This window comes from Bos indicus x Bos taurus, chromosome 17 (genome assembly GCF_003369695.1).
Source record: "Bos indicus x Bos taurus breed Angus x Brahman F1 hybrid chromosome 17, Bos_hybrid_MaternalHap_v2.0, whole genome shotgun sequence".
NCBI lineage: Eukaryota > Metazoa > Chordata > Mammalia > Artiodactyla > Bovidae > Bos > Bos indicus x Bos taurus.
In genome coordinates, this window is record NC_040092.1 from 64872048 (window position 1) to 65160405 (window position 288358).

Below are 288358 nucleotides of genomic sequence, written 5' to 3' on the forward strand. Positions count from 1 at the left end.
CCTATTTCCTTGTCTGTAATCTGTTTCTTTAACTAGGTCATAACTGCTTATCAATCATTATGAAAGCTTTATTATCCTTTAAGTACTCATGACCATCATTATTTTAATCTCATATACAGAATGACAGGAACACAGTTTGTCATATTCAGTATTAATATAAACATGGAAAGTGCTATCGAGAGGAGGAAACCACTATCATGATTGATTTTAAGACAAACACAATAATTCTTTTGAATTTTAAATGAAGCAAAAAGCCTACATTCAAAGAGTAAATTTTAAATCAGGTTTGAGAAATTTGATTCTTCAGAAACAAAATGAGAACACTATAGTTCTTTCCCATGGTCTTCCACTTTTGATATTACTAAATATCAAATAATTAAATAATTGTTGAAAATCACTGACTGGATCTCCATCCCCTTATCTCAAAGTAGGGATACTAGTAACTGCTCCTAGACTTTCTTCCTAGGGAGAGTTAAGACAAAAAGTTCAAATTTCTAGAAAGAGTTACTTTATAATTTTAATGTTCCCATTATTTTTCAATTTAACAATCATTGCAGATGGTGGTGGTTTAATTCCTAAGTCGTGTCCGACTCTTTGGTGACCCCATGAGCTGTAGCCCTCCAGGCTCCTCTGTCCATGGGATTCTTCAAGCAAGAATACTGGAGTGGGTTACCATTTCCTTCTCCAGGGGAGCTTCCCCATCCAGGGATAGAACCTGGGTCTCCTGCACTGCAAGCAGATTCCTTACTGACTGAAAAATGAAAAAAATAACTGAGTATAATTTGAATACAGAGAATTTATTTGAAAAGTGGGAGTCTTTGACTAGACACTTTGTGGAAGTGAAATGGACCAGTAGAAGTATTAGAAGAACTATAAAACCACAGTTTTCTTATAAGGAAAGAACAACCCCCACACACTTGTGTTCTATAAACATGTCAAGCATGCATATCTGAATTTTTCTTCCACTCATCTGATATTTTCATTAAAAAATTAAACTTGAAATTTTTGAAAGACTTAACCACTTTTCTAAACCTGAAAGAGTAGTTTTAATCATTCTCTCATCTGTATTTGCAAAGTCATTGTATTTGTGAAGTGCTACAAGCATCGTGGCTGCAAAGGACAGTAAAGCTCTCAAGGGGAAATAAAAAATGAGAGAAGAGTTTGAGTCTTTTTTCCAGTCGTCGTGCCGGTTATATGGTGGGGTACAGAGTCTCTGAACCTCTGGGCTTTATACAATTTCTTGTTAAAGTGTGACAAAAAAACACTAAGTTTATCATCATTAAAGATTATTAAATAAAAAACAATGCTCTTTCAAAAATTCAAGTTCATAGTCACCCGGCCTTTTCACTGAAAACCGTCGTTTCATCACTTTTGCTTCTGGAAGAAATGCTTGGCACACAGTGAAGAGAGATGAAAACATGAGACAGCAGAAAGTCTTAGCACAGTGCAGTCTAAAAGGCTCACAAGCACCCTTTATGTAATAAATAATGGAGTGGCTGGAAGACTGCCTCTGAAAGCAGAAGGTTCTGGCCCAAAGTGAAGAGCAGCCAATGCATCTGAGAAGTGAAGTAGTGGGAAGCAAGCCCAGGAGATGTTCAAGGCAAGTTTCTTAGGTAAAGCTTCACGTGGAAGTATGGAATAAATAAATCTCATTTAAACAAAGTATGCCAAATAAAAATTGGTACTGTATTTCTTAATTAATGTGGAAATAGGAGGAGGGATCAGGAGTTACCACTTGGCTACAGGCAGCTCTAAAATTCTATTGCTCATATGTGAAGTCTGAAGAGAAGTGTCGAGAACAAAGAACAGTCACCTTCCCTTCCAGCCTGGTTGAATTTTTCTGTCCCAAGTGGTTTTCAGACGATCCATCTTGGATAGCGTCAAGAAAAGTTTCACATGCCCTAAGTATTTTGTGATTTAAAAATATTATTTATCAAGAGCAGAAAGGAGTTCTTTCTAACCCTGCAAAAAATAAATGCAGAAGAGATTTTGGATTGAAACTCTTGGATCCTCTGTAGCTTAGAGATAATTTTTTTTTTTTTTTTTAGGCGTAAAACAGCAAGAATTTATTCTCTCTTTGCTCGTGGTCCTAGTGGCCAGAAGTCCAGGAAAAAAGTGTCATGGGGCTATGTCCCCCTGAGGTTCTATGAGGGGCCCTTCCTGCCTCTTCGGGCTCTGATGGTGGCTGACGCTGCTTGGCTGGGGCCGAATGCCCCTGCCGTCTCCTGGTGGGGTTCCATCTTCACATGACCTCCTTTCATGTCTGTATCTCTTCTTATAAGGCACCTCATGTGAGATTCAAGGCCCACCCTACTCCAGTATGACTTCATCTTAACTACTAACACCTGCAAAGGCCTTATTTCCAAATAAGGTGGCCTTCTTTTTCGTTTGTTTTTGTTTTGTTTTCAACTGGAGTATAGTTGCTTTACAACGTTGTGTTCATTTCTGCTGTACAACAAAGTGAGTCAGCCATACGTGTACATATATCCCCTCCCTGAGGAACCATTTTTAAGTACTTCGCACAACAATTTTTATTCAGATAAATGTTTGACTAAGAGGGGTTCCCTGATAGCTCAGTTGGTAAAGAATCTGGCTGCAATGCAGGAGACCCCAGTTCAATTCCTGGGTCAGGAAGATCCGCTGGAGAAGGGATAGGCTACCCGCTCCAGTATTCTTGGGCTTCCCTGTGGCTCAGCTAGTAAGGAATCTGCCTGCAATGCGGGAGACCTGGGTTTGATCCCTGGGTTGGGAAGATCCCTTGGAGAAAGGAAAGGCTACTCACTCCAGTATTCTGTCCTGCAGAATTCCATGGACTGTAAAGTCCATGGGGTTGCAAAGAGTAGGACACGACTGAGCGACTTTCACTTTCACTTGGAAGGATGAATGATTAGCAAATCAGATAGTGTTTCTTGGTTAGAAAAAGGGGGGGGCATCTCAGTAAAGAAAGGGTATATCTTACTCTGCAAATTCTGCAGCCCCTTGAAAGGGGAGTATTTGCTTTATAAATTTTAAATCACAAAATAATCAAATTAATTAATAGTCGCCTACCTAGTACCCCCAAATTTTGTTTGCATTAGAATTATAATGCTGAAACTAATTTTCCCCACCCCAGTAAAAGATCAGGGATAAAATTCTTCAAACAGATTAATGTAAAAAGCAGGCACAAAATGACTTTTTACATTAGGAAACAGCTTTGGAAATATTAATACTTCTCTTCTCCCCCCAACCCTCTTGAAAAGCCATCATCTTTGTCAACTTAGGGATAGAGCCTTAGGGAATAATGTTAAAATACTGGCATATTACATCACTGTACTCACTGTTTAAGAAGGGTGAAATCTTTCACTAGGAATCCTTGAGTGAGAATGCATGATTACGTCCTAAAGCTTGACTGACTGAACCTGTGCTGCCAGCCTGCATGACGGCCCCTGGGAGTTCCTGGTAGTCATAGCCCTACATAGTCCTCTCCCACATTAAGCAGGTCTGACCTCTGTAACATTTCATTTGCAGAAATGACCATGTATTACTTCCAAGCCTACATCATGAAAGACATCTGGCTTCCACCAAAATGCAGTTCTTGGGTGCAATCTCAAAAATGACAGAATGATCTCTGTTCATTTCCAAGACAAACCATTCAATATCACAGTAATCCAAGTCTATGCCCTGACCACTAATGCTGAAGAAGCTGAATGGTTCTATGAAGACCTACAAGACCTTCTAGAACTAACACACCCAAAAGATATCCTTTTCATTATAGGGAACTGGAATTCAAAAGTAGGAAGTCAAGAGATACCTGGAGTAACAGGCCACTTTGGCCTTGGGGTACAGAACGAAGCAGGGCAAAGGATAAGAGAGCTTTCCCAAGAGAACACACTGGTCATAACAAACACCCTCTTCCAACAACACAAGAGAAGATTCTACACATGGACATCACCAGATGTCAATACTGAAATCATATTGATTATATTATTTGCAGCCAAAGATGGAGAAGCAAGACTGGGGGCTGACTGTGGCTCAGATCATGAACTCCTTGTTGGAAAAGGAGAAAGAAGTAGGGAAAACCATTAGACCATCCAAGTATGACCTAAATCAAATCCCTTACAATTTTACAGTGGAAGTGACAAATAGATTCAAGGGACTAGATCTGATAGAATGCCTGAAGAACTTTGGACGGAGGTTCACGACATTGTACAGAGGCAGTGATCAAGACCATCCCCAAGAAAAAGAAATGCAAAAAGGCAAAATGGTTGTCTGAGGAGGCCTTAGAAACAGCTGAGAAAAGAAGAGAAGCTAAAGGTAAAGGAGAAAAGGTAAGATATACCCATCTGAATTCAGTTCCAAAGAATAGCAAGGAGACATAAGGAAGCCTTCCTCATTGATCAGTGCAAAGAAATAGAGGAAAACAATAGAATGGGAAAGACTAGAGATCTCTTCAAGAAAAATGAGAGATACCAAGGGAACATTTTATGCAAAGATGAGCACAATAAAGGACAGAAATGGTATGGACCTAACAGAAGCAGAAGATATTAAGAAGAAGTGGTAAGAATACACAGAAGAATTATACAAAAAAGGTCTTCCTGACCCAGATAACCACAATGGTGTGATCACTCACTTGGAGCCAGATATCCTGGAATGTGAAGTCAAGTGGGCCTTAGGAAGCATCACTATGAACAAAGCTAGTGGAGGTGATGGAATTCCAGTTGACCTGTTTCAAAGCTTAAAAGATGCTGCTGCTAAAGTGTTGCACTCGACATGCCAGCAAATTTTGAAAACTCAGCAGTGGCCACAGAACTGAAAAAGGTCAGTTTTCATTCCAGTCCCAAAGAAGGGCAATGCCAAAGAATGTTCAAGCTACCGCACAATTGCACTCATCTCACACGCTAGCAAAGTAATGCTAAAAATTCTCCAAGCCAGGTTTCAACAGTATGTGAGCTGTGAACTTCCAGATGTTCAAGCTGGATTTAGAAAAGGCAGAGGAACCAGAGATCAAATTGCCAACATCCATTGGATTATCGAAAAAGCAACAGAGTTCCAGAAAAATATCTATTTCTGCTTTACTGACTATGCCAAAACCTTTGATATGTGGATCCCAACAAACTGTGGAAAATTCTGAAAGAGATGGACATGCCAGACTACCTTACCTGCCTCCTGAGAAATCTGTATGCAGGTCAAGAAGCAACAGATAAAACTGAACATGGAATAACAGACTGGTTCCAAATAGGGAAAGGAGTACGTCAAGGCTGTGTATTGTCACCCTGCTATTTAACTTACATGCAGAATATATCCTGCGAAATGCCAGGCTGGATGATGCACAAGCTGGAATCAAGATGCTGGGAGAAATATCAATTACCTCAGATATGTAGATGACACCACCCTTATGGCAGAAAGTGAAGAAGAACTAAAGAACCTCTTGATGAAAGTGAAAGAGCAAAGTGGAAAATGTTGGCTTAAAACTCAACATTGAGAAAACTAAGATCATGGCATCTGGTCCCATCACTTCATGGCAAATACATGGGGAAACAGTAGAAACAGTGACACTTTATTTTTTGGGCTCCAAAATCACTGCAGATGGTGACTGCAGTCATGGAATTAAAAGATGCTTGCTCCTTGGAAGAAAAGCTATAATGAACCTAGACAGCATATTAAAAAAACAGACATTACTTTGCCAACAAAAATCCATCTAGTCAAAGCTATGGTTTTTCCAGTAGTCATGTATGGATATGAGAGTTGGACTATAAAGAAAGCTGAGCGCCGAAGAATTGATGCTTTTGAACTGTGGTGTTGGAGAAGACTCTTGAGAGTCCCTTGGATTGCAAGGAGATCCAACCAGTCCATCCTAAAGGAAATCAGTCCTGAATATTCATTGGAAGGACTGATGCTGAAGCTGAAGCTCCAATACTTTGGCCACCTGATGTGAAGAATTGACTCCTTAGAAAAGACCCTGACGCTGGGAAAGATTGAAGGCAGGAGGAGAAGGGGATGACAGAGGATGAGATGGTTGGATGGCATCACTGATTTGATGGACATGAGTTTGAGCAAGCTCTGAGCGTTGGTGATGGACAGGGAAGCCTGGCGTGCTGCAGTCCATGGGGTCGCAAAGAGTCGGACACACATGACGGACTGAACTAAACTGAATAACAAAACAAATGAACCGCCCATTTTAAACCATTTACATAGTCGAAAGGCTCTGCAGTTACTACTACTTAAGGAGGACTTACCTTAAGAAATTTGGCATTTAGGTACTTGTTTCTCAAAGTGTACCAAGACTAGCAGTACTGGCATTATCTGGGGCTTCCCAGGTAGCTCAGTGGTAAAGAATCTGCCTGTCAATGAAGGAGATGCAGGTTCGATCCCTGGGTCAGGAAGATACCCTGGAGTAGAAAATGGCAACCTACTCCAGTATTCTTGCCTGAAGAATTCCATGGACAGAAGAGCCTTGCGAGCTGCAGTCCATGGGGTTGCAAAGAGTCTGACAGAAGTGGGTAACTGAGCACGGAGGAGCACACATTCATGGAAACTTATCAGAAATACAGAATCTCAACTTTCACCAAAGACCTACTGACTCAGAATCGACATTTTACGAGATTTCCCCCACTACGTGTAAGTACATCAAAGTTTGAGAATCAGCACTGATCTGTTGAATCTTAATGTTACATCCTATCGTTGGAAACTCTGGCTGTACCTTATATGTAGTTCTAAAAACTACTGTTTGGGAAGCCCAACTCCAGAAATTCTGATTTAATTGGCTTGGGTTGAGGTCTATTATGGCCATGGACCTAATTTCACATGCCCACATGTGTCCTGAGCCTGTCCTGGGGGAACTATGGGGCCCTGAGCAAGAAGGAAGCTTCTGGGGCACTGCATGCCAGTTCAACTTCACAGCTACTGAGAAACTCCATCATATTTTCTGCCTTTTCTTATTCATGCTCCTTCAGGACTTAATTCATTTCAAGAAAAGCATCCATGTTCTAATCTTACAGGGGGTTTGGATTTGCTATCTAGGGCCACTCAGAGAACTAGGTGCTGAATAATGTAAGGCCTCAGGGTAATTTACCCACCTGTCAGATTAGCACCAAATTTGTTAGTTTCATCTTTTCCTAATGGTGAAATGGAAGTAACTAATATTTCTCTCAAGCCTTTGGAAAATATGCTTTTACTGTTGACCAGGCACTACTAAGATTTCCAGTATGACTGCTGCCGCTAAGTCGCTTCAGTCGTGTCTGACTCTGTGCGACCCCATAGACAGCAGCCCACCAGGCTCCCCTCCCTGAGATTCTCCAGGCAAGAACACTGGAGTGGGTTGCCATTTCCTTCTCCAATGCATGAAAGTGAAAAGTAAAAGTGAAGTCGTTCAGTCGTGTCCGACTCTTAGCGACCCCACGGACTGCAGTCTACCAGGCTCCTCCGTCCATGGGATTTTCCAGGCAAGAGTACTGGAGTGGGCTGCCATTGCCTTCTCCTCCAGTATGACAGGTGCTTACAAATAGACATATTACTTAACAAGAAGCTCAAATTGATAATAAGTATCACTTAGATGCAGGTGGGTGGGTGGGGATTGTCTGTTTACTAATGCATCCCCAGTGACAGAGACAATGCCTGGAACGTTGCATGCTTTAATAACTGTTTGTTAATTAAATTCCTCAAGAAACAATAACGTCTGACCTTTCATTCATTCAGTTACCGAACGTACCGTGTTAGCGAACCTGCAACAGAAAGTGTTTTATCAAAGAATTTTTAAATGAAGCTCCAGATTTCCTTTGAAAAATAAATTGTGTGCCCCAATCCAATGCCATGTTTCAGGTGCCCTAGTTTGACCTCGGCTCCTCAGCTGGAGGATGGCTAAGGGATGTGATCCCTGCCCTTGAATCTCCTTCCTTTGTAGTTTTTTTGACCTGCGCGGTTCGGTTTCCCAGGCGGAGGAGCGCGCGCCGCGGCTGCGCCCATCAGCGCGCGGCGCGGGGTTGTGGCTGTCAGGCGGGCGGGGCCGCCTAGGACCCGGGAGGATCCGCTTCTCTGGCGCCGCAGAGCCTCGGCGCCCCCACGTGCGGCCCCCTCCTCCTCCTCCTGGCCCACCTCCCTCTCTCCGGGGTTTGGCATTCCTTGGGGAGCAGGAAGGCCCCTCCGGCCCTGCAGCGGGCTGGGCAGGCGGAGTGGTCGGGCCCGGGAGCGGATGCTCGTGGGTGGGCCGGGCCAGCCGGCTGCGGGGGAGGCGGGCTGCGCTGTTTCCCGCTAGGGCCGGACTCTGCGCGGGACGAGCCTCCGCGCGGTGCTCTCGGGCGGGGCCTGGAGGCGAGCGAGGCGGCGGCGGCGGCGCTGCATCCCGGGCCTCGGGCCGGGCCGACGCCCCCGCGGCGCCTCTCCCACGCTCGCCGCCCCTCCCTCCCTTCCCCCGGGCTCCCGGGAGCTGCGGGCGGAGGAGCTTTGTGTGCGCCCGCGGGCCGGGGGCGAGCCTCGGGCGGCCCAACTTGACGGCGGCCGGCGGACTCCGGGGCGGGAGTGGTGAGGCGTGACCGGGTGGAGGGGGGGCGTGGGGCTCCCGGGCGCGGGGAGGGACCGAGCGAAGCGCGCCGGACAATGAGCCGGGCAGCTCGGCGCTGCGGCCACTTTTAGGGGGCGCGGGCCTCCGCGGCTCCACCTGCGCGGAGAGGGCGGGATGTCCGGGCCAGGTGTCTCGGCGCGCTAAGGCTCTCTCGCAGCCCGACGTTCCCGAGCCGGTTCTCGCCTTGACCCCGGGCTACCTGCAGCCTCCGGCTGGGACGCGCTTGGCCGGGCGCCCCCCGGAGCAGCCGCGATGGCCAGCACCAGGAGTATCGAGCTGGAACACTTTGAGGAACGGGACAAAAGGCCGCGGCCGGGGTCGCGGAGAGGGGCGCCCAGCTCCTCCGGGGGCAGCAGCAGCTCGGGCCCCAAAGGGAACGGGCTCATCCCCAGCCCGGCGCACAGCGCCCACTGCAGCTTCTACCGCACGCGGACGCTGCAGGCCCTGAGCTCGGAGAAGAAGGCCAAGAAGGCGCGCTTCTACCGGAATGGGGACCGCTACTTCAAGGGCCTGGTGTTTGCCATCTCCAGCGACCGCTTCCGGTCCTTCGACGCGCTGCTCATGGAGCTCACCCGCTCCCTGTCGGACAACGTGAACCTGCCCCAGGGCGTCCGCACCATCTACACCATCGACGGCAGCCGGAAGGTCACCAGCCTGGACGAGCTGCTGGAAGGTAGGCGGGGAGGGCCCGGAGCGGCAGGTGCGGCCCCGCGGGCGACAGGTGCACCCGCCGGGCAGCCTGCGGCGGGGCGGAGGCGGCGGTGATTCTAGGCGGCCGCGGGGATTGTGTGGTTCTCTCTGCTGTTCCACAGGCTCTGTGTGTGGGACGTGCTTTCACAGACACTCGGGCCTTCCTAAGAGATAAGTGTTAAAAAAAAAAGTGAGAAATTCTGACGGGGCTTTGTGACATCTGTCAAGATGGGTGAACTTAGGTTTGATATTTGCTCTTTTGAAGTGTTCCATCATTGTGCAAGTGGCTCTCCCGTGAGGATCTGGGTAACCCTCTAGCTCGTAAGCTGTCTGTCCATCCCTCTGTGTGGAGCTCAGTACTGGCATCTGTGGTGTTTCAGCTTTCAGGACCCTGTTGTAGTGGGTCTGCTCAGAAGCTGTGTTTGTGAGACACTCTAGGTTGCCTTTCCTGATGTGCTTTGCAGCAGAAGTTCCCTGAGGTCAGGAGAGGTGAGAACTATGGTTCTCAACCTTGGTTGCATCTTGGATCACTGGGAACTTGAAGAAGTAAGGGTGCCTGGGCCCCCTTCCCAGGTATTTGGATGTAAATTGGTTTGGGGTGTGGTCTGACCATCTGGAGTTTTAAAAGCTTCTTAGTTGATCTGAATGTGCTACTGAGGTTAAGAAGGGCTGTGATAAGGGTTTTCCACGATTGATTGGTAATGAGGTGCTTCAGGGTTAATCTCTCCTAGTTAGGGAGATAGAGGCCACAGAGTCAGCAATTGAGGCCTGTTATAGATTAGGCCTAGAATGTCAACCATGCTGGACTTAAGACTGCTTGGCCTTATGTTGGGGCATCCTTGAATTCCTGCAGTATTTAGGCTTCTTTCCCTTCACGGAGAGAAATCATTACTAGTAGTTAAGAACCTATATCCAGAATGAAACAGGACCCATAAAGTTCAGAACCCAAGTATGTGCTGACTGTGTTTATATACAGCCTGCTCTCATGCATCGTTTTATAATTTTTTTTTTTTAGATTTTTGGCTGTGCTCTGCGGCATGTGGGATCTTAGTTCCCAGACCAGGAATCGAACCCACACCCCCTGCAAGAAGTGAAAAATCTTAAACAGACCTCCAGGGAAAGCCCCTCACGCATCTTAATGCAAATGGCACATACTGCTCTGGTAGTCATCCCTATATTGGCTTGGAAGGAGAAGGAAACTGAACTTGAAGCCAGCTATTTTTCTTATAGTAACTTATCATGTTGTTATGCTCTGAAGGCATTATGTCCTTTTTATGCATGGGGAAACTTAAGCAACACGCCTTGTTATACAGGACATGCGGTATATGTCCGTTCACCTGCAATTCACTTTTTAAAATTTTTATTGGAGGATAATTGCTTTACAATATTGTGGTGGTTTCTGCCATACATCAACATCAGTCAACCACAAGTATACATGTGTCCCCTCCCTTTTGAACCTCCCTCCTATCTTCCACCCCATCCCACCCCTCTAGGTTGTCAGAGAGCACTGGGTTGAGTTTAATAAACAGATGTAGCCACACTGTGGAGTCCTTAAAGTGGTCGGGTTTCTGTTTACTCACTATTACGGAAAGTTTTCCCTGCCCTAGGCTAGATGAGGACTCAGCCAAAACTACGTTGTCTTTTCTCTGTGTGTGTGTATGTGTGTGTGTGACTTCACAAATTCTCCTGCACATTTGAGTGTTTTGGTTTTAAAGGCTACCTGAGGTGATGACAACCAGCAGAGTATTAGAATGAAGATACATGGTTAAAAGGGTTTTATTGCTTTATCCTGTTGCAAACTTAAAAGTAACATTTGCCTAGATACTTCAAAACTGAGTAACAAATTTTCTGATTGACCCAAGGCGGCTAGTGGCCCCATGGAAGGATGGAGGCAATGCCTTTTGCTTAAATGTTCATTCTCACACGCCCTTGGGAAACTGCCCAGTGTGGTCTGAGAAGCGACAGTAGTCTTAGTGTCCTTCTCTGAAATAGTCTTAACAGTGTTAGCTGTATGAAATGAATGTAACCCTAAGGTGAGTGTCACCCAGGCGGGATGGTCAGCGTTTCCATTGTGCATGTTAATTGAGAACACAGATCGTGTACAGTTTATCTTTGCTCTGGTGGGACACGGTCCCCTGAGTCTCGTTCTCAAACTATAAACTGAAGGTTGATAAATATCCCTCTAATCGTTCATTCACTGATTTCTGTAGGAGAAGGAACCCTAAGTATACGGAGTCCAAATTACACCACAATATGAAAAGTGATAGAACACAGATATTTGCAACAGAACTGTTTCCCTAGTTTAGCCAATTGCCCACTGTTTCAAATGTAATAAAATTATATATATTTAAGTGTAGTAAAATCACTGCAAATGAAAATTTAAGCACTTCTTTCGTCATAGTGGCATTCTCTTTGACAATAGATCTTTGAGTCTTGGATTTCCCACAAAGTGAGTGGACTACACTGTTTCAAGGCAGTTTTTAAGAAAGACCCATCGATGCTTAATACCAGCCATTCAGTAAATAGTTTCAACATTTAGTTAAAATTGTGTACTCAAATGTTCAGCTTTATCATGCAGCAGGACTAATGAGCTGTCTGTGAAGTTACTTGCATCAGTATCACCCATGTCGTCAAAATTGACTATTTCATCTTAGTTCATCATTTTTAATAAAGATTTTCTGATAGTATGTTTTTACACCATTATGTTTAGCTATTCTCTCCTCTGCCTCTTCTATGAAATTTGTAGTTTAGGAGATACTGTTTTTCCTAAAATGTTTTTTTCTAAAATATTTGCTGTGAAGAATAGAAAATGATGACTCAAGATAGCTGGGCATGAATGCTTATTCAGAGCCTCAAGCTCACTGAACTCATGACAAAAGAAATTTGCATGGCCCAGATTTTTTCTTCTGCCCTTGAGAGCCTCTGGAGACTAAAACCTGTTCAGGTGTAGGCTGGTCCTCCTGCACTGCACTGACCAGCAGGCACCTTGAAAGTGAAAGTCACTCAGTCGTGTCCGACTCTTTGCGACCCCATGGACTATACAGTCCAGGGAATTGTCTAGGCCAGAATACTGGAATGGGTAGCCTTTTCCTTCTCCAAGGGATCTTCCCAACCCAGGGATCAAACCCAGGTCTCCTGCATTGTGGGCAGATTCTTTACCAGCTGAGCCACAAGGGAAGCCCAAGAATACTGGAGTGGGTAGCCTATCCCTTCTCCAGCAGATCTTCCCAACCCAGGAATTGAACTAGGGTCTCCTGCATTGCAGGCAGATTCTTTACCAACTAACCTATCAGGGAAGCCCAGCCTAATGGTTTAACTCCCCTTGCTGGATTAATTTCAACGAGTTGGTGCTGTGCATCCCTATAATCCTATTTAGTCCATGTAACTGGATAGAGACCTTCTCTCAAAGGACTGAGTCATAGCAGTCAGTATTGGGAAACACAGGTTGAACCGTCTGAAGCCATGAGCCAGCCAACCGTGTCACAGCTCTGATAAATAACTGAGGATGTCTGGCTTACACTTTCCTAGGTTCTCAGAACTCTTGGTCTCAGTGTTGTTTCTTGAGCGTTCTCTTTTTCAGAGCTTGAGATGTAATTGTTTTGATGTTCCAAAGACAGATGCCCAAGGACAGTGGAAAGAATGCATGACCAAGTTGATGTCCCTAGGTTCTGATGACTGTGGATTTGAAAAAAATTCACCTCCATTCACGGCCTCAGTGTCCTGTAGAATGAAAGGTTGGCAGATCCCCTAAGTTAGATCTCATCTGGTCTAAAATATATACCCTTCCCCTGCCTAAGTGGTTATTTATTGTGTGATGGTCTGGGGTGCCTTCCCTTACCGAGAAACTATCTTCCAAAGAATTGACAAGGGAGCAAATGCCTACACTACAAGGAGTGGGTATGTGGCTCCGATAAATGGTTTGCAAGGAGCCTAAATAGTTGCTGCCTATGTCTGTCTCTTTCATTACAAAGTAATGTGTCACTTTATATCATTTATACCTTTTCCCCCTCAGTCAACAATGAATAAGCCTCTTCCATTAAGCTGTCTTAAATTACCTTGAATTAGCTTCAATTTGAGAAAAATTAAGTTCTAAAAGAAATCAAGCATTTGAAACTTCTGAGGTTTTCCTACTGTGCCTACTTTATTGAATCTCTGGTTATTTAGTCTCTTTGGTTATTCAATCTCCTTGAAGGTGTTGGATCAAAATATAGTGACAGTTACTTTTGAGTAAAAATGAGTCTCCTATAAGAACTTACATTATAGGTTTTATCTCCCTTGAGAGGTGGACTTTTATACTAATAATAGAACCTGAGCTCTTGGAACTTGGTACAGTGAAAGCAACATAAAACCACGAGTTCAAGATATTTGTGTGTGTGCCTGCCTGCTCAGTCATGTCCCACTCTGTGACTCCATGAACTGTAGCCCTCCAGGGTCCTCTGACCGTGGGATTTCCCAGGCAAGAATACTGGAATGTTGCCAGAGGCTATCCCAACCCAGAGATCAAACCTGCATCTCTTGCATCTCCTGCATTGGCAGGCACATTCTTTACCACTGAGCTACCTGAGAATCCCCTGTAAGATATTTGCACATGGTGAAAAGCAGGGCACATTTATATACAGCTAGTCTGATGACTGGACATAATAGTTAACATTGGATCTTCACTCTGCAAAACCTTCGCTACCTGGGAGACTCCTATCTCCTTCCATACCCTCTTCAAATATCATCTTTCTGTGAACTCTTCCCACATCTCAGGGTCATTGGTCTCAAAGTGGTGTTGATTGAGAGAATAGTTGTTTTTCAAGGTGTTGGGGGTACAGTTTTTTCCCTCACCGTGCTCATGTTCTAGAGAGGGCTTCAACTGTGGCTCAGTGATAAAGAATCCACCTGCCAGTTCGGGAGACACGGGTTCCCTCCCTGGTCCAGGAAGATCCCACATGCTGCGCCGGACCAACTGAGCCCATGTGCCAAGAGAAGCCACTGCAATAAATAGCCCAGAAAATGACTTGGCCTCTAAGTCTCTGGATTGTCAAGAGAGAATTCAAACTATGAATTAAGTTTGAATAAGGTTGTTCCTGTATATTTGTGACAATGTGTGTTTTGGAAAATTGGATTGTATTTCCGATGAATCAGAGATGCCCTGCTGACTCATAATGGTGAAGACAATTGTACTCTTCTGCAGTACTTGCTTCTATAAATCTGATTTTTTTTCTTCATCTCATTTCCTCAAAACAGGGGAACTCAGGTCTGCTATAATGCAGCTGCATAGGAAGCTCTTTCCAGGGGCAAAGGGAAGAGAAATTTTCATTTGAAGCATAAAGAATTCTAGAATGGATTCTAAGATGAAAAGAAATACTTTGGAGAACATTTGTGAGATGAGGTTCTGACATAGTGATACGCTGGTAGTTAAGAGAAGATCACTATTTCATGAGGTTTTAAACTATGGAAATGGATGTTTCTATGGTCCTGTGATATAAAGTAAAGGGAACTAGAATCCTTGAGCAGTGATTGTCACACTGCTTTCTTCATCATAGAGAGGCCAGGGAGTTTCTGAGCATCCGTACTGCCTGGCTAGGTCTCTGCTTCTCATCCCTACCAGCCTCTGCTCCTAGCACTTCTGTTTTTTCTCTCTTCTGTTGATGAAGTAAACCATTACCCTAAGGACGAGGGATCCTTTTCTTAAGATAGCTACGATTTTTTAGATGTTTTACCTGCAGTCCTTGTGTGAGATGCAGGTATTGTGTGAGATAATCTGTGTTTTTATTTCACCCTTGTTATGCACATGGCATATGGCTGCATTGTCTTCCCCATTTTGCAGCTAGGGAGGTTGAAATCAGAGGACAGAGAAATTCTCCCCTCGCACCAGTCAGAAGAGGTGGGCTGGAACCTGGGTTCTTCCTCCTTGGCCTTTGAACATCTGAATTCTTTAACTGCTGTGCTCTACCACCTGTGAGATGGGGTCCCTTCTGACCCCTGAAGTTTACATAGGTTGCTGCTGCTACTGCTAAGTCGCTTCAGTCGTGTCCGACTCTGTGCGACCCCATAGACGGCAGCCTTCCAGGCTCCTCCATCCATGGGATTTTCCAGGCAAGAGTACTGGAGTGGGGTGCCGTTGCCTTCTCCGTTACATAGGTTAGGCGTCAGCAATCTAGAGCTGTATCACTGCTGCAGCCAGATCCGCTAGTTATTTGTATTTGGAGAAAAAAAAAAAGAGAGAGGGTGCAGTAATTTATCAGTCACTATAGATGTAAAGACAGTTTTAGGATGTTTTGTGTATAGTTCTGAAAATGAACCCTATATTGACCTGTACACCTGCACAGTAAGGTCTGTGCATTCAAATTCTGCAGGGTGCCTTGCTTGGCTTCAGCATCCTCATCTGCAAAATGAGGAAGGTTAAGATTGCTAAGAAGTCTTCCTGCTTAAAGTTCAGTGATCTTGAGAAATGTTTCCGGAAGTGGGAAAAAGAAATGATCTGTCTGCCTTCATGTCTCTCTTTAAAAATTGGCCAGGTTTTGTGTTTGAATGTGGTTACCCAGGTTCAGATGGAGTTCTTAGAATCTCCAGTAACCTCTATGAGGTTCTTCTCCACAGAATGTTCCTAGGAAAGAGGAAATTACAAACCTTTGGGGGATGGGACCATAGTCATCTTGTTCATTCCTTTGTTCTATCAATAAATACTTCTGGCACATGATTTTTTTTTATTTTACCTTTGTGCCATATAGAAGATAATTTTGATAGGTGGGAATAAGTGGGTATTGGTGTTTAGAAAATCTTTCTTAGTTAAGACAACCGGCTGAACAGTTGGCTAGATTTGCAGAGGTGGACTTAGTTCATGTCACTGGCAAATATTCCTTGTCTCTTGTCTCAGTTTTGAAAAAAGATTTTATTCAAGGAAAAAGGATGCGGTATATTTATATGTTAACAACTTATCAATTTCACTAGTGTCTGAGATGCCTGACTTGATTTTTCTCTCTGGAAATCTTTCATACTCAAATTCTTATACCTTTATTTTGAATGTGTGTGTTAAATCCCAGGACTATTCTAAGCCCCCTACTATTTTCAGCATCTGCTTTGAGTTAGTTCTCTGACATAACAAAGACTTAGTTTTGTTCATCTTTTCATATTCTTATTTTAAGCATTGTATTTAGAGGATTTATTTCATATATAGTTTAGATATGATGTGCATTGTACTATAGTTTTAAAATTCTATGTGTTGGGACTTCCCTGGTAGCTCAGATGGTAAAGAATCTGCCTGCAACGCAGGAGACCCGGGTTCAATCCCTGGGTCAGGAAGATCCCCTAGAGAAGGAAATGACAACCTACTCCAGTATTCTTGCTTGGAGAAGTCCATGGGCAGAGGAGCCTAGTGGGTTACAGTTCATGGGGTTGCAAAGAGTCGGACATGACCGAGCAACTAACTAATGCTTTTCATTCTTTTATTCATTAGAACACGCAGTAATTTCCATTCTAATTCAGGCTATTTCATCCTGTTTGCTATATCTCCTGCAGCCTAAACCATTAGACTGGGCATATTGTAATCTGTCAGAAGCTACTACCTTTGAGACTGAAGGAATGGGGAAATAATGATTTGTGAGATCAACTTTGGTACTTTTGATGATAACATTTACTAACATCTCAACAGAAATAATCTACAGTTGTGACCTACTATGTTTTTTGTTTATGCATTGGTTAAATCACAATCACTAGCAACCAAAATATATCACAATAGAAGCTTTAAAATTCTCATTGATTGTTTCTTCCTTCACTGTATATGTTTTACAAATTTCAGATTACTTTGTTAATTTTTTGTTGTTTAGTCACTGAGTTGCTCTTTACAGCATCGGACTTTGCTTCTATGACCAATCACATCCACTATTGCATAGAAACCTGGAATGTTAGGTCCATGAATCAAGGCAAATTGGAAGTGGTCAACAAGGAGATGGCAAGAGTGAACATCGACGTTCTAGAAATCAGTGAACTAAAATGGACTGGAATAGGAGAATTTCACTCAGATGACCATTATATCAACTACTGTGGGCAAGAATCCCTTAGAAGAAATGGAGAAGCCCTCATAGTCAACAAAAGGTCCGAAATGCAGTACTTGGATGCAATCTCAAAAACAACAGAATGATCTCTGTTCGTTTCCGAGGCAAACCATTCAATATCACTCTCAGTATCAGTGTATCAGTATCAATATCACTATCAATATCAACATCAGTAATCCAGGTCTGTGCCCCAACCAGTAACGCTGAAGAAGCTGAAGTTGAACAGTTCTGTGAAGACGTACAAGACCTTCTAGAACTAACACCCAAAAAAGATGTCCTTTTCGTTATAGGGGACTGGAATGCAAAAGTAGGAAGTCAAGAAACATCTGGAGTAACACGCAGATTTCACCTTAGCGTACAGAATGAAGCAAGGCAAAGGCTAATAGAGTTTTGCCAAGAGAACGCACTGGTCATAGCAAACACCCTCTTCCAACAACACGAGAGAAGATCTACACATGGACATCACTGGGTGGTCAACACCAAAACCAGATTGATAATATTCTTTGCAGCCAAAGATGGAGAAACTCGATACAGTCAGCAAAAACAAGACTGAGGGCTGACTGTGGCTCAGATCATGAACTCCTATTGCCTAATTCAGACGTAAATTGAAGAAAGTAAGGAAAACCACTAGACCATTCAGGTATGATCTAAATCGAATCCCTTACGATTATACAGTGGAAGTGAGAAATAGATTCAAGGGATTAGATCTGATAGAGTGCCTGAAGAACTATGGATGGAGGTTCATGACATTGTACAGGATACAGGGATCAAGACCATCCCCAGGAAAAAGAAATGCAAAAAAAGCAAAATGGCTGTCTGGGGAGGCCTTACAAATAGCTGTGATAAGAAGAGAAGTGAAAAGCAAAGGAGAAAAGGAAAGATATACCCGTTTGAATGCAGAATTCCAAAGAATAGCAAGGAGAGATAAGAAAGCCTTCCTCAGTGATCAGTGCAAATAAATAGAGGAAAACAATAGAATGGGGAAGACCAGAGATCCCTTCAAGAAAATTAGAGATACCAAGGGAACTTTTCATGCAATGATGGGTACAATAAAGGACAGAAATTATATGGACCTAACAGAAGCAGAAGATATTAAGAAGAGGTGGCAAGAATACACAGAAGAACTGTACAAAAAAGATCTTCACAATTCAGATAGTCACGATGGTGTGATCACTTACCTAGAGTCAAATATCCTGGAATGCAAAGTCAAGTGGGCCTTAGGAAGCATCACTACGAACAAAGTGAGGAGGAGGTGGAATTCCAGTTGAGCTATTTCGAATCCTAAAAAATGATGCTGTGAAAGTGCCGCACTCAATATGCCAGCAAATTTGGAAAACTCAGCAGCGGCCACAGGACTGGAAAAGGTCAGTGTTCATTCCAGTCCCAAAGAAAGGCAATGCCAAAGAATGCTCAAACTACCATACAATTGCACTCCTCTCACACACTAGTAAAGTAATGCTCAAAATTCTCCAAGCCAGGCTTCAACAGTACGTGAACTGTGAACTTCCAGATGATCAAGCTGGTTTTAGAAAAGGCAGAGGAACCAGAAATCATATTGCCAACATCCACTGGATTATCAAAAAAGCAAGAGAGTTCCAGAAAAATATCTACTTCTGCTTGCCTTTGACAGTGTGGATCACCACAAACTATGGAAAATTCTGAAAGAGATGGGAATACCACACCACCTGGCCTGCTTCTTGAGAAATCTATATGCGGGTCAGGAAGCAACAATTAGAACTGGACATGGAACAACAGACTGGTTCCAAATTGGGAAAGGAGTACGTCAAAGCTGTATATTGTCACCCTGCTTATTTAACTTCTATGCAGAGTACATCGTGAGAAACACTGGGCTGGATGAAGCACAAGCTGGAATCAAGGTTGCCGGGAGAAATATCAATAACCTCAGATATGCAGATGATTATCACCCGAATGACAGAAAGTGAAGACGAACTAAAGAGCCTCTTGATGAAAGTGAAAGAGGAGAGTGAAAAGGTTGGCTTAAAGCTTAACATTCAGAAAACTAAGGTCGTGACATCTCATCCCATCAGTTCATGGGAAATAGATGGGGAAACAGTGGAAACAGTGACAGACTTTCTTTTTCTGGGCTCCAAAATCACTGCAGATGGTGATTGCATCCATGAAATTAAAAGACCCTTACTCCTTGGAAGGAAAGTTATGACCAACCTAGACAGCATATTAAAAAGCAGAGACATCACTTTGTCAACAAAGGTCCATCTAGTCAAGACTGGTTTTTCCAGTAGTCATTTATGGATGTGAGAGTTGGACTATAAAGAAAGCTGAGCACTGAAGAATTTATGCTTTTGAACACTACAGAGTTGGAGAAGACTCTTGAGAGTCCCCTTGGACTGCAAGGAGATCCAGCCAGTCCATCCTAAAGGAGATTAGTCCTGAATATTCATTGGAAGGACTGATGTTGAAGCTGAAACTCCCAATACTTTGGTAACCTGATGCAAAGAGTTGACTCACTGGAAAAGACCCTGATGCTGGGAAAGATTGAAGGTGGGAGGAGAAGGGGATGACAGAGGGTGAGATGGTTGGATGGCATCACCGACTCAATGGACATGAGTTTGAGTCAACTCCAGGAATTGGTGATGGACAGAGAAGCCTGGTGTGCTGCAGTCCATGGGGCTGCAAAGAGTCAGACACTACTGAGCAACTGAACTGAACTGAGTCATGGAGTTGTGTTTGATTCTTTTTTAACCCCATGAACTGTAGCCTGCCAGACTCCTCTGTCCATGGGATTTCCCAGGCAAGAATACTAGAGTGGGTTGCCATTTCCTTCTCCAGGGGATTTTCCTGATGCTGGGATTGAACTGGTGTCTCTGGCATTGCAGGTAGATTCTTTACCACTGAGCCACGGGGGATGCCCTTGTTAATTTTTGTGTAAAAACAGTGTAATTGTTTCTGAAGAACAGTGTTGGATCGTCTCTTCCCCAGTATCCTTGCTCATTATCTCTGTGTCTTTACTTAACAGTATTTTTATCTCATCTGTTAAGGAATCAGGAAAAGAAAAAGGGAGTTACAGAAACTTACTACTGGTTATATTCTTCATCAAGCTTTGGCGAATGAAACAACTTGAGAAATAGCCTGGTGTAAATGCATTTCTTCTTAGTTTAGTGATTAAGGCCAACAGCTAGAAAGTTTCACATAAACCTTGTATATGAAACACTTAGCAGAGTTCTAGCATGCTGTGGCTCTTTTTTAATGGGAGTGCTCCTCAGCATCTCAAGCAAAAATGTGTCTTTGTAACTTACCCCTGAGATTCTGGAGCCACCCTTTGGAGCCATAAGACTTCAGATGGGACTGCATGGCAGCGCTTCACACGTCTTATGACAGAGGTCATGCTTTCCTCTACCGTTTCCCCTTTCTGCCCATCCCCTAAATGTAACCCACTATTTTTTTTTTTTTTTTTGACAAACATCTGGTTTCTTTATCTTTTAACCACTTGACTGAATTTTTTTTGAGCTGTTCTCACTATCAATCTGTTGCTTAAAATTGGAGCCAAGTCTTCCTCTAAGATGAGTAGTGAAATTTAAGGGTGGGCTGGGGAAACTGTCGAGGATGGTTTACCTCTATTCAGATGAGGAGCCAATTGAAGGACTGACCCTGTGTCCATTAGGTCCCGGTTACTTACAGATACTGTTAGACGGGCAGGATTGTTTCTGTTTCTGTTCTGACTGCATGGCTCCTAGTTGTGGCATGCAGACTTCTATTTAGCTGTGACACAGGGACTCAGTAGTTGTGGTACACGAGCTCAGCTATCCCACGGCATGTTGGATCTTAATTCCCTAACCAGGGATCGAACCCATGTCCTCTGCGTTGGAACGTGGATTTTTAACCACTACGACTCCAGGGAGGTCCCCTAGATGGGCACATTTTGGTTTGAAGATCTCTTTCTCAGTATCCTTAAAACTGCAGCATTTCTCAAGCTTCTGGCAGTGTTGGGATAATTAAAATCGAAAACCAGTGTAACACCTAGCAGCCAAGTTGCAGAAACCCAGCACTGCCTTAGTTATTTTAAACACACTGTCACTTAAATATTTATTAAGGTAGATATACCTGTGCATATAGGTCTTAGACACCAGTACAACTAGACAAACACATTGATAACCTAAAAACCAACAAAACTGTATAACCAATAAAAATGCAAAATAGCGACATAAAGCTCCAGATACTATTTGCTTAAACTAAATTGTTCATGGTGCTGAACACTGATCAGGCTTGGTGTGCTGAGTTTCAGAATGCCTTGTGATGAGTCCGTTTTTCGCCACTAATGAACCTTCATTCTCACAGGGTAAAACTATGTCCTCTGGCCTTAACTCTCTGTGCACATGCTTTGTACGTAGAGTAAGTCCTCTTCCTCCTCTTTACCTCCCAGCAGAATTGCACAACTTGAGGCCAGAAGTGTGGAGGCTGTTTGCACAGAGTAGCCTGACTGTGCTTGCTTTAGAAATAGACATTCAGTTGTCCCAGATAGGACGGTGTAGGAATTTTAAGTCTTACCGTCAAATTAAGTGCAGAACTGGGAGTTCCCTGCTTGCCTAGTGGTTAGGGTTCTGGGCTTTTACTGCCAGTCCCTGGTCAGTGAATTGAGATCAAGTAAGCTGTGTAGCTCGGCCAAGATAAATAGGTACAGAATTAAAATTGCCCTGATGGATGCTTGTGGATTGTGGGGTATGGTTGGCTCAGGTTTGAGGAGCAAGAAGACAGATAATGGATTTGATCTGTGGGTTCCATCCTACCGGGACATTGTTGTTGTTGAGTTGCCAAGTTATGTCTGACTGTTTGTAGAGATTAGGCTTATTTTTTGTTTCCCCAGCTTTAAGGCTTTTTGGTTTGTGAGAAGCATTTTTGTTTTTACTTTTACATGATTTCTTTGGTCTTATGTTAACTTCTCCCAGATTTCCATGGTGAAACGTGGAGTTGGACCTGCTTCCTCCTAGATATTCTGATGTTCGGCGTGGCTTTTCCGCCCCTTCTGCGGTGGAGGGTACACAGGCCGTGCCCCCGGATGTCACTCTGGGAGGTTGTCTGCGGCCGTCTGCCTTCAGATGTGCTGAGGTGCACTGGTCTTGGCGGTGAAGGACCTCATTCTGTGCCCTCAGCCCTGCCCTGCGGGAAAGCCTCTTATTCATTTTGTGAAGGTAGCCGCAATGGTCCGGCATCCGGGTGAGAGCCGTGAGTTTTGTGTCACTTTTCCGGTTCACATAAGTTTAAATTCTGAACGTTATATGGTTTCGGTAGAAAACCCAATTAAGCTGTTTGCCGTGACAGGGTAGCAAGTCAGTCTTACTTTTCCTTACTCTGTATTTTTCTTAACCAGCTGGGTGTGGGAACTTATCTTTGGTGTGGTTTAGATGGAGATACTCACGTTATTTCTGATGAGGGCATGGCAACCCACTCCAGTATTCTTGCCTGGAGAATCCATATGGACGGAGGAGCCTCGAGGGTCGCAAAGAGTAAGCCACGACTGAGCAGCTAAGCACAGCACTCACTTTATTACCCACCCCCAGGACAGTCTCACAAATGTTGTACTTGATTAAGGACATCAAATCATCTTATAGATGCTACATACCCAAGTTTATTTTTCTTGGTTACATTCCTTTATGTAATTTTTTTTCCCTCAAGTTTGGAAGTTGGGAAAGAATTTAGGTTTCTAAGATTTTTTTGGTGATATTGGACCTAAAGTGTCAGCCATAGTTTTTCTTTTCTTTCCTCTTCTTTGTTACCATTTTTAAATCTGTGTGGGGGGGGCGGGGAGGGGGGAGGTTTTCTTTAAGCTTGATGAATCCTTGCACTTTAGACTTGTAAACAAGTTTTCTTTTTCATCATGAAGTTCATTGCTTGCTTCTCCCAGAGTTAGGTATAGTCTCAGTGTCCAAGTTTTGTGTACCTGAGTTTCTGCCACGAATGTCAAATAGTTTGTAAATATAGCTAATTAATGTTGTTAGACAGTTAATGTAAATATTTTAACAGAGGTGGGTAGGAGACTTTCATAGTAACTGGTAGGGCTAAAACGTAGTGTTGTGGAACTTCCAACTGTGAATTTGCATTTAGCTGTTTACAATTTGTAACAGTAAGTGGCTCAATGGTAAAGAATCTTCTTGCCAATGCAGGAGACATGGGTTTGATCCCTGGATCGGGAAGATCCCCTGGAGAAGGAACTGGCAACCCACTCCAGTATTCTTGCCTGGGAAATCCCTTGGACAGAGGAGCCTGGTCGGCCACAGTCCACGGGGTTGCAAAGGAGTCAGACCCGATTTAGCAACTAAGCAACAGAAAACAGTAAGTGACATTTTAAATGTTGAGGAGTTACTGTAATTTAGCTTTTAAAATATATTTCATGTATAATTCACACAAAAACACGTATGCACACATTTCATTGATTGAAAGACACATTTATTGGGGGCCTCCTTGATGGTTCCAACGATGAAGAATCTGACTGCAATGCAGGAGACCCAGGTTCCATCCCTGTGTTGGGAAGATCACCTGGAGAAGGAAATGGCAACCCCTGCAATATTCTTGCCTGGAGAATCCCATGGACAGAGGAGCCTAGTGGGCTGTGGTCCATAGGGTTGTGGAGAGTCAGACATTTCTGAGCAACTAACACTTTGACTTAAATTTATTGGAGTGAAAACGTGTCACGGTCTGAAATGAAAACATTTCGGTAGGTACTAGGCAGCCCTCCCAGCCTGCTTGTCTTCCTCTGCGCCGTAGGTTGCCCTCTGAGGGGCTTTTGTGACCTGAGAGTGTCTCGGACCACACGTGATGTCCATTAGGAGCCTGGCCCGGGCCTTTCATGGTCATTCCATATCAGCACCTACACTATGCAAATGTTTAACCCAGGAGCAATGCAGATCCAAACCGTGAGGTGTGCAGGTTTGCTCTGGAAATACGCGTCTTCATCATGACTTTGACAAACGTGTTTTGGGCGCCTCCTATGTACCAGGTGCTGGGCTAGGTGTGGGGAATGTGAAGAGGCGGGTGCCGCTGTTTCAGGGAGCTTCTGGTCTGGGCAGTGGCTTGTAACCAGATTGTGTTTGAAGTCAACTGTGAAATTAAGAAGCCTTTCTCACATACTCTGGTCACACGTTCCAGTGTTTCTGGTTCAGAAGAACTGTGGTGAGGCCTGGGTGTCTGGGTTCTACAATAAAACCATCACACACAAAAGAAATTCTCCCCTGAGGACCAGCAGAAGAGACAGATAAAGAACAAATGATTATGAGAGGTGGGCACACTGTAGACTCCAGATACAGTAAATACACCGAAGAGTGACATAATTTAAAAAATTTTGAAACTTATCTATAGAAAATTCATAAAACGTACATGTATAGCCCAGTGAGTTATTACGAAGTGAACACCTTTGTGACTCCTATCAAGAAATAGAGTAGTGGGAGTCCTCTGGCTGGCTAGTGCTTGCACCGCCGGGGCCCTGGTTCAGTCCCTCGTTAGGAAACTAAGACCCTGCAAGACGCATGGCACGGAGAGAAAAGCAGCAGGATGGTGCCAGCATCCGAGAGGCGCTCGCTGTGTCCCTTCCTAGTCCCTTCCTAGTCACAGTAGTCCGACGCCTGCTTCTCTTTGTGCTTCTACCGCAGATGAGGGCATCGCTAATCAGTATAGTTCAATTTTATTTGTTTTGAGTTTAAAGAAATAAAATCCTATTGCATTCTATTCTTTTTTCATCTTTTGCTCACTATTTGTAAAATTCATCCAAATTGTTGTATGTAGCTCGTTTGTTCATTTCATCACTGCATCAGTCAGTTCAGTTCAGTCGCTCAGTCGTGTCCGACTCTTTGGGACCCCATGAATCGCAGCACGCCAGGCCTCCCTGTCCATCACCAACTCCCGGAGTTCACTCAAACTCACGTCCATCGAGTCGGTGATGCCATCCAGCCATCTCATCCTCTGTTGTCCCCTTCTCCTCCTGCCCCCAATCCCTCCCAGCATCAGAGTCTTTTCCAATGAGGCAACTCTTTGCATGAGGTGGCCAAAGTACTGGAGTTTCAGCTTTAGCATCATTCCTTCCAAAGAAATTCCAGGGCTGATCTCCTTCAGAATGGACTGGTTGGATCTCCTTGCAGTCCAAGGGACTCTCAAGAGTCTTCTCCAACACCACAGTTCAAAAGCATCAGTTCTTCTGTGCTCAGCCTTCTTCACAGTCCAACTCTCACATCCATACATGACCACAGGAAAAACCATAGCCTGGACTAGACGAACCTTTGTTGGCAAACTAATGTCTCTGCTTTTCAATATGCTATCTAGGTTGGTCATAACTTGTCTTCCAAGGAGTAAGCGTCTTTCAATTTCATGGCTGCAGTCACCATCTGCAGTGATTTTGGAGCCCAGAAAAGTAAAGTCTGACACTGTTTCCACTGTTTCCCCATCTATTTCCCATGAATTGATGGGACTGGATGCCATGATCTTAGTTTTCTGAATATTGAGTTTTAAGCCAGCTTTTTCACTCTCCACTTTCACTTTCATCAAGAGGCTTTTTAGTTCCTCTTCACTTTCTGCCATAAGGGTGGTGTCGTCTGCATGTCTGAGGTTATGGATATTTCTCCTGGCAATCTTGATTCCAGCTTGTGCTTCTTTCTTCCAGCCCAGCGTTTCTCATGATGTACTCTGCATATAAGGTAAATAAGCAGGATGACAATATACAGCCTTGACGTACTCCTTTTCCTATTTGGAACCAGTCTGTTGTTCCATGTCCAGTTCTAACTGTTGCTTCCTGACCTGCATACAAATTTCTCAAGAGGCAGGTGAGGTGGTCTGGTATTCCCATCTCTTTCAGAATTTTCCACAGTTTATTGTGATCTACACAGTCAAAGGCTTTGGCATAGTCAATAAAGCAGAAATAGATGTTTTTCTGGAACTCTCTTGCTTTTTCCATGATCCAGCGGATGTTGGCAATCTGATCTCTGGTTCCTCTGCCTTTTCTAAAACCAGCTTGAACATCTGGAAGTTCACGGTTCACATATTGCTGAAGCCTGGCTTGGAGAATTTTGAGCATTATATTACCAGCATGTGAGATGGGTGCAATTGTGCGGTAGTTTGAGCATTCTTTGGCATTGCCTTTCTTTGGGATTGGAATGAAAACTGACCTTTTCCAGTCCTGTGGCCACTGCTGAGTTTTCAAGATTTGCTGGCATATTGAGTGCAGCACTTTCACAGCATCATCTTTCAGAATTTGGGATAGCTCAACTGGAATTCCATCACCTCCACTAGCTTTGTTTGTAGTGATGCTTTCTAAGGCCCACTTGATTTCACATTCCAGGATGTCTGGCTCTAGGTGAGTGATCACACCATTGTGATTATCTTGGTCGTGAAGATCTTTTTTGTACAGTTCTTCTGTGTATTCTTGCCACCTCTTCTTAATATCTTCTGCTTCTGTTAGGTCCATACTATTTCTGTCCTTTATGGAGCCCATCTTTGCAAATGTTCCCTTGGTATCTCTAATTTTCTTGAAGAGATTTCTAGTTTTTCCCATTCTGTTATTTTCCTCTATTTCTTTGCACTGATCGATGAGGAAGGCTTTCTTATCTCTGCTTGCTATTCTTTGGAACTCTGCATTCAGATGCTTATATCTTTTCTTTTCTCCTTTGCTTTTCACTTCTCTTCCTTTCACAGCTATATGTAAGACCTCCTCAAACAGCCATTTTGCTTTTTTGCCTTCAGAAGACATCAAGTGACCTTACAATATGTGCTGTGCTTGTGGCAGGAGAGAAATGCTTGGGGTTAGGGCATGTCAGCCAGGGGGGTGCAGGAAGCAGAGGTGCTGCTGCAGGGGCTTACGAGCAAAGTGTGGGTGAGGAAGTGGGGGAGGCAGATGAGGACTGTCTAGCTGGGCACTGTGTGTGTTGGTTGCTCAGTCGTGCCCAACTGTGTGTGACCCCATGTGTGCAGCCCACCAGGCTCCTCTGTCCATGGGATTCTCCAGGCCAGAATACTGGAGTGGGTTTCCATGCCCTTCTCCAGGGGATCTTTCCAACCCAGGGATCGAACCCAGGTCTCCTGCATTGCAGGCAGATTCTTTACTGTCTGAGCTACCAGGGAGTGAATGGAACCCAAAGCGCATCAGGTAGAGGGGGACAGGGAATGAAGGGGGGAGGATTTGTGTGTGGTAAGGTCGGAGACACTTGTGTATAATCCTGTGTAAACAAAGAAGAATGTGCCTGACCTGAAACCTCAGCATGAGGGGCAGGAAGGATCCAAATGTTGGGCAAGGGGCGTAATATTGAATGGGAGGAGAGTGCCCTTGTCACCAAGACGGGAAAGGAGGCGAGAGAATTAGCACAGACTCATTGGAAAAGACTGATGCTGGGAAGGATTGAGGGCAGGAGGAAAAGGGGACAACAGAGGATGAGATGGCTGGATGGCATCACCAACTCGATGAACGTGAGTTTGGGTGAACTCCGGGAGTTGGTGATGGACAGGGAGGCCTGGCGTGCTGCGATTCATGGGGTTGCAAAGAGTCGGACATGCCTGAGCAACTGAATTGAACTGAACTGAAGTATGTCTGTAAGAGATGGAGGTGTTCGGAGAGGAAGAGTTTGGAAAATTCCTAGCTTCTTGCCTTTTAAAGAGGAGGCGGTTCATTTGATTAAGGATGAAAGTTAGTAGTTAACAGGTACCCAGGTTACATTACACAGCTGGTGACGGTCGGTCTGTCATCCTGCTCAGCGTGAAGTTATAGGGAGCATCTCTGAACAGATGTCAGTGGTAAGAAGCCGCAGCCACGCCTCCAGAGAGAGGTAGAATTTGGAAATCTTTCTGTTCTGCACTGTGCTTGAAAACAGTTAGGGTGTTGTGTAAACCACCTCCTGTTTCTACCCATCCTACTACACAGAAAACGAATCCTTAAAAAGAAAGGTTCATTGAGGTATAGTCAACTAACAGTATTAGTTTCAGGCATATGGCTTAGTGATTGAATACTTTTGCAGATTACACACCATACAATATTATCGTAAAACGTTGGCTTTATTCCTTGTGGTGCATCTCACAGTCCTGTGACTGACTTTCTAACTGGTAGTTTGTAACTGTTAATCCTCTTCATCTATTTTGCCCCTTTCCCAACTCCTCTCCCCTCTGATGACCACTGGTTTGTTCTCTGTATACAAATCCTCTTCTATATAGTATTCTTGTGATCATCATTTGTCACATGATTTCCCACCAGTGTGTTATGGTCCAAGAACTGTTGTTAGAGACAGATTGTAAATATGTCTGAGTGTGCGTATGTATCTCAGTTCTCTCCAGCTAACAACCACCAGGAGCATACCCAGAGCTGAGCTGAGTTTCCCACTCACGGCAGCAGGCAGGAGTGGACCCCACAGAACGCCTTAGGGCAACTCAGGAGGGGGCATGACAGCTGCCATGGAAAGTGGGCTTTGGGTGCATGATTTCAGGGAGGTTCTAGGGAAGCAGGGACTCATTCTGTATTGGGTGTTGTCAGAAGAAGGGCAATTCTGTGACTCAGTGTCTTACTAAATGTTATAGTGAGGGCAGACGACTGAGGGAAAAGCTACAGTTGGTGAAGAAGTGGCAGTCACCGAGTGACCTGTTTGTGTCACTCTGTCACCTCGGAGTGGCTTCATTTGATACAGATATTCTGTGAAGTGATATCCACAGAGGAACACAGGTTGGACCATCTCAGACCAGACCCTGAGATCCAGCTGTGACTGTCAGACCAATTCTGACCATCCTCGGGGATGGCTTTATTTTTGATATATCCATGTATGATATTTAGGTATATACATAACACGTTTATAACCTTCATTTTAAAAGAGATGTTTATTCCTTGTTTTGGTGAGTGTGTAATGTGTCTTGGTAAAAGTTTAAAAGATTCTCTGACAAGTTAGGGGAACAAGGTCGCGAGGAAAGAAGCGCCCGGTTTGCAGCCGCCGTTTCTTCCACCTTCAGTCTCTGCATCTTTCGCAGAGCTTCCAGCAGCGCTGTGCGGGGACAGAGCATCCAGAGTTCACATCCTCTGTGGCCCATAGGAGCCACTATGAAGACGGTCCACGGAAGAATATACCACTTTCAGTGGAAAGCAAGTGGAGGTTTCTAGCTATGATGACTTGGTTCTTTGGGTTTGGATTGCTGTACCTTTCTTAATAGTAAGATATCAACCACTTAAAAAATGATCAATGAGACAGAGGAGGAGCATATTAAGAGGCGGAAGAGAAGCCTTCCAAATCTTTGGGTTTGGATTGCTGTACCTTTCTTAATAGTAAGACATCAACCACTTAAAAAATAATCAATGAGACAGAGGAGGAGCATATTAAGAGGTGGAAGAGGAGCATATTAAGAGGTGGAATCTCTTAAAAGGATCAAACCCTTGAACTCAGCATCCTAAATATGTTTGTGAATAAACTTATGGCATAAATCCTTAACGCCTCTTCTCTGGAATATGAAAGTGAAACTAAAGTCGCTCAGTCGTGTCCAGCTGTTTGCGGCCCTGTGGACTGCCGCCCGCCAGGCTCCTCTGTCCGTGGGGATTCTCCAGGCAAGAGTACTAGAGTGGGGTGCCAGTTCCTTCTCCAGGAGATCCTCCCAACCCAGGGATTGAACCTGTGTCTCACACATTGCGGGTAGACTCTTTACTGTCTGAGCTACCAGGGATGATAATTGAGCATGTGCTTATTACATTTTATTTGGGTAATATTACGTTACTACTTTCTTAATTAATATGTGATTTAAAAGGAAAAACAATTCTCTCACAATGTAGCATTTTATCCATATACCAGGGTTCATTACTTGAGGATATACTTTTTCAGCTGTGTCATTAGCATAAAATGCACTGCCGTTTGGAAAACTTGTTTTCTCTCTGGAGAATGTGTAGGAAACAGAAGATTCTTCCACTGACCCAGGGGGGAAGTAGGTGGTGAGGAGGGATGTTTTTAGTATTTAGAAGGTTAATACGACATTGTACAGCAGTGATGCTCCAATAAACTCCTTTTCTTGGTATTTATTTATTTTGGTTGTGAGGAGTCTTGGTTGCTGTGCACAGGCTTTCTCTAGTTGCGAGGAGCGGGGGCTGCTCTCTAGCTGTGATGCACAGCTTCTCATTGCGGTGGCTCCCCCTGTTGCAGAGCATGGGCTCTAAGGCAGTGGGCTCAGCAGTTGCAGCCCTTGGGCTCCAGAGTGCTGGCTCAGTAGCTGTGGTGCACAGACTTGGTTGCTGTGTGGCGTATGGGATCTTCCTGGACTAGGGATTGAACCAGTGTCCCTTGCATTGCAGGGCAGATTCTTAACCACTGGAACACCAGGGAAGTCCAAAAGCTTTTTTTAAGAGAGAAACACTTAGAAGATAAAGCAGATGGAGCTTGATATCAGAATATAGTTTGTAGGGAAAACCGTAAGGGTGAGGGATGATGCCTAGGTCTCTGGCTGAGGATTGAATAGGAAGTGCTGTTCCTCACCAGGATGGGGAAAAAGGAAGAAGTGACACATTGGCAGGGGGGGTAACAAATTTTAAACAGAAATCCCTACAGAAGCATAAATCTGGTTGTTGGAAGACTGATTGCTTCTATTCAATCTTGTAGTTGCCTGGTGTCTAAAGAAGAATAAGGTTTTATTGTTTAATAGCAGGAACTATCACTGCCTTAGGAACCAAAATTTTTAAGTGCTTTTGTCCACATATTCTCTCCCTGTAGGCAGATCTGTGTAAATGACAGAACTGTAGTCAGGAGATTGTTTGATGGAGGGGAACCAGGGGCGGCTGGTTGAGGCATCTCAGTGGCTACTTTGTCAAGGTGTGACATCTGTATATAGGGATTTCTGTGTCCAGAATACAGAAACTCAGGGCTGACCTCAAAATCACGTCTTGAAACTTTGTGCTGAAATGCTGAGTGCCAAGGATGCCAAGCTGGGTTTGCTGCCATGGGGGCAGCTGTCATGTGAGCGGGTACCCGTGTGAACGATGAGGAGGGCGTCTGGGCTAAACAGAAGGGTGCTCTATGAACGGTCGTGTCTGCCATGGGTGCAGAACAGGATGAGGCTCTGTTCAGCGGGCTTTCATCAGGCCAGGTTCAGCACTTTACATATTCATTATAGAACTGGTCCACAAGTTTTTAACAGAAACATTATGAAGAAAGGAACAGAGAGGAAGGAAGTAAAAATTTATCAGTAACCACACACAAAATTGAGAGACAGGCTTTCTTTACCTGTTTTCATTCTGGCATTCTGAACTCGTGTAAAGAGGCAAAAGGAAAATGTAAAAGGCAGCTTTCCTGGTTGACATATCAGCTTTGCAGGGGCTAGTTTGATCAGGGTAGTCTGACGTACTAAATTAGTGCTTGTTTTGCCATTGCCATTTCTCTTTATGTTTCGAAAGACTCTCCACTAGCTGATTTCTTTGGCCTTAAAAAAGAACAATCCCTTTTTCTTGCTGAGATTCCTTCTTTTATCTTCCAACTTAATATTTTGGATCAAACATACAATTAAACTTTATCATAGATAAAAATAGTAAGTTTTTCAATGTGAGAATGGTTTTCTATATAAAATTAAAGCAGGATTGTAATGATTTATTTTAGCTCATGAATACTTGTATGTGATATATAGTTTCGTTTTACTAAGTTTACACTTACTTTTGAATTACATGCCATTTTCCCACATTGAGAAAAAAGATAAACCTACAGAGATGGAAAATCTCTAAATGGTGATGGTTGGGCTGGATTTCAGAGTATTGGTGAAGAAGTAACATTGAAGCCTGAGGCTGGTTCCCTAACTTTTCGTGGGCAGTGGCCCTTTAAACAGAAGACGCTGCTCCTCTTTTCAGATACATTTGTGTCTCATCTGTTTCTGAATTGTTCACATACCTTTGGGAATCTTTGTGTTCTCCATTAATTAAGACTTCAAAACATTCTGATACTAGTTAAAAATAATATTTGCATTAATATGTTTTCCTCAAGAATTCCCCTCTACTATTTTGGTTATTTTGCTTTTAGCATTTAAGGCTTGTATCATCTATTTAAAATGAGACCATTATATTACATATGTGAAAAAAGTTAATTCTTTTTGAATTAGAAGATACTTTAGAGAAAATCTTAACATGTAATCCTTTTACTTTTATACCAGAAAGTTGGGACTAAAAGAATTGGGTGACTTCTGAGTTTCCTGAGAGAAATATTGTGATTTTTTTTCAATATATAATTTTGGAACTTGAAATTAATGAACATTTGGATCAGTTTAACCAATTGAAAAATTATACAGTTGTTATGTTTACTTGCTAAAAATTAAGCCAAAGGCTACATGAATAATGAACACATCATTTTAACTAATAATCCTTCATTTAAGTAGACATTGAAAAGGGTATCTATTTAAACTAATTATTTTAAATTCGTTCTGCCATTAAGAAAAAAAATTCCTGTGGAATATTTCTTTGAGCTGACAAAACTCTAGCTTCATTTTTGTAGTTTCGTTAATTGAGTAAATGATCATATAACTGAATATAATTTAGTCAGCTCTGCAAATTTTGTAGAAATTTTTCTTGGAGGGCTGAAATACATAATTGGAAAGAGGAGGAAAACAGTTTTACTTCTTTATGTGAATATATTATCTTGTGATACCGTTATTTCTTCCAGAATGAGACATTAAAAATTAGTTAATGGACTTTTGTAAGCAAGGAGTACCTTAGAATTCACCTGGTTCAACAACTTCCCTTTAGAGACAAGCATGCTGAGAAGCAAAGAGCAGGAAATTCCCTGGTGGTCCAGTGGTTAGGACTCTGCACTTTCACTGCTGAGGGCGTGGGTTTGATCCCTGATCAGGGAAGTAAGGTCTCACAAGCCGCTCTATGCAGGGTGACATGTGACCAGAAAGAAACTCAGATCTTTAGTTTCTTTGTCCAGTACGTTTCACTCCGCACACATTATGAATAGCATCACACAAGATGCTATTAAAAAGAAAGGGCTGTGGGGAGAACGCTGAATCTGCTAAGTTGAAGAGTCACTCAATGGACTTACAGCATTTGTGCTTCATAGAAAATGCTTCTACGGTGGGAATAATTCCATTGATAAACCTGATTTTTTTTCTTTTTAGGTGAGAGTTATGTGTGCGCGTCAAATGAACCATTTCGCAAAGTGGACTACACCAAAAACGTTAATCCGAACTGGTCCGTGAATATCAAGGGTGGGGCCACCCGCTCGGCCCCTCCCTCCTCAGTGAAGAGCGAAGTAAAGGAAAGTAAAGATTTCATCAAGCCCAAATTAGTGACTGTGATTCGAAGTGGAGTGAAGCCTAGAAAAGCTGTGCGGATCCTCCTGAATAAGAAGACTGCTCACTCCTTCGAACAGGTCTTAACAGACATCACCGAAGCCATTAAGCTGGACTCGGGAGTGGTGAAGAGGCTCTGCACGCTGGACGGGAAGCAGGTAGGATGTTTCTAGCCCCACACACTCTAGCTTGCTTTTAAACCCTCTCTGTACCACAGGAGTTACCTAGTTAACAATATGAATGTCATAGCTCATTAGAAATGATTCTCCTAGTTGTACTTGTGAGGAGTGTGTGCGTGTGGGTCTTTATCATGAAAAATGATAAAGCAAGTGGCTTCCTTGTCTCTTTACCCAAGTATCTCAAAAGAGATGTAGAGAAATCTATCATAAACTTTTTGAAGTATAGTGTTACTGTTGTTTAGCAAAGTGATTCCGTTATACATATATATGTGTACACATTCTTTTTTAAATATTCTCTTCTGTTATGGTTTAATCATAGGATATTGAACATAGTTCTCTGTGCTATTCAGTAGGGCCTTTTTGTTTATCCATTCTGTATATAAAAGCTTTCATCTGCTAGCCGCAACCTCCCACTCTATGCCTCCCCCAGTCCCCTCCCCTTGGCAACCACGAGTCTCTTCTCTCGGAAAAGGAGATGGCACCCCACTCCAGTACACATGCCTGGAAAATCCCATGGATGGAGGAGCCTGGTGGACTGCGGTCCATGGGGTCGCTAAGAGTTGGACACGACTCAGTGACTTCGCTTTCACTTTTCACTTTCCTGCATTGGAGAAGGAAATGGCAACCCACTCCAGTGTTCTTGCCTGGAGAATCCCAGGGAGTGGGGAGCCGTCTGTGGGGTCGCGCAGCGTCGGACACGACTGAGCGACTTAGCAGCAGCAGCAGCAGCCTGTTCTCTGTGTCCGTGTTTCTGTTTCATAGGTTCATTTGTGCCGTATTTTAGATTCCAAAAAGAAGTGATATCATCCGGTATTTGCCTTTATTTTTCTGACTTCACTTTAGTACGATGATCTCTAGTTGCATCCATATTGCTGCAAATGGCGTTGCTCCCTCCTTTTTGCGGCTCCGTAATCCTCCCCTGTCTATGTGTAGCACATCTCTATCCAGCTCCTCTGTTGGTGGACTTTGAGGGTGTCTCGGCTGCTGTGAGCATGGGGTGCATGTACCTTTTGGAATCAGTTTTCTCTGGATATATGCCCGGGAGTGGGATTGCTGGATCATATAATAATCTGTTTGTAGTTTTCTGAGGAACTTCCATAGTTTTCCATGGTAGTTGTACCAACCTAGAGGGAAATGTGAACTTCTGAGGGAAAAATTTATGTTGAAAAGGCTGCTACATGAAATATTCTCTATTTAAGAATAAAAACATCTATTGACCAGTAGAGTCATTATGAGTGTGGGTAAATCACAGAAGTAAAAATAAAAGATATTTAATGCTTTTAGGAAACTCTTTCCTGTCTGATACTACTGCTACTGCTAAGTCGCTTCAGTCGTGTCCGACTCTGTGTGACCCCATAGACGTCAGCCCACCAGGCTCTTCTGCCCCTGCAATTCTCCAGGCAAGAACACTGGAGTGGGTTGCCATTTCCTTCTCCAATGCATGAAAGTGAAAAAGTGAAATATTTATGTATAATATAGAAAATGTGTTTCAAAAATGTACTTTCATAGGAATGACCATGTGAGTTTCATAGGGAACACTGGAGGTAATTAAGCAGCATTTCTGAAAAATGTACACAAATTATACAGGAATATACAGGCCAAATTATAGTAACAATATACAAGGGAACCTAATATGCTAAAAAAAAAAGTTGAGCAGATAGCAAGAATGCATGAATAGCAGATATACAAATATTGAGTTTCACCACAATCAGATTATCATTTCTAAAAAGAAACATGAGATTTCCAAAGTGTATTTTTTCCTAATTTCAGTAGTTGTTTAGATTTACATTGTATTAAACATTGTAGTTTCCAGCATTCGATTTGTTACTTTATTCCACTTTATTTCTTCCCTCGAACATACTTAATTTATTTTGAAGTGTTTGGCTTGTGTAGTGCTGAGAATGAATAATAAACACTGGAGCAATATCTTCTGTAAAAACACAATTAGTTTCTAATTTTCTAAGACCAGATCTAGTTACTGGGTTGTTATCTTAAAATTTTATACAGTAGATTCTGAAAGTTCTAGTACATGATAGTGAGTTTACAATGACTTTATTGATTAAAATTAATAGTGAGAATGCATAACATTTCATAGAAGCCTGTCCCAAAATAGGTTCACAATATGAATGGAAATAGACACTTTACATTTTAACTTACTAGCACAGCACAACACAAAACACCTTAAGATTCATCTTACAAGTAAGTGAAAAAAAAAATTAGACCACAGGACAAAAAGATGTGGTAAATCAAATAGCTGATTGTTGGTGGACGCATAGCAGACGAGAAGTGGGAAGACAGATGTTTAAGATACCTAACTTTTACCTAAGGGAAAAGGAAGATCAAAGGTGCAGCAAATCAGAAAACATAGAGTATAAACTGGAATTCAGCAAAGATTTTAAAAGCAGAAACCGATTTGGAAATCTCCAAATGAACGTTGTTCAGGGAAAATGTAAATAAACTATAGAAGTTGAGCATCTAATTGAAATAGAAATCACTGAAACTTTAGTATTCAGAAAATTGTCTTTGGAAAAACTCCAGGTAGAAATATTTATATTTAAAAATGTTTAAAGCACAAGCAACACAAATCACCAACATACTAAAGACTATTGTTATGAGTAGACTTATGACAGAAATTAAAGGGTGGCTTACTATTAAGAAACCCTTTCATACATGAGATCTAGAGGAAAAAGCATAGTACACACATTCCCAAATGCTGTCACAAAATACACTGTATTTTGGAACTGACAAAATACAGATCTATATTCTGTTAAAGATCTAGTAGTAAAATGGGGGATGAGTTCTTTAATACACTAAGAAAAGAAAAATTCTTACCTGAAACAAAAGTGCATGTCAGTTCAATTCAGTTCAGTCGCTCAGTCATGTCCAAATCTTTGCGACCCCATGAACTGCAGCACACCAGGCCTCCCTGTCCATCACCAACTCCCGGAGTTTACACAAACTCATGTGCATTGAGTCGGTGATGCCATCTAACCATCTCACCCTCTGTCGTCTCCTTCTCCTCCAGCCTTCAATCTTTCCCAACATCAGGGTCTTTTCAAATGAGTCAGCTCTTCATATCGGGTGGCCAAAGTATTGGAGTTTCAGCTTCAACATCAGTCCCTCCAATGAACACCCACAACTGATTTCCTTTGGGATGGACTGGTTGGATCTCCTTTCAGTCCAAGAGACTATCAAGAGTCTTCTCCAACACCACAGTTCAAAAGCATCAATTCTTCTATGCTCAGCTTTCTTTATAGTCCAACTCTTACATCGATACATGACTACTGGAAAAACCATAGCCTTGACTAGATGAACCTTTGTTAACAAAGTAATGTCTCTGCTTTTGAATATGCTGTCTAGGTTGGTCATAACTTTGCTTCCAAGGAGTAAGCGTCTTTTAATTTCATGGCTGCAGTCACCATCTGCAGTGATTTTGGAGCCCCCAGAAATAAAGTCAGCCACTGTTTCCGCTGTTTCCCCATCTATTTGCCATGAATTGATGGGACCAGATGCCATGATCTTTGTTTTCTGAATGTTGAGCTTTAAGCCAGCTTTTTCACTCTCCTCTTTCACTTTCATCAAGAGGCTTTTTAGTTCCTCTTCACTTTCTGCCATAAGGGTGGTGTCATCTGCATATCTGAGGTAATTGATATTTCTCCCAGCAATCTTGATTCCAGCTTGTGCTTCATCCAGTCCAGTGTTTCTCATGATGTATTCTGCATATAAGTTAAATAAGCAGGGTGACAATATATAGCCTTGGCGTACTCCTTTTCCTATTTGGAACCAGTCTGTTGTTCCATGTCCAGTTCTAACTGTTCCTTCCTGACCTACATACAGATTTCTCAAGAGGCAGGTCAGGTGGTCTGGTATTCCCATCTCTTTCAGAATTTTCCAGAGATTGCTGTGATCCACACAGTCAAAGGCTTTGGCATAGTCAATAAAGCAAAAGTAGATATTTTTTCTGGAACTATCTTGCTTTTTCAGTGATCCAACGGATGTTGGCAGTTTGATCTCTGGTTCCTCTGCCTTTTCTAAAACCACCTTGACCATCTAGAAGTTCACGGTTCATGTATTGCTGAAGCCTGGCTTGGAGAATTTTGAGCATTACTTTACTAGCATGTGAGATGAGTGCAATTGTGCGGTAGTTTGAGCATTCTTTGGCATTTCCTTTCTTAGGGATTGGAATGAAAACTGACCTTTTCCAGTCCTGTGGCCACTGCTGAGTTTTAAAAATTTGCTGGCGTATTGAGTTCAGCACTTTCATAGCATTATCTTTTAGGATTTGAAATAGCTCAACTGCAGATGGTGACTGCAGTTGTGAAATCAAAAGGCGCTTACTCCTTGGAAGAAAAGTTATGACCAGCCCAGACAGCATATTAAAAAGCTGAGACATTTACTTTGCCAACAAAGGTCTGTCTAGTCAAGGCTATGGTCTTTCCAGTAGTCAGGTTTGGATGTGAGAGTTGGACTGTGAAGAAAGCTGAGCACAGAAGAATTGATGCTTTTGAACTGTGGTGCTGGAGAAGACTCTTGAGAGTCCCTTGGACTGCAAGGAGATCCAACCAGTCCATCTTAAAGGAGACTAGTCCTGGGTGTTCATTGGAAGGACTGATTCTGAGGCTGAAACTCCAATACTTTGGCCACCTAAAGTGAAGAGCTGACTCATTTGAAAAGACCCTCATGCTGGTAAAGATTGAGGGTGAGAGGAAAAGGGGACAATGGAGGATGAGATGGTTGGATGGCATGACCAACTCAACGGACATGAGTTTGAGTGAACTCTGGAAGTTGGTGATGGAGAGGGAAGCCTGGTGTGCTGCAGTCCATGGGGTCACAAATAGTTGGATACGACTGAATGACTGAACTGAAACTATGGTAGAGGTGATGAAGATAATTGTGACCTCCCTCAAAAGATCCCATGTATGTACTGCTACAGTCTGTGCTCCCAGCCCTGCAGCAGGCACCCCCAACCCAAGCCTTCACTGGAGATTTCCTGGACACCCACAGGCAAGTCTCCTGTGGGCTCACTGTGCCTTTCTCCTGGGTCCTGGTGCACAAGGTTCTGTGGTGCCCTCGAAGAGTGTATTTCCCAGTCCTATGTGGGTTCTGGCAGCTCTATGGTGGGGTTAATGGTGACCTCCTCCAAGAGGACTTATGCCATACCCACACCCAGAGCCCCTGTCCCTGCGGCAGACCACTGCCGACCTGCACCTCCACAGGAGACGCTCACAGTTCTGTCTCGGTCTCTGTGGGGTCCCTGGGTCCTGATGCACGCAAGGTTTGTTTGAGCCCTCTAAGCGTCTCTGGTGGAAACAGGGTTTGACTCTGAACACGAATTCGCCTCTCCCACAGTCTTGCTGCGGCTTCTCCTTTGCCCTTGGACGTGGGGTATCTCCTCACAGCCACTCCAGTGCCTACCGTCTTACTGGGGTTTCTCTGACCTTGGACGTGGGGTATCTCCACACAGCCGGTCTGGTGAAGCGCAGCAGCCACTCCAGACCTTGAATGTGGGGTATCTCAAAAGCCCATGTGTTGGAAAACAAAGGAGTTACAGGAAGTGCTTCTATGACAATCAGGTGCCTGGTAAGGATGCCAGGTGGCACCTGGTACCATCACATTGATTGTTGTTGTTGTCCCGCCACTCAGTCATGTCCGACTCTTTGTGACTCCACGGGCTGGAGCACGCCAGGCTTCCCTGTCCATCTCCTGGAGCTTGCTCAAACTCATGTCCATTGAGTCGGTGATGCCATCAAACCATCTCATCCTCTGTCATCCCCTTCTTATACTGCCTTCAATCTTTCCCAGTGTCAGGGTCTTTTCTGAGTCAGTTCTTCGCATCAGGTGGCCAAAATATGGAGCTTTAGCATCAGTCCTTCCAAAGAATAATCAGGATTGATTTCCTTTAGGATTGACTGGTTTGATGTTCTTGCAGTCCAAGGGACTCTCAAGAGTCTTATACAGCACTACAGTTTAAAAGCATGAGTTCTTTGGTGCTCAGCCTTCTTTATGGTTCAACTCTCATCAACTCTCCTGATTTTTTGTATTGATTAAATGCCGTTTCCTTAAGAATGTAAATGAGATTGTTTTGGAGTGAGGAGAGCAATACCTGACAAAGTGATTTTAAATGTTAATCTGAAAAAATAAGCAGGAAAATTTTGGAAATAATGATTCATTGGCTGTCATGCTGCCAGTTATCAAATCCACATCCTCATAACCATACCAAAAATAAGCTCCAGGTGTCTTAAACATATAGATGTCAAAATGAGACAAAAGAACAAAAGGATGATATGTCAGTAGTTGGAATGGGAAAGGATTTTCTAAGTATGAAAGTAGTGGAAAAATTAATTATGAAGGGAAGGTTGATTGGTTAGGCATAACAGTTTTAAATTTCTAGATGTCAAGCAAGGATTATTATGTATGTTTATATTGAGTCATAGGAGTTTAATATGAAAAAACTAACATTACAATGGAAAAGTAGATAAAGGGCCAGACAATTTGAGAAGATAGGATTATAAATTGTAAGCATAAAAAGGTTCAGTGTCACTAATGAAAATGTAAATTAAGGCAATGAGATATTATTATTAATATTTAAAGTTGATAGGTTTTTTAAAAAAGAAAATGTTATTGTTTAATGTGCAGTGAATTGGCATTTCCAAAGAGTGGAAGTGTACTCTGTCTCATTAGCTTTATGGAAAGCAATTTTTTTTGTATACCTTCAAAATATTTTTACTAGTTGAACTAGTAAATTAACTTCTAGGAATTTATCCTAAATAACTGAAGATACAAACATAATTGTGCATAAAAATTTTCTAGCAATCAGATCAAAAGATTGGAAATAATTTAAAATCTCTAAAGTAAAAAGCAGTTAAATGGTATTACTGTAAGATTTATGTGTAGTAGGTATTGAAAATTGTGGTGAATTGTGGGGAATATTTAAAGACAAAGAAAATGTTAAGTGGAAAAGGCAAGGAAAGAACACTGTAATGTGTTTTCAATTTTGTGTTAAGTAAGAAAAGTGATGGTATAGTTACCATCAGAAATCCAGCATTTGCTGTTTTGATTTCCACTACTTTCTCATGTCTGCTTAGAAGCAGAAACTCAAGCACTGAGAAAGAAAATAAGACTGATTTCAATCAGATCATAGAAATTAAAACACTGAGTTAATCATTGAAATTTTGGCATGTGGTTATAGAATGTTACATATATCATTTTTGCCACCGTTCATGTCTTAAAAAGATTAAACCATTATTTCATATGTACAAAGAAAAGAGAGATTTTTAAACTTTGAAATAAAATGATGATTTGGAAAAATTATAGAATTCATTTTTGATAGACCCAGCTTTGGATATTATATTTTCAGATTGCCAGGTACCCTTAAAAACTAGTTTTCTGGGCATGGATTCAACATTTTTGTACTGTAGGTGGACTTACTATTTAAAACATTAAGTCTGTCTTTTTGTTGGTTTATAAGTGTGAAGAGATTAAATCTTGCTTTGAAATAGCCTGAGATTTGTCTTGTGCTTAAGATTAAAGCAAACCTTTAAGTGGTCAATGTTCATTTTATTTTTCCCCATAAAATGAATTTTTCCAAACTATCTGCTCTCTAAAAACTCTCAAAAAAGAACAGCTTTGCTTAGATGATGAGAAAGGAACTAAGATGTGTTCATGAATTGTCTCTGCACAAAATTTTAGACTATCTGCCTTGACTTCAATGTTCTTTTTCTTGGTTACTTCCTACTCATATTTTGTTCTCACTTTAATTAGTCTGGTCTTTGACACAAGGATAGAGGTTAAACAATTTGTAGGCAATTAATCAGTTCATCATGAACAGTGTAATGATCCCATTCTGACCCTTGTGCTAGAGTTTTAAAGGGCCCTTGTTATCTTTTATGGTTTGAGAGCTTTTCTTGATTGAAGAGGTACTGGTGTGTCATATGCCTGTAAGCATTTATGTGGTGAAAACCATGTCTGTGAAGTCTTTCCTTTCCTCTAAACCGGTGATCCCATCTTCCTAGTAGTAGTATCTCCATTTACAAGGTCTGACTTGGTTAGTCTGATTGCATTTTATGTCTCTTTACAAAATCACTTAAGATAAAATCACAGTTTAGGATTTTGTCCATGAGAATTCTTGGGTTTTCTCTAGCATTAAGCTATCGTGCTCAGCTGGATACACTTTTGCCTTTTGAGGACTTTGCAACGTCTGTGAGTCATGCTTTGGTGATCCTGACTGGCATTTAATGGGTAGGTGCCAGAGGAAACTGCTGACCTTCCTGCAACGCACAGAACGGCCACAGAATAATTCTTTGGGGGCCAAAATGTCAATAATGCTGAGATTCAGAAATCTTGGTGTAAAGTAAGTGAAATGCTTCAAAGGGAAATGATGCTTATTAAAATATCAGCTTTGTTATCGTTTAGGCCACATGCTCCAAGTTCAGTGTATTTCAGACCTCTTAGGTGTTCTCATAACCTTTCTATCCACTTTTTCCCGGGGCAGGTGGGTTTGAATGTCACGGTCTGTAGTCTTTATTCTCCTGGATTTCAGACTGTTGGTCTGACGTACTGTTGGGTAGTATAGTTTCACACGGAATTAAATAAAAGATGTCCCGAGTCATTTTACCTGTATTTAAAGAGAAGCCTAAGACATCAGGATTTAATTTTGTAAAATCTCAAGTATTTAAGACTTAAAAGTGATGTCATAAAAAAAAGCGATGTCATAATTATCAGTTTTTTAAAAGTATGCAACCTAGGTGTTTGGAGATGGGGTGACTAGAAAAAAGCATTTGTATAAATAGAAATTGTCACTGTTCCCCTAAGTAGTTTTTTTAAACTTGAAATTAATTTAGATTAAATGCTTGACTTTTATTTTTGTTCTTAAAAACAAAATCTTCTTGAACTTTTAAATTGTTTAGGAAGAGAAGGTTTACTTTTTAAATTTTCTGAAAATCAGAGTGCCTTTCTTAGAATAAACTGCAGCAGGGGAGAGTTCTTTTTTAAAAATGTCTTTATTTTGTTAAGAGACTGAAAGGTCCAAATATAGCTTTTGTCCACATGTGTAAAAAATTCTAGCTTTTAGCTTTCATAGAAACAGCAGAGTTTTAACGTAAAAGAAACATATTTAGTGGAACTTTGGAACATGTTGATTCTTGTCATGGACAGAGGCAAAACAGACTCAGAAATTGCTTGCAGTTGACGCTTTGGGGGTAAAATGCTTCCAGACTTTGGGACCAGTGCCAGCCTCAGGATGCCCGTGTGCCATGGGGCCCGTGTGCCATGGGGCCTCCATGGGGAGCAATGGCAACCCCTTGGACGGCATCAGTCTTATCAGCCATCTTAGAGTTTATGAAGGTTTCCATCCTCACTTTTTAAAAAGTTTTTTTCATGGGTACTGTACTATGAATAATACTCTTGTGTCTTTTCTTTTTCCAGCATCACATTTTTCTAGTGAAGATTCATTTCTTTGTAATGACCCAACCATATTTATTTAAAGCAATCTCGTCTCTAAAATTGCTGCAGAAAAATCAAATGGTTGAATATAAATGTTTTCTATAATTCATCTAATCCTGATAGTTTTCTCCCTTGAGGTCAACGAGGACAGCTCAGTTTTAATTCTCACACTGCTCCTAGCGCCCGCATTTCCTTTTGTAGATACTAGAAATCCAGACAACAGTGTTTTGTCCTCCTAGATAAATTCACACCTCTGAAGTATGAATAGCTTATTTATCTCAAGTCGTGGAGAATGTTTCCCAATCAGGAATCAATAGACTGTGTGTAACCAGGGGTTTTATTCAGTACAGCTGGGGTCCAGGTATAGAGAATGTTCATTTGTTTTTCGATTCTTCATCTAACCACAAATATCTCTTATTTTAAGAAGGAGGGGAAAGCTTCATCTTTGTTTTTCATGTAACAAATCCCATTTCTCAAAGAGTGATCTGAAAGGTGGGAAGAAAGAGGGAGTATTTAGATATCACTCTTCAAAGTTTGTGTTTTGCTATTCTGATATCCACAGTATAGGCAGTTTCCCCTGACCTTAAATAATAGTTTCTCCCTTTTATGGGACACTGTAGGAAAACACTGAAATTTCGTTAGTAATGACTGCGGTTGCAAATTAGGAGAAGAGATACTTAACAACAATTTTAGTTCTCAGTGAATTACGCAATGTAAAGTGTAGGTGAAATAAAAATGACATCACTGAAAAATCTTGTTTCCTTATTTATTCCTTTGATGTCCAAGTTAGAGTAATACATAGAACATAAAGACTGTGTCAAATTAGTCTCACTTTTGTTATAATGTATTTTTCAGTGATTATCATAATTATTAAAATATATACTTTGTCACATACATATTGTGCAGTGCTTAGAGTAATAGCTTAACTAGCTAATAGATATAGCTAGCTGCTTACAATGTCAGGCATTAACGTTATTCTTTGCATTAGTCTTCTCCACTAGTCCGCACAGCAGCCTTGAGAGTTAGGTATTACAGTTTTTACTTAGCAGTGGGCGAGCTGAAGTAAAGAGAAATCAAGTAACTTGCTCAGAATCATGCTGCAGGCCGCAGAACTGGGGTTCATACCCAGAGAGTCTGGTCCTGGATTCCATACGTTTCACAGCTATACTGTACGCCCTCTGTGGCCAGGCTTTGGGAAAGGCTTCAGTGATATTATTAATAATAATGAGGGACAGGACAAATAATAAGTTAAGCAGCTTATGTCAAAAAAATTTTTTTAGCATGATGCAATTTTACCTGGGGTTTCTCTAAAATCTGTGTAATATTAGGTGCTGTGGTTAAATTATACTTTGAGTCAGTCAGTTCACTTGCTCAGTCATATCTGACTCTTTGTGACCCTGTGGTCTGCAGCACACCAGGCCTCCCTGTCCATCACCAATTCCCAGAGCTTGCTCAAACTCATATCCATTGAATTGGTGATGCCATCCAACCATCTTGTCCTCTGTTGTCCCCTTCTCTTGCCTTCAGTCTTTCCCAGCATCAGGGTCTTTTCCAATGAGTCAGTTCTTCACATAAGGTGGCTAAAATATTGGAGTTTCAGCTTCAGCATCAGTCCTTCCAATGAATATTCAGGACTGGTTTCCTTTAGGATGGACTGGTTTGATTTCCTTGCAGTCCAAGGGACTCTCAAGAGTTTTCTCCAATACCACAGTTCAAAATCATCTATTCTTTGGCGCTCAGCTTTCTTTATGGTCCAACTCTCACATCCATATGTGACTACTGGAAAAACCATAGCTTTGACTAGATGGACCTTTGCTGGCAAAGTACTATCTCTGCTTTTTTATATGCTGTCTAGGTTGGTCATAGCTTTTCTTTCAAGGAGCAAGCATATTTTTAATTTCATGGCTGCAGTCACCATCTGCAGTGATTTTGGAGCCGAAGAAAATAAAGTCTGTCACTATTTCCATTGTTATATTTTTAGTAGGATCTGAAAATTGAAAAAAATAGGTGAAGGAGTGATTATATGCTTGACAAAAAGATGCCTCAGTGTTATTTTATAGATTAAAAAAAAAAATGTGACATTGCAGAAATTTAGAAAATACAGGGAAGGCTAAATGTATAATCTTTCCACTTTAGCACTTTTTTTTCATAATCAAGTGTTTCTATCAATATTTTCATTTACACATGTTTCATTTAAGAGAAAACTATTCAGGTAAAATCAGTATATTTCTACTGGAAAATACAAAGATTCAGGGAAATGCAAAGAATGAAAGGTTTTTTCCATGTCTGCCCTGCTTCCCCAGTCTCACTCTACTACTTAAAAGGAACCATCTAATAATAGTTTTGTTAATGCAATTTATTTTTATTTTTACTTTTCATGGTACAGAAAGGCTTTAATATAAATTTACATATACTATATTGCATCTAGTGGTTAGGAACACAGTGGTAATTTTCAGACATAAAAGCAATAATGGTGAATATTTATTGAGTACTTACCGTACTACACTTGATACATGTTATCTCACTTAATCCTTACAAAAATCATTGAGGTAGATACTATTTTATTACTTTTCTATCCCTGTAAAGCAGAGACATTACTTTGCCATCAAAGGCCCATATAATCAAAGCTATGGTTTTTTCAGTAGTCATGTATGGATGTGAGAGTTGGACCATAAAGAAAGCTGAGCGCCAAAGAATAGATGATTTTGAACTGTGGTGTTGGAGAAGACTCTTGAGAGTCCCTTGGACTGCAAGGAGATCCAACCAGTCCATCCTAAAGGAAATCAGTCCTGAGTACACATTAAACTGATGCTGAAGTTGAAACTCCAATACTTTGGCCCCCTGATATGAAGAACTGAGTCATTGGAAAAGACCCTGATGCTGGGAAAGAGTGAAGGCAGAAGGAGAAGGGGATGACAGAGGATGAGATGATGGGCTGGCATCACCAACTCTATGGACATGAGTTTGAGCGAGCTCTGGGAGTTGGTGATGGACAGGGAAGTCTGGCGTGCTCCAGTCCATGGTGTTGCAGAGTTGGGCATGATTGAGCAACAGAACTAAACTGAATGGATGAGAACTGTCTAAAAGAGGTGATGTAACTTAACCAGGGTTGCAAAGGTCATTTAAATGCATATGTACACACAGGGTTTACATAACATGGATTTTACATGTAATCATGTAACCTGCTTTTCTCATTTGTTAATCATACTCTTCCATGTAATATAATCAGCATATTGCATACTTAATGACTGAACCTAATGGTCAGTTGTCTCAATAGACTGTCATTTCTCAAACCTATTGCTGGACATTTGGGTTTCCAGCTTCTCTCTCTCTCTCTTTTTAATCCTGTGATCCTGTCAGTACGTAGAGATTTTAACATTACTAGATCAGTTGATCAATTAGATCAATTCCTTTCTTTAGGATGCATTCCTAGAGGCATATTCCAAGAAGAGATTTTTAGGTATTTGGGGATAGTAGGGATACAGTCAAAGCTGTCGACACAAAGTTGTCTAGTTGGCAACAATCCTGGTATGTGCCCCAGTGTTTCTGAAGCTAGGAGAGACTTAAGAGTGGATTAGATAGGACAGCCAGGCGAAGTGGTCATACTTGATTTCTTGCATGGAAAAATGTACTTTATGCAAAATACCTGTTGTGTAAATCGAAGCCCATATGCATTCCTCTTACCACCTTTGCTGCTTGCTGTTCTAGAGAGTAGTTTAAGGAGAAAAACCAGTTGACCTGTGTTTATCAGTTGTATACTCAAGGCAAGGGCCAACCAACCAGTGTTGAAGATGTTAAGCTTATTAGTAGGGAGAAACTCTTTATTTTTTTAAGCAAGTAGCCCACATTATGGTACTATGTCACCTTAATCTTGAACTAAAAACCTATCATTTCATTCAGTTGTCTTTTTTTTTTAAATAACCTTTGCCTAGATGCCAAAAGTCCCATGAATATATTTCTGGTATTTAGTGAAGTCAGGTAACTTTTAGCTTTATGATACTTTGACTCAGAATTGAGTCAAGGATATTACTTGGAATAGTTACTTTGTAAAGTTTATTGCTTTTAGTCATAGCTAACTCTTGGATTTGTTTTGTTTTTGTATGCTATCATGAGTGTCTACTGATCACAATTTCTACCAATATATATAATATATAATAGTACTTCACAGGTTTTACTGGATTTTATGAAAAGGTCATTTATTCATCATGCCTATGGTAATAGCAACAGCTAAGTCACTTCAGTCGTGTCCGACTCTGTGCGACCCCATAGACGGCAGCCCACCAGGCTCCCCCGTCCCTGGGATTTTCCAGGCAAGAGTACTGGAGTGGGTTGCCATTGCCTTCTCCGTGGTAATAGCAAGGACAGGTGCAAAGTCAGCATGGTGTTTTAGAATTTACAGTTGAGACAGGAAATTATTTAGTATAGCTATCTAATTTTATAGATGAGAAATCTTTCAGGGCTCATAATAGCTTTTGAGGACATGATGAAATCTGTGATTTTTCTCTTCCAAGTAAAGCCTGACTCAAAATTTTATGTATGATCAGCTTGTTTGCAGTTTAAGAAACTCTTCTTTGGCCTGTTTTACTCTGATCCCTTTAGTTGGGGGAACTGTTTACTTTCAGCCTTAAAATCATTGATTTTCCTTGAGAGCAAAAGTTAAGCTTAATCATGGTCATCCACATTCTCAGAGTGCTGTCTCAGAGAAGAGGAATTAATTGGATTTCAACTAAAAATTACTTGAAGAAGAAAAATAGTGCCAGAGTCTTTATTCGCTTTTTTAGTAATGCTGTGCAATCTCCTGGATTTAAAAAATTAACCTCTCGCATTTTGCTTGAGTAAGGAGGAGCACCACACTTAAACAGTAAGACTAGCTTTCATGAATATTCGGTGTGTGTGTATTTTTAGAACTTTTAATTGTACCCTGATGCAGTTGCCAGACTCCCAGAAAAGTGTTGGAACGCCCGTAGTCTTTAGAGGTTTGCCTCCACAGAAGTTTAATTTTCTGGGCCTGAGGATTGTTACAAATGAAGTAACACATACCCAGAAGGAGCGTTCTGCTTTGCCATATGCATTTCAGGCTATAAGACTTGAAATAGTAAAGTTTTATTTTAAAGTTTCTTTTTTTGTTTTGTAATGGTTTATGGCAAGCTTCTCTAAATGTGAGCATAAAGACGCTTGATTATATTTTTAAATATTGCTCTTTGTTTGCCGACATGGTAAGTCATTAAATGCCATTTTAAGTGTGAGCTGTGGAAGATATCTAAATATTATATCTATGTATTGGTACTTATTAAAATGACATTAGTTACACTATTGTGTTTCTGAAGAATTAAGTTTATTAAACACCTAGTGTTTAGTATCACTTACATGTTTTTAGTGGTAAAACATGGTTACACATGCTACTGTGAAAATGCAAATTAAAAAGACAGTATTTTTAATGAAATGCAAAAGTTGTGTAAATGGAAACTTGTGAAAGCCTAGTTATGTAATCCACATTTTAATTTTTTATGTGTCTTTTCACTTAATACAGTCCAGATTTTTACATGCAGATAAAATGTATAACTCTTCTAGAAGGTTGTTAAGTGATTTTCCCTTTTAGAGCATTCCTGCCTAGGCAGCATTAGTTCATCAAGGTCTTAATCACTTCTTGAACTTCTAGGAGTTAAGAGAGTTGACATGAGTGTGATTTATGCCCTTAACTAGCTGATTATATGTACTGGAATCAGAAAATACAAATTGAAATTTGATTTAAATATATTCATTTCCTATGATGGGCTTCCTTGGTGGCTCAAATGGTAAAGAATCTGCCTGGAATGCAGGAGACCCCAGTATGATTCCTGGGTCAGGAAGATCTGCTGGAGAAGGGATAGGCTACCCACTCCAGTATTCTTGGGCTTTCCTGCTGGCTCAGCTGGTAAAGAATGTGCCTGCAATGCAGGAGACCTGGGTTCAATCCCTTGGTTGGGAAGATCCCCTGGAGAAGGGAAGGGCCACCCACTCCAGTATTCTGGCCTGGAGAATTCCATGGACTGTATAGTCCATGGGTCACAAAGAGTCAGACACGACTGAAAGAAATAAGATGTAAATTGTATTATGGATGGGGAGGCTGATCTAGAAGGGCTGTTCCCACCTGACCCCCCAACCCCACCAGTATGGATGGGGAGGCTGATCTAGAAGGACTGTTCCCACCTGATCCCCCAGCCACACCAGTATGGATGGGGAGGCTGATCTAGAAGGACTGTTCCCACCTGATCCCCCAGCCACACCAGTATGGATGGGGAGGCTGATCTAGAAGGACTGTTCCCACCTGATCCCCCAGCCACACCAGTATGGACGGGGAGGCTGATCTAGAAGCACTGTTCCCACCTGACCCCCCAGCCCCACCAGTATGGACGGGGAGGCTGATCTAGAAGCACTGTTCCCACCTGACCCCCCAGCCCCACCAGGATGGACGGGGAGGCTGATCTAGAAGGACTGTTCCCACCTGATCCCCCAGCCCCACCAGTATGGACGGGGAGGCTGATCTAGAAGTACTGTTCCCACCTGACCCCCCAGCCCACCAGGATGGACGGGGAGGCTGATCTAGAAGCACTGTTCCCACCTGACCCCCCAGCCCCACCAGGATGGACGGGGAGGCTGATCTAGAAGCACTGTTCCCACCTGACCCCCCAGCCCACCAGGATGGACGGGGAGGCTGATCTAGAAGCACTGTTCCCACCTGACCCCCCAGCCCCACCAGATACACACGTACACAACAGCAGTAAGGGAAAAGCAAGCATAAAAATGAACAGCAGAACTAAGGGACAGTAATGTCAGGTCATAGTAGGAAAGGAGTTTGAGGAACTGGAGGGAGGAGTGGACCTAAGTTCAAAGAAAGAGCAGTGTGGAGAGGGGCTATCAGCTTTTGATGAAACAGCAATGTGTTAAAAATCTGCTTTGGAGGGACTTCCCAGGTGGTCCAGCGGTTAAGACTTCGCCTTCCATTGCAGAGGGTACAGGTTCGATTCCTGGTCGGGGAGCAAAGATGCCACAAACCTCAAGGCCAAAAAAGAAAAAAGAAAACCCCAGAAAACAGAAGCATGTTGTAACAAATTCAATAAAGACTTTAAAAAATTTATTAAAAAAAGAAAAATCTCCTTTGGGGTCAGTCTGCCTCTGGACTGATTTTGGAATGGAAGGAGAAGGACTGCGCAGCCCATCAGAAGAGCTTCCCCGCAAACAGGGTTTGGTCCAAAGTGGCATGGCGGAAGGGGACAGAGGAAACGACGGGAAGCAGAGAATCCAGGCTGAATGGGTGTGAAAAGAGTGCGCTGGTGTCCTTCATACGCTCTCTGAGCCACAGAGCTGGCTACAGGCCTGTCACAGAAACCCTTCAAAGTCCTGGCTTTCTAAGGGGCCACCAAAGTTGGAACAAACAGAAATATCAGGGATCCAAAGTAGAGCTTCTGCAGTAAGTTGATCATTTTATTGAAGGGACGTGGAAGCTCGTTATTATGTTTGAGGTAGAAAAATGCCTAGCACATTTCCATCCAGGAATAAAGTAAACCAATTAATTTTTTTAAATACCCACTTCATTTTATGTTAGCCGCTTCCCTGGTGGCTCAGACAGTAAAGCATTTGTCTGCAATGCGGGAGACCCAGGTTCTATCCCTGGGTGGGGAAGATCCCTTGGAGAAGGCAATAGCAGCCCACTCGAGTCCTCTTGCCTGGAGAATCCCATGGACAGAGGAGCCTGGTGGGCTGCAGTCCATGGGGTCATAAAGAGTCGGACACGGCTGAGCGACTTCACTTTCACTTTCAGTGAGATAGCAATAACATTTTTGTTTAATTCCATATCACAAATTGCTTATGTGGGAGTTTTGTGTTTTTTTTTCCCAGTAGATGTTCTTTGTGTGAAGAAAAACTGTTGTTTTTTACCTAAGTAAAGTGTAAGCCTAGTTTATGTAGCAAATATCCTTATTTTGCTGTTAACCTGAAAACGTGAGAAAGAGCTGCTTTGTGCCTGGAGTGGACTTTTCAGATGTGTAAGAGCCCATGAGACTGTTCTGTGGGAAGATAGCTGAGGTCCGCATGTCTGGGTCTCTTAGCTGACCCTGCAACCATCCTCGGTTACCAGAGGAACTGGGTGCTGTAGTTGCTGTTGTTAGAAACCTTTTTACTAGAGGTAGAAACGCTGTAAGAACCCTGGGGAGCCATCCTCAGACCGTGCCACCATTAACTTGGTAACCATTCGTTTCCTGTGTCTGTGGCTCTGGTTTGTAAATAGACTTGTAAATGAATGTTTTGTATCATGCTTTATATTGCACATGAAGTAGTGTCTTATGATGTTTGCCTTTTGCTGTCTCACTGACCTTACTTAGTATGATGATCTCTAGATCCATCCATGTTACTGCTGCTGCTGCTGCTAAGTCACTTCAGTCATGTCCGACTCTGTGCGACCCCATAGACGGTAGCCCACCAGGCTCCCCGATCCTGGGAGTCTCCAGGCAAGAACACTGGAGTGGGTTGCCATTTCCTCCTCCAATGCATGAAAGTGAAAAGTGAAAGTGAAGTTGCTCAGTCGTGTCTGACTCAGCGACCCCATGGACTGCAGCCCACCAGGCTCCTCGGTCCATGGGATTTTCCAGGCAAGAGTACTGGAGTGGGGTGCCATTGCCTTCTCCCCATTTTACTGCAGGTGGCATTATTTCATTCTTTTTTTATACACTTATTTTTGATTGATTGCTTTACAATATTGGCTTGATATCTGTCATACATCAACATGAATTAGTCATCCATTATGTGTATGTGTGTGTATCACATCTTCTTTATACATTCATCTGTTAATGAACATGTAGGTTGCTTTTATGTCTTGGCTATTGTAAAGAGTGCTGCCAAGGACATTGAGGTGTGTATATCTTTTTGAATTACAGTTTTCACCTTTTCCAGATATATCCCCAGGAGTGGGATTGCTAGATCTTATGGTGAATGTATTTTTACTTTTAGTTTTGTAAGGAGCCTCCATAGTGTCTTCCGCACTGGCTTTACCAGTCTGCATTTCCACAAGCAGTGTATGAGGGTTCCTTTTTCTCCACACCCTCTGCGCCGTGTATTATTTGTAGACTTTTTAATGATGGCCATTCTGACTGGGGTAAGGTGTTACCTCCTTGTAGTTTTGATTCACATTTCTCTAACAATAGTCAGAATGAAGATATTTTCATATGCCTGTTGACTGTCTGCATTTCTTCCTTGAAGAAATGTCTGTTTTGGGTTTCCGTCCATTTTTAATTTTTTATTTTTTCATATTAAGCTGTATGAATTGTTAATATATTTTGCAAATTAAGCCCTTGTTGTTTGCATCATCTGCAAATATTTTCTCCCATTCCATAGTCTGACTATTAATTTTGTTTATGATTTCCTTTGCTGCTCAAAAGCTCTTAAGTTTTATTAGGTCTCATTTGCTTATTTTTGTTTTTATTTCCATTACTCTAGGAGATGGATTCAAAAAAGTACTGCTGTGATTCATGTCAAAAAGTATTCTGTGTTTTCCGCTAAGAGTTTTGTAGTATTTGGTCTTAAATTTAGGCTTTTAATCCATTTTTAAGCTCATATTTATAAGTGGTATTAGAGAATTCTAATTTCATTCTTTCACATGAAGCCATCCAGTTTTCACTGCACCCCTTACTGAAGAGGTTGTCTTTTCTCAGTTGTATGTTCCTGCCTCCTTGGTCGTAGATTAATTGACCATGAGCGCATGGGTTTCTTTCTGGGCTTTCTATGCTGCTCCACTGATGCGTGTATCTGTTTCTGTGCCAGTGCTGTACTGTTTTGATCACTGTTGCTTTGGAATATAGTGTGAAGTCAGAGAGCCTGATTCCTCCAGCCCTGTTCTTCTTTCTAAGCATAGTTTTGGCTATGCATGGTCTTTTGTGTTTCCATACAAATGGAATTTTTTTTGTTCTAATTCTGTGAAAAATGCCATTGGTAGCTTGATAGGGATTGCATTGAAACTGTAGATTGGTTGGGTAGTATGGTCATACTAGCAATATTAATTTTTTCCAATTCAATAGCACAGTTTAATTTCTTTCATCAGCATCCTATCATTCTGAGTACTGGTCTTTTGCCTTCTTAGGTAGGTTTGTCCTAAATATTTTTTCTTTTTGATACAGTGTTAAACGGGACTGTTTGCTTAATTTCTCTTTCTGGTATTTAACTGTTAGTAAATGAGAAATGCAGCAGATTTCTGTGTGCTAATTTTGTATCCAGCAATGCTATAGAATTAATTGATGAGCTCTAGTAATGTTCTGGAAGTGACTTTAGGATTTTCTACGTATAACAACATGTCTTCTGGAAACAGTGACAGTTTTACTTCTTTACTATTTAGATTGCTTTTATTTCTCTTTCTGATTTCTGTGGCTTGGCTTCAAAATTATGTTGAATAGAAGTGGTGAGAGGGTGGGCATCCTTCTCTTGTTCCTGATCTTCAAGAAATGCTTTCAGCTTTTTACTATTGAGTTTGTTAGCTATGGGTTTGTCATATATGGCCTTGACTGTGTTCAAGTAGAGTACAGTTGCTCAGTCGTGTCCGACACTTTGCGACCCCACGAACCGCAGCACGCCAGGCCTACCTGTCCATCACCAACTCCCAGAGTCCACCCAAACCCATGTCCATTGAGTCACTGATGCCATCCAACCATCTCATCCTCTGTCATCCCCTTCTCCTGCCCTCATCTTTCCCAGCATCAGGGTCGTTTCAAATGAGTCAGCTCTTCGCATCAGGTGGCCAAAGTATTGGAGCTTCAGCTTCAACATCAGTCTTTCCAATGAACACCCAGGACTGATCTCCTTTAGGATGGACTGGTTGGATCTCCTTGCAGTCCAAGGGACTCTCAAGAGTCTTCCCCAACACCACAGTTCAAAAGCATCAATTCTTTGGCACTCAGCTTTCTTTATAGTCCAACTCTCACATTGATACATGACTACTGGAAAAACCATAGCCTTGACTAGATGGACCTTTGCTGGAAAAGTAATGTCTCTGCTTTTTAATATGCTGTCTAGGTTGGTCATAACTTTCCTTCCAAGGAGTAAGTGTCTTTTAATTTCATGGCTGCAATCACCATCTCCAGTGATTTTGGAGCCCAGAAAAATTAAGTCAGCCACTGTTTCCTGATCTATTTCCCATGAAGTGATGGGACTGGATCCCATGAAGTGATGGGACTGGATGCCATGATCTTCGTTTTCTGAATGTTGAGCTTTAAGCCAACTTTTTCACTCTCCTCTTTCACTTTCATCAAGAAGCTCTTTAGATCCTCTTCACTTTCTGCCATAAGGGTGGTGTCATCTACAGTCTGAGGTTATTGATATTTCTCCTCACAGTCTTGATTCCAGTTTGTGCTTCCTCCAGCCCAGCGTTTCTCATGATGTACTCTGCATATAAGTTAAATAAGCAGGGTGACAATATATAGCCTTGGCGTACTCCTTTTCCTATTTGGAACCAGTCTGTTGTTCCATGTCCAGTTCTAACTGTTGCTTCCTGACCTGCATACAGATTTCTCAAGAGACAGGTCAGTGTTGTGGTATTCCCATCTCTTTCAGAATTTTCCAGAGATTGCTGTGATCTACATAGGTAAAGGCTTTGGCATAGTCAGTAAAGCAGAAATAGATGTTTTTTCTGGAACTCTCTTGCGTTATCGATGATCCAGCAGATGTTGGCAATTTGATCTCTGCTTCCTCTGCCTTTTCTAAAACCAGCTTGAACAGCAGGAAGTTCACGGTTCACATATTGCTGAAGCCTGGCTTGGAGAATTTTGAGCGTTACTTTACTAGCGTGTGAGATGAGTGGAATTGTGCGGTACTTTGAACATTCTTTGGCATTGCCTTTCTTTGGGATTTGAATGAAAACTGACTTTTCCAGTCCTGTAGCCACTGCTGAGTTTTCCAAATTTTCTGGCATATTGAGTGCAGCACTTTCACAGCATCATCTTTCAGGATTTGAAATAGCTCAACTGCAATTCCATCACCTCCACTAGCTTTGTTCGTAGTGATGCTTTCTAAGGCTCACTTGACTTTACATTCCAGGATGTCTGGCTCTAGGTGAGTGATCACACCATCGTGATTATGTTGGTCATGAAGATCTTTTTGGTACAGTTCTTCTGTGTATTCTTGCCACCTCTTCTTAATATCTTCTGCTTCTGTTAGGTCCATACCATTTCTGTCCTTTATTTTGCCCATCTTTGCATGAAATGTTGCCTTGGTATCTCTAATTTTCTTGGAGAGATCTCTAGTCTTTCCCATTCTATTGTTTTCCTCTATTTCTTTGCATTGATCGCTGAGGAAGGCTTTCTTATCTCTCCTTGATATTTGGAACTCTGCATTCAATTGGGTATGTCTTTCCTTTTCTCCTTTGCTTTTTGCTTCCTGTCTTTTTACAGCTATTTGTAAGACCTCCTCAAACAGCCATTTTGCTTTTTTGCATTTCTTTTTTTAGGGATGGTCTTGATCCCTGTCTCCTGTACAATGTCATGAACTTCCGTCCATAGTTCTTCAGGCACTCTGTCTATCAGATCTAGTCCCTTAAATCTATTTCTCACTTCCACTGTATAATCATAAGGGATTTGATTTAGGTCATACCCGAATGGTCTAGTGGTTTTCTCCACTTTCTTCAATTTCAGTCTGAATTTGGCAATAAGGAATTCATGACCCGAGCATGTATGCCCATTTTCTGTTGAGGTTTTAGTTTTTATCATATATTGATACTGAATTTTATCAAAAGCTTTTCCTGCATCTATTGAGAGGATCTATCGAGATTACTCTTTAATTTGTTAATGTGTGTCAGATTGATTTGTGGATATTAAAAAATCCTTTCATTCCTGAGATAAATCTCACTTGACATTGTTTGTAATCCGTTTAATATATTATTGGAGTTCAGTAGCTAGTATTTTCTTGAGTATTTTTGCAAATGTTTTCATCTGTGATATTGGCCTATAATTTAATTTTCTTTTCTTATGATATCTTTGTCTTGTTTTGATGGTGATGATGGCCTCAGAATGAGGTTGGAAATGTTCCTTTGTCTGCAATTTTGGAATAGTTTCAGAAGGATAGGTGTTAATTCTTCTCTAAATGTTTGGTAGAATTCACCTGTGAAGCCATCTGGTCCTTGACTTTTGCTTGGTGGGAGTTTCTCAATTAATGAATCAGTTTCAGTACTGGTAACTGGTCTGTTAATATTTTCCATTTCTTCCTGGTTCACTCATGGGAGATTATAGCTTTCTAAGAATTTATTCATTTCTTCTAGATTGTCCATTTTGTTGACATATCAATTCAGTTCTGTTCAGTTGCTCAGTCACGTTTGACTCTTTGCGACCCCTTCAACTGCAGCATGCCAGGCTTCACTGTCCATCACCAACTCCCAGAGCTTGCTCAAACTCAGTGTCCATCGAGTCTGTAATACTGTCCAACCAGCTCATCCTCTGTTGTCTCCTTCTCCTGCTTTCAATCTTTCCCATCATCAGGGTCTTTTCCAGTGAGTCAGTTATTTGCATCAGGTGGCCAAAGTATTGGAGTTTCAGTTTCAACATCAGTCCTTCCAATGAATATTCAGGACTAATTTCCTTTAGGATTGACTGGTTTGATCTCCTTGTTGTCCAAGGGACTCTCAAGAGTCTTTTCCAACACCACAATTCAAAAGCATCAATTCTTTGGCACTAAACTTTCCTTATAGTCCAAATCTCACATCTATACATGACTACTGGAAAAACCATAGCTTTGACTAGACAGACCTTTGTCGGCAAAGAAATGCCTCTGGTTTTTAATATGCTGTCTAGGTTGGTCATAGCTTTTCTTCCAAGTAGCAAGCGTCTTTTAATTTCATGGCTGCAGTCACCATCTGCAGTGATTTTGGAGCCCAGAAAATAAAGTCTATCACAGTTCCCATTGTTTCCCCATCTATTTGCCATGCAGTGATGGAACTGAATGCCATGATCTTAGTTTTTTGAATGTTGAAATTTAAGCCAACTTTTTCACTCTCCTGTTTCACTTTCATTAAGAGGCTCTTTAGTTCACATATAGTGGCTTGGAATAGTCTCTTACGATCCTTTGTATTTCTGTGGTGTCTGTTGTAACTTCTCCTTTTTCATTTTTTATTTTGTTGATTTGGACCCTCTCCCTTTTTTCTTAATGAATGTGGCTAATGGCTCATCAGTTTTATCTTTTCAGAGAACCAGATTTTAGTTTCATTGATCTTTTCTATTGTCTGTATTTCATTTGTGTCTGCTCTTTTTTTCTTTCCTTCTAATGACTTTGGGCTTCCCAGGTGGCACTAGTGGTAAATAACTCACCTGCCAATGCAGGAGACATAAGAGGTGTGGGTTCAGTCCCTGGGTTGGGAAGATCCCCTGGAGGAGGGCATGGCAGACCACTCCAGTATTCTCGCCTGGAGAATCCCATGGACAGAGGAGCCTGGTGGGCTACAGTCCTTAGGGTTGCAAAGAGTTGCTTCTGACTGAAGCCACTTAGCACACTAACTTTGGGTTTTGTTTATTCTTTCTCTAATTGCTTTAGGCATAAGATTAGGTTGCTTGTGTGAGAATTTTCTCGTTTCCTGAGGTTAGGTTGTATCGCCAAAAACTTGTCTCTTAGAAATGCTTTTACTGCATCCCATATGTTTCAGATCTGCATATTTTCATTTTGCTCTAGGTATTTTTTTAATTTCCTCTTTGAGTTCTTTAGTGATTCATTGGTTGTTTAGTAGCATATTGTTTACAGCCTCCATGTGTTTCTGTTTTGTGCAGTTTTTTTCTTGTAGTTGATTTCTAGCCTCATAGTGTTGTGGTTGGAAAAGATGCTTGATATGATTTCAGTTTTCTTAAATTTACCAAGCTTTGTTTAGTGGCCTAGCATGTGGTCTATCTTGGAGAATGTTCCATATTCACTTGAAAAGAATATGTATTCTGCTGCTTTCAGATGGAATGCTCTATAAACATCAATCAAGACCATCTGGTCTAATGTGTCACTTAAGAACTGTGTTTCCTTATTGATTTTCTGTCGGGATAATCTGTCCATTGTTGTAAAGTGGGGTGTTGAATTCCTCTGCTATTTTGTTAATGTGATTTCTCCTTTTATGCCCATTAACATTTACCTTAAATATTGAGGTTCTCCTGTGTTGGGTGCATATATATTTACAGTTGTTACATCTTTTTCTTGGATTGATTCTTTTTTCATTATAGTGTGTCCTTTGTCTCTTATAACAGTCTTTATTTTAAAGCTGATTTTGTCTTATGTAAGTTTCACTTCTCTGCCTTCCTTTGACTTATATTTGCATGGAATAGCTTTTTTCATCCCCTCCCTTTCAGTTTGCATGTTTCTCTAGATCTGATGGTAGTCTCTTGTAGGCAACATATATACAGGTTCTGTTTTGGTATCCAATAGCCAATCTATATCTTTTGATTGGAGCAGTTAATCTGTTTACATTTAAGGTAATTATCAATATGTATGTTCCTGTTGCCATTTTATTAATTATTTTGGATTTGCTTTTGTAGGTCTTCTTCCCCCTTCTTTTGTTTTCTTGTGATTTGATGACTATCTTTAGTGTTATGTTTAGATTTCTTTTTCTTGTGTCTATATCTATTATAGATTTTTAGTTTGCAGTTACCACGAAGCTTTTGTATTGCTGTCGGTCTATGTATGTGCTTGTTTTAAATTGTTTACCTCTTAATTTCAAATGTATTTTAGATACCTTGCATTTGTACTCTCCTTCCCTCATGATTACTGGTTTTGATTTAACTGCTTATGGTGGATACAGATGAATTTACTACTTTTGTCTTTTAACCAACCTACAAGCTTTGTGTGGAGATTTCTTACCTCTATTGTGTGTTTGCTTTACCAGTGAGCTTTTCCATTTTATAATTTTATTGTTTCTAATTGTGGCCTTTTCTGCCTGGAGAAATTCCACTAGCATTTGTTGTGAAGTTGGTTTGATGGTGCTGAGTTCCTTTAGCGTTTGCTGGTCTGTAAAGCTTTTGATTTCTTCATCATATAGAATCAGAGCCTTGTTGGATACAATATTCGTGATGGTAGTTTCTTTTTCTCTTTTATCACTTTAAGTATATTATGCCATCCACTTCTGGCCTGCAGAGTTGCTGCTGAAAAATCAGCTGATAGCCTTATGGGAGTTCTGTTGCATGTTAATTTATTGCTTTTAATATTCTCTTTTTATCTTTAATTTTTGTCATTTTGATTAGTGTTTCTTGGTGTGCTCCTCCGTGGGTAATCTGTTATGGGACTCTGTGCTTCCTGGACTTGGGTCACGGTTTCCTTTCCCAGGTTAGGGAAGTTTTCAGCTATTCTCTTCCAGCATTTTCTCAGCACCTCCTCCCACCCCCCCACCCCCCACCCCTTCTCCTTCTGGGATTCCTATAATCCCTTAGCATGCTTGATATTGTTCCACAGGTCTCTTAAACTGTCCTCATTTCTTTTCATTCTTTTCTCTGTTCAGCAGCAGTGATTTCCACAATACTGCATCTTCCAGCTCACTGAAATGATGTTCTGCCTCATTTAGTCTACTGTTGATTCCTTCTAGTGTATTTTTCATTTCAGTTATTGTGTTCTTCAATTCTCTTTGGTCGTTCTTTATATTTTCTAATTCTTTGTTAAAAACTTCTAATTTCTTGCTCTGTGCTTTCATTCTCCTGAATTCTTTGATCATCTTTATGATCATTACTCTGAACTTTTTCTCAGATAGGCTTTCCATCTCCATGTCACTTAAAACCCCGTCTTCTGGGATTTTATTTTGTTTCTTCAGCTGAAACATATTCCCCCGTTCCCTCGTTGTGTGTGAATTGCTGTTTGTACTTTTGTGTATGCGGTAGGTTAGTGAAGTTTCTCAATCTTGGAGAAGTGGACCTCTGTAGAAGATAGCTTATGCATCCCAACAGTGCACTTCCCTATTGTCCCCCAAGGCCTAGAGGCCAGCTGATCCCAGGGTGGTCTCTGGCCTGCATTTGTGAAGTTGGTCTGCAGGCTGTGGAACTGGACTTTCTTGCTTCTGGTGTCTGCCCCCTGGTGGGTGAGGCTGGTGTGGAGGTTTGGGCAGGCTTTGTAATTTGAGGACCAGCGCCTGCCCACTGGTGGGTGAGACTGGGTCTTGGTCCCCTGGTGGGCAGGGGAGTGTCTAGAGGCAACTGTGGGCTCCGGGAATCTTTAGGCGGCCTGTCTGCTGATGGGTGTCCCTGCAGGGGAGCCTACAGGCTATTGGGTGGGACCAGGTCTTGGTGCCAAGATGTCTGCCTCTAGGAGAGCTCACAGATGGCTTTTCCTGATGCTTATCACCAGTGTGCGTATTCCCAGGGGGAGCCAGAGTCTTCTCTTCCTCCCCCACCCTCCACAGGAGAGCTCCAAGACTGGCAGGCTCCTATCAACTTACTGCTTTGCCATTGGTCCCTGAGCCTGTGAGATTTTGCATGGGCCCTTTAAGAGTGAAGTCTCTCTGTTTCCCACTGACCCTCAAAACCAAACGCTCTGGGGGCTCCTCGTCCTAGTGTTGGGCCACTGGGCTGCGGGGCCTGATGTGGTACTCAGAACTCTCATTCCTGCGGGAGAATCTCGGTAATATAATTATTCTCCAGTGTGTGGGTCTCCCACCCAGGGAGTATGGGATTTGATTATATCGTGTACCCATTCCTCCTGGATTTCCCTTGTGGCTCAAACATTGAAGAATCTGCCTGCAATGCAGGAGACCTGGGTTCAGTCCTTGGGTCGGGAATGGAGAAGGGAATGGCAACCCACTCCAATATTCTTGGCTGGAAAACCCCATGGACAGAGGAACCTGGTGGGTGGAGTTGCAAAGAGTCAGACATAACTGATTAACACTTTTATCCCTCCTACCCATCTTGTTGTGGTTCCTTCTTTGTTAGTTGTAGATCTTTGCTGGTAGGCTCCAGTCTTGTTCATCAATGATCGTTGTGTGATTAGCTGTGATTTCAGTGTGCTCTTGAGAGGAGGTGAGCTTATGTTGTTCAGTCACCCAGTCGTGTCCAACTCTTTGTGACCGCATGGACTGCAGCATGCCAGCCTTCCCTGTCCTTCATCATCTCCTGAAATTTGCCCAAGTTCATGTCCATTGCATGGATGATGCCATCCAGCCATCTCATCCTTTGATGCCCTCTTCTCCTTCTGCCCTCCATCTTTCCCAGCATCAGGGACTTTTCCAGTGAGTTGGCTGTTTGCATCAGATGACCAAAATACTGGAGCTTCAGCTTTAGCATCAGTCCTTCCATGAGTATTCAGGGTTGATTTCCCTTAAGATTGACTCATTTGATCTCCTTGCTGGCCTAGGGACTTTCAGGAGTCTTCTCTAGCACCACAGTTTGAAGGCATCAATTCTTTGGCATTCTGCCTTCTTTATGGTCCAGCTCTCAGAACTGTTCCTGACCACTGGGAAGACCACAGCCTTCACTATACAGACCTTTCTTGGGATGGTAATGTCTCTGCTTTTCAACACACTGTGTAGGTTTGTAATAGCTTTCCTGCCGAGAAGCAGTCGTCTGACTTCATGGCAGCAGTCACCATCCACAGTGATTTTAGAGCCCAAGAAGAGGAAATTTGTCACTGCTTCGGTCTTTGCCCCTTCCATTTGCCATGAAGTAATGGGGCTGGATGCCATGATCTTAGTTTTTTAATATTTAGTTTTAAGCCAGCTCTTTCACCCTCATCAAGAAGCACTTTAGTTCCTTTTCATTTTCTGCCATTAGATTGACATCATCTGCACATCTGAGGTTGTTGCTATTTCTCTCACCTGTCTTGTTTCTAGCTTGTAACTCATCCAGCCTTTCTCATGATGTGCTCAGCATATAGGTTAAACAAACATGGTGAAAGCAGACAACCAAGGTGAGCTTAGTGTCCTTCTATGCTGCCATCTAACAGAAGCAGAAGATATTAAGAGGTGGCAAGAATACACAGAAGAACTGTACACAAAAAAGATTTTTATGACCCAGATAACCATGATGGTGTGATCACTCACCCAGAGCCAGAGATCCTGGAGTCCAAAGTCAAGTGGGCTTTTGGAAGCATCACTATGAAAAAGCTAGTGGAGGTGATGGAATTCCAGGTGAGCTATTTCAAATCCTAAAAGATGATGCTGTTAAAAGTGCTGCACTCAATATGCCAGCAAATTTGGAAAACTCAGCAGAGGCCACAGGACTGGAAAAGGTCAGTTTTCATTCCAGTCCCAAAGAAAGGCAATGCCAAAGAATGCTCAAACTACCAAACAATTGCACTAATCTCACACATTAGCAAAGTGATGCTCAAAATTCTCCAAGTGGGCTTCAGCAGTACACAAACCAAGAACTTCAGGATGTTCAAGCTGGATTTAGAAAAGGCAGAAGAACCATACATCAAATTGCCCACAAACGTTGGATCATCAAAAAAGCAAGAGAGTTCCAGAAAAACATCTACTTCTGCTTTACTGACTATGCCATTTGACTGTGTGGATCACAATAACCTGTGGAAAATTCTGAAAGAGATGGGAATACCAGACCACCTGACCTGCCTCCTGAGAAATCTGTATGCAGGTAAAGAAGCAACAGTTAGAACTGGACATGGAACAACAGACTGGTTCCAAATTGGGAATGGAGTATGTCAAGGCTGTATATTGTCACACTGCTTATTTAACTTATATGCAGAGAACATCATGGGAAGTGCTGGGCTGGATTAAGCACAAGCTAGAATCAAGATTGCTGGGAGAAATGTAAATAACCTCAGATATGCAGATGACATCACCCTTATGGCAGAAAGCAAAGAAGATCTAAAGAGCCTGTTGATGAGAGTGAAAGAAGAGAGTGAAAAAGCTGGCTTAAAACTCAACATTGCGAAAACTAAGATCATGGCATCTGGTTCCATCCCTTCATGGCAAATAGATGGAGAAACAATGCAAACAGTGGCTGACTTTATTTTTTTGGGCTCCAAAATCACTGCAGATGGTGACTGCAGCCATGAAATTAAAAGATGCTTGCTCCTTGGAAAAAAAGCTATGACCAACCTAGACAGCATATTAAATAGCAGAGACATTACTTTGCCAACAGAGGTCCATTGTCAAAGTTATGGTTTTTCCAGTAGTCATGTATGGATGTGAAAGTCGGACCATAAAGAAAGCTGAAGCACCAAAGAATTGATGCTTTTGAACTGTAGTGTCGGAGAAGACTCTTGAGAGTCCCTTGGACTGCAAGGAGATCCAACCAGTCCATTCTAAAGAAAATCAATCCTGAATATTCACTGGAAGGACCGATGCTGAAGCTCCATTGCTTTGGCCACCTGATGGGAAGAACTGACTCCTTAGAAAAGACCCTGATGCTGGGAAAGATTGAAGGCAGGAGGAGAAGGGGACGACAGAGGATGAGATGATTGGATGGCATCACCAACTCAAAGGACATGAGTGAGCAAGCTCTGGGAGTTGGTGATGGACAGGGATGCCTGGCATGCTGCAGTCCATGGGGTCGCAAAGAGTCGGACACAACTGAGTGACTGAACTGATTCTGCCATCTCAGCACCTCTCACCATCCTTGCCTCCTGACTGTTCTGTTCCTTCTCTGGGTGACGTGTGCTGTCCCTCCTGTCGAGTCGGAAGCCTGAGAGCAAGACCAGCTACATCATTGGTAGGGCCCAGTGCAAAGTGAAAATGCAGGACCCCTTGTGGAGATGAATGTGGGGATAAGCTGTGGCATCCTCAGTTTCTCTCAGCATCTTGTGAGACTTGGAAGGACTCCTCGCCTTCCACCAAAATGGAGAACTCAGGACTGGCTGCTGCTTGCACAGCCTCACATGTCCTGCCTGTGCTTCAGTGTCAGGGAGGACGGAGCTCCCTCCAGCCCTCCTCGTTCAGCTCAATTTTGTTAACAGTAACGTTCTTCGAGAGGAGTGGTTGACTTCTTCAGACATTCAGTGCTAGGTGGTAGATTCCAGAACACAAGAGAGCCTCATCGTTTATGGTAGTTATGTTCTATAAAGTTGCCACAGACACTGAATTAGCAAATATCGATATATTTCTCCTGGGTAACAGAGTTAGGTTCCTGTGAACCCATGGTCACAACTTTCATCAACCAGTCAATACACAATCTTGTTTTAAGTGTGTTTCGGTTGAATGATGCTTTATTTAATATATATTTAATATATAGTGTTCATCCATTTAGGATGATGCACTCAGGACCAACCGTGCTGTAACTCATGTCCACACGAATTGTGTCTAACACGTGTATTTTTCTCTGTGAGGCACATCACAACCTTCTTGAACCTCGGAACATTAGGTAGCGCTTCAGCTCTACATTTGGGGGACATTTTGAGAGAGAAATGATAGCAAGCCCCCAAATACAGAAACAATGGCACTAAATAGATCTCTCATGTGTGAGCAGGGACCCGACAACAGAGTGTCACTCTGTTCAAGCTCAGCTGGGGATGGTTGGGTGGCTCAGATTTTTTTGTCACTGTGCTCATGTCAGCGAATGACTGCAGAAGTGCCATGAGTGTTGATTTAGGGCCAAAAATACATTGTAGAAAGTAGGCAAATTTGCACCTGTAGGATCTGCAGCGGAGGATCAAGTGCACTTGGAATGTCAGCTGTTTTATCATAGTGAGCTGACTTGTGATGCAAAACTGTGTATCAGCGTGGCAAAAGGTGGTCACTGTTTATTTTGTTGTTTTTTTTGAAGAGTGGTATAGTATGTAATACATTCATATGACGAACCAATGCAGTGTTTTTTAAAATTTGAGAGAGCTGATTCAGAAGATAGAAAAAGTTGTTCTGTGTCAGACATTTTCAAATTAAACCTGAAATACATTTACTTCTCTCTGATAAGAGAATGTGAAGGTGTTGTGGGTTTGATAACCCACGGTGCTAATAACCATCATTGAGTGTCAGCTAATTACAGTGTGTAAAAATAAAGTATCCAGCTAATGGTAGGTTACATTAGTTTCAGTTCTTGAATCATCTTGTGTAAACAAAAGTTGTAAGAAAATGAGATGAAAAAAGTTGAGATAGTACAGAGTATATAAGGGCTGTTATTACTCCCTTAAAGACACTGGCAGTCTCCAAAATATTGTCCAGTCTCTTTAATGATTGCACGATTAAAGGAATTCCTTTGGAAAACAGAGTTCGGTGTTTGTGATACAACATTAAAATTCAGGAAATGAGATTGCATGTTTTGAAAGCATTCTCCTCTGAATGACACTTTTGTGTTCAAAATATTGTGAGACATCCTATGGTAGGGACTGTTTTGTGAAATAAACAGATAAAGCAGTACTTGATGTGTTGACAAGATAACTGGAAACATCCTGGGAGATTTCAGTCACTCACAGATGCAGGGTGTGTCTATTTGTGTTTATGTGTGTGTAGCGAGGGCTCACGGTATGTGTCAGTGTTCTTTGGTTTTGTTTCTTGCATGTTTTTTGGCTTTGTTTTTTGATTTCCAGGGAAGTCTGGAGGGTTACAGTTTAAGGGGTCGCAAAGAATCAGACACGACTGAGCGACTATAAGTTGTCTTATCATCCTTAAACCAATCATGTACAGTGATGGTATAATAGTTAAGTGCTGGATAGCATCAATAATTGCTTTCTTGTTGCAAAGATTTTGAAATATCCAAAAGTCTTGTTTTTCTGTCTTCTCAAAATCCATCTGCTTTCTGAAGCCTGGTGTGTTCTGGGCTTATGGTTTGAGTTTGTGGTTGTTCTTCACAGTAGTTCTCTGAGAAATGCTCCCTCTCTCCTGGCGGCCTTCCGTTTCACTCAGGAGGCCAGACTAGCAATGGCCTCACTCTCTCTTTTGATACTATTTTGGTCTTTAAATGAGTTCATCTTCTAAATAACTGTTTACTGACTTTCCTTAGCCAGATGATAATGTTAGACCATTGACAAAACCCCAATTTCATTCATTATATAATGAAATGGTTACTTAGAATGCTTTTAAACAATTTATAAACCAAATTTTAGAAGACTGGTTTTCTAAATTATTATTTTTCCCTATTCTCTGGGCAGTGCTTTCAAAAAAGTCAAAATCCACTGTGCCTCACCCCCCTTCACAAACATACACGTACCATACGTATGGGTACACACACATTATATATATGTGCGTGTGTGTGTGTGTATCTGTATTCCAGAGTTCTGGGTTGTATTTGGGAAAGGCATCATTCTTAGAGACTCAAAGTGCATATTAGCTTATCAGAAGCTTTGAAAAATCCTGTCGTGACAAAGCCTATTGGTACAGGAATCCCCAGCTCTGGGGCCACGGCCTGTTACAAGGCAGGCCGTACAGCAGGAGATGAGTTGCAGAGAGCGAGTGAAGCTTCATCTGTATTCACAGCTGCTCCCCATCGCTCGCATTACCAGCTGAGCTCCCCCTCCTGTCAGATCAGTGGTGGCATAATAAATATAATGCACTTAAATCATCCTGAAATCTTCCCCCGCTCCCTCAACCCTCCTGGTCCGTGGAAAAATTGCCTTCTGTGAAACTGGGCCCTGGTGTTGTGTTAGAACATTTCCCAAAGTATTTGATCATAGACCCCTTCGTTGCGGAATACCCTGTTAGTATCCCCTGGAGCTCATGTTCTGTAAAATGCTGCCCTGAAGAGAAACAGGCATTTAAATGTTATTACTCACTCAAATATAGCTAGTGTCTACTATGGGCCAACCACCAAGCTAAGCAGAAGGCATGTAATTGATGACTAATGGTTTTTACCACTTTCACGGGGAGAGCAGTGAATGAGACAGAACGCAGTGTGATGGGTGACAGGTACCTGGTGGTCAGTACAGGTGCTGCTGTGAAAGACCGAGAAGGGCGGGGACTAACCCATCCTCAGCAGGAAGGGTTCTTTCATTCACTTTGCAAAAATGTCTGAATGGGTTGAATTGGGGCTACACCTGTGAATAAGAAAGGCCTCTGCGGGCATGAAGGTTAAATTCCATCATGGAAAGGCAGAAGATAAGTCATTTAGCATTTTTGTTAGTAAAAAGTTGCATGAAGAAAATGAAGTTTGAGATGCTGCTCCTGCTAAGTTGCTTCAGTCATGTCTGACTCTGTGCGACCCCATAGACAGCAGCCCACCAGGCTCCCTTGTCCCTGGGATTCTTAAGGCAAGAACACTGGAGTGGGTTGCCATTTCCTTCTCCAGTGCATGAAAGTGAAGTTGCTCAGTTGTGTCCGACTCTTAGCAACCCCATGGACTGCTCCTTTGTCCATGGGATTTTCCAGGCAAAAGTACTGGAGTGGGGTGCCATTGCCTTCTCTGGAAGTTTGAGATAGCTGTGTATAAATGCAAGAGAGCTGGAAGGGGGTAAGCAGCTGTGAGGGTTCTGGTGAGGTGGGAACCACAGACTTCATAATGGCATCATGAATATACAGAGCTTTGTGGGTTTTATTCAGCTGCATCCATTGCCCAGGTGAGGAACAGACTATTTAAAAGCCGGGATGACAGGAATTTGGGATTTCTCGGTCATGGGCAGTGAGAGGACGATCAAGTCATGGTAGTAGATCATGCAGGCTGAGCTGAATGGGGAAGGAAACCTCTATCGGGAGCAAGGAGGGTAGTAAATGGTTCAGATCCCAGAGATCAGTCAGTTCACTTCAGTTGCTCAGTCGTGTATAACTCTTTGCGACCCCATAGACTGCACATGCCAGGCCTCTGTGTCCATCACCACCTCCCAGAGCTTACTCAAACTCATGTCCATTGCGTCAGTGATGCCATCCAACCATCCCATCCTCTGTTGTCCCCTTCTCCTCCAGCCTTCAATATTTCCCAGCATTAGGGTCTTTTCTCATGAATCAGTTCTTTGTATCAGGTGGCCAAAGTATTGGAGCTTCAGCATCAGTCCTTCCAGTAAATATTCAGGACTGATTTCCTTTAGGATTGACTGGTTTGATCTCCTTGCAGTCCAAGGGACTCACAAGAGTCTTCTCTAACACCACAGTTCAAAAACAGAGATCAATATATGGCTGTATTAGGACTGAAAGAGCTAGAAAACAGGAAGTTTGTGGTCAGGGGGCTGTTTTAAAGATTCAGAAGTGGGGGTCCCCAGAATGAGGAGGTCCGGATTGCAGCAGTGAGCCACAGTGGCTGAGGACCTGCGGTGGTACTGGCCGTGCTGGAGCTGAGGAGGCTGTCCTGACCGTCAGCACAGGCTGTGATGTCATTCAGGATAGTAGGAGGCATGCTTGGTATGGAGAGACCATGAAGCCAGGTCTCAAGCTTTTAGGGAAAGAGGGAGACTGTCAGAACTGGAAAATATGAAGTGATGAATTAGATGGTGTGAGACTCTGACGAAGAGGGGATTTCTCTACATTCGGGGTGGAGAAGTGGTTGGAAGCATCACTATGAAGATGTAAGCAGGTTCTTCTTACCGTGCAGTGTGGGAGAGTCTCCAGGTGCCTGGAGTGTGGCTTCACCATAACCTGGGTTCTGAAGAGGCTGTGACTTCTCAGGGCAGTTGGTAACTGGCCGGCAGTAAAGTTCAAACCATGTCTTCTGGCTCTCTCTGCAGGGTCTTTCTTCCTAGTTGCAGAGATGTAGAGGCTACAAAATAAAAGATAATGATAAATTCATAAGCAGCCAAATAAATACTTTTTTTGATGAATGCTATCGGTAGTCTATCTACTGTGTAAAGTTGTATACATAATGGACCAAGCTTCTGGATTTTCATTTTTGAAAACCAACTTTGAAATTTTATGGAAACCATTTTTGAGCTGTAGACATCCAATATTTGAAAAATTATGTGATTCACAAAATGACTGCTCCCAGATCTCCATCTGTGACCTGGTTTTCCTCCCCACCCCGGGTCCCGTATCCCTGCCACATCCCTTCTTTCCTTTCCATCCTGCCTTGTTGTCCCTAACTGGCTAAAGTATTCATGGGAAACCTCGGCTAGCCTGCATCTCATCCTAGAGACCTTTGAGAGGTCATTGCTTCAAGTGCGTTTTCCTTGGAGCCTTAGCGAGAGGTACAGGTGCTGGAATGGTTTTTTTAGAGATAAAGAACAGGAGCTTTGGGGGCTCCCCTGGCAGCCCAGTGGTTGGGACTCTGCTTTCACTGCCAGGGGTGAGTTTCAGTCCCTGGCCAGGATCCGACAAGCTGTGTGGCATGGCCAAATAATAATAATAAGAGCTTTTCATTTGCACAGAAATTGATTCCTGGGTCCACCTTTTTTATTAATGGGATAACCTTCATCAAGTAACCTCATTGCTCTTTAAAAAAATGCGAATAAAGTAAAATTTATGCTAAAGCACTTAGCCCAGGGCTGACACATGGTACTTGGCAAGTGGAATGTCATGGTTCTTACTGGCATCCCCAGGGGTCCCTGCAGGAAGTAGTAGTGTTGGGGGCTGCTGGGGACGAGGCTCTGGAATCCGTTGTCTCTACAGGGACATCCTTCCCTTTTATGTGCTTCTCTGTGAACGTGACCTGAGTCGCTGTCTCCTGTGGGCTGGGAAGCCCTGCCCAAGAGTGAAAGGCCAAATCTGGCCTGTGAGTAAGCTGGCCCTTCGTCTTTTGGAACTGTCAGTTAGGGGTCCTGAATCATGACTGTCCATCAGAATTACCTGTGGAGCTTTAAAAAAAAAAAAATAGACCCCACGCCCCAGGAGATTCTTGTTAATAGACCTGGGGTAAGGCCTGCACAAATGCATTTTAAATGTGCATAAACAGGTATATGAACTGATAGAAGGTAGGACTAATAATCAAAACTTCCCAGAGCTGTCAGGGTGAAGCTTGCCTCGTCCATCACAATTCACAGAATTATGTCAGTGATCTCTTGTTGCATAATAAATCACCCTAAATTCAGTTGCATTCAGAAATCAGCACAATAAGCATTGCTCTGTCGCCCTTTCAGTGCTGGCTGCACAGCTCTGCTGGTGCCCACTGAGCTGTGAGGTAGAGTGGGGGTGGCTTGGCAGTGGCCGCTTTCTGCCACAGCTTTCTTACGCTCCTGCCAGCTGCGGACCTGCCCAGGCCTCCCCAGCGTCTGTCGGAAGCACAGGGGAGCAAGTGGAAATGTGCGTGGCCTCTTGAAGCCTGGACTCAGAACGTTACTTCTGCCTCATTCTGTTTTGTAACAAGCTCTTGTGTCAAGGGGTGGCGAAGTGTATGCAGAGGGCTTGGGTGCAGGGAGGGGTCAGAATTAGGGGACAGTAGTGAGGTCTGTCACAGAAGCCAGAGACACGTCTTTGCTAGTGAAAATGAAATGACCGCAGATGGAAAAAAATTGATGAAGCGTCCACTCTGCCAGGCTCAATGGTAAAATACCAAGAAAAAGTGACCAGAAACTGCCCGTAATGAAGGATTAGCAATACACATTATTAGTTCCTCTAGGAGTGAAACAGACTTAGAGGGGGTGTAGGATTTTGAGAACTTCCCTTGCTTCATAACTTTTTCCTCCCTGTAGGAAAAATCACACAGGATTTAAATGAGTTTGGGAAAATTACTCATAAAATGTAACCCACTTGTATTTTCCTTATTTCCGTTCCATAACAAAATGTGTTGTGAAAATATTATTGAACCCCCAAACCACATCCTTTTTCAGCTACCATCTAATTATAACCTCGCGTATGGAAGGGAGCTTTGTGGGAAGCATTAGGTATTGGATTTTTTTTCTTTTTGGTTGTGTGCTCAGGCTTCTCTAGTTGCGTGCTTGGGCTCAGTTGCCCCACAGCATGTGGAATCTTGGTTCCCCGACCAAGGATCGAACTCACATCTTCTGCATTACAAGGCAGATTCTTAACCGCTGGAGTACCAGGGAGATCCCTACACATTGGATTTTAACATAAAGAAATTTGCTACTTCATCTGACGCTTTCGTTACAGATGTATGCATGAAATTTTTATCTCTGCCTGTTCTTCATTTGTAATGATAGAAGTTACTTCACAAGTTACGTATTGAGATTAGATGTAATAAAATATGAGAGTAGCTTCAAAGTTGAATATCATAAACCAGTAATAAATGGAAGACATTTCTCCCAAGAACAGAGGATAAACTGTGGGGCTTCATAGCCAAATTACCTGGGTATGATTTCTGGCTTTGTCACACTGGCTCTGAAATGTTGGGCAAGGTAGGTTAACTCTCTTGCCTCAGTTCCTCCTTGTTTAAAAGGGAGTGAGCATCCAATCTGGGCTTCCTTGATGGCTCAGCTGGTAAAGAATCCACCTGCCAATGCAGGAGACCTGGGTTCCATCCCTGGGTCGCAAAGATTCCTGGAGATGGGAATGGCAACCTGCTTCAGTATTCTTGCCTAGAAAATTCCATGGACAGAGGAGCCTGACAGGCTACAGTCCATGGGGTTGCAAAGGATTGGAGATGACTAAGTGACTGAGCATGCACACACATAGACACGCAGCAGTCCTGTGTACTCTCTAAGGTGGCAGGAGGATTCAGCGAGGCGTTTTCTTGTAAACCTTGTCGTGGGCACAGTGCCTGGCCTACTGTAACTATTAGTAAAGGTTACTTTTTTGCCACAATAAATGAAATATAAACAAAGTTACTATTTGGCAAATTATGCTCAGTGATAGCTAGAACAAGTCTAAGACTTGTGAACTTAGAAATCTGAGTAGGAAAGTTTGAAAGGTTGTATCTGCTTTGGAATTTTTCCGGTCTCAGTTATTTAAAGGTGAGCATTATTTTGCAAAAGGAGACATTTACTGGGGACCTGCCAGTGCACAGTAATGTGTCATCCCTAGCAAAAAACTGAAGATATGGTCTCCATCTTCGAGAAGCTTGCAAACTGTTAGGGAAAAGCACAATTATAAATCTGAAGTGATGCCAGTGTGAAGTGATGCAGTGCAGACTAGGTGCATGAAGGAGTGTGCATCCAGGCTGCTGGGTGGGTGCCAGGTAAACTCTATCTGTGGTTTCAGATGGCACTCGGTGGTGAGCCACGGCGTAGGGTGGTTATGTACTTATACAGGGGCTCAGGGTTAAATTGTGGTCCCCAGGTGTCTGCAGCTGAAATGAGAATCCACAGAGGGAGAAGGGGAGTTTTGTAGTTGATGCTGGTGTTTCTGAAGTCTCTGAAAGTCTCTTCTTTCCAAGAGATTGCAGAAAAGAGCTAAGTCATTTCATGCAGAGGCTCTCACAGAGCGAATGGGTCATGTGTCATTCACAATGAAGTGTGGTGTTGGCCCTTGCTGTGAGAAGCAGAAACCAGCTTGTTCAGGCTCCGGTGGCTCTGCAGTGCCAAACCTAATGCCGTTTTTGAGCCAAGAATATAGTTCAGGATATTGGAGCATTATTGTCTTTGCAGTCTGTCTTTTTAAAGAGGATGATTTCGATGTTTATATGAAGTTAATCTTGTTTGTCTGTTTCTTATCCAGCTGATGTGGTTTGTTGTACATTTTGGCAAATGTAACAAGCAAAATATACCTCTGGAATGTCACTGCTTAGTCCCCACTTAGCCTTATATAGTCTATAAAGGTGGTGTTGGTCATTATCTCAGTATGGCATAAAAGTGAAGCTTTAATAAAGCATTATATGTAATAGAGTCAAAGACTCTTAGTAAGTCAAGGAGGGGAATATAGAATATAATTTTCCCTTTGCAAAAACAAGAAACAGAACAGATTTCTTTCATAAAGTACATTAAAATGACTCAAATTCTAAAATGAAATTGGTGATGAGTTGTTAGTTTACCTTATCTATTTGTTATTAATATTTTGCAGTGCTTCTGGCTTAGAATTTAAGCTCTGATAGAAGAGATTAGATACCTTTGTTCTCTTTGGGTGAGTGGGGCTGTTGAGGAAATATAGACTAGGCTTCCCCAAGCAGGAATGTAGGCCCTTCTAGACCCCATGGGTCTCCAGAACCTGAGGGGGCGGTGGCAGTGCCAGCAGAGGAGCCTGTAGGTTGAGGTCTTCAGCGGTGATGCTGTGTGGCTGGCAGGAGCAAGTTCTAGAGTCACGCATGAAGACAATTCTGGGGAGAAAGGACTTTTTCACCAAAGACTTTACAGTATGCATGAAATAACTACTGCCCTATGCTCAAATGTTGCAGATAAGTCAATGCACTGATAAGAATTTTACTATATTCTTCTGCTTCTTCCTAATCTTACTCAGTTTGCTTTTCACAGGAGTGAAATTTTGTATTGGTGCTGCTGTTTTATTTTTATTTTCTTAAATGTTTCTTGTGATAGTCCATGTATACTTTTAGATCTTAAGACAATGAGTACTGCTGTTGTCGTTGTTTAGTTGCTAAGTCGGGTACAGCTCTTGTGACCCCGTGGACTGTAGCTACCAGGCCCCTCTGTCCATGGTATTCTCCAGGCAAGAATACTGGAGTGGATTACCGTTCCCTTCTCCAGGATATCTTCCCAACCCAGGGATAGAACTCACACCTCCTGCATTGTCAGCGGGGTTGCTTACCACTGTGCCACCAGGGAAGCCCAGTGAGTTCTGTAAAGAGGTTATGTTGATAATAACAGTGACCTGATTACAACTAGGTAAATAAGATAAGAGTAGCAGATTATAACTAGAATTATCATATCTGTGTATCTGCTGCTGCTGCTGCTAAGTCGCTTCCTTCATGTATGACTCTGTGCCACCCCATAGACAGCAGCCCACCAGGCTCCCCCGTCCCTGGGATTCTCCAGGCAGGAACACTGGAGTGGGTTGCCATTTCCTTCTCCAATGCACGAAAGTGAAAAGTGAAAGTGAAGTCGCTCAGTTGTGTCCGACTCCTAGCGACCCCATGGACTGCTGCCTACCAGGCTCCTCCGTCCATGGGATTTTCCAGGCAAGAGTACTGGAGTGGGTTGCCATTACCTTCTCCGATTTGTGTATCTAATGCTTTTCAAAGCTTTTGTTGAATGTGTAGAAAAGCTGGATGAGAAACTTCTTTATTGTTCAGGTTTTTTTTAATGTTTACTGACAAAACTCTGTATCTAGTTAGGGGAATGAATGGCACTTCATTTTAACTCATTCTCTTCCTTCAAACATACATACTCAGCTAGGCAGGTATTACATTTATGATTTTGAAGCCATACTACCAACTACGTGTGGCTTTGAATGTTCTGTTTTTTTTGGGTGGCAGAAGTCTGCATGGCATTTTCTTAGCCTACGAGTTTTAATTCCATAATATTTCTTAGTTCTTAACACTAGGCCATATTTCATTAAATGCTCAGAAAATTAATCTTATAAAGGCTGTAGGATGATTCATGCTAGCCTTCCTTTCCCAGATCATGACTCATTTTCAGAGTTGTGTTTGAAAAGCTACATAAGGTAAGGTGAAATATTTAGAGTTTGGCACTTGGCTATTTCCCCGACTACTCACGTGGTCTCTGCCAGCAGTGAGTGTGATGACAGGGTTAGGTTTTATTTCTCAGGTGTTCCTGTTGGTGTTTCATTTTGAGGATCTAAACAGGGGGTTAGAAGGGAGTGCTGAAACAGAGGAATAAGCCCTTAAGATTTTGGTTCCTGCAAGATGGAAACCATTCAAGGACATCTGGCACATGGAGCTTTGTTAGCTTCTCAGTATTTGGCTCTTACCAGTTTATCGGCATCTGTACTATAAGACCGGTCTTCCAGGATTCATTTTCTGTCTTCACAGAGTTCTCATTGGAAGTATACAAACAAGTCATGGCAAAAAGTAGAAGTTGAAACGTATTAGGGATTAGAGAGTGATAAACTTGAGGAACACATTCATTTCTTGGCAGAAAGATGTGAAGGAAAATTGTCTTCAGAGTACATGAGAACTACTCTACAAAGTTTTGAAAGATGCCTTTGAAATTTCTTTGTTTGTGTGGTTTGTTAACTCTTTTCCTCAAAAGAGTAGTGTGATTTCATGCTCTGAAGTTAGGGTCATTGTGGTGAACCGTACAGCTGTAATTAGAACACAATGGGCCTGAACCGTAGTTTGAAGTTTGATGCTTGATATGTTAAATGCATTAGTTCTTTTTTAGGAAAGATTTCTGTAACAATGAATTCAGACTGTGTTATGTTAAATTATGTTAGTATCTCTCTTTTAGACAGAGGATTGTGAAATGTCTGATTTTTTCCCCATTACTCAGGAAAAAGGTTTATAATCCTGTCATGAATCAAATAATTATTTAGTATAGTTTCCACTTAATTCCCTGCATTGCCAAATATTCTTCTGTGAATCTTTCTTTCATCACTGCCTTCTGACTTCCTCTTTCGATCTGCAGTCAGTTTTCAGAAGCACATCTGTCATCATCTTGTATATAATTAGCACAGTGTCTTAGGTGATATCATCTGAATTACCCAGCAGGGGTATTGATTGAGTAATTTGAGATGTCATCATTGACCCCAGATCTTCCTTCTTTGAATGGTAATAGTAGATAATGGTTTCTGAGCCATTGCACCCTTTCTATTTAATAGAATGTGGGGTTAAAAAAAGGAGGGAGAGGAGAAGGAGAGAGAGTCTTTCTGGATGTTTTTCGTTTCTTTTGTTTCCTTTATGTATTATTTAACATGCTAACCTACAGCATTTGTTTCCCTCACTTATGTTTCAAATTAGAGTCAGTTACCTCTGGTATTTGTTGACATCAGAATGGACTTCAAGCATTTTATTTATGGAAGCTGTACTGGAGTTAACAATGAGCCAAGCTCCAGGAGAAATCATATGTTAAATCAAGTATTTGAGTTCAAGAATTTATGCTTAACAGACACAAAAGTGCCCAACATGCAGCTCATCCCTTTAGTCAACTTGTGGTTGAATAGTCAAAGTAAGTGTAAAGAAGCAGATTCAATGAGAAAACCAAAAGCCCTCAATTCTGTGTAAGGTTTTTCATAAGAGCCTTGGAAAGAATGTTGCAGACAGTGAGATAAGATGTTTTAAAGGGATGCTGACTCAGATTTTCCTCTTTCCTTGGGGCTGCCTTTGACTGTTTGTGCATCAACAAGTACTGCCCCCATCCCTGGGAAGGCAAGTCGTCGGTGGTCATGGGAGCAAACCGTGGAGTCTCCATGCCAGGTTGGGATCTTGAATCGTTTATGTGGCCTTTCTGAACCTGTGTCCTCACTTGTAAAAGGGGACGATAATACAGACTTCCCTGGAGAAATACCTTAATAGATGTTGAAGCAATGTTAGCTCTTACTACTTTTGCACTTTTTCCTTTAAAGTCCAGAACTGAAGAAGTGAAAGTCTCTCAGTCATGTCTGACTCTCTGCGACCCCATGGACTAAGTCCATGGAATTCTCCAGACCAGAATGCTGGAGTGGGTAGCCTTTTCCTTCTCCAGGGGATCTTCCCAACCCAGGGATTGAACCCAGGTCTCCCGCCTTGCAGGCAGATTCTTTACCAGCTGAGCCACAAGGGAAGCCCTTTAAAGCCCAAGTGTTGGCAAAAATACTTTGTTGTGATTCACTTTTGCCAAATGAGACTGGCTGGCATTGTAGGAAATAATTTTTCTTGATAAAATACTTACTGAATACCTACCATGAGGCAGAAACTACACTGGTTGGTTTAGGTACATTATTTTACCTAATTATCATGACAGATGTAAAGAGGTAGGTAGCCTTAGCTCAGTTTTATTGATAGCAAAGTAACAATCTCTTTGAACATCAGTTTCCCTAAAGTCACTCCACTTTGGTATGTAGATGGAGCTGAAATGCCAACTCCTGATCTTTTTGACTCTGAAAACTCATGTTTCCTCTCCAGTATCTCACAGAAATAGATATGAAATGACTCTAAAAAATGCAGAGTACCAAAACTTCCTATCAAAAGGGGATTTTCTGTTGAAAGCATATAGAGTATCAAAGTTTCCCAGGCCCTGATCCTAAAGAGCTCGTATGACTTCACAGACAAAATCATTCAAATAATGATTGGAAATTAAATTTTGAGCAAAACAGATTCCTACTTCTTAGCCTCCCGTTCATCTTCAAATGGGGGACTTCACTAACGTCAAGGACCCAAGACCCATTTTGAGCTTAAAAATGGTGAAATACCTAACCCAGTGAAGTCAGTTGCTTATGATAAGACTTACAGGAAAAAAGCAGGTCGAGTTTTAGTCTTACCTCCTCCCCACCGGGTGCAGTCCAAGGACGATCATCAGCGTCCCTCAGAAGTTTTTACAGATGCAGACTCTGAGGTTCAGCGTTAGCTCTCTTGCATCTAACTCTGCATTTTCCCAGCCTCCAACTGATTTGTATGCACAGACTCGCTGTTTAAAAAAGCAGTACAGGAGAAAACTCTCTACACCTTACCTGGACAATTGGACTAATTATTAATGTTGGAAGACAATACAAAAGCATAGTTCATTTCCTAAGGTGAATTTATGAACTAGTTGGCCGGTACTGTGGTGTAGCTGTAGAAAGCTGGTTCGTTCCGCTGAGACCCGAGTTTCTGGAGTCAGATTGCCTTCGTCGGGTCCTAGCTCTCTCACTGAGCCAACGTGTGAGCTCGGGTGAATACATCCCAGAGGCTGTGATGTGTTCAGATACCTTCTCAACAAGTCAGTGATCAGTGTAACGCCTGCTGCGTAGTGAGCCTTGCATCGTGAACTGGTTATTTACTATTGAAGAATCCCTAGATAGGTGTGAGAGTTCTTTAAGTTGATTAAAGTTCAGGTAGTTAGAATGTGGCATGATTTGATGTGTTTGGGAAGGAAGATGAGTGTTAATAGGGAAAAGCAGGTTTGGAAGGCTTGCATTCTGGGTCTAGCTGTACCACTACCCAGTTGCATGGCTTTGGGCTCAGCTACCGTGTCTGTAAAATGGCTTGCCTCCCTGATGTAGTTTTCTAAGGGCCCATCGAAACAATAAATGTAAAAGTGCATTGTACACCATAAAACAGCAAGGGAGAACTGATATTTCAAAGGCCCTTTTTGAATAGAGATCTTGAGCTAGGTTACCTACTTAACGCTGTCAAAGACCAGACCCAAAGCAATTATTTTCATACTGCTGCTGTGATAAACTGGAATAAAATGGTAAGAAACATACGCATCAAAAATAAATTGTGCAGCTGCTTCATCCCCTGTGTTTGGGGCCCGTTGGCTCCTGACTCTGACCTAGTCATAATGCAGATTATACCCTTGTTATTCAACCCCATTATGCACGGTTGTGTTGTTAAAACTGGGCTGCAGAGGAAACACCTGTACTTCATAGGAAGTTGCCTGCCTCTGGAGCCGACGCTGGCCAAGCACAGGGCCGATGCATGATCCGCTGACTATGCAGTGGCTGTGCAGTGTGCGGAGAGCATTGCTGGTACCTTATCCTTCTTTCTAGCCACGATATTGTCATTTTGTGAGTTACAGTAAATAGGTTAAGTGAAATACGAGTCTGGGCAATATTTATCGGTAGAGTGTTGAAAAAATATTTTGTTGAATAATGAACAGAGTGGATGTTGAAGTAAGGGTTGCCCTGGAAAGTGAACCGTGATCATGTTAAACAGTTGCTCACAAGAGGAACTGCGGTAGAAATCCTCTTGTTTTAATGTAATTGATCTAGTATTATTTAGTGGATCAAAAGTCTTAGATCATAAAAATTACATATTCTTTTTATAGTAGAGTTTAACTTAAAACAATAAGTACACTCTGATTCACCAGATACTCGATGTCAAGGCCTTTGCTTGGATGGTAATCAGCTAAAGAAATATCTACCTTCTCTCTCTCTGGTGTAAACCACATCTACGGTGTTGAGTCTATAATTGCTAGTCTCAGTTCTTAAAGATGGAGTGGGACATTGGATACCTATGAGTCAATCTGAGGGAAGAATCCATTTAAATTTTTATCATATTTCATCCCCCAAATTTAAGATGTCTTGAGAACATTTAATTCAGTAGTAGTTTATTTGAATAACCTATCTTTATGGAGCATTTCCAAATCATTCAAATTAATTTCTGTTGAGAAACTTGATTTTCATATTCGTATTTCTACAATGTATGTGATGATTAAATTGCAGGTTTAGCCAGTTCAAGTAGCATAAACAGTTTTGGTAAGAAGCAGAACTGACTTTTAGTAAGTTTAGTATCTATTAAACTCAGCTGTTGGAAGCCGTAAGTTTTAGGTACCTGGAGGTAGCCTTGAGTGTGTCATTCAGCCAGAATGTTTCACAGAGGAAATGGAGAGTGTGGTGGAGAGATGGCCAGTGTTTATGGTAATATTCATTTTGACCACTGGCTCTAAGATGCCTGGCATGAAGTGAAGTGTTTTATTTTATGGAAGTTTTTTTTCTTCTTCTTCTTCTTCTTCCTACCGTTTTGTGAGGACTAAAGGTCACTTGGCAAACATGTGCTGTTTCACAACACATTATTAATAGCTTCTTTTCTCATGGGACAAGAAGCAAGAATGTATTTTTCTTTGCTACTGCGAATGTCTCTCACTCCAGTCTTTGGAACTGTGTTTAATACAGAAAATCTGCACTGATTCTGGACTTGAGGGGAAGAAATCTTGGCACGTTGGTTGGGGATAGAAATGAGGTAGTCCTGTGACTTTTAAAATATTACAGAAATGTGCATCCAGTTCTTGTAAAACCAAGAGGACCCGGTCCTAATCTGAGCAAAACTTCACGTGTTTTAACTTGCTTGTGTTTTTAAATGAATGTTTTTGCTCTTTTGTTCAAAGGATATTTTGACAAAGAGCATAGTCGAAGTACATGAAAGTGAAAGAAAGTGAAGTTGCTCAGTCGTGTCCGACTCTTTGCGACCCCATGGACTGCAGCCCACCAGGCTCCTCTGTGCATGGGATTTTCCAGGCAAGAGTGCTGGAGTGGGGTGCCATTGCCTTCTCCAGGAGATCGTCCTGACCCAGGGATTGAACCCACATCTCCCGCATTGTAGGCAGACGCTTTACCATCTGAGCCACCAGGGAAGTTACATGAGGGTTAGTCATATTATGCTGACTTCTCAAAAATGACCGGAGGGTTTTTTTTGTTTGTTTTGTTTTGCTTCTGTGACTTCATTTAATGGGAAGTTTAACTGAATGTGTTTGAGATAAAATTTTTTAAAAAGTGGAAACAGTGTATATCGTGTAAGTCATGCATAGTCTGTGTCTCATTTCAGAAGGATCAGTGCTCTTTCACGATCTTTATGATGAAAAGGGTGCGCTGTCCCTCGTCTGACAGAGCACTGACTGGAGACAAAGCCTAGATTTCACACCGTCACCTGGGTGATGTCTGGTGAAAGTGTTGGTCACTCAGTCCTGCTTGACTCTTTGCGACCCTGTGGACTGTAGCCCGCCAGACTCCTCTGTCCATGGGATTCCCCAGGCAAGAATACTGGAGTGGGTATCCATTCCCTTCTCCAGGGGATCTTCCCAACCCAGGGATCAAACCCCAGTCTCTTAAGTCTCCTACATTAACAGGTGGGTTCTTTACCACTAGAGCCACCTGGGAAGCCCATTTCCGGGAAAGGCACCCAATGTAAAGAATTTGCAGAGGACTGAATGATTTGGGGGTCTGGGAGGCACTCTGGCCAGCATATCTGAGCCCATGGAAGATTTGAGATCTTCAGGCCGGATATTGGGATGGGCATGTATAGCTCTGCAGGACCCGGAAAGGAATAAACTAGAGAGAATTCAGGCTAGCTCCTCGCCCAAGGCTACTGCTTGCCCTCTGCCCTGGCATGTTTCTGTAGATAAGGACCCCTGAATCCATTACTTTGGAAGTTTGGAAATATACCATTTTGAGTGTTTTATTCCTCAAGAAGCTTGAAATGGAAAGTGCGTCTAGGTAAAACCTAAGAAGCTCCAGTGAAGGTTTCTCCATAATTATTGATGAGATATTTTAAAATGTGGCTCTGGGTAAAGTTTTAGATAATCAAATGAGGTGCTTTGCATAATATTATTGTTGTTACTGTAATACCAGCTCACTCAACTGACGTATTTTAGGTCAATTTGAATCATGTACCAAGTTCAGTGAAGTGTAGAAATAATTTTTTATATATATATATGTGTATATGTGTATACATATACATACATATACATACACACACGTTTAACATATGCATAGATTACGTGTATTTATATATTCCTTATATATATATATGTATATATAAATATAAATAAAAGGAGAGGAAAACCTGAGAAAACTGTGACCATAGCAACAAGATTGGGATCCTATGAGTCTTCTTCGGGATATCAGATTTTGGTAAATAACAACTGAGTGGGAAATGCATATGTAATTTGAAAGCACCTGTGTGACATAACTGAATTTTGGTTTTATTTCGTTTTTCACTCTCTATGCATATCAGAAAAAGTGAAAGGCCGGTAACTGGTTCAAAACAGTGAATTCTCTGTACGCTGCCCCTAGAGTAGCTGCTTGGTGACTTAATGTTTAGAAATGATCATAACTAATGGTCATGGTATAACTAATATTATTATCCATAACAAATGGATCGTAGCTAATGATCATAATGTAAGGCCAAAAATATGCTTTACTAATGCCCAAAGATTAATTTAAAAAATAAAACCCAGCTCTTCTATTTAAAAAGGAAGACTCTTGTTTATATATTTTAAACAGTGCTTTCAATGATACATTTCCTGGTGGCTCAGACAATAAAGAATCTGCCTGCAATGCAGGAGACCTAGGTTCGATCCCTGGGTCAGGAAGATCCCCTGGAGAAGGAAATGGCAACCCACTCCAGTATTCTTGCCTGGGAAATCCCATGGACAGAGGAGCCTGGCAGGATACAGTCCATGGGGGCAGGCTGCAGTCCAGGGGGTTATAAAGAGTCGAACACGACTAAGGGACTGACACTTTCACATACTTTCAATGAATCAGACTTACAGAGCAGCTTTGAGGTCAGTATTATCCACCCTGTAAAAGCTTGGTAAATGTTTTAAGGTATTAAGCAACGTGCTGTGAGAACAAAGGAATGACTCATTCTGACTGAGAGGCTCTTCCCTCCTCTCAAAGGTTGGAACATTTAAATAGGGCTTTTGATGAATGAGTGAGGGAGTAAGTGTGAGCAGAGGCATGGAGGTGTGAAAGTCCGTGGGCCTCTTGGCAACCGTGGAAGAGTTGTCATCGCTGTGTTTGCTTCTCTTTTTCAGGTGGGCCCTGACAGCTTTGGGGCTCTTCTGACACAGCCCAGGTTCCCCTCCATCCCTCCAGCAAGCATCTCTGAAGGAACTCTTGACACAATAGCCTGATTGCAGAGTCAGACTCTCTTTGGAGACTCAGTGCTGTCAGTTGCTCTGGTCAGAGGCCATCCTGGGTTGAGTGGAGAGAGATGGTTCTGTGAGGGAAAAGTGTGTTCTGTTATTAGAGGAGTGAGGGTGTGGGTGCTGGGCTTAGTTTGCAGCACAGGCTTGGTTCAGAGGTCTCCTTGTCTTCAGTATACACAGTCATTCACTGCAACTCTTTCTCTCCCATCGCTAGTGGATACTTAGCAGAGTCCTTTCATTACATTTCCCCTACCAGAGTGGGATCTCCTTGAAATCAAGGATTCACTTACTCATGTCAGTAGTATTAACACTCATTTTGTACTAAGAATCTTGCTCTGCATTAGGGATGCAAAGACAAGGAAGTTTGGACCCTGATCTCTTAGGGTGCTTACCATGGAGTAGGGGCTTAGGTCAGAAAGGTCAGAAATGCCTTAGGCCATTTAGATACTCAGGCTTTACATCAGGACCCTTCATTTCTGTTAAAAAGGTTTAAATTTCAGATTCAACTTCAATTTTTAGGTGGAAAGATGGTGTGCACTTTATTTCCTTGCTTTTTTTAGAAACAGGCCTTCATGTTATTACCAAGTACGTTTTAAACACATAAAGGGAGCTAATCAACTAACTATAGAAGCCTCTGCTAAGTAAGTTTGCAGAAACAGAAGTGGGGTGATGGGTTTTTATTTTTTGATTTCTGTCTTTGTCATGTTAGAAAGCTTATTTTTATAAGCAGTAAGCAACACGTGTGAATGCACATTCTCATTTAAGTAATAGCTCTGTTACCAAACCATACTTGGACTTGTGTGCCCTTGAGCAATAAAGCCAAACTACTGCCCCTAGCTGGCGGTGAAGGGAAAGTTCAGCATTTATTGCAGGAACCAAGTAAGGAGTCCAGGGCAGCTAGTGCTTAAAAGACGCAAAGTTCCCCAAAGCTTGCAGAGAAAGGTTTTTAAAGACAGGGTGAAGGAGGAGGGTTGTGAGGTGTGCAGTCAGCTCGCGGACATTCGTCTGATTTGTTGGTGGTGAGATAATTAGGAGTCAGCATCATCAACCTTCTGGTTCCAACCAGCCTGGGGTCTATGTGCTTACGGGCAGCATATAGTTACCTTCTCCCACCTGGTGGGGGCTTTCAGTATCTGTAGAACAGCTCAAAGGACATGGCTCAGAATACTCTCTGTAGCTCCTGAGGAGGAACCGAAGGTCCTTGACTTTGTTTAATGGCTACACGTGTGTTCAGTCATGTCTGGCTCTTTGCATCCTGTGGACTAGCCTCATCTGTCCGTGGAATTTTCCAGCCAAGAATACTGGAGTGGGTTGCCATTTCCTCCTCCAGCAGGTGTTCCTGACCCAGGGATCAAACCTGTGTCTCTTGCATCTCCTGCATTGGCAGGCAGATTCTTTACTGTTAGTGCCACCTGGGAAGCCCCTGTTTAATGGATAAACTATTATTGTCTTACTCAACTGTTTTCTTTCCTTCTGCGTTTTCTCATTTCTCTGATTAAACTTACTCTTTGGAAGGTCTAAAAGGCTAAAAGTTTCTCTATAGACAAGAGGTAGGTGGAGAATATCGTAGAAGGGGAAACACAGTCTGTTCTGGGAAGGTGCCATAAGGCCCTCCTCTGTTACAGCTCATGAAGACGACTCAAGAGAAAGTTAATCCCGAAGGCTGAACTCACCTCCATCGTGAGTATACAGTATACATTATGCATAACTTTTCTATGGTTCGAGACCTTTATTTTCGAGCTCTATGCTAGCTGAAGTGTATAATTCATATTAACTTTGTGTGCGTGCTAAGTGGCTTCAGTTGTGTCCCAGTCTTTGCAATCCTATGGACCGTAGCCCACCAGGCTCCTCTGTCCATGGGATTCTCCAGGCAATAGTACTGGAGTGGGTTGCCATGCTCTCCTCCAGGGGATCTTCCTGACCCAGGGATCTAACCCCTGTGTCTTCTGTCTCCTGCCTTGGCAGGCAGGTTCTGTACCACTAGTGCCACCTGGGAAGTAATTCATATTAACTTGAGGGTTGGGAATATATTTTTCAAGAGACTCAGTCTTTACATACAGCAAAGCATTACTTTATGAGAAAAAGACAATGGCTGTACTGAATTTGAGAAGTGAATAACAGTAGCATGCCTGAAGATATGTTGGATGGTGACCATGATGACATGGGCCATGAGGATGTCCCTCTGGAGGTCAGGAAGGGCAGGGCGGCTGAGTTTTTCCCAACAGTAAGTACTGAGAAAGACTCCAGGCCCCAGGGCAAGAGTCTTGAGAACTTCGTGGCAGTAAGTAGTGCTGGGCGTTGACTGTTAGGTTGGGTTGAGTGTTTAGCCTAGAGAAAGAGGATGGGGTGAAGACAGCACATGGGTGGGTAGAGATGCATTCAGGGCACATGGCAGCCCTGGAAGAAGTTGTCTGCACAGAGGACAGAGCAGGAAGAAGGGGGCCTAGGACTGAGCCTTGCAGAATTTCCGCAATAACAGAGCGAGGAGGGCAGATAGAGGAAGGGCCTGGGAGGCTGAGGAAGACAGATGGGTGTGGAGTAAAGAGCCAAGGGGTAAACAGGCCTTTCAGGAAGGAGGTAAACGGACAGGTGCTGGCAAGAGGTCTTTCTGAGGTGAGAACTGGAGATTTGGCTGCATGGAGGTTGCTGGTGATCTGGAGGCGTCTGTGAGGCATGGGGGCAGAACCCACACTCAAGTGCCTTCAGGGGTGGGGATGTGAAGACGCTGGTGAAGATGGTCTGCCAAGAACGTTGGCTGGGGAGGAGAGGGAAAGATGCGGAAGAGTAAGTAGGGGGTGCAGAAACTTTGCTTTTGAGGTGGGGGAGATTTGAGAAACAAGTAAATGCTCTTGCAGATGATCCTGTAAGGAAGTGAAAAAGGATCAGGCCCTGAGAAGACCGGAGGAGGTGGGTCTTAGATCACCATAGGGAGGAACACGGCCCTGTTGTAACTGGAAGGAAGGTATAAAGAAACAGGTGTGTGTATAGGTTCTGGGGAGTTGTTGTTTTCCGATCAGTCCCAGTCTTGAAAACTGCAATGGTAGATACATTTCTGTATTAGCCACTTCAGTGTTTCTTAACTTTTCTTTTTTGTTATTACCCTCTAGGGAAAAATTCTTAAGTAATTAAGTATATGAATGTATTAATTCCTTCAAGATCTTTTAATTTAATTGTAATGAGATAATTAGTAAGAAATGTAATTTTGTCAGGTAGGGTTGAATTTTGGAGGGCCACAAGCTGAAGCCATGTAACTCGGTTTGAGACTTGAATCCACAGTTTGGGACAAGTACCCATGGTCTTTTAACTGAGATTACACCTGGTTTTAGGACTTAATTAAGCTCAAATTCTTTATATCTCCTTGCAGAAAGAATTCACCGAGAGACAAAGTGATAGTAAGAAGTGGGTTTATTTAGGAGAAATGTTCTCTACAGGCTGCCCAGGTGCCCAGGTAAAGCACCTTCCTACCAGTGCGGGAGATGCGGGTCCAGTCGCTGGGTGGGGAAGATCCCCTGGAGGAGGAAATGGCAGTCTGCTGCAGGATTCTTGCCTGGAAAATTCCGTGCCCAGAAGAGCCTGGTGGGCTATAGTCTATGGGGTTGCAAAGAGTCAGATGCCACTGAATGAACGACTGAGCAGACGGAGTGTGGGCCATCTCAGTAGGTGAGAGCAGTCCCGGGGTGTGGGGTTGTCAGTTTTTATAGGAGTGAGTAATTTCATAGGCTAATGCGTGGGAGGGGTATTCCAGCTACTTTGGGGAAGGGGTCGGGATTTTCAGGAACTGGGCTACAGCCCACTTTTTGACTTTTGTGGTCAGCCTTGGCACCGTCATGGCACCAGTGGTTGTGTGTTTCAGCTTACTGACATGTTACAAAGAGCGCGTATTGAGGCTCAGTGTCTAGTGGAGGTCGGCCTGTCCACCACCTTGGACCTGTTTGGTTCTAATCAGTTCAGTCTTGTCCTCAAGCTGTGTCATTCTTTTAAAGGTTGTGCTCTGTCCTGTTTCCTCCTATTTCAGTACCACATCAGAAGAGGTACCATTCTCATCTAAAACTGAGCAGGGCTCTACGGGGCCCTCCCAGGTACAAAAGCCCTTCTGTATCCCCATGGTTTTATTTGTAGGCCTTCCCTGAGCTCCAAAGGGCAGATTCAGACAATTTTTAATTAGGAAAGTGAGGCAATGCAGGTAGAAAGGAAATGCAGTCAAACAGTGGTGTAGCCATAAGAGTTCTAGCTCCTCCTCAGTGAATACATATAACGGTGTATCTTTGTGTTCTTTGTAACAAACTGAGGCTCCCACCCAGGTGGAGCATGGTAACTTCAGGCTGACGACATAGGATTCCCGGAGCACGGCCGGTTAACCTCACTGCTAACTAATCATAAGAAAGGCACGCACCCTGCAGCCCTCCCCAGCGAATTTGACTCTAAAAACTCTTCCCTGAAAACCATCTGGGATCCGGGGCTTTGAGAGCGAGCTGCCTGTTCTTGCTCGGCCGCTGCCATAAACACTTCTCTGCTCCCTACTCCGACATTTCGACTTGTTTGGCCCCCCATGTACCTCTGGCTCGTGTACTTGGGGGCTCCAGCGCATCCTTGATATGGCCTAGTGTGGGAGTGGCTGGTGTGGCGATCCCGGGCTGCTCAGGGGAGCACTGGGCTGTGAAGGAGAGGCCCGCGTCGGCTCACCTGTCTGTGAACATGTACGGTCTACACACCCACTGGATGGCATTTCGTCTGCCTCCAGCTGTCCTCTAAGGGGGCTTCTCTGCCTGTCTGCCACTCTTAGGGATTTAACACTCACCTTTCGTCACCTTGGAACCTGGCAGTGTCATCTAGAAGGCCTGGGCCAGCGGGCTGGGCGCATGTTGGGCCTGCGAGCCCTGCCTGGCATTTGAGAGAGGGGTGTTGTGACTTAGTGTGCACAGACCATGACACCCGCTAGTCCCCCTGAACAGGGCTTTCACAGTGTGCTATTGTAGGGACCATGATTCATCACACAAAATGTGCTTCTTTGTCCTGTGATTGTTTGAAGCTGGCTATTTTCTAAGAAACAGCAGACTGGAAAAACTCTTGAGGACCAAGCAGGAATTACGCTTTAAAAGAGGCGTCTGAAATAATCAAGATTTTTTTTTTTCCACTGCTGGGCATGCACACTGAGGAAACCAGAATTGAAAGAGACACGTGTACCCCAGTGTTCATTGCAGCACTGTTTATAATAGCCAGGACATGGAAGCAACCTAGATGTCCATCAGCAGATGAATGGATAAGAAAGCTATGGTACATATACACAATGGAGTATTACTCAGCCATTAAAAAGAATACATTTGAATCAGTTCTAATGAGGTGGATGAAACTGGAGCCTATTATACAGAGTGAAGTCAGCCAGAAAGAAAAACACCAATACAGTATACTAACGCATATATATGGAATTTAGAAAGATAGTAACAATAACCCTGTGTACGAGACAGCAAAAGAGACACTGATGTATAGAACAGTCTTTTGGACTCTGTGGGAGAGGGAGAGGGTGAGATGATTTGGGAGAATGGCATTGAAATATGTATAATATCATATATGAAATGAGTCACCAGTCCAGGTTCAATGCACCATACTGGTTGCTTGGGGCTGGTGCACTGGGATGACCCAGAGGGATGGTATGGGGAGGGAGGAGGGAGGAGGGTTCAGGATGGGGAACACATGTATGCCTGTGGCGGATTCATTTCGATATATGGCAGAACCAATACAATATTGTAAAGTTTAAAAAAAAAAAATGAGGCGTCTGTTTGTAAGGGAAAATCTCCATTTGTAAGGGTATCTCCTTCACTGTACCAGGAAGAGGTGGTTGTTTAGTTGCTAAGTCCCCTCTGACCCTTTGTGACCCCATGAATTGTAGCCCACCAGGCTCCTCTGTCCATGGGATTTCCCAGGCAAGAATACTGGAGTGGGTTGCCATTTCCTTCTCCAGGGGATCTTCCCGACCCAGCAATTGAATCCATGTCTCCTGCATTGGCAGGCAGATTCCTTACCACTGAACCACCAGGGAAATCCAACCAGGACGAGGAGGACGACCAGATCTCTAGAAACTTAACAGCAGAGAAGGTGGTGACTTCAGTCTGCACACCAGATTTGTTTACTGTCCTTTTCCTGGTAACCTTCCATAACTGGCTCTCCCCACCCTCAACATCCTTTTTTTTTTTTTGGTCTATAGTTGAGGATGCTGTTTAAGGTGAGGGCTTCAGCCGATTTCTGTGAATTACTTAGTTCTGCTGGGTCTTTCCCATGTATGCTTGTTAGTAAACCTTTGCTGGACTTTCTCCTGTTCATCTGTTTCATATTGATTTAATTCTTATACCAGCCAGAACAACTTAGAAGAGTAGAGGAAAAAATTTCTCCCCCCTGACACGAAATTGAAATCTTTATTGAAGAAAGGGAACCTTTTTCTACTTTTCACAAAGGTAAATTGATAGTGACGATGAAAGTGGTACAATTAGGAAAGTGTTTTAGAAGGATAATCTTGGAGGCAAGGAGACATTTGGATTCAATAAGGATTAGGACATGAGGGTGGGAGGTGGCTGAGAGAGAGGAGCATCTTTCTTTGTTTCCTCATTAGAAGGAGCAGGAGTCCCTGTGCATGAGACTTACAAACAAGAGCAACATATAAAACAACCGTCCAGCATATGAAAGATTTCCTTTTTCTTTCATCCTCTTGTTTGCAAACCTTCCCTGATTGCCCTTCATTGTAGCAGAAGGGGTGCTTTGAGAATAGTATTTTCTTTCTCTGATGATCATATGCTAATTATTTTGCAGCTTCTGAAATTATTCACACTCAGTATTCTGGCACTGTGTTGGCGTGGAGGTCCTGAGGATGACTTGAATGTTATCCGCGTATCTAAGGACTTGTGATGACCCTGGGCAGTTAAAAAACCCGAAACTCAAAGAGGTTAAATCGCTTACCCCACCTCCTACAGGGTATTGTTAAGGCTGAGGAACTGGCAGTGTTAAAGAGCTAATGGGCTTGTTTTGTTTCACAGTGGATTTGGAATAGAGCCTAATACTGGTGTTCCTTAATGTGTTCAAGACTCCAGAGGGTGCTGATTAGGCAGACTGTCCCATCCAACCAGAATGTTTGCTCCCTCTGGACTCCTTCCTGTGAGAAGGAAAGGGAGGAGAAACATTTGTGTTATTTGGTCTTAGGTAGAAGGATACTTATAAATCCTCTACTGCAGGCTCTTCACTTCATTGGTGAGATAATTAAGCCCCAGAAAGGCTGAGACTTGACTGAAATAACAAAGCTATTTGGTGGCAAGACTCCTGTCTCCAAATTCATTGATTTTTTTCAATCATATCCACTCTTTGAAGTTTAAAAAACAAACATGCAAAAACTCACTGAGCTAGTTAAAACCATTTGCATTAAAAGGAGATGAGAGAGAAGAGGGAAGCAGTATTTAGGTAAAACATTTGATTGCTTTATAGAAACTTTAAATTATATAGATTGTGAACAGGGGCTGTAAAAATCAGAGGCTGAGGATGTAGAGAACTTAGTTTAAGGGTAGTTGGGGAGGCTTCCCTTTTGTGATGTAAATCAGTACATAACTGCCTGGATGCGGGCTATCTTAACTCATGTGGGTCTTGTAAAACAGTAATAAATGTGCTTTCTATTTGCAGTTTCGGCTAACCTCTATAAATTAGAAAAATTAATGGATACTGGTGAATCTGAAGCCTGGAGAGCCACTTGATAGGTCTTCCCTCAAGAGCCAGAGATCAGTCTGCTTGTGGGTTCACAGGGTAATAGATCTAGGATGTGCATTACAAAGAAGCAAAATACAAATTTTTCAGTTCCCAAAGGTCTAAGAGCTTTTCCACTTCTTTAGATGCTATCGGATAATTTATAAGATGTGCAGCTGATAAAAGACAGTGTAACACCCCATCATTCAGGACAGTAACTCACTAAAGCTCTCTGGAATCAGTTTGGTTTTCTAATATATTAACAGTTTGTGAGGAAAGGAAGGAAACCACATCACATCCATTTAAAAGTATGCACAGATGTGCCCCAAATCCACAGACAGGGGTTGCCATTTGTAAGTATTTTATGCCGTGGACAGATTACGAAGTGCCGGGAAAATGGGAGATGAGAGATCACAATTTGTGAAATTGTGGCGTTAGAACTGAATTGTACAGGGAACTTAAATTAAGAAGAAAATAATAAGATATGTGTCTGCTGCCTTACCACTGTACGTGGAGAGTCCCTCAGTTCGGGTCCTGTGAGTTACAGGGGCAGATGGGGTGACTCTTCTAGGGAGAGTCGTGAGCTTGTTTCCTACTGTGACTTTCTTCATGTCCTCACTTTCTGTTTATTGGTTGTGATTTATTTTTTTTTAATACACTAAAGGTAGAATTATCAGGAACAGAGGAGCAAATCTAGATGGCATTTTTTTTAAAGTGGATTTTAGGACTAATATAAATCTATTAAATAGTATTAACCTCTATGTACATTTATATGGCCTCCCTCCTAAAAGTTTCAGGCTTATATTAGAAAAAATCAGAATGTTAATTTTAGTTAACATGATAGATACCTAGGTGTTTTAAGGTATTTTAGTGAATACAATTTCAAATCAAATGTACAGGTAACTTTTAATAATGTTCTCTGAACTTTTTTCCCCTAAGGCTATTATTTCACAGGCTTTCCAGTAGGATACTCTCAGTCCTACTGAAAGTACTTACAATGTTGTTTCATCGCTCAGTCATGTCCAACTCTTGTGACCCATGGACTGTAGCCCACCAGGCTCCTCTGTCCATAGGATTTCCCAGGCAAGAATACTGGAGTGGGTTGTCATTTCCTTCCCCAGGGGATCTTTCCAACCCAGGGATCGAACTTGTATATCCTGAGTTGGCAGGTGGATTCTTTACCACTGGGCCACCAGGGAAGCCCAGTTACAACATAGAAGGCAGTAACTCAAACTCAGGCTCAGAAAAATCTTTTGACACCTTTATTCTATATCCTGATCTCATCATTCAGCTGAGTATTTATTATGACCATAGAATTGTCTATTGGGTAGTAATATTGAGAATGAGCTACATCTGTGACATATCTCCCTTTCTTCCAAAATTGGCAAAATAACAATTTTTAAATCATTCTTCAGGATAGTCACCTCATCAGAGGGAGGTGATGAAACCAGACATTTAAATTATTGTTCTTTCCCTCTTTCATTCAATAACAGATCATATGTTCAGAGCCCAGGACTCTAAGCCACCTCCTACCCCCTTGTTGTATAACTTAATTTCTGAGCCCCTTTCCTTACCTACACAGTGAGGGTAATTATAGTGCTTGCCCTGCAAGGATTAAATAAGGTTGTGAGGATTAAATAAGAGAACATTCAGGAAGTGTTCTCTCTGGCTTCAGAGAGTGAAGTGAAATGAAGTGAAAGTCAGTTCAAAAGTAAGAACTCAGCAAATGTTAGTTATTGTTGAGTACTTACTATGTTAAAAAAAAAAGTTGCATAGACAAGCTCAAGAAGATTATGTTTGAGGCACTCTCTGATATAACTTATTTAATTTGTATGAGATTTTTCTGTTTTGAAAATACCCTGGCTTGCATTCCCATTTGAACCTCATAATAATACTTTTTAAAATGTCCATGATTAAGATGAATGGCCATAATTAAGTTCTCGTCAGTCTTAGGAAGCTGGCTATTTTATTTTTAATTCTTTTCAGCTTTCCGTGGTTAAGGACAGTACCATACCTTTAAGCTACCTTTCCAGTTCTCTGTCATATTCATTTTTATTTCTTATATTACTGTACAGTTTTTATGCAAGCAATGAAGAGGTAAACTTCAGTTTCACCTCGGAAATTAGGGTATAATGTCTACTTTCTAAGATAACGGCTCTTAACTCCACATGCATGTTAGGATCACCTCGTGGAGAATTTGAATGCTACTGATGAAATACAGATGCCTGACCCCTCATCCTAGAGGATCTGATTAAATGGTCTGGGGCTGGAACCCACAACATCAACATGTGAAAAATATACAGCTCCAGTGGAAACCACTGCTGTAAGGAATATGTTCCTACTTTAGTGCACACACCTTCCCCACCCTGCTCTCCTCCCCTAAATTAAAAATGTATAATTCATTAGCAAATAGCAACAATTCTAGATATTCTGTAGATTTGCAGCTATTAAAGACGTATTTGAAACAGTGAGAGACTATTTTGGGGGGCTCCAGAATCACTGCAGATGGTGACTGCAGCCATGATATTAAAAGAAGCTCCTTAGAAGAAAAGCTGTGACCAACCTAGACAGCATATTAAAAAGCAGAGACATTACTTTGTCAGCAAAGGTCCATCTAGTCAAAGCTATGGTTTTTCCAGTAGTCATGTATGGATGTGAGAGTTGGACTATATAGAAAGTTGAGTGCCGAAGAATTGATGCTTTTTTTTTTTTCATATTTGTATTAAAGGTTTTTTTTAAATTTAATTTTATTTTTTAACTTTACAATATTGTATTGGTTTTGCCATATATCAAAATGAATCTGCCACAGGTATACATGTGTTCCCCATCCTGAACCCTCCTCCCTCCTCCCTCCCCATACCATCCCTCTGGGTCGTCCCAGTGCACCAGCCCCAAACATCCGGGTAATGGAGAAGACTCTTGAGAGTCCCTTGGACTGCAAGGAGATCCAACCAGTCAATCCTAAAGGAGATCAGTCCCGAACATTCACTGGAAGGACTGATGCTGAAGCTGAAACTCCAATACTTTGGCCACCTGATGTGAAGAACTGAGTCATTGGAAAAGACCCTGATGCTGGGAAAGGTTGAAGGCAGGAGGAGAAGGGGACGATAGAGGATGAGATGGTTGGATGGCATCACTGACTCGATGGACATGAATTTGAGCGAGCTCTGGGAGTTGGTGATGGCCAGGGAGGCCTGGAGTGCTGCAGTCCGTGGGGTCACAAAGAGTCGGACACAGCTGAGCAACGGAAGTAAACTGAAAGACACATTAATAAGTGTGTATACTATTTAAAAGTATGTGAAATCTAATGTGTAGCTTAACCATATGTGTCTCTTCAGGTAGTAAAGATTTATTTTTGTTTATTTTTTTAGTAATGATTTATTTTGAGCTGCAATAACATTATATAGAGGAAACAAAACTCCCCTTGGTTCTTGTCTTCTGACCCTACTGTTCTTTTGATGACACTGATTTATTAAAACACTTGTTCTGGTTTACGGGAGTAATTTCTTATTTTGTAGACATGAAATGGGTTCAGTCATCCAAGACAAGTTTATTCATAACCTTTAGTGAAGGTCCCTTGAGGACATGAATATTCCTTCTGTCGTTAATGGTGGAACATACCATTAGGGAAGGAACTTCCTTTTTTAAAGACCCTTAACAACTGTGGACTCTGGAGTTTTATAATTAAATGACTGGTCATTGAACTGTGAGTGTTCAGTTCTGTGGTTTCTTCTGATCTTTGTCTGCCTTTGGGTGTATTAGTGCTATTTCTGTTCTATAAGTCTAGCAGCTGCTAGAAATACCTCAGATGTTTGCTGAAATTAGGTGGTAATTTTATATACAATGCTGCTGATTGGATTGCTCAGGATGGAGGTTTGCTTTTTTTTTTTTTAATCTGTCTTCCAACATAAAGTTGGTTAGATTGGGGAATTGCTCTGATTTCTGAAAATTGGTTTTTCAATGTGCAGCATGCTACCGCAGTTGCCATAAACAGCTGCGAACTGTGTATTAGCTTGAACACATGGTAATCATTTTCTGGCTGGAATCATGAATGTTGCTTGGAGGAGAGAATTTATTTCAGAGAGAACATAAATTGATCTATAAAAACACCAGTGGGAACCTTGAACCTTGAGATGCTGTAGTCCTGAGTCTCTTGTTTAGCATCCATATAGAGCTAACCTGAATCCTTCTGTTACATTCCAGTCTTATCTACATGCATTTTGGTTGACTCGCTTGATGTCCGAGTCTGGATTCTAGTCACTGTGGAGAGTTTGTTTATCTGTCTGCACCCAGGCTTGGTTGCAGTGCTTGGGATCTCTGATCTTCATTGTGGCCTGTGGGTTCTTTAGGTGGGATGTGTGGGATCTAGCTCCCCGACCAGGGATGGAACCCAGGTCTCCCGCCTTGGGAGCACGGAGTCTGAGTCTTGGCCACTGGACCACCAGGGAAGTCCCTTCAGAGAGTTCAGAGGCTAATGCCAACACAGTATTTCTTTAAAAATCTCACCAAAGTTCCACTTGTTCCTAGGGTTGACTGCTGATGAAAAATTAATCTAAAAAAAGAAGTAATAAAATTTTATTTGAGTCAAATTTGAGGATTATAACCAGGAATAGCATCTCAGAAAGCTCTGAGAACTCTTTTGTCTCAGACAAAGCAGTCAAGGCACAGTTCAGTTTTTTGAGACAAAGGGCTTTACTTTAAATGATTTATTATCATTGACAGTTTACAGAAACCAGAGCTAAGCATCATTGTGGTGGGTCATGTGACCCCTTACAAGATCATGATGGAATGCTATCATTTAAAAAGTTTTTTATTTAGTTAGTTATTTTTGGCTGCATTGGGTCTTTGTGCGGTGGGTGGGGACCACTCTCGAGTTGCCGTGCACAGGCTTCTCGGCGCAGAGCGTGGGTGCAGTGGCTCCTCTTGTTGCAGAGCGTGGGCTCTAGGCCATGGGCTCAGGGGCTGTGGCACGTGGGCTCAGTTGCTCTGTGTCCCGTGGAATCTTCCTGGACCAAGGATGGAAGCTGTGTTGGCAGGAAGACTCTTAACCCCCGGACCACCAGGGAAGCCCGGGATGTTATCTTTAAAAGGGTCCTCTCGTTGCTCTTTATGGTTGAGCAAGTATTTCCACTGATTGGGCAAGTTTGGTCAATGCGTGATACACGGTGAGGGGAGATGGAGAGGCCAAGGGGTAGAGAAGAGTTTTTTATGTTTGATGCTGAAAGCTCAGCTTTCAGGTTGACTATGGGTGTTGCATCGAATCTCAAAGACAGAGTTTTGGGTGAAGTAGAACAGAAAGGCTTTATTGCTTTGCCAGGCAGAGGGGCCACCAGGTGCTAATGCCCTCAAAACTACGTGTCCCAACTTGAAGAAGACAGTGAGAAGTTTATAGTAATTGTTCAGAGGGGACAGGATCAGCTTCTGGACATCCTGTTGATGGGTTGGTGGTGAGGTAAGTCGGAGGCAGCGTCATCAACTTCAGGTCGCGCTGGTCTGGGGTCCCCTGAGCTTGTGGGCAGCAGACTGTCGTTAATCAACTTCTCCCACCTGGAGGGGGTTTCAGTATCTGCAAACTAGTTCAAAGGTGATGTTATGTGTATCCCTTATGGGGAAACAGGACTTTGCCCCAAGGCTGCTCTTGACTGTCTGTTTCTCCCTAGTTTCACATCCCCTCCCTTCACCCTAATTAACAACTGATAGAATCTGCAGGTAAATCAACAAGTTCTTGAATTGGGACTCAGGGAAGATCATGGAGGATGAATGAAGCCTACCAGACCACCTGACCTGCCTCCTGAGAAATCTGTATGCAAGTCAAGAAGCAACAGTTAGAACTGGACATGGAACAACAGACTGGTTCCCAATCAGGAAAGGAGTACATCAAGGCTGTATATTATCACCCTGCTTATTTAACTTCTAAGCAGAGTACATCATGCAAAATGCCAGGCTGGATGAAGCACAAACTGGAATTAAGATTGCTGGGAGAAATAACAATAACCTCAGATATGCAGTGGAGAAGGAAATGGCAGCCCACTCCAGTACCCTTGCCTGGAGAATCCTGGGGACAGAGAAGCCTGATGGGTTGCCGTCTGTGGGGTTACACAGAGTCGGACACGACTGAAGCAACTTAGCAGCAGCAGCAGCAGCAGATGTGCAGATGACACCATCCTTATGGCAGAAAGCGAAGAACAACTAAAGAGCCTCTTGATGAAAGTGAAAGAGGAGAGTGAAAAAGTTGGCTTAAAGCTCAACATTCAGAAAACTAAGAACATGGCATCCAGTCCCATCACTTCATGGCAAATAGATGGGAAAACAGTGGAAACAGTGACAGACTATTATTTGGGGCTCCAAAATCACTGCAGATAGTGACTGCAGCCATGAAATTAAAAGACACTTGCTCCTTGGAAGAAAAGCTATGACCAACTAGACAGCATGTTAAAAAGCAGAGACATTACTTTGCCGACAAAGGTCCATCTAGTCAAAGCTATGGTTTTTTCAGTAGTCATGTATGGATGTGAGAATTAGACTGTACAGAAAGCTGAGCACCAAAGAATTGATGCTTTTGAATTATGGTGTTGGAGAAGACTCTTGAGAGACCCTTGGATTGCAAGGAGATCCAACCAGTCCATCCTAAAGGAAATCAGTCCTGAATATTCAGGACTGATGCTGAAGCTGAAGCTTCCATACTTTGGCCACCTGATGCGAATAACTGAGTCACTGGAAAAGACCCTGATAAGGGGAAAGATTGAAGGCAGGAGGAGAAGGGGACGACAGAGGATGAGATGGTTGGGTGGCATCATCCACTTGATGGACATGAGTTTGAGCAAGCTTCAGGAGTTGGTGATGGACAGGGAATCCTGGTGTGCTGCAGTCCATGGGGTTGCAAAGAGTTGGACATGACTGAGCGATTGAACTGAATGAAGCCTATTTCCTTTACTCCATGAAATAGGGAGCACAGAAGAGCTTTGTGCCCAGGAGCCCACAGTGCCCTGCTCCATTCAAGGTTACTGCTAGTCACGAGGGTCCGATTGCTCAGTTTATGATGTTAGTACTTTCCTTTGCAGGATGCAAGAATTTGGGTTCATTAAATTTTTCTTTTCTTGTGCTATCTCCAACTATCTAAGGGGCCTGGTTTTCCAAAGTACAGAGTTTCTTATCTCAGGTTTCATCCTGGATTCCTTACATGGTACACTGTCAGTCAGTGACTGCAGTGGCTAACGACCTGATCCTTGTTCAGCTGGACGGTGGGCAACATTCTTTGTTTTACCCAAGCCTTTTCAGTTGCTGGTGTAACGGAGACGAGTATTTTCCCTGGGGTCTTATCTCTGAAGGGGTGAAGTTCTGGGTGCCGACTTCTGTGATGAGTAAACATTTTCCTATTTTCTTTGTGTGACAAATGATTAACTAAAATGCAAATGTTAGTGCATATTTTATCTGAGTTTTTAATTAGAGCACAGCTCCAGGCAGTGATTAAAAGTCCTTTCTGCTCCTGCAGTCTTTGTGCACTGTTAGGGAGAGCCGGGCTCTCACTGGGCTGATTGCCGGTCCTTTTCTGATTAGGAGACAACCCTCAAAAAAACAGTGCTTCTGGCTTTTTTCAGATCCCTCTGAATGGCAGGGAGCCTTGCCTCCTTTTCAGGATTCTTCCTTGTTGCAGGGATAAATGGTGGGCGTGACGCTGCCTAATGATGGCTGTGATCATGTAAAATAGCCTCTGATTAAAGAGCAGCTCTGGGGGCCTGCCTGGGTGCATTATTCTCTTGGGAGACTCATTACCAGGGTGGGGTTGAGGGAATTCTCTTCCATATTCAGGAGATAAATTGCTGTCATCAGAGGACCATCAGTTAGTTAAAAGCAATTTAAAATGTGCTTTTCTCATTTCAGGGAAAAATGTCAAAAATTTTTCTATTTCAACTAGAAAGAGGAAAGAGAAAGGAACATCCCAAAAGCCTGGCCTCAGACCTACAGACTAGTAGCTCTTGGGGCCTTTGCACTAGTTGCATCCTCAGCTTAGGAAGGGCAGGTGCTCTTTGTGGCTACAGGAGTGGCTCTGAAAGGCTCTAGTCATGTTTTGAATATTCATGGACAGTTTCCTATAAAGTTGCAGAAGAAAACAGTCTGTATCTGCTTGTGAACTTGCACCCATCTGCTAGTTATCTGTCTGCCAAATTATACTACAGACTTCAAGTTAAGACCCAACAGAGTTTGTTTTGAGACCTAAATCTAACAATTGATCGGAAGAGTAAAACTGTGCGCCTCTGAGTGGACTTGAACCAACACATTAGGTCTCTAACCTGGCAAAAACCCAGACTGGGACTTGAACCCATGGTCTGTTAATTAGAATCACTCACCTGGTGTCTAGACGTATTGAGGCTTAGGTTCTTTGTGTCTCAGCACAGAAAGAATTCCGTGGGAGAGAAAGTGATAGGTAAGAAGTGGATTTAGAGAGAAACACTCTCCACAGACACGGTGTGGGCCATCTTACAAGGTTGGAGGCCAGGAAATATGGTGTGGTTGGTTTTTTAATGGGCTGAGTTAATTTCATAGGCTAGTGACTGAGAGCATTATTCCAGCTGTTCTGGGGATTTCCAGGAACTGGGCCATCACCCACTGTTTGACCTTTATGGTGGCCTTTGGAACTGTCCTGGTGCCTATATTTGTGCTATTTCGCTTGCTCATATGTTAAGATGAACATTCACTGAAGCTCAAGGGTTGATGGAAGTCGGCTCATCTGCCACCTTGGGCCTTTTGGTTCCAATCAGTTTGTAGTGTCCTCAAGCTATGGCCCTGGTGGCTCAGACGGCGAAGCGTCTATCTACAATGTGGGAGACCCGGGTTTGATCCTGGGTCGGGAAGACTTCCTGGAGAAGGAAACGACAACCCACTCCAGTACTCTTGCCTTAGAAAATCCCACAGAAGGAGGAGCTTGGTGCAGGCTACTGCCCAGGCTGCTGTCCATGGGGTCGCAGAGAGTCAGGCACGACTGAGCGACTTCACTTCCCTTCCCTTCCCTTCCCTTCAAGCTGTGTCATTCTTTTCAAGTTTGTGCCCTGCCCCCATCCCTCATATTTCAAATACTAGAAAGGCATTCTATCTTGTGGTTTTCCTATCCCCTCTGAAAAAAACAAAAAGGAAGGATCAGTACTGTGTGTAGAATTATCATTAGATTATTAGTTGACCATGGCAGGAACCGAGGCCTCTACTTCTGTTTGTGTAGCAGCTATTGCAATCTGAATGTTGCACTAGCCATCTACTAATACTCTTAGGTGAATACTTTGCAGTGAGTTGGCAATGACACTTACTGTAGTATATGCTTTTCACATCATCGGGCAATGCTCTTGAAATGACTGACCCATATTTCTCACTGATGAACTCTAGATTTTAGCTTGTTCTGACTATTAAGCTGTTTACTAGTTTCTCAGTGATGTTGCTTTTGAAAGTCAAAGATAGGTGACTCGTGTGAGATGGAGGTGTGATGTTTAATGGTGCAGGAAGGTCCCATGACCATCCCAAGGCTCAGGAAGAGCCTCTTCTGCCATTGCTCCACATAAGAAGCAAGAGGGCCCACCTGAGAGAATCACTGTTTGTGCTGGTCAGATTTCACACATCTTCTTTGTTCTTAGCTGCTTGGCTTAGGCAGACAGACTGGTGTTCCCTGTAGCCCTCTTACCCAGACGCCTCCCCCAGCTGTTCTAAATAAAGAGTGGTCATTCACATCCAGGAGTGCTATCAGATTGGAGAAACTTCTTATCTGACGCAAAGGAGAACCTCGCCTCTGGAAATTTACTAAAATATTTCCAACATAAAAATTAATTTCTAAACATCGTCACACTGGACTGAACTGGTAAAGCTGTCAGATTCAGAAAGGGAAAAAAAAATGTTCAGGAGACATTTATACTAAAAAATGATTTATTGCTTATTTGAAATTTACTTATTTTTTTCAATTAAAAAAATTTTATTGGAATATGAAGTTGATTTACAATGTTCTGTTTTAGGTGTACAGTCAAGTGAATCAGTTATATGTATACATAAGGTGAAAGTGTTAGTTGGCTCAGTCATGTCCGACTCTTTGTGACCCCATGGACTGTTCTGTCCATGGAATTTTCCAGGTGAGAATACTGGAGTGATCCCCTTCCTCTAGGGGATCTTCCCAACCCAGGGACTGAACCTGGGTCTCCTGCAGGTTCCTTACCATCTGAGCCACCAGGGAAGCCCATTTATACATATATCCAGTCTTTTCAAGATTCTTTTCCCGCATAGGTCATTACAGAGTGTTGTATAGAGTTCCCTGTGCTGTACAGTAGGTACTTATTAGTTATCTGCTTTACATATAGTGGTGTGTGTATGTCAATCCCAGCCTCCCAGTTTCTCTCTCCCCCACCCCCTGCTTATCTGAAATTTAAATTTAACTTGATGTCCTGAATTTTATCAGGCAATCATAGATGCAGGTAATGTTAAAAGAAATAGAAAAAAGAAATGAAAGGAATTTCCTTGAGTGGGGAAAGGGAGAAATCAGTAAAAACATTTTTGGACTACTGGGACTGTAAGAAAAGTTGACCTCAGTCCAGTACAAGAAACTAGAATTTTTCAAAGTTAGGCTAGAGACAATGAGAAGAGGGAAATGGATGGAAATACGCAGACAGTAGGAGTGGGAGTCATAGAATACAAAGGTGTCCCTGTGATATGGGGATGTGAAACATAATCTATTACAGGGGAAAGGTTCCCTATAGACTGCCTAGTTTGATTTCTTCATTTCTCCTAGAAGGAAATTGGAAGTGAAATGCTTAGAGGCTAAGTTACCTAACCACATGTTCAGCGTCATTTGGATGCAGAACCAAGAACAGAACCTTGATCTCTGACCCTTCCTTTCTGAAGACCTGTACCTTGAGACTTTGACACACTCTAAGTTTAGAGTCAGTCCACAGAAAATCAAGTACTTTTGATGATGGAGACATCTGAAGAGAGCTTTCTTGTGTAAAAAGATTTATTATTAAAATTGAAGCAGCACTTATCAAAATCCATCATATTTCAGTTACTGCCCTCTCCCTCCTACAGTGGCCAGATTCACAACATCTTCAATACATATTCCTGACTTTTTTGACTCCTAAAGGGAGCATCCCAGTTGACTAACCTACAAATAAGGGAGTTTGGGTCACATGATCTTAGGGGGAGCTTCTAAGTCTGGGACTCAATAATCTGTATTGCCTTTATCTCTCTTTAGAAGTTTAGAGTCCTGGTGATAGAAGACGTACTCATACAGTGTGCTCAGTCGTGTCTGACTCTTTGTGGACTGTAGCCCACCAGGCTCCTCTGCCCATGGAACTTTCCAGGCAAGAATACTGGAATGGGGTTCCATTTCCTACTCCAGGGGATCTTCCCAACCCAGGGATCGAATCCGAGTCTCTTGCATTTCCTTCATTGCCAGGTGGACTCTTTATTACCGGTGCCACCTGGGAAGCCCACACTAGGTCATTATAAAATTGGTCAAAAATTAATGTTAGTTAATTAAGTTAAATCAACTAAAATTCAGTATGTTTGTGCCTAAGGAAGGAGATAGCAGTATTAACTGGAGTGAATTCTCCAGAATAGGAGTTAAACTTAACCTTGAAAGGGCAGAGAGTGTGCAGACTAGGTTCAAGGGTGAGGTATCAGTTCAGTTCAGTCACTCAGTCGTGTCCAACTCTTTGCAACCCCATGAATCACAGCACACTAGGCCTCCCTGTCCATCACCAACTCCCGGAGTTTACCCAAACTCATGTCCATTGAGTCGGTGATGGCATCCAGCCATCTCATCCTCTGTCGTCCCCTTCTCCTGCCCCCAATCCCTCCAGCATCAGAGTCTTTTCCAATGAGTCAACTCTTCGCATGAGGTGGCCAAAGTACTGGAGTTTCAGTTTCAGCATCATTCCTTCCAATGAACACCCAGGACTGATCTCCTTTAGGATGGACTGGTTGGATCTCCTTGCATTCCAAGGAACTCTCAAGAGTCTTCTCCAACACCACAGTTCAAAGGCATCAATTCTTCTATGCTCAGCTTTCTTCACAGTCCAACTCTCACATCCATACATGACCACTGGAAAAACCATAGCCTTGACTAGACGGACCTTTGTTGGCAAAGTAATGTCTCTGCTTTTGACTGTGCTATCTAGGTTGGTCATAACTTTCATTCCAAGGAGTAAGTGTCTTTTAATTTCATGGCTGCAGTCACCATCTGCAGTGATTTTAGAGCCCAAAAAAATAAAGTCAGCCACTTTTTCCCCATCTATTTGCCGTGAGGTGATGGGACCAGATGCCATGATCTTCATTTTCTGAATGTTGAGCTTTAAGCCAACTTTTTCACTCTCCACTTTCACTTTCATCAAGAAGCTTTTGAGTTCCTCTTCACTTTCTGCCATAAGGGTGGTGTCGTCTGCATATCTGAGGTTATTGATATTTCTCCCGGCAATCTTGATTCCAGCTTGTGCTTCTTCCAGCCCAGCGTTTCTCATGATGTACTCTGCATAGAAGTTAAATAAGCAGGGTGACAATATACAGCCTTGACATACTCCTTTTCCTATTTGGAACCAGTCTGTTGTTCCATGTCCAGTTCTAACTGTTGCTTCCTGACCTGCATATAGGTTTCTCAAGAGGCAGGTCAGGTGGTCTGGTATTCCCATCTCTTTCAGAATTTTCCACAGTTTATTGTGATCCACACAGTCAAAGGCTTTGGCATAGTCAGTAAAGCAGAAATAGATGTTTTTCTGGAACACCCTCGCTTTTTCGATGATCCAGTGGATGTTGGCAATTTGATCCCTGGTTCCTCTGCCTTTTCTAAAACCAGCTTGAACATCTGGAAGTTCATGGTTCATGTATTGCTGAAGCCTGGCTTGGAGAATTTTGAGCATTACTTTACTATCATGTGAGATGAGTGCAATTGTGCAGTAGTTTGAGCATTCTTTGGCATTTCCTTTCTTAGGGATTGGAATGAAAACTGACCTTTTCCTGTCCTGTGGTCACTGCTGAGTTTTCCAAATTTGCTGGCATATTGAGTGCAGCACTTTCACAGCATCATCTGTCAGGATTTGAAATAGCTGAACTGGAATTTCATAAATAAGACATAAGGAAAAGCATTAACAAGACAGAGAAATTAAAAATTATTATAGAATGTTCTAGAAATTTAAACATTGGTCATAGTATAAAATGTGTGTTTGGAAGTTGTGTCAAATAGTAATGCTGCAACCTCCGCTGTCCTCTCTCGTCTCACCCCTAGTCTTTTACAAAGTAACTGAGCCACCCTGGCTCGTCAGGTCTGTTTGTTCTGACTAGTCTGGTCTGTTCACCTTCTCTCTAAGGAGGCTTTTCCAGAGTCCTCCAGGCCATTCCCTCATCTGACAGGACAGAAGATAAGTCAGCACTTGAGTCCCTCTTATGCCATGTCCAGAATGTGGCTCAATAATGTTGTTAAAAGAGTTGGACACGACTTGGCAGCTGAACAGCAGTCCTGTTTCCTGCTTACAGAAATCGCACGCATCCCTTGCCCTTCGTTGTTGCTCCTCCAGGATCAGGCACTGCGCCTTACACGCAGTTAGTGTCCAATAACGTCGTTTGTTCCAAGCTGTTTGCTGTTCTGCATGCCTGACTTAACAGATGATAGGAAAGAAGTGCAAATGTTCTTTGATGAAAGAGACCTTCCTTCCCTTTGTGCTTAATGCAGTGCCAGGAACACATAGCTAATCTCAATAGACATATGTGTGGAAACATGAACGTGTGTGATGAAAGGAATCTACAGCTCATATACTGCAAACCCCCAGCTTTATGGGTGAGAAAACTGAGAACTGGAACAGTTAGTAACTTTCTCAAGATTACCAAACAAAATTTTAGGCATTATTATCCAGATCTCCTCACTCTAGGGGGTGCTTTTTTTTTCTTTTAAGAGATGCCTTGCTCTTTCTCATCCTTGCCTGGCAGTATATAAGAACAATTAGCTGGATTCAAGGTTGGATTGTACATCTCTCTGTGGCATGCCCATGTCTCACTGTCTATCTCTCCTTTTCCTGTTATTGGGACTAAAGTGCAAAGAATGCCTAGGAGCCAGGGGACCTGGTTTCTTTCTAACCCTGCCACTGCATATGTGCCTTTGAGGATTCACTTATTTTCTCTGAGTTTCTGTTTGCATGTCTAACATGGCATGGGCATGGAGTTTAGCACCACATAAACACTGAGGCCCCTCTAGTTACACTCTGTAATTCAGGCATAGTTCTGAATTTTGTTGACTTTTGGGGGGTTCAAGAATGTTCCGTTCTTCTTTTGCTTTCCTCTTATAAAGTGTTTCTACAGCATTTGCCAAAAGTAATGGCTCAGACGGTAAAGAATCGGCCTGAAATGCAGCAGACTCAGGTTTGATCCCTGGGTTGGGAAGATCCCCTGGAGAAGGGAATGGCAACCGACTCCAGCATTCTTGCCTGGGAAATCCCATGGACAGAAGAGCCTAGCGGGCTCCAGCCCATGGGGCTGTAGAGTCAGACATGACTGAGCAGCTAAGCAGAGAGAGAGCAGAAAGGTGTAACCAAGTGTGGGAGTGAGGGGAGGGGAGCGGTGGGGCAGGGATAGGGCCAAGCTCCGGGGCGAGACTGGCTGGTGGTTCCTGCCCTGCTGCCCACCCTTCCCCAGGTGGCTCAGGGTGAAAACACCAGCCAGCTCAGTAGGATGACTGTGGGCTTCAGGGTGTTATGAACCTTCTCATTGTGGGTGCCCCAGCTTTTGTTCTCATGTGGACAGTGTATTTGGTATCCACGTCCATGAAGCAGAAAAACAAAATAGCAAAAAGACAGGCTCTTCCAGGGCGTCAGTGGTGGTGGAGCAGTGGGGAGGGAGAGAAGCGTGTGTACCCTCTTCACCTCTTTTTAGGTGCTGAGCCTCCCCTGAAGGGTGTGTGTTTTTTCTAGAAGGGAAAGCCTGTGCTTTTGACAGCAGAACCGAAGCAGAGAAATTGAGCTTGACCTACTTCCTTAACAGTGCAAGCCTTGCATTGTCCTCTCAGGCGCTATGAAAATCCTTGAACTGGGAAACTGACAGCTGCAATCAGACACTTGCATTGAGGGAAACATCATGAATTTTAATGGGAGTGCTGCTCCTGCATGAGGTTGGGAGAGCAGAGAGCGTCTAGCCAATTCAAACAAAGGGAGCAGGAGGGGGGTTATTACACCCACAGCTCACGGCAGTGATGAGAGCAAAATTCAAATTACTTATCCCACACGATGTTGATGATTTACCAGGGAAGGACTGCGAAACTCTTGTGAAGTGGACAGGGTTGTGAATCTTCCATGATTATTAATCCCACTGAACTGAAGGTAGAGAAGGCGGGGACAACAGAACCTGACTTGTTAGCAGGAGCGGTCCTCCGCATCAGCAGTGCCCGGGAAGTGAGCTGGGGAGCCCCGGCACCACCACCCGATGACAGCACTTTGCTCCTGGGCACACCGCAGGCGGGCCGGGCACACGTGCACGTCCACAGAGTGGGCTTCAGGCGCCCTTCCTGCAGCCCGCTTTGCTGTGCAGAGCACTTCCCCTCCTGAGTCACGGCCAGCATCCTGTTTGTCCTGCGATGGAATCCGGTCCCATCGTCAGGTCCTTTTGTCACATGGTTGATTCTTGCTATGAAAACTCCCAAAGTGGTCTCCTAAGGAGTGACCAGCGCAGTTGTTGCTGTTGCTTACTCGCTTAGTCATGTCTGACTCTCTGTGACCCCATGAACTGCAGCACGCCAGGCTTCCCTGTCCATCACCAACCCCTGGAGTTTGCTCAGACTCCTGTCCCTCGAGTCGGTGATGCCATCCAACCATCTCATCCTCTGTCGTCCCCTTCTCCTCTTGCCCTCAATCTTTCCCAGCATCAGGGGTTTTTCCAATGAGTCAGCTCTTCATATCAGGTGGAGCTTCAGCTTCAGCATCAGTCCTTCCAATGAATATTCAGGGTTGATTTCCTTTAGGATTGACCAATAAAGAGAACATGTAAAAAGAATGCTTCTCTTTTTAGAACATGGTCCTGTCTCTCTCTCTCTGACTGTTCCTGCTGAGCCACACCCCGACCAGTTGCATTTGTCAGAAGCTCAACTGCTTCAGAGAGTGAATGCATTGCAAGCCTCTTTGTTCCTGTTACATGACTGTGCTTCATTTTAGAAGGGAGACCTGAGTTTTTATCAGAAAAAGAATGTGATCATTTCAAAACCCCGTTTTTATGTGTAGATCTTGAAATAATTTTTTATAGTGAAGATGGCACTTAAAAAAATACATGACAAGCTTTGTTCATCAGGTTCCTCTGTTGGTGAGATTATTTAGCCTGAGAGGGTGCAGCCCTCTCAGCACCCCTGAGAGGGTGCTGGCTGCCGCTTTATTTATTGGGGAAGGGCTGAAGAAAACCTCTACACACTGCACAGAAGCAGCAACTGCCATTCCAAAATGGAATATTAAAGATGGAGCTAATTTCTTAGTCTGTGAGTAGGTTCTCCTCCTGTAGTAGACAGGGAATGAGATGAGTAAGGTCATCCCTTAGTATCCTCGCTGGGTGAATGGGTTCCAGGACCTGCTCTGGATATCAAAATGCACTGATGTTCAATCCCCATAAGGGGCCTCCACATCCACGGTTCCACATCCTTGGATTCGATCATGTAGCAGTTCTGCAGAATTTAATGGAAAAAAATCCTCCTATGCGTAGATCTATGCAGTTCACACCACTGTTCTTCAGACATCAACTATGTTACTACAATGTAGAATTGGAACTCAAGCCAGAGCAAGGCAGGACACCTGAGAAATGGAGATGAGGAAAGAGCTACCCTTTACTAACCAGACTGTGAAGGGGGACTCATCCTCATCCCTGCCAGGACTTGGCACTCGCCTAGAGGTGCTGGGGCTGACTTTGTGGGCTGTTTGGCCCAGACCTCACATTTGTGAAGGTCTCATATTGAATCTTTAAAAATATCACTGAGTGAATTTATATAGTTGTGCAAAATTGTGCAAAGTCTCTTTAGTCATGTCTGACTCTTTGGAACCCCATGGACTGTAGCCCACCAGGCTTCTCTGTCCATGGGGTTCTCCAGGCAAGAATACTGGAGTTGGTTGCCATTTCCTTCTCCAGGAATATGTGGTTGTAGTTTTGTGTGTATTTAAATCATTTGCTGTTGCGTGTAGAATGTCATGACTACTTTAACCCGTTTCTGCACTTGTGTTTTAGTACGTGGAAGTGTTCCTCCCTCCTCACCCCCTTCCCTGGTCTCTGAGCACACTCTTCCTGCCCACAGCACTCCAAATACTGGGGTGTCCTAGGAGTCCATTTGATACCAGGGTCTTCTCAGGGTCCCATTTGTTTTTGTCCTGACTGTAAGCTGGGAGTGTTCCCATCGAGTCATTTAAGTTGCTAGATACTAACCAGCTATGGTGGAAGAGGATAGATAGGTGGGTGGGGTTTATTGTGATAACAGTACTTACACTGGGGACCCTGCTGGTGGTCAGAGCCTTGCTACTGTGCAGTCATGCCACCGTTCCGCTCACGTCTGTTTCCTAAGCCCTCGGTGGTCCATGGCCATCCCTGCAATGCAGTAGTAAAACCTGCCGCACTGTGGGTCTAAGGCTGCTGAATCTGGAGTGCCTGCCTCTGCACCACGCATCCACCCACTCACATGACGAGTAGACCCTGTGTGTCGTTACTCAGGCGCAGGGCTGGTGCTCTGGGTACAGTGTGGAGAGACAGACACAGGCTGCAGCTGCCACACGTTTCCCCATCCTCCTCGCTGCTCCAAGCTCACGCTGACCTACCTAAGTCCCCATCTGGACCTTCCATCTGTCCTCAGCCACCTGCTTAGGTTTCCAAGGTACCTTGCACACCACGAGAGAGTAGGGGTAACTTCTGTTCATATGGATGAGAAATAAGGTGCCAAGACCAAGGCGTCTTCCTGGAGAGAGGCTGAGAGGCCTTAAAGCTGGGGTGAGGCAGGGCATTCTTTCAGTCATTCAGGTGCCACGATGGGTTGGAAGATGGCCAAGAAGGAAGGAGGCTCTTCTTTTCAGGCTAAATAACAGCCTCCTTGTTGGGAAGGAAATAATCAATCCCAGCTGGAGCAGAGAGCCCACGTTCCCTTTGCTTTTCCATTCAGATCTAATCTCATGACATGAGTTTCTGACATGAGTAGCATTCTTGCCCAGACTTGTGGCCCCAGGGAGCGGATGGTTATTTAAGACAGCTGGCTACTCATGCAAGGCATATAACTTGATGATAAATGCTTACAGACAACTTCCCTTACTCGCTGGTCCCAGTCCCCGTTTAATTGACAGCCCTGGAGACTTGGGGGGAAAAAAACAAACAAACATAGATGTTTCTTTGAAAGAATAATCATGTCTCTGGATGCAAGAAAAAGATAAGAAATTCTGCAGGCATACAGCTCATCGGTATTTCCCAGCTTACGAAATTCTTCAGGGAGGAATTCCTTTTATGCATTCTCTGTGAAACAGAAGTTTCCTGTGCCTTTAAAACCTGTCTGGTGGTATAGTGTACAATAAATCCGACGCATGATATTGCTTTTTTCTTCCTTTGCTCTGTCTTTCAAAAAGAACTGTTCCTATGAATTAGTAATGTTAAGTCATTTTGCAGGTATTTTTCTCTGAAAGCTTAGATATAGCTCTGTCATGAATAATTTTAAGTTTTAGTAATTAAACAATTCTTTTTTTCAGAGTTTATTGTCCTTTGGGTCAAAAACCCCTGTTCTTGGAATAATAGTTTTGCCCAAATCTCTGCACTTAAATGTCAAACATTCGCTGCACATTCCTTTCTCATAATTGGAGATGAAGTCTGTGGGCAAAAAAGGAATTGATGGACACATCTTGTCTTCTATCTGAGAACTTACTTGGTTACCCTAATGGTTATAATGTACAAACTAAAATGATTAGTCTGAGATAATAGTCATTTATCTGAGAGATTCTGAGTTTTGAGACTATGTAGAATTTATCTTTGCAATCAAAAGTAATGTTAAGTGGTACATGATGATCAAGGTTTTAAAAGCAAAAACTTTAGTAATGGAACAATGGGCTTAAAAAAAATAATAATAATACAAAAAAACTGAGATCTGGATAGATTTTAAGATCAATACCAACTGAAAAAAGCAAATTGCAGGATGATGTATTTATTATGCTATAACTTACATAAAATTTTTACAACATATTAAATTCCCGGTTGGTTGTAATATTGCTACAAGGTCTAAAAACATGGCTTGAAAGGACCTAGGCTGAATATATCATGGTGTTTTTTGGGGGTGGTGGAGAAGAAAGGCAGGCAAGAGGGAAGGGAAATGGGGCTTGGGACCAGGACCAAAAGAGATTTTAACTTCGGTTTTATTTCCAAATATTAAAGGAATCTGAGGCCAACAGGGCCAAATAAAATTTGCTGACTCTGGGGGGGAGGGCAGGGGGAGGGGGGGCTGGGCATTATCTGCAGTACTCTTTGGTCCTAAAATAGATTAAATTGCCTTAAAATGAAACAACAGCAAAAATATTTTTCTGCCTTCATTCTAAAGTTTCAAACCAATGGGAATAGACTTGCACAGTCAACAGATACATGTCTTCTGTGGGGTTTTGTATTTTTGACAAACTGATGAATCTGACTGCTGCGTATCTTTACTGCTTTAAGTCCTCCAAAACTGAGGACCCCTTCTAACAACAGTGCAGATCCATTATGCATATGTTAGTGTAACAAGTTCTGGCTGTGTTTCAGGAACAGGTGCCTTTTAAATAGGAAAATCTAATTGTGGTCTTTGCCTCCGCCAGTATCACTTTCATTTTAAAAGTGTTGCCATAAATAATTCAAATGGATGGCATGCTTTCCATTTCTAAATAGCCACAGGCATGTAACTTACTCAGAGGATTTCTTTGGTTGTAAAAGTGAGACCTGCGTCTGGTAAGAAGACTGTGTTGGAAAAAATACTCTCATTGCTTTTCATGTAGGATCGATGTTGCTTTAAAAATGGAAATTTTGATTCCTTGTCGTGGTGAAAATAAATGCAGCCATAGAAACCAAAATCTTAAGGTTTCTGTGGCACAGAACTGCCCACTTATTTTGGATTCAAATCTAGCCTACTCACCAGGCTGGACCACAGCTTAAAACAGGAACTATGTGAAGGGAACTTTGTCGTTAGACAGTGTAGAATTTGGGCACTAAACCTTCTTCCAGTAAAAGTTTACTCATTTTACTCTTGTTTCCAAAACCTGAATTATCTCTCCCAAATGTGAAATGCAGCAAATTAGAAGTGAACAGTGCTGAAAGAGTAGATGGACAAGAGATGGAGATTCAGAGCATGATGGTGTTGCCTAAAAAAAAGATGCATAACTTGAGAGTTGTGAGTTAAAGTTTTATTTGGGGCAAAATGAGGATTTCAGCCTGGAAGGCAGCACCTCAGATAGCTCTGAGAGACTGCTTCAAAGAGGCAGTGGGAGGAAGGTCAATATATAAAGTTTTGGTGAAGGCAGAGTTCAGTACTATTAAGTGCTCATTTTACAAAAGGTTTTCTGCTAGTTAGGAGGATCTCATGTCACCATGAAGGAACTTAGTGCTTTTCTAGATATGAGGAGATGCAACGATTGAGATAATAAAATCTGTTCCTGTTCCTGCTACTGCTGCTAAGTCGCTTCAGTCGTGTCTGACTCTGTGCGACCCCACAGACGGCAGCCCACCAGGCTCCCACATCGCTGGGATTCTCCAGGCAAGAACACTGGAGTGGGTTGCCATTTCCTTCTCCAATGCATGAAAGTGAAAAGTGAAAGTGAAGTCGCTCAGTCATGTCCGACTCTTCTCGACCCCGTGGACTGCAGCCTACCAGGCTTCCCCATCCCTGGGATTCTCCAGGCAAGAATACTGGAGTGGGTTGCCATTTCCTTTTCCAATGCATGAAAGTGAAAGTGAAGTCGCTCAGTCATGTCCGACTCTTCTCGACCCCGTGGACTGCAGCCCACCAGGCTCCTCCGTCCATGGGATTTTCCAGGTACTGGAGTGGGGTGCCATTTCCTTCTCCGAAAATCTGTTCCTAAAAACATCCAAATATCTAAAGACCTGTCCCACCAGATGCCCTGGAGCTCAGAGTGCCTCACTCCACCTGAACTTGCTCAGGGGGGGTTGAAGATCAACAGCTGCAACAGCACAGGGTTCAGTCTCTGCAGAGACAGATGCAAATGCCCCTGTTGTTCAGTCATTGGCAATGCCATTGGTAAGTGCCAACTTGTAGTTGACAATGGCAAGAGAGGAGAAAAATAATTAAGATGAAAGAAGCATAAACAACAGACATGATTCTTTTTTAAAGATAGGGATGGTTTTCCTACAAACCTAAATAGCCCTACTACCTGAGAACGTGCAGTGCTGTTTGTTCTGGTAGTGCTGAGTGATTGGTGTTTTCCAGAATAAGTATAGAATTAACTGACCAAGTTTTTCCATACTCTGTTCTCTGATGGTTCTCTTAGTCTTGATTCCCCGGGTCTTTACTACCTGGATGTGCTTACCATATGCTAAACTATATGCAGAGGATGCATTTCCAGAAAGTGTTGCAGGGTTTACCTTTATGTTAAAATCTTAAAGGTCACAATATTTATTAATACATATTATATTCTAAGAGTCTCCAGTCTGGAAGCAAATGGAGTCCTGAAAACCATATGATTCCAACTTGTGCTTGTAATTTGTGTTTAGTAAGACTTAGCCAATTTGTTTGAAGATATCAGTTTCAGAATATATTTAGTATTCCCGAAAAGTATATAGGTGGTTGGCCTGAACTTGTCCTGACCTTATGGCATTACTTAGAAGTTGATCCTTGGGTAGGGGGAAATCCTAGATATATGCTTGCCTTTCATTTTCTTCATAAAAGTATGACATAGAAAACTGGTCTGATTATTTGGGTTTTAGACAAGTATATAAAAACTTCTTTGAAGTTTTTATACTCAATAAGTATAAAATCTTATACTTTAAGATTTTATGTTGTTTTCGTAGATTGTAAATCACATTGTTGGCTTCCCTGGTAGCTCAGTTGGTGAAGAATCCGCCTGCAATGCAGGAGGCCCCAGTTCAATTCCTGGGTCAAGAAGATCCCCTGGAGAAGGAATAGACTACCCACTCCAGTATTCTTGGGCATCCCTGGTGGCTCAGCTGTTAAAGAATCCACCTGCAATGCGGGAGACCTGGATTCGATCCCTGGGTTGGGAAGATCATTCTGGCCTGGAGAATTCCATGGCCTGCATAGTCCATGGGGTCACAAAGAGTCTGACACAACTGAACGACTTTCACTTTCTGCTTTATGGAAACAAGTGTGTGGTCAGGTACAAAGGATGCATTCTAAGTCAGATTGGCAGAGTTCACAACCTGTAACAGGAAAGAGTCAATTTTGACTCTTCCATTCTAGATCTGTTTCTTTGACTTTAACCCTTGTGTTTTTTTTTTATTTTTTGGCCGCTTTTCTACTGTAATCATACATGATGGCCTGCTTCAGAGAATCCTGCCCCTGTGCCTGACTGTTAAGCTAAAGTGCCTCTGTTCAAAACCCTGTCTACCTGTAGATGGCAGGAAGAAATTGAAATTGACACATCCACCTGCCTGAGGCTTGCCATTCTCAGAGATATTTGCAAGATGAATGGCCTTTTTTACTTTGTTTCCTTGCCCCCACCCCAAACTCTGATCCACAAAAGAACTTGGCATCCAGACCCCAATAAGATGGTTATTTTGAGACATTAGTCTGCCATCTTCTTGGTCAGCTGGTTTTCCAAATAGTCGCATCCTTGCCTCAACACCTGGTCTCCTGGATTCATAGTCTCTCATGCAGCGAGCAGAGTGAACTTGGATCCAGTTACAGTGTCAGTTCCTCCCTCACTGGCTGTGTGACCTTGATCAAGTTACTTAACCTTTTTGAGGCTTGCTTTCTGTGTAAAATAGGAAAAATCGTGCCCCCTTGACAGGGTTGTTCTGGGAGTTCAATGAAATCGATGTGCAAGTAAGAATCGGGATGTCCAGTGTGTAGGTATGTATGCTCTGCGTGTTCTCTTTCTGTTGGAAACAGAAAATTTTGGATTAGAAAATTGCTGCCTTAATTTTGATTCTCAGTTGCCTCTTCTGTAACACTGACAATACCATTTTTTTGTTGTTTTGTTTTGTTTATGGTTGATGCCTGAGTCCTAGGGAACATTCACTCAAAATTCTAGTCACATCTGCTTGAAAATATTTAGGTCCCACTTCAGAATTAGAGGAAAACTCATGATGGTTGGTGTAATAGATTTCCTCTGACTACTTCACCTGAATTCTTCTACAATTTTGCTCCAGCCTCTCTCTCTTGATAGAAAACTCTGGAGTAGGTTTGAAACTTTTTGTCTTGTAGGATTTAAGACTGAGTCCCTCAGTGGAGGCAGTCAGAGGGTCAGCTTAGAAATCACCTCCTTTGTAGAAAGAGTGATCTCTCCTCCCAGAATCAGTAGCTAAATATCTGTGAATGTTTCAAGGTGTTTTCGTCCTATTGATAGAACTATTTCCTGAAGCCAAATCTTAGGCCTCAAGATTCTCTAATTGGTGAATCATCATTATTATGGGGAGGCCACAGTGGGAAAAGGAAGGTTAGTCCAGTATTTTTAGGTGAAAGCAAAGTAAATGTAGGGAGGTCTCTGCAGATGAAGCTGAGAAGCCCTCTGCTGTAAGTACTGTCATCTTTTAGCTTCAGTTCTGTTTCCACGGCAACCACAGGGTTGCTGTGTGCCTGGCTGAATGGTTTTACAGGAAGCTGAAAAACATTGCTATTCTCAGTAGCTTTCTTTTTTGCTGTAGAAAGGAGTCTCTCCCTGACTGGAGGCCAGCCAGCATTTACTGGGAACAAAGCAGGCTATTTATGCTGATTGTATTCTGGGTAGGGAGGAAACAAATGGGGAGAATCCCAGCCCCTGGCTACTGACCTGTGAGTTTATTTTTCTGGTTGTTGTTTCTAGCATTTTGGAAGAACCAGATGACTTAATTCAGATATGATTTTCCTGTTCATTTTAAGCAGAACTTATATTTCAGAGGTAGAATTGGGTTTAAAAAGAAAAGAGTGGTGGTGGTGTGTGTCTGAGATAATGTTAGTTATGGTGAAGTCAATCTGCTGAATTTACACCTTTGAAGTATCTATGAGCACAATTTATTAAAAAAAAAAAAGTGTCCCCTGCTAGCAATAGAAACAGGAAGATGTTGGTTCAGTCCGTTATTAGGCTTATCCTTTATTATATATTAAAATTGTCATTGGGGCTTTTTTACATCTTAAAGTTAACATTTTTATTCGTTTACATAATAGAAAAATTACATGTGGTAGAATACACCTTGAGAGTTCACCATGCAGTTCTCTTTGGCAATTTATTACCATTTCTTAGGAAAAATTAAAAGCAAGGGTATTGATACAATTCCATTAAAAGCTTGTATAATAATTTTAGTTTCAAATGTAAGCTGCTTACTGGGCTTTCTTTCTGGAGCTCCTTCAAACCCTTTTTATAAGTAAGCTAGGGAACAAAAAAGAGTTTCTGCCTAACTACTCTTCAGCAGAGGTCACCTTTCAAAGCCAAACCCTGATAGTGAAAGCATTTGATGTCAACAGGAGCTGTGGACTTCTGTTCTCTTTCTCTCTTTCAGATATACCCACACACAGTTAAAATGAAAGAAAATCCATAAATTCCATCTTGTAGTTTTTTAACTTCTAATATCCATCATGCCCTTATTTCTTTGATAAAGTATGATTCTTGTTCCAAAAAGTAGACATTTCAGAGGTAGACATTTCATAAGTTTTGAGATTTGACCCTGACTCTGTTTAGGTAAGTTGATGTTTGTTAGTTTTAACTAGGCTCTCACTTAGATCCAGGATGATTCTTTTGCATTTTTCTCAGGTCTTGGAGATTTTCAGTAAAATAGGCTTGGAAAATAGCTCAAGAGAACTTGTTCACTAGATCCGCAAGTCTTTGAATGGCACCAAATGGCAGGTTTAATTGCAAACTGCCTGCCTTTGGATCTCCCCTACCAAATGGTTGCAGCAGGAGAGTTCATGAGCAGGTTTTGATGAGATTTAATTCCAAAAAGAGGTATGTGATCTAAGATGAGTATTCCGAGGTGTCTAGAGCCAAAATTTGATCACTAGGTATTTGCTGAATACCTCTTATACGGAGCTAAGGGTTTGATTGGTGTGGTCAGAGAGTTTATAGATTACCTTGATACGACCCATGGACTGTATACCACCAGGCTCCTCTGTCCATGAAATTCTCCAGACAAGAATACTGGAGTGGGTTGCCATTTCCTTCTCCAGGGGATCTTCCCAACCCAGGGCTCGAACCCAGGTCTCCTGCATTGCAGGCAGACGCTTTATCGACTGAGCCACCAGGGAAGTGGTCAGAGAAAACTAGCATTATAAATCTGGGAACAAATACTACCTTGCGTGATAATGAGTTGATAGGAACTCATAGAAAGAGTGTGAGATGGAACCTCTAGGAAGGGCTTCCTGGAACAGAAAAGGAGTGAGGGCATTTCATTAATTCAACAGAAATTCACTGAATACATGCTCCATGCTAGGTGCTCTGTGCTAAGCTAGAAATCTGTTAATAGTTATGATAATGAGCCTACATGTGTGGAACTCACACTCAGGTGAGAGGTTCAGATAACCAGGCTGCTGCCTCACTGTTGACATATATGTTGAGAAAGTTAGAGAGTATTAAGGCAACACCTGGGTTTGGAGGGCATGAAGATTTCACTGACATTCCCTTTGAGGATATGTGAAGCTGAAACTTGAACAGAAGGAAATCCCAAATGGACATAGCTATTTACCCACTTGTAATAGTGCTCCTTTTTTTTCTTCTCTCAGAGAAATGCACTCAACTTTTCTAAAAGCACTGTCCTAAAATATAAATAAGCTTTTCTTAGAAACTAAAATGTTTAGACTATACTACTTTGTAGTAGGAAGTGATCTCAGAGAAATTCAGCCTGTTTTACCGTCAGCTCCTTGGCAACTCTGGAAAGGGTAGGAAATACAAGATTTCCAGAGTGCTAGGGGGTCAGGACAGAGAAGGCAATGGCACCCCACTCCAGTACTCTTGCCTGGAAAATCCCATGGACGGAGGAGCCTGGTGGGCTGCAGTCCATGAGGTCGCTAGAGTCAGACACGACTGAGCGACTTCACTTTCACTTTTCACTTTCATGCATTGGAGAAGGAAACGGCAACCCAGTCCAGTGTTCTTGCCTGGAGAATCCCAGGGATGGGGAGCCTGGTGGGGTGCCGTCTATGGGGTCGCACAGAGTCAGACACGACTGAAGCGACTTAGCAGCAGCAGCAGCAGGGGGTCAGGAATCAGAGACCTTGAGTTCAGAACTCGAGTGTCCGGGGTTCGATGACAGCTCTGTGTCCTCCACCTGTTTTCTTTGGAGGAAATGGGTTATTATGCTCCGAATACATGCAGAGTATTTTTATCAGACCTCATGCCTGTGTGTCTCTTTCTGTATCCTCTAACAGAGTCCAAATAGGGAAGGAAGAGGGGAAAAAAAAGTGGTTGTTGCAATTTATTAAGTACTAGCCCTGAAATTATGGCTGCCACCTCTTCACCCGGGCCTCATTAATCTGTCTACTGAAGTATAGAAAAATTACTGTTTTTAAATGGCCCACATTCATTTGGAAGACTCAGATATGCTCCTGCAGATACATTACTTCTCGGTTGGAGGTTTCCCCATTAGATCTGCTCATGGCTTTACTTCTGCACCTTAGCAGAAACACTACTTTACCTTCATCTGTGTAGCTCGCTTTCTAAGCTACAGAGCGTCCATTATTCGGGAGGAGCTTTTTGCATGGAAAAAAGAATTTAGAAGCAAACTGTAAGGGGTCTTTCAAACGGGTATGCTTTTCCTCATCCTTGTTAAGAACGATTTTGAGACATTATTCAAGGTATTGATGGGTTTTTCTTCTGAGTCAGATTTAGTGACATGGCCCATAAGCGAATGTTAAATGCCGGTTTTAAAAATATATGGTAAGAGGAACAAACAGGCCACCGGAGTTAAAGAACAAGACATATGTTTAAAAAACCATAAGAGAATTATCCAAGTGCCTAAAGAAAAGAAATACTCTGAAGGTATTGAATATTTTACAGGATGCGGTTTTTCATCCGGTTTTTGCTGCTTTGCCCTGCCTTATTCCTGTTGTAGCCAGGGTGTTCTGTTACCGCCTTCGCTTATTGTCATGTTTTGAGTGATACCTGCTCCTCTTGTTCGTCTCTGCCACTAGCCTGTCTGCTTCTTGCCTTTTGTTTATGCCTGGCGTCCAGTAGGCCTATGATTCATGTTAGAATGAATGTGCAGTAGTAATTAATGTGAGAGTTTTTTAACTTACAACATTACCCTGGGCATTTTGTCTGATGTTTTATTTTGAAAAGTATCGGCTGACTTTGGGGTACTACAGAGAACAATTAAATATGTGGTCCGACGTGCTTGTAAAATTTAAGCATGGCCAAGTAATGACTGTATTACATGGGGACCTACTATTCACAAATATAATTTTGGCATTCAATTAGATTGATATGCTTGGAGTTCTATCTTTATGTACATTTAAAAACATTGACATTTATAGGTATACTTATGTACATAAGCCAATGCTTATTACATTCAAGTCAAATCTTTCTTTTCTTGTTTATAATTATTCTAGGTAGAAACATTTAGTATATGCATATAAACATTTATGCATATCTTACATGTCACATGTATACTCTATATGGTTTATTTTATATGACATGAATCACATTTTTGTATGCAATTTTGTATGCAATTTCTAGGAGCATAAGAGATCTTAAATTTGGGGGGAACTGATTTTTCACAAGTGAAGGATATCAGTGGAAAGTTTCCAAAGCGTCAGCGATTTTTTTTTTTTCTGGGAATATATCTATTTTATTGAACTTGTAGGAAAGCGTGTGTTTTTTTGTTTTATTTATACTTAGGGAAAAGATTATCCATTAAGTTAAATTTTAAAAAATATTGGAGGCCATGGATTAGTGAACATGAAGAAATAACATGTAGCTCCTTAAAGACGAAACTGGTTTCTTGCCCATGTTATAGACAGAGAAACTGAGCCTCGGAAGTTAAGTATCTTTTCTGCCTGTATAAGAGGGAGGAGGCAGTCACACTCAGCCAGGTGGTCCTCTGCTCCCAGCGATAGCGCACATTGAGCCTGGGCTGGGCTGACACCTGTATTTTAAATAATGCCGTGTTATCCTATTCCGCCAAAGTACGGACAGGACTGAAGTCTGCTCACTCTCCTGCGCGTGTTAGCTTTGGTCCCCTTTACTCACGCTTGTCAGCTCGCGTCTCTGCCCGCTGGCGTCTGTTTCCGCTGTGCTTTAAGTTTACAGTTTAGTTAGACACAGTAACGACGGTGCCTAACAGTCCATGTCCGTGCTGTGAAAGATATGAACGGAGATTTGCGTTTTATCTGTATTTTACATTGGCAACAGGGGGAGAGAGGTTCCCATTCATTCCTTATGTACTCGTTTTCCGTGGGCTCTAGGGTTTTGTATCATCCGTGTTCCTAGCAGTTCTCCTCTAGTGATTGATCAGGTGCAACTCCATGAAATGGTAACCATTCCAGCTTAAAAAGACTTTGGATTTTCTAAAACACTATATAGGTTGGATAGCTGCTTTCTGGTTTTAGAACCAAGAATGTCTGGTATGCAGGCTGTGGGACGCTGAGTGGATCCCTAATTCTGTCTTCAGGCATGTCATATTTCCTTCCCCATTCATCCTCCCCACAATCACAGACTGTAATTTCATACCTTTTTTTCCTCCTCAAATCTGCCGTACTTCCTCCCTCCTCCTGCCCCCTGCCTCACTTGGAGCTGATGACTTCGCTTCAGTTTTCTCAGTGAAGCAGGAAGCACACTCACCCCTACCCCACCACTGCAAGTCCCCACCCAGCAGGTTCCGTCTGGTCCTTCCCTTTATTGTGGAAGGCTGACAGTGGTCACGTGCAGGCCGAGCCCTTCCACCTGCCCGCTGATTCCCTCCCCTCTCACAAAGGGAGGCAGCTCTGGCAGTTCCTTGCACCCCCATTTTTGTCCCACTAGATTGGTTCAATAGCATAGTGACTTGCGTTATTTCTCTCACCTTGAAAATGAATTCTCTTAACCACGGACTCATTTCTTCCTTCTGCCACCTGCCCACCCCCTCTGCTCCACTTTTTCAGTCAAAACTCCTTGAAAAAGTTGCATTCTCTGTCTCCAGTTCTTTTCCTGTCCTCTGCTAGTGGTCGTTCAGTCGTGTCTGACTCTTTGCGACCCCATGGACTATAGCGCACCAGGCTCCTCCGTCCATGGGTTTTCCCAGGCAAGAATACTCGAGTGGGTTGCCATTTCCTTCTCCAGGGGATCTTCCTGACTCAGGGGTCAAACCCAGGTCTCCTGCATTGGCAGGCGGATTCTTTACTGTCTTATCCGTCCTCTGTTAAAGGTGTTGCAATTAGACTTGCTCTTCAACCACTGCACCAAAGCTAATTCTGATATTAGGATCCCAGTGATCTCCGTGTTGCTGAATTCCACGGTCACTTCTCAGTCTTCATCTAACGTGGCGCACCAGTAACGCTGACCTGCCTGATCGCTCCTCCCCCTTGAAACACTTTGCTTGGCGTCCAGCAGACTACAGACACTCACTTCTCTTCCTCCCTTACTGACTGTTCCCTCTCTGTCTTCTTCACTGGTTCTGCTTCTTCACCCTGACCTTGTAAAGTTGCTGTGTTTCAGAGCTCAGGCTTTAGACCGCTTCTCCGTGTGCACTGCCATAACCGATCTCAGGATTTTAAATATCATTCAAGTGCTGGTGAGTCCCAAACATGTATCTCCAGGCCAGATGTCTCCCATGAAATTCAGATTTATGTCTAACTTTCCACCCAACAACCTCCACTGTTTAATAGGCATTTCCCAGTTCTGTTCCCAGTCTGGATTTGTGAGCATCCTCTGTGCCACTAACCTTGCCCATTACTTTGTACTCTCCCGTTAGAGTTAATGGCAAACCTATCCTTTTAGAGGCTCGAGCCCCAGGCCATGAACCATCATAGTCTTCTCTCTGCTCTCAGGCCCCAGTATTCAAGGGGTGGTGAGACCCTCTCTCATTCCACTCACTCCTGCCACAGGCCCCTCTCATTGCCTGACTAGCGACAGCCTCCGCTGCTGTCTGTCCTAGCCCGTTGACGGTTTAGTCTGAACGCAGTGCGATCCTGTTTCAAGGCATGCAGTGCAGCGCTCTGCTCAGGAGCCTCCAGTGGTTTTGCATCTCATCCAGAGCCAGCCCCGACCAGCCCCACCTGCCGGCTGCCTCCCTCACCCTGCCCACCTTGTCTCCCGCAGCGTCTCCCTCTTCGCGTGCTCTGTGAGTGTTCCCTGTGAGCATGCCAAGGCTTGTGCGTGTTCTTTGCTCTCTCCTGGAACACTGCCCCACCCCACCTCGTTCCTAGACGTTCATGTAGCTTCTCTCCGACCTCTCTTAATATTTTCTTCAAATGTCACCTTTGCAGGGAAGCTGTTTATTGCAGCACACACGCTGTGTTCAGCATTCCCCTTCCTTGCTGTCTTTCTCTTTCTCCGTGCTGTGTAACGTCTTTTGACATTGCATACATTAATTCCTTATAGGAGTATGATTTCTTTCCAGTGTTGTGTTTCTGCTGTACAACAAGGTGAATCAGCTGTGTGTATAGAGTATACCCCTCCCCCTGGGACCTCCCTCCCCTCTCCATCCCACCCCTATAGGCCATCACAGAGCACCGAGCTGAGCTCCCTGTGTGATACAACAGCTTCCCACTAGCTGTCTATTTTACACACAATAGTGTATTTGTGTGGAACCTAGAGAAAGTGTGCAGATGGACTTCTGTATTCTTATCACGCGTCAGCTCACACTTCTTCCTGAGGGCAAGGCTTTCGTTGCCAGCACCCCCTCCCCTGATGTTTCTGTAGCACCTAGTGTGATGCCTGGCACTGAAGTTCTCAATACAGATTCGTTGAATGAATGGAAACGGGAGTTGTTTAACATTTTATGAGGTATGTCAGCATTCTGAGTATATCTTAATAAAATAGAATTATTCAAAATACATGCTGGTTCATCTCAGTTTTATCATTTATATGACACCTATCATTTTTGGGGAGTAGTGGTAACTTATTTTAGGTAAATCTGAACCTAATTGCTAATTTATATGGTTTGCTTAACTGTTTAACCAAATGTGTATTTAATGGCTAGAACCTGAATTAAAAGAGTGCAAACATCTTATGCAAACCATGTTTGGAAAGCCAAACAAATATTGACAGGTGAAATCATTAAACAGTTGATTAGGAAGAATTAAATAGGACTGCTGGCGGGGGGAAATAAACTACCTTTTTGATGTATTTTATTCCCTAGGCCTGTTAAATACCTTTATTCCACATAATAGGCAACTTAATTATTTGGCATTTATTCTACTCAAATGCCAACTAATTTAGTATAAGATGAAATGGTTCCTTGTAAAATTAATTTGCTTTTCAAACAGATATTCAGACAGGTATATTTTAGAAAATTCACTTGTCATATTTTGTAAATTGATTCAAAAACTAGTGAAATGTTGTTTTTAAAAAAAATGGATTAAACTTTGGTAGTAGTTTATTTGACCAAGAAAGTAAAACTCAATTCAGTTCCATTTAAGAACCATTTATTAATTATATGTGTGTAAAAAACAAAATAGAGGGAGATGTGAGAGGCGTTGCTGTTGTTCACTTGCTAAGTCGCATCTGACTCTTGGGAACCCCAAGGACTGCAGCATGCCGGGATCCTCTGTCCACTGTCTCCCAGAGTTTGCTCAAATTCATGTCCATGGAGTCAGCAATGCTACCTAACCATCTCATCTTCTGCTGGCCCTTTCTTTTTTCCCTTCAGTCTTTCCAGCCTCAGGGTCTTTTCCAATGAGTCAGCTCTTCACATCAGGTGCCCAAAGTATTAGCACCTCAGCATCAGTCCTTCCAATGAATATTCAGGGCTGATTTCCTTTCAGTTCAGTCGTTCAGTAGTGTCTGACTCTTTGTGACCCCGTGAATTGCAGCACGCCAAGCCTCCCTGTCCATCACTAACTCTCGGAGTTCACCCAAACTCAGGTGCATCGAGTTGGTGATGCCATCCAGCCATCTCATTTTCTGTCGTCCCCTTCTCCTCCTGCCCTCAATCCCTCCCAGCATCAGGGTCTTTTCCAGTGAGTCAACTCTTCACATGAGGTGGCCAAAGTATTGGAGTTTCAGTTTTAACATCAGTCCTTCCAGTGAACACCCAGGACTGATTTCCTTTAGGATGGACTGGTTGGATCTCCTTGCAGTCCAAGGGACTCTCAAGAGTCTTCTCCAACACCACAGTTCAAAAGCATCAATTCTTCTATGCTCATCTTTCTTCACAGTCCAACTCTCACATCCATACATGACCACTGGAAAAACCATAGCCTTGACTAGACGGACCTTTGCTGGCAAAGTACCGTCTCTGCTTTTCAATATGCTATCTAGGTTGGTCATAACTTTCCTTCCAAGGAGTAAGCATCTTTTAATTTCATAGCTGCAGTCACCATGTGCAGTGATTTTGGAGCCCAAAAAATAAAGTCTGCCACTGTTTCCACTGTTTCCCTGTCTATTTGCCATGAAGTGATGGGACTGGATGCCATGATCTTCGTTTTCTGAATGTTGAGCTTTAAGCCAACTTTTTCACTCTCCACTTTCACTTTCATCAAGAGGCTTTTGAGTTCCTCTTCACTTTCTGCCATAAGGGTGGTGTCATCTGCATATCTGAGGTTATTGATATTTCTCCCGCAATCTTGATTCCAGCTTGTGCTTCTTCCAGCCCAGCATTTCTAATGATGTACTCTGCATACAAGTTAAATAAGCAGGGTGACAATATACAGCCTTAACGTACTCCTTTTCCTATTTGGAACCAGTCTGTTCCAAATCCACTTCTAACTGTTGCTTCCTGACCTGCATACAGGTTTCTCAAGAGGCAGGTCAGGTGGTCTGGTATTCCCATCTCTTGAAGAATTTTCCACAGTTTCTTGTGATCCACACAGTCAAAGGCTTTGGCATAGTCAATGATTTCCTTTAGGAGACATAAATAACTATAAAGCAAGGTAGAATGTGATAAGAACTATAAAAGTATATACACGAACTCTGGGATTCCAGGTGAGGGGCTGCACCATAGAATCAAGTTTAAAACAGAGATGTAGACGTGGAGGACCTGTGTCAAATCCCTGTGCTTTGTTCATTACCTGTGTGTGAGCAAGTTGCTCACTGTAGAATGCTTTTTTTTTTTTTTTTCATTTGTAAATGAGGAGTGATGATGGTATCAACCTGATGGTTATTGTAGGGGTTAATGAGATAACACATATACAATACACAGAGACCATTCTGAGAGGTTAAGCGATGCCGAAGCCCTGTAAGCCCTAAACCTAAGTGATGGTGGTGGAGGTAGCAGTGGAGATGGCATCTGTGGCGCCACTCACTCCAGAGGAGTTACTCAGTGCCTGAGAGCTCAGTGCCAATAGGAACAGGCCACACAGTTCATTCATCAGACATTTGTGACACAGCCACCGGAGCCAGGACTCTCCTAGACCCCAGGGAACAATGGATAGGCAATATCACTGCCTCCCTGGAGGTCACGGCACCAAAGGGTGGTCAGAAAGGTCACTTCAGGCAGAGAAACAACACGGGGGAAAATATACTGATAAGAGCCAGCACTGAAGTAGAGATTACCCACATGTCCACTAACTGGTGAGTGGATAAACAAAGTGTGGTGTATCCATGCAGCCAAATATTACCTGTAGAAAGGAATGAAGTAGTAATACCTGCTACAACATGATGAACCTTGAAAACGTGCTCAGTGGCAGAAGATACTTGCAAAATGCTTCATATTGTATGACTTGGTTTAGATAAAATGTCCAGAATAGGCAAATCCATACAGACTGAAAGCAGATTATAGGTTCTTGGGAGTGAGGAGATGCAGACATGGGGAGTCGACGCTAATGGGCCCTGGGGAGGATTCTTTATAGGTCATGACAGTGTCCTTACGTTATGGTGACGGTTGCAGAACTCTGAATACAGTAAAAATCATTGGATTGTATGCTTTAAATGAGTGAATTGTATGGTTTGTGAATTATGCTTCAATAAAGCTGTTTAACAAAAAAGAATCACTGGACTCTACGGGTAGTGACCCTTCCGTCATCCTGGTTTGGATAAGCAGCGAGTGTGCAGAGTCAAGGGTTGAAGGCCTGGGCAGGGCCCATCTTGTGTGCCCTGTGAAGGATCATCATCTAGTCAGGGAAGGAGGTCAGTGAGCCCTGTGTGTAGTGTGGGTATTCCAGGAAAGAGTGGGTCGCTGGAGAATCGTCACATCCCAGGTCACATCTGAGTTCCTGGGGTGGTTGCCAAGTGTGGGTTCCTGGCTTCACAAAGGAAAGAATTCAATAGCAAGCCTTAGTAAAGTGAAAGAAGGTTTATTCAGGAAAGAAGCATACTCCACAGAGTATGGGTCATCTCATAAGGCAAGATAGTCCCCAGGGTATGAGGTTGTCAGTTTTTATAGGTGTAGGTAATTTCGTAGGCTAATGAGTAGGAGGAGTATTCCAGCTCTTTTAGGGGAAGAGGTGGGGTTTTCTGGGAAGAGGTGGGGTTTTCCAGGAGTTGGGCCACCGCCCACCCTTTGACTTTATGGTCAGCCTTGGAACCCTCACGGCACCTCGTGGGTGTGCCGTTTACCTTGCTGATGTGTTACAATGCGTGTGTAATGAGGCTTAAGGTCTAGTGGAAGCTGGCTCATGCAGGTCTTGAATCTCTTTGATTCTAATCGGTCTATGTTGTGTCCTCAGGCTATGTCATTCTTTTAAAGGTTGTGCCCCGCCCATTTCCTGTCTCATGGGCACCCCTATACCATAGCTCAGTCGGTAAAGAATCTGCCTGCAAGGCAGGAGACCTGGGTTTGATTCCTGGGTTGGGAAGATACCCTGGAGAAGGAAGTGGCAACCCACTCTGGTATTCTTGCCTGGAGAATCCCATGGACAGAGGAGTCTGGCAAGCTACAGTCTATGGGGTTGCAAGAGATGGACACGACTTAGTGACTAAATCATCATACAGTAAGAGACTGCATATACCAACATGGTCTTCATTTATTTCCACATCTGTGAGAACAGTGATGACTGGAGCTAGGGGAGCAGTGAAGACTGGAATTAGAAACCTGTTGCTTGACAATGGCAGGTGCCCAGGCAAGAAACAGTGAGAGCTGAACCAAGGGGTAGGAAGGACAAATGATCTGAGGGGTTGATGATGAAGGGAGGAAAGGATGAGTCCCAGGATTCTAGCATGGACAAAGGATGCATGTGATCACCAGCTGAGGGGAAGAGAAGCAGGTTTTACAGGAAAGGTGAAGAATGTTATTCTTCTGTTATGAATGGCATGTTGGTGTCTCTCCAAGATTCATATATTGGAATCCTAATCCCCACTGTTGATGCTGAAAGCTTGGTGAAGTTGATGCCGAAAACTGAGCCTCTGTGCACCAGTACCAAATTGAACCTTAGAGACAGAGTTTTAGGTAAAGTAGAAAAAAATAGCTTTATTGCCTTGCCAGGCAAAGGGGACCACAGCAGGCTCCTGCCCTGAAAAACTATGAATTCTTACCCAGGATGATTTGATGGGGAGTTTTATAGCAAGGGTGGGGTGGCTGATTCGGGTGTGTGCAGGGCCTCAGTTCAGTTCAGCCGCTCAGTCCTGTCCAAATCTTTCCGAACCCATGGCCTGCAGCATGCTATGCTTCCTGTCCATCACCAACTCCCGGAGCTTGTTCAAACTCATCCAACCATCTCATCGTCTGTTGCCCCCTTCTCCTCCTACCTAAAATCTTTCCCAGCGTCAGAGTCTTTTCTAAGGAGTCAGTTCTTCACATCAGGTGGCCAAAGTATTGGGGCTTCAGCATCAGTCCTTCCAATGAATATTCCAGTTCTGATTTCCTTTAGGATTGACTTGTTTTATCTCCCTGCTGGGCAAGGGGCTCTCAAGAGTCTTCTCCAGCACCACAGTTTGAAAGCATCAATTCCTCAGCACTCAGCCTTGTTTATGGTCCAACTCTCACATCCATACATGATCACTGGAAAAACCATAGCTTTAACTAGATGGACCTTTGTTGGCAAAGTAATGCCTCTGCTTTTCAATACGCTATCTAGGTTGGACCTAACTTTCCTTCCAAGGAGTAAGCGTCTTTTAATTTCATGGCTGCACTCACCATCTGCAGTGATTTTGGAGCACAAGAAAATAAAGTTTGTCACTGTTTCCACTTTTTCCTCCATGTATTTGCCATAAAGTGATAGGACCGGATACCATGATCTTAGTTTTCTCAATGTTGAGTTTTAAATCAACTTTTTCACTCTCCCCTTTCACTTTCATCAAGAGGGTCTTTAGTTCCTCTTTGTTTTCTGCCATTAGAGTGGTATCATTGCATATCTGAGATTGTTGATATTTCTCCTGGCAGTTTTGATTCCAACTTGTGCTTCATCCAGCCTGGCATTTCGCATGATGTACTCTGAATGTAAGTTAAATAAACAGGGTGAAAATAAACAGCCTTGTTGGTCTCCTTTCCCAATTTGGAACCAGTCCGTTGTTCCATGTCCAGTTCTAACTGTTGCTTCTTGACCTGCATACAGATTCCTCAGCAGGCAGGTTAGGTGGTCTGGTATTCCTATCTCTTGAAGAATTTTCCACAGTTTACTGTGATCCACACAGTCAAAGGCTTTGGCATAGTCAATAAAGCAGGTGTTTTTCTGGAATTTCTCTTGTTTTTTCTATGATCCAGTGGATGTTGGCAATTTGATCTCTGCTTCCTCTGCCTTTTCTAAATCCAGCTTGAACATCTGAAACTTCTTGATTCACATACTGTTGAAGCCTAGCTTGGAGAATATTGGGCATTACTTTGCTAGCATGTGAGATGAGTGCAACTGTGTGCTGGTTTGAGTATTCTCAAGCAGCATCACTTTCAGGATTTGAAATAGCTCAGCTCGAATTCTGTCACCTTCACTAGCTTTGTTCGTAGTGATGCTTCATAAGGCCCACTTGACTTTACACTTCAGAATGTCTGGCTGTAGGTGAGTGATCACACCATCGTGGTTATCTGGGTCATTAAGACCTTTTTTGTACAGTATTTTGTATTCTTGCCACCTCTTTTTAGTATCTTCTGCTTCTGACTGAAGTGACTTAGCAGCAGCAGCCGCTTCTGTTAGATCCATACCATTTCTATCCTTTATTGTGCCCATCTTTGCATGAAAGATTCTCTTGGTATAGCTGATTTTCTTGAAGAGATCTCTAGTCTTTCCCATTCTATTGTTTTCCTCTATTTCTTGGCTGTTTCTATTTCTTTCCTTTATTTTAGATAGTTTATTAAGAAGTAGAGATATCACTTTGCTGATAAAGGTCCAGATAGTCAAAGCTGTGGTGTTTCCTGTAGTCATGTATGGGTGTGAGAGTTGGATTGTGAAGAAGGCTGAGTGCTGAAGAATTGATGCTTTCAAACTGTGGTGCTGGAGAAGCATCTTGAGAGTCCCTTGCACAGCAGGGATAGCAAACCAGTCAGTCCTAAAGGAAATCAACCCTGAATTTTTTTGGAAGGACTGATGCTGAAGCCAAAGCTCCAATACTTTGGCCACCTGATATGAAGAACTGACTTATTTGAAAAGACCCTGATGCTGAGAAAGATTGATGGCAGATGGAGAAGAGGGTGACAGAGGATAAGATGGTTGGATGGCATCACTTACCTGATGGATGTGAGTTTGAGCAAGCTCCGGGAGATACTGAAGGACAGGGAAGCCTGGCATGCTGCAGTCCATGGGGTCGCAAAGTGTCGGACTCGACTGAGCGACTGAACATGGCAGTCACCTGATGAGCCTCTCTGGTCACTTTCACTTGGCCTCAGGTGGCTTTTTAGCTGCTCCTTCCTTGATTAGCAACTGTTGGAATCTGCCCTTTGAAACTCAGGGGCATTCTGTTCCCTACAAACAAGAAAACGGGAGACAGAAAGTCTTCCGTGTCCCAGACCCCCACAGGCTTCTTCTTGGCTTCAGTGTGATGGTGTTAGGAGGTGGGGCCCTTTGGGAGATCAGCAGGATTGGGTGAAGTCATTAGGGAGGAGCCCCATGGAAGGTATTCGCACCCTTAGGAGAAGAGACAGGAGAGAGCTGCTCCCTCCTGTGTCTTCCCTGCACCCCGCCGTGTGAGCGAACCGGCAAGAGGGTTCTCACCGGAACCCCACCACGCTGGCACCCTGATCTCAGCCTTCCAGCCTCCAGAGCTGTGAGAGTAAGTTTCTGTCTTTGAAGCTGCCTCGTCTGTGGAAATTTACCAAACTGACTAAAGCGCGGCTGCCTGGGCGGATTTCAGTGAGGTGCAGAAGACACATCTTGCTTGCTGAGAATTGGAGTGACTGGAGCAGTGTCTTTGTTCCATGTACTGTGTCTAGTTCACTGTCTTCTCTCTAGAGCATTTTTATTTTAACTCTGCAATGAAAAAAAAATTTTTTTTTTTTTTTCAAATAAAAAGCTAAGTAGTGATCAGAAGGACAAGGAATTCCTGAGATAGCACAACTTTTCCAAGTACTAGAAACTTTATTAAACTTTATTACTTTTTAAAAACTTTATATTATTATTGGGAGAGGAGTACTTTTTTGAAAAAGAAATCATATACATCCCATTATAAAACAGGTGAGAGTGGATCCTGTCTGCATCCAAAATCCTAGAAGATGGTTCTTCTTGTCACCACTTGGATGAATGGATAAATGTGCTCCCTGGGGTGGGTCAAGTTCTATGGAATCTGAAACTTATACTGTGTCGGGGAGGGTTGAATAAAAGAATGTGAAGTTAAGACTGTTTAAGTACAGGTCCTTGGAAGGGCCCTCATTAGCTTTATGACAAGTCTTCCTCTGATTCCAATGATGGTGGCAGAGATGAGTATTAACACATTGTACTTACATGCCTGGCACTCATTCCGAGAGGTTTTCGAACATCAATCCTCGTGACAACCTAAGGCGCACTGTGCCGGAGATACAGAGGGGCCACACCCGAGATGACGTGGCTGGGATGTGGAGCCGCTAGGAGAGAGGAAGTGTAGACAAGTAGACTGGGAGCTCCATTGGCCCCAGCGTTGCCCCCTGTTAAGGGAAACCTGGAATACATCACTGAGGCTCCTGTGGATGCCTTTCACTTCACCTGTGAAACAGGAATATTGGTGCTAGCTATGAGTCCCTCATTTTGTTGTTCTGAGGTCAGGAGATGGTGTGTGAAAGTGCTTTGTGAAGAGTAAAATGCTTGGAAATAGTTTTTTCATTCCAACTCACTTATTTATAGGTGAGGCTTGAAAATATAAATTTTATTGAATTTATTGCACTTCTAATGTTTCTAATTTACTTCTTGGACATGATATTTTTTTTGTTTTGTAGGTTACTTGTCTGCAAGACTTTTTTGGTGATGATGATGTTTTTATTGCATGTGGACCTGAAAAATTCCGTTATGCCCAAGATGACTTTGTCCTGGATCACAGTGGTAAGGCAATTCAGTGACCATCTTTGTAACCCTGAAGTGGAGGCTTAGGTGTGTCATTTGGTGCATGTTAAGTGGTCTGGTTGTCGAAGAAAGAAGTAATGAAGAGTTCATTTAATTAGATCATCATCTACTCTCACTCTTAGTAGAGTTAATTTCTTTGAATTAATAAAAGTAGAAAATACAGTGAGGTAGTTACCTAGTTGCAAAAACCAAAAAACCCTAATTCCAAGTAGTTAAATATTTTTTGTTTTGTTTTTGCAAGTTGGGTTCTTCACTTTTTTACTGCATTGTTACACTTTCAAAATTGATCCCTATCTTCTTCCAGAATGGTGCCTTGGCTAGGCCACCTTAAAATATGGAAAGTACTGAACCTGAAAATAGTTCAGTATACATTTCTCATGTCCATAAAGAGATATGTAAAAGAATAATAATTTGTTAGTAGTGATTATCTCAGATTTCTTTGCTCTGTTTCCATCTTTTTAAAAAAATAACATGAATTGTTATATATGCAGAAAAAATAAAGCTGTTTTCATTGATAGGATAAGAAAATCCCTTTCTCTTAATTTTAGCCAAAAAATGGAGTTTTCACCTGTTTAGCAGTAACCTCAGTGATTTCAGATGTTATTGATTCTGGGAATAGTGCTCTACTCTGTTATCTGAAATTTAAACTGATCAGAGTATTAGTGATTATTAGCCGATAGTGAAGTCAGCTTCATCTTTAAGTGAGACAGAATCATATAGACAAAACGTTTGACAGAGAAGAGAGATGTTAGAGGTTTCAATCCCACGCTTTAATTTCATCAGTGAGGAGAGCTGGCTTTTCAAAAATTAGGCTAGTGATAAACCCCTTCCAGCTGTAGTGACTCGGCAGTCCAGAATTAGAGAAACATACAAAATCCAAGATGGTACACGCTGTGGTGTCAGACTTCCTTGTGTAACTCTTTCCTGTTACACTATGTCAGTTTCCTAGGGGATAAATATGGTGACCATAAACTTTCAAAAATCCAAGATGGTACACGCTGTGGTGTCAGACTTCCTTGTGTAACTCTTTCCTGTTACACTATGTCAGTTTCCTAGGGGATAAATATGGTGACCATAAACTTTCAAAAATCCAAGATGGTACACGCTGTGGTGTCAGACTTCCTTGTGTAACTCTTTCCTGTTACACTATGTCAGTTTCCTGGGGGTGACTTACCTACTGGGGCTCATTTGTCTACTCTTCTCGGTTTTCCACTTTGCTTTTCCCCACAAGTGCCAAATTTCTTGAGGGTTTCTGTAGCATCTTCTATCTAGCCCTGCTTTAGATTAGTAATGCCACAGAAGGACCTTAAAGAATTAGTGATATTATCTATATTAATACTCTCATCTCTTCTTGTGGGTTTACTGAAAAATGGGAATTTACATAGCATCTCTATTTTACATCTTTTTTTGACTGTAGCTTAATTTCATTTCATAATGTTTCTTTGTCAATGTTTATCATTTTAAAAGTTGAGACATTGAAACTCGGTGTATTTCAGGTTGTAAAGTTAATTTGGGTGGCAGTACAGCAATTAAACATTTATTGAGCACTTACTATGTGTATACTAGGCATTGTATTCAGTGCTTTTATGTTAGTATGTTGTTAATTTACCTACAATATTTGAATCATTCATAGGTTTTGTTGTTTTGGCTACCAATGAACTCCTATAATTAGAGATAGGTGAAAGTTACTGATCTCTAATTACTTAACCTTCTGCAAACTGGGGATAATAATAGGGGCTTTTTCATAAGGTTTTGTGAGGGTTAAATGAATTAATAAGTGTAAAACAGTTGGAAGGGTGCCCATTACATAGTATGTGCTGGTACTGTTGTTGTTAATGTTATTATTGTATCATCACCATTAGGTCATAAAATTTTACTATGAAAACAAGTCTGAGACCTAATTCTGCCACAAGTGTCTTTATTAGGAGTGATGTCAAAAACTCAGCCTCTGTGCACTGGTGCTGAATCAAATCTCAGAGACATAGTTTTGGGTGAAATAGAAAAGAATAGTTGTATTGCTTTGCCAGGCGAAAGGGGACACAGTGGGCTCCTGCCTCTCAAAACTGCGTGTCCCAACCCTGGAGGATTTGGTGAGGGGTTTTACAGCAGTTGTTCAAGGGTGAGGTGTGTGCAGAGCCTGCAATGCCTTTGACCTGTTCTCAGGTGGTCTTCTGATGAGTTTTTCTGGTTCCTAAAGGTGGTCTTCTCTGGAATGAGGATTGCTGATATCTTCCATTTACTGGGGGGTGGTTTGTTCTGTTAAGAGCTCAGAGACCCTGTTTTGTGTGACCCTTGAGGCAGAACCAGGGCCCTGCCCCGAATCTGCGCTGCTGTTTCTTGGCTGCCCCTCCCTTGCCTCTTCATTGCCTCCCTTCCCTGACTAGCAACTGTTGGAACCTACCCTTTGGAGCTCAGGGAAGGTCATGGAGGCTGGAGTCTGTTCCCTACAAGCAAGCGGGGGACAGGGAAAGGCTTCCATGCCCAGGAGCTTCCACAGGGTCCTGTTTGGGTTCAGGAGGCAAAGATTACAAAACAAACAAAGTCTGTTTAACTTGTAATCTTGATGAGTCCCAGCTCTGTCCTTTTATACATCTGACAACATCTTGCATTGAAAAATCATTCAAAATTCATAGAATTTAGCTAACCCAGTCTTAGGGCAAAATCCTGTCTGTGTTAATGAGCTGGGTGCAGGGCTTGCTCAGATTCCTAAACCCTGGGGTGGTTCTGGTTATTAGCTGTCTAGGGTTACACAGCCTGCTCATGAAAGAGTGGCAGTGCCTTTAGGAAGGTTCTGACTAGTCTACACACCATTCCTTTCAGCACTGGAATACTTTCTAACATCTATAATGCTCATTAACTAAACTGCTGTTGCTACAGCCCCCTTGGAGTAAGGTTTTGATTAGAGTCTTTCAGATGCTAACTAGCCTCCCCTGGTGTGTATTTCGCTGATTAGTGTACTTCACTTGTTAATTTATTGTCCCTGGGGGTATAGATTAAACCCAACCCATATTTTAATCTTTCTGCATAAATTGAAGTATTTTAATGTGAAGTCGACAATATGTTATATAATTTAATCCTTATAACAAGCCTGTTAAGCAGATTTAGTCTCATCCCAATTTCATAGGGAGAGAAAACAGACTTAGACCTAAGCTAAGTGCACCAGTTAGCAAAGTCACACCCATGATTCACCCCAAATCTGCTTGACTCCAAAACCCAGATTCTTAATTATTTGAATTGGAAGTGATTATTTTAGCTGTGTAATTAGTTCTGGTACTCTACTTGCTGATTTGTGCTTTCCTGGTAGCTCAGCTGGTAACGAATCTGCCTGCAATGCAGAAGGGAGACCTGAGTTCCAATCCCTGGGTTGGTAAGATCCCCTGGAGAAGGAAAAGGCTACCTACTCCAGTATTCCGCCCTGGAGAATTCTATACAGTCCATGGGGCGCAAAGAGTCAGAGATGACTGAGCCACTTTCACTTTCACATGCTGATTATTTGGCAATTAATGGAAAGAACAAAGCTATTGTTTAAAGCTGCTGCTGCTGCTACTGCTGCTAAGTTGCTTCAGTCGTGTCTGACTCTGTGCGACCCCATAGACGGCAGCCCACCAGGCTCCCCCGTCCCTGGGATTCTCCAGGCAAGAACACTGGAGTGGGCTGCCATTTCCTTCTCCAAAGGAAGAGAGAAGATTGTTTAAAACTAGTTCCCTCATTTTTGATGCTTTGTACTTTGGGCAGATGGAAAATAAGACAGTAAGGGGTTCGTAAATTAGAATCCTATATCCTTTCAAATTAAGATTATCTGAGTTGGAGAGAACTCTTTATTATAGCCTTTGCCTATCAATGGTGTTGATGAAAAATAATAAGTTGCACATGTGGAGATTAAGTTGTGCATGTGAATCAAGTTTTCTTGATTGAGCACTTACTATATATGGATTTCTGTATTAAGAACTCCCTCTGGAACAATGAGGTGAATGACAAAGTCTGAAGCCTAATTTAAGAAAATCTCAGGTGTGCTTTTGGGATTGATGCTTTGTATATAAAAGTCATTTAACAGTAATAAGATGACCAGGTAATGGTTCTAGGCACTAAACTACTGGAATGTGGTCTTTCTTTGGTTAGAATTAAAACTAGATCTCTTTAAAGCACTTTCCTTTCTTTCTAGAGTGCCGTGTCTTGAAGTCTTCTTATTCTCGCTCCTCAGCTGTTAAATATTCCGGATCCAAGAGCCCTGGGCTTTCTCGACGCAGCAAATCACCGGCTTCAGGTAGTTACGGGGAAGGAAGCGGGCAGTCACAAATGGAGCACGTTCTTTGGTTTTCTTTAGTATGAGTAGGTAGTCTTGCCCATCCTTGTATGCAGCCAGGTTCCAACATAACATATAGATGGCATGATTTTTAGATCCAAAATGTTAAGTCTGTTTCTCCAAGTTATAACAAGTGTCCTAAGATACTTGTTTTGTTCTGGCACATTTTCTCAAGAGCAATCTTATCTAGATTCTTTTCCTGGTATTTACATAGAAGTGTTTCACATTTTGACCACGGTGTCTGCATTTTACATTTTTGCTGTATGATTGTGGATATTTTCTTCTCTTATTGGTTTAAAGCATAAGCCAACACACCCACCAGGCAAAACTATTCCCTTGATAAGGTTCCACAGGCTTTTCCTTTGTTAAGCAATTTAATCGTAGCAACAATTACTGTTGGAAGTAATACTGCTTATTTCAGAGTCAGAGTTACCTCTACATTTCTTTCAGATCCTAAACCTATAGATTTGTCATAATTTTGACAGCTTTTGACATTTAAAAAAAATTAAAATGTCCCCCAAATCTTGATATTTCGATGCTATAAGGCTCACTTATAGTATGCTAATATTGTTTCCCATTAAGGAAAAGATTGTGAAAAAACATGATTTTACATGTGAGGAATCTAGAACATGTGAAAGTAATACAAATAAAAACTGTCTGAAGCCTCAACCTGTCTATAAAATACTGGGTTTGGGGGGTCTCTGCTGCTCCGTCTTCCGCCCCGACCCCGCTTTCTTCAGGTGGGATAGTTTCCCTTCTTTCCGTGTGCACGTTTAGACCTGCCGAATAACTGCTGTCCTTACTTCTCCCCCTTTGTTGATACTGAATATGTCCAGTAAAGAGGGGTGGCCACTACTCCAGTGCCTACTCTACAGCCAGATCCCCAGGTGAGCCAGGAGAGGTACAGCTTTGTCGCTCTGCCGGGTTTTTTGTTTTTGTCTTCTGCCACCTTTTCTGTTTCCTTCTGCTCCATTTCCATGGCTGTGTCTGGCTTGTACCGGTGACGTCTGTGCTGCAGCATGGGCGTCCTGCCGCGGCTCCCTTGCTTGCTAGAGAGCTGGGCGCCTGCAGGAGGGCGCCCCGCGTGTGGTGTGCGTGCAGCCACAGTACACGGCGATGGGGGAGGCGCGGTGCCTCAGGGGGCCTGTCTTCTAGTTAATTTTGGAACATAATCTGTTACTGAAAAAGGCTAAGCGTTGTCGGTAATACGAAAATGGCCATAGAAGCAATTCTACTGTCCTTCCCTTCTTCCTCACTCTGGAGTCAATAGGCCCAGTATTCTCTCTCTAAAAATATTGGCAATATGAATATTTTTAACTGAAAGCATCTCTCTGATGTTAAGCTTATTTCAGATCATATTTTGCTTTCTGTAAAGTATTGGGTATGCCCCAAAATTTGTTTTTTAAGATCAAATGGAAAAATCCAAGTGAACTTTGGGGCCAATCCAATATTTCAAATGCTGGGAAAGCTAACATAACATGAAATTTGCATGAATACACTTCGCTGGGTTTACTGTATGGTAGATGTAGACATTTGTCAGGTTCTTAGCGTTTGTGTTAGTGATAGCTTTACTATCATATGCTTATCATATAACTAAAATAACTAAATAAGAGTGGAGAGAGTGGTTCAAAGATCACATATGATTACTGTAATTTTGGCTACCCGAGGTCTAAAGAGGGAAATTAATTAAAAACCTGTTTCATAGCCATACTTGTCTTGCAGACCAACTGCTTCACAGAATAGTCTAATAAATGTATAAATCTTCTTAACTAGAATTTGAGATGCTTAAATACAGTGATTCAAGAAAATCTTAACATTTCACTACCTCAGATTTTCAACTGAGTCCATATTTGGATTTGGGTTAATAAAGTTTGTCTTAAACTTACAAGTTGTGAGATGTAAACCACATCTGAGTGGTTAAATGACTTCTCTAAAAGAGATTAATCCAAAAGCATGTTCAATACATACTATATAGTTATTAAAAAAAAAAAAAAAGAGAGAGTTTTGTGTTATTAAAAGCCACAGAACCCAGATGGATAACTTGCTTTTACAGGCATTTTTGCTGTAGTGTACCCGTTACCATTTAGAACATTCCATGGGACTCCCTGGAATTTCAAACAGAGCAATAACTTTGTAAACATAATCTTGTGCTTTTCCATTCTTGGGACAGAAGTGCTCCCATCATTGAAGTCTTCTGATTGACTAAATCCCTCCATAAAACTCAAATTTATCAAAATAGCTAAATAGTGTCTAATAAGTACATAGACATTAACCCGGGTAACCCAGTGGGTAAAGGGAAAGGGAAAGTCTCAGTCGTGTCCCACTCTTTACGACCCCATGGACTATACAGTCCATGGAATTCTCCAGGCCAGAATACCGGAGTGGGTAGCCTGTCCCTTCTCCAGGGGATCTTCCCAACCCCAGGGTCGAACCCAGGTCTCCTGCATTGCAGTCAGATTCTTTACCAGCCGAGTCACAAGGGAGGCACAAGAATCCTGGAGTCGGTAGCCTGTCCCTTCTCCAAGGGATCTTCCTGACCCAGGAATCAGACTGGGGTCTCCTGCATTGCAGGTGGATTCTTTACCACCTGAGCTATAATAGTCACCATAATTTGAGTATTAAAAATTCTCACTTAAGGTTTCTAGCTTGTGACTCTTTGTCCACCCAGATAAAAAGTGTTCAGAGCAAGTGAACAAGAAAGCCCCAAGTCAACTTCTTACCTTACAGTTGAGGGAAGGGTGGATAAAAGCCTTATTTGGGGGAAAGAAAATCCAGGGTCTACTGAAGGAGAGGGAGCATCCCAGAGATGCTGGGCGTTGTCCACCTTCCTGTTGGGGCAGCAGTGTCGGGGCAGAGAGCCCAAGGTGACCCTGTCCCAGCTTCCAGTTACCTTCCCGGAAATGGAGAAATGTGCCAATAAAAATGACATGAAGAACTCACTAGACAGCATTTTTTTTTTGAGCCTTTCAAATACTATCAGAAACTTAAAGAGCTATCTATGTTCTTGCCATAGACAGGCAGGAACACTGGAGTGGGTTGCCTTTTCTTTCTCCAATGCATGAAAGTGAAAAGTGAAAGTGAAGTGGCTCAGTCGTGTCCGACTCTTAGCGACCCCATGGACTGCAGCCCACCAGGCTCCTCCGTCCATGGGATTTTCTAGGCAAGAGTACTGGAGTGGGTGCCATTGCCTTCTCCGTTAAGGATAAATATGAACATGTATATGCAGATACCAGTTCAGTCCCTGCCAGTGAGTTTTGTTAGGAGGTGTGTTTTTAGGGACACTGCTTGGCCACAGGGATTACCATTTACAGGAACTAATTTTTCTTCTTTAGTCCCTTTCCCATCACTGCTCCAGGGAAATCTTTGATTGCAGAGTGGTTTCTGAAGATCAGTGAAAGGTAACAGCACTTGGGGAAGAGGACCTGAACAGGTAGTTGTGTTGAATGAAGAGGAAAAGGAGCTAGACTCAGTATCAGCTCCTAGCAAGCTCACTAGCTCATAAATATCTCTTTTCTATGTGAATTCCTACCACCAGTTCCCTTTAAAGAGAATTTTTAAAAGAAACAGCGTTAATTGAAGTGTAACTTTTTTGAAAAATAAGCAGGACTGTTGAATACTCTAAAAAGTTTTCTAATTGTACAGTTACTTGTGTTGCACTTGTGCTATAAATACCCACATATGTTTGTTCAGAAAATCTAGATAACTGATAATGATTTATGAATGAGTGGTTTTAAACTAGAAAAGTTAAAGTTTGGTAATTGAAAAATAACTAAAATTTTTGCATCTTTGCTGAATTTTTACAGTGAGTCATACGATAAACAAACATGAATGATTCATCTCATCACAAATATTATGCTTATTGATCCAGAATTCTGCCTCCTTTCAAGGACTGGTGCTCAGTTTTTTGAGGTCACCTTTTCAGGAGTTTTGCATTTTGCTTTTTATACTTAATAGCATCATTTAAAATAACAGTTGTCTGCTCCCTTGTATTAAAAAGATTTTTTTAAAAGGAAATGGACTTTGCTTGTCTTTCTGTAGAGATGAATGGCAGTTTTCATCTACTTGGGGTAAAAGCTTTGAAAATTAATGATAAAAGGGGTTAAGATAACTCCCTAGAAAAGGAAACAAAAAACAAAAAACAAAAAAAAACTAGTACCAGGTGTTAACTAATAGCTTTGTGAAATTACAACCGAAGTGGTATAATTAGGAATAAGCCTGAGTCACAGTGAGATGTGTGACTAGCACTGTATAGTTACTGTAAAATCTGCAAGCTCACCCCCTCTTGGAAGCCGCCACGGCCATGCTTTTCGTTACCTAGTCTCTAAACTGAGCTTTCGACCTAGGAAATGTACGGAAGTTTAGAGGAGGGTGTCAGAAAAACCCACCAAGATTTGCTAAATAATGGGAAAATTAAGCTAAGAAGACAAGAAAATGGAAGGAATCAGAAATAACTAGTCCAGATAAAAAGAAATCGGAAGAGTGCCTTTTATGACCTTTAAACAAATAAGTGGGTATTACAGGGGGAAATGACCAATAATTTTCTTTTTCCATTAAGAATACCCTTAGGATATGTGTTAGAATTATTGTATTGTGGAGTTGATCTGGGAGAGACTGAGAAATGCTTCAGTGATTCAGGTCGTTTGGACAGGTTATAGGACAGCCTTCCGAGTGAACAGTTACAAATACGACAGCCAAGCATTTCTCTACCCTCGCTGGCATGCAGGATTTGTGGACAAGTTCCCGTTCACATCTCGAACTCCATAGCGTTTTATATATTTGTTTATGTTACTGCTGGAAAACTATTATTGAAAATCTAGTTTCACTGCTTATTTGTCTGATACTTTGTCTGTAATGCAGTAAGACACGTTATTTTTGCTTTTTGCTGATTTGCCATCTGCTTTGAGCTTTCAGTGAGTTGCAGCTCTGTTGGAGCTGTGTGGGGCATGTCTTGGTGTTTTTGTCCCGTCTGGTGGCTCTGGGTTCTGACGACCTCTGTCTCCTTTGTTGTCTCATGGTCAGTTAATGGAACTCCCAGCAGCCAGCTTTCCACTCCTAAATCGACGAAATCCTCCAGCTCCTCTCCAACCAGCCCAGGAAGTTTCAGAGGACTAAAGGTATGAAATAGGATATGTGCCGTGTTCGTGTGATTCCGTTCTGTTGCATAATTTAGTGGTTAGTTTGTTCAGGGACTTGGGTGCAGTAACAAATCAAAAAGGAAAGAAGTTAGGATTTGGAGCCAGGAAGACTTGACTTTGGATCCTGTATCCTTTTTTTATCTCGTAATTTGGGTCAATTTACCTTAACTCTTCTGAGCTAAAGTGTTCCCATCTCTTAAATGGGAATATAAAATTATGGTTAGGGTTGAACATGATATAGTTTTATATCAGTAAACAGTAGTTTTCCTATTATAATCAGAATAATTTGCAATGGCAAAGCTTTGGAGATTGATTCTTTTTAGAAATCTCATTTAGAAACCATGATTCTTTTTAGAAATCTCATTTAAAATTCACGATTTTAATATTGTTACCATAATTTGACTATGTAAAAGTCTAAAATAGAGTGAAATTCTAGTAGAATACTTATATACAGAAGTTAGTAACACAAGAAAAATATGTTCATTTTGGTGAAGAAATAAATTTTAGGTTTTGACTGTGATCTCCTGAAAATATGAACAGTAATTTAACATGATTAAGCAATTGGTTTAATAGGCATTTTATCTAGTAGAGAAGAATGATAAGTGAAACCAAATTTGCAGAATTTCAGTAAGTTTAATTTGACTTAGTAGCTCTCAGTAGTTTAAACTTTTGAGTAAATTTGCCAGATAAAATAGCAGTACTTTTTTTTTAATTGAAGGATAATTGCTTTACAGAATTGTGTTGTTTTCTGCCATACATCAACATGCATCAGCCATAGGTATACATATGTCCCCTCCCTTTTGAACCTCCCTCCCACCTCCCTCCCCATCCCACCCTTCTAGATTGCTACAGAGCCCCTGTTTGAGTTCCCTGAGTCATACAGCAAATTCCCATTGGCCATCTATTTTACATATGGTAATATACATTTCATGTTACTCTCTCCATACATCTCACCCTCTCCTTCCCCGACTCCCCGACCCTGTGTTCCTAAATCTGTTCTCTATGTCTTTTTCTCCACTGATGACCTGCAAATAAATTAATCAGTACCATCTTTCTGGATTCTTTATATATGCATTAGTATATGATATTTATCTTTCTCTTTCTTACTCTTGGAGTGTTTAGTTGACATTGGAAGTATCTTCATGGTGACAAATACATTCTCTAAAGTTGGTGACCCAAACGTTTCAGGTATCATCCAAGTGGGAAATTTTCTTTCCCTTAAGGATCTTGAAAAACATTTTCACTGGTAAAGTGAAAGATAAAAGGCCCAGCGTGCCTTGGGAATTCGGGGCGGGAACCTGCTGGGCTGGCAGGGAAGTGGGTCTGCGGGTTCTCCTTGCCTGCAGGGTGGTGTTCTCCATCTGACACTCGGTGTGCTTGTCAGGTCCGGAGACCATCGTGTCTACCTCCAGAGTGAACTTGCTATGTTCTTGTCTAAGTGCCTGACATCAGGAACAGAACTTTCTACTGGAAAAGGACAGATCATCTGGTTTTGTGCCTGCTTGCTTATGTATGTTGGCAGAATTTGGAGGGACCAATAGTCAGTCTGGGATTCGGAGCACAGCTCTAGGTAACCTCTAAGTGCTGGAAGTTCCTGATATTTATCAGAAGAGCTGGCCATTTTCTGAAGTGCTAAATTGGCTTAGGTCAGCACTTAACATGATTTCAATGGAATTCTTAAATGTCAACTCCAAAAGAAAAGCTGTATCAATTAAAAATCTCTAATGTGATTATTTTCAGCTTTTCTTTCCCAACTTCTTTTCCCCAGAATAGATTGGAGGTGTTCTGTGTTTTAATCCAGGTAACTTTCAAGAAAATTGAAATAAAAATCAAGTCAATTTATCTTGTTTCCAGTTTCGATCGTTTTATCCTTTATTAAAGCAAAAGCAAGCGATTCCTAGTGCTGGCGATTGTCAACCCATGCAGACCCAAACGAAGCTTTCCAGTGGTCCACCTGCAGGGCTCACTTGCGTTTCTCCCCCGGCTGTTGCCGGAGGCAGGACTGCTGTGATCCTTGGCCTCTGGTTGTCTGTGGCCATCCCAGAGGGTACCTTAGACCATGCTCTCCTGGGTCTTGGCTGTTTTCCCCTTTTTTTATCCATTGGTGACGTGGGCTCTTGTCTCTCTTCCTCGTCTGTCTTCAGCTCTTAGCCCACAATTGTTCTTTCCTGTGGATGCCCCCAGGTCAGGTGATGATGCTATGCTCCATTACACATGTGCACATACTGGGAGGAGATCACTCACAGATGTGGAAGTCTGAAGTGAAGAATTGGGTTTCTTTTTTAATAGTACAGAAGTTAGTAACGTAATAGTATAATTATGTTTAAAAAATTATTTATTTTTGGCTGTATCAGGTTTCAGTTGCAGCACTTAGGATCTTCACTGTGGCATGGGTGTGTCTGCTAAGTCGCTTCAGTCGTGTCTGACTCTTTGCAACACTATGGACTGTAACCCACTAGGCTCCTCTGTCCCTGGAATTTTCCAGGCAAGAATACTGGAGTGGGTTGCCATGACTTCCTCCAGGGGATCTTCCTGTTCAGGGATCAGACTCGAATCTCTTGTGTCTCCTGCATTGGCAGGCAAGGTCTTCATCGCTAGTGCCACCTGGGAAGCCTCTGTGTGGCGCACAGGCGCTCTAATTGTCATGTACAGGCGGGCTTAGCTGCCCTGCGGCAGGGGATCAAACCCATGTGCCCTGCATTACAAGGCAGACTCTCAACCACTGGGCCACCAGGCAAGTCCTCCAGGGGGATTTTTAAGACTTGCTAACAAGGTTTAATAAGATTGCAGAGACATTAGATAAAATCATTCCCAACTACAATAGATACATCTTAGTATTTAGAGTAACCTCAGAATTTAGCACACACAGTTCCATGGTAAGTGCTCACGGATTATTCATTGATCCAAAAAGAGATGAAGAAAGTTACAGGAAATGCTGATTCCTGGTCAAGACTGACATTGAAATCACCAGTAAGATAAAGGGTAACACCCCTTTCGTGACCTCTCACGCCTTCCTTTCTCCTCCAGCACACCTGAGGCTTGGCTGACAGCTGCGAGACCGCCTCTGGGTTTCTTTTGATCATCTGTAAAAGAAGAACGTTTGACTTTAGGTGACTCCTACAATGCTAAGATTGTAGTTCTTGTAAGTTGTCCAAAAACCTGTCTAGGAGGCTGGGGAATCCATTCTTCTTCCTCTCACTCAAGCTGATATAGACTCACTGAATCTTACATTAAATATTTGAAGCTAAACAAGTCTCTGCTACACCCATCAGCTGTTCGGATATAAAGCTAAATATCTGTAGCCCCTGCCTGTTTCCGGGGGTTGTACTTTGTGGGCATTCATTTCATCGCAGATTCCCCACAGTCGTGGTGTGTATTGACCTTGGGATGAAAACTTGCCTTTGAAATACTGCAGCTTAGGCGTGCTCCGTACTGTACAAAATACCCTCATTTTGATGTCACTGTAAGGCTCTAGTCAGCATCTGTCCACATTTGCATTATTTTCCTCTATTAAGTGACATTACACATGGAGAATTACAGATAATTATCATGTGTTAGTGCTAGGCTTTTTCCTTCCCCTTCATTTAAAATAGCTCATTAAGATCCATTAAGAGGGGATGTCTGACAGTGGAGGGCCGTTCTTCATGGGCAGCAGCTCTTTACTCCTATTTATCCTACTTCGATGCTTTTATGGCTTTGTGGGAAGTCTCTTTGCAGAGCGCTGGCAAAAGCAGGCAGCGCAGGGCAGGACAGCATCGGCAGGAGTTGACGCTCCCGTCACTCTCCCAGGACGCCGCAGCTTTTGGCGCGTGGCCTCCTCCCCGCCCCTCCCCCATCTTGGTTTTACTTAACAGGGGCTTTGGCAAAGGTGAGCAGAATTTGCTATTCTGTCACAATCCCCCACCCCCCACCTTGTGGCAGATTCTGGGAACCATTCAGGCGTTTGGGTGGAGACACTAAAATAATTGAAAATGAAAAATACTGACGTTGTGATGTTTAATCTCTGACTCCAGGGCGGCAGTGGTGTTTTTATTTGCTCCTCAAAAAACGTGGGGATTCAGAAGCAGCTCCCCCTCCCCCGCAAAATGCCCTCATTGCTTTCAGGGTAATACTCTTGTGAGGAAGACAACTCCACTCCATTCAGACGTGTTCACAGAAGGTCGGGCTCTCTAAGGGGCTGGACCAAAGGCAGGAGAGGAAGCAAGTTCAGTTCAGTCGCTCAGTCGTGTCTGACTCTTTGCGACCCCATGAATCGCAGCACGCCAGGCCTCCCTGTCCATCACCAACTCCCGCAGTTCACTGAGACCCACATCCATCGAGTCAGTGATGCCATCCAGCCATCTCATCCTCTGTCTTCCCCTTCTCCTCCTGCCCCCAATCCGTCCCAGCATCAGAGTCTTTTCCAATGAGTCAACTCTTCGCATGAGGTGGCCAAAGTACTGGAGTTTCAGCTTCAGCATCATTCCTTCCAAAGAACACCCAGGGCTGATCTCCTTCAGAATGGACTGGTTGGATCTCCTTGCAGTCCAAGGGACTCTCAAGAGTCTTCTCCAACACCACAGTTCAAAAGCATCAATTCTTTGGCGTTCAGCTTTCTTCACAGTCCAACTCTCACATCCATACGTGACCACTGGGAAAACCATGCCTTGACTAGATGAACCCTTGTTGGCAAAGTAATGTCTCTGCTTTAGAATATGCTGTCTAGGCTGGTCATAACTTTCCTTCCAAGGAGTAAGCGTCTTTTAATTTTATGGCTACAGTCACCATCTGCAGTGATTTTAGAGCCCAAAGAAAGAAAGTCTGACACTGTTTCCACTGTTTCCCTGTCTATTTCCCATGAAGTGATGGGACCGGATGCCATGATCTTCGTTTTCTGAATGTTGAGCTTTAAGCCAACTTTTTCACTCTCTTCCTTCACTTTCTTCAAGAGGCTTTTGAGTTCCTCTTCACTTTCTGCCATAAGGGTGGTGTCATCTGCATATCTGAGGTTATTGATATTTCTCCCGGCAATCTTGATTCCAGCTTTGCTTCTTCCAGCCCAGCATTTCTCATGATGTACTCTGCATGTAAGTTAAAGAAGCAGGGTGACAATATACAGCCTTAACGTACTCCTTTTCCTATTTGGAACCAGTCTGTTGTTCCATGTCCAGTTCTAACTGTTGCTTCCTGACCTGCATATAGGTTTCTCAAGAGGCAGGTCAGGTGGTCTGGTATTCCCAGCTCTTTCAGAATTTTCTACAGTTTGTTGTGATCCACACAGTCAAAGACTTTGGCATAGTCAATAAGGCAGAAATAGATGTTTTTCTGGAACTCCCTTGCTTTTTCTATGATCCAGCGGATGTTGGCAATTTGGTCTCTGGTTCCTCTGCCTTTTCTAAAACCAGCTTGAACATCTGGAAGTTCACGGTTGACGTATTGCTGAAGCCTGGCTTGGAGAATTTTGAGCATTACTTTACTAGCATGTGAGATGAGTGCAATTGTGTGGTAGTTTGAGCATTCTTTGCCATTGCCTTTCTTTGGGATTGGAATGAAAACTGACCTTTTCCAGTCCAGTGGCCGCTGCTGAGTTTTCCAAATTTGCTGGCATCAAATTGTGTTTTTTGCAAGGTGGGGATGTTGAGAAATAGGGTGGCGACCAAGTCATTAAGGTTCTTTAAAACTAAAACTGAACGATGTTAGGACAACTGAGACTTACTTGTTCCTCAGTTAAAACTTACTGGTTTTGCTAGATAGTTACCTAAAATCATAGAGTGTGGAAACCGGAAGTGACCCCAGATATTTTAGTTCATCTTTATCTTATAGATGGAGAATCTGACAGAGATATGAAGTGAGTTGCTCAAGTCCCAGTGGCCAGTTGGGATCTCTGACCCTCTCAAGCACTTCATCTCTAACCTTTGACCTTCCCCCACCCGCTATGGGTCTGCTTCCATGACCCCAACACAGGCACCCCTTGGAAAGCTGTGTTGCATAGGTCTTTTAGGAGGGGGAGTGCCTGGGTTTAGATGCTCTGAATAAGACTGGATTGTGAGATTGGGGAATGAACAGGGAGAGTGGAGGGTTGAGAAAAGGGATCCTGGGCTGGGGGAGAGGCTGGGTGAAGGGAGGGGGAAGGTAGAGGAGAACGCCTGTTGACAGTTCTTCCTGGGAGACTTTGGTGGAAGAGATTGTTCATCGTATCTAATGATGATTCTTTTCAGGTGAAATGGTTACACCATGTGACCAGCAGTTCTGCCTGACCCCTTAAGGCTTAGTGGAATGACAAAGTCTGCAGTAGGTTAGGGTTACTGGTTTCCTTTGGAAGCCAGCAGTGGAGCTGAGCGTGGTCGAGATCGGCACAGGTTGGAAACGGATGTTGTGGTCCTGGCCCAGCAAGTACGGGGTCCTGGACGTGGGATGATGTTCCCCGGTGGTCCTCTGACCACAGGTCATGAGCAGTGTGGCATGACTGGGACTTGAAAGTAGATCATGCACATGACCTCTCCTGGCCCCCGAGGACGCAGTGAGAAAGCAAGGCTGGCCTGCTGGATGCTTGGAACTTTGTCCTCAGGCCAGAAATTCATAAAGGAGGCTGCTAGGGCTACTGGGCGGGTCCCGGCGTTCCGCAGAACCTAGACCCTAGGGCTGAGAGGTTGGCCTTGATTTTTGTGATGATTTGGGGAATCTGGCTTTTCTAAACTCAGGGCCCCTCTCGTTGACAGTCATGCAGGGAGGAGACATTTTTGCAGCCAGAAACGGGCCACCTCCACCTCCACGGCACCAGGCTGCCCACCTCAGTCAGGCATCTGGGGAGTCAGGCTGCCCTAGGCCTGTGTCTGGAGGGCACATGTCTCCTCAGGACTCTTGTTTATTTTCCTGTTACTCTCCTTGTTGTTCAGTTGCTGAGTTGTGTTCTGCTTGCTTAGTAGAATTTTCTGTCAAAGTCCAATCTGCCCCAGTTGAGAAGCCCACTTAAGCCTGAGGGGGAAGGCAGAGACAGCACCCCCTGGCATGGCAGTCACATAGGGTGAGACGCTCTGAGAAGGGTGAGCCCCCAGGCCCCTGGTCTGAGATGGACACAAGATGCTGACGTGGTCCAGCGCGGGAGCTCGGAAACTGGGCTGTCTTGGCTTAACCACTCACCAGCTGTGTGGCCTTGCACGTCACATCACCCTTACCTGTGAAAAATGGGATTTCTGGGACGTGCTGCACAGGGTTGAGCTTAACTGATTAAATATAAAGAAAGCACTTAGGATAACTTTGTTACTCTGTTATGCTGTTGTTATTCTTTTATATTCTGTTGTCCCATTTGTATTACCAGAAACATTGGGGTGTCCAGGTTCAGTTTTCACATGAGAGAAGTTTCACTTAGGAAAAAAGAAATTGATATGCAATGAGGTAAGAAGAAGGAAAGAGAAAATGAGAGAGGTCAGACTTCTCTGCTGATATTATTGCCTTCTCTGCTTTCCTGTTACGACTTGAGCTCCCAGCTCTACCTTTTGTGTCTGTTTTCCTGCCCTCTCTTAAAATTTTTTGAATTTATTTATTTTGGGCTGCATTGTGGTGCGTGGGCTTCTCTCTAGTTGTGGCACGCACACTTAATTGCCCCTAGGCCTGTGGGGTCTCAGTTCCCCGACCAGGGATCAAACCCACGTCCCTTGCATTGGAAGGTGGATTCTTAACCACTGGACCACCAGGGAAGTCCCTTCCTGCTCTCGACATACTTCAACCCTATTAGTAATCTATAGATAATATTGTTAGTAACAAGCTATCCCCAGATTTAGCAGCTTAAAACAACAATAAAAAGTTATTTTCTCCCACAGTTCTTGGGGGTCAGGAATTCAGGGACGACTTAACTGGGATAAGGTCTTAGATGGGGTTGTAGCTGTGCACCAGGGCTGCAGTTGCCCAAAGCTTGGCTGGGAACAGAGGATCCCCTCCCAAGGTGACCTGCTCACTTGGAGGCAAACTGCACCAGCTCTTGGCAGGAGGCCTCAGTTTCTCACTGGGTGGATTCCTTCATAGGTTGGCTTCAGTATTCTTAGAATGTTGCAGCTGTGTTTCCTGAGAGTGAGGGATCTGAAAGAGAGTGCTAGGTCCTGTCTGTGACCTCGCCTCGGATGTCAGGGACAGCGTCATTTCCATCAGAGCTTAGGAACTGGAGATGTCAGTCCAGTTGAGTGTGAGAAGGGACTGCACACGGGCATGATCATCAGAGCATGGGGACTGGCCTGGAGACTGGCTCCCACACCCCCTTGTCTCTGCTTTCAGCTTGCCCAGAATTTCTCTCCTGGGCTGCCTCTGCTCCCTCAGTAGCTTTCTCCTCTCTCCCCATAAATCTCATTGGTCTGTTCTCCCTGCAGTCCTTCTATTCTGTAGACCCATCACCCCCTGCCCATTTTTTTCTCTCCCCACCACCACTGACATTTTCTTCTCTTAATCCCCGACTTCCGGATCCTCCATTTTCTCCTCGACTTCAGCCTGTGATCTCCTGTTTCCTTTGCCCAAGTTCCTCGGAGTCCCTTCGATCTAGCCGATAACCTTCCCTTCAGGAATATTTACTGTGTTTAAATCACAGCGTTTTCTTCAGGACAGATAGGCAGTAAAGAGTACTAAATGTGTCATCAGCTGCCAGATGGATGAAGAAAGCATTTCCCTGAAATTTAATTCATCATCCACGTCCCACTTTAAGACTTTCAAGGCTGTAGTAATTCAAGGCTTCAGAGTGAGGGGCACATCGGTGGACACTGGGGGCTGAAACGTCTCACATTTTGATGCTGACGCGTATGCCCAGGGGCTGTCTACTGTGAGCATTCTTGTTGGTTGAAAGAAGAAAGGGAAAAAAGGACGTTGGAACATTATCCAACATCTTGAGATTATAAACTGTCTGATGTGCTGATATTTTATCTGATGATGTCTCCTGGGTCTCCTGGCGGTGAAAGATTTTCCAGATTTGTGAAGTGTGATGAAAGGGCTGGTAGTATCTCATACTGATTGGCAGAGCTAAAGTGTAACTCTCTGACCTTCTGAACTCAAAACTTCTTTGCGAAGCTGTGAAATGTAAATCCACGGTAGCTTCTGACCTTGGAGAGGTTTTCGGCTTTTCCCTGGAGCTTAGGCTTTCTTTAGTATTTAAAAACTAATTAATGGTCTTAAATACAAAGAGACTGACACCCTTTATTACCTCAGAAATAAAGTGAGTGGTCACTTAATCTCCGCATGTAATGATTTTGTTGACAGAAAAGCAAAAGAGGGACTAAGCAGTTTTGAAGATTTTGGTGCCCTAAAGAAATCAATCATCATGATGACTCGCAGATTCTGTTTGAGGACATTGATTTGTACATTGTAGTTGGTCAGCAGAAAACAGGCATTTGGGGCATAAATGGCACAGCTGGGTGGAAGCCCACTTTTATGGGGGTGGAGAGTTTGCCAGGCAAATCGGTGTGTAAGGTAGGATCAATTGTATAAACTTTATTTGAGTATAAGCAGCATATGTGTTTATCTCAAACACCCTCTTATTCATAAAAGTGGGTCATTAGACATTCTTCTCGGTCATGCATCAGATAATTGGGTGCTGTTACTACTTAGAGGTCGTGGCATTGAGCTGCCCCGTGCCAGGGAAAAACAGGAGTGGCCTATGCCGTGGACACTGAAAGTGATAGTCACCTCTCCCAGCAGCCAGGCACCCTGGGCATGGGTGGAGCATCACACTGGGAGTATGCGGACATGTTTCGCAGGTAGGCGTGGCCATACCACTTGTTGCTCAAAATCCAGTAAGCCCACACTGCTTGAAAGTTTCCCTCAGTAGGGATGTGATGAGATTCTTTGCTGGTTTTGGCAAACCATGTCATCAGCTGAGGTGGCAGCAATACTCAGAGGAGCAGAAGGCCAAAGTCGGCAGTTGCCACACAAGCCCTTTTGTTACCAGGTCCAAGTTCACACTGCTCACCACAGGATGGGCCAGTAAATTGAGAGAGGAGTTGTTGAGGCAAAGAGTAGTGACTTTATTCATAAAGCAGGAAGACTGAGAAGATGGTGGACTAGTGTCCCAAAGAGCCTTCTCACCCAGGTTAGGATTCAGGCTGCTTTTATACTAAAAGGGGAGGGGGCGTGGTTGGTTATTGCAAACCTCTTGGTGCCTGAATCCTTTGTTCTTGCAGCTGCTGGTGTAGGTCAGGTCACAGTGTTCCTTTAAACCTTCAAGACAACTGTTATTCTCTGTTCTGCAACTTTTTATCTCTGTATGAATGGAGAAATGTTACACCTTTAAACATCAGAGCCTTGATGCTGGGCTGTCCTGTATATTTCAAGCTATAGGCAACATTCTTTTAGTGATTAACTTGTAGCAAAAGCAATAGAATACAAAGGTCAAAGTGAAAGAAACAGCCAATATGGAGTCAGGCTTGCTCTTCCCTATTACACCTTCATGGACTTGAGCTGGCCCCTGTCCCAAACCATGTACATGTGCAGACGGTGGGGTTCTGTGTACTGCTGGTCTCCAGCATTAACCGTCACAGGTCTCAGGTTCCACTGATTGTGCCAAGTGAGACCAAGGCTAAGGTATGGCTGTAGCTCAGAATATTTTGTATGTTATGAATCTCTAGGTGCTGATTCAGATTAATTGTTCTCATATCTCATTACTAATACTGAAGTATTTCAGAGTACATTATTACAAATCCAGTATGAAAGTGATAAAGCCTCTCTTTTTATTTTTTTAAATAATTGTGTCTATTTATTTTTGACTGTGCTGGGTCCTCGTTGCCGCATGGACGTTTCTCGAGTTGCATTGCAGCGAGGGGGAGCTGCAGTCTAGTTGCAGTGCTTGGGCTTCTCGTTGCAGAGAAGGGGCTCCCGGGTGCAAGGGCTCAGCAGTTGTGGTTCCTGGGCTCTCGAGCACAGGCTCAGTAGTTGTGGTGCACCGCCTTAGTTGCTCTGAGGTACATGGGACCCCACCAGACCAGGCATCGAACCCATGTCTCCTGCACTGGCACGCAGATTCTTTGCCAGTGAGCCACCAGGGAAGCCCCAAGCTTCTGTTTTTAAATGGATGCCTGCTTTACACTAATTTTCCTTCTGATTAATGGAACTGATGTTTCTGATAGTTTTTAAAAACACCACAAAAATGATAATGGAAGCAAATCTATTTATCAGTACAAGTAATAATGTAGCATCCTGATTTAAAAAAAAAAAAAAAATCTTCCAATGCATTTCAGAGGTCATCATTTTAAAGAAAATTTTTTCTGAAGACCTCTTTATATGAGGAAAGGCTGTGTATTTATTTATCGACTTAGATATTATTTGACTAAATTATAGGAAGGTGATTATAGTTATGTAACCTGAAAGCATGTTCTAAATATACCGCAATGAATATTTTGATCAGTGAATTGTATTGGGTGCAAGACTTCATGAGGAATTCGAGGTTGTAATGTGAGACTAGCCAAAGAGCTCCTGGGCTCAGCAGCCAGACCTGAGTTTAGATCCTGAATTAACATTTGCTGTGCCATTTGGGCAAGTTATATATAACCTCTCTGAGCTTTGGTTTCTTCACAGATCAATGGAGATGAAATAATACCTAATTCATAAGATATAAAAGTATTCATTTTAAGACTTAGCTCAGAGTAGGCACTCAATAAATTGCAATGAGTTTCTTTCCTTTACTTACAAAGAGAAAATTCTCCTTGGGCTATGGATGACTCACAGTGGTTAGGTTACTGGATGAGTGACAGAGAGAAGTTCAGGTAGCTGAACGATCAGTTATAATTACCGCAAGAAACTTCCTCCATGGAGGTTCTCAACTGTAGCTACACATTAGATCTTCTGTGGAGCTTAAAAATATCTTGAGGCCTGGGCCCTACATGCAAGGATTCTTTAATCTGTGGTGCAGCCTGGCAACAGAATTTTTCAGATCTTCCCTGGGAATTCTAATACACAGCCAAGGACAGAGAACTGCTGCTTGCGTTTAAAAGTGTAAGAATTATGTTGGAGGGAAAGCTTTCCTAAGAAAGTTCTTGTTTACTAGGGATTTATTTGCCTGTGGCCAAATTTGGCCCATTGCCTGTTTTTCTCAATAAAGTTTTATTGGAACGCAGCCATCCTCATTCATTTCTATTTGGTCTCTGGCTGCTTTCACACTACAACAGCAGAGGTATGTAGGTGTGACAAAGACCACGTGACCCACAAAGGCTAAAATATTACTCTCTGACCCTTTACAGATGTTTTCTGACCCCTGCAGCAGGCCACTTAAAATCACAGTGCCATTTTCCAAGATGCATTCAAGAAAGTCAACTCTCTACACAAGTGTATCTGCTAGATTCTGTTCACATGCTTCTTTTTATGAAAACCACAATGAAGTAGGGACCAGCATTAATAGAACTATTTTTGCCTCTTTTTTCCCCCTGAGAATTGCGTGTTTATGAACAAAAGTTCACAATTTTAATATAGCATTTAACATTTCTCTTTAAATTTCATAGAAATAGTAATAATCCACTTGTCAAAGAAATTTACTGTAGGACACTGACTTCTTTGCTAAAAATGTGGAAAGCTGGCATGTCATCAGATGTACTCAGTTTGCCAGGAATGCTCTTTTAAATGGTGCTAGCAGTTGAGGGCACTTTATAGATTTTTTTTTTGCTCTGTTTTCAAGTCTTTTTTTAAAGTTCTTAGCAGAAGTGGATTCTGGTGCAGTTTCCTTCCTTCCTTACTCATAAAACTGGGGCTGCTGCCGCCAGAGAGAAGGCCAGTGGTGGTGGAGGGCACAGAGAATGCACTCTCAGGGTCTTCGGTGTTTTCCATCACTTCCCTTCTTCACCCTCTATGACCTCATCAGGAGACAAGTCCCCTCTTCTCCCCACCTCTAACATCAGTGCATCTTTAAAAATATATATATTTATTTATTGGCTGTGCTGGGTCTTTGCTCCTGTGCACAGGCCTTCTATAATTGGAGCGAGCAGGGGCTGCTCTCTAATTGTGGTGGGCAGGCTTCGCATTGTGGTGGCTTCTCTTGCAGATCGCGGGCTCAGTAGCTGTGGTGCACAGGCTTAGTTGCCCCAAGGCATGTGGGGTCTTCCTGGACCAGGGTTTGAACCAGTGTCGCCTGCACTCACAGAGAGATTCTTAACCACTGGACCACCAGAGAAGTGTATTGCATCTTTTTGAACCAGTTAGTAATTATGGAAAATATCTTGAAAGAGTCCAGATGCTCCCTACCATCCCCACCATCCGTTCACACTTTACCGAAGAGCGTCTCGTTCACACGCAGCACCCAGGCAGCGTCTTCATGCTGTCTCAGCATCCTGGCTGCTGATGGAAGCATGAAACACATTAGCATTTTAAGAGATTTTAATAAAAACATTTAGTTGGACAATAGAAACAGGACAGGTTTAATCAGGAATGCTGTATTTTATTCTCTCCTTGCTTCAATAAGAGAATAGTTCTCTTGCCAGGGACTGGAAAGTCCATACATTCTGCCGGTAAACGGAGGGGATTTTGTAGTCCTTGTTTTTGCCCTTCTGTTTTCCTTCCTCTTTGTCTGCATGTCTCTCGGGGCACCAGGAGTGCCTTATATGTAACAATGGGCACTTCATGTTTGCCAGGGATCTGTCCAGAGATCTTGGTGAATACCCAGCTTTTCTTGGCTTCTTGAGCACCAGGCTGGGAGGTCAAACTTAAGAGGGTAGAGGTGGGATTTAGGTGTGCCAAATGCAGACTCGTGATGTAGCGAAACAGCTCCCGTGCACGGGTTACAAACCATCAGAAAGAACCGCATTCTGGAACAGTGAGGTTTCCAGGAAGGGTTTTGCATGTACACATATGCCTCTTCATTAGACTGTAAACTTCCAGGCTCTAAAGACCGTAGCCCTAATCTTTGCATCCATTAAAAATCCGGCACTGGTTGTTGCTGATGGAGGGAACGAAAACTGTCCCTGCATCTAATCATGTTCTGTCTGTTGAGCTGTGTTATAATGTTATGATTCCCTCATTTTTTGTATGCATTTTCATTTTCCTCATGAAAGCTTTTTTTTTTTCCCCAAGTAAAGGAACATGTTTGGACAGGTAATCAGATATGTCACTTCTGTTAGCTCTCTTATTTTTTAAATGCTGGAGGTTTAGCACTTTGAAAAAATGTATCATTCTGTTGGAGAGTTTAGAACACTGCTCTTCCTGCCATCAGCCTTTGCTGAGAGAGTGCATTTCCTGGCGGTTTAGTGAGACCTTTGTCAGGTACACCTGGAAACAGCCCTTTGCATTGCCCTGCGGCCTCACGCTGTCCCCGAGCCGCCTCTCAGGCCCGCGTCAGCCTAGTTCTTGTTTTGGTCGCTACGCTGTCAGCTTCCACCCCTGGCTCTGTATCCGGGTATCTTTTCTGCCCCTTGCCACCTCTGAATCCCAACACCAACCAAGTTTGTAAGCGCTGGGAATCAGGATCGGTGTGAATGAGAATTTAATCAAAAGAAACACTGAGAATGTGACTGAGGTTGACGGGAATTCAGTCAGTACTCCAGCGAGTCACCCGTCCGTGTGAACATGTACAAGGAGGTAAAGATGCCTGCATTTTTTGCCTCTTTCTCGGACTTCTCTCTTAGAGAGCCCTTGAGTCACACAGAGCACATCAGTTTGTGATGAACTAACTTAACTCACATAGCTCAGGGAAGAGACCTGTGAGAAGAGGGTCACCACTTCCAGGAGAGCTAAGCAGGCAGGCCTAGAGGAGAGCAGGGCAAAGGCAGGCAGCGGCGGAGGTGGGGTCTGCACCCTGCACACTCCCCAGGCTCTGAGTGCTAGGAAGGGAGGTGCTTCCTGCCCAGTGCCCAAGGCCAGACCCAGCCTGCTGTGCCCCGAGGGTGTGGGGCGGCCCCGTCCTGGGTTGTGAAGTATAGACAGGCAGGTCAGCCAGGCCACTGTTCACTGCTGCTCCCCCGGGCATCGACGGTCCACCCCCCCATCCCTGTAACCTAGAGGTGAGCTGGGATCAAAAAGCATCTTTCTGTTTACCTTTTGAGATATGAAACTTCCCCCCAAATGACGTTCTTCTTACCTTTATTCTACTAAGAACCTGTTGTTCGGTTGCTCAGTCATGTCCAACTCTTTGCTATCTCTTGGACTGCAGCACGCCAGGTTTCCCCATCCTTCACCATCTCCTGGAGCTTGCTCAAACTCATGTCCATTGAGTCGTTGATGCCATCCAACCATCTCGTCCTCTGTTTTCAGTCTCTCCTCTTGCCTTCAGTCTTTCCCAGCATCAGGGTCTTTTCCAACAAGCCAGTTCTTGGCATCAGGTGGCAAAAGTATTGGATCTTTAGCTTCGGCGTCAGTCCTTCCGTGAATACTCAGGGTGGCCTGGCTCTAGGTGAGTGATCACACCATCATGGTTGTCTGGGTCATTAAGGTCTTTTTTGTATAGTTCTTCTGTGTATTCTTGCCACCTCTTCTTGATATCTTCTGCTTCTGTTAGGTCCATACTGTTTCTGTCCTTTATTGTGCCCATCTTTGCGTGAAATGTTCCCTTAGTATCTCTAATTTTCTTGGAGAGATCTCTAGTTTTTTCCATTTTATTGTTCCTCTATTTCTTTGCATTGATCACATAGGAAGGCTTTCTTATCTCTCCTTGCTATTCTTTGGAACTCTGCATTCAGGTGGGTATGTCTTTCCTTTTCTCCTTTGCCTTTCACTTCTCTTCTTTTCTCAGCTATTTGTAAGGTCTCCTCAGACAATCATTTTGCTTTTTTGCATTTCTTTTTCTTGGGGATGGTCTTGATCACTGCCTCCTGTACAGTGTTACAAACCTCTGTCCATAGTTCTTCAGGCACTCTATCAGATCTAATCCCTTGAATTTATTCATTTCCGCTGTATAATAGTTAAGGATTTGATTTAGGTCATACCTGAATGATCTAGTGGTTTTTCCTACTTTTTTCAATTTATGTCTGAATTTTGCAATAAGGAGTTCTTGATCTGAGCCATAGTCAGCTCCCAGTCTTGTTTTTGCTGACTGTATAGAACTTCTGCATCTTCAGATGCAAAGAATATAATCAATCTGATTTCAGTATTGACGATCTGGTGATGTCCATTGTAGAGTCTTCTCTTGTGTTGTTGGAAGAGGTGTTTGCTATGACCAGTGCGTTCTCGTAGCAAAACTTTGTTGGCCTTTGCCTTGCTTCATTTTGTACTCCAAGGCCAAACTTGCCTGTTACTCTAGGTATCTCTAGACTTCCTACTTTTACATTCCAGTCGCCTGTGATGAAAAGAACATCTTTTTTTTTGATGTTAGTTCTAGAAGGTCTTATAGGTCATCATAGAACCATTCAGCTTCACCTTCTTTGACATTAGTGGTTGGGCTTAGACTTGGATTACTGTGATACTGAATGATTTGCCTTGGAAACAAACAGAGACCATTCTGTCGTTTTTGAGATTGCTCTCAAGTACTGCATTTCAGACTCTTTTTTGTTGACTATGAGGGCCACTCCATTTCTTCTAAGGGATTCTTGCCCACAGTAGAAGATGTAATGGTCCTCTGAATTAAATTTGCCTGTTCTGGTCCACTTTAGTTCACTGATTTCTGAAATGTTGTTGTTCACGCTTGCCATCTCCTGTCTGACCACTTCCCATTTACCATGGACGACATTCCAGGTTCCAATGCAATATTGTTCTTTACAGCATTGGACTTCACTTTCACCACCAGACACACCCACAGGCAGGCGTTGTTTCTGCTTTGGCTCAGCCTCTTCATCCTTCTTGGAGCTTTTCTCTGCTCTTCTCCAGGAGGATACTGGGCACCTACCAACCTGAGGAGTTCATCTTTCAGTGTCATATCTTTTTTGCATTGTCATACTGTTCATTAAGGATCCAGTTGATATGAATTTAATTTGGATTTCTTATTTCCTTGAGTGACAGTTTTCAATCTAGCAAGTGTTGGATTAGAAGAGAGAAGTGACTTGGAGTGAATTATATAGAAACATCTCTTGTAGCCATTGTACACTCAACAATTCAAAAGCCTTTCTCATACACTCATTTCAAGGCCCTATGTTAGGCGTTTGGAGGAAAAATACTGATAACTAATGTTGAGTTAGTGCTACACGTCGTTGACTGTGCTAAATGATTTACAATGCTGCTGTTGTTACTTAGTCACTCCATCATGTCTCACTCTTTGAGACCCCATGGACTGTCGCCCACCAGGCTCCTCTGTCCGTGGGATTCTCCAGGCAAGAATACTGGAGTGGGTTGCCATGCCCTCCTCCAGGGGATCTTCCCAACCCAGGGATCAAACCCAGGTTTCTTATGTCTCCCTCATTGTCAGGTGGGATGAAGACCTGAGGGTTGTTCTGTTGGTTCTGAAGACCCAGTGGGGTTCTGGGATCCTAGGGTCGGAATCAGAAGTCTCTTCTGGAAGAGCTGCTCTGGCAGTAATCGTGGCGGGGGGAGACTGGCAGTGACTGAGGCGGCCTCTGGTGGCGTTGTCAGAAGCTGAGGACCACCGGACTGGAGTGGCTGCCGTATCCACGAATGCTGCAGGGAATGTTGTGGTTTTCATTCCAGCTTCCCTTCATGCCACCTTCTGGGGCTTGGATTTTAAATTCTAACTTTTAAACATTCTAGCATGAATTCCTGCTGAATTTGGAATTGCCTTCAGTTTTAGCAGGGGAAAAAAAAAAAGCAGGAAACAAGCAAAAAGGCTAAATTTTGAAAAACTTTGTCTGTCAATGACATGTGTTATGAGGAAAGAGTGAGTGAGTTCTGAGGAGCCAGTTGTTCAGCCACCTGCAGTTCTCGTCAGGTGAAGGTGGCCAGAAAGGGACACACACACACCCATGTTTCTGCAGGACCACTCACCTGTCGGAGTGCAGGACATGCGCTTAGGAAAGGCGCGCTTATTCCTCAGGGCAGCGCTAATTTGGTGCATCTCAGTGCTGGTTTTCAGTGGCCTTGGATTTCCTAACAAGACACACCACTCCTGGTTTTACCATCCACACAGGTATGCTTATGTGAAATCTGAGGAAACAGCTCAGTTTTTATATGCCTGTCATTGCTGAGGCTTGTATTTTATCTCCAAAGAACTTCTGGATGGTCCTGTTTGAAGGAATGTTATAAGTATTGGGTTTTCCTGGATTGAACGAAACTCAGACTCTGTGAGGTTTCCCGCTTTACCCGAGTGGATTTCAGGTCTCCAGATTGCGGGCCGTGAGTGGATGGGTCCCTGCCCTGGACCTGTGCTGGCTGTGTTTTTGTTTAGCAAGTGTGAATTGAGCGGTGTGTTCCCCCGGCCCTGTGGTGCACACAGGGAATGCAGGGATGAAGAAGGCACAAGCGTGTAAACTATCAGCAGCAAAAAATGCCAGAATTACTTCTTAGTGTTTGGTAAGACCTTTGACCATGTAAACTCCTAAAAGTTTTTTTTTTTTAAGAAAAGAAAGAAACTTAAGAAAGAGAAAAGATTGAGTTGGGAGGTGTAATAGCCCTTGGAAATTATGAAAAAAAATTCCATAAGCCTACAGAATAATAAATAATACATAAAATAAAATAATAGTAAATAATGACGCATATTTTATCATTTGATGCATTTGAACTGTGGTGTTGGAGAAGACTCTTGAGAGTCTCTTGGTCTGCAAGGAGATCAAACCAGTCAATTTTAAAGGAAAAGGAAATCAATCCTGAATATTCATTAGAAGAACTGATGTTGAAGCTGAGGTTCCAAAACTTTGGCCACCTGATGCGAAGAGCCGATGCATTAGAAAAGCATCCCCTGATGCTGGGGAAGATTGAAGGCAGGAAAAAAAGGGGACGGCAGAGGATGAGATGGTTGAATGGCATCACCTACTCGATGGACATGAGTTTGAGCAAGCTCCAGGAGATGGTGAAGGACAGGGAAGCCTGGCGTGCTGCAGTTCATGGGGCCGCAAAGAGTTGGACACGACTAAGCGACTGAACGAGAACAACGATGACGAGCGTGTGTGTCATAAGCAGAGCCAGTTTACCTGCGTGTGCTCAGTTGCTTCAGTTTTGTCTGAGTCTTGTGACCCCATGGACTGTAGACTGTCAGGCTCCTCTTCATGAGATTCTTCAGGCAACAATGCTGGAATGGGTTGTCATTTCCGACTTCAGGGGATTTCCCCTGCCCATGTCTGCCGGCATTTCTTGCATTGCAGATGTAATCTTTACCTACTGAGCATCTGGGAAACCCTTTTCAGTTTCAGTTCAGTTCAGTCACTCAGTCCTGTCCGACTCTTTGCGACCTCATGGACTGCAGCATGCCAGGCTTCCTTGTCCATCACGAGCTCCCAGAGCTTACTCAAACTCATGTCCATTGAGTCAATGATGCCATGCCACCGTCTCATCCTCTGTCGTCTCCTTCTCCTCCTGCCTTCAATCTTTCCCAGCATCAGGGTCTTTTCAAATGAGTCAGCTCTTCACATCAAGTGGCCAAAGGATTGGAGTTTCAGCTTCAGCATCTGTCCTTCCAATGAATATTCGGGATTGATTTCCTTTAGGATGGACTGGTTGGATCTCCCTGCAATCGAAGGGACTCTCAAGAGTCTTCTCCAACACCACAATTCAAAAGCATCAATTCGTCTGCACTCAGCTTTCGTTACAGTCCAACTCTCACATCCATACATGACCACTGGAAAAACCATAGCCTTTGTTGGCAAAGTAATGTCTCTGCTTTTTAATATGCTATCTAGGTTGGTTATAACTTTCCTTCCAGGAAGTAAGCATCTTTTAATTTCATGGCTGCAGTCACCATCTGCAGTGATTTCGGAGCCCCCCAAAATAAAGTCTTTCACTGTTTCCACTGTTTCCCCATCTGTTTGCCATGTAGTGATGGGACCAGATTCCCTGATCTTAATTTTCTGAATGTTGAGCTTTAAGCCAACTTTTTCACTCTCTTCTTTCACTTTCATCAAGAGGCTCTTTAGTTCTTCTTTACTTTCTGCCATAAAGGTGGTGTCATCTGCATATCTGAGGTTATTGATATTTCTCCCGGCAGTCTTGATTCTAGCTTGTGCTTCATCCAGTCCAGCATTTCTCATGATGTACTCTGCATATAAGTTAAAGAAGCAGGGTGACAATATACAGCCCTGACATACTCTTTTCCCAATTTGGAATGAGTCTTTTGTTCTGTTTCCAGTTCTGTTGCTTCTTGACCTGCATACAGATATCTTAGGAGGGAGGCAGGTCAAGGGGTCTGATATTCCCATCTCTTAAAGAATTTTCCTCAGTTTGTTGTAATCCACACAGTCAAAGGCTTTGGCATAGTCAATAAAGCAAAAGTAGATGTTTTTCTGAAACTCTCTTGCTTTTTTGATGATCCAGTGAGTGTTGGCAATTTAATCTCTGGTTCTTCTGCCTTTTCAGTTTACCGAAAAATTTAGAGATATTTGTGTTAGACCGGGACTTCAGCTTTTTGTTAGGTGGGAACCTATCATTTAGTTTTATCTTTTATTTCCCTGTTTCCTAGTTAAAAAAAAAAAAATCCTGATGATGCTGCAGAGGAATTCCTACTGTCTTAGGATGGTAAAGGAGTTGGTTGGGCCAGGGCTGCTGTCTGGGTATTGAACCCTCTGGAGGGTGTTGTGCTGTGGGTGACTACCTTGTTCATCGATGATGCCATGAAAGTCTCCTTTTCTTTAGGTCATTGAGATCAAAAGTAACACAGTATTGAAGAGGAGCATGGTGTCAGTTTTCATGATACCAATTGAAAGTCCTGTGTCTAAGGGATTGTATCAGTGGGACTGTGTATAGGAAGAAGGGTGAGATGAGAAGCAAGGGGATGCTCCCTCTATTTCTATATGATTCTATGCGGAAACTTACCCACAGAGTCAATAGGCTGAATAAATAACGAGCACTGTCCTTTTGCAGCAGGTTTCTGCGCATGGCCGATCTTCTTCCAATGTCAACGGAGGGCCTGAAATTGATCGTTGCATGAGTCCTGAAGGTAGTTCTCCATGTTTGCTTTTTTGTAGAGGAAGCCATCCACGTGAGCTTGGTGGACCCCACACCCACGTGTGCTGTGTGGTGGTCTCTCTAAACAGCCAAGAGATCATGACCCCAGTTAACCTTCTCAGCCTTAGTTGTCAGGGGTCACATCTGTGTTAATTAAGCAATCCCAATTTCAAATTTTAGTTCTGGGTTTCCATTATTTTTCCTTAGTGGAAATCTGCTGGGAAAGATTGAGGGCAGGAGGAGAAGGGGACAACAGAGGATGAGATGGCTGGATGGCATCATCGACTCGATGGACATGAGTTTGGGTGAACTCCGGGAGTTGGTGATGGACAGGGAGGCCTGGCATGCTGCAGTTCATGGGGTTGCAAATAGTTGGACACGACTGAGTGACTGAACTGAACTGAATCTGCCTACAATTCCTAAATGTAGATTTTCGTTTTTCTTAGATAATGTAAGTAGGCTTTTTTCTTTGATGTCTGCTGTGTACAGTCCACTTGGGGATGCATTGTAAAAAGTGGTCAGTCTTAACCACTTCCTCTTCCTGCCCCTCCCCCCACCTTCTTTTTGAGATAACTTGGAGCCAGAAATTGGCATTAACTTAACTTAATTCATGACTGGCCAGAATTTTCTTTACTAGAAAATCTTGAGAAAAAAAATGTCTAAGATTAAATCCTCACCATCACCCACTTCCCCTTTCCCCAGAATTGACAAAAAATTTACAGTTTTAGTTAGACTTCCCTATTACCCAAAGTTGACCACTTATTTTCAGCTGATGTTTCAGGAATTTGTTCAGTTCAGTCACTCAGTCGTGTCCGACTCTTTGCGACCCCATGGACTGCAGTATGCCAGGCTTCCCTGTCCATCATGAACTCCTGAAGTTTGCTCAAACTCATATCCGTTGAGTGGGTGATGCCATCCAACCATCTCATCCTCTGTCGTCCCCTTCTCCTCCTGCCTTCAGTCATTCCTAGCATCAGGGTCTTTTCTGATGAGTCAGATCTTTTCATCAGGTGGCCAAAGTATTGGAGTTTCAGGTTCAGCATCAGTCCTTCCAATGAGAATATTCAGGACTGATTTCCTTTAGGATGGACTGGTTGGATCTCCTTGCAGTCCAAGGGACTCTCAAGAGTCTTCTTGATTTTGTTGGTTTCTGATTCCAGCCAACAAGGTTAAAAGGAAATTGGTGATTTTGGTGTTTTATTAAGAAAATATGCTCAGAGGATTTTTAGTTTTACTATAGATATAGAAGTGCATTTAGATTTGTTATTTTACAAATATGTAAACATCAAGGTGAAATGTGACCTGTTCATTAGTATGTGCGTTTATCCTTTTTTGCAGGTGTGGATGGACACAGGTGCTCTGAGTCAACTCTTCTTGAGAAATACAAAATTGGGAAAGTTATTGGAGACGGCAATTTTGCAGTCGTCAAAGAGTGCATGGACAGGTGAAGGAAGATAATCGCTTGTTCACTGATGCGTACATTTCTGCTTTGGAACTTATTCTTACCCGAATGAACAGAAGGCCTTCTCAGAGACTCCACCCTAGGGATGAGTGGTTTTGCGTGCTCACAGGCAGCTTGACTGTAGCCCTCCAGGCTCCTCTGTCCCTGGGATCTCCAGGCAAGAATACTGGAGTGGGTTGCCATGCCCTTCTCTAGGGGATCTTCCTGACCCAGTAATCAAACCCGCATCTCCCTCATTGCAGGCAGATTTTTTACTGTCTGAGCCCTTCCCCATAACATAAACCAAATATTGCCTAGGATTTCTAATGAGCCTTTAGAAGTCATATTTTAGATGCCTGTTGCTTGGGCAACAGTCTGTGTACCAGAGCTAAGTAAAGGAGCTTGGAAGACAAGGAGCTGCTTTCTATATCATATAATGAACAGTAAACCTCCACCAAAGATGTAGCAAAACAGAAAAACTGCAGTTACCAGAACTTTCTGGAAAACTCACCTCCTGCCCACCCCGTACAACAAAAATTACCACTTAGAACAGCTAGAAAAACAGCCTGTAAGTGCAAAGACTCTAATCTGAATCTTTTCCAGTTTTAATATTGTTTACCATTTGAGAAATCAAGACCTTAAAATAAGGCTGGAAAAGCAGAAATATTATTTTAATATGTGCAAAAGTTGGCTGTTTCTGATCTTGAATAAAGTCAGAACTCATGTATTCTGAACCACTGATAATATGAAATTAAATATTAAATGAGGGGGTGGCTCAGACGGTAAAGCGTCTGTCTACAATGCAGGAGACCCGGGTTTGATCCCTGGGTTGGGAAGATCCCCTGGAGAAGGAAATGGCAGCCCACTCCAGGGCTAATGCCTGGAAAATCCCATGGTCAGAGGAGCCTGATAAGCTACAGTCCATGGGGTCGCAAAGAGTCGGACGTGACTGAGCGACTTCACTTTCACTGCAGGGATTAAATGAATTAATACAACTATAGCATGAGAACAAAGCCTGCCACAGGTGTGCTGTAGTAGATTTTATTTTTTTTTAATGAATCGTATTTTTTCCCATTTCTGTCTGGCTCATGGATGAGACCTGATTCATCTCTTAAAGTAGAAAGCAGGTTTATACTCTGTACGCATATGTGTGAACACGACCGAGTGACTAACACACTATATATACATGCATACATGCGTGCTGAGTTGCTTCAGTCGTGTCCAGTTCTTTGCAGCCCTGTGGACTGTAGCCCGCCAGGCTCCTCTGTCCCTGGATTCTCCAAGCAGGGATACTGGAGCGGGTTGCCACCTAGGCATTGAACCCACATCTCTTAAGTCTCCTGCATTGGAAGATGGGTTCTTTACTGCTATATATACCATATACTAATTTAGATAAAAGTTATTCTTCCAAGGTAGGTCATCAGTGTGTACTATGGCCCCCTACCAAATGTAGCTTGTATTGGGAGAACTAATGCATTCCAAGAATACCAGTGTTTTTTCTTGAACTGTTCTCTTGAATTCTGAAAGATGTATTTTTGGCATGTTCAGCTTAAATGACGTTAAAGGTGATTAAAGGTTAAATAACATCACCCAGATTCTTGTGTCCAAGGAAATGATGTCTCCAGTACCAGCCTGGGGTGTTTAGAGGTGGGGGTGGAATGGCACCAGATCGTCACTGGAGTTTTGACTGAGAAATGGATAGTGAAAGTCTAAGGACTTTTCAGCTTTGAATTGTGGCCTGATGGACTAATAGATTCATGTAAAGATGTTGATAAAAGAAAATTTTCTGTTACTTTGATTCATTTTTCTAAATTTTATTCTGTCTCCTAAGAGAACTATTTTTGAGATTTAAGTGTGGAAAAATATCTTTCGTCCAGCTCTGATGCAACAGAATTTAACTATTTTAAATATGTGAGTTACTTAGTAATATTGTAATGATTGATATTTATAAAAGGAGATTGATAGTGTGGCTTTGTGGGTTTTTAAAAAATCTTTTTGGGGGTATTTTTCTCCCAGACCCCAGTCACTCAGCATCCTCTCTGGGGTATAGAGGAGGAAGCCAGTCTTTCTTCCCAGAGTCTGCTGTAGAGGAAATCAGGAAGGATGGTGTCTTTGATGTATGTCTTTAAATGGCCTTCCTCTGTTTATTCATAGGTCAACCGGAAAGGAGTTTGCCCTGAAGATTATAGACAAAGCCAAATGTTGTGGAAAGGTACAGTATATGTAACTATTTTGTGAAAGAAACTGAAAACACTTACAGCTGTTTACTGTGGTGAAGGAATTTAAGTGGCAATTTGATAAGCTAAAAACAGGAATTAACTGCTGGTAGTACTCGGGGAAACCATATCAAGCTTTTTTTTCCTGCCATTTTTCTGAAACCTTAATCCTAAAACAGTAACTTGATTTAATCTTTGTCCTAACCATCAAAAAATGTAAGTTCTCTTCTCTGGGAGATGGCTATTTCAGAACCTAGTAACACAAAATTGTGTCAAGAACAGTGAGGGGTCTGAGACTTGACCCTACTTTCAGACTAACAAATTAGCCTTCTAGCTTGATAGATGTGGCAGAAGACACAACATTCCTGGATCAGAGACAAGAAAGCACTTACTCACGGCATAGCAGGTAGCGTGAGCTCCGTGCTGGCATTGGTTCCTCTTAACTCCCAAGGCCCATAGCGGGTTTGTGTCACAGTGGAGGATCCCAAAGCTTAGGAACCCCCCAGTCTTAGGATGGCGCCACCAGTATCCTCGCTAAGCTCTGCCTCAGAGGAGGACATGTTACCGTGGTCAGGAAGCAGATGTGGCCTCCCGGCCAGGGCAGACACCATCTTTGTGTTCCAAGCATGTTTGCTGTACAGACATCCTTGGAAAGATAGTAATAACCAGAGCTGATGCAGGATGTGCACACACGTGGATTGTCTCTCCAAGTGGATGAACTTTTTTATCTGTCCCCCTCTCAAGATCCAGTTGGGGGAAAAAAAAAAAGATGGGATGCTGCTAGATTACTGGTATTTTAACTATGTTTGAAAAGATAAATATTCTCTAGTAATGATGACAAAGACCTTCTTAGGTTCCTTTCTGGTAGCTAGCTAGCAGGTGAGAGAGCAGGCTCTGGTACTCACGGCCCGCTCGGAGCTCCTGGCACTGGAAATGTGGCTAGTCTGAACTGAAATGTCTGCTAAGTGTAAGCACAGAACAGATTGTGAAGACTTAATCCTCAAAGAAGAATGTAAGATACTTAATGTCTTTTGTATTTGATCACATGTTGAAATAGTAGTATCTTGAATATTTGGGGTTAAATAAGTCATAAATTTTACTTGCTTTTTATATTTTTTTAGCATGGCTACTAGAAAATTTAGATTTACATGTGTGGATCACGTTGCTGCTGAAGAACACTACTCTAGACAGATAATATATTAAGTTTAATCATGTGTCTTCTTGCTGTGTGACCTTGGAAAATTAGCCCCTCTGTGCCTCTGTTTCTTCCTAATAACTAATAAAATGCAGTTATTAATAATATTTAAGATATAAGTTATTGTGAATTAATTAAGGCATGTAAGATTTGTAGAAAAGTACCGGTATATAGCAAAAGTTTAACACATGTTAGCTGTTAATATTATTAATAGGCCAGAGGGATTCAGAACTTATTACTAGGAGGACTTGATGTGACAGTAGTGGTCTTATATTTATGGAACTCGTAAAACTATTCTTCATCAGACATTTACAAAATTGTGGATTTTTAACAGAAAACCTAAAATAATTTCCGTAAAATTTCTCAGAGCCCCAGAATGTAAATCCAATAGGCACATTTGTCATACACTTTTTTTTCTTTTTACTACACTGTGACAGCTAATGTAGCAGAGTCTGTGCAAAATGCTCTCTTTTCTTTGAATAAGGTTTTTCTAAATTTAATTTTCTTTAAATAATTCTGTGTGTTTTTACCTATCGTGCCGACAATCTGATTACATTTTCAACTGCTGAGACTTTTCTCCATATGGAAGTGGGTGTTACTCTTAGTATCTGATATTGTGTGATTTAAGCAGAATGTGTCATAATTTGGGGAGCCAGGTTCTAAACAATTGAATTAAAGTATTTCTTCATTAAAAGTTTAAAAATAATTATGATGGAAAGAATACTGTTTACCTGATTAAAATTTAAGCAGCTTTCTCAGTTCAGTTCAGTCACTAAGTCATGTCCAACCCTTTGCGACCCCATGAATCGCAGCACGCCAGGCCTCCCTGTCCATCACCAACTCCCGAACTTCACTCAGATTCACGCCCATCGAGTCAGCGATGCCATCCAGCCATCTCATCCTCTGTCGTCCCCTTCTCCTCCTGCCCCCAATCCCTCCCAGCATCAGAGTCTTTGCCAATGAGTCAACTCTTCACATGAGGTGGCCAAAGTACTGGAGTTTCAGCTTTAGCATCATTCCTTCCAAAGAAATCCCGGGACTGATCTCCTTCAGAATGGACTGGTTGGATCTCCTTGCAGTCCAAGGGACTCTCAAGAGTCTTCTCCAACACCACAGTTCAAAAGCATCAATTCTTCTATGCTCATCTTTCTTCACAGTCCAACTCTCACATCCATACATGACCACAGGAAAAACCATAGCCTTGACTAGACGGACTTTTGTTGGCAAAGTAATGTCTCTGCTTTTTAATATACTGTCTAGGTTGGTCATAACTTTCCTTCCAAGGAGTAAGCGTCTTTTAATTTCATGGCTGTAGTCACCATCTGCAGTGATTTTGGAGCCCCCCAAAATAAAGTCTGACACTGTTTCCACTGTTTCCCCGTCTATTTCCCATGAAGTGATGGGACTAGATGCCATGATCTTAGTTTTCTGAATGTTGAGCTTTAAGCCAGCTTTTTCACTCTCCACTTTCACTTTCATCAAGAGGCTTTTCAGTTCCTCCTCACTTTCTGCCAAAAGGGTGGTATCATCTGCATATCTGAGGTTATTGATATTTCTCCCGGCAATCTTGATTCCAGCTTGTGTTTCATCCAGTCCAGCGTTTCTCATGATGTACTCTGCATATAAGTTAAATAAGCAGGGTGACAATATACAGCCGTGAAGTACTCCTTTTCCTATTTGGAACCAGTCTGTTGTTCCATGTCCAGTTCTAACTGTTTCTTCCTGACCTGCATACAGATTTCTCAAGAGGCAGATCAGGTGGTCTGGTATTCCCATCTCTTTCAGAATTTTCCACAGTTTGTTGTGATCCACACAGTCAAGGCTTTGGCATAGTCAATAAAGCAGAAATAGATGTTTTTCTGGAACTCTTTTGCTTTTTCGATGATCCAGGGGATGTTGGCAATTTGGTCTCTGGTTCCTCTGCCTTTTCTAAAACCAGCTTGAACATCTGGAAGTTCACGGTTCACATATTGCTGAAGCCTGGCTTGGAGAATTTTGAGCATTACTTTACTAGCGTGTGAGATGAGTGCAATTGTGCGGTAGTTTGAGCATTCTTTGGCATAGCCTTTCTTTGGGATTGGAATGAAAACTGACCTTTTCCAGTCCTGTGGCCACTGCTGAGTTTTCCAAATTTGCTGGCATATAGAGTGCAGCACTTTCACAGCATCATCTTTCAGGATTTGAAATAGCTCAACTGGAATTCCATCACCTCCACTAGCTTTGTTTGTAGTGATGCTTCCTAAGGCCCACTTGAGTTCACATTCCAGGATGTCTGGCTCTAGGTGAGTGATCACACCATCGTGATTATGTTGGTCATGAAGATCTTTTTTGTACAGTTCTTCTGTGTATTCTTGCCACCTCTTCTTGATAACTTCTGCTTCTCTTAGGTCCATACCATTTCTGTTGTTTATCGAGCCCGTCTTTGCATGAAGTGTTCCCTTGGTATCTCTAATTTTCTTGAAGAGATCTCTAGTGTCAGTAGTAGTAAAAAGGATCTTCATGCAAAAAAAATACAGTCTGATACACCAAGTGTTAAGACAAATGAATAGGTCACTTCAAACATTTGGGTGAAGAAAAAAAAAATTGAGGTATTGTTTTTCCTCGTTATTGAATGTCATTGTATTTTTATAATTCATGCTCATATAGTTAGTTTTCATCCTTCTATTTTGCTTACTTGAGCAATTATTTCCACATTGTATAAAATTATAATTTCAAAACTTTAAAAAAAATGGATAGTTGATTACAATATTGTGCTGCTTTCAGGTGTACAGCAAAGTGATTCAGTTATTTCTTTTCGGATTATATCAGTATCTCATTATGGGTCATTATAGGATGTACAGTAAATCCTTGTTGCATGTCTGTTTTATGGGTAGTAGTTTGTATCTGTTCATCTCATACTTGTTTTCAATAAGTAGATTTTTCCACTGAATTTTATTCTTCGGAAAAAACGGTGTAGAGAATTTTTTTTTAAAACAAAATCTTAGGGCAGGTATTAAGACACTCTCCTGGGGGCATTGTTCATTACCTCTGCTTTGTGAGATGTACACAGAAAAGTAATAATGCTGAAAATGATATCTGCCATTTATCAAAATGTAATGTCTATCCAAAATGTATTATCTATCCATTTATCAAAGTGTATTATCTACCAAGGCTTAGACATTTAGGAATTTTGCACATTACCTTTAATGACTTGCAAAACAGATGTATTGGTTTTCCAGATAAAGAAACAGAAATACAGATTAGAGAGCTTCCCAGAAGTCACACAGAGACAGCAGTGATGGGATCTTTGGGTTAGTCCATCATGTTCCTCCTCCAAGTTCAATTTCTGCCTTTGTTCCTGTAATAAGAACCTGGGGGAAAATTCTTAACCTCCGACTTTCTATTTGCTTTTTCTGTAATGTGTATGAGTGTTATTAGATTAATTCACTGTTTATCTAACATCTGATGTTTGTGTGAGATTCTGTGCTAGGAACAAGGTGATTTAACCTACAAATTAATACCAATTCTGTAAAGAGTGTTTTGGGAGTGCAGGGAAGCAGATGAGAGAGAAGCAGATGCTCAGTGGTGATGCCTTAGAGCAAGAAGCATTGGAGCTGAACTAGAGCAGTGGGGTAGTGGCAGACTGCAGTCCATGGAGTCACAAAGAGTCCGACGTGACTGAATGACTGAGCATGCACACTCGCACACGTGGGGCTTGAATGGGCAGGAATGACAGAAGAGCCTTAGAGGCGGTCAGCACAGCCTGAGCAGGGGCCCAGGAGATGGGAAGCAGATTGGGTTCTTCCAAGTAGGAGATTGTCTTAAGTTGAAGTAGAATTCATTTATAATGTTGTCTTTCTGGTTTACAGCAAAAAGATTCAATTACACATATGTATTTTTAAATTATAGGTTGTTACAATGGTGAAAAGAGTTCCCTGTGCTCTACAGTAGGACCTGGTCGTAGTAGGGGTGTACTAGTTTGTTAATACCAAACTCCTAATTTATCCCTTCCCCACCCGCTTTCCCTTTTCGTAACCAGTTTGTTTCCTATGTCTGTGAGTCTGTTTCTGTTTCGTAGATAATTTCTTTTGTGTCGCATTTTAGATTCACATACAAGTGACTTGGGCCTTCCCTGGTGGCTCAGTGGTAACGAATCTGCCCACATGCAGGAGACCCGGGTTTGATCCCTGGGTCAGGAAGATCCCCTGGAGGAGGAAATGACAACCCACCCCAGTGTTTGATGTCGTATGGTGTCACATTTGTCTTTGTCTGACTCTGGTCACTTAGTGATATCTCTAGGTCCATCCGCATTGCCGCATATGGCATTATTTCCTTCTCTTTACGGCTGAGTAATAGTCCATCGTGTATGTGCACCAGGTTTCCTTCTGGTGATGGACATTTAGGTTGCCTTCATGTCTTGACTGGAGAAGACAATGGCACCCCACTCCAGTACTCTTGCCTGGAAAATCCCATGGACGGAGGAGCCTGGTGGGCTGCAGTCCACGGGGTTGCTAAGAGTTGGACATGACTGAGCGACTTCACTTTCACTTTTCACTTTCATGCATCGGAGAAGGAAATGGCAACCCGCTCCAGTGTTCTTGCCTGGAGAACCCAGGGACAGGGGAGCCTGGTGGGCTGCCATCTATGGGGTCGCACAGAGTCGGACACAACTGAAGTGACTTAGCAGCAGCAACAGCAGCAGCATGTCTTGACTATTGTAAAAAGTGCTGCAGTGAACACTGGGGGCATGTATCTTTTTGAATTAGAGTTTTCTCCGGGCATATGTCCAGGAGTGGAATTGCAGGATAATATGGTAACTCTACTTTTAGTTTTTTTAAGGAACCTCCATACTGTTCTCCTTAGTGGTAGCACCAATTTTTATTCCCACCAACAGTGTCTGAAGGTTCCCTTTTCTCTACACCCTTCTCCAGAATTTATTTATTTATAGACTTTTTAATGATGGCCATTCTGACTGGTGTGAAGTGATATCTGATTGTAGTTTTGATTTACATTTCTATGACAGTTAGCAGTGTTGAGCTCAATTTCGTGTACCTATTGGCCATCTGTAAGCTTTCTTCAGAGAAATGTCTTTTTAGGTCTTCTGCCCATTTTTTGATTTGGTTGTTTGTTATTTTGAATTGTATGAGTTGTTTATATATTTTGGAAATTAAGCCCTTGTTTGCAAATATTTTCTCCCAGTCTGTAAGTTGTCTTTTTATTTTGTTTATGGTTTCCTTTGCTGTATGAAAGCTTATAAGTTTAATTAGTTTATTTTTGCTTTTATTTCTATTGCTTTGGGGGACTGACCTGAAGTCAGAATGTTTTGCCTGTGTCCTCTCCTCAGAGTTTTATGGTGCCCTATTTTGTATTTAAGTCTTTAAACCATTTTGAGTTTTGTGTGTGTGTGTGTGTATGGTGTGAGGGAGTGTTCTGACTTCATTGATTTACATACCAAGTAGGAGATTTTTGCAAGATCTACCTTGGGGCCAGATTTATGGAGGCTTTTGAGAAGGCTATGATGTTGATAAATTTAAGACTTCTTCTATGCCTAATATTCTAAATGATAATCATTCTAAATATTTACTGAATCCCCACAATGTGTGAAGCCTGGCGCTTTCTGTAGTGTGCTTAGAAGTGGCCCTTCCCTCCTTTTCTCCCCAGAGTTCTGCATTCATTATCTACATGTTATGGGTCAGGGCAGGACAAAAATCTAAATGTATGCTATATTATCTTCCTGAGGCTGTTGGAATAACTTTCCAACCAGCTTGATGACTTACAGCATTTTTCTCACTCTTTCAGGGGCTGAACTCTGAAATCCACTTTCGCTCTGCAGGCCGTGGGGGGAAATCTGTTCCTTGACTCTAAGTAGCCTCTGGTAGCTGACAGTATTCCTTGCCTTGGAGGACCACATCACTCGAACTCCGCCTCCAGCTTCACACCTCCCTCTCTTCTTTGTGTTTATTTTTCTTCTTCTGACTGTGAACTTTCCCTCTGCCTCTGTCTACAAGACACTTGTAATGGCACCCAGAAAATCTACAGTTTTTTCTTTGTTGCAGTGGCTTTAATCATATCTCCAGAGACGTTTTTTCCCCTCAAGTACAGTAGTATTTACAAGTTCTAGGCATTAAGACCTGATAACTTTGTGTGGCCATTATTCAACCAACCACACTCATCACATATAACTATTGAACATCTCATCTCTCTCACTGTATCATCCTCAGCGGTACTCACCCCACAATATAGATACCAGCTGTAAAACTTTTAACAGTGAGCAGTGTGTGATGTGTTTACTCAAGAATGAACAGTGCTGGTTGCTGGAGAGCGAGGTAAACAAAGGCCTTCAAGACAGCAGGGTGAGACCTGTGACTGGAGTAAGCGCAGGGCACTATGACAAATTCGAGGGTTTCCTATCCCAGCCGTGGTTAAGCAGGGGAGGCTACCTGGAGGAGGTGAGATTCCCCCATGGTTCTGAGGAATAAGTAGGAGTTCACTAAGAAGTGGGGAAAGAAAGTTCCAGACAAAATTGCCTTTGCAGATGCCTGGAGGCCTAGAAAAAAGATGGGCAAAAGGGATAAAGAGGGAATGGATGTATTCTGAGGCTACTGAGAAGGCAGGCCTGGTGGCGATGGGTGACTGATGAGCTGGGCAGGAGGATGCAGGAGGGAGGGTCAGGGCAGAATGCCCTTCTGCTCCGGACATCCAGGTTCATTCAATGAGACAAAGGACACAGGTGGGAAAGACTGGACACAAGAAGAATCGTTTGGTTTGGGAGCGTTGTTTATTCCCCAAATCCATTTGTCTCTGGCTCTGTCTCTCTTTTAGATGTTAAAAACCACCCTGGCCAAGGATAAGGCTGCATCCTTTGCCAAGTTGGCAGTTTTCTTTGTCATTTATTCTCACACACAAAACCTTGGCATACTGCCAGGAAATGATTCATATGTAAATTATCTGGAGTTAAAATCATGAATCACTTAACATAAATAATGGTGGGTGGTTGAATAATGTAAGTTCAGTACAGTTCGAGAGAAAAGTGATGTTCATCTTGTGTTTAGAAATAATTTTTCTGGAAAATGTAACCTAGAGAGCATCTTTATATATTAGAAACAGTGATTACATACGGGCTGTTTAAGAAGTAGGAAGATAGCATTTGTAAAGATTTTTGTGCACCGTTCCATTTTGCTTCTGAGGATGGTTTACTTTAAAAAGTGGATTGTTCCTTCAAAGACATTTTTACAGACATAGTCAGAGGTTGGGAAACAAATAGCTCCCACATCCCAACAAAAACCTTCAGTATGTGCACAGAATACTAGGCATTGTTGAGTAGCATACAGCAAGCCAAGAAAATAAAGAGCGGTGGAAAAAATGTTGTTGGAATATCCACTTAATATTTGACACATAACACGGCCGGAGGCCCAGGGCTAAGTCGCTTACAGTGCATGCCAGAAGAGGCTCTGCGGTGCCTTGCGTGAAGAAGATGACTTTGGAGAGGTGCAGGCTCCCTGAGTGCTGGACTCTATTTTAGCTCCAGTCTGGGTGCATTCTTGGGGTACTGGTGATGTGAATTATTTTATATATGTCCCTGGAAATTAGCATCACATGCAGAGCCCCTGAATAGAGGCACATTTACAGACTCCCCCCAACCTCAGGCGACGGAGAGGCGAGAGGAGAGCTGACAAGATAGATCCATTTAGCTTCAAAATCAAACGCCTGTTTTACTACAGTGTCGATTTGGCGTCACACAGTGAAGTAAACTCATTCGGTTGCCTTACCTGTTCACAGAGATACAGCCACCTTTGCGGTTATTGTGATTAAGGACCCGGTTGGCACAGATGAGCCAAAGGCTTCTAAAGAAGTGTGTGAACACGGACCGTTTTTTGAGTCTTTGTCCCCGTGGCCACAAGGGCTCGGCTGCCAGCTGCTTGCCTTGGGAGGGCCCAGGGCTCTGTGCCTGCCTGGTGATGCTGCCGCTCTGTAAGTCAGCGCTGTGCGGCCGGAGCCGGGTCGGCAGCCCTGCGGCCTCTCCGCCGTGGTCGGTTCCGGTCTGAGACCTGCCCTCTTCCCCGGGCGCCGAGTCCAGAGCCAGCCGAGTCTTCCCAGCCCTACTCATCAGTAGGCATAGCTGCTCTGCTTGGTACAAAGCCTAGTGTGGTGCTGCCTCGAGCCTACCTCAGGGCGGTGCTAACTCTAGTTCCAGCCTTTCAAGGAATCAGTTTCAGGTTGACAGCTGTCATTTTCATTTTGAAAGATTCCAAAAGATGTCAGCTTGGATGTCAGGAATCTAGGTTTGCATCCCCCTACTCAAAGAACTGTTCTAAGAACAAGTGTGGAGATGTTACTCAAGCACCCTGTACAGTGACAGAAAGGGACTCGTTTCCTGGGGAATGGTGGTTTTCTTTCCCCTCTGTGTGTGCTAAGTCATTCAGTCATGTCCAGCTCTTTTCGACCCTATGGACTGTAACCCGCCAGGCTCCTCTGTCTGATTTCCCAGGCAAGAGTACTGGAGTGGGTTGCCATGCCTTCCTCCAAAGGATCTTCCCGACCCAGGGATTGAACACACATCTCCTGAGGCTCCTGCATTGCAGGCAGATTCTTTATCACTAAGCCCCCAGGGAAGCCCTTTTCTTTCCCCTGCTGGTAAGTCGCTTCAGTCGTGTCCGGCTCTGTGCGACCCCATAGACGGCAGCCCACCAGGCTCCCCCGTCCCTGGGATCCTCCAGGCTTCTGTTTAGTGTTTGCAGCGTCATTTGCCAATGTTTGGACAAACACGGTGCATTCAACACTCAAAACACACCACTCACCATGTGCAGGAGGCTGCAACAGACTTTTGTCTGGATATTATTTATTCGCTTGTTATAGTTTATGCTTCCATCTATTGTCCAGAAATATTTGAGCTTTGGGTAAAAATACACACATATGTGGAGGCATGGAGATAAGAGAGGAACCATGAATGGTATACTGGACTAGAGCTAAGATAATGATCTCACTACTGCAGTGGGGCATTCAGGTTAGTTCTGAGATTGATGAGAGCAGAGGAGGCAAAAAGGGTGATGAGAGGGGCACACACATGATGGATATACATGCACGCGTGTGTATCTGGGTACTAAATGATAGCTCTTATAAGGTAAGCTTATATAAAGAAAACTGTTTGAAAACCTAAAGTGTATAATAGGGCAATTAGCAGTCTTACAGAACGTTCCCTAAATTCTAAACAATTCATTATCACGGTTAACGAGGATCAACAAATGTGACATTATGGAGAGATTTTTAACATCTCATAATAGAGCAGTTGTTGTTCATGATTCATGGGCTGGCATACTAAGAATAATTCCTTAATGCCATGAGTACACATTTTGCTACGGTGCTGATCCCACCACAGTGCCCACCAGGACTGACAATCAGGCGGTGTTTTCAGAGAAGTGATTAGAGTTGAAATGAGGATGGTGGTCCCCGTTGTACTACCTGTTTCCTGACTTCTGAAGTACAAGATAGGGAACATCTATCTGGTGAGTGGTTTCATACCCAAATACAGAGGAAGAAAGTTTCTTTTTTCACAAATTTCAACCCAAAAGTCAAATTCATGTTGGTAAATAGCTTAAAACCTAAAAGTGTTTATAAGGCTGGAAGTTGTATCCCATAAGTATGCCAAATTTCCTCACATGCTGTCTTCATTTCTGAGTGATACTGGGAGGGAAAAGTGATTCCAGCTGCATTACAAAGTGCAGGGTGGGAAGCCCAAGCTCTCACAGCATCACGAGCTCTTAAAGTGTTGGGAATGAAGAGGCAGGAGGGGGCGTGCCTTACAGTCCAGGTAGCACACCGAGCCCTTCGAGGGCTGTCTGAAGTCCTGTTGGTTTCCGTCCTGTCCCCAGGGTGTGGTTTGTCTGCGCTCCTGCAGGCTCAGGACCACAGCCCGTGTTGTCCTCTGGCATGCGGGAACAGAGCCTGTTCCGTCGTGTCTGATCCTCCCTCTGAACCCTCTTCCCCAGGAACATCTGATTGAGAATGAAGTGTCGATCCTGCGCAGGGTGAAACATCCGAACATCATCATGCTGATTGAGGAGATGGAGACCGCCACCGAGCTCTTCCTGGTGATGGAACTGGTCAAGGTAAGAGGCGGAGAGACCCCAGGAGAGTCCGTTAGTGCTGGATCCCGAGACTTAGCGGTATTCTCAGAGACCCTTCCTGGAAATGCACGTTGCTGCCTTGAAACTTTCGTTATTTGTGAGATGGGTGTTGATTCATTTGCACGGCACTTGGGTCATTTTTTTTCTCCTCTCCTTCAGGCTGATGAGCTTTGTTTGTCCCCTCATAGCCCTGCCACTGTTGATTTTTTTAATTAAGCTTGTTTTTATTTTGTACTGGAGTATACCCGATTAACAACATTGTGATAGTTTCAGGTGGAAGGCAAAGGGACTCGGCCGTACGTATACATGTATCCATTCTCCTCCAAACCCCCGTCCCATCCAGGCTGCCACATGGCATTGAGCAGAGTTCCCTGTGCTGGACAGTAGGTCCTTGTTGCTTCTGCAGTTTAAACATGGCAGTGTGTACACGTCCATCGCAAGCTCCCTAAGTATCCCTTCCTCCCACCCTTCCCACTTGGTAACCGTAAATTCGTTCTCTACACCTGTGAGTCTGTTGCTGCCACTGTTGATGTTTTGATGTGTTCTTTTACATGTTCTCTAGGGTGGAGATCTCTTCGACGCAATTACCTCTTCGACCAAGTACACGGAGAGGGATGGGAGCGCCATGGTGTACAACCTGGCCAACGCCCTCAGGTACCTCCACGCCCTCAACATCGTGCACCGAGACATCAAGCCCGAGAACCTCTTGGTACGTTGTCTCTGCCTTTCCGTTCCAACTCAGGCCTCTCTCCCTTTAGAGTGACGGGAATCACAGACTGTGCAGACTGTGACATTTTAAAATCTATACCAACCCTGCAAGTAAGGGGCCAAGAGAATTTAAATCTAGAAAATCAAATCAGTGGCCATAAAGTCTTAATGGATTTCTTGAACTGATCTGCACTTCCGCATTTACTGTTTATCAGACATTAGAAAGCGTATTTTCTTTCTTCTTTTCTTGAAAAGTTCTTTGTTTGTGGCTGTGCTGGGTCTTTGCTGCTGTGTGGGCTTTGCTTCAGTTGTGGTGTGGGGGCTTCTCGCTGCAGTGGCTTCTCTGGCTGTGGAGTGTGGACTCGAGGGCAGGCAGCTCAGTAGTTGAAGAACATGGGCTCAGTGGGAGCGTGGGTTCAGTAGTGGTGGCTCCGCGGCACATGGGCTCTTCCGAGACCAAGGATCAAGCCTGTGTCTCCTGCGTTGGCAGGCAGAGTCTTTACCTGTGAGCCACAAGGGAAGCCCAGAAAACCCATTTTCATTTATGTTTTAATGGATGGTACTAACTGGAGAAAGACAAACAGGAAATTACTTTATGATGCAAAAAATTCTGCTGCATAAATTGGTGACAGAATTAGAGGCTCATAGACAGAAGTGGAAGGGTTCACTTGTGTGCAGGACAGAACTTTGAAAACCTAACATAGTCTGTTCAGCTCAGCTTTGTGGGTATGGAGATTGAGCCCCAGGGATGCTGACTCTTCTTGTTGGGAAGTCTTTATCCTGCTGCTCTACAGAGGAGAGGCTACTCTGTTACGGTGCTCGGCATCACAGTCTGGCCCCAGTTCACCCTTCCAGCCTCTTGTCCTGGTCCTCCCTTCCCTACCCATCTGGCCAGCACAGCACTCACCTTAAAGCTAGATGTAACTCACTGAATGGTGGCCTGAATCACTAAATGTAGCTTGCTGACTGGGGACAGTCCTTATGTCTACACTGTAGAGAAATTTCAGAGAAGGCAGTTTGGGAGTTCTCCCTACACAGATCCGCCAGTACACACAAGATACTAGGCCTCTCTGTTCCCGACTTTCAGGGCCGAGCATCACCATCATCATCCCTACTTTTTGGCAAGTGAGGTTATCTGTGTCTCCTCTATCATGTGAGTTCATCCAAACACAGGTTTCCCCCGGCCCCAGAGTTGGTGAAAACCAGACTTTCATCAACAGTGTCAAACCTCATTGTTGATGTTCAAACTGGTCATCATAAAGTGATACAGTGTGCTCAGTCAGTAAAGAATCCACCTGCCAGTGCAGGAGACCTGGGTTCGATCCCTGGATCAAGAAGATCCCTGGAGAAGGAGACGGCCACCCACTCCAGTATTCTTGCCTGGAACATTCCATGGACAGAAGAGTCTGGTGGGCTACATTCCTTGGAGTGGCAAGAGTTGGACACAATTTAGCAACTAAAGCGCCACCATACTGGTCTTGTTTGCAGCATCCTGTCCCCCAGCAAACAGGTTCATTTCATAAGATACTGAACAAGGCATGTCTTGACATTACCCCAGCCTCCTTGAGCAGAGACAGTCAGTCCTGGTCACCTCTGGTTTCTGCTGCACTACCATGGTTCTGTGATTTTATCATTTATTTATCTGTCATTTTCTCTAGGTCAGTTCAGTTCAATTGCTTGGTCGTGTCCGATTCTTTGCGACCCAATAGACTATAGCACACCAGGCCTCCCTGTCCATCATCAACTCCTAGAGTTTACTCAAACTCATGTCCATTGAGTTGGTGATACCATGCAACCATCTCATCCTCTGTCGTCCCCTTCTCCTTCTGCCTTCAATCTTTCCCACCATCAGGGTCTTTTCCAATGAGTCAATTCTTCGCGTGACGTGGCCAAAGTATTGGGAGTTTCAGTTTCAGCATCAGTCCTTTCAATGAATATTCAGGATTGATTTCCTTTAGGATGGACTGGTTGCATCTCCTTGCAGTCCAGTGAATTCTCAAGAGTCTTCTCCAACACCACAATTCAAAAGCATCAATTCTTCGGCACTCAGCTTTCTTTATGGTCCAACTCTCACATCCATACATGACTACTGGAAAAACCATAGCTTTGACTAGATGGACCTTTGTTGGCAAAGTAATGTCTCTGCTTTTGAATATGCTATCTAGGTTGGTCATAACTTTCCTTCCAAGGAATAAGTGTCTTTTAATTTCATGGCTGCAGTCACCATCTGCAGTGATTTTGGAGTCCCCCAAAATAAAGTCTGTCACTGTTTCCACTGATTCCCCATCTATTTGCCATGAAGTGATAGGACCAAATGCCATGATCTTAGTTTTCTGAATGTTGTTTTAAGCCGACTATTTCACTCTCCTCTTTAACTTTCATCAAGAAGCTCTTTAGTTCTTCTTCACTTTCTGCCATAAGGGTGGTGTCATCTGCATATCTGCAATCTTGATTCCAGCTTGTGTTTCATCCAGCCAAGCATTTCTCATGATGTACTCTGCATTTAAGTTAAATAAACAGGGTGACAATATGCAACCTTGACGTACTCCTTTCCCGATTTGGAACCAGTCTGTTGTTCCATGTCCAGTTCTAACTGTTGCTTCCTGACCTGCATACAGATTTCTCAAGAGGCAGGTCAGGTGGTCTGGTATTCCCATCTCCTAAAGAATTTTCCACAGTTTGTTGTGATCCACACAGTCAAAGGCTTTGGCATAGTTAATAAAGCAGAAATAGATGTTTTTCTGGAACTCTCTTGCTTTTTCGATGATGCAGCGGATGTTGGCAGTTTGATCTCTGGTTCCTCTGCCTTTTCTAAATCCAACTTGAAAATCTGAAAGTTCATGGTTCACATACTGTTGAAGCCTGGCTTGGAGAATTTTGAGCATTACTTTACTAGCGTGTGAGATGATTGCAATTGTGTGGTAGTTTGAGCATTCTTTGGCGTTGCCTTTCTTTGGAATTGGAATGAACACTGACCTTTTCCAGTCCTGTAGCCACTGCTGAGTTTTCCAAATTTGCTGGCATATTGAGTGCAGCACTTTCACAGCATCATCTTTCAGGATTCTCAATAGCTCAACTGCAATTCCATCACCTCCACTAGCTTTGTTCATAGTGATGGCTTCTAAGGCCCACTTGACTTTGCATTCCAGGATGTCTGGCTCTAGGTGAGTGATCACACCATCGTCATTATCTGGGTCGTGAAGATCTTTTTTGTACAGTTCTTCTGTGTATTCTTGCCACCTCTTCTTGATATCTTCTGCTTCTGTTAGGTCCATACCATTTCTGTCCTTTATTGTGCTCATGTTTGCATGAAATGTTCCCTCGACATCTCTAATATTCTTGAAGACGTCTCTAGTCTTTCCCGTTCTCTAGGTCGTAGGCACCCATAGAGCAGGTGTGTGTTCAGTCACCTGATCTCCTGGGCACTGAGCGAACACACAGTGGGAGAGAAGTCCATGCTGGTGACTGGCCGCGATGGTCACTCAGCTCACCTGAAGCGGACACTCACACCCAGGTCTTTGCACCCTGCGTCCTGCGTGCAGCAGACCAGCAATTGCTGAGCGGAGCTGCTTTGATGGGTAGGCTGAGGCGCCGTTCCTGGGCCCTCCTGATCCACAGTTCTGTTCCCCTTTGGACAGTGCCGTTTGATCACTTTTCAGCGTCCACTTACAAGCGTGTGACGTTTGTTTTCTTACCGTCTTCTGCCTTCAGGGAATGTGTTTTCTTTCTGTTAGGAAAATAAATACCCCTGGTGTGTGAAGCATGATGTGTCATGGGGTTGGCGTTCTGACCTCTGAGGAGGAGTGGGGACAGTGGCGAAGCAGGCCTCGGGCACATGAGGCCCCGCCGTCCTGCTGCTGCACCGGGAGGCTCGGGGCGTGGTAGCGTCCCCCCAACCCCGCCACCGCCGGCTGAGCAGAGGTGACAGGGCTCCCCGGTGTTCCCGAGGACACCCTGCCCTCCACGGCCCCCATCCCTCAGCCTTTGCTCTCATTACTCGTCAGGGAAGAGACCGTGGTAGGGACTGACCGCCCCAGCCTGCCGCGTCTCGGGCGGCGGCCAGGAGACCAGAGTCAGGGCCTCATCTGCCTCCCCTGCCCTGGCCCCACCCGCCCCAGCCCCGCTCTGCCGCCCAAAGGGGAGGAGGAGGAGGAGGAGGAGGATGGTCAACCTGGATGAGACCTGCATGAGGCTCCCCTGTGACATGCGAGGCCCCTGGGGTCAGGCTGTGGACACTCTTCATCGCACGTCTCAGTAAGATACGTGTCTGCCACTGCCGACCCAAGGGGACCCCCGGCAGACCTACAGACAGTTAGCACGCTGGCGTCAGCCCGGGATGAGAGTGCCATCGCGGCGCTAGAAGCCAGTCCACAGAGGGGCTGCCAGCCCCTGCTACTCTGAGAGAATCCTATCTGTGAGCACCAGGGCATTCAGACGTCTCATTTGCATCCCCTCGTCTGGCAGCTGTGTCGTAATTTAAACCCTGCCAGCAGAGATGTATGGGTCGCCATGTCAGGGAGCACAGGGGTGGCCATTAATGCCATGAGTTACAGCCGGTGGTGCCCGGTCAGAGTTAACTGTGAGAGACCAGTGATAAATTCCGCCTTTCCAGGGGTTCTGGGGACAGGGGAGAGGAGAGGGCTGGTTTCTCATATTTGAGGTCCTTCTAAATCACGGTGCTGACATTTTATTTAGAGAACTTGCAGCATGCAGTTTGTATGTGGGATGTTTTGCATCTGAGAGCAGCTTGAGACAGGGCCTCTCGGCTGGTGGCGGAGCATCTGCGCACAGCAGAGCCGGCGTTCCCACGCGGGTGCTGGGCTACGTCCTCCCCAGGGTCTGTACGCCCTGTAGCCTTTCAGACTACAGGGGAGTGCAGCGGATGGGAGTGGACTTGTTTGGAATCCCACTTGGCCACCCGCTCGAAACTTGATTTTGCCGGGCCTCGGTTTCCTTGTCTGTAAAGTAGAATAACAGCTCCCTTCCTAGTTGCCCAGCAGGGTGACTACAGAAGTGCGATGAGACGGTGTTTGGGAGACTGTGGGAATCTTCCAGGCCTGTGAGGAGAACTGAACTCTGCCAGAATGAGGCCTTGGAGTCGCTCTGCGTTTATCACCTCTTCCTTAAGATTGGTCTCCTAAAGCAAAGCCCTGCGTGTGCCAGTGTCGGCCTCTTAAAGGAGTCTCATAAGTGTGTGTGTGTGTACCTGCAGATGTATAGGGGTGTATATATATTTTCCTTATGTTCTTTTTCACATATTTGCCTCTGTGTCTAGCACTGATGAGAGATGAATCAGGTAAAACATTATCAGTTCAGGCTTGTCTGCCCTATTTGACACTTCCCTTTTGATGTTTAGCCAGAGTACCCCTTGCTCAAACATTATTCAGTGACTATAGACTCTTCAGTCCCTTTCTGTTTATGCTCCTGCATCTGACTCTGAATTCCTTGTAGAGGATGTGAAAAATGGGACTTCTGGGACCTCTGAGTGTCCAACAACAGCTCTTAAATATCCCTAGGCATCCCTAAATTGAACGTCTAAAATAAACATGATTAAAAAAAAAAAAGAAAAGTACCTAATGAGCATATTGTAAAGTTGTAAAAACAAAGTGACGTTAACAAAACTTTTTTTTACTCTCATGATACATTTAGAATTATAATGTTCTTATCACTGCAATTGCGTAGGGAATTTCTAAAGTCTGGGTTGCAATAAATGCATCATAAATTCTAACTATAATTCAGATTGTTCTCGTTAATGTTTACATTAAACGTAATGGATGGAAAGTCGTCCTAAGACGAAGCATGACTAAGAACCTGGTTTCTGCTGCTTTAGGCTGAATCCTTAGTAGCTTTGAATATGCTTCTGCTGAGCTGTGGGCTGACGCAAAGTGATAAATATCTGTGAGGGCACCCAAATCCTCACCCTCAGTCCTAGGAAACTGAAAAGTCATAAAGATGCTTGCTGAGCGTGGTCTTTGGTACATCAGCGTGGAAGCAATTATTCAAGTACTGAGGTGAAAACTAATCCTCTTCAACTGCTGAGAAGCATCCCAAGCGAGAAGGGTATTTCAGTGGTCCCCCTTGAAAAATGCCTATTAAGATGGGGGTCATTGGCATTAGGAAGGCCTGAGGTTTTTGTTGTTTTTTTTTTATTGAGGAGTATATAATAATCACTCCCCATCATTAAGTATCAGACTGATGGACGGTGTCGTTAATGTGCTTATCTTGAAAAAACATCATTTGCTAAATTTTTCTCTTCCTTTAGTAAGTAGTGATTTAGATAAAAATCTGGTTCCGTTCATAGTGGGAGACAAGGAAACACAAACAAACGTGTAAAATGTAAAAGTAGAGGAAAGATATGACATAAGTACATATTAGGTTTTTGCAGTTATTTTGAAATTCAGTGTTTTCAGAATGGACATCTAAGAGGCAAATTGCTTATTAAAACTCATACGGTCAGGTCTCAGATTATGTTCTTATATACACTTGTTTGCTTCGAAAACCATCCATTTAAAATAACTTCCAGACTTTTATCCCATAAGGAAAGTCTGCTTATATATAAAATTAATTTTTCTGAATTATGGAACGAGCATGTGTTCATTGTAAACATTCTGGAAACTTCTGAAAAGTATAAAGAAGAAAAGTACAGTAACCTTTAATGCTGCCATCTAGCATAAGCTTAACATTTTAGGGTATTACTATATATATATTATATTATATATATATTATAATATATATATTATATATTAAATATATAGAGTAATATATATATTATATAATATATATTATATATTAAAAAGGAACATTCAAAATTATATATATTTAATATATATATTATATATTAAATATATATATAGTAATATATATTATATATTATATAATAATATATATTATATATTAAAGAAAAAGGAACATTCAAAATTATATATAATTTTGAATGTTCCTTTTTCTTTAATACACTGAGTATTTCCCATAGGATTAATATTTGCCTGAATTGTGCTTATTAGTGACTCCATAATATCACTGTAGGAATTTGCTATGATTTATTAAGTCATTAACCTGTTGGCCACTTATGTTGCTTCTATTTTTTAAAAACCAGAAGATGAATTCTGAGGTTGGCATTCTTGGGTATAACCTTTGGATCCATCTCTGTTCCCTTACAGCAGGTTCTTAGAAGTGAATTTACAGATCACAGGTTATTAAGGATATGAAGAAATTTACATAGGACTGCCATACTTTCTAGAAAAGTTGCTTCGATGTCAGCAAACACATCACATCCTCACCAGCACTGTTAAACCTTTTCCAAGATGATGATCCACCTGATCTAATCAGCCATTCCTTCCAGGAAAGAAGGAGCATTCACCCAGTCCTGATCTGAGCTTCATCTCATTTCACTCTCACACCAGCACTGTGAGCCAGGGACCAGCTGTTATCCCATTTCACAGATGACGAAACATGCCCAGGGTGGATGAGGGGCTTTCAGGGGTCAGGTCACCAGACAAATGGGTGGAGTGTTTCGTCCTGCAGGCTTGGGCTGTCTCATCCCAAAGATCATTTTCTTTCTAGATTTCCAAAGTTCTCCCCTAGGTTGGATCACTGTTTATACTCATCGTTGTCTAGAGAGCAAGTCCTAATTGTATCTTGTAAACTAAACGTGAGTTGGAGAGCACCTAGTGCTTTAGTGGACAACCTCTAGTAAACACCATTTCTGAGGCTCTCAAGTGCCAACCCCCACCCCCACCCCGACACGCATGCAGCAGAGGTCAGCGTCCTGCCTTGAGGCTCAGGGGCCTCTCAAGCAAACCAGGTAAGCCGCCCACCTCCCCTCAGCATGCACGCGTGTTCATTCTACTAAATATCTATGAAATATTTTTTCCATATTTCACACAATCAAAATCACACGCAACATCTCTAAAAAAAATATATATATATATATATAGCTTTAAAAAGCAAGAGAGGGACTTCCCTGATGGTCCAGTGGTCGAGACGCCGGGCTTCTGATGCAGGGGCTGCAGGTTCAGTTCCCTGGTCGGGGGACTAAGATGCCACGTGGCCAAAAAATCAAAACACAAAACTAAAAAGCAGCAGAGATAAACCATGGACTTAATATCAGAAGGAGAGGTTTCTTATGATTTGTTGGTAAATGTATCTGTGTCATTTCTGCCCAATTCCAGAGGCTCCCCGCCTTGCGATCAGTGAGGGAAAAACACTTCTGAGCATTCGCTGGTTTCTGTTCCAGGTGTGCGAATATCCTGATGGGACCAAGTCTCTGAAGCTGGGAGACTTCGGGCTGGCCACTGTGGTGGAAGGCCCACTGTACACTGTCTGCGGCACCCCGACTTACGTGGCCCCCGAAATCATTGCTGAAACCGGGTATGCCTCCTATGGGGTTGGGTTAGTGCTTGAACTCTGGGAACAGGTATATTTGCCACGACTGCTGCTGTGGACTCTCATGCCTCCCGGGAACATGGTGGGTGGGAGAGGCTGATTCCCGCACCGTGACTTTGATCCCAGGAACTCCAGTTTGTGCTTGTACTTCCAAGAGCCCTGGGCCTGGACCTCTGTCCCAAGGCCAGTCTTGGAATCCAGATAGTGGAGAGTTTGGGAGAAGAGCAGATACCTTTGTCCAAAGGGTAGTTCATTCATCTGCATGAAACGAGTGGTTTGGTACTGAAAGGCCTTTTCCCCTAACAAACCAAGGCATGTCCTCCAGTCCTGTGGCGGGTTCGTGGGAGTGGCGTCCTGTCTCTCCTCCCACCCGCTCTGTTTCCCCAGCTATGGCCTGAAGGTGGACGTCTGGGCGGCTGGCGTGATCACGTACATACTGCTCTGTGGCTTCCCACCCTTCCGAAGGTCAGTGGCTCTTCAAGTGACCATCTTTGAACTGTAAAGTCTCTCCCTTTGATCGGGAAGCAGACATTCTACTCCTAGCAATCAGGACTGGAAGCGGGTCAATAAAAATGTCAGTAAAAAAATTGTATAAATGTACTGTTCACTTTTAAATCTTAATTTACAACCTATTAATGTATATTCCGCGTCCCCACTTTGGAGGTGACCCAGCCCTCTGCTCTGTGCCTGGCCCCCAGGGTTTCCCATGGTCATTCTTGCGTAAATCTCACCCCACAGTCCAGTGTCTATGACTTCCATTCCCAGTCTTTTTCAAGAGTAGTGAGATTTAAAGATGCTCGCCAAGCAATCTGATCCTCCCAGGTAAGACTTTCTCCAGTTCTTAAGGGTTGTCTCTCCTACCTAATCTGACAGCTGTTTTTTTTTACCAACTCACTTTGCGGAGCATTTGACCTGGTTCTTGCAGACACAGGGAACTTATTCTTTTTCAATTAATTTTGTCCATTTACATACTATTTGGTTAAGGAGCATTACAAATACTTTTGGCATCAACAGGCCTGGGAAGAGCAGATTGACCCTTGATGACCATACACTCACCTGCTGGGAGGACAGGTCACGGGGTCAGGGTGTGTGGTGGGGACACCCCTCCTGAGCGGTGTACGAACAGGGGCCGTGTGGGGCTTCGCTGTACTGTCTCTCTTTACCAGTGCCATCTCCCTCTGAAGCACATGAACACTTTGAAGCAGATGTTAATCTAATGATGCAAGTTCGATGGTTTTCCTCTGACTTTTCTTGAATGCTGTTTTCCTTTTAATCTTTTCGTATGGTCATTTTACAACTGTTTGTAGAGTAGCTCCAGTGGGCCGGGCATCCTTCTAAGTTCTGGGAAGAGTGGGAAACAAGACTTACCCTGTAAGGCCATAGTGTTTGTAGTGTGCAGTCAGTCAGTAAGGGAAAAAATAGATTTATTTCTTCCCTCTCTCCTCCCACATTTTATTATAAAAGCTTTTTATTATACACACTTTATTATAAAAGCTTTCAAACATACAGAAAAGTACAAAGACACGACATTTATCTTTTTTTAAAATGATCTATTTTTAAAATATATTTTTTAACACTGGGTCTTGGTTGTGGCATGTGGGATCTAGTTCCCTGACCAGAGATTAAACCTGGGCGTCCTGTATTAGGGGCATGGAGTCTTAGCCACTGGACCACCAGGGAAGCCCCTAATGATCACTTTTTAGTTGAGTTGAATAGTTGTTGTTGTTTTTGCTTACATTAAATACAGGAATAACACAGATATCAGTCTCTACTTTTGAGAGGCTTATTGGTTTGAAAACACAGCATGAGAATATTGATCAAGCAGAATAACTGAGCGTGAGTTCATGCCAAGTTGAGGGCAGGCTCAGCTGAGCACTGGAAATCACAAAAGGTTTAATGAGAGATACAACACTGGAGTGGGAACTCGTCCTCGTGGCGTGGCTTGGGTTTCTCTAGGTTGGGCTCCTTCCGTCTGGCCATCCATCAACATCTTGGTTTTCCACTGAGATCATTGCCAAGGTGGGTTATTCAGACTGTAGGATATGACATATCTTAGTTTTTACTGAAGAATAGATTTGTTCTAAAAGTAGGGCTATGAATCATTCTGTGGATCGATTGAGCCATTCTCTTGCCTGGGCTGGCCTAGCGGGAGCCTGAGGTCCAGTGTAGCTCACTCACATGCCTGGTAGCGGCTCAGTGTCAGCTGGGACCACAGATTTGACTTAGCCACGTGCCCTCCAGCATCTGAGAGCGAGCATGGGCTTCACACAATGGTGGTGACAGCTTCCTCAAAGCAGCCAGAGAGAGCAAGTTCCTGCCTGAGTACCTTCCAGATCTCTGCTTGCTTCACATTTCTTGATTAATGTCCCATTGATCAAATGAAATCAAATAGCTAAGCCTGGGGTAAATGTGGGAGAAGTTTGTGTCCAAAGAAGGAGGGAAGTAATTCGGGGCTGTTTTTACAGTCACACGGTGCCCTAGCTGGTTTCAGTGATGACTTGCTTTGGGAACCAGTCAAACGCAGAGGGTAGTGGGGTTTGATAGCAGGTAACCCAAGGGCCTGGGGCTTCCCTAGTGACTCGGTAAAGAACTTGCCTGCCAATGCAGGAGATGTGGGTTCTATCCCTGGGTCAGGATTAGCCTTCCAGAAATGGCAACCCACTCCAGTATTCTTGCTTGGAGAATCCCATGGACAGGAGCCTGCCGGGCTGCAGTCCATAGCATCGCAGAATCAGACACACCTGAGCAGCCAACCAACAGCAACAAATCCAAGGTCCATTTACAGCAGAGGTTCCCTCTTTGGTTAAGCCAAGTTGAGAGCAGTTGGAGCAAGGTATGGAGGAGCAGTTGTAGAGGAATGTGTGCTCACAACTCCCTCTAGTGTTTCCATTTGCCAGTGCAGCCTAGAAGTTTTTTTTCTTTGACTTCCTTTTTACTGTTTAACAAAAGAAAGACTCGAATTAACAATACGTATCTATTGTGACTTGTTACCTTGTTCTCTCTGTGGGATCTTCAGATCAGTCTGGCTAATCAAAAGCAGTAGAAGTACATTCTGAAAGCTGCTGCCTTAGAGGTTATATTCAGAAGCTGGTCCTGTAACTCTAGATAGCTTACCTTTGAAAATGTTTTCCCTCTCTCATATCATGTTGTGATGAAAGAGAATTTATTATGTTACATGTTAGTTGTGGAAGCATCTTCATAGCATAGAGAGACATTCTGGATAGATTTTATAACCTACTATAAGAGAGTCGGACACGACTGAAGCGACTTAGCAGCAGTAGCAGCATAGAACTGGTGGAGAAGGAAATGGCAACCCACTCCAGTATTCTTGCTAGAGAATCCCAGGGACAGAGGAGCCTGGTGGGCTGCCGTCTATGGGGTCGCACAGAGTCGGACATGACTGAAACGACTTAGCATAGCATAATATAAAATATTTACATATTTTATATATCATATATATCAAACTATGGAAATGGTCCTTTAAATAATGATAAATGACTATGGTTTAAGATTAAGCAAATCTGCATAAATTTGCTTCTAAAATAAAAGTCTTTCAACAGATATCTCAAAATATTTTCATTGTTCTCTAAAAAAGATTAATTGAACCCAAAGCTTTTTAATTAAAATTGTTCCTTGGAATTGACAGTTTGAGCTTCTTTAACTCTAGCATTTCCCATTCTTTTTTCAGGATTTTCGGGCATTAGTCCTAGGCTGACATGTAATATTTCATTGTTACTGAGAAGAATGTTGCTTTTCCAGGGTTTAGGAATTGCCTAAGGAAGTCTGTTCTTAGGGCCACTGATAACAAATAATACTTGCCTGACTATCCTGAGATGTTTGACGTTTCTCTTAAACACACACCCATACCCCCTCTAAGTGAAATGTTTTGCACATCATTTGTGAAATAGCTTACGACATTTTTCAGGTTACCTCATCTGACCTTTAACACCTTGGCACTGGAAAGAGTGTACACTCAGAGTCTTTTGCTGTTTTCAGAGTTTTTTCTTACTGGGCACTTCCAGACTTACCACACTATACTGTTTGAGAATTAAAAAGTGGCTCAGAGGGTAAAGCATCTGCCTGCAATGTGGGAGACCTGGGTTCAATCCCTGGGTTGGGAAGATTCCCTGGAGAAGGAACTGGCAACCCACTCCACTATTCTTGCCTGGAAAATCCCATGGATGGAGGAGCCTGGCAGGCTACGGCCAATGGGGTTGTAAAAAGTCAGACACAACTGAGCGACTAAAACTTACTGGGGTTGTAAAGAGTCAGACACAACTGAGCGACTAATACTTACTTACACTTATTTGCCAAGTGAGACTGAACTGCTCCTGGATTTTGACCTTGACTCCACCAGCCCATCCTGAGTTTTCTTCTAGGCTTTGCAGTGGCCTAGAGAGCCAGTGACTTGCTTCCCACTCTGGCCATTGATGCGTCCACCAAGGGAAGGGGCCATGTGGCCGTGGAGATGCAGTTTTCTGGGAGGTAGGGGAGGTCCAGTTTCCTGAGTTTTTCCCAGCAGTATTGCCGCATTTCCCTGGCACTGTCCATCAAAAATCAAGTCATCTTTTACTCTTTAGATACCTGTGTGCCGGTGCACCTCTGAGAGAGGCAGGCAGGGAGGGGTGCCCACCTAGGGGGCCTCCAACCCTGCAGTTCTAGGGGGTGTCCTCAGATGATGGGCTTTTGCTCTCACACTGAGCTTCAGTGAAAGGGTTCAGTGGGGAGCATGTTCCACTGTGAATGTTTATCCAGATTCTGAACTCCTTATAGCTTTCCCATGGGTTGGCTGCTTCACTGATCTTTGGCTGTTCTGTTGGGAAAGGAGAAGGGGGAAGGACAAGGAGATCTGACTCAGGTTTGCCACTTCCCCCACTTATTATTATACCATGAATGATTGAGGGCAGATGCCGAGCTGCTTGTTTTTTAAATGAGGACTTGATGTTTTTTGTGGATTCCATTTTTTCTTGAGTCTTTGTTTTTTGTGGAAAAATACATGTAACATAAAATCTATCCCTTGAACCATTTGTAAGTGTACAATTTCAAGTGTTAAGTGGTATTAAATACATTTAAACCATTGGGTAAGTGTCACGACCACCCATCTCCAGAACATCTTTGTCTTCCCACGCTGAAACCTGGTGCCCACCAAACAGCGTTCTTGCATCTCTGCTCCTCTCTCTCTCTGCCCTGCTCCTCCTTTCTCCGCCCTCCTCCCCTCTCTCGCTGATTCCCAGGCCCCTGGAAGTGTTCCTTGGTTCATCACCTAGAAGGGAGAGTGTGTCATCCCAAGCGCCGTTGAGAGGCACAGCCAACCTGTGAAATGCCCACGCCAGAGACACTGGGCTGCCCTGTCCCCCGTCCCCGTGGGCTTTTTATCACAAAGCCGAATGGTGACGCTGACTCTTCTGTTTCTCTGTCACTGACTCAGTGAGAACAACCTCCAGGAAGATCTCTTCGACCAGATCTTGGCTGGGAAGCTGGAGTTCCCAGCCCCCTACTGGGACAACATCACAGACTCGGCCAAGGTACCCATCCCGGCCTGGCTCTGGGGGCGGTGGCGTGTTGAGGGGCCCTCGCCTGTCCCAGGGGATGGTGGCATGTCGAGGGGCCCTCGCCTGTGGGCTGTTGTCGTGTTGAGGGGCCCTCGCCTGTCCCGGGGGGCTGTCGCCGCTCTTGGTGTTGAGCTCCGGGTCTGTCTGGTCATGTGGCTCACTCCGCAGCGTGGTGCCTGAAATACTTCGCCGGATTCTGAAAGCCGGCCTGGCTGTCTTCCCAGTGTGCCGAGGCCACCCCCTTAGGGCTTACAGACGCTTCTCTAAGGCCTCCCTGTGTGTCCCTTCATTTGTCCGAGAGCTGTGTCATAGCCCCCCTCGGCCTGCAGGCGAGGCCCCGTGCGGCCTGTGGCGTTGCCAGAAGGGGCAGCTCCGCAGCACCGGGCTGTGGATGACGGCGGTGGCCAGAGCCCGTAGGAGGGGACGCCGTGGTTTGTGTGGACTCGGGCGAGACCTCTCGTCTCGGTGCTGCTGACGCGGCGGCCATGCCTGGGGAGGTGGCCGTGTGATCGCTTCTGCGTCCAAATACCGAGCTGTGGTGCTGGCTGTCCCCTGAGGCACTTGGTGCAAACTCACGGTTCCTGTCTGCCGTTAGTCACCCCACTTCTGTCTCCTCTGTCCTCTCCTCTCTTTCTTCTCAGGAATTAATCAGTCAGATGCTTCAGGTCAATGTTGAAGCGAGGTGCACAGCAGGACAGATCCTGAGTCACCCCTGGGTGTCCGTAAGTACCCACGTCCCCAGGGAACCGATGTCTCTGTGTCCTCCTCGCCTGGGCTGTGGTGCAGACCGAGTTCTGGGTCCACGTCCTGTGGTGGATCGAGCGTCCTTTTCCGTAATGAGCAAGCAGCATGCAGCCTGCTCTCTGGCCGGACACAGCTGGCTCCAGGCTCCCTCTGTGAGTGGCCGGGCTCATCACAACCTCTGCAGGCCGTGGCGTCCTCGCCTGTGAGGTGCGGGGATTGGCCAGGATGCTCTCTGAGGGCCTCTTCCTGTCATCCTGGAGTTTGAGAGTCTTCAGAGCTTGCCCAGAGATGAGCCTGTGTCAGAGCCTGATCTCTGCCTTCCTGGCATGTGGTCACGGGAGCACTCCTGCTCCTGGTGGGGCAGGCGGGAGCCGAGTGGAGGATGTGTGATGTTCGGAGAGTCCTCTGAGTGTGGGCAGTGCCTCGGGGCCCGGGTGAAACAGTTCACACCAGGGGAGTCTGGGTCCCCCTCAGTCCTGGGAGCCTGGGGCAGTGGCATTAACTCAGGGGCTTTTGCTGACTTCAGGGTGCCCCGTGCACCTTGGCCACCCAGGCTCTGTCCCCCACATTCTGACAACTCCATTCAGACTCTCTGGTCCTGTTATGTGACTTGGTTCTTGGACCAAGTAGCTGAGAGGCCACATTTTTTTATTGAGTGATAAAGACTAGACACTACCTGCATTCTGGACTAAAATGATAATTTTGATGTTTCCATGGGCAGGACCTGTACTAAATTAGATGGCATTTGTGCTGTGGAGGACGGTCTCTGAGCCCTGCAGAAGGTCCTTCTGCCCTCTCCTCAGCCCACTCCAGACCTCAGGAGGGAGGTGCATGGCAGAGGGTCCTTCTGGGGGTAGGGGACCGCCCAATAGCAGGCGTTATTTTCAGTTACTTGACTTACATGGTTCCCCTGATCTCACGGCTCAGACGGCCCAGTAGGAGGAGACGGTGGGAGCGATGGATGGTGTGTGACTGCTGAGGAAGAGACAGCATGGACCCGAGACTCAAAATCTGTGTCTTTGATTCTTTTCTGTAGGATGACGCCTCCCAGGAGAATAATATGCAAGCTGAAGTAACAGGTAAACTCAAACAGCACTTTAATAACGCGCTCCCCAAACAGAACAGCACGACCACCGGGGTCTCCGTTATCATGGTAAGTAGGGCGTGTGGCCGCCCTTGGGCAGCTGCAGGTGCGGCCTGACTGCTCAGCTGACGGTGAACCCTGCAGAGTCAGTGGCCCCGTGCTCCCCTCTCATGGCCCTGGTGCCTTCCGGCTCCTCCCTCCACGACAAGAATGGCCTGGCATGTGAAGGGCACCGTGTGGCCAGCTCCCAGTCTGCGGGTCCTGGGATCAGAGGGTGTGCAGGTTCCAGCCAGGCCAGACTGCAGGGCCCTGGGCCCGGGTCCCCTCCTCTTCTGGGCTCCGTGGGCCCTGGGCTGTGGCGTCTGTCCCAGCTCTGCTTTCCCCCCTAGAGAGGGCTCCCCAGCCAGGCGGGACTTGCAGCCAAAGGCAACGACTCCCTGACTACTCAGGGCTTCACAAATAGATTATTTGAGCTGTGAATGGTTCTTTGGGACTGGGGATAAGAAATGGCTAGAGTTAAGCAAATTCCACTTTTTAAAAAATGAGTATTTTGTGATTTTTAAAAGTTCAGAAGAATGAAAAAAAAAATGGGTTTTTCAGGGTTGGTAAAATTTAATGAGAAGTTAGTAACACAGATCCCCATATTTTGTCAGATCTTCCTTCTAAAATGTTTTTGAGGCAGCTTACCTAAATCCATAAACACAGCAAATGGAAAACCGCATTAAAGTACGTGAAGTAACGTGAAAGTGGGTCAGGGAGCTGGAGAAGATGGCAGAAAAGATAAAAGTGAGTCAGAAGTGTGGCCAGCAGCCCTCCCACCAGCTGTCCAGACCCGGGTCCTTGCTCCTGTGAGCCGTGAAGCTGGCCCCCGTGGGGCCCCCTGCTGCCCCCACTGCTCATAGGACCAGGGAGCAGCAGGGGCTGCCTTCCCGGGGAGAGGCAGGCTTTCTCTGGAGGTGGGGACCCACAGCCGGACAGCGGGTGACGGGCCGGCCATCCCTCCGCTCCATCACTCTGGCCTCAGGACGGACCTCCCCCTCTGGAAAGGCTGATTTCCTCCCCGAATGGGAGGGAACAGTCACTTACTCTCACAGCTCGTTGCACGTCTGATCCTTCCCTTGGAGGCCTGGGTACAGGTGGGAGCCGGGGGGAAGCCCACTGCTCTGTCCTGGGGTGGGGGACCCGTTCTCCATCCTGGGGACCCCTTTCCTCCTCCCCTGCCAGGCTGCAGGCCCCCCGGCAGCTCTGAGTCAGACGAGCGGGAAGGCCTCTTGAGCTGTGGTTTTCCCGGGATCTCAGTAGTGTCCTGCCAAAAGCCTGAGGCAGTGGGAGCTGTCACAGAGGGGCAGCTGAGACCCTGCGAGGAGAGCCGCCCTGCCCGAGCCACGGCAGGAGAACCTTCTCAGTGAGTCATTGCTGCCTGGGCTCGAGTCACAGCCCTGCCACCAGCCATGCTGCCAGGCAGCTCCTGGGGAAATCTAGAAAAACCTGAAGCATCAAAAATTGCCACACTCACCATGTAATAAAAAACCTTATGAGTTAGCACACTTTAATAACCACACGTGAATTAAGCTTCCTGGTCTCCTAGAGGAAGAAGCTTTATAGGATTCACCCAGAGCTCATGAGAGCTTCCCCCCTGGGTCACCTGTTGACTCACGGCCCAGACGCGGGGCCTGTGGCCCACCAAGGTCTGGAACGATTGGCCCCTTTGCCTTTTGGCCCAGTACAGGCTCTGTTCTGGATGAGGATAATCCAGGCCCTCTCAGAACCTATGTCTTGGGGTTTACAAATGGCTTTTTTCCATTTGCTGATGAAGTTCAAGCATTCAGTATCAAACTCCTGACCTTTAACAGGACGTTTGCTTGAATGAACACTGCTTTATTATTTGTGAGTCTAGCAGTGATTGTGAGCATTGTGTGTTCACGTGTGTATTAAGTGTCTTGTCGGGCATGTTGGCGGGGCTCCATCTCACCCCCCGGTCCCCACATAACTCTGCAGCTCCTTAGCTCTGGGGAGGTGCTGGCTGACCCATGAGATCCAAAACCCATGGGGGAGCCAGGAACACTTGTCTCCGGAGGGACCGGTTCTCCACGGCCAGAAAGCCAGCCTGGGAATCTGGCTTGTCCCATGTGGGCCTCCACGGGGAGGGCATCCATCCTCACCCGACAGAGGCCTGGCCGGGCATGGTTGTGTCTGGGCAGCTTGCAACGCTTCTGAGTCATCAGTCATCTGCCCCACCCCCGCCCCTGACCACCACCACCTTCACCACCTTCACCATTACTGTGTGTCTGTGCGTCCTGCCCTTGGGAACAGTTTCAAATGTTTTCTTAAAAATCCTGATTCACACACAGCTCTTCTGGTATGTACCTGTTCTCATATCTGGGCATGTAAGGCTCAGGTGGTTTCCTGCTGATACAGACAGTGTATCAGTGTCCTGAGGCGGGACCCTCTGGTTGGGTTTGGTTCTCCTAGAACCCCCAGAATGGGAGCCTGGGGCTCCGGTGAGGAAACGGTAGGACAGGAATGGTAGGTAACGGTGAGCAAGTGAAGCTGATGCTGTGTCTGCGTTTTGTTTGACAGTTTGACTTGACAGTTTGAGAGGCACTTCAGAGTTTCACTGTGTACCCCGCTGAGACTCTGGGGACCCCGGAGCAGCGTTCTGGTATTCACGTGCTGTGCTTCCTCAGAGCGGCCTCTAATTCTCAGCCCCTCTTGTCTGCATGCTTCTCTCAGACTCTGACAACAGCGTCCAGCTCTCGGCTTCTCACGGGTGCGGGTCTCCTGTACCTACTGGCACCCATTTTGGCCAAACACACCCGTGAAAACTTTCCTTAGAACTCTTCAGCTTGCCACATACACCTTGCTTCCCAGACCAAAAGCTGGTGAGGGCACGGGCGGAGGACCCCAGTCACCCTCCTGCTAAAGGTTGTCTTTCACTGAGGTGCAAATGTGTATCTTTTAGTGGACTACAGCGTTAAGATGGGCGCCTTTGCGAAGGCTTTGGTTCTTTCTGCAAGTGCGTTTGCAAGGAGGCACTGTCCTCCGTAAAACAGTGTGCAGTCAGCTAGGCTTTGGGATAGGAGAATGCTAGAGGGTAGGGTTTTGGTTTAAGTTGGGCCTGCGGGTTCCGATTGCTCTTGTATTCGCCCTGACTTGTCCTGAGAGGCTTAAGGAAAGGCCCTGCACCTGCAGAGCGGGCTCGGGCCTCGCCCAGGAGAGGCCATCTCGTGGTGAAAAGGGAATTAGTGATAAGAAACCCCTGGTGGCTGCATTTTGTAGCCTCTTAGCTGACTTGAGAAAGAATGGATTCAAAAGGAGTGCTTCCTCACTCGGGGGACTGTGCTCCTTTCAGGGGGACGCTGGGAAGGATCGGGGCTTAATTTAAGTTAGACAAAACTGTTCCGACTGTGTTGCTTCTGTTGAAAGTAAGTCCAGTTTCTGTCCCCGCTTCTCTCCCGCTCCTCTCGCCTCTCCCGCCGCCTGCATTGCTTCCCCCTGGCTAGGCCCAAGGCGACGGTATGTACTAACCGCACCGCTCTGTTTCCTCCCGCTGCACACGTTCATGTTCTCGTCGGGAAGAGAAGAGGAGAAATAACCGTGGGGATGTTGGTGTCTTCGGCCCAGGGGAGGCTTTTGGGTGGAAAACGGCGGAAGAAGCCTCTCTGCGAGTTCCGTGTTTTCCCTGAGGGGGGGTCTGGCCTCTGCTCACACTCGCGCTCCGAAGCTTGTTGAGGCGCAGGGCTGAGTTTCAGATTTGGCTTTTCCCCAGTTACCTCTTCTCCAGGAAACGGAAAGTGCCCTTGGCAATCACCGAGTGTTCAGGAAGGGCCTGTGGAGAACACCTGTCTTCCAGTCTGCCCCAAGGGCCCCGCAGGCAGCCGCCCAAGGCCTAGGAAGCCCCATTTGTTCGCATTTTCTCCAGGCACTTTTTTCCGCTCCTGGAGTCCTGGAAGAACCGGATGGTTCCGTTCCCCATCAAAGTGGTTAGACGACAAGAAAAGGATTTCTGGTCTACATGCCTTTCCGCTAAACAGCTAAAGGTGCTGAGAACTGACAGAGCCCCGCGTTTGGAAAACCCGATGAGAGGGCGCCTGGCCTGGCCTCCCTGGCCGAGCAGCAGTCCTCCTACCGGACGGAGGAGGAGGCAGGCAGGCCAGTTCCCAGCTCCAGGCTAGCGTCAGAGAGCAAGGGGACATCTGTGCCCCTGGAGCAGGGGAAAGTGAGAGTGTTAGTCGCTCAGTCATTTCCTACTCTTCGTGATCCCATGGACTGTCGCCCAGTAGGCTCCTCCGTCCATGGAATTCTCCAGGCAATAACACTGGAGTGGGTTGCAATGCCCTTCTCCTGGGGATCTTCCCTACCCAGGGATTGAACCCTGGTCTCCTGCATTACAGGCAGATTTTTTTTTTTTTTAACCGTCTGAGCCACCAGGGGGAGCTTGTCACAACCCTTGGGGGTGTGAAGACACCCCACAGGAAGAGAAGGCCAGGGAGGAGATGCTGGAGGGTGGAAAGATGGGTGATGTTGTTACACCCCACATTCCCAGGCTTTTCATAGATTACCGGTCGCCAGTGCGGCGGTGGTTTCGGGGCGGGGCGGGGGTTAGGTATTATGGGTGACATGACTTAATCTTTCCAGTCTCCCGTTGAGGAACCTTCTTTAGAGAAGTCAGCAGTCAGGTGCCTTGCATTCCCCTGCGGTTTGCTTCTTGTCCAGGACGCTTCTGGGCTCAGATCCCAGAGGCTCCGGCAGGGTCGTAGGAGCAGAGGCCGCGGTGAGGGATGGCGGGACTACTGGGCCGACCGGGGGGCGCCGTTGGGCCGCGGGCGTTACTTCTCCTCTCCTGCTCCCGCCCTGCATGCTCGGCGTGCCCTGCTCGCTCGCGGTGCCGGGCTCAGGCGGCGGGCTCACGAGTCTTCGTCTCCTGCTCTCTCCCCAGAACACGGCTCTAGATAAGGAGGGCCAGATCTTCGGCAGCAAGCTTGGCGCCGAGGGCGGCCGGCCCGGCCTGGAGCCCGCCGCCCCGGCGCCCGCCGCGCCCCCGGAGCCGCCCCCGCACCCCGGCCCTCCCGCCCCGGCCCCGGGCAGCGAGCGGGCGGGGACGTGGCGCCGCCACCGCGACTGACCCGCTGCCCGGCACAGCTCCGCACGCCGCCGCCCGGCCGGGCGCCTCCGGGGCCTGGAGGGGCCCGTTAAGCGTCGGCTTCGGGGACGGTCCTCGGAGCGGCGGCTTTAAATGTTCGCCTTTTCAGTTCAGTGGACGTTGGACGGCATCGCCAGGAGACTGTGCAACTTCGATCCGGCATCCAGCGCATTTTTATAGAAACGCTTCGGCTGAACCAAGGTCTCTATTTAAGAAAACTCGGAGGGCTCCTTTTTCTCTCTCTTTAAAACAGCTCAGAACTGTATCTGACCCTTCGTGGGCACCCTTCCTCTGATGCCGGGGCTTGGGAGCTGGCTTCCAGCGGAAGTCCTGGGCCCCCGGTGGACCCCCTGGTCCCAGCGCTCAGCCCATTTCGGGGTCTCGCAGGTGCGGGGCGCGGGGCTCACGTCAGAGGACCCCGGGTCTGGACTTGGGCATAGGCCCCCGGAAAGGCCGCTGCTTCCTCCACGACGTGCATTTCCTCAGCTCTTCCCACGTCTGTATCGGGAGATGCCCGGGACGTTGTCCTTGGGGATTTTCGAGGAGAGGCAGGTGCCTGTGCGCCGGCGGGGCTTCCTTCTCCAGGTCCCACTGCGGGCACAGCAGGACCGACGTGAGCCCCTCGGAGCCCCCCAGTCTCCCTGTTCCATCCGCTTCTCATCGGCGGCGGGGACAACCCCAGGACGCGCGGGCCCGGTTGGGACTGGGCAGGAAGGTGCCTGCAGACGTCCTCTGTTACTAACCTTCTGGAAGGCTGCTGGCAGTTTTTCCTTTTTTCCACCACCCTGCTGTTTTTAATGATTGTACATAATCAGTGTATTTGTTTTCCCTGCTCATCTTCTAAAGGGGTGAGCCTGTAGTTCCTTCTCACTGTTAGACTTTTGCCCCCTACAAGTGTATCCAATAAACTCTTCCTTCTCGAGAAGTAGTCAGGGTGGCCAGAGGTTCCTGTGTGGCTGTTTGTTTGCATTGCAGTGTGTGGTTAAAGTGACGCCCGCCAGGGCCGGGTTCTGGAAGGTTCCAACGTTTGCTTTTGTGTTGGGGGCATGACTGGGAGGAGAGGTGCTCGGGAAGAACACATGGAGGTGCCCTGGATGCAGGTATATTTGATCACAGGTGCAAAAACACACAGCCAAGGCTCCAAAGCCGACAGGGATTATTGGTGTACAACACAGGACTCTGATGGAACCAGGGATCGGAAGGTCAGGCTTCCGGGAAACAGGGAGTCGGGGCCGCCATTGTTGTTTCTCTGTTTCTGTCTCTTTCAGAGACTGTGCCATCACTTGTCTCTGCTTTTTTCAGTGTATTTTGGCCCTTGATTTCTGTTCTCTGATGACAACTACTTGCTTGGGCTTAGCCTGGAACTGCTCTGTCCCCAGCTTCTCAAGTCCGTACAGCTCCACGGCTTGAAGTCATCTCTTCAGCTTTGGATCTCTTTGTCCCCATTGCTGTGTGATGATTCCTCCCTGGGCTGAGCCAAACCAGAGGCGGGTGACAGAATGCAGACGGGCGTCAGGGGATGCAGGCTTCAAGAGGAGGGTGGTGATGGGCAGGTCCAGAACATTCTGTTGCTTTCCTCACTAGTTAAAGAGCAAGATTTTTTTTTTTTTTTACAGCTTCTAATAGAATAATGTTAATGAAAGTGAAGAGGGAGTTCCCAGGTGGTAAAGACTCTGCCTGTCAATGCGGGAGACACACGTTCAATCCTTGGGTTGGGAAGCTTGCCTGGAGTTGGAAATGGCAATCCACTCCAGTATTCTTGCCTGAAAAGTCCCATGGATAGAAGAGCCTGGTGGGCCACAGCCCACGGGGCGGGAGAGAGTCACACACAACTGGGTGAGTATGGAATGGACACGAAGCGCTAATGTAACAGAGGAGCAAAATGAAAATGGAGGAATGACGGAGCGAGGCTGTTAGTGCCAGAAACTGGACCCCACTGCTTGAACTGCGAGGTTCAAAGACATTTGCCAAAGACTTAAAGTAAGTGGCCAGGGCAGTGCCAGTCGCAGGTGAGAGGACGAGCCCCTCTGTCCAGCACGTGCTCCCACACTCTGTGCCACACTCGATCGCCTGGGGACAGGAGTTGCCTGAGTCCAGGGTGGTGGCATGGCCTCGCGGTGACTGAGCAGCTCTTCAGTAAATACCTTCATCCCACAAACACCCAGAGCGGTGAGTGGTGGTAAAGGGACCAGCCTAGAATGGGTGACACACTAGGGTCACAGACCTGGCAGGAGACAGAGCGCGAAGTTATAAGTGGAGGCCTGGGCGCCAGCAGCCAGCAGCCAAGGAAGGGCTCCGCCAGCACCAGCAGGTTGTTCCTTTGCCCACACATTCAGCAGACATTGACTGAGACCTTGTGCTGGTCTCAGGATCCAAACCAAATGCAGCTGCCCAACTGTTGGGTTCCTCCGCTCCTGCACAGTGAGAGAGGCATGGGCTTGGGTTATAGTCAGTCCCTTATTCCAGCAGGCGGATCTTGGCTACAGAAGGTAAAGCGAGGGAAGTGGTGACCTGCTGACATCACTGGGAGGTGCCTGCTGGGCTCAGCCATGGGTAAGCCTGAGTCTGCCTCTCCTCTTGAGTCAGGAAGATCCCCTGGAGAAGGGAATGGCAACTCCCTCCAGTCGTCTTGCTTGGAGAATTCTATGGACAGAGAAGATTGGCAGGCTACAGTCCATGGGGTTGCCAAGAGACAGGCCCAAGCAATGAGCACTCTCCCTTTGCTCAGAAAGGGTGCCATGGGATGAAAGTATATGGAATATACGGATTGGAAGCATTTGGCATCACTCCCCCCAGAATTCCTGCATGAATGAGATTGTGAAATGAGGATCAGGAGACACTGAGAACAGACCCAAACAGATAAACCACACTGGGAGAGAGAGCGCTGGGCAGTGATGCTGTCCCGGATGAGGGTCCCCAGAGCAGTTGGCCATCCAGTGGAAATACAGTGTAAGCCACATCATTTATCTGATACCACATTTAAAAAAAAAAGGAACAGGTGAAATAAATTTTATAGCATAGTTTATTTAGCCAAATATATCTAATATATCCAAAGTATTATTTCAACATATAATCAACAGCAAGTCATTGGGATGTTTTCCCTTATTTCTTTGTACTAAGTCTTTGATGCCTGGTGTGTACTGACACGGACAGCACATCCCAGGCTGGACCACACACGTTTCAAACATTTAACAGCCTCGTGCCCCCCACCTGCCACACTGGACAGTGTGGCTCTAAAGAAAGCCTGGGCGCTCGGTTTTCCTCTTCAGTTTTGCATGCGATGTGAACAACAATGGAGAGACTCCTTATTCACTGTTCTAAATGTGCTTATTGGAGTATAGTTCCTTTACAACCTTGTTCAGTTTCTGCTGTGCGCTGAGATGAGCCGGCTGTTGTAGGCAGACGGGAGCCCCCTCCCTCCGGGTCGGCTCGGACGCCGCACTGAGCCCCCTGTGCTGTGCGGGCTTCCCGCCGCTGGCCGTGTTACACGTGGCAGGGCGCATGCGTCAGCGCTGCCCTCTCAAATCACCCCAGCCCCCGCTTCCTCCTGCCGGTGCCCACGCGTCCACTCTCTGCATCTGCGTCTCCATTTCTGTCCTGCAGATAGGTTAGTTTGCACCATTTTTCTTGATTAAATATATATGCTTAATATATATTTGCTTTTCTCTTTCTGACTTCACTATGTAGGACTCTCTAGGTCCATCCACATCACTACAGTTACTCAATTTTATTACTCTCTATGGCTGAGGAATAGTCCACTGTATATAAGCGCCGCATCTTCATCCGTTTATCTGTTCTCGGTTGCTTCCCTGGCCTCACTGTTGTGAAGTGCTGCAGTGAATATTGGGGTACCCGATTCTTTGTGAATTGTGGTTTTCTCAGGATTTATGCCCAGTAGTGGGATTTCTGGTTCTATTTTTAGTTTTTTAACGGACCTCCATACTCTTCTCCATAGCGGCTGTATCAATATACATTCTTACCAACTGTGCAAGAGGGTTCCCTTTTTCCACATCCTAGAGATGGCCATTCTGACTGCTGTGAAGTGATACCTCATTGTAGTTTTGATTTGCATTTCTCTAACAATTAGTGGTATTGAGCATTTTCCCGTGTGTTTCTTAGCCATCTGTATGTACTCTGGAGAAATTTCTATTTAGGTCTTCTGCCCATTTTTTGATTGGGTTGTGTGTGTGTGTGTGTGTGTGTTTTGATATTGAGGTGCTTGTATATTTAGGGGGTTAACTTTGTCAGTTACTTCATTGGCAAATATTTTCTCCCATTATGAGGGTTTTCTTTTTGTCTTGTTTATGGTTCCTTTGCTGTGTAAAAGTTCTTAGGTTAAATTACATCCCATTTGTTTATTTTTGTTTTTATTTTCATTACTCGAGGAGGTGGGTCAAAAAGGATCTTGCTGCAATTTATGTTGAAGAGTGTTCTGCCTTTGTTTCCTGTAGGAGTTTCTATAGTGTGTGGCCTTACATTTAGGTCTTTAATCCACTTTGTTTGTTTTTGTGTGTGGTGTTAGGAAGTGTTCTAATTTCATTCTCTTCCATGGAGCTGTCCTGTTTTCCCAGCACCACTTACTGAAGAGGCTGTCCTTTCTCCACCTTATATTCTCATCTCCTTTGTCCAAGATAAGTGGGTGGGCTTCTCCGCTGTTTTAAACGGGATGGATTGATTTCAGGTGACCTCAGCAGGTGAGGGTACTGATCCAAACCTGAGGTGTGAAATCGGAGCGTGAATATCCTGTAGAGTCAGTCGCCAAAGCCTTGGCGGTCACTGCCGCTCGGGAGAAACCCGGGCGGAGAGAAGCACAGCGAGACCAGGTTGTCTGGCGCCGACAGAGCCACGTCAGCGTCTGCGTGAGCCGCGTCCTGAGAAGCCTGTGCGGGTCTCGGGCAAGGCTCCGTGCTGGGTGTGTGGTGCCGGGGAAGCAACCACTACTGCAAAGAAGGCAGACAGGTGGTGGAGGTTTAAAGCACTGGCAGCCAAGGGCTGGTGGCAAGGCAGCCAGGTGTTGGCTACGACGAGCCAGAGGGCCCTCTGCTGGCTGTGTTCCTTCGCCGAGAGCGGCACGGGGTGCAGGCGTCTCTGGGGTGCTCGGGGTGCGGCCCGGGGTCAGTGGGCTGGAGGCCTGGAGGGTCAGGTATGAGCGCAGAGTTGGAGGAGCAGGCCAGTGAAAGGGTTGGCTGCTTTCTTGGGGCGAGTGGTTAGTTCTGGGAAATGCCTAGGTGTAAGTGGAAACAGTGTCAGACTTTATTTTTGGGGGCTCCAAAATCACTGCAAATTGGGACTACAGCCATGAAATTAAAAGACGCTTACTCCTTGGAAGAAAGTTATGACCAACCTAGATAGCATATTGAAAAGCAGAGACATTACTTTGCCAACAAAGGTCCCTCTAGTCAAGGCTATGGTTTTTCCAGTGGTCATGTATGGATGTGAGAGTTGGACTGTGAAGAAGGCTGAGCGCCGAAGAATTGATGCTTTTGAACTGTGGTGTTGGAGAAGACTCTTGAGAGTCCCTTGGACTGCAAGGAGATCCAACCAGTCCATTCTGAAGGAGATCAGCCCTGGGATTTCTTTGGAAGGAATGATGCTGAAGCTGAAACTCCAATACTTTGGCCACCTCATGCGAAGAGTTGACTCATTGGCAAAGACCCTGATGCTGGGAGGGACTGGGGGCAGGAGGAGAAGGGGATGACAGAGGATGAAATGGCTGGATGGCATCACTGACTCGATGGACATGAGTCTGAGTGGACTCTGGGAGTTGGTGATGGACAGGGAGGCCTGGTGTGCTGTGATTCATGGGGTGGCAAAGAGTCGGACATGACTGAGTGACTGGACTGTACTGAAGTGATAACAGTTCCTAGTTTACAGAGTACCTCATCCTGTGTTGTTTGAGCCACATCACAGCCCTGAGAGAGACACTCACTTTGCTGTTCAGCAGATGGAGAACCCATCCGAATGGGTTCCCAGGGCCCAGAGCAGGTGCCCTGCCCCTCCAGGTGGTCAGGGATGCTTAAGGGGGAGCGTCTGTATCCTGAGGCAGAGGTGGGACAGGCTGGGGGAGACCCCTGACAAAGTGGTGGAAAATCTAGGCAGCTAAGATCCCCTGGAGGAGGGCACAGCAACCCACTCCAGTAATGTCTCCTGGAGAATTCCCATGGACAGAGGAGCCTGGTGGGCTGCAGTCAGTCCATGGGGTCGCAGAGTCAGACACAAGTGAAGCGAGTGAGTAAGCACGCAAGAAGTGATCAGGCCACAGCAGGTGTGGTCTGTTAGATCAGGGAAGCTGATGTGTGCAGCTCTGGTGAGTCCCGGCCAGTGAATTTCAGGAGGCTACTTCATGATAAAATCCACAGCCTTGAATTCAGTGGGGATATGTTGCCATCGTCAGGCAGCTGAGGGGAAGGAAAGGGTATTTGGTATAGAGACCACACAGAAGCCTCCTTCTCTTTGGGCAGAGCTGGCAGCATGGCCTCGGTGCGGTCAGGAGGGTTTCAGCTGGAGTCTGAGTCACCTGCCTCAGAGGCCGGGCACCTGCCCGAGATCAAGGCTGGGGAGCCTCAGTTGATCCAAGTCTGAAGCTGCAGCGCAGCCGGCTGGTTTGGCGAGGAAACTCACTCCTGGACTTGCGACAGGAAAAGAACTCATTGCATGCTTCTGACACCTGATGGCTGAGGTCCCGGGACTCAGAGGAACACTTGTAGGCGGCCTGCGCCCCTGGCCTGCAGGTCAGCCCACCCTGTTCATGCGAGAGAAGGATGTGTGCGCCCTGATTGAGCAGTCTGCATTGCTGGCTCCGAACTGCAGGGCAGGGAGTCACGTGTCGGTGTCATTCATCGGAGCCTCGGGCTTTTATGTCGTGATCCTGTGATTGGGACACCCAGGACTCTACTTTTCATCACGGACTCTACTTTTCAGGTCTATTGAAAAGAAAGAGCCAAAAGATGTTGCCCCCACTCATCTGAGAGGAAATAGAAGACACAGAATGTTTTTGATTTGCTATTTTATGGTCTTTTCCATCTTCCTTGATTCTCCCTTGCAGTGACAAGTTGCAATGCCTACAGGATTAACGTCATTTATGTTACAAAAAAGAGAGGCAGCAAGGCTGATCACTCTCCTCTTTTGTCCCTCTGTGATGGGGCAGAAATAGCCAGGTGGAAGCCCTGGTGTATGGTGGTATGCGAGGTGTGTGCAGATACTGACCTTCATGTGCTCCCCAAGTGTGGCTGGGAACGTGCTCTGGCCTAATGTGATGCCACGTGCTGACATGGGGCTGTGAGGCTGGCCGTTCCTCTGTCACCCAGTGACGGCAGAGAGTGGCAGTGCCTGTCCACCACGCTCAGCGTGGGCCCCTCCCCGCAGTGTACGGACACGGGGCTGTGGAGGAACCTTGGGGCTGCAGTGCAGGAGCAGGCGGGGCTGATGCAGGAAGGAGACCAAACCGGGTCAGAGCTCTCAGTCCTCTCTGGGAAAGACATATCAAAGGTCCCCAGTGAAACTCCTGTCAAAGTCCTGTCCGGGTGGATCTAAAATGTGTGACATTTATTTTAAAAAAAATATTCTTTCATTTATTTGACTGGGCTGGGTCTTAGTTTCAGCATGTGGGATCTAGTTCCCTGACCAGGGATTGAACTGGGCCCCCTGCATTGGAAGCGTGGGATCTTAACCACTGGGGCACCAGGGAAGCCCTTTAAATTCAGTCATATTTGTGGAAAAGGGTGCAAGGTGGACGTGTGGTCTGACTGTGTCTAGATTCCCTGGCCATCTGCCAACTTGACCCCTGCAACCTCTGCCATGTCACTGCCCCTCTGACAGTGGAGGAGGTTGGGGGGTGGACACACAGCCTCGGGTATGGGCAGGCCCCTGGCAGGCTCCGTTCTCCCTGTTGAATAGGAGTGGGCAGCCTGGGTAGGAAACGCCCAGCCTCGGGTCCTGCTTCCCGTGGTTCCCAGGGAGGGGGCCATCCCGCATGCCAACAAGCAGAACTGAAGGATGGGGACGTTTCAAGGCAGAATGTTCCTTTTCAGTGGACTAACTGCATATTGAAAAGCAGAGACATTACTTTGCCAACAAAGGTCCCTCTAGTCAAGGCTATGGTTTTTCCAGTGGTCATGTATGGATGTGAGAGTTGGACTGTGAAGAAAGCTGAGTGCCGAAGAATTTATGCTTTTGAACTGTGGTGTTGGAGAAGACTCTTGAGAGTCCCTTGGACTGCAAGGAGATCCAACCAGTCCATTCTAAAGGAGATCAGTCCTGGGTGTTCTTTGGAGGGAATGATGCTGAAGCTGAAACTCCAGTACTTTGGCCACCTCATGTGAAGAATTGACTCATTGGAAAAGACTCTGATGCTGGGAGGGATTGGGGGCAGGAGGAAAGGGGGACGACAGAGGATGAGATGGCTGGATGGCATCACTGACTCGACGGACGTGAGTCTCAGTGAACTCCGTGAGATGGTGATGGACAGGGAGGCCTGGTGTGCTGCGATTCATGGGGTCGCAAAGAGTCAGACACGACTGAGCGACTGAACTGAGGATGCTGGGTCCACTGTGGGAACAGCCTTCTCCTGGGTGTATTGTTCACCACTTCGTATCGGTGTGCCTGTCAGGCTGGTGGTCCCTCTGCTCCAAGCCTCATGCCTTCTCCTGGAGGTGAGGGCTGTCTCCTAAGTTACAGAGCTTCAGGGACTTAATGGATAATGTCTCATTCAGAATCCACAGCATCGGTGAGAAAAACCACACTCTTCCGAGGCAGGGCAAGTTCACGAGCGCGCTCTCTGCTGCGTGGACTCCCGGCCGCCAAGGGTCATCCAGTTTCAGCCCAAAGCACCTCAGTTTTGACCTGTTTTCATAAGTGGTTTACATTTATTTGAAGTTTTTTTTTATTGGAGTATAGCTGCTTTACAGTATCGTGTTAGTTTCTGCTGTACAGCAGACTGTATCAATTGTATGTTTGCGTATATCCCGTCTTTTGGACTCCTTCCCCATTTAGGTCACCACAGAGTGAGGCCCCTGTGCTGCACAGGGGGTTCTCCTCAGTCTAGTTTATACCTAGTATGGTTTATATGTACACAGTTGATACACACTGATCCCACTCTCCTCATTCATCCCACCCCCTCTTCCTCCCTTGGTCTCCATGTTCCCTCTGTCTGTGTCACTATTTCTGCTTTGTATATGAGATCATCCACCAGGTTTTCAGAGTCCACATGTATGTGTTAATATACGCTATTTGTTTTTCCTCTCCCTGACTTATTTCATCCTGTATAACAGTCTCTAGTCTACCCACATCTCTACAAATGACCAAGTCTTGCTCCTTTTTATGACTAATATTCCATTGTATATACTTTCCACATCTTCTTTATCCATTCTTCTGTTGATGGACCTAGATGTAACTTTTTTAAAGGAGTGAAAATTGGATAAATACGTGAATGTTGGGTAGATCCTGACATATCCTGTACTGAACAGATTCTGTTGCTCAGAAGCCCTGTGTGATGCCAGCTGAGTTCGTTTTATGAGTACGTGTAGTTGACCCTCCACAGCTGAAGTTCTACATCTGTGGTCAGTGGAAGCTGTGCGTGCAGGGAGCAGCTGAGGTGGTGTGTTGATGCCAGCTGTTAAATATTATGTTTCAGTGGATTCCCTGTAGTTGTAAGTTTTAAAACAATAGAGGCAGTGGAGGCACTGACTGACTTCTTAGGCACCGAAAGGAAGCTGCTTCATGAACTTGGCTTCAGGCTTGTTAACATGGACTCAAGTATCAGATGCCTGGTGTGTGACTTAGAGATTCCTGTTCCTTCCACCACTTTGCAAAAGCTCCCAAAGTGAGACATCACGGGTTCATACCGTAGGATATCCGTTGAGCAGTAACTCACGTAAGTCTTTGATTTGGACACGTGCTTCTCCTTTCCCACTTTTCACCATCTGTTGTTTTGTTAAGGGTTTGTAAAACAGCTGTAACTGTGGATGTTAGAACAGTGTATAAAATTCTTTGGTTTTTTTGTTAGATAAAGGTCTAGTGTTCTCATTTAGTTAAGAGGGAGCTCTCTGGCCAGAGGCCCATTTTTTCCTGTTTTCATTCAAGAGAATTTCTCTCCTATTGGTTATTGTTTAAAAACTGAAGGAACCAAAGTTTAATGTTTTCTTTGAGAATAACTGTATTATCATTGTTTCAAAATTCGAAGTGGAATTGCTAGAAGCTGACACCGTTCTAGGTACCTATATAAGCATGTTGTGCTGGGAAAACAGGGTTTGGTTTAAATTCTGGCTTAGTGTTAATACTGAGCTGTCTAGATCTAAGCCAAGTGTATTAGTGTCACTAAATCTTTAATTTTCTCAACTATAAGCACAGTGTTATTTTGATGATTACATGGACTAAAGTACTTGTTCTAGAAAAAAAAGGAGTAAAAATATTTCCAACAATTACAAATACATTTTATTTTTCTGTCAAACCAAGTTGTTCCATTCCTAATTTTTGCTTTTAGAAAAGAGCTGAATGTGTAGAAAAAAAGGTACATGTGTGCTAAGTTGCTTCAGTCGTGTGCAACTCTCTGTGACCCCATGGACTCCAGCACACTAGGCTCATGTGTCCATGGCATTCTTGAGGCAAGAATATTGGCGTGAGCTGCCATGCCCTCCTCCAGGGGATCTTCTCAACCTAGGGGTCAAAGGTAGTCCTTACCTGCATTGGCAGGCGGGTTCTTTACCACTAACTGGGAAGCCCAGACGAAAAGGGAGGTCACCCCTTTTAGGTAAGTTGCAAGAGAAATAGAGATGGAATTTCAGTTTCAACTCAGTTCACAACTTACAAAGAATTTATTTATGCAATACAGACCTTGTCTCATATTTTTCACAGAATTTCACACAGCAATCGACTAGAAAAGTAGAATTCTACAACACCAAAATAACATTTTCGTAGTACAAATTGCTAATCAAAAGGAAGAGGAAGATTGTTTCATAACAAATAGAAGGTAAAACAAGGGTTGCCTCACACAGCACCCAGTAGCCACAGGGCTCAGCCCAGTATGTGGGCACAGTCAACCCTCAGGGTGAGCTTTGGTACTTACTTGCATTTACTTTAAAAGCAGAAGTGCTGAGCCCAAGAACATCTCCATCATTTCGTTCTGATCCGCTACGAGGACAGATGAGGAAAACACTGCGAATATTTCACACTTGCTAGAACAGTAGGTCCTTTAAGATGACCACACAATAATATAAGCCTCCCCAAACCATAATTTCCTAGGTCTAAAACATGCTTGAAAGATAATAATATTGATAGAAATAATTCATTGAGATGTTTCAAATTACATTTACCATAATTTAAACACAACTATTTAAATCCCAGAAATTTCCGTGCTGAAGAAGCACAGTTTGGAAAAATACAGAACCCAAAATACAGCATAAAATTCCCACGTCCCAGGATTATAACCCATTTCCTCCTTGTTAAAATCATACATTCTCAAGATTACAGATAAATGGGAAATGTTTTTTCATATATAACTAGATAAGTGGGTTTACTCACTCCACTGTGTATTTCTGTAATTGGTGAAAATAGACTTCTCATTATGACTAAAAATATAGATTTTTTAAAACTACAGAACCCAGCAGCCAGTTTTCTGCTTTGCTATTCCCCCCCAAAAAGTCAAGCAAAGTCTACAAAAATAGCAATTAACTTTAAAAAATATTTTGCTTCTTAGAGCAAATTTAAGTTACATTCGGATGTGATAGCTGTTTCTACGAGAAAGCTGCTCAGGGCACTTGCTGTGCTGAGGCTGAGGGGCGTGGCTGAGCCCGGGGGCGTGGCTGAGCCCGGGGGGCGTGGCTGAGCCCAGCCGTCACCGTCAGTAGCGGGTTTGGTACTCGTGGTGCCACCGGTTGAAGTCGTTGTAGAACAGAACGATGCTTCCTGAGGCCATGCCAGCAATGACGCACCTGGGAGGACCAAAGAGGAGGGGATTACAAACCCAGCAGTCTCCTCAGGCTCTGCTACTAAAGAGAGGCCTGCCTCCCCAGAGCCACGCGGTAAACACAGCAGGTGGCAGCCAGACCTACAGTTTGTGAGGTTTGTGGTATGTTTTCTGATAAGTGCAGTCTTGGGTGAGCTCAGAGTCCTGCCTCTGTCACTCTGCAAGGGTCCAACCCACAGCTTGCCTTTATATTGAAAAGTACAGCCAGTGTGTGCAGGATGAGTCACAAACCTGAACACACTAGTCACTTCTGAGGCAGGGAGGTTGGGCAAGTGAATTTTGTATATTAGGTATCAGAATGAAAATAATGACAACCTCAAAGCTGGTGAGGAATAATCACAGAGGTATCTGCCATGTACAAAATGAAAGAAGACTAAGAAATCAGTGTTGAGCACAATTTCGGCTGTGCTCTGCGGACCACCACACTGCGTCCATCTTGCTGAGGACCGCTACTCACTGACACGCTCGCTCTACGCAGGAGCTGCGTCTGCTTCCGGCCCGAGCTGGCGGTGCAGGAGAGACGGAGCAGCACAGGCAGTGCAGAGGGGGCAGGCGCCTGCTTATTATCTTAGACCCTTCTCTGTCTCAGGTTTGGTTAGGACAGTCCTTAGAGGTCATCCTTAGTAGTGCCTTGTATCAAAACTACGACTAAAATGTGTCACAACAAAAACCCAACTAAACACAAAAGGCAGCAATGAGGATATGAGGGACGGAGAAGCACTGAGACATGTAGAAAGCAAATAATACAATGGCGAGAGCCCTTCCCTGTCAGTCATTACTTTACGTGTAAGGTGATTAAATTCTCCAGTCAGAAGGCAGAGAGACTGGCAAAATGAATAAAGACGTGATCAAACTCCATGCTGTGTGCCAGAGACGCACGCATCTAAAGACAAACAGGTTGAAGGGATGCAAAAAGATATTCTATGCAAATAATAATGAAAACGGAGCTACAGTGGCTATACTAATATCGGACAAAATAGGTTTTAAGTTATAAGAGACAAAGAAGGATACTATATAGAAATGATAAAAGGTGTCAATTCATCAAAAGTATATAGTAATTGCAAATATATATGAACAAGCAGCACACTCGATGTATGGAACCAACACTGACAGAACTGAAGAGAAAAGCAGTTCTACAATAATAGTTGGAAACTTCAGTAATGGGTAGAACCACCAGAACGAAGGAAGGAAATAAAGTTCAACAGTATCTGAACAATCCTAAAAAGCAACTGGGCCTAAGACATATATAAACATTCACCCAACACAGTATGCACAGTGGACATTCTCCAAGATAAGCCATATGTTAGAGCACAAAACACTTTAAATACAACCATACAAAGTATTTTTCCTAATCACAACAGAATTAAACTAGACATCAATAACAGAAGGAAAACTGGTAAGTTTGACCCAATAGGTCAAAGGAAAAGTCTCTAGGGAAATTAGAAAATACCAAGACAAATGAAAACAAAACAAGCCAAAACTTACAGGATGCAGCAAAACCAGTGCTAAAAGGGAAACTTATAGCTGTAAACACAGATACTAAAAAAAAGAGAAATATCTCAATCAGTAACCTAATTCTACACCTTAAAGAACAAGAGAAAGGTGCCACGTCAGGAATGAAACAGTAAAAATCAGAATGGAAATAGAAGATAGAAAAATCAAAGTCAAATTGGCTCTCTGAAAGGTAAACGAAATCGACAGAATTTTAGATGAAGAAAAAAGAATTACAAAAAATCATGAAGTGGAGACATTACCAATTATATAGAAATAGAAGGATTATCAGAGTACTAGGAACATCTATACGCCAACAAATAGGATAATCTAGATGAAAAGTTCTTAGAAACACACATGATTCCACAATTTAATCATGAAGAGAACAGAACAGACATAGCTAGTACTGAGGCTGAATCAGTGATTGCAACCCTCTTATTACTGAGACCTTCACCAGAGATGTCTACCACACATTTAAAAAAGAATTAACTCCAAACACTTTTAAAAACTAAAGAGAACACTTCCTAAGTCATTCAATAAGGCCGACACACCCTGATATCAAAGTGACAGACACTACAAGAAACGGAATTACAGACTACTATCCCTATGATTACTTATACAAAAATCTTTAACAAATACTAGCAAACCAAATTCAGTAGCGTATTATAAAGATTATACACCGTGAAGAAAGTGGGATTTATTCTTGGAATATAAGGATTGTTTCAATTTTTGTTTGATATACAAAAATCAATTGTAATATATCACATCAATAGAATTAAAAACAAAAAAACCCATGTGAGAAAAGGCATTTGACAAAATCCAACATCCTTTCGTGATTAAAAAAAATAAAAATCAAACTAAGGCCAGATAGAAAGTACCTTAACACAATAAAGGGCATTTATGAAAAATTTCCACTAACATTATACTTGGTGAACACTGAAAGTTTTTCCCCTCTTACTGGGAATAAGACAAGGATACCTGCTTTCACCACTTCTAGTCAATATAGTATGAAAAGCCCCAGCCAAAGCAATTAGGCAAGGAAAAGAAATAAAGCATCTAAATTTCAAGGGTGTCCAAACAGCCAAAACAATCTCGAAAAAGCACAACAGAATTGGACATTTCACACTTTCTGATTTCAAAACTTACTATAAGAATTGAAAGAGACACGTGTACCCCAATGTTAATCGCAGCACCGTTTATAATAGCCAGGACCTGGAAGCAACCTAGATGTCCATTGGCTGACGAATGGATAAGAAAGCTGTGGTACATATACACAATGGAATATTACTCAGCCGTTAAAAAGAATGCATTTGAATCAGTTCTGATGAGGTGGATGAAACTGGAGCCTATTATACAGAGTGAAACAAATCAGAAAGAAAAACACCAATACAGTATACTAATGCATATATATGGAATTTAGAAAGATGGTAATGACTCTATATATGAGACAGCAAAAGAGACACAGATGTAAAGAACAGTCTTTGGGACTCTGTGAGAGAAGGCGAGGGTGGGATGATTTGAGAGGGCAGCATTGAAACATGTATATTACCATATGTGAAACAGATCGCCAGTCCAGGTTCGATGCATGAGGCAGGGTGCTCAGGGCTGGTGCACTGGGATGACCCAGAGGGATGGGATGGGGAGGGAGGTGGGAGTGGGGTTCAGGATGGGGAACACATGTACACCTGTGGCTGATTCATGTCGATGTTCGGCAAAAACCACTACAATATTGTAATTAGCCTCCAATAAAAATAAATTAAAAAAAAACCCTTACTATAAATTATAGGTGTAGTAATGAAAACAGTGTGGTATTGGCTTAGAGACAGACATGCAGACCAACAGCACAGAGACGAGGTACAAACTCTCACATACAGGGACAGTCATCTCCACAGACAGTGCTGGGAAAACTGGCACTCACATGCAGAAGCAGGAAGTCCCACCTTCATATATACACCAACACAAAGTAAAAATGCATCAAAAAGGAGATACGAGTTAGAACTACAAAACGCTTAGAAAATTCGGAGGAAAAACTTCAAGACATTGACTTTTGCAGTGATCTTGGATATAACACTGAAAGCACAGGCAATAACAGGAAAAATAAATTAGACTTCATTAAAATTAAAGGATTTTGCATATCAAAGGACACTGAGATGAAATGATGAAAAAGTTTTAGAAAATGATGATGGTGATAGTTGTACAACAATGTGAGTATCCTTGATGTCACTGAATTATGCAGCACCAAAAATAGTTTAAGTAGTAAGTTTTATGTATACTTTATCACAAGAAAGATGTTAAAAACTAAAATGAGAGACTATATTAAGAAGAAATAAGATGTCAGATAAAGACAATCTCCCCTAAAATGAAGGTTTTAGGAAATAAGCCAGATTTCTCAAAGGAATCATTATGGAACAGGTGGCATGTCACAAGAAATTTCGTTTAAGAAAAAAGGTACTTTAAGAGTATAGAAACTTTACAGCAATATAATTGGAGCCTTTGTTACTTAAATCCTGTCTAACCCTAGAGAACATAGCCTCTTTCCACAATTGGCAATGTCATCAAAGAAAAACATGCTTTTTAAAAAGTCTCTTGGAAATTCCAATATTCACTGGCTTCTTCAGTTGCATTGGTGACCTGCACAGCCCAGCCCATCTACACAAATCCCTGGACAGATTTTACCGCCACCAGTATAGCCCCCACTCCAGTGTTACCTCTGGTCGTAAGACAGGGCCATGGCGCGGATCCCGGCATCGCAACCTGGATAGGCGAACAGCTGCTTGAGGTCAGACACCTGCCAGACCATGAGCACCCCGCTGTCTCCTCCGGTGAGCAGGTACTGCCCATCCCGGCTCAGCTGGATGGCCTGGTGAGACACAGCAGCGTTCAGCAGGGTCGGGGCTCCAGGAAAGCCTGCCCGCCCCAGCCTGCACCTCTGAGTAATTCGACATGAAGCCAGCTACTATGGCGTAGGGAGAAGGGAGAGAGTGTGTGTGTGCCTGAGTAGTTTTCAGGAAATCATGAGTCACAGAACACTTTTGCTGTTTTTCAAAAATCATACGGGCAAAGGCAGGCAATGCTTTTTCTTTTTTTAATTTGTGCTTTTTAAGGATGAGGTGCCAAACTCTTCCAACTCTACAGATACTAATTAAATGGTGTGTGTTGTGAACGGAGACCGGGGCTCTGAAATGAGGAGCTTCCTGGCACCTCTGCATTCACTGTGGACACGCCAAGCTACCAAGGCTGGGCAGATGGTGCTAGCTGACATCATGTCCCTCGTCATAAGAACACTGCCGTCCTGGGGGCCCGGCCCCACGGGAGACCACCTACAGCTCAAGCACCCTTGCTAGGCCTGCTGGATTTGTACAGCAGTTGGGACGCCAACTTGGTGAGGAAATACAACTCCCAGGGTAAAGCCAGTTGAAGCATCTTCTTGCTTCAGGACTGACTGCTCTCTGCCGGTGCTAAACTTGAAGGGCAGATGTGTAATTTGCTCTGTAATCCTGTCAAACCCACCGAAGGCAGGTCACTGCCTATTTTTCTATGACTTTTTACATTTTTCTTCCTGGTTGGAAAAAAATCAAATATTTCATGACATATGAAAATAATATGAATTCTAAATCTCAGTGTCCATAAGTAAGGGCTGTTAGGACAAAGCCATACCCATTCATTTCTGGCTACTTTTTTTTAACGGAGGAAGTGTGCCTGCTCCTGACAGAAAGGGTTACTCCCTATTCCAAGAGCAGATCCCGCTGCCCCTTCCTCTCCTCTGGCTCCCTGCTCTGCAAACCTTCTTCTCCCGGCTCATTAAGACACACACTTCCTTTCTTTAGCTGGAGGGCATTGGGAGTTCTAAAAGTTACTGCAAATACCTATAATCTTATGTCCACCTGGACACAGTGACCATGGGAATCCAGATGGCAAGCCAGAAAGAAAATATCTACCTTCTGAAAAATATATTTACACTGTTCTGCACTCAGAGTTTTAGGATAGTTGCCTTAAGTCTTCAAGCTACCCTTTTACAACAAAAAACATTTTTTTAATTACAGAAAAGGACTGTTTCATAGCCAAATTCATTAAAGTAAATGCAAACTTTTAGAGGTCTCTTAAAGACAGCTTATTTTCAAGAACATAAAAATATAGCTAAGAAATCAGAACCCATGGGCAGAAGATAGTTACATGTAAGAAGTATTTTCTAAATTTTAACCAATACAAATAATAAGATTTTTCAATGTAAATAAAACCCAATATCATTCCCCCCATTCATTTCACAAACAGCACTCTCCAGGGAGTTATCTTGGAAATGAAGACTACTACAAATAATTATTTGCTACACTTATAAAATTCAGTGGATGAAAACCCATTGACCTTGTGGCTGTGGTTCACTTGAGTTTTATACTTGAGGCTTTTTACTGGATAAATGCTATATTAAAACATAAATTAAAACCATTAATCTTTAATTCTTTGTCCTAGAGTAAAAACTCCTTAATCCTAGTTCTGTGTTGAAATAAATAAAACCCGGACTTTCAGGACTATACTTTTATCCACATCTAAAACATTCTAATAAACCAGATGCCTGCCAAAGGTAAAAAATACTTTGTCGGCCTTTCTCATGAGGGACTTGTCAAGTTTCCCTGGTGATGAGAGCCAGGGGAGCGTTTCCTGAGCAGCACCCCATCTCCCCCCAGCCCCAGTGGAGTTCTTAATCTCATGAGACTCCTGAGTGTCCAGGCTGGGCTGAGACTCGAGATGTTAGGAGGCCCTGGAAACACGTGAACATCAGTCTCTGGACTCCTGAGAGCGTGGACAACACTGGCTGCCCTGGTTTCCAGGAGGGACCAGTGGGCCCCAGCCGTCTGCTGGCAACAGTCACATATGAAGACACAGCTTCCTCAGGAAGAGAAAATAAATGAGTTCCTATGGTGAAATGGTGGTGGGCCTTTGTTTAGGAGAATGTAACTGCTGCTCCGTACGGGCTGCTCACTTAAATTTAAGCTCTTCATTAAGACATCTAAACACTGCCTGGATGCTGTGTCCAGATATGTTAACCAAACGCCACAGCGCAATCTGGCATCTAAATAAAAACAGGTGGGAGGCCTTGATGAAGGCCGAGGTTCCGCAGGCCGCCTGCCTACAGGGCTCTTGCTATTTCAAAGAAACTTCATTTCTGGTCTGAGCTAATGGCTAATTTGTTTCCACGGTCTCCTCCCCTCAGACAGGCTCCGACTGAGGACGGAGGTGGAGCATTTTGCTCTGTGGTGTCTCTTGCTCCCAGCCTGCGGTGGCCTTCCATCCTTCCCAAGGCAGTCAGCTACGCAAGGGTGGGTCTCTGGAGCTGGGCATGGGCAGTGCTCATTTTAGGCAAGCGCACTTTAATCACACACTTGCCACTTACAAGTTAGTATGATAAAGTACAGGCGTGCTGGGGAAAAGGCGATAGATTGTTTAAGCCTAAAATCCAGTGGGAAATATTACAGAGGAAAAAACACAGCAGCCACAGGGCAGAGAGGAAAAGCGTGTGTGCGAGAACAGTGTGCAGAAAGCCTCCAACTGCTGCCTGGAGGAACTTCCCGGAACCTCTGGTACTGACTGAAAGGCCACAGAAATTGTTTTAGCCAGCTAGGGATTTCAAATTACTTTACAGATTTATTAGCGTAGCTGACAATATAATCGCAACTCAAACTGACAGATTATCAACATTATTATCGTAAAGAAAAGAGGAAAGGAAAACCCTCTGATGTGTACTTGGTTTAAATGAAGGGAGGGAAAAATAAAAAGCAGAGTGTGAGCGTCTGCGTGTGCAGGGCAGGCAAAATGCACTGGAGAAAATTCCCAGAGAGAAGAGGAGAGCAAAGAGGAAAGCCATTTACTAAATTAGCAAGCCATCCTGGAGAATTCCCTGGTGCTCCAGTGGTTAAGACCCCACTCTTTCATTGCTGAGGGCACAGGTTCGATCCCTGGTTGGGGAACTAAGATCCCACAAGTTGCCTAGTGCAGCCAAAAACAAACAAGTCAATCTGTGAAAAAAAGAAAAACAAATCATCCTAGGATATAGAAGCAGCAAGTACCTTCGGTCTGATCAGTGCCATCTATATTTAGGGTTTCTATTTCTCAATGGGCTTCCCTGGTGGCTTAGATGGTAAAGAATCTGTCTGCAATGCGGGAGGCCAGAGTTTGATCCCTGGGTCAGGAAGATCCCCTGGAGAAGGAAACCCACTCTAGTATTCTTGCCTGGAGAATTCCATGGACAGAGGAGCCTGGCGGGCTATAGTCTAAGGAGCTGCAAAGAGTCGGACACGACTGAGCGACTAACACTCTTTCTTACTCCTTAGTACTTCCTGACCCCAATATTTATAGGAGAAAAGAGATCAGACTAGATGTGGGAAAAGTGGGAGAATGCATGTCACCTAAGTCGCCCCAGGTCAGGAGTAGCCATGAGTACAGTGGCCAGAACTAACTTATACCACACTCAGAGGGCTGAGGCCTCTGCGGCCTTCTGCCCACCCCCAACACGTCCTGCCCCTTCCCTGTGGGCAGGCCACACACCCCCCAACCTTATGTCAGGAAATACAGGGGATATGGTAAAATGAAGCTTAACCTGCACCAAGAAGTCTGGAGGTGTGAAAAGAAGGACCTTGAAAACAGCCTCTCCAAGAGCAGTCCTTACTTTTCTCTTCACCCTCTAACACCCCTATCCTGAAAATGAAGGAAGACCCGGGAGGGTCCACAGGGCCGTCTCTTGTACACCAAAAGTGAAAGATCGTTCGTTGGATTCACATGATAATCTGAGGCACAACTTCCTTAACTTGGTGTGTTTGGGTCTTGTTATCCACACAGCAGTCCAGTCTGCAATTAGATGCTAATCCTAAAGCGTGGTAATCCCTACCATTCCCACCATCAGCCTGTTCAAGGGTAGAGAGAGCCAGTTTTAGGGTACCCTACAGGCACTATTTTAGCTTTGATACTCAGGAAACAGCACTGTGCAGTTAACATTCTTAGGTTAAAAAACAAAACCAAAAAAAAAAAAAAATGAGCAGCGCCACTGACAGCCACCCAGGATGGCTTCAGATCTAAGAACAGCCCTCTGCTGAAGGCTCCTCCCGGCTTCACTTCCCAACCTGGACTGCAGGCTGGGCATGCAGTTGGCACGGCGGGACAAGCTGGGCTCTGGGAAGCAGACACCCCCGTCCGAGTGCTATCGGGTGATTCTCTCTCGGGTGAAAAGGAGGCCCTTGGTGTGGGAACCCAGAGGCTTCCTTGGTGACCTTTCCACCTCCTCACCACCTCTACGCTGAGGTGAAAGCAGACGCTGAGAAGTCGGTACGGTACGCTTACCCTTATGTTATCGTCGGTCTCCATGGTGGCCTGGAGCTTTCCGTTCACACTGAATGTGCAGAAGGAGCCATTCTCATAGAAAATGACACAATGGCCCTCTCTCGACGCCTGAATGAGTTTTGGTTTCAGGCAGTTTTCTGGACCCTCCAAAGTCCTTAACAAGTCTCCATTCATGGAATGTATGAGACATGGTCCCTCTGAGAAAATAGAAACAAAAGGCAAAATGAAGCTTTTTCATAAGAACAGACAAAAGTGATCTGAGTCTCAAGCACAGATCAAACAGGATGTCAGTACCATATCACAGTTGCAGAAAGACTGAAAAAGATATCAGTTATTTTGTGAAATCAGCATGTCAGCCAGATCTCACCTTCCACTTGGAAGAAAACAGTCATACATGCTCAATTTCACATCTCAAGAAACAGGAAATTACTTGTGAAATTCATTATGCCCAGAGATGATAAAAAAAACTGGAGGAATTCAGAAAGGAACAGGACAAATTTCAAATCCTAGAAGAGCTTCCAGGAAGGCTGGGCCTCAGTTGAACATGGGCTGCCATGAAGCAAGAGATGGCCGTCTGCGACCCTCCCTGCACCTCACAGGGGCCTGGGTGGGGCGGGGGTTGAAAGCTCGGGAAGGAGGTGAAGAAACTGCCGAGCAGCCCACATGTAGCTGCGCTCTTCCATCTTTACCGAGCACCTGCTGCAGGCAGAGCAGAGGAGGAGCAGGTAACCAAACTGCCCGGGTGATGAGCAGGTCCTAAGAAATGTCTCGTTGGATAAAGGAGGTAACCAGACCACAGGGCCCACTTTTCCCTAAATTACTCCCAGCCTACATGGACTCCCGTCCCTCGTGACTACTAAAGCACGCCTCTCAGCCTTCTCCTGACCACTCAGGCGTTGCTAAGTTTTCAGCATCCTCACCACAAACGCACAAGGCAGCGTTTGCCTGCACAGGTCCGGCGAGCACGGGTTTCAGTCGTCACTCTAAATGACCCCAGCCTCGGTGCAGACTTCAGTTACCACGGGAACTGCATAAGGTACACGCTCCATAACCAGCTCTTCAGCCCACAAACCACTGTAAATAACAGGCCCGCTTCTCTCAAAGTCTGTTAGTGAACAGTCCCTGCTTGTCCGCTCAGCTTGGCCACAGACAGAAGGCCCTGCAGTTCTGTTGCCTCCTTGTCTCCAGGGACAGGACTATCTGGCATTTTACAAAAACGGATGATCAAAAGGGGACAGTGGCCAACAAAGATGACTCTGCCTCTGCCATAAGGAAAGGGGAAGTGACAATGCTGGAAGTGAAATCTGAAGCAAACCTACGTGGATTTAGAGAAGACAGAGCTGGCCGTGGGGCGTTGGTATCACTTAGAGGCTGTGGATACACAGCCCCAGGGAGTGAGTGAAGGTGGCCTCACTGACGTAAGTTAGGAAAGTGGCTTATTAAACACGAGGATACCCTGGGAGTGGGGCCAGCAAGAACCTTCACATTAAAGGAAACCGAGGAGATGTTTCATGACACTGAAGGCAGAGAAGGTAACATGTTGGAAGCTGGTCCAAACTGAGGAAGGGGTCTGACAGCTGGTCAAGGCATCCAGAAGATGCTCACCCCTTATCTTACATCACATGGGGAGGACTGGGCAAGCACTGTCACAGTACTCGTATTTTTCACAAAGAAATAAAACACTTTCACTCTCAGTCTTTCTGTTTTAAATTACAGTGTACTAAGTAAATGTGAAGAGTTGACTCATTGGAAAAGACTCTGATGCTGGGAGGGATTGAGGGCAGGAGGAGAAGGGGACGACAGAGGATGAGATGGCTGGATGGCATCACCGACTCGATGGACGTGAGTTTGAGTGACCTCCGGGAGTTGGTGATGGATAGGAAGGCCCAGCATGCTGAGATTCATGGGGTCGCAAAGAGTCGGACACGACTGAGAGACTGAACTGAATTGGACTGAAGTAAATGTTTTACTTGATTTTTATGTCCTTAGATATGTGTATATATGTATGTAATATGCACTCAGTTGTGTCCAACTCTTTGCAACCCCGTGGACTGTAGCTCACCAGGCTCCTCTGTCCATGGGATTCTCCAGGCAAGAATACTGGAGCGAGTTGCCATTCTCATCTACAGGGAAATGTTCCTGACCTGGGGATCAAACGTTATGTCTCCTGCGTTGCAGGCAGATTCTTTACCACTGAGTCACCGGGGAAGCCCGTGTATGTATATGTGTATGTATGAAACTGAACAAGAGGATTTTAAATGTTTTGATAAAAAATTTAAAAGCATGGAACAACCATAAAATTTCCAACTGATTATTAATCATAATATTTCCCATTTAAATGACTGATTTTTAATATCTTTGCATGAAATCATGAAAGATGTCCAGTTTGGATCGCATACAGCCCAAGAACTCATGTTAGCTCAGGATAAATAAAATACTGGGTATAAAAAGCAGTTATAGAATTCTTGTTATCATTATTATGGTTTCATTGTTTTGACCAACTAAGTTTTAAATACCAGTATTGAACTAATACGTCTTGTTAGCTAGACAAAGTATTACAGTTCAAGGCACAGGTAAAGTGACTCAAAAACTCTATGCCTCCCCATCAGATCAGCCTAAAAGAGATGTGATTGCATTTTGTATGTTCAGACCTAAGTTCAGGGCAGCGGGACAGAGAGATGAACAGACTATTACAACTGAATGAAAGTGAACTGGAAACTGCTCTGCTCCTGGTCAGACGCTGATCGGTGTGTGTGCTCTTGGGGAGCGTGCTTAACACCTTTGGCTGGAACACAGGAGATACTCTGAGGGAGACCCTCGGGCAAACCAGCTGAAGTATTTTTCCACTCCATTCTCAATGCCATCTCCTTCAGAGATTTGGAAGGAGAGACAGACTGGGTCAGCAAGTTCCGTTCAGGTGTGGGATGGAACCCAGCCCAGTCAGAATCGAGAAGAATAAACAAACACACAAAGATGCTCTTGTTCTCGCCTCACTCTTCAGAGCAATGCTATGAAACAGGACTTTCTGCAGTGATGGAAAAGTTCCCTTTCTGGGCTGTCCAATACCACAGTCCCTAGTCATAGGTGAACACTGAGCCCCGCAATGTGGTTAGTGCCACCAGGGAACTGAACTGCAAATTTTATTTCATTTCAGTTAATGTGAACAGTCATGGGTCTGCCATGTGACTAACAGCCCCTGTGACAGACAGCACAGCTTCAGAAAAAAAGGCACCAAGTTCATCTTTGGTAACCTGTTACTAGAAGACACCAAAAAACGCACTCATTTCGAAGGTCCTGCAGGCTTACCTTTGGAGCCACTTAGCACGAGGCCGAGCTCCGCGCAGACAGCAGCACAAGTGATCTCGTAGTCGTGGCCTGTCAGAATGGCCCGCGGAGTGGCAGTCTCACCTTTTGGGGGAAAAAAGATAAAAAGAACACATTAATTCAAGTTCAGGTGGGGGGTGACCTCCCTCTACTCAGATTAAATCACCAATAATTTGCTCCTAATACCCATGATGCCTAATCTTTAATTTACAGCTTTGGAAAGAAACGTGTGTCAGCTGCTCAGTCGTGTCCAACCCGTTTGCGACCCCATGGACTGTACCCCATCAGGTTCCTCTGTCCTGAGGATTCTCCAGGCAAGAATGCTGGAGTGGGTTGCCATGCCCTCCTCCAGGGAATCTTCCTGATCTAAGGATTTAATCCAGGTCTCCTGCATTTGCAGACACGTTCTACTGTCTGAGCCACCAGGGACTTTGACCCCAAATCCTATTTTTAGGTGATGATCTGGACTCCATGCTAGAGTTTGAGGAGCATAGGTTGCTAAATTTCTGAGCTTTACAGGATGATCAAGCAATGATAGTTTAAAACGAAAAAAAAAAAAAAAAAAAAACGACAAAAATCTGCATTATAACTGCCTCGGATACTTTTGCAAATATAAATATGAGCCCTCTGATGAGATGGTCTGTGGATGAACAATAATAAAGTACGGAATGTGGTGGCTTCCTCTCCCCGCCCCTCAGCTGGCCCTACTCCTCCTGGGCGACTCAGACCCTTGTCTTGGTGAGGATGGTCTGAACTGCATTCACTGTGTCTCAAAGCAGCTCAGTTCAGTTTAGTCGCTCAGTCGTGTCCAACTCTTTGCAACCCCATGACTGCAGCACGCCAGGCTTCCCTGTCCTTCATCATCTCAAACTCATGTCCATTGAGTCGGTGATGCCATCCAACCATCTCATCCTCTGTTGTCCCCTTCTCCTCCTGCCTTCTATCTTTCCCAGCATCAGGGTCTTTTCCAGTGAGTCAGTTCTTCCCATCAGGTGGAGTTTCAGCTTCAGCATCAGTCCTTCCAATGAATATTCAGGATTGATTTCCTTTAGGATTGACTGGTTTGATTTCCTTGTAGTCCAAGGGACTCTCAAGAGTCTTCTCCAACACCACAATTCAAAAGCATTAATTCTTTGGTGCTCAGCTTTCTTTATAGTCCAACTCTCACATCCATACATGACTACTAGAAAAACCACACCTTTGACCAGATGGACCTTTGTCAGCAAGTAATGTCTCTGCTTTTTAATATGCTGTCTAGGTTGGTCATGGCTTTTCTTCCAAGGAGCAAACATCTTTTAATTTCATGGCTGCAGTCACCATCTGCAATGATTTTGGAGCCCAAGAAAATAAAGTCTGTCACTATTTCCATTGTTTCCCCATCTATTTGCCATGAGGTGATGGGACCAGATGCCATAATCTTAGTTTTCTGAATGTTGAGTTTTAAGCCAACTTTTCCATCCTCCTCTTTCATTCATCTTCATCAAGAGGCTCTTCAGTTCCTCTTCTGCCATAAGGGTGGTGTCATCTGTGTGTCTGAGGTTATTGATTTTTCTCCCATCAATCTTGATTCCAGCTTGTCCTTCATCTAGCCTGGCACTTCCCATGATGTACTCTGCATGTAAGTTAAATAAGCAGGGTGACAATATATAGCCTTGACGTACCCCTTTTCCTATTTGGAACCAGTCTGTTGTTCCATGTCCAGTTCTAACTGTTGCTTCCTGACCTGCATACAGATTTCTCAAGAGGCAGGTCAGGTGGTCTGGTATTCCCATGTCTTTCAGAATTTTCCAGTTTGTTATGATCCACACAGTCAAAGGCTTTGGCATAGTCATAAAGCAGAAGTAGGTTTTTTTCTGGAACTCTCTTGCTTTTTCAATGATCCAATAGATGTGGGTAATTTGATCTCTCTGGTTCCTCTGCCTTTTCTAAATCCAGCTTAAACATCTGCAAGTTCCTGGTTCATGTACTGTTGAAGTCTAGCTTGGAGAATTTTGAGCATTTGCTAGTGTGTGAGATGAGTGCAGCTGTGCGGTAGTTTGAGTATTCTTTGGCATTGCCTTTCTTTGGGACTAGAATGAAAACTGACCTTTTCTAGTCCTGTGGCCACTGCTAAGTTTTCCAAATTTGCTGGCATATTGAGTGCAGCACTTTCCCAGCATCATCTTTTAGGATTTGAAATAGCTCAACTGGAATTCCATCACCTCCACTAGCTTTGTTCGTAGTGATGCTTCCTAAGCCCCACTTGACTTTGCACTCCAGGATGTCTGGCTCTAGGTGAGTGATCACACCACTGTGTTATGACCAAATGCTGCTGGTCAAAAAATTAACTAGTGCTTTTTATGATGGTCAACATGTTCTCTGAAATGTCATGCAAATTTATGTACATGCCTGTGTTTTGGGGGATGGGAGGAAGGAAAAGAGGTTTTCTTGACACCACACTGACCCAAACCAGGAGAGTACCTCTCCTTTAAGACAGTCTGGTCTCTGTGCTCTGGGCCGCTCTGCCCCAGGAGCCTGCACTTACTTCACGTCTGTCTGGTTGTCTCGCATAATTAACGCAGTGCGTTTACTGACTGCATGATGCAAGGTTAGGTCCCCACCGTGTCCTTCCTGGCTTTGGTGACTCTGGGTGCTTCTGAGTGAAAAGGCAGCATGTCAAACTCTGCACCACACTGGCTGCGCTCCATGCAGATGCAGGAACTGGCTGGCATGCCGGGTGACTGACCAAGGAGCCCTCAAATGACACACCAAAAGGTCAGGGGTAAGTGCAACAAGGGCCTGGTTTCTTTGACTCAGTTTTAAAACTTCTGGGGGGAGAGAATGTGCTTCCCAGGTGGTGCTACTGGGAAAGAGCCTGTCTCCCAATGTACGACGTATAAGAGACGTGGGTTCGATCCCTGGGTTGGGAATATCCCCTGGAGAAGGGCATGGCAACCCACTCCAGTATTCTTGCCAGGAGAATCCCATGGACAGAGCGGCCTGGCGGGCTACGGTCTATAGGGTTGTAAAGAGTTGGACACAACCGAAGTGACTTAGCATGCAGCATGCATGCATGGGAAGAGAAACCCACCGTAATACAAAGTTAACTTCAGATTTTCCAAACCAGAAAGCATTTGTTACACAAGCAGCTACTTTTTTCCCTTTAAAAGTATATTAATTTGTTAGGAAGAGAAGCAAATAATGCAAACCTGTCTGAACTACTTAACCTTATGCTAGAGGTAAGTCTTGCCACTAAAAATAGAAATAATTTTTAAAAGTTACCAATACTTTAACCCTGATTCATGGTTTCCTCCCCTTTCTCAAGACACTCTATATTCCACAAAAATACCATATGATGTTATATTTTTGAAATTAGTGTCTAAGTATATCTATTGGCAACTTTCTCAAAATCAAGAATTAAAATCATTAAGATGTAAGGAATATATTTTCATTGTAATTGTTCCTTTTTGTTTTCATAAGGTACCAATTTCTGGGATGCTGTCACTTAAGCATGCCAATGCTAACTTTTTTGTTTGTTTGTTTTCTAGATCTAAGAGTATTTTCTGAGAGACATGGAGAGGAAATGAGGAGATTGCTATCAATTAGATTTCTTTCTTTAACGTAAAAGAGTTGAACTACTGAGAATTTCCTAAGACTGTAAAGTTAGAGTTTAGGAAGCCTCATGATTTACCCCATAAAGTGAATTAAGATATAAGAATTTTTTTTGTAAACTCATAAGTAAGATTTTTGTAACTATGCTTTACTGACAAATACTAGTTTCTAATAATCCACACCGTACCAATCATTTTTCCCTCCACACATCAGAACACACAGGCACATACTGTGTCATTTCAAAACCGAAAGAGGTTTTTCTTTTCCTTGGGCTTGATCTCTAAATAAGGCCTGTTCAGTGCTAGGACTCTGGCTTCAAAGTTTGGCAAAATGTTTCCTAACCCAGGAAGCAGATTAGACAGCTCAGGAAATACAGGGGGGAGAAAGAGGAAAAGGAGAGAAAAGGAAAAGAAAAACAACAAATTGAAAGCATAAGGGCAGATGATCACTGGGTCCTACTTAGGTGACTGGTTTCACTTGATTTTTTCCAGTAAAAAAAAAATAAAAAAGCCCCTGCTACTGAACTTTCCCCCACTTCAGGAAACGCACATTAACAACCTCTAAAAGTCCACGTACAACAATACAAGAAGAGAGATCATTTCCTCTAAGAAAAGCTATTTCCAGTCTTGTTTAAAGACTAAACTTCGTATTACCCTTTAGTGTATGGGGTGAAGACAGGATACTCTTTACTTTTTCTCATTAAAAAATATGCTCAAAATAAATACTGGGATTTTTGTAAGTTTCTACAAACCGAATGTTTTACATATTACAATTTCACTGTAGCAAACAGAATCATACGATGTGAGATTTAAGTCCAACAGGTCCAAAGTGGTAAGTTCCACAGGTATTTTGGGGACCCCTTGGAATGAAATTATGAAGGCTAGACGTGATGACAGGGGAAGGGAAACGCAGGCTTCATACTGGCTCACAGAATCTACTTATTTCTCTGTGGTTACATTATCCTGCAGTATAGCAATAACATTCACATATCGATACCAATACATATACATGTCTATGTCTGTGTGTTTGGAAAGCCTAGAAAGGAAATCTGGGAACCATGTAAGACTCTCACTGCAGCGCTCAGCTGAATTTGCCCCTCCCACTACCTATCAACATACAGAGTTAATACCTAGCAGGGAAAATCAGCTCAAATAAGATAACACTGGCCACATATGACCTTTTCAAAGACTCCAAAGCTATGGCCATCTCTCATCGGAGTTTCTAAACTGAATATAGAGCAGGGGGAAAATGTCTTCTGAAAAACATCGGGTTAATTCTTTGATAAAAATTTGCAGTAGTTAGTGGATACAAAAAGTCTTCACTTTTGCTTTCTGAGATAGTGGGATCTACCAAAAGCTATAGATCATAAAGCAGAACAGATTCCCTTAAGAACCTTTTAAAGTCTTACTGCTTGAAAAATCGTCATGGCTTTCAATAAAGCTGAAGAGAAAAATTTATCTTGCTGCTAGTTTAAGGGGCTGCACTTCAAACTCTTCTTAAAGAAAAATAAAAAGAGAAAGAAGATAGACTTCTTGAACTGCTTTGAAAAGCTTGACCAATTACTTCAAAGGAAAGGGTGTCTTTGTCCGGAGAGCAGGTTTATGACTACTGATGCAAAGCCTAACCAAAGGCTGAAAAGGACACTCAGTGCATCTTTATGGATGGCCTTAAAGGAAGATGAGCAAGTCAAAGGAGATTAAAGGCTCCAAATCCTGCCACAAACACCAGGACACATCAGTTTTTACAGATGTGCTTTTCTCAGTACATAACAGGGAATATCAGTTACTAACTTACAGACGCCATTATAACAATCCAAGTTTCATTTAAGCAGCACAAGATCTCCATAATACCCATTAAGCATTTATATTCGACCTGTGTTTTAAAATATTAGGTGAAATGTTTTACACCATTAGGCAGAATAACAAATGCTGCTATTAAATGTGTTTCTTTGGTGCTCTCATAACACTAAGTGTATTTCTTCATCAAATGGACTCTGAACCACTTAAAGTTATACCTGAAAGAAGAGATGGAGGAAACAGTAATTTCTCTGGTATCCTGTTCATAAATATCCAATGAGAAAAATATTTCAAAAGATCTGTATCCATTAAGGCAAAGAGAATTAATAAGCCAGGTAAAAATAGCCTTGACATCTATTTCTGGCAAACTTTGACTTGCATTTTTAAAAATGAATAAAGTTCTTGGTATTTTGGCCATCATCTCCTCAGTCTTAATGAAAATTAAATTACTTTCAAAAGGCACTGCAAAGTTCTCATTAGCAGTTGAAGTACGTTGTTACTAGCAGAGAGAATCCACTTCATTCATTTACCATTTTCGTACCGTCTATCATGAAATGAAGAGCAGGTCAACATTTCCTTAGTTTTAGTTTTACAGAAGTAAAATTAGCTCTTTCAATTAAAACTTAAGTTTAACTACTCCTGGGACAGAGGTTAACATTCCCCATTTGTTTATTCATTCATTCCTTTAACTCCTTCACTTTAATATAACATTTACTGAGTATGTATTATGTGCAATGCACTCTGGAAACAAAGGCAAGAAAATATGACCCTGTATATGTAAATGATTTGATTTTAAATGGTCACTGAATAAGGTTTTGTTGACCTTACTATAAGCCTGCTAATTACAAATATCTATTATTGGAAAGATCAAAAAGCTGCATTGAAGTCCAAACTATTTATTATAACTTAATTTTTATACAAAATAAGTACTTACCATCAACTAATAAGATTTTTAAATAAAAACAACCAATATAATTTTCCAGGTTAGCAAAATCTAATACCCATCTGACCTCTTAGAGACATAAAACAAAATATGAAACCTTGCTTTAAAAAAAAAATCACTTCAATAGAGTATTCATTTTGAATGAAAATGTAAATTTGTTTAAGGACCTAAATATATAATTATTACATATATATATAGGTTTAAGAAAATCTAAGTATTATATATACTTGCCATTTCCTAAAACTGGATACTTCTGTTTTGCACATCTTTTATTCCATTTTAATTACATTTTTACTATAAAGCATTCATCAATGAAAAAATTCATATGAAAATTGAAGACTAAGGTTTCTCATGTGGCTCACCATAATGGTAAATCAGGAGAGGAAATGGTTTTTGTGAAGCAGATGAGGTTAGTTGTTAAATGTTTCTTAAATCTTTCCATTAACTTTCTAATTTTTCAATTGGAATGATAACACTACATTTTAATTACACAGTTCAGTTCAGTTCAGTTGCTCAGTCGTGTCCGACTCTTTGCGACCCCATGAATCGCAGCACGCCAGGCCTCCCTGTCCATCATCATTTCCCGGAGTTCACTCAGACTCACGTCCATCAAGTCGATGATGCCATCCAGCCATCTCATCCTCTGTTGTCACCTTTTCCTCCTGCACCCAATCCCTCCCAGCATCAGAGCCTTTTCCAATGAGTCAACTCTTCACATGAGGTGGCCAAAGTACTGGAGTTTCAGCTTTAGCATCATTCCTTCCAAAGAACACCCAGGGCTGATCTCCTTTAGAATGGACTGGTTGGATCTCCTTGCAGTCCAAGGGACTCTCAAGAGTCTTCTCTAATACCACAGTTCAAAAGCATCAATTAGAAATTATTTAAGACTTGGTCTATTTATACCATCTCTACCAACCTTTCTTCCTATTTTCCTTTCATTATGGATTTTTTCCATTGTTTTGAAAACATGTTGATTTTGTTGAACATATACATTATAGAAAACAAGTCATGGCTTCATTTAGAATATGACAACCAACAATAAAATTTGGTAGCTTCCTCTTGTAAATATTACAATTATTAATATAAGACAGTATAATGTTGATTTAAAACTCAATAATACTAAGTTCTTGATTTATAACCTTTCTCCTTTCTATGATATATACTATATATATATATATCATATAAGTTTATATGAACTTGGGCTTCCCTGGTGGCTCAGAGGTTAAAGCGTCTGCCTGCAATGTGGGAGACCTGGGTTCGATCCCTGGGTTGGGAAGATTCCCCTGGAGAAGGAAATGGCAACCCACTCCAGTATTCTTGCCTGGAGAATCCCATGGATGGAGGAACCTGGTGGGCTACAGTCCACGGGGTTGCAAAGAGTCGGACACGACTGAGCGACTTCACTTTCCTTCTTTCACTTTCTTATATGAACTTATATAAACAAAAGTTTATGACAACGGAATCATCTTCTAAGACATTAAAAAGTGCACTTGTGTGAGTATATACCTACAATTTTATACATAAAGTATAATCCTAACATGTGTAATAGTATTTAAAAAGTACAAAATCTTATCATGACATATACTTTCATAAGAACTCAATACTATACTAGAGATTGCTAGAGGTAATAAAATTATCTTCTGCAAATACTAAGAGTACTTTAGTGACAAAGTTGCATCAAATTTTCCACAGTTGATGATCCAATGAAATGAAATTTAAAATGCTGTCCAGTTTAGTGGGTAAGAATGATGCCTCTGGCCTAGAGTCCTGGGTTTGAATCCAGGCTCTAGTTTGCTAGCTATGCTTCCCCTCCCTTGGGTTTTGAAGCTCATAGGTCTTACTAGAACTATGAAAACTATGAGAACTCAGATTCATGTCCACTGAGTTGGCGATGCTATCCAACCATCTCATCCTCTGTTGCTCCCTTCTTCTCTTGCCCTCAACCTTTGCCAGCATCAGGGTCTTTTCTAAGGAGTCAGTTCTTTGCATCAGGTGGCCAAAGTATTGGAGCTTCAGCTTCAGCATTAGTCCTTCCGGTGAATATTCAGGGTTGATTTCCTTTCAGATTGACTAGTTTGATCTCCTTGCTGTCCAAAGGACTCTCAAGAGTCTTCTCTAGCACCCCGATTCGAAAGCATCAGTTCTTCAGCGCTCAGCCTTCTTTATGATCCAACTCTCACATCCGTACATGACTACTGGAAAAACCATAGCTTTGACTATATGGACCTTTGTTGTCAAAGTGATGTCTCTGCTTTTTAATATGCTGTCTAGGCATAGAAAAAAGTCTGGAATGATAACTAGTAAATGTAACCAATCTCCTCCTGCCCTCAATCTAGTAAGTTCTCATAGTTCTAGAAAGATCTAGAAAGTAGAGGCATACTAATATTCTCTCTGTGCCTCATCTATAAAACAAGGATAACAACAGGACTGGGCTGCCCAGGTGGCTCAGTGGTAAAGAATACGCCTGCCAATGAAGGAGATGCAAGAGATGTGGATTCGATCCCTGAGTTGGGAAGAGCCTCTGGAGAAGGAATCCCCACTCCAGTATTCTTACCTGGAGAATCTCATGGACAGAGGAACCTGGTGGGCTACAGACTGTGAGGTTGCAAAGAGTCCAGCACGACTGCACACACACACGCGCGCACAACACCAGGACTACCATGAGGACTGACGAGCTACTACGTGAAGTGCTGGAGCTGTGCCTAGCATGTAGGGAGCACTCAGTGAACACCAGCCAGCAGCGGCAGGGTGGTGCGTATTTTCACCCTCTGTTGCTCACATTTGTTTTCTAGCAAAAGTACAATATCTGATCCTGTGACACATAAATACCAATTAGAAATGATTCTTATTACTATTTTTCCCATCAGGGAGGAAAATATACCTTCATTTCTAGAAAGTAGACTATGATTTCTCCCATTCCTCTTTTTCTTAGATTTTTCAACCTTCTCTAACAATCCATTTCATTCTGATATAGCCAGAGCATGGAGCTGAGAGCAGGAAGGGAAGATACATTACAATAACTAGGTATTTTCCTACCCAGTAAAATATATTTATTGTGTCTGATTATCAAAATAATATATACTCATTATAAAGCATTCATATAATTTAGTAAATTTTGAAGAAGAAAATGAAAAAATACCTCTAAGTTCCACTACCTAAAATGACCATTGCTTGCATTTATCAGTTATTATTTCAGACTTTTTTCTAGCCTAGACAGCATATTAAAAAGCAGAGACATCACTTTGACAACAAAGGTCCATACAGTCAGAGCTATGGTTTTTCCAGTAGTCATGTATGGATGTGACAGTTGGACCATAAAGAAGGCTGAGTGCCGAAGAATTGATGCTTTTGAACTGGAGTGCTGGAGAAGACTCTTGAGAGTCCCTCAGACAGCAAGGGGATCAAACCAGTTAATCCTAAAGGAAATCAACCCTGAATATTCATTGGAAGGATTGATGCTGAAACTGAAGCTCCAATACTCTGGCCACTTGATGCGATGAGCCGACTCCTTAGAAAAGACCCTGATGCTGAGAAAGGTTGAGGGCAGGAGGAGAAGTGGGCGACAGAGGATGAGATGGTTGGATGACATCGCTGACTCAATGGACATGAGTTTGAGCAGACTCTGGGAGATAGTAAAGGACAGGGAAGCCTGGCGTGCTTCAGTCCATGAAGAGTGGAGAGTTGCATACGACTGAGCAACTGAACAACAGCAATATACAACACGGTATACGAAGCATACACTTACCGACACAAATATTTAAAATATGTCTTATTATACCTGTAGTTTGGTGATCTCTGACACTTACCAATTCAGAGAACATATACTTTCATGTCAATATCACAATTCATAATACGTTAATGGCTATACAGTCTTCCATCATGTGGACATATCAAACTTAACTTGTGTACTTCTTTTATCCTAGTTTTTTGAGACTTTTCACTTGCCAATTCCCCACAGACAGGCTTGTCTTTGGCTCTAATTCTTTGATAGCTTCTGTAGTTGCATATGTGTGTCTGGAAACATCAACATTAAAGAACTCTGCCTCCAAAGAGAATGTAGATACTTAGAAAAGTTGTTGAAATCTTATCCATATTTGTTGATGTTTAATATTATGATTCTTATAAATATGAAAACAAAAATGGATAACTATTTTTATCTATTTATCCTAAATATCCAAGTCACATAAAATTCTTTGTAATTTGTCCTCCTTAACATTTTTAACTGGAGAAGGAAATGGCAACCCACTCCAGTATTGTTGCCTGGAGAATCCCATGGATTCCAGAGGAGCCTGGTGGGCTACAGTCCACGGGGTTGCAAAGAGTTGGACACGACTGAGTGACTTCACTTTCACTTTAACATTTTTAACATTTGTTAAAGATACATAAGTAAGGCATTAGTGAAAAGTATAGAGGGTTTTCACATCTTCAGCAATTTGAAACACCTGGATTTGACGCCAAAAGCAAAGACAACAAAAGCAAAAAACAAACAAGTGAGATTACATCAAGCTAAAAACCTCTGGACAGCAAAGGAAACCGTCAGCCAAGTGAAAAGGCAACAGATGAATGGGGGAAAATATTTACAGATCATAATACTGAAAAAGGTTAATATCCAAAACCCACGAAGAATTCACATAACTCAACACCAAGAGAACAATCTAACTTAAAAATGGACAGAGGATCTGAATAGACTTTGTTTTTTTTTTTTTTTTTACAAAGAATACATACAGATGGCTAAGAAGTACAGAAAAGGGTAACTCAACATCACTTATCACCAGGGAAATGCAAACCACAACGAGATACCTTCACATCTGCTAGACTGGCTTTACGAAAAGGACAAGAAATAACAGGCTTTGATAAGAAAGTGGAGAAAGAGGAATCCTTGTGCCCTGTTGGTAGGAATGTAAATTGGTACAAACACTATAGAAAACAGTATGCAGTTTCCTCAAAAAATTAAACCAGCAAGTTCACTTCTAGGTGTAAACGAAAACATGAATTCGAGAAGATACTTGCGCCCCCTATCACCGCAACATTACTCACAATGGCCAAGACATGGAAACAGCCCAAGTATGCACTGATGGATGAATGGACGGACGAAATGCTGCACGCACACGCACACGCACACGCACACACACACACACACAGTGGAATATCAGTCATAAAAAATAAGCTGCCATTTGTGGCAATATGGACAGACTTTAAGGGCATTATGATAAGTAAAATAAGTCAGACAAAAACAAATACTTTATGATCTCATTTATGTGTAGAATTTTAAAAACAAAAAACACTGACTTCAAAGATACAGAGAATAGACTGCGAGGTGGCTGCCAAAGGTGGAGAGTGGGCAAAATGGGCAACAGTGGTCTAAAGGTGCAAACTCACTTACAAAATGAGTAAGTCTTGGGAATTTAATGTAGAGTATAGTGAATATAGTTAATAATCACGCTGAGTCACTCAGCTGTGTCCAGCTCTTTTTGACCCGGTGGACTGTAGCCTGCCAGGCTCCTGTGTCTATGGGATTTTTCAGACAATAACACTGGAGCAGATTGCCATTTCCTCCTCCAAGGGATCTTCCCGACCCAGGGATGGAACTCACATCTCCTCTGACTCCTGCATTGGGAGGCAGCTTCTTTTCCACTGACCCCCCTGGGAAGCCCATTTAATAATACTGTATTGTATATTTGAAAGTTGCTGAGAGAGTGGATCTTAAAAGTTCTCACATCGGGAAAAAACAGTGTAACTGTGTGGTGATGGATGTTATTTAGATACTGTGGTGATCCTTTGCAATTATACAAATATCAAATCATGATGTTGTATATCTAAAATGCATATGTTAGGTGCCAACTATATCTCAATTAAAAAACGAGAAACTTGCTGACCCTGCTCACCCTAAGGAAATATAAAAGCATTCTCTCAGTTGTAGAAAGTTGTAAGCTATGAGAATAAAAGCTAAAAAGCTCAAGAGTAATGAAGACCTGAGCCATGAGAGGCAGAAGAAATTCTAAGGATGTTTTTCCCCTGTGTAATTTGCTGTATGACTCAGGGAACTCAAACCAGGGTTCTGTACCAACCCAGAGGGAGTGGGAAGGGGTGGGAGGTAGGAGGGAGGTTCAAGAGGGAGGGGACATATGTATACCTATGGCTGATCCATGTTGATGTATGGCAGAAACTCTTACCATATTGTAAAACAATTATCCTTCAACTAAAAATAAATAAATTTAATAATAAATAAAAGCAACAAAACAAAAACCACTTCAAATCCAAAATACAAAGTTTGATCAAACCCATTTGAATGTGAAAAAATTACTTTTAAAAACAGGGCAACTGTAAAAGAAACCATCAGGGACATTTACTACCTAATTTCATATAAAAGCGTGTCTGTTCACGAATTCTCAGGACTATCTAAGGCATAATGTAAGGCACATATGCACAAAGATGTTGTATCACTTCTCTAAAGAAGCAAACTCTTTGAAAGTCAATCTAATATGTTGTTCCAGGAGGTCTTCATTAACCATATCCTTAGTAGTTCTACAATAATATACATCCCCCACACAACATTCTAAAAGCAGAAGACTCCTGACTTTAGGCTTAAAAAAGGAAGAGAGGGGAGGAAGTAGCTTGAAATTTCAGAGTACATCCAGTCTCAGTTAAATGAAAGGAGACATATTTACAGTTTTCTTTGAGAGCCTACACTTCATTGACTATAGAGAATTTGTAGCTTCTAACTAATGGGTAATTCCCGCCATTGTTTGAAATTAAATTTCCTATCTGAGCATAAAGTATTAGACAATTTTCTTTGGTGTCGCACTATTAAAGTGTTCATATGAAGATACCCAGTTCCAATTTGAAGGGATAAATCATCTGTTCTTCTGTTCTCATATTTATATGGCAAGAACCCATGGGTTGAATGGTAAAGTCATTTTTTTCTGCAACTAAACAAGGTAAATAAATGTGATATATTGGCACATCACCCCACCACTCTGCATATGGTGCACATTAAGGCTGTATTCATTTGCCATATGAATATAATTCCTTTTACCACATCTACTATTAGTTACAAGCAGTAAATACAGAGTTGTTTTGCTGGAACGGGAGGGCCTGCATTACATCATGGGGCACCAAACATCCTGGCCCTTCTGGAGAATTTCATAGACATAGCTTTAATGTCACCTGAACTTGAACACTGCCAACATATTGCTTCAAACCATGCTTGATGAATTCTTCAAGGAAAAAGGGGAAATACAGGGCAATCTTACTGCAATAGCGCAAACCACAAGGAATGTTCTTGATGAGATATACATGGAAGGAGCCATGTTCTAGACAAAGAATCAGATTGAGTCATATCCCAGATATTAAAAAAAAAAAAAAAAACGTTTCAAACACTGCTTTCATAGTAGCTGTGAACATAAGGAAACTAAAGTTAAAATATCATGCAAACAATTTCCTCCAACTGTAGCCTACTGAAGACCTGTGATTAATAAGAGTTCTTCTCATTACAAACTGTGATGCTTTGTTTCATTAGGTATATATCGTGCTTACTTTTTCCTTAAACAAAATACTGATTATAACCGTCCAAATCCAGGTTAGTGCAGGGCCAAAGAAGAAAGAATGTTATTTCTTTTACAAACTCATACAGTTCAACACAGATGTACATATCTTGACATTTGTGAACCATAAATACTACACCACAGGCAATTAAAACAAAGTACACCTGTTTTAACAAGTACTGATTTTCAGAACTATCAAGCCCCCCAACGCGTCCAGCAGATGGCGCTCTAGGACGCCTACTTCTTGTGTCACATCCACCTATATTCTGGCAAGACAAAGAATAAGGATTTATCGGTAGCTTCAGTAAAGCGTAGTAGGCTTTATTATAAAAAGAACATAATTCCTAAATATGTGCGCAAAAATATACATATGCATAAGCACATGTGCACAGAGACAACCAGGAAATAAGTCACACCTGGACATACTGTGATACCACTTTTCTTAAAGACTTGATGAGTAGTCTATGTATATCAGTGGTATTTATGGTTACATGGCAAGATCATTCTAAATTCATTAAAAAAAAATTTAGAATGCCTTAAAGTTAGAATTCATTTTTAATTATAGCAGGGATGTCTCATTAGGGTGATACTAGTAAAATTAACAACAGTAGGATTTACGGTAATGACTTAAGTGATTGATGAGAGTGTAACAAAATGAAGTTTTCGACAGAGAAAAAGCAGGGCAGCCATGGCATACAGTACTTTAAAAAACAGCTCTGTGGTCTGTTAGTGCTAGCCTTATGGTTAATAAAACCTTCTTTCTAATTAATGGTGCTGAAATATTCTTAACAGAATCTTGTTATGAAAAAAACTTTTTTTTTTTTTTTCCAGCAGACGCCATTCCTATAAAGGAGAAAGCTGATATAGATTAGCATGTCTGATTGCAAAGAAGAAAAAAAATGCCACCTTTCAATCAAATCAAAAACAGAATGTGAGAATGGAAAACTACTTTACTGAAATACTACGCACACCATCTATGCAACACCTCACAGTCAGCGACTGTTTGTTTCTAAAGCTATTCAACTGTGACTTTTAAAAAAATTACTCAGATACCTAAAAATGCTTAATAAGCACTTACATTTAGATGCTTAATGAGAATTTGATTTTAAGTTTATGATCTAATAAAATACAAAAACAGTGAATAAACTCTTCTGTGAATTTTCATTTTGATTACAAGATCATTTTAAAGTTTAAAGTATTTAAAAGTCAATTGAATGCATCAGGGAACATTTTCTTCAAAATTTGGAAATGTGCAGTCTGGATAGCATTATTGTGAAGGAAAAATGAGTATTCCAGGAAAGCATTTTGGTGGACAAAATCCAGTTTTAAACACAAAGGGTATGAGGGCAAAGAGAGATATGCTTCCATGCAGAAAACATCTTTTTTTGAAATGTTCTTGGTTAATTTTATTTAAAAAACCCACAACTAAATGGAATCCTATCTTAATTTTTCTTCTCATTAAGAAAACCACATTCCACAGGAGATAACTATCACAAGACAATAGAGTCAAAAATGAAAACCTATCTGTCACACAGGAAAACAAGGCTTTTGCTATATAACCTAGTCAGATTCCATAAAACATATGCATCCTTTTAAAAGCCTCATGGTATACTATATACAGGTTTTATCCAGTTTGAATTCGCATGATTTTGCCTGAGTAATGTGTTTATTAACACTAGATAACATGAGTTAAAAAAAAAACAACTAATAAAGCTATCAACTTTACATACAGCACTGACATTAGATTTGTAGGTAATGCCATAGGCTTATGACACTAGTAAGTAAAATTGCTGGCTTATTCTTATGATTTTTGAAATAAACAAGTAATATGCTTGGATGAGGCCTATAAAATGCAGGAAAGGCAATGGTCTAGTTTTTTTTTTTTTTTTAAATTACCCATTTTCTTTCCAAGAGAAAAGTCTAAATTCAAAACTTTAAGTTGAGGCACTGTATGCATCTACAGACCACGTGGGAGTTATGTATATAAAAGCCTGGCTATCTCTTAAATGTCGATTCATCCAAGAGCTACAACACAGAAGTAAGCATAATCTAAAATTCTTCATCCAAAAATCTGTGACTTCAGCGGCTGCACTGTGGAGCCATCAACGAGCCACAGGCTTAAAAAATGTGAACCAGCTTGCATGAGTGCTTAAAACAGCTCACAAGCAGTACACACGTCTTTGTTTTTGTTTGCATTGTCTTTTGAAAAACTTACACTGGTTTATTCATTTTCCCATTCTAATGTGTGGAAATTCTCATTATATGAAAAAGTGCCTATTTGTCTTTTTCTCAGATTCACCCTTCAAAGTTAAAGCAAAATTCAGTTGGGACATCAGACATTACAGAAGGACCCCAAAGGATGAGGTTCGCTGTGAGAAAGGTAATTTATCAAGAGTCATTACACTTCTCTAAAATTTTTATCAGATGTGCTGTTAAGTTATTCTTTTATTTTTTCCCTTGCATTACCAGCATTACTAGGAGTTAATGTCCACCACACTGCAGACAATGAGAGGGCATAGATGAAGTGCTTTATGGAAAATACAACATTATAATATCTACTCTAATACCAGCAAGATGGTGTTCGTGTGGTGATTTATTTGCTCTGAAGCGTTCTGTGCTTCTGATAACACGTTAAGTCGGTTACTATCGTTGCTTTCATTTTACAGACAAGACAGCACAGCACAGCATAGAACTTAGCTGTGTCTTACTCTAAACTCCATGATCTGGTCAGTCCTACTTGATTCATTTTTATAATGTCATGGACATAAAAAAATCATCTTTAGGTTGATTTACAAGGTATTTAAATATATATATTTATCCTTTCTAGAAAAGCTGAATATTTCTAAAATGCATTTATTTTAAAATACACTTAAATCTCTGAAATGTAACAACAATTACACATTAACTGCAGCTAGAAAGCCTTTAGCTACTTTTCGAAATACCCATTAGTAATGACATAGAGAACACGGTTAGGTCAAGTTAAAAAAAAAAAAAAAAGAACAAAATTTTTTTTCGTTTGGATTGCTGTGTGTGCATGAAACATCTCACACTATTTCAAAGCAAAGTTCTTCCTAAATATTTTCACATAAATAACAAAATGGTATGCTTATTGTCTATGTCAAATCTAGGTTTGTCTGAGACAGTTTAGTGAATCTCAATAACTGAGTTTATGGAAACAGGGAAAAACGAAATTGAAAGTAGTCGCTCATCTTAAAAGGCCAGAAAAGGAGGAAGGAACAGAGTATGAGGCTCCACAGAGAAAAGGACATGAAGCACTTCTCAAAAGAATGCGAAAAACAAAGTTCCCTGAAGCTTACAAATTTAAAGTTACTACTTTAATTACATATAGAACGGAGATGTTGTGTACATACGTGAAACACACACACGTCCACACTAACCTCCCGATACAGGCACACACACTGAAGTTGCTCTGACTACTCTTACCCATAGCATCAAAGCCGTAAAGTTACTTTTCACATTTAATTTGTGTAGGGAATTGTCCATGTTTTGATTAAGAAATACATATTAGAGGTTCATAAAATAAAAACTTTGATTCACCATCACACCAAACATAATACATACAAAGCAGAAACAGTGTTGGCAAAAATACTTTGCATATACTTCTTTTAAAACTGTACTGGCTCTTGAGTAAATTTTTTAAAAAGGTTTCACTTTCATACAAATAATATACATTTAATAAGCACAGCTTTAATAAGTCAATTCAAAATACGATGGACTTAACATAATCAGGCTGTTTTATAATTTGGGACTGAGTGACAGAAGTAAGTACCATAGTATTCAGGTAATCAGCAATACCGTGATCCTTCCTTAGCCAAATAAATTGCAACTTGCTTTAAATTAAGAAACTGTAAATATTTAAGAGCAGTTAAAATGCTCTACCTATGAAATAAAAAATATAATGCTATTCTTGCAGGATCTCTTCAGTCTTGTCATAATCATTTTAATTAAATTCTCGTTTTTCAGGTGGTCCTTTTAATTGTTTTTTCCTACTTCTTAATGTGTTTTTCTAAAGCCATTTCTTTTCTGCAGCTGTGTGCGATTGGTTTTAATGGTAGCTGCTTCCTTTTTTGCCTTCTGTGAATTACAATTTTAAATGGTTACACATTTTTTGTTTTACTGCCTTCAGCATAGTTTCATAAAGATGTTTAAGGCTGTTGGTGAACATTTTCATTTCCCATTTGAGAAACCAACAGCCAATTTGAATATTCCATATTGGCCTTTTATGACCTGTTTTATCTTTTAATATGTAAATGAAAGCATATTTTTTCTAAAGACTGGTTTGTTTCCATGAAATTATAATTTTTTTTGCTCTTTAAAATAGGAATTCAATAAACAATATGTGATTGCTCTTTTACATTATATCTTATTGTTTGTGAATTAAACTCTTCTGTTTTATTTGGTGACAGCCATTTCCAAGGAAGGACTAGCATTTTCAGATAAGAATAACCAAACACATGAAAATGAGATTTTATCCTTGAATTTGAATTATCATTGGTCACAAAATGTTAATAACAAGGTTATCTAGAGCTTTCTTAAATTATAACTAAGAAATTAAAATTACTTGATACTTCAGTTTCACTTTCCCCATGATAAAATAGGTAAAACTTCACTGCAAAATGTTACTATACATCACTTGTAAAAGTTCACTTATAAATTGTACTTACTGCCCGGGTTATCTCCAATACCACTGCTTTTTCCATTCCAGTACCAGAGCAGAAGGGTTGCATCACGTGACCCTGACAGAATGTAGCAATTTCCCCCGATATACGACTCCGAACGAGTGAGGCAAGTGACGACATCCCAATGGCCAAACACCACTTGGATCAATTTTCCTGAAATACAAAACAAGTTTCTTTTAAACTGCTATTTAAAAAAACTGAAAAACTTTCCAGTGATTGTTTAACTTTTAAAAAGATAATGAAGTTGTATTAACTCATATTCTGATAATTCAGATTTTATAATAAAATTTGATCTGGTTCAACCTAAAAGTTTTCTTTGAAGAATTAACAACAACAAAAAGAATCAATTGAACAGTGATAGTAACATTTTTGAAAGACATATGTTAAAACTATTTCAACTAATAATATTATTATACATGGCTCCTAGGAATTACAAATGAATTATGTCTACTGATTAAAGCAGACTCAAGAGAACCCTTATTTGGAACCATTTCAACAATTTATTAAGTTACTCTAAATGATCCAAAACAAAGCAAAACTTAGTTGCCTTTCTGTAAGTACTCTATCCCTCAGACTTCACTAATATAAACCTCTCTCTGAATCAGTAAAGGCAATTTATTTCTTCTTCTCTTCTCTGAAGTCATCTACACAAAGACACTATAAACCACATCCAAGAGTTTCTGCTTTTCACATCAGGATTACATGAGCTAAATTTTGATAAAAGGACTAATATGTTGTGACTGCAATTTGAGCTAGTGATTCTTTCTTTAATTGTCTGAATGAGGAAAACTCCTGAGGAGAAGGGAAATTAAGATGACAGTTTACCAGTAATGACTGGGGAGGGGGACCCAGTAAACTTACCATATATCTAGGGTGTCAAGCACAGGATGAACTGCTCACATAACAGTGTCAGAAAAAAGTAAAGGTCCCACCTTTTAGATTTTTTGTTTAATCAGATACGGTGTTTGTAATTCATACAAACTTGTCTAAAGAATTAAATAGCTATAGCAGCTCTTCTACTCTACCCTGACCAGTTTCTAGCTAACGTTTCTCTCTGAAATGACTACAGAATCTACAAATTAAAATGTCATAGAATGTGTACCTTTAATACTCAGATTGAATGCTTTTCTTTTTTCAAATAAGCATTTCGGTAGGGTGACAAAAAATACAATTCAGATGTTCAAGATAAAAACCATTAAGCTGGAAAAAAACTAGTATGCCTAAAAAGTTTATATGTTTAACTTGGAACAGATCGCAGCCTATCAAAACCTTAAGGTCTCAACTAAGTATTGGTATCTATATGTATTTAATTTTTCAAGATAATAAATATAACTAAAACATTTCCACTAAATTTTTCACATTATTGATTTAAATTAACCCAAAGCATATTACAAAGTCTGAAAATTTAGAAATAAATACTGCTTCATCCACATCAGATGGGAAGTCAAATACAGTGTTTTCCCTTGTCCACAGTGTTCTAATAGTAACTTAAGAAAGATTCATATCATTCTCAAACTGCAAAATTGATAAAGTACACTTCTATTTCCTATGGAAAAAGACTTTAGTCAAAGCAGGTATTTTAACTAGTAAGTGTTAAAAATGTTCACTTCTGAATTTCTCCAACCTTTTAAATTAACACCAGAATGTTTCATTTTAAAAATTAACTTTATCAATAAAGAATATAAGAACTCAAGACTTTCTAGAATTAAAAAATGGAAAGAAAATTAAATATTAAAAATATAATAATTTTTTATCATTTCCAATTTATATGAAGGACAAAGGAGAGAGGTTTAGTGGTAAAATGGTTGGAGTTAGAGGGAAGACCTAACTAAGGATGAGACAAAAGGCAGCTGAATGTACTCTTACTACAAAGTAGAAAGTGAGAGTCGCTCAGTCGTGTCAGACTCTGTAACCCCATGGACTGAAGCCCACCAGGCTAACCTGTGCGTGGGATTCTCCAGATAAGAATATTGGAGTGGGTAGCCATTCCCTTCTCCAGGGGATCTTCCTGACCCAGGGATCAAACCTGTGTCTTCTGCATTCCAGGCAGATTCTTTACCGTCTGAACCATCAGCAAAGAAGTACTAATTAGAAAAGTGAAAGCTAAATCATGAGTTTTAACTACTGAAAATACTGAACACCCCATAATGTGATTATGCTTTTGATCACAGAGTATGTACAGTGACTTCTGCCTCAGCCTATACTAAATGCTGAGAGCATGTCAACTATACGAGTGATTTAAATAGGTTACTTAGAGCAGACTCATTTAAGATTTGACAACCATCAATTCAGTGGGCTGTAGAAGTGAAGATGAGCAAAGTAATACATCTAGGTATGTGAGGTCTGTGGCATAAACAGAAAACCCAAACGCTGCACGCACACCAGGCAGCCCGCGAAAGAGCAACTGTCTGCTTGGTAACATGCTTAGTTTCCAGCTAGTGAGAACAAAGGGCAAAGTTTTAGCTGTAAAAGTGCGACGGATTAAAAGGACTGTCAGAACTTCTCAAGACACATAATAATTTGCTACTTCTCATTAATTAAGTCATCATTCTATGTCTACAATGTCAGCGTTAGGAACATGTATATTCAGACTGGGGTTTCTTTTTTAATTAAAATTTCCTAGTGTTTTAATTTTTGCCCCTAAAAGTTATCACACTTATTTTTCATTCAGCAAACATTTACTGAGCACCTACCAAGTGCCGAGCATTAGATCTTACTTGTATATAGTGGCAAACAGAGAAACGGTTCCTGCCCTCATTAAACAAACAGAAACAGACAAGTAACTGTGAGTGGTGTTAACTACTAGAAAAGAGGAGAGAGAAAAACAGGAGAGCACAGACTAAGACTGGGCATCAGGGAAGACTGAGATGAGGGGGCGCCAGCTAAGTATTCACATCTAAAGAGTTTCATGTTTTAATACAAATTAACTTCATTCTCCACAATTTATACTCTGGGCTCAACTCTGGAAAACATTATTTTTTTTTTCAGTTTGCTTTTTCCTGTCTGGCGGTGTTCCTCCGCAATATTTGTTATTGCTATGAGGTGGAGGTTCACTCCTCCTAAATAAATCACACCGTATAAATACCTGCTGTTCTTTTTGGTAAATTATTTTCTGATAATCTCATAAGTGTTCCTCAAGCTTTATTTTTTGTTTCCTTTAATACCAGTCCACCTCTCCACACACTAATATCAAATATTACCACAAGCACTAGAATATCCTTTTTTTGACAGAACAAATTTTCTAGTTAATGTTTTATTTGACAGCTGTGCTACAAATAAAAAAAAAAAATTCAAGCTCAGGACTCTGCACCACTGAATCTAAAATGTGGCCTGAAAATAATTCCTACTGCCGAGGGAAGGTTTTATTGTTGCCTCTGCTGCTCTGGTTGTGTCTTGAAAACATGATTTATGTTTAAAGAATTTCCTGCTACAACCATGTTTCTCTCTACCCCCACCTCCCCACCCCACCAAATCTAATAAGAGAAGGATTTTTTTTTTTTGGCTTACGTGCCAAAATATAATTGAATTCAACACTTGTGATAGCTCTGCCATTATATATTATTGATCATACAATTTTTCTGCTAATCTTCTCTGCTAAACTTAGGAGAAAACATTTAATATTCCTATCATCATGAAGACACTAACACATTTAAAATTTAAATAATTTTAAATAAAATTTGCATCAGAGTTTGTATACAAGATATTAAGAAGGGTATTAGATTTATCATATGAGAGTTTTTTCAAAGCTTTCCTGGAAAGTATAAATATTTTTGGTATACATGTTCAGTCCCACCAAAATGAAGTTTAAAATGAGACTTCTTTCTTATGAAAGTGTTTTATGCATACACGCACTTGTGCACGTTTTAAAAAACAGTAAAGTAGAAGGCTTTTGGAAAGAGAGAAAGGAATGCCATCTAGTTTATTAAGTCTAAAGTAACATGGCAGACATTCTAGGAACCTAGATTTTAAATGGGTAACACTTGTGTGAGATAAAATGGACTAATCACAAAGATGCCACATCTGAGGTCAGAAGACCTCCAATGCCCAGGTCTAGCACCATGACCTATGCAAATTTCAACAAGTTACTTAACTTTTTCAAACCTTGGTTTCATCATCGAAAAAATGGGCCTATGGACACCTATTCGATTTCCTAAGATTACTGTGAGGCTGACACAATATCATGTATGAGAAAGAAGATATTTTATAAATTCTAGAGAACTGTGTGACTATAAAAATTATCTTGAGTATTATATCAAAGTGAGGTTAGCTTTGGAGGTGGTGGTTTAGTTGCTACGTCGTGTCCGACTCTTGCAACCCCATGGCCTATAGCCCGCCAGGACATGGGATTCTCTAAGCAAGAATACTGGAGTGGGTTGCCATTTCCTTCTTCAGGAGATCTTCCTGACCCAGGAATCGAACCCAGGTCTCCTGCATTGCAGGCGGATTCTTTACCAACTGAGCTACAAGGGAAGCCTCAAGGTTAGCTTTTACTTTACAAAGGTTAAAGAGGTTAGCTTTAATTTACAAATATCAATATTCAGTGTCTTTAAAATGATATGAAATGTCAACAAACTCAGCAAGGCTCAAATGTTGAAACCAAAGATTGGGAGAGGAGCTAAGATGGCGGAGGAGTAGGACGGGCAGAACACTTTCTCCCCCACAAATTCATCAAAAGAACATTTAAACGCTGAGTGAATTCCACAAAACAACTTCTGAATGCCGGCAGAGGACATCAGGCACCCAGAAAAGATTGACATAATATATGATCCCATGTGAGGACATTCCAGAAAAGGCACGATTATAGAGATGAAGAGTATGTCAGCAATTCTGAAGAGGCTGAGGTGAGGGAAGAAACTGACTATGAAGGGCAACCCAAGGGGTTTCTGGGGAATGTCTGCTGCTCTGCATCTTAACTGTGGGGGTGGTTGCATAACTGGATACAATGCCCTGAGACTAAGGGAACTAAAAATCAAAATAAGGAATTTTACTGTACGCAAATTGAAAGATAATTTTCAATGTATAAAAAAACAGTATGAATCTAAAAGAATGTTCAAGAAAACCCTGTGATAGGATGTAACAATTTTAATCTGAAAGTTTGTGAAGAAGGGAGCATAGTTTGAGGTCAAATAACACTAAGGTTGTCATTACCGTAATAGTGAAAGAAAAGGTTAAAATTTAAACCTGAATATTAAGCCAGAGAAGATTTATTATAATAATAAATAATTTTAGGAAAACTTGTCAATCTCCAATGCGTTTTTAAAGAATTCCAGAGGAGTTTTAGGTTCAATAGTAATTAATATCATAGACCTAAACATCTAGTAAAAGCCCAAGTAATCAGGAAGACCTGAATGATATCTTCTTTCTGAACCTACCTCCAGAATAAAGAAGTAAATTATAAAAATATTAGGTCATTGATTCCCTGAAATAAAAATTAAACGAGATCATGTCTAACTTCTAGGGTTTATTCTATACACAGTACATATTCAACTATATTTCCCTACTCTCTCATTGTTAGGTTATAATACAATCATCAAAACGTAGCTAGGACAAAGTCCCTGAATACCCAAGAATTAATTCGTTAATATACTATACTTACTAAAGTAGGAGTATGGACTCATACATTGTATAGAGATGACTAACATGACTGAAAAAGGATTTGCTGTAAAACAATTAATTAGAAATTTCAATTTAAAAAATTTCCTATCCCCAGAACCTTTAATCAATATAATTATTTGTAGATCCTTGTTTTAGTTGAACTATCTACCTCCATGGTATTTAAGTTCTAATGCATTACTATCTAATTTTAATTATTTTAAATATACAACTACATATTCAGTATAAGTTTATGCCCTCCTCTTCCAGTTTCTAAAATACTTTAAAGAGACTCTATTAAATTTTTCAATGTTCATAATTGCCTATATGCAAAAATATACACCCATTCATTGGACTGGATATCCTATAATAGTAGTGATTTGAGTTTGGTTTGTCCCTTAGGGAGTTGCATGCAAATGAACACGGAGTCAGCTACCTTTCTTCACCATGGTGTAGTTTTCAGCAAGATTCAGTGGAACTGGGTGGAGGCAAGATAGCCACTCACAGGAAACACACTTAGAATTTCCAGGGAAAAAAAAATAACCTTTAAATAATATTAAAGTAGGGAAATACACCTGTAAGTATGTGCACTTGTCATATGACTATGCATGGACATGTACATATGGCATTTACACCAAGGTATGCTTTCAAAATAAATTATTCACTTGTAAGTATGAAGCTTGGGCGACAAACCTATCAAAACCTGCCCCTTTAAAAACATTCTGAAGTTAACTTATTAATGGATTATAGAGTAGATTATTACTTGAAGGGGAAAACTATATTTTACACCTTTTAGAATTCTGTAACTTTTACAGGGGAGATGAGAAAGCCTTTTCAGCCTCTTACCGCCACTTGTTGTAAACTTGAGTTCACTGATAAAGAAATTATGAGGTTACCTGTGTCTGTAGAATAGACGCGGAAACTCTTATCCCAGAAGCCACAGAGAAGGATGTAGCGGTTGTCCGACGTGATGACAAAACACTGGGAATGGACTTGAATGCTTTGGTCTAAGAGGTCAGTGATCTGCCTCCTGTGCATTCCTGTATTGCTGGCTATGAGAACAGAGGGAGAAAAAAAAGCCTATAAACCCACATGCGCAAAGAAATCCTGTAATTTGTCATGCTGGGGGCTGGGGCCAAGGGAGAAGAGACAACACAGTCCAGGATAAAAACATCTGATCTTTAATTTTAAATACAATAATATTTGAAAAACCACAGGAAAACACAATCCGATTGTTGGAAGAAGGAGGGTAGCCAACTTCAACAGCTCGGTAAGAAATTCTGCCTAGAGGAAAGAAACAATAATACACTACAATTTTAAAATACGTAGTATACAATTCTCAGAACATGCTATCTAGCTCTTGGGCAGGACCAAACTAGATTAGAATCTCCAGATTGCATCACAGTTAGGTTTGTGTTTCTGACAATCTCATTACATCTATTGTCATGAGAATGGATTCATGTTGCGACAATCTATTACCGCTAACTTTTTGTCACAAGGAAGAGATATTAGAATTTAAATGTCATATATTTGAAATATTGGAGCATCTTGTACTAGTTTGACTTTAACAGGCCTTTAATTTGACCAGATGTGAACTCCCATTTCCCCCGTTCACAGCCGCACTTGTGTGCAAGGAAAGGGTAGGATGACTATTTATGAAGGATACTTGTAATTGAAGAAGTCAAAGCACAGCACACTGCAACTTTCTTGCTACTTCTGTAAACAATAAAACAAGACAGTCTGGCAGTATGTTTTCAGAGTGCTGCAGAGCACCTGAGACGGAGTCTGTCACAAGGCATAAGGTCAGACACAGCTCGACATCACATGCATGTGAAGAGTAGTAATCCTCTAGAAACACACGATCAGCCATGTCATTATCAGCAAAGGAATTTTCACGGAGGTGCCTTCTTTGGCATTATGAAGCCAACCAAATAGAAAGCTCTGCTGTTCGTGAACTAGCAGTTATTTCATTATCAGCTTTCCAACACAAATTACAGTTCTTATACTGCTAAAAAAAAAAAAAACTTGATCATACCAGAAATCAGAACAAAATAAATGTCTACATCTAATTATTAAGTTCTTTGCATCATTGCTTTCAGTTTTTATTGGAAAAAATATTATAGATGCATTATTGATAATTAAAAATAGAAATATATCTATGTTATATTCATTGTAGGTAATAAGTTAAGATGGCCAATTCAATAGAAGGCTCAGAAAGTAATATGGAAGAAAAAAAGTGTTCAAAATACTTTCCAGTCCTCTGCTGGGATACAGAGGGATAAAATACTCCTTACCCTCATGGCATACAGAACATAGCAAATGTATTCATGTGAAATACTGCAAAGTTCTGCTAGTGTCTGACTGTACAACCTAACCATGTAAGATTATTAGATAACTGTTTGATAATGGGCTTCGGATACTTTGGGGGAGATTCATGGCCTAGAAAGTGATAGCAGTAGTAAAAAGGGCAGGCCTCTAGTCAGGAATCACGTGCCCCCTCCTTCCACACAAAGGGAAGCTCCTGGCAGGTGAAATAGCTTTTGTGTGTCATAGTGTATCATGGAGAGACGTTAGTCTCTCACTGCAGTGAACCTGTGTGATACGATTAAATCTTTTAATTTCCAGTAAACCTAGCAATTTAAAACAAGATATATGGTATTTTCTATACTGGTTACTACAGTTCATTCCACATGAAAATTATAAAAATACCGTATTTTTGTTAGTGTTTATATGACTTTCGCTTACATGATATATAAACTTTCACTGGTCTTTTTGGCGTTATTTCCTGAGTGAAGTCGCTCAGTCGTGTCCGACTCGTAGCGACCCCATGGACTGTAGCCTACCAGGTTCCTCCATCCATGGGATTTTCCAGGCAAGAATACTGGAGTGGGGTGCCATTGCCTTCTCCAGGGGATCTTCCCGACTGGGAGGATCTAATTTGACAGACCTGGCCATGTATATAATTTTGAATTGAATGACCACAAACTCGTCATGGGTAAAGGCTGATGCCCCTTCAGCATTTAAATGAACTATTTTCCAAATAAGTGATTAGTTATAATTTAACACTGCAACCCCTAATCCATCCGTCTGTCCATCCAACCATTTAGTCTATATAACCTACCCTACAACTGCCTTTTCTTTATCTTACTGTTTTGTCTAGCAAACCTCACCAGATTCAGTACTGAAAGTATTTTTATTTGATGAAAATTAGGTATATTTGTCTAGATAAGCAGTCTACAAACTGGAGCATGTATACCCTTGTGGGGGGGACAGGGTGGGGGTGCTGGCGTAAGATTTCCCAAGGGATACATGGGCACAGATGGTTTTAAGGGAATCAATTTCTGGTTCCGCAACTTTCATGAGTTCTCTAGCTTGAAACAGATTTGCCTGAGAACTCTCCTGTGAGTTTTCCTTTCTTACCTCCCTTTTTGCTCGCTCTTCTTCCACTAGATAGAATCTTACTATGGTGCTTTACTCCAGGGTACAAAAATCTCTTGAGAGCCAAATAAAGAGACAATTCAAACTACTGATGTGATGCTAGAAAGTGAATGCCTAGGTATCATCACATCATTCTGCAGGGCAGGTGGTTTCCAATTCACTGCTTTCAGTGAATGGAAGGAGGATCTAATCACGCTGTCGATTGATAGATCATTAAAAATAAGTTTCAGTGATAGATTGTTAAAATGATTATTTAATGATAGACCGTAAAAGTAATCCTTAATAATATATCACTCTATGAATTTTGTCCCATAACTTGGAAAGAGTTTGAAGATTTGAATAACACTGCTAATACAAAACTCTCTCCTTTCCCATCTATCTTCTCATGTGAGTAACACTCCTGAGAGCATCCATCTATAAAAAACAAAAAATTAGGATAGAACTGTTGACAAATTCTGTCTCTTTCAGCAACAAATCATGTTTATCCATGAATACATGAACTACTTAGGGAGACACTCCCATTCATTGAAGCTGTATTTCCTATTTTCAATAAATATGTGTTGTGTATGTTTAATAGTACTAAAATTTATAATTTATAATTTTAATAAATATGTATTGAGATTTTTAATAACTCAATGAGGATTAATTTTTTAAAGCTGGGCCTGAGGTCACAGGAAATCTCAACATTTATATTTACATACGTATTTTTATTGCTGAAAACTGTTTAATGGGGTAATCAATTTTCTACAGTTAAAATAAAATTGTGTAGGGAAAGCAGAATGAAAGTACAAATTCAAGATGAGAAAAACATTCAAATGGTAAAGATTTCTTGCAATGAATTTTTTAAAAACAGAAAAGGTTGACTATCAAGTGACTTTGATATTTAGTGTCTGCTGGATATATTTAAAATTTTACACACTTTGCCAAAAATCATAACCTTTGCAACTATTTAAACTTGTGATGATATCACATTAAAATTTTTTAGACGTCAACTTAAAAATGTGTGAGAAGATGCATGTTTTTTTTTTTAATTTAATTTTATTTTTAAACTTTACATAATTGTATTAGTTTTGCCAAATATCAAAATGAATCCGCCACAGGCATACATGTGTTCCCCATCCTGAACCCTCCTCCCTCCTCCCTCCCCACACCATCCCTCTGGGTCGTCCCAGTGCACCAGCCCCAAGCATCCAGTATCGCGCATCGAACCTGGACTGGCAACTCGTTTCTTACATGATATTCTACATGTTTCAATGTCACTCTCCCAAATCTTCCCACCCTCTCCCTCTCCCACAGAGTCCATAAGACTGTTCTATACATCAGTGTCTCTTTTGCTGTCTCGTACACTGGGTTATTGTTACCATCTTTCTAAATTCCATATATATGCGTTAGTATACTGTATTTATGTTTTTCCTTCTGGCTTACTTCTCTCTGTATAAAGATGCATGGTTTTAAACAACTACTTCAGGAGATGCGGGAACAGTCTGATGACCAATGGTCAGCAGGGAAGACTATGGCCTGAAGGCTGAATCTGGCTTGTGCCTGGGTTTGCATATGAAGTTTCACTGGAGCACAGCAATGCTCGCTTGTTTATATATCATCTGTGGCTGCTTTTGTGCTATAACACAGAGTTATGTAGTTGTGTCTGAGACCTTATGGCCCACAAAACCTAAAATATTGACTATCTCGCCCCTTTCCCCCATGCCTTCGCGACAGGGTTACCATTTCTGAATTCATTTAGACTTTATACTATATGATATTCATTGACAAGTTTTAAGACAAACAATGATTCTGTACTTCAGAAACCAGGCTCTAAGTGGCACAACAAATGGGTTTTATTTTCCTGACTCTTAGAACTTTACCCAAGTGGGCATTTAATTTAAAAATATATATATATGGCAAATTGTATCTACTCAAAGCAAAACAAGATTCAGGAACCAGGGTACTGGTTATCTTTCATATAGACACGTAATTCTTAGATTTCTGCTTATATTTGGGAAAATGATAAAAGACAGTTTAGAGCTTAAGGTTATTTTAGTTCATCTTGATAATTCATCTGCAAATGGTGGCCATTTAAGTCTCCACTGAAACAATGGTGTTAGAGAACAACAACAAAAAAGTGACATATGCACAAGGAACGCCTTGAATTTTTTAAAATAATAAATCCGCTTATTCTTATGGTTTATCTACAAACTTAAAAATACTTCAAAATACTAACAAATTCATTTGTGCTGGGGAAATATGACAAAATTATAAGGCAAACACAAACATCCATGCTAGCAGCATACCCCTACAGCTGGGCAATTAGGTTTTTTCTTCTAAAAGTTATTGAACAGCATCTTCAATACCAAGGTGTACCATTCTTAGTGGAGTCACAGTTGAAATCCCCACTATAGGCTGGAAAATGCTAAACTAGAGATTTCAACTAACCTACTCAAAAAGCACAGCAGCAATTAAATATTCTAAGTCGTCTGCCGCAGATGCTCATTTCATCCCAATGGCTCTTTCTGGTCTCCTTTTACTTTTTTTTTTCTCCCTGAACAAATTTAACCTCCAATGGCAATTTATTGGGCTGCAGGACCCTAGGAAAATGAATACAAATATCTTAACACTGCCATTGGCTGGACGATATATTTCAACTTTGAAACTGCTCTGCAATTGCACATTAATCCCCTCAGACTGAAAGGAGGGTCCAGGAAGAAAGGATTGATCTCCTTTAATGATGAAACCCTGGCACTACAGTTTTATTTTTCTCAACACAGAGCTGCTAAGAACCCACTGTTATTATGAAAATTTCCCTAGCAAAGGAGCTCCATCACATTACTGGTGCACCAATTCATCATAACGTGCCTCGCTCCTGCTCATCAACAAGTCTGAGTGATGAAAAGATCCAATATTATCCTGACAGTACTTCATGCGCATTCTCAATCACACATTATTACAGCATCCATATTAATTTTCGGTGACACGCGTCCTAGGCCTGTTCAAATTAGGCAAACCAACGAGGGGGAGTTGATGAAATACCAGCATAGCCACAGCTCATTGCATTCCAATTTGCATGCAAATGGTTTATCAGGAAAATTCCATTCCCAGCAACCAGCAAGTGAAAAACAACGGTAATCTACACTTCAGGGCCACCATACAGAGCTTAATGAATCGCAGAGAGGGAAGCAAGTGACAGACCTATGAGAGGATCGATTTCCACTGGCAGCTGGTATGGCTGGTCTTGTACAGCACCTTGATGAGCTGGAATTCACAAAAGATAAAAAAAAAGAGAGAGAGAGAGAGAGCGCATTATTTTTCATATACTGAGCTACATAAAAATGCTTAAGTCAAATCTCATGTAGAATTGTTTCCAACCTCCAAATCTCTCAAGACAGTTTTGTGAAATTTAAACAAACAAACGAAAAATCCAGGTGCTTCTATGGCTAGCTTATTAAACATTTATTTTAGATTAGTGCTGTTCTGAACATGTGCCATAGCAGTGGCTCCAGTCCTAGGCCATAAGCTATAGCAGATGCTTGACTGGCAACCTCTGATGCCGCAACAAAACAAAATTAAGTGGTAAAGAGCACTGAAAACAAAATGTGACAACCATCTGCTGACTGTAGCAAATAGTAGTTTTTTTGTTACTTCTTAAAAAGGCAGTTTTGAATGCTGCAGCACAAAGGATCCACAAAAACGTCAATTTATGATGGAGAAAGGGAAAGCGCCAAGTCAAAGAACATTCAATGCTTCATCCATCACTTAAATCAATCAATTGAAAGTTGGAATAAAAATAAAGAAAGCTATCTGCAGATAAATGTTTTAGTTAAATGCATTTGGCTGAAATGTTTTCCTGAAGATTTGATTGCGGTTGGAAAAAAAAACTTTTATTAATATTTAATATTTCCATGGTTTCCATTTAAAAATACTGAGAAGCAAATGAGTAACAAAAATCAATCCATACTAAGGACAGTTTGTTTAATTTTCAAAATGGTTTTAAGGATTCAGAGGTACCTATTTTGTGATGGAAAAGAGATTTTATAGGCTGCAGCCCCGTGAAAGGTAGAAGGGCTTTTGGTGGATAAGAAGTATTGTAGGAAGCATGACTGACCACTGGCCACTTGTGCAACCTTGGGCAAATCAGAAGCCCCAGAATGAAGGGCTTAGAACAGACAATCTTTTCAGCTGTGTAATTCTGAGAGTTAAATTCTTGGTCCTTTTCCAAAAGATTTTCCTCCAATGACTCAGCCATTCACTCTGGTCAATATCTGCCTTTTACAGACTCATAAGCATTTTAACTACTGCTTGGTTGGTGTTAGAGCTCTGCTTAATATTATCAGATTCTAAGATTAGGATGATATTAATATCATCAGATTTTAAGACATCTTTTTGACTGTCCTTGAGGGGCTGAAAATAAAAATGAGATATATTCCAATGTGTTCATTAATTTTAAAATCATTATGTCAGCATTCCCACTGTTAGTAAATACCAACTTTTCAAGGACTTTTCAATGATCTTTTGGAAGATCACTAATATGATAAAATACGTGAATATCAGTAATACTGATAAAATACCTGAGTATAATATTAGCACTAAAAATTATAGTTGAGTATAAATATGATATTAAAGTAGATGAAAAATGAAAGCCTTAGGACTCCCTCTTTTGCTAAAGGTATTGTTTTTGCTGATTACAGCTCTGCCAGTAAAGAAACCACAGCACACATACAGGGACTCATCAGGGAAAACCTCAGCCTCTGATCTACCAACACGGCATTTACTCCAGCAACACCAGTGCCCATCAACGCTAATACCTTGAGAAGCTGTCCCTATGTCTTTAGGGACACAGAATCTGGGATCACAGAAACATTAAAACCAAACTGTCAGTGAAAGAGATTTAGCAGGTAAGCTATTTTTGGTGATGCATCAAGTTCCAATTCTGCCACTGACTGCCTGAGTGACCTTTGGCCAGTTATGTCTACGCAGTGCTTCAGGCTCCTGCTCTGTTAAATGAGTTAGGCTGAACCACATGGAATCACCAACACCTGATGTCTTGACCTATTAAAATGGCAATCTTGTATGGCTCAACCTAAGTATAGAACCTACATCTTCAGGTTGTCGAAGGGATTCAGTGAGTTAATAGATGTGAAGCGATTAAAACAGTATTTGGAAGCTAGAAAATGCTCTATGAAGGTTAGGTGCCATTATTTTATTTTTTCTGGATGTTCCTCAAGGTCCCTTGAATGAGATGGAAGGATAAAGATGATTTTTTCTCTAAATCAGGACTCAAGACACTATATTGACAACAGCTAGCTGTCTTATGAATGAATTATGGGAATCAGAGAATATCAGAAAAGAATCAGAATCTAAACTAAAAAAAAAAAAAAAGTGTAACCTGAATTTGATATTCACTGAAGAAAAACTGTTAGGAAGTTTTGACGTTTGTTTCAATCAAGGCACACGGACAGGTAAAGGTAGCAAAACAGAGGATGAGAGGTCAGGTATGTTTATTCCATACCTGAAATGAGGCACAGGTTTAATAAAATGTATACTTAACATTTTTAGGTGTAAGTGGACTGAGGATTGGGGATCATGTTGTAGAAAGAGAATCGCCTGAGCTTTTCCACATGTTATTATTCTTTGTATTATCTGGTAAGGAGTGGCTGTATCACACTGTAAAGCCAGAGGACGGGGGCGAAACCACCAGTGACGCAAGGCACAGACCCAAAGAAGGCTCAGTGGGGAGGATTCAAGGCAAGGAGCTGGCCAACATGTGCAGTCTTCTCTCCTCTTATCTTACAGAAAAGCGAGCCTGGGCTCAGAGCAGTTGGATGTACCATACGGGGTACTCCAGCAGGAGGAGGCTGCCCCTGAATCACTTTACAGGTCTAGAGGACAGTGGCGAGCAGGGAGAAGAAGAGCTGACCAGCAGGCAGTAAGGGCAGCCAGCCTTCCAGGCAGGGCCACGGGCTTGTTTCAAAGGGGAGTGTCAGGAGCTCAGTCATTACAGGAAGGGAGGGAGCCTGACACCTGAGTATCAGCCTAGCAGCTCTCTGGTGGAGTGGGCTCAGCTCCTGCTCACTGCTAGGCTAGACGAAAGCCAGGAATGCAGAGAGCTTGGGGCTCCCCAGCAGCTGAAAAGGTTTGTCTCTCCTCACACGGCTCTGTTTAAACTGAACGAGTTCCCAGAGCTGCCACAGCAGCCACCCAGGATGAGCATCGTTGGGAGGGGCCTGGTGCCACAGACACTGGTGCTTACGCCAGGCTCTAAGGTAACGGCACCCAGCACAGGAAGATGATCCTCCGTGTGCCTGACAGAACACACTGCCAGCGTCTTTTTCTTCTAATGAATGGCATTTAGAGAAACAACAGCAAAAAAATCAAATTCATTAATCAAATTATCATCTTTAGTCCCAAAATATGTCATCTGCATACACATTTACCTCTTCGAGATAAGTTCACTTGAAGAAAAGAGAATAAAAGGACCTAGTAATAGACACATTATATGTATCTCAATTTTAACTTTCTCTACCATTTATGAAATCTATTCTCTAATCAAATATTATCATTCATTTCTGATGGCCAGGAAAATGGCTATATTTAAGAAATTCTGACACCAACCATGGATTTTTCATGAAGGGTACCAGGTTACCTTATTGACCATAGTTAGTGCATCTAGTTTTTATTTGAACATCAATTCAGTTCTGTTCCATTCTAAGCATTCTAGGATTTAGTGTGGCACGAGACCCTTGTTCAAGAACTCATACATGTGCAAGCATTTCAGGTATTATAATGGGTGGTGCTTTATGTACACTTTACAGGTTTAATAACAAGTTAACAGACTATTAAAGGCTATCCTTTCAAATTTCCTACCTAAAACAATGGCTTGGGGATAAAAACCCTATAATCTTCAGGACTTTGAAAGATTTTCCTTCTTTAAAAAGAGAATTTCTAACCAGTGGCCACAAGAAACAGTGCTAAATCCAGATCCCAACATTCCTGTTCTAATGAGAGGCAATAAATCACTCATAAAATTTGAGTCAGAAAACTCGGGTTCAAACCTGGCGCTGCCACGGAGTGGCCCATGTCTGATACTGAACAAGGCAGGCTCCCCGGGGTTCCGCATCTTCAGGGGTAGAATGTGGTCCTGGACAAGACCAACTCTCATGTCTCTTCAAGTAGTGATGGTGTATGATTCTAAGGGTTATTTCAGTATCTTGCCCTTCAGTTCAGTTAAGTTCAGTTGCTCAGTTGTGTCTGACTCTTTGCGACCCCATGAATTGCAGCACGCCATGCCACCCTGGTCCGTCATCAAACTCCCGGAGTTCACCCAAACTCATGTCCATCGAGTCCGTGATGCCATCCAGCCATCTCATCCTGTCATCCCCTTCTCCTCCTGCCCCTAATCCCTCCCAGCATCAGAGTCTTTTCCAATGAGTCAGCTCTTTGCATGAGGTGGCCAAAGTATTGGAGTTTCAGCTTTAGCATCAGTCCTTCCAAAGAAATCCCAGGGCTGATCTTGCCCTTAGTCACCCTAATTCTTCAGCACTTAATGAAAGAACAGGATATACTTAAGGGTTTGTAGTATTTTGGCTGTGTAATTTACCTGTTCTTTTTTCTATCACCCACAACAAATAGTTCCATGCCCTGCATAAAAAGGCACACGATAGACAATGAGAAGTGTATATGGAGCAAATGAATATGTGGGAAAAAAAGGAACATCTGATAAATCAATAAAGGCTATTTATGGACATGACATAGAATATTATTATATGATAATATTTATCTCCAAGGAGTAAAGACAAATCACTAGATGCCAAAGAACAGTTCGTGTTTTAACTTTTGTATTAATATTACATGCTTCAGAGGGACTTCTTTACACGTTTCCAAGTATTCAACATTTTGATTCAGACTAATATGTTTGAAAACTAAAAAGCTTAAATGTTGAGATATAATATATTTAGGTGGATATTTTAGGAGAAGGCAATGGCACCCCACTCCAGTACTCTTGCCTGGAAAATCCCATGGACGGAGGAGCCTGGTAGGCTGCAGTCCATGGGGTCGCTAAGAGTCGGACACGATTGAGCGACTTCACTTTCACTTTCATGCATTGGAGAAGGAAATGGCAATTCACTCCAGTGTTCTTGCCTGGAGAATCCCAGGGACGGGGGAGCCGGGTGGGCTGCCATCTATGGGGTCGCACAGAGTCGGACACGACTGAAGCGACTTAGCAGAAGCAGCAGGAACAATGTATTTTGGATTCCTGGTGGCTCAGATGGTTAAGAATCTGCCTGCAATGTGGGAGACCTGGGTTTGATTCCTGGGTCAGGAAGATGCCCTGGAGAAGGGAATGGCTACCAACTTCGGTATTCTTGCGTGGAGAATTTCATGGACAAGAGGAGTCTGGTAAGCTACAGTCCATGGGGTCACAAAGAGTCAGACACAACTGATTGATTAACACTTACAATATCTTTATACAGTGTTCAGCAGTTAGTATGCCTTAGAAGGGTATGTCTTCACTTACCTGGAAGGTTGTGCCACTTGTTCATGGCGAACAGCCGGTTAGCAGTTACTGTGATCACAGCAGGAGTCGCCAGCCCAGGCTGGGTGTTGGCCGCCACGTGAGTGACAGGGGAGTTGGAGGGGAACTTTAGAACCATGATAACATCCTGCTGAGCTTGGTCTGTGAACATCAATGGACTCTGCAGGAGGAGATACTGTTGAGTGGGCAAGACAAGATCCAAATATACGAGAAGGAAAAGACAAGGAAAGAAAGAGGGTGTAGGAAAAGAAGAGGAAGACCATGTTAACCCGAGTTGCAAGTGAGAGCACAGTGAGCAGAAAGGCTTAGAGAAACAGCAGTTAGGATTTGTTTGGTTTTCACATGTCATTAGTAGAATTTCTAGGTGATTGAAGTAAAATACATGAATGGTCACTTTAAAAACCCATAAATTTTTATTAGCTCTCTTCCCTTCCCCACCCCATTCCCAAGAAGAACTAAAAAGAGTGACTTGATTTAGACTCGAAATAGGCAAAGTATTGAGGATTGTGTTAAACCATTCCAACAGTTATTATGGATCAAGTACAAAAGAGAAAAAAATAAAAGAATGAGAACAGGCCACAGGCACAAAAGCCAGCCAAGGTAATTGCCAAAGATTATCAAAAATTGTGTTGAGTCTTAGTATGAGGATTTTGACAACTAAATAAAGAGATAATTAATTAACAAATACATTTATAAACAACAGTTGTACAGCATGCATGTATTATTACAGTAGAGAAATAATTTATGAACGTGATACACAAACTTAATTATAAAGGTGTTTCAAAGCAATGCATAATTAAGTGTACTTGTAGAAACAATATATTTATATAGTGCACCAAGTCATAAACACTGCCCTATTATAATGCGGATGCCACAGCTTTGTGCTCTAGCTGAGGGTGCACAGAAATACCTAGATGCCTCTCCTCCCAGTCGGCAAAGAAACTAAAGCTCAAGACTTTCGATTTCTCCTTTGAAAAGCAAAATATAACTGAAATGATACACAAAACACTGTTCTAACGGCTAGCAACATAATAAATCTGGAAGACTACTAAGGATTTAGAACATTCCTACAAACCATATGTTATAATCTGAGACATATACAACACCACACTGATTTACTGGCTTTATTTATACTTTGTGGTACTATGCTATCATACAGTAATTGCACTGTGCATTTTCAGCAATTCTCCACAGCCATGTCTATTTTCTAATAGCTGATGAGTATCATTCAGAATTGAAACACCTTGATGAAGTCCTTCTGGTTGCTCTCTTATTGCCATATTTCAAAACACCAGGTATATGTAAATGTGTAGGCACATATATTTAACATGTATTCATTCAGAACTGCTAATAAAAAATTAAATACATTTGCATTTTTATTATCAGTCCTTTTAAAAAAGTTATTAAGAGTACTTAGAAAAACATATTGCACTAAGAATTCCTATTTGCACTCTTTGCATAAAGGTGTAAATAAAGGCAACTAATAAGCTACCCAGACACCCTTCTGAGCAAGTGGCTAAAAGCCAATCAATATTATGAGTTAATCCTCCCTGGATGCTCATTCAATTAAAGGTGTCAGTAATGCCTCATCTGATGTGGCCTCAATTAAATCCAACTATCTGATGGTGTGAAAACACAGGGGGATACAGCAACAGCAGCAAAAGCAGACAAACAGGCAGCCTTCGTGGGCCTGCTAATTACTACACCTGGCGTATATTATGGCTCCTGCACTCAACACAGCGCGAGGTGGCCTTAATTTCTGCTGCATTTGTGTGTGTGTGTGTGTGTGTGTGTGTGCTGCAGTCATCACTGGTGGGGGAACTCATCCGAATAGTAGTGAAAGCAATACACATTTGGGTCTTTGAGTTAAAACCTCTGATATCAATAAGTAATCTTTGTTTTGCTAAGAACCCCTTACATGGTTTTAAGGATTTCTGTGAAATTGTGTAAAAATGAGAAACAATGAGCCAACCACAAACAAAATTTCCTATAAGCTAGCTTTGATGAAGTCTGGAGAAAAGGAAATGAATGTCATTTCAGAAAACCAAACTGTGTTTTCCAATTGTGTGGGTTTTTTTAAAAAAATAATATTTACCAAAGTCAATGTATAAACTCTGAGGAAGTCAGATGACAATATACATCATGAAGTCTCACTGAAAGGAAGCTGATACATATTTCTGAGCTTAACAGCTCATACTGTAAATACAATCAGGCTCAAATTGAATAATTCCAATGTTTATGCCCTTAAAAAAACACGGAAAAAATCTCTACCATATAGGAAGAATGTCTTGTGTACACAGTGCCTCTAGAGGGCCAACTCTTAGCCACAGGGCAAGGAAGAGCCCTCCTCCACAGAGAGCTGCAGACACCATGTCCAGAGACGTTCCTGCATCCTGAGAACATGCTGGCTCTCCAGTAGTTCCTGTGGATTTCAGCCTGATGAGAGCGCCTAATGGAGGCAAGGACCAAGAAACTCTCTGGGGAGCGCATCGCATCCGTAGCCAGTGAGTATGGAATGAGGGGCACTGGATGCAAGAAAAAGCCAGCCCAGCATACTGGGTTCGCCCAGAGGGATGGTGACAGCTGCTGATGAGGCAGGACCAGTCACGGGAGGGCAGAGAAAGAAACCCTCATCAACCCTGCGGGCCCCTGCCAGCCCCGTCTGACATAGAAGTGGGAAACCACTATAGCTAGATTTCGCTCCGTTTTCCCAGATTACGTGTGCACTTGTTGACAACTCTGGTTTCTTTCTAACACACTTCTGTTTCCCACCCACATATGTGTAAGAGGGAAAAGCACAATTTGCACAGGTCTGAAAAAGAGTTCAGGTTTCGATTCAGAGGATAAAGGATAATGGGAAAGATGGCCTCCCGTCCTCAAATGAGCGTGTGCCGCCCCGGGACAGGAAGGCTGATCTGCCCCAGTGAGCCAGTCACCCTTTGGTCACGGAGAGAGGCTTGGCAGTAGGAACTCCCTCTTGGCCCCAGTGACCAAGGCCGTGCAGTGACCCAGGTAGAGAGTCAATGGAGCAGAGGTGCTTCCATTAGCCAGCACGGCGGCAGCCTGCGTCTCATTGACAAGCTATTACTAAAACTAATTCCAATCCCCAAACATAAATCATTCTTACTATTTTTATGGCATTATCTTCCATTGTTCTTGCCAAATGTCCGCTTTCTGTGTAGTCTCTTCACTAAAAGCTACCCTTTACACTCTTTTAAATATGATTTCCCCTGCTTAAAAACACTGGGGGGAAAAGGTGACGCAAATAAATGTTTAAATGTCTGTAGTTTATGCTGCTGCTGCTGCTAAGTCGCTTCAGTCGTGTCTGACTCTGTGCGACCCCAGAGACGGCAGCCCACCAGGCTCCCCTGTCCCTGGGATTCTCCAGGCAAGAACACTGGAGTGGGTTGCCAGTTCCTTCTCCAATGCATGAAAGTGAAAAGTGAAAGTGAAGTCGCTCAGTCGTGTCCGACTCCTAGCGACCCCATGGACTACAGCCTACCAGGCTCCTCCGTCCATGGGATTTTCCAGGCAAGAGTACTGGAGTGGGGCGCCATTGCCTTCTCCGGTCTGTAGTTTATAGTAATGGTCAATTCTTATCATTAGAGAAAAGAAGGGGAAAAAAGACTTGGAAGAAGAAAGATGATGACAAAGATGGGAAAAGGGGAAAAAACACAAAGAAGAAGGAAAGACGGGAAGAGACAGAGAGTCGGAGGCAGAGAGGACCACATCTGTATCCAGGTCCCTGCTGGCTGCCGCTCTCCTTCCCAGCATCCAGCGAAATCCTACCATTCTAAGCCCCAACATGGAATTAGAACCTATTCTCAATTATTCATCGCATTTATGGAAACAGACTCTATGTCCCCATTCTTACTTTAAAACAGTAATGAGCAACCTGTTTTATTGATGGACAATTCAAGAAAAAATAAAACACCGACAGCCTACACTTAAAATATTCTTACCATGCCGTGCAGTGTGTGTTCCTATGCTGAATTTGTTCTGTCATAAATGAATTTCCCCCTGAAATTTCAAGAAACATGAAGGAGGAATAGCCACAGATTTTGCAGCTCTAGTCTATTTCCCTGGAGAAGGCAATGGCCACCTACTCCAGTACTCCTGCCTGGAAAATCCCATGGACGGAGGAGCCTGGTAGGCTGCAGTCCATGGGGTCGCTAAGAGTCGGACAAGACTGAGCGACTTCGCTTTCACTTTTCCCTTTCATGCATTGGAGAAGGAAATGGCAACCCACTCCAGTGTTCTTGCCTGGAGAATCCCAGGGACGAGGGAGCCTGGTGGGCTGCCGTCTATGGGGTCGCACAGAGTCGGACACAACTGAAGCGACTTAGCAGCAGCAGCAGCAGCAGCAGCAATTTCCCTGCTTCTGATTCTAGGCGGGCCTCTGACTTGCTTTGGCCAACAGAAAGCAGCATAAATGATGCTGTGCAAGTTCAAAAGCACACTTCAAGAAGTCATGCAAAAGTGTCCTCCCGGAACACTACGAGTGGGAGTGGCCTGGGCCAACTTCCTTGATGAAAAGAACACATGGAAAGAGCAGTCTCACCTCTTAGCACCCGCCGCAGCAGTGCACGAGGGAGCAAGGTGAACGAGAGGAAATGCCTACCATCCCTCAGAATCACAGGAAAGAAAAATCACTGTTGTGGGCACTAAGCTTTGGGTATTTGGTATATCACACCATCATTTTTTTCCTCCAAGGTTCCTGACTCTCAGTAACATAGCCTACGTATTAGGATTACTTTCAAAATTCCCAAAGTGAAAACATTGGGATGTAAAGAATAAACACAACAGGAAAATTAATCTAGGCACTCCTAGGATCAAAGCAGAAAATGTATCCACCCCCTACCCTAGAATGAGGATATAAGACAGTGATGGAACTTTTAATTCTGCAACACAGAACATGACGCCCTGATGAAATACTGGAGCACTGGAGCAATGTCTGCCCTCCTTAAGAGTCCAGGAGAACAGGGAGTATTTGCTGGCTGTTATTAGGTTCACAAACAGTACATTAGAAGAACAGGCCAAGGCGTGGTGGAGAAGCTCAAGTACAATGGAAGACTGTTAAGAATGTCAAGCAGGGTCTCAAAGAGATGCGAGAAATGAGGACCGAGCAGGCTGCACTTACCGCTTGCATGGCAGAACCTCTGGGAGGGTGGGGCTCTATGAGCAGCTGAGACGGCGTCTGCCCAAAACTTCGGATTTGAGCTTCCACAGCCTGAAAAAGGCACGGGCAAGTTTGAGGGTTAAGAGGTGCTAATTACAGGCAAAAGAACCACAAGTGTCACCTGGAAATGTCAGCCCTTACTTCTGGCTTGTTTCACACTGGAAATCACCCCGTGCTTCCACAGTGGGGCTGAGCACCTGGGCGGGCAACGAGGCTGAGGCCGCTCTGCAGGGCCAGGGCAGCTGTGCCTCCTAAACCCTGCAGAACTTTCTCATCTTGCGCCATGATGGGAAACAGAAACCAGCTCTTACAATCAGAAATTGTCCTTTTTGGCTTCATCTCTATTTTCTTGCATCTTTTTCCCCCTGCTTGCATCATCCCTGTTGACTTAAGGCTAATCTTTTACAGGTATAGAGAAAACCAAGCACTGCTTTGATTCTAGGCCCAATCTCACCCTGGGAAGTAGAAGAAAGAAATACAGCACCTGTGAAAAATCGCCTGATGCTCTTTTGCCATGGGAAGAGCATTATTGTTGACAGTCTCTTTGAACCTAGGTGGCTGAACAGCAAAGTAAAAGCCATATGTTGCATCCAAGCAATAGCCCAGGACCACGTGTGTGTGCTCTTTTTGGAAGACGTGTGCCTAACTAAGCCTTTGTTGCGAGCCCCTCACTCTTCCTGTCCACCCAGCCCAGGTGCTCACTTCTCAACCTCATCACAGAAAACTCTGAAATGCCAGACGTGGTCGCTGTCTGTAATGATTTTATCTCTTTACTTGTTTATGCCTGTCTCCTCCCACTAAAACAAGATCCGAGAGAGCGAGGACCTTATCTATTTTCTTCACTCTTAGATCTTTAAAATTGGGTGAATGAATAAATGCCACAGTATGTGTGAGGGGAGAGAAGGAAGCAGAGACATATAAAGGTGACTTCAACACCCCCACAGCAGTATTTTTAACTTCTCGGCTAAAAGGAGGAAGAAAATCTCTTTCTAAGGGGCTATATGTTTGTCATGCTATTTTTTAATCCCTAATAAAACAGGTATTTCAATTTTTATATGCTCTGCAGAACTGTAGGCGATTAATAAATTATAAACAGGGAAATAAAATTATGCAGTATTAACTTCCTTTTTTATTTGATGAGGATACCATTAGTAGTCCTTTACAACCATCTTTTAAGGAACAATGATAGCAATTCACCCATTTATGTATTCAATCGTAATCATCAAGGAGGTAAACAGTATATGAGGTATCAGTGTTTCTGCCCTTGAAGAAACTATTCCTAATATAGAAAGCAGAACATGTACTTGGATGACTGAGTAACAGTCTGATGCAGTTAGCTCAATAAATTCAAGGAATGCACTATGGCCGGCTTAGGCAGAAAGGACTGAGAAGGCCTCTGTGAAAGCTGAGTGGTATGGGAAAAGCACCATGGGCTTTGAAGGCACACAGACCATGTGCTAACCCTGACTGCACACCGTTGACAAGCTATGTGACCCAGGGCGAGTCATTCAACCTCAGTTTCAATTTTCTTCTTGTAAGATATGGGTGATAATAATAATATCAACCTCACAGTGTTATTCAGTTCAGTTCAGCTCAACTGTGTCCGACTCTTTGCAACCCCATGAACCGCAGCACGCCAGGTCTCCCTGTCCATCACCAACTCTCAGAGTCTACCCAAACCCATGTCCATTGCCATCCAACCATCTCATCCTCTGTCGTTCCCTTCTCCTCCCCGCTTCAATCTTTCCCAGCATCAGGGTCGTTTCAAATAAGTCAGCTCTTTGCATCAGGTGGCCAAAGTATTGGAGCTTCAGCTTCAACATCAGTCCTTCCAATAAACACCCAGGACTGATCTCCTTTAGGATGGACTGGTTGGATCTCCTTGCAGTCCAAGGGACTCTCAAGAATCCTCTCCAACACCACAGCTCAAAAGCATCAATTCTTCGGCGCTCAGCCTTCTTTATAGTCCAACTCTGACATCCACACATGACCCCAGGAAAAACCATAGCCTTGACCAGATGGACCTTTGTTGGCAAAGTAATGTCTCTGCTTTTCAATATGCTATCTAGGTTGGTCATAACTTTCCTTCTAACGAGTAAGCGTCTTTGAATTTCATGGCTGCAGTCACCATCTGCAGTGATTTTGATATTGAGGAGCAAATAGTATGTATGCAAAACAACACAGCAAAGTGCTTACTGGTACAGATTAGACTCTCAATATGCAGTCAGCCAATATTCATTGAGGGCTACTAACAACAATAACCCTGGATTAGGAAATGGCAACCCACTCCAGTATTTCTGCCTGGAGAATCCGATGGACAGAGGAGCCTGGCTGGCTAGAGTCCGTGGGTTGCAAAGAGTCAGACACAACAGAGCACACACACACATCAATAACAAATATTTATTTAGTAGTTACTATTTGCCAGATATTTTTCTACATGATTTTAGTATCTTGTTTCATTTAATCTTTAAACTGTATGATGTGAGTACTTTATCTATTTACTGATAAAGAAAAATAATGCACAAAGAACTTAAATATCTTGTCCAAGGTCACACAGTAATTAAACAGCAGACTCAAATTTTGCATATAAGCAGCCTGATTCAGGAGCTCATACTCTCAACCAGTAAGCTATTCTTCCTTATCTGTTAGGGACAATGCCATGGCCTAGGGATAAGACTGAGCACACAAAAAGCATGGGTTTACAACCCAATGAGTGAATTAATAAAGTAGCTCTAATACCAACATCATCTTCGTCATTAAGTGTTTGCTCACACACAATTAGAGCAGCATGACTTGGCAAGAGATAAGGCTAGACCCAGACTTCAGAAACCAGAAAAGGAGTCACCGAGAAGTGAGGAGTAGAGATTAGGGTCACTTCAGAGCAGTATCTAAAACATTTTTTGATGGGGTGAAATCAATTCACGATCAACATCAAGGACAATCTTGAGGAAAAAAATATCACGAAAGGGCAACCTTTTGGTGGGCAGGCCTAAGGTAGTCACAGAGAAGGAGGTGGGAGCACAGCTCTTTTAAGATGCATGGATTCACAACTGGCTTAACATAAACCTTAACGCGCTTTTAAAAACAGCGAAGCCAGTGTCCTTTCCCTTGACTGCCGCCTTCAGGGGTCCTGGCCCAACAGCCCACATACATTTCCCCTCATTTAAAAGAAGGGGAATGGGGAACAGGCAGCTTACATACTTGGCCTATGGAGTTAACTGGTTAAGAGTGCTAATCCTGATTTTCCCATTTATTTGCTGTGTTTGAATAGGTTGCTTAATAGAAATATTAATAATACCTCACTTGGAGAATTATATGGAAAATTAAGTAATACCTATAAAGTGTTTGGCACAATGCCAAGCACATACAAGGCACTAAATAAAATGTTGTTGGGTTTGGGGCCTTAGCGTGATCCCCATTAAACACAGCTAAAACAGAAAAGGAAGAAACGCTTCAGGAGTTTACAATGAGAGTGGTGATGATAATGAGTACATTATTAAAAAAAAACAAAAACTGAAATCTGGCTCAGCATTTCAAAGTATACTATAGGGCTAAGTGCCCAGAGTCGGAGAGATCTCCTTGGAGATTCAGAGAGCAGTCCAAAACATAAGGAACTGGATACCTCAGTCCTTACGGAAGCTGTGTTATTTGCAAGAAAGGGATAAATATGTGAACCACGATCTAAGGCCAAATCAACAATTCTTAGAGACTGATGACTTTGAGCAATGAAGACAAAAGACATTAATTCTTTTCTTTTGAACTTGCATATTTTAGAGTAGTAAAGCAATGAACAGAAATATAAATTTCTGTGAGGGAGAACTAGCTTTGCAGGAGAAAGTGCATTTTATGTCAGATGTGGAAATCTGAAGTGATAGTGACAGCTGTCGAGCCAGGCTGAGACGTCCAGGTGACAAAAGAAAGCCTAGGACTGGCCCTGGGCTGAAACATCAGAGGTGTTCACTTGGGTGTCATTCATACAAGAGAAATTTAAGTCAGTGGTTTTTGATCCTTCCCTCTCACTCTGTTTATGTATGTATTTTTAAGCAGCAGAAATGATTTCCTTTTTCAAATGAAGTTTTACACAAAACCCCAATACAAAAAACAAAGAGACAGGGCTATTTAACTTTAAAGATGGGCAAAACCATCCTTACACAGCAGCTCCTGAGACAATTCTGAGAAATCTTAGGACTATGGAGCACAGTTTGAAGTCCACTGGTTAAGCTCCCAGGAAGAAAATACATGAGACACATACATAAAAGGACACAGAGGTGCAACTTAGGGAATGCTCATATTTAGGGTTTGATATGAAGAAGATGACAATAGAAGGGAGAGGCTGCTAGGAGCTGGGGAGCAGGATAGGGTGATGTGGAAGCTATAGATGAGAATTTCAAAGACAGAGTGGTCAGTAACACCAACTACTATAGAGAAACTAACGACATTATCGCACATAAGTTTTTATTATAGATATAAATTAAATGCAACTGGCCTCAATACAACATAATACCAATATCCTTAATACTACATGTACTTAGCCTTCTTTTGAAACGAAAAGTACATAGATGGTAAGAAAACTTTTAAAAACACCAATCTCCCCTTTCTAATACAATTTTTTTTGTCTTAAAATTTTAATAAAATTTACTCATTACTGACCTTTTGTACGGAGAAGGGAATGGCACTCCACTCCAGTACTCTTGCCTGGAAAATCCCAGGACGGGGGAGCCTGGTGGGCTGCCATCTATGGGGTCGCACAGAGTCGGACACGACTGAAGCGACTCAGCAGCAGCAGCAGCAGCAGACCTTTTATAGGGAAATGATTTTTCAAGTCATGGAACACAGTGGTGTGAATTCTGTCTCAATTATGAAATAAAAGTTGTATTATCCCACATAGGTTAAATAATATTTTTCTTGCTAAGTCCTGAAGACATCTAAAAAAATTACATAATTCTTAGACACAAATGTTGTATTTCTTGACTAACCTTTGAGTTGCTGGTGATAGCAATACAACAGAAAGGGCTTTATCAAGTGAGAAAATTATAGAATAAGACTGTAAGGTAATCTCAAATCTTTAGAGTCAAACCTAATATTATCAACTGATAATTCTAGATCCTTCTCATTGTTTCTAAAGCTCATTGCCATTCTGGCATTACCTTGATCTCTAAAGCAATTTACACTGTTGATCACACCGTGGTTGCTTCACAGTCTCTCTGCTCTGGCATCTATGGCTCTACACTAGCTTGGTTCTCTAACCTACTCCTTTATTCTCTGTGTTCTGCCAACCTCTACTCTTATTTCTCATCCACAAATGAACTCATCACTGCAAGTTCTCTTTTCACACTCACATTTTCTTGATCTAAACTTCCTGCCCTAGATTTTTTTTTTTTTTTAACATGACTTCAAATCTTAGCCCTATATGAAGGATTTCCAAATCTCAAGCCAGAGGACTGTCAATGTCTATGAAGTGTTCATTTACACTTTGCCTGATGGCCGTCCATCCATACTATGTGTATATCCCAGCACACTTAGAATTATCAAATCTAAAATCTGGAAAAATTAATTTTATTCTAGCATTCCTCAATCAAGGATGAGACTCCCCTTTTGATTTTATTTTTAATGCTCAGAATCTTACTAACATTTAAAAATTCTACCTCTTGTATATAATCAGTAACTAGACCTAATTACTTCTTTTATAAGTTTCTCATACTCATCATTTCTATTTGAATCCAGGAATTTCTTATAATTTCAGGTATTGAGAATTATAACAGTGTCTCTTCTGTTATTTGTCATTTAATTTCTTCCTACAGACTTGCGCTTTCTCAAACTCTCCTTTATGTAGTATTCCCCTGATCAAATGTCTTCAATTAACTGCCAGTTCTTAAAAGATACAGTCTTACGCCTTCATATGAGGCACCGAGAAGAATGCTATATAATTTCTATGGTATCCTTGACAAAAAATAAATAACTTCATTTGAATCATGTAAAATATGAGACAAATTCAGAGACATTCAACAAAATATGTGACCATTTTCCACAAATATCAAGACTATTAAAGACAAGTAAAGATTGATTCATTCTTACATTTAGAAGAAAACCAAGAAGATATCGACTAAATACATGTGATTCAGTCATCGCATAAGATCATTAAACAGAAAAAGAGTTATTAGAGAATGTGGTGACCTTCACCAGGTCTGTAGCTTAATTACACTGAACAAATATTATTTCCATGGTCTCGATCATTTCACTAAGTTATGTAACATGGTGATGGTAGGGGAGGGAGGGTGCTTGGGAAGAAACATACAAAAGAAATTTTGCAACTTGTCTGTGGCTAAACTTAATTCAAAATACAAATTTTTTAAAAGAAAGAAAAAGATGAAGGCCTACTGCGAGTCCCTCATCCAACTCTCTGTACAATCAAGCAGGGTTTCGTTCACACACAGAACCAGCCGTTTCTACCTTACATTTTCTCTTATGCCACTGTCTCTCCTAGATAAGTTCCTTCACCTTCAGTCTTCTAAGTCATACCACTCTCTAGAAAGCCCTGCTTGAGTCCTGCCTTGCCGCTGCTGCTGGTGTTCAGTTGCGAAGTCGTGTCCGACTCTTTGCAGCTCATGGACTGCAGCACTCCAGGTTTCCCTGTCCTTCACCGTCTGTCAGAGTTTGCTCAGATTTATGCACATTGAGTCAGTGAGGCTTTCTAACCATCTCATCCTCTGCCACCTCCTTCTCCTTTGGCCTTCAATCTTTCCCAGCATCAGGATCTTTTCCAATGAGTCGGCTGTTCATATCAGGTGGCCAAAGTATTGGCGCTTCAGCATCAGTCCTTCCAATGACTATTCAGAGTTGATTTCCTTCAGGATTGACTAGTTTGATCTTCATGCAGTCCAAGGGACTCTCAAGAGTCTTCAACAACAACACCAGTTTGAAAGCATCAATTCTTCAGCACTCATGACTACTGGAAAAACTAGAGCTTTGACTATATGGACTTTTGTTGGCAAAGTGATGTCTCTGCCTTTTTTTTTTTTGGTCTAGGTCTGTCATAGTTTTCCTTCTAAGGAGTGAGTGGTTTTTAATTTCATGGCTGCAATCACCATCTGCAGTGATTTGGAACCCAAGAAAATAAAATCTGTCATTGTTTCCACTTTTTTCCCTTCTATTTGCCATGAAGTGATGGGACTGAATGCCAAGATCTTAGTTTTTCGAAGGTTGAGTTTTAAATCAGCTTTTTCACTCTCCTCTTTCACCCTCACCAAGAAGCTCTTTAGTTCCTCTTCGCTTTTTGCCATTCAGTTCAGTTCAATTGCTCAGTCGTGTCTGACTCTTTGCGACCCCATGAATCACAGCACGCCAGGCCTCCCTGTCTATCACCATCTCCTGGAGTTCACTCAAACTCACATCCATCGAGTCGGTGATGCCATCCAGCCATCTCATCCTCTGTTGTCCCCTTCTCCTCCTGCCCCTAATCTCTCCCAGCATCAGAGTCTTTTCCAATGAGTCAACTCTTCACATGAGGTGGCCAAAGTACTGCCATTAGGATGGTTCACCTGCATATCTGAGGTTGTTGAAATTTCTCCTGGCAATCTTGACTCCAGCTTGTGCCTCATCCAGCCCAGCATTTCACATGATGTACTCTGCATAGAAGTTAAATAAGTGGGTGACAATGTACAGCCTGTCACAGTCCTTTCTCAATTTTGAACCAGTGTTCCATGTGCAGTTCTAACTGCTGCTTCCTGACCTGCACACACAGGTTTCTCAGGAGACAAATAAGGTGGTCTGGTATTCCCATCTCTTTAAGAATTTTCCAGTTTGCTGTGGTCCACACAAAGACTTTTACATAATCAAAGAAGCATATGTTTTTCTGGAACTCCCTTGCTATTTCCATAATCCAACAAATGTTGGCAATTTGATCTCTGGTTCTGCTGCTGCTTAGAAACCTAGCTTATACATCTGGAAGTTCTTGGTTCACATACTGCTGAAGCCAGGCTTGAAGGATTTTGAGCATAACCTTGCTAGCATGTGAAATAAGCACAATCGTGTGGTGGTTTGAGCATTCTTTGGCATTGCCCTCCTTTGGGACTGGAATGAAAACTGACCTTTTCCAGTCCTGTGCCCACTGCTGAGTTATCCAAATGTGCTGACATATTGAATGCAGCACTTTGATAGCATCATCTTTTACCATTTTAAATAGCTCATCTAGAATTCTGTCACCTCCACTAGCTTTTTGTTCATAGTAATGCTTCATAAGGCCCACCTGACTTTACACTCTAGGCTGTCTGCCGCTGGGTGACTGACCACACCATTGTGGTTATCTGCATCACTAAGATTTCCCAAATCTTAGAGCTTGTTCATTCTGCTAATCACACATTTAATTCAGGCGTCCTTGTAATGTTAGTTTTTAGTATATTACTGGTCTGTCCAAGCAACTAAACCATAAGGCTAGAATATCATGTATTTCAGAAGTGTGCAAGCAGGAACAACAGTGCCTTGTACAAACTATTCACACAGCAAAGAAGTTTACCTGACCTTTTTTTGCTGTTGGTGTTAAAAATAACATCCTCTATTTTGCACGTATGTTTTATCAATCAGTCTTGTATCCCAAATGACTGATTTATAAAGATACACAAATAGGCCAACTTTAAGTGGAAATCAAAGTAGAACAAAAACTGGGCTGCAAAACAGAACCAGAAATGAACCATACACTTTAACCTATATTCTTCCTGGGATAACACACAAAATTATTAGTTTCTAGAGCCACACAATGTGGCATTCCAAAACATCTTTTTATTTGCCTGTGGGGGTGGGTGTAATTTAAAAGGTCATGAAGCTCTAGAATAAAACAAAATATTACTTTTCAGCACTGGACAAGCTACCAGTAACTATTTTAAAAGTTATTTTGTCTATTTATATTGCCTTTTAATATGAAAGTAATATGGTGGTTTGGTTCCCAAGCCTTGTCTAACTCTTGCAACCTCATGGGCTATAGCCCACCAGGCTCCTCTGTCCATAGGATTTTCCAGGCAAGAACACTGGAATGGGTTGCCATTTCCCTCCTCATATTGAGTACCTTTTATGTACCGAGACCGCCCAATACTAGGACAGAAACAAGCTCAAGAGAAGAGCAAAGTTTAATTTTTTTTTTTTTTTTTGCTGCGCTCCAGAGCATGTGGGATCTTAGTTCTCTGACCAAGGACTGAAACTTGTGTTCCCTGCAGTGGATATACCAGGAAGTTTGGAGCACAGTTCTTGATGAGGCAAAATGGGAGTGAGAGGGAGAATGGGGAGTGATAAGTAAAGGCAGATATCTGTTGCTACAAAGAGGACAAAAGAGTCTTTGTTAGAAAAGTTCTATAAGGTATCACTAAAGGCAGTCCTGGGTGTTCGTTGGTAGGACTGATGTTGAAGCTGAAACTCCAATACTTTGGCCACCTGATGTGAAGAGCTGACTTATTTGAAAAGAACCTGATGCTGGGAGGGATTGGGGGCAGGAAGAGAAGGGGATGACAGAGGATGAGATGGTTGGATGGCATCACCGACTCAACGGACATGGGTTTGGGTGAACTCCGGGAGTTGGTGATGGACAGGGAGGCCTGGCGTGCTGCTGTTCATGGGGTCGCAAAGAGTCAGACACGACTGAGCACCTGAACTGAACTGAACTGAAAGGCAGTAATCCTCATTCTTTCAGCCCCCAACACACCTGAGGGATACAAAAACACTCCAGGGTCTCTCTGTAGCAGTGATTCTCAAAGGTCAAGTGAGAAATCCTGGGGGAATATGTGTGGTTCGAAAAAATTCCTTCAAGTAATTTTGTTTATCACTCTCTCTTCACTTTTCACTCCAGCCCTTTGTTTATACAGGAATATTTCTATTCCTGATATTCTATTCTATTCCTGAATATTTCAGATGCATAACAGAGGTCTGAAATCACAGGAAACATATAGGAATAGCAGTAAGGTGAACAGGTAATAGGGTAGCTTAATGAACTCTACCAAATGCCTAAACTGTTTTTAATAAACTCTACTTCATCTAGAGAGTTTTGGTCCCAGGTGATAAATTTTTAGAATTTGTTTATTATGCTGAATTTTTATTATGAAATAGGATAATGAATCCCCATGTACCCATTAGTCAATTTCAATAATTATTAACACATTTGGCCTTAGGTTACTTCAAGGGGGGATTCAGCCTAGGCAATGTGCTAGAAAGATTTATTGGAAAATAGGAGAGTGTGCCTGCCTTTAAGCAGTTTGTTTTTTCAGGTTTACTGCAAAACTACATGGAGAACAAAAATATTTAAAAAAATCCCAAATTATAAACATTAGCCAGCAGACTTCATCTTTGTTCAGAAAGGTTAAACACGTGTGGACTTGAAAGGAGATGTTCAATGCTAAAGCTGCAAATTTGATTAGGTGACTTCTCTTGTTAAAATCCTTCCATCCAAATTCCTTATCATAGGCTGGCCCCATAGCATGAGGTTAAGTATGCAGACGCTGCAATCAGACTGCTGCAGTTCAGATATTAGCTTTATCACATAGTAGCTGAGTGACTCTGGCAAGTTAGGCCTTAGTATTCTTGTCTAAGAATGGTGACAATGATAGTGGGTATTTATTGAGTTGTTGTAAAGTTGAAATGAAATAATATAAAATACAGAACAGTTCGTGACACCTCTGTAAGTGTCTGATGTTAGTATTACAACATATACATAAAAGACAGCATGGTGTGTGGCTGAGGTTAAGGAAGCATTTACTAAATGTTTCTAATCACTTATAATTAAGACTAATAACAACAGTGATCTGGCTCTCCGGCCTATGTTTCCAGTCTCATCCTGACACTGTCCCTCTTAAACTCTGTAAGATGTGATGTAATGTGACATACTGCTTTTATATATATTGCTTTCCTATTCTTTTCTATCCCCTTTCTCTGTGTGGTTGCCTTCTCCTCATTCTTTAAGATGAGCTCACATATCTCTGCACTCTGAGAAGTCTCTTTCTAGGTTTCATTCAGACAGTTGCTCTCCTCTGTTGCTCTTGGAGCAACTGTGTCCAGACCCCCTACTTACTTCACCTACTTAACTAAAATTCTGAATCACTGGTCTAATTCCTGTCTCATTGAGAGCAGAGACTTCCAAGTATTGCTGTGCCTCTGGGGGCCTGACACACAGTAGGTGCTCAAGAAATAAGAATGAAATGCTGAATGAATAAAAGGTTATCCAAGTCAGCACAATTCAGCAGGGATGCAGCTAAGAGATACCTCCTAACACTATCACAGAGCAGCCTACCACTGAAAAAAACATTCTGCTAAACATTTCTACCAGAAAGTTTACTTCATTCTTATTCATCAATTCCCAATTATTTCTGTAAATAGCCTGTTACTACTTTCTATAATAAAGCTGAATCCAGCAGGCAGGATTCCAGATGTTGAAATACATAGTAATAAAAAAGACTATGCAAATACTTCAAGACTTTCCAGTAAAACCACATACTTATATTTTATAAACAGCATCTCAAATATTACCTAGAGAATTTATTAATGGATTTCCAAATGGAAATATTATGAAAAGATTTTCAACAAGCTGTGTATTCTATTGTTTTCTGTGCCAACCACTGCATACTTGCCAGATTTTATGGCTACACTGAGAGCAAGGGACAGTATATTAATATGTAGAGGGAATATAGGTACACACACTAGATAAAATGAAAGAATGAGAGAAACACAAGAAAAGGAAAGTAGACTGGCTTAGTGACAATGCAGGGCTTCAACTTAAGAATGAATATTTTAGACTCTCTGAAGTGGTCTTTTTAATCTAACAGAGGAAACAAGTGAACTCGGTACAGCACTTAGTAACCAACGATAAAGCTGTAAAACTTTATTTTAAGATGGGTTTGGGGGAGAAATAACTTAAACATATGGATGCAATTAAGGTAAACACATATGTACTCTGCTTTTCTTAAGCACACAACTCTGAAATTGCATTTTATCCCCTATATATTTACATCTAAAAGCACTATAAACTTGGGATAGGGAAATTGAAAAAATCATTTAATAAAAAGTAACGTGCCATTATTAGTATACTAAAATTTTGACATTACCAAAATTAAGTTCTAGAAGGCTATCTTAAGACTGTAGAGTAACTCACCAAAAGATATTTACAAATCCAAATAAGACTTCATAGTTTGGATTTCAGAATTAATTCAATTTTCACCGTTTTAAAAGAGTCATAATAGGCCATTTAGTGATTTCTCCTGTGTTACATAATATCACTTGAGCCTCCTCTTCCCCTTACCCTTCACACAGTTGAATTAAACTGGAGAAAAACTTGCTGGATATTTGACCAATTTCCACTCAAAATTTACTAACTTTCTAGTTAACCAGCCTCAGTGCTTTCTGAGGCCACTGTTAAAATATGCTGGATATCAGCAAGTTAAAAAAGTTTACTAATCATTACATGTTGAAGTTAGCATTTAATTCCTAAAGGACAAAAATCCTGATAATACTGCAGCCATGAAATTAAAAGACGCTTACTCCTTGGAAGGAAAGTTATGACCAACCTAGATAGCATTTTCAAAAGCAGAGACATAACTTTGCCAACAAAGGTCCATCTAGTCAAGGCTATGGTTTTTCCTGTGGTCATGTATGGATGTGAGAGTTGGACTGTGAAGAAGGCTGAGCGCCGAAGAATTGATGCTTTTGAACTGTGGTGTTGGAGAAGACTCTTGAGAGTCCCTTGGACTGCAAGAAGATCCAACCAGTCCATTCTGAAGGAGATCAGCCCTGGGATTTCTTTGGAAGGAATGATGCTAAAGCTGAAACTCCAGTACTTTGGCCACCTCATGCGAAGAGTTGACTCATTGGAAAAGACTCTGATGCTGGGAGAGATTGGGAGCAGGAGGAGAAGGGGATGACGGAGGATGAGATGGCTGGATGGCATCACCGACTCCATGGACGTGAGTCTGAGTGGACTCCGGGAGTTGGTGATGGACAGGGAGGCCTGGCGTGCTGTGGTTCATGGGGTCACAAAGACTCGGACACGACTGAGCGACTGAACTGAACAGAACTGAACTGAAGGCCAAAAGAGAATCCATGACAAGTAGATATACTTGATTAAAATGGATCAAGAATCTAAAAGAGAAAATTATCTTTATACCTAATATATATGGTCTTGTTTGCATAATACCTCTAGCTGGTTAAAAAAAAGGCAAAGCAACATTTAGAAACATTGAGAAACCAAGTTCCCTCTGAATATAAGAAATGAAATACAGAATTACTTTTTAAAAGCGAGAACAATAAATGTACAAACTAAAAAGCATAATAAACCTAACTCAAATTATTTAAAAGGAATCTTTTAAGATAGAAATGTAAATATTCAAGTTCTCTGGAAATAAGAAATATAGAATTCAAACTTTATACAGTATAATGTAAAAGATAACCTATCAGAGAAAAAAGTTTCATGGATATACTACTATCAGTTGGAATTTTAAAAAGTCAATTAGATTTATGGTCAAAATAAACACCAGACAATATTTAATCAACAAATTATGCAAAGTAATCCACACAAAAGATGGATATAGTGAATAAATATGTTAACTGAACAGACGTCATTCTATGTAAATTTGGACTTGAAAGACTGAAACTATTTTTAATTTTGAGAAAATTTTTTATTATTATGTAAAAACTAAACTATGTTAATGGAATACTACACAGTCATTAAAGTGAATGGGCAGAACTGAACACATGTGATATGGAAACTAGCCTATAGTACATTGATTAAAACAATTCCAAATCAACAAAGAATATAGTGCATTATCTCATTTAACAAAAAAATTAAGTGTAAAAATAAACTATAACAACACCCTTACACATGTTAAATGAGTACATGCTATGTGAATACATACATAAATACACATGCATAAAATCTGGAAAGGTACATAAACCTACCAGTTTTTATCTCTGGTGGACGGTGGATGAAAAGATTGGCAGAATAAAAATGAATACCTTCTTCATGTTTATTCTAGTTGGTGTCTTAAACAAAGCAAGTATTACTTTTAAAATAAAGAGTAACAAAAAAATTTCCTTTAAAAAGAAATCTAAAACTAAAAAATCTAAGGAAAAATCGAAAATACAAAACATAGCTTTATGAAGTTTAATTTTTCCATTGAAATAGTAACCAGAAGTATTTCTTAACCATCTCAGAACAATTCCAGTTGATAAATTGGTCAAACACTGTGAAACCAACAGACCTTACTACAAAGTTAATTTTGTTATTTTGAGGTTATTTCCTAAATTATTTCTATCTGGTTTCAAGGAGCCATTAGTTTTAGCAATATTTTACCATCATTTACTGCTAACTAAATATTTAGAAAGGCATGCAGTATACATTTTGTAAGCAAACTATGTTCTACTTACATTTGGTATTTGGAGACATATACATATCATGATGGCATATAATATACATAAAGAGCAAAGAGAGAATAGCCAGCTAAATAAAGTAAACCTCTTTTAAAAACAAAAAGAATTTAGGGACAAGAAACCAGGGGAGAGGGAAAATTAGAAAAAGGAGTATTTTTACTTATTTATCTACTCAATAATATTATGGAAGTCACCACTTAAACTTTATGTTTAAGTTATACATAAAATAACTATAAATTGTGAAAATATGCCCGGGTTTCCCATCAGAGCCTTTAACTGAGCCCATACATTCCGGGCACATTACACTGAGACCCAGCGCAGCCTCACTACAATCTCTGCTTCTCGGAGCTGTCCATCCACCGCAGCATAATTCCAGCTGCCAATCTGAAAGAAACCAGCTAGTCAGAGCAGACACAACCAAGAGAAACAAATGTCACTCAATAATGTTCAGCAGTACTGTGTTCATGGATAATTTCAAACAGTATCTCTGTCTAGAACATTGATGTGCTCATTCAAAACACCTCCATCTCTAGCTACTGGAAACGAGTAGATAAAGCCGCCTGCCTAGAAAAATAAGTGGAATGTTACTTCAAAGAGGTTGCCAATACTAAGAGGCAAACAGTGAAAACACAGTCAAAGTTCTCAAAGGGAAAAAAAAAGAAATCAGGATAGTTGCATTCAGAAGGTTAAATTATTTCTTAAAACTAGACAAGTCTGTTTAAACTATGTCATGGAAACAGTCATTTGGTCATTCATTTGTTAAGAACCATTTCATCTATTTTCTCAGTCGTATTTGTGAGTATCCACCATGTACAAACACTGAAATGAGGTAGAATGAGGAATCTTTGATTTCAAGAAACTTAAGACTGAAAGACAACACACACACACACACACACACACACACACACACACACACACACACCTGGCAGAGACAGAGGGAAGGCAATATGTTTACTGTTACAACAGCGTTAAGTCATATGTAACGTTTAAAATTTTTGCACTTAAGTGTTTCCTGAATACTGTATTCACAGAACCTCAGTTCTTCCTTTGCACCAATAATATAAACTAAAAATAGTGATTCCAAGTAAACTTCCTCTTCTTTGTAGAAACAAAAGAAAATAACACTGCTATTCTGAAATTTGAAATCTGACTATGCTATTCTAACAGTCAGCAATCGGTTACACTTGCAAATAGTCTTACAGAGATTTTTCAAATCTAGGTAATTTGACTTAACCATTCTAGAAGCTTGAATTTAGTTTAATATTTTGAAAAAAAATTTTCAGTCACTTGATTTGAGAGTACTTTCACACTTTCAATTTAAAATAAAGATGGTGCCAAGAGAGCACAGGGTTATGACAGACGTCATCAGCATAATAGAGCGGCTCAGGATTCCTTGGGCAACTGATAGAGAAAAAAATCATAAAAATATGAACACTCTGCTTCACGTCCTTGGGTGTATAAATTTAGCTACACCTACTTAATTCAAAAGTCTGCAAGAGGCATAATAACTGGCAAAATATGAAGATTAGCTTTATTGACAATTTTAATGTTTAAGGGAAACTCTGATTGTGATTTTAATATACAAGACAGTTTGGCATAATTTCAAGGTTTTATGTAGGTTTTCAATTAAAACTTGACTAATCCTTACTGTTTATTTGGCTTTTCACCGTACAGTTCCTGCCCTGCACTGTGTCAAATGTGCCATCTGTGTAACACACTTCTGGCCAGAGATGCATCAGGATTATTTTTGTTACACTCTGAATTGCAGCCGTGTGCAATCTTAACTTATTGTATTCAAAATTTCCACTTTATTCTCTTGCTACAACCATTGTAACCCCGTTGTACTAATGTTCTACTCTTAAATCTCACCGCAGTCACAACAAAGATTCCTGCTCCCCCACCTGCTTCAAACAGGCTTACAGACCATTCCCCTAACTATTTAGCAAATGTTAACAATGCTATAAATACCAATTGTGTTTATGCTTTCTGAAAGATTCACTGCAGCGAGTGTTCTGCAGTAGTGTTAGAGCTGGAGTAAGCTGTTGACTCCCACCATGAAAATGATTGAATTCTAAGCCAAAAATGCTTTTCCTTGGATAAGATATCTGATTTGCTACTGCTGTCATGAGACTGGGGTCATCTAAACTTAAACACTGCTGCTGCTTCTTTTGGAAAACAGATCTTCTCAGAGTGATTATGTGTTACTACAACAGCATTTGGAAGAGGGAAAATCAACCACTGACACTAAACACAACTTAGGGGAAATTTTTCGGGTTTTACTTTCATATTATGAGACCCACTGTATGTAATTCCTTAAATCGAGCAGGATCACATCTCTCCTTTTCCTCTTCTCTACTCATCTTTATAAATAGAGCTGAGTTCCATTTTCAGAAGGAATGAATAACTTTAATTTCTGAACTCACATAAACATAAAATAACAGTGCATTTGCTTGAAGAGAAAACGATGCTTCCAGAGCAAATGTAGTGAGTATTTCAGTAAGGTGAGAGAAGGAAAAGCACAGATGGCAGATGCTGTTTCCATTAGCGGTGCCCTAAGCAGCACCTACAGGCAGCGCACCTTCTGGTCTCTGAGCCCCCACCTCCGCCCCCTAGCCCCGGTGCACCCTGGAGTCTGTCCCTGCACTCCCTACACGCTGGGTGCTCGAACCCTATGCTGTGTCTGTACTTTTCCTGTTGTCAAAGTCTACCATCAAGTCCTACACACAGGGAGCTGAATGACTAGAAAAAGTTGTTTCAAAAAATAGGTCTGTAATTAAATAAATCATCTCTAATGGTGAAGTTTCAAACATGAGTAAAAGGCACTGAATTCGGCGGCAGAGGCTTTTTTCTGTATATATCAAAGAACATCATATAGAAACCACGATAGCTGACTTTAGCATGCGACTCTGGCATTGGTTAACACAGTCTAATCTTAGAGCTGGAGACTTTCTACTCTTTAACTTTATACTTTGTGGTATTTGAATTCTCAGGGTTCTGGCACATTTTTGGATAAATAAGTTGTAAAATCCCTTTATATACCATTTAATTATATACAAACCATACAAACACCACACATACACAATTTAGTAGTGAACCCAGAAATCAAGATTTTATGAGTCCTGAGTCAAAAGCCTTCCTGCTTTTAGAAAATGATGATAAGAACTACAATTAACAGTGATATACCAAAGATATTTTCTGAAAGAGTGGAAGTGATCTTTTGTGGTCCTCCTCAAATATGCTGGAAAAAATGAGGGAATTTGTTTCCAAAATGTATGAAAAACAATCCTAGTTCAGCGAGTTAAAAAACTGATTACAGGTACTGTAATTTCTGAGAGAGGTAAGTGAAGAAATTGTAACCTCCTTCATCTTTACTGAAGTTACACAAAGATCATTATATATAAAGTCACTATCCTACCAACATTAAAAATGGCCAGTCCCAGAAAGTAGTCACAAAAGACCTCCAAAAAGTCAAAACCAAAGTCAATATTCTTATCCTCATGTTAACCTGCATTGCTTGCTTGAAGTTTTAAGCAGATACTTTTTCCCCTCACAAGAGTGAAAGACCAGGAGTTTGGATTTTGCCTTTTGATTTTCCAGAGGATAAATTTTCAGCATACAGAAAGTAGCAAATAAAAGAATTCCATGATCTCGCTAATCAAAGATTAAATAACTATTTTCAGTTGCTGCTGCTGCTGCTGCTAAGTCGCTTCAGTCGTGTCCGACTCTGTGCGACCCCGTAGACAGCAGCCCACCAGGCTCCTCTGTCCCTGGGATTCTCCAGGCAAGAACACTGGAGTGGGTTGCCATTTCCTTCTCCAATGCATGAAAGTGAAAAGTGAAAGTGAAGTCGCTCAGTCGTGTCCGACTCTTAGTGACCCCATGAACTGGAGCCTACCAGGCTCCTCCGTCCAAGGGATTTTCCAGGCAAGAGTATTGGAGTAGGGTGCCATTGCCTTCTCCGTATTTTCAGTTAGATGACCATATAAACATCTAAGATGACCATATAAACATCAGAAATTTCCTAATGTATAAATACACATCACAAAATGTGTATTTTCTATGTTTCAAAACATGATCTGTTTTTGTATGTAATATGGAAAGTATTTTTCCATAACAATAAATATAGAAATATACAGTTATAATTTTAATGATGTATATAGTAGCATTTCACTGTACGGATTTACCTATATTTATTTAATCAGTTTCTTTACTGTTAGATATTTATGTGGTTCTTGTGGGGTTTTTTTTTTTTGCTATTATGAGCAACTATGAAAGTGAAAGTCACTCAGTCATGTCCAGCTCTTTGTGACCGATACAGTCCATGGAATTTTCCAGGCCAAATACTGGAGTGTGTAGCCTTTCCCTTCTCCAGGGGATCTTCCCATCCCAGGGATCAATGCATTGCAGGTTCATTCTTAAACAGCTGAGCCACAAAGGAAGTCCTGAGCAACTATATCTGTTTTCTAAAAATTAGAAATTTTTGTTATTTTTCATCTTCGGTAGTCCAACAGGTAAAAAATGTGTTGGATTTTACTGAATGCAACTGAATTTCACTGATTACTAGCGAGGCTTCATTCATTTATGGCCTGGACTTCATCTTTTGTGAATTATCTATCCCTGAAATTTATCATTTGTTGTCTTTTTTTGGACATACAAAAACTTCAGTTTTTATGTAGACAAATGTAACAATTTCTTTAATGACTTTGGTTTTGTTACTGACATACAAAAGGAGCCTTTTCCATTCCAAGATTATAAAACTACTTACTACAGTATTTTCTATGTCCTGTAGTTCAGTTTTTTATACTTATACTATAACCTTTATTCCAAATAAATATATGTAATTCATCTGTAATTTCTTTCACTTTAAGATGTGAAACAGGGATCTAAATTTATAACAATTAGCTAGCTGTCTTAACATAACAGGTACATAAGATAGCCTTTTCCCAGTGATTTAAAATACCACCTATATCATATATTCTCGTATCTATTTATGAAACTGGAGAAGGAAATGGCAACCCACTCCAGTACTCTTGCCTGGAAAATTCCATGGACAGGGGAGCCTGGTAGGCTACAGTCCATGGGGTCACAAAGAGTCGGACACGACTAAGCGACTTCACTTTCTTTCTATAGTTCCTTTTGGAGAAGGAAATGGCAACCCACTCCAGTGTTCTTGCCTGGAGAATCCCATGGACAGAGGGGCCTGGTGGGCTACAGTCTATGGAGTTGCAAAGAGTTGGAGAAGGAAATGGCAACCCACTCCAGTGTTCTTGCCTGGAGAATCCCAGGGACGGGGAAGCCTGGTGGGCTGCTGTCTTTGGGGTCGCACAGAGTTGGACACGACTGAAGTGACTTGGCAGCAGCAGCAGAATGACTAACACACACACACACACATTTCTGAAAGCTCTATTCTGTTTCACTGAACGTTAAAACTAGAGCACAGTGTTTTCGTTACTCTAGTTCATACTTTGAGGAAGTAATCAAAACCTATATATTTACTTTAAATTTAGTTTTATCCTGGTCTTTTGGTTTCTCAGGCTATCACGTTTAAGAAATAGCTAATTGTAGAGCAGGAAGGCAGGTGTCCAGCAGACAGACATATTGACACAGGAACAAGAAGTGAGAACTGATAGTTTTAAAGTAGAAACAGGAAAAATACAAAAAGAGAGCATACCAACTGAGAAAGCAAGTAGTATGGAATTCTTTATTGTAGGGTCAAATACACCACAGAACAATCACTAACATTAATAAAAAATAATATTCACTAATCACATTCTTCAGTGGTCTTTACTTATTACTGTCTATAGGAAAGTGGCCTCTACGCCTAAAAACCGCAGAGAACCCATAGTTTCTCAGGCACACACAGAACAAAGACCGAGGTGGCTTAAGTCTCAAAAAGATTTCAAAGAATCTGTGTCACATGTATTGGTCTTCAGCTTTAAATTAAGCTACAATTAATAACAAAAAGACACCAGGCATGGATGCGTGAAGGCAAGCCTTTGCTGCAGAGATGACCTTCACGTTGAGGTCCGAACGATAAGGGCAGGAACAGAAGGAAGGTCGGTGTCATAGCACATGCAAACGAGGGTGAGGACGGCGGGGCGTGAGATGAGGCAGGAAGGCGGGGGCCAGACCCTGCGGACCGAGCAGAGCTCTATTCTGCGTTTCACGTGAAATAGGAGAGCTTAAGTAGAGGAGGGACACAGTCTGATTTATACTTTCAAAATGTCACTTTGGCAGCTCAGTGGAAAGTGGACTGCAGGTAGTTAAGCGTAGGAAAGGGTGACCAGGCCAGTCAGGGGAGAGTTGATGGTGGTGGCTTGGACTAATGACATGACACAGACATAAATGGTTTCCAAATGTGTTTTGGAGACAACATCTACCTAACCACTCTTGGTCGTCAGCTGCTTATGCCCCCGCCACCCCCGACCTCTCCCCACACGCTGTGCTCTCTGCTTTGAGCTCCCCTGCCCCTCCTACCGCTGTGCCTGCCCCTCATTCCTTAAGGACTATGCTTGGGCGGGTTAGTACTGCCTCAGTTTGGGTTGGCTGTTTTTCCTTTGTGCTCTGACATGTAGTGGAAACGTCTCACTCAGAGCACATCACTGTCCATACAACTTCTAAATACTTATTTCTGACCTAATAAAACTCTAGCAATGAATTGTCTTACACTAAGGAGTTGCTTGGAGAAGGCAATGGCACCCCACTCCAGTATTCCTGCCTGGAAAATCCCATGGACAGAGGAGCCTGGTGGGCTTCAGTCCATGGGGTCGCTGAGAGTCGGGCACGACTGAGCGACTTCACTTTCACTTTTCACTTTCATGCATTGGAGAAGGAAATGGCAACCCACTCCAGTGTTCTTGCCTGGTGAATCCCAGGGACGGGGGAGCCTGGTGGGCTGCTGTCTACGGGGTCGCACAGAGTCAGACACGACTGAAGCGACTTAGCAGCAGTAGCAGCAGCAAGGAGTTGCTAACTGAGCTCTCAACTTTTGGATATAGCAAATACCATCTATATGATAAATGATAGGAAAGTTCTGCATATAAGAAAGGATACAGAATTGTTCTAGAAATCATGCCCCTAAATACAATTATATTCTAAATATATTAAAGAAATAATTTAAGGAAATTGGTTTCCATTTTTTTGGAAAATAAAAATTATTTTGTAAACTTAATATTCAACTCATCATTTGGATTTTGGAAGGTTTTTTCCTTAAGAAAAATATTTATTCTTATTCATATCTGACTCTGAATTCGTTTATCTTAAATTTTCCTTCTTTTTAAATTACTTCTTTCCCTGTTTTTTAGTTTTTTTGAAATGTTGGTACAAGGAAGAAAGGTGAATGAATTAAAACATAATCAAAAAATTAATCATCAGAAAATAACAAATCTTTATTTATTTGTACTTTGTCTGTACAGACAAGAAATGTGTGTGTTAGTCATTCAGTCATGTTTGACTCTTTGCAACCCTATGGACTGTAGCCCGCCAGGCTCCTCTGTCCACGGGATTTCTCCAGGCAAGAATACCGGAGAGGGTTGCCATTTCCTCTGTCAGGGGATCTTCCCGACCCAGGGATCAGACCCACGTCTACTGCATCTGCTGCAGTGGCAGGATTCCTTACCATCTGAGCCACCAGGGAAGCCCCACAGACAAGAAACAGAGTATATTAAAAGTGGCGACGGTAGAGAAAAGGGTACCGAAAATAAAGAAATAAAGAGGTCAGTTAGAATAAAGTGCTCAAGAGAAGAACAAATCCTTTAGTTGGAGGTCACAGATATTTGGGGAGAAAAAAGCATACTTGCCTGAAAAAATAATTCTTTCTGGTGTGTGACATATGCAAATACAGAGAGAGTTGTATATTGATAACCCAGCTGTTTTCTAAAAATTAAAAACAACATAAAAGTTTAATGTGCTGCAGGCTGTTTCTCTGATTACTCTTCCTCCTCTTATGGTTATTATTTCTATCGTTTAGTGCTTTTTTTATAGAGAGATTATTTTTATGATCACTTACTACACCATATGTATTAACCATTCATTCTAGAATAAAACTTTCTCTTGAGGAATGGAGCCTTTCCCAAGTAATAGGTGCATACATGACTTGTTTGTAGACAGCTTGCCTCTGTGTATGACTGTGTGGACATTTAAGTGTTCCAGATGAAAACTAAGTAGACAGTAGTGAACAGAAATAAGGAAAACTAGAGGTACTGAACAAAACGTCTAGTCCGGTCTCCTTTAAATACTCGAGAGGCCAAATCCATCCTGATACCGTTACCATGATTTTGCAGGGATAATGTTTTAGTATAAGCCAAGTGTATGCACAAATTCCCTAATACTAGAGACGTTAAAGCCTCTTAGAAGAACGAGATTCTGAAAGAAAGATGAGACAGTCTGGAGATGGGGCAGAGAGCAAATCGGAAGACGGCGGTAGTGGAAGCTTTACAACTAGCAAGACTTGACAAGACTTGGGAGGCTGTCCTGGCACGGGGTGCAGGAACAAGGCTGGCTGGAGATGGAGCAGTGGGAGCTGCCTCCCTGGGCTTCCATGCAAGAATGTACGTCATTCTCAAAGTGCAGGAGGAAAAGCTTTATGAAGAGAAAGGCAGTTTGTGAACAATCTTTCTGAAAGATTGTCCTGCTTCCACATCACTCTATTCTGTTACACAGCTTTTTTTCTTCATAGCACTTATTACTAACTGAACTTAGTTTTTATTGTTTATTTTCTGTCCATTGAGCTCCATGAGGGAAGGGGTTTTGCCTGACTTTCTTGCTCATCACTGTATTTTTAGGACTTTGAACAAAATTTGTTGAATAAATGAATAATTAATGAAAGAATAAACTCTTCCAATTTATCAGCCCTTTTCCTTACTTATCCAAACCAGCCTAGAGCCACCATTTCATCAATATCCCTTTAACAATTTCACTGACCACCCTTTCACTCTCAATTCTTTTTTATATATATTCTACCATATTCCTATGGCCAAACCCCCGTCTCTCTCTCTCCACATGTATAATTACACACACATACGGAGAAGGCAATGGCATCCCACTCTAGTACTCTTTGCCTGGAGCATCCCATGGACGAGGAGCCTGGAAGGCTGCAGTCCACGGGGTCGAGAAGAGTCAGACACGACTGAAGTGACTTACCTACATACCTTCTCTATTCAACTTTTTTCTACTTCTATTCTCCTGCTATTGAGAACAGAGAAAAACAACATGGAAAGGAAATAACAGTTTATATATTACTGAGTATCAGTTAAGCACCTATCACTGTATAAGGTATCTCCACAAACGTTACCTCACTCTTGGTACAAACTCTCATGGAGGTGGCTGCCATCCCACCTCACCCATGGACAGTTACTTAAACCAGTCCCCAGGTTGGCCTTCCACTCTACCCACTCAAGACTGTATTCTTTCCTGCTGCTGCTAAGTCACTTCAGTCATGTCCGACTCTGTGCGACCCCATTGACTGCAGCCCGCCAGGCTCTCCCGTCCCTGGGATTCTCCAGGCAAGAACACTGGAGTGGGTTGCCATATCCTCCTCCAATGCATGGAAGTGAAAAGTGAAAGTGAAGTCGCTCAGTCGTGTCCAACTCTAGCGACCCCATGGACTACAGCCTACCAGGCTCCTCCGCCCATGGGATTTTCCAGGGCTTATCTATCTGTGCTCTGGATTTTGTTTTTTTTTCCTTTTTCTCATAGAGCTTAGTGGTCTATTACATACTCTTTCCTATGATACATGCTTCTCTTTGGAGCTTTCCAATTAACAGAGAAACATCATAAATTACCTATCCATTAAAAAAAAAAAAACAACTCCTTCAGAGTGACTGGCAATGGATATGGGGTTTCTTTGTGGATAGTGACAAAATGTAAAATTAGATTGTAGCAAAGCCTGTACAATTCTGGGAATAAACTAAAACTAGTATATACTTCAAGTGGGTGAACTGTATCATGTGTGAACTCTCTCTCAATAAAGCACTGAAAAGTTCTTCTGTTACTTCCTTTCCTCACTGTGTTTAGTTGTTCACGTCGCATTCACAGCACAGTCCTCTTTAATCCAAGCTTCTTTCTCTAATGATCCTTAGAATAAGCCAATGAGGAATTTTCAGTTTGTTCAGTCTTCTTTGAGACAGATTCTAAAGTATATGCAGTTATGTTACCAAACTCCAACCCACTTATAACACAGTGAAGATTACTTTTCTTTTTTAAAATTTTATTTATTTTTGGCTGTGCTGGGTCTTCACTGCTGCACGTGGGTGGGCTTTCTCTAGCTGCTGTGAGTGACAGGGGTCAGAGCGGGGGTCGTGAGGGGGTACTCTCTAGTTGCGGTGCATCCAGGGCTGCCCAGACGGTAAAGAGTCTGTCTGCAATGTGTTCGATCCCTGGGCCGGGAAGATCCCTTGGAGAAGCGGGTGGCAACACAGTCTAGCACTCTTGCCTGGAGAATCCCATGGACAGAACAGTCTGATGGGCTCTAGTCCACAGGGTCACGGTCAGGACGACTGACGGCTGACACACACACTCCTGCTGTGGAGCGCGAGCCTAGGGCATGCAGGCTTGGGAGCTGCGGTGTGTGGGCTTAGTTGTTCCACGGCATGCGGAATCTTCCCAGAGCAGGGATCAAACCTGTCCTCTTCATTGGCAGGTAGATTCTTCACCACTGGACTGGCATGGAAATCTCCTAAAATTACTTTTCATGACATTAAAATTACTTTTTCTGGCACCTCTCTCTTTTGTCCCCTTCAGCTCATTTCCACAAACCTAATTGCCCACCATGGTCTCTTTTACCGATGTGCAGGAGGCTCATGCAGCTTCTTCTGTGCAGCTATCCTTCGCTCATAACTCTACCAAGTGTTCTTATTCACCCTTCAATCTCCAGCTCCAGCCTCTCATTTCCCAAACATGCTGGAATCTGCAGTCTAGGTTCAGTGCCTAGTCTCCAGACCTGGGCACACATATAGTGTATTTATCTCTATACTGAATTTATCACAGTATTCAAAGTGCTTATTTATCCATGTTTCTCCACTAGACAACATGCTACAGCTGATAGGGGCAGGGACTCACCTTTTCACTCTTTACCCTTATTACATAATTTAAGTTTGGTAAAAAGTTGTTGAAAAAAAGTTAATGACCCTAGTCTTGTTTTTTGTTTTCTCCTTGTCTCACTTTACAATGAACTCTGTATGAATCCTCTAGGAAACAGTCTTTAATAACTTCTCTAGTCCAGGTTCGACGCATGATACTGGATGCTTGGGGCTAGTGCACTGGGACGACCCAGAGGGATGGTATGGGGAGGGAGGAGGGAGGAGGGCTCAGGATGGGGAACATATGTATACCTGTGGTGGATTCATTTTGATATTTGGCAAAACTAATACAATTATGTAAAGTTTAAAAATTAAATAAAATTAAAAAAAATAATAACTTCTCTAGCGTTAACATTTATGATTTTTTTTTAAGATGCAACTGTTAATTCTTATTCTTTTTTAGAGCTGGGTTTTCTAACTCAACATTTTAACAGTAAACAATATAAGAGAAGGAACTAACACTTGTTGAGTACCACGCCAGGCCTTTTTATCTGTTACACGTCATTTAAATCTGCATGAAATGGGCATCATCCTACCAATTCCATAGACTCTCAGGAAGAGCTAAGGCATACAATTATGGGCACTGGGGTCAGGAATCAAATCCACATTTATTTGTTGATTCTACTGTATCACAGTGTCATGTCACAAAACTCAGCACCATAATGTGGAGTGGATATAATAAAAGATCACATTCGTTTCAATAACATTCAGGAAGCAAATATATATACTTATATGAATAATGCTAAGTAATGAATTGATGTAGTGTGTTAAGAACCCTGAGTACCCACCATACTTAGAATATGTCAGGTCATGATTTTTGAGTGAATGCTGAATCTAATATATAATATATATGTATATAAATAAAACAGGGTGCAATGAGTTGGAAAGCTCTTCAGCTAAAGGTTAATTTGCTGATAATTAACTACTTGGAGTTGTGGGGGAAAAAAGAAGTCAAAGAAACTTAAAGCACAAGTTTTCAACAGAGCTTCCCTGGTGGTCCAGTGGTTAAGAATCCACTTGCTAATACAAGGGACACGGGTTCGATGAAGATTCCATGTGCCACGGGGC

At 42.6% G+C, this 288358-nt stretch overlaps 2 protein-coding genes across 14 annotated transcripts in view; one reads left to right on the top strand and one right to left on the bottom strand.

The window, feature by feature from the left end:
- The first annotated feature begins 8587 nt into the window (after positions 1 to 8587).
- On the top strand, positions 8588 to 197333 carry DCLK2 (doublecortin like kinase 2). Of its 9 annotated transcripts, none has more exons than XR_003506140.1 (18): positions 8594 to 9209; positions 33331 to 33662; positions 129366 to 129468; positions 133652 to 133753; positions 134629 to 134679; positions 138812 to 138906; positions 159751 to 159826; positions 161173 to 161278; positions 163430 to 163487; positions 174652 to 174771; positions 175352 to 175498; positions 183734 to 183867; positions 184270 to 184347; positions 189311 to 189407; positions 190076 to 190156; positions 191215 to 191331; positions 193843 to 193924; positions 196202 to 196285. XR_003506140.1 is itself a non-coding variant. In XM_027513418.1 (18 exons), exons 1-18 carry the CDS (start codon positions 8789 to 8791, stop codon positions 196216 to 196218), a joined length of 2148 nt encoding a protein of 715 aa, XP_027369219.1. In that variant the 5' UTR covers positions 8594 to 8788; the 3' UTR covers positions 196219 to 196283. The 9 variants fall into 9 exon arrangements, 7 of the variants coding, with proteins under 7 accessions (XP_027369216.1, XP_027369215.1, XP_027369218.1 ...); XR_003506139.1 differs by having other exon boundaries at positions 193843 to 194778; positions 196202 to 196259; XM_027513418.1 differs by lacking the exon at positions 193843 to 193924 and adding an exon at positions 194766 to 194778 and having other exon boundaries at positions 196202 to 196283.
- A 9860-nt stretch (positions 197334 to 207193) lies between these two features.
- The window catches only part of LRBA (LPS responsive beige-like anchor protein), a 756962-nt gene continuing 675797 nt past the window's right edge, over positions 207194 to 288358 (bottom strand). For 4 of the 5 annotated variants that reach the window (XM_027513423.1, XM_027513426.1, XM_027513421.1 and 1 more), the window contains 9 exons: positions 261780 to 261869; positions 256622 to 256814; positions 251299 to 251361; positions 245574 to 245729; positions 239071 to 239238; positions 220494 to 220595; positions 217188 to 217384; positions 212567 to 212718; positions 207194 to 208332 (listed from right to left, as the gene is read on the bottom strand). In XM_027513423.1, coding sequence (XP_027369224.1) covers positions 208242 to 208332; positions 212567 to 212718; positions 217188 to 217384; positions 220494 to 220595; positions 239071 to 239238; positions 245574 to 245729; positions 251299 to 251361; positions 256622 to 256814; positions 261780 to 261869 — 1212 coding nt within the window. In that variant the 3' untranslated portion in view covers positions 207194 to 208241. The remainder of the gene's footprint in view (positions 208333 to 212566; positions 212719 to 217187; positions 217385 to 220493; positions 220596 to 239070; positions 239239 to 245573; positions 245730 to 251298; positions 251362 to 256621; positions 256815 to 261779; positions 261870 to 288358) is intronic. The other variant, XM_027513425.1, reaches the window with a different exon arrangement.

What these genes read in the sequence shown, in the direction of transcription:
- DCLK2 (XM_027513414.1), top strand. Translation starts at nt 8,789, where the DNA reads ATGGCCAGCACCAGGAGTATCGAGCTGGAACACTTTGAGGAACGGGAC. An exon ending in TCAAGCCCGAGAACCTCTTG is followed by an intron (nt 175,499 to 183,733) that starts GTACGTTGTCTC and finishes TTTCTGTTCCAG; the next exon opens with GTGTGCGAATATCCTGATGG. An exon ending in ACATCACAGACTCGGCCAAG is followed by an intron (nt 189,408 to 190,075) that starts GTACCCATCCCG and finishes CTTTCTTCTCAG; the next exon opens with GAATTAATCAGTCAGATGCT.